This window comes from Polypterus senegalus, chromosome 2 (genome assembly GCF_016835505.1).
Source record: "Polypterus senegalus isolate Bchr_013 chromosome 2, ASM1683550v1, whole genome shotgun sequence".
Taxonomy (NCBI): Eukaryota; Metazoa; Chordata; class Cladistia; order Polypteriformes; family Polypteridae; genus Polypterus; species Polypterus senegalus.
In genome coordinates, this window is record NC_053155.1 from 264,013,364 (window position 1) to 264,301,721 (window position 288,358).

Genomic DNA, 288,358 nt, shown 5'->3' on the forward strand with positions numbered 1-288,358 from the left:
TATATCCTAACTACAGGGTCATGGGGGTCTGCTGGAGCCAATCCCAGCCAACACAGGGGGCAAGGCAGGAACAAATTCCTCGGCAGTGTGCCAGCCCACTGCAGGGTGCACACACACACACTAGGGACAATTTAGAATCACCAATGCACCCAACCTGCATGTCTTTGGACTGTGGGAGGAAACCCACGCAGACACAGGGAGAACATGCAGGGAGGACCCGGGAAGCGACCCCAGGTCTCCTTACTGCGAGGCAGCAGCGCTACCCACTGTGCCACCGTGCCGCCCCATTGGGCAGGTGGGCAGGTAATTTTGTGTCTGTATACTGTACATAGTATAAATGTACAGACCAAGAATACAAGTATAGCGATAATATCGTATTCACATATATACATACATATACAGTATAAAATATAAACTAGATTTCAGAAGCAAGAGTGGGGCTTCTCGTAGTTGACTTTTCACTTTAAAATAAACTTTTGCCCCATTCAAAAATGTTTGCTCACACAGCCTTACTCCGACAAATTCATATACGCGTTGCATATATATATATATATATATATATATATATATATATACAGGTATACTGTATACGGAGAAGCATTATCAAGTCAAAGTTCGCTTAACATTAGCAACGCAGTCAAAGTGAGGCAGATAAACTCTTTGAGCTGCCTATCATGGTGTCCGGCAGCCTCTTGTCAGATGTCCCAGCTGCCCCGGCTGTGGCAGGTACGAGGTAAAAGCCAGTCCTGTAACCGATTGAAAATGTCAACAGTAAAGGAATTATGCAGAAGTCTACAAATGAAACCGTAATCATATGAAAACTTTATTAATGATGCTTTCATATGTTATTTATGAATTTATTCTATTAACTCTGTTTAAATTAAATATTCTGGAAGTTTCAAAGTGCAAACACACCTTATAAAAACCATGTATATATGAAAAGCATATATACCGTATACATATACGTAAAAACAATATACATTACATACACACACGTAAACATATATACACCTACAATTGAGTGTGTGTGTGTGTATAAAATGAGCAGAATGAAGAAGACTAGGCACAAATACAGGGAACAATATGGTAGTAGTGCAAAATTCTACAATAGCATTAAGTGACGTGACTGGGCTCCTTCATTGCAGCTTTAAAATGAGCACATAAAACAGAACGCCATGCATCTCAGTGACACGTTGCATGTGAGTACACACAGGAAAAGCAATGCTAGGGTGAACGATGCTAAGCGGCCCGTCTTAGAAGTCCTTCCTTTGGCTTGGAAGCCAGCCTTCTGTCTACAGGATCTGTGATTCTATACACAACAGACACAATTCTCGAGAAGCACAGGGGTTAATATTAAAAATAAAGTGATCTTGATGGTCTGAGGCAAGTATGATACATAATGAAAGAAAAATGATGCAAGAGCTTGGCTTTTAATGACTGCATGCATTCTGTTATGTATATCCAGTTAAGAAATCCTGTGATCAGTGGGTGATCCACTCAAGTGTTACGAGAAAGCGCAATCCCCTGATTTGAAAGGTGTACCTAAGTGTATCCAGTAGAAAAAGGAAAAAAAAAAAAAGACTTGCTTGTCTTTTTTGCTGCTGCTGTTATTGTACAAATTCCATATTAAAGATCAAAAACGTGTCATGGTAGCAAATCCCAGGAGTTCTGAGTCTAATGTTCCCTGAAGCTTGTTACAATCGTAGTAAATGTGGGAGTTTGTCGGAGAGCCTCTTCCTGGCTGACCCCTGAATTGAATCTAGTTTCCGTTTGTAAATCCGCAAGCTTTCCTTTCCATCTACAATGAGAAGATTTCCCCCTCACCTTTGACGTTGTCTTCATGTAGCTCAGCACTTTATTTATTTTTTTTTTCCACAGTTTTGCAGGATTTTTTTTTTTTTTGTTTGTTTTATTCTGTTCTGTTAAAATGAGAACCTGAAAGATCTGAAGCACTGTTCCCATATGCATATGGCCACAGAGCTAAATAATTGTCAGTTTACAGTGCTGGATTTTTTAAGACAGAATCAGATATTTTGTGCTTTAAAATTTTTTGCAGTTGTTTTTAGGACGGGAGATTCTTGGCACTTCAGCTTATGTTCTTTTGTTGTTACTGTTTAGCATTTGCAAAGGCATGTGAAAGTAGTACTCCATGCTGAGCTGTGCAGCTCCCCGCTTTCTAATCACCTCCGTGCCACGGAAACAGTCTCATGGTTAAGAGAAAATGTATTCCTTGGAGTTGAACCGGTTTCTGGACGGAAGTTTGTTTTTTAGCATCTTACCTTTTTTCGCACTGGATGCTATTTTTCGCCCTCTCTATCTTGTCCACCATTTCTGGTCACTTTTTAAAGTGGTCATGGTAGGCCGCGTGCTTTGCTATTAAGCTTGCCGAAGGCTTATTGCTGGTCCTCTTCACTAAAACCCTGGCCACAGGGATCTTCGTCCTTGGTTGGTCGCTTTTTGCTGCTTGGTGATGCCCTGTCGAAGTGAGGTTAGGGGCTAGAGCTCCCTGACTTGCAGAATGAGAAGGTATTTGTTTGACGCTCACAGGAATCTTTGAGTCTCTGGGTAGGCTTGTGCTTCCCTTTAGGGAGCGAAATGTACTTTCAGAAGATGGTGTTAGCTTAGGCCCTGACATAGACGTGCTTGTCACGTCCTCATCGGAAACAACTCCGGGAAGACTTTCATCTGGGTCACCATAGAGATCAAACAAAGCATCCCCACTGTAGCTGTCTCTTGGCAGGCTATCCTTAGGTACAAATCTACTGCTGCCACTTTCATCTTCTGGTCCAGGAGTCGTGGAGTCCCAGTAGCCTTCATCGCTATTCGGGACACACTCCTGCATGTCCCTCTCTTTGTTTCGCTCCCCATCTTTATGTGTTTTACTAACGCGGCTGTTACCGCTGATTGGTATTTTGCTGAGGCCCAAGGATTTCATGACGCTACTGTTCGCTGCCCCCTCTACACTCTTTTCACTTTTTTCTTTTTCACGTATCTTGCTTTGGACCTCTGGGGTACCCTCCTTCTTCATCTCATTCACTCGTTCCTTACTTTGTGGCAGGATATCCCAAAATCTTTGTAGATCCGCTTCATCAGCTTCATCTGGAGTAGCCATTTCTTCACCTCCACCTTGGTAGGTCACAACACCACTGCTCTGGGTCTTCTTGGGAGGGAATTTCACTTTACTTTTTAGATGTAAGGCCTTCTCCAGGGAGGCCCCACTGTTGCTAATGCCATTCCCACTTCCTGCCTCCTCTTCATGATCTGCTATAATATCTCCACAGCCAGTCAAGGAGTCAAAGCTCTTCAGAGAGGTAACATCGGTGAACATGGAGCAAATGCGATCAATGCATTGCTCAGCTGGGGGATCGATACCTGAAAGTTCAGGAGGTGTAATAGTAGTGGTAGGTACAGGAGAGCACGGGACAATCTCTGGAGAACTGCTACCACTGCACTGTGGGTTAGGCATCAAACTCACCTCTGAAAGTTGGCTGGTAATAACTTCTGGCAGATCCTCAACTTCTGGTCTGGCAACTTTGGAGGCTTCCACTTGCCCTTGACTCTCTTCCTCACTTTCAGCCACATCCCCTCCCTCTTGCTCATCTGCATCCTTGTACAGATCCGGAAGAATACCCTCGGATTCCGCAGTTTTCTCAGTTGCGTCCCCTGTTGAGGCGGCTTGTGGCTCCTCACTCGGTACTATCAATACTGCGTCTTCCACATCCTTGTTTGTGTTGAGCTCAGGCTCTGACTCGGGCACTTGCTGCACTTCTTCCTTAATAAATTCCAGGCTAGAAGTCAAGGAAACTGGGCAGGGGGCATCAAGAGGAGGATCAGATGCTTCCCCCCTTTCCTCTTTGGAATTTTTCTCTTTTTTGTGCCAGCGCATATTGTTAAGGAGTCCCTTTAGTCCTTTCTTTTGTTTAGAGCTCGCCTTAGGCTCTGCGTTTTCCCCTCTGCTGCTTTCAGCTTTGCCATTCTTTTTTAGAATGGAAAAGAAGCTGAGCGACTTACTCACCGGGCCTCCAGCTGCCTCCACGGGTCCACTGACAGCCTTTGCACACAAAGTGATATTCAGGTGATCGTTACTGGAAGATTCCTCTTTTCTGCTGCCCTCCAAGACGGCCTCAGCTAATCCATCGTGGGTCCTGCTTCTCACAAGCCCCGCTTTGCCGGAGCTTTTGGTTTCCCCTTTGCTCTTCATTCCAAAGATACTGGGGACAGTGCTGCCTGCTTTCCTCTTTCGGAACAATTTAAAAGCAGCCTTGTTAATCTTTCCTGAAGGCGGAGGCTCCGTGAGCGGAGGCTCACTGCACTCACAATGCAAGTCCATGTCTGCCGCGGTTGCTGCTCCTGCTTGTTTTTCTTCTGCAGACCCCCGCAGAAGCCTGATGCTGGCTTTCTCACTGGCAGCCTCGCTGCTGCGCCTGCTAGTCTCCATGACAACCAGAGGGATAAGCAGCTTTCGTCAGCTATGGACGAGAGCCAGTCCACTGTCATCCATGCTAAATCAACCTGAGCCACAACAGCAGAGGGAGATATAAAAGGGTCCCTTTTTTCCTAATAGATTTCTAGGTTAACCACTTCATTACTGAGGACGTGGATAAAGCAGTTTGATCCTAATCTGTCTGCCGAAGAGCAAGCACCCACTGAAGAAACCTCTTAAGCCTCGTTTTCCCGAACAGTTATAACCCAATAAGAAGGATTAAAGAGAAAAAACAAATTCTGCAGTTCCAGCAGAGAGATGTATTAAAACATTTAAGAAAATGGACTACATTTTTCCTTGACTGTGGTGACAAAACAATGCTAACTAACCAGTTTATTATTGCCATATGGGTGTCTGCACTTGCACTAACCTCCCTAAAGTCATTTAGCATCCATCCATTCAGAATCTCTGCCTACTCCTTTTGGGTCAGGCTAAGCCAGTCCGAGGAGTAAAGACCATAAGGCAGGAGCCAATCCTAAGGCTCACATCTTCTGAGCTTCATCCACCATGCCTGTGCAATTCTGCTTATAACCACATTCATTATTCCGTTTCTTGCGGTGGGCTGGCGTCCTGCCCAGGGTTTGTTTCCTGCCTTGCGCCCTGTGTTGGCTGGGATTGGCTCCAGCAGACCCCCGTGACCCTGTAGTTAGGATATAGCGGGTTGGATAATGGATGGATGGATGGATTATTCTGTTTCTTTATCAGTTAATACTTTATATAGCACCTTTCTCTGTATGTAGGATATGTATGTGTTCTCAAAACGTACTTTAAATAAAGCTCAGCATCACCCATTGAAAACAGACTTCTACGTCCCTCTCCCTTTCTACGTTCCAAATCTCAGCATTCAGATCATTTGGGCATCACATTATCTTCAACTGTTTCTCACACACTAAACTACCATGCCAGGGTCATTCATCTCACCTGCTAAAGATCGTTCACACTTCCTGCCTTTCATTTCATCTGTGTGTTGCCTTCTGCTCTCCACAATCAGCTGGCTGAACGCTGTTGTCACTTTCCATGATGGCTTAACTGAGCCAATTGCCTGTATGGTACTTTAACTTTGCACTTTTATCCCTCTACATTTCCCAGACCTGGAAAGGAAGATACTGTAGCTGTGCAGACAAGCTCTTGGTCTCCTGCCCTTTCTCATTTTTCATCTCTCCCATTTATACTTCCACTACATATTGGCAGTATGTATTATGAACTTCAAAGTCCTAAACAATGACTCAAAATGCCAAGTGAGGGAGGAAATCATCAACAAACCCCCACCAGTCACACATAAAGGGCAATAACGAATCTTCATAAATAAAAGATTTATTTTCAGAAAAAGGTCTGTTAAGCAGTGAAGCTCCGAAGACCACAAAAGGCACAGCTGGGACTGTGTAAAAAGGCAAAAGGCAATCCAAGGCAAAGAAAGTCACAACCACAGATCCATTAAACTTAGTGAAAACAAAGCACAGAGGTCAAAAATCCAAAAATTCACAAAATAATCAAATAGCAAAATACACAGGAAAACTCACCACCATTACAAGCACATTCAATGAACCGCAAGGGACTGTACGTTGCCCCCTATTTTATAGGGCTAAGTGGAGTCCCTTGATAGTGATGAACAGGTGGTCCCTGCCTCTTGAGGGACCACTGACAACACACATGGAGCACATCAGATTATACATGACCATAAGCAGACTAAATAATCAGATCTGTTAATATAAAATATTCACTAAATTAACATAAAAACACAATTTGAACTACAATTGTGGGAACTCTGGCTAAAACACAACAGTATAGTGGAACATAATTATTGGCTGTTGTCAGTAGGTGGTGATCTCAAGCCTTCCTCAAAACCTAAAAAAAACAAAAGTATAAAGAAACAAAGGGATTTATTAAAGGGAATGTTAAATACGAAAAGATTTCCTTATACAATTAAGGGTTTCTTATTATTTCATGGAGTGACTGGTCCAATAACCCACAATGCCATATAGTATAAGCTCTTCTCAAATACTCCAATAGAGTCTACTCATATACCCCAGATCTCCAATTGGTTGAACTCTGTTCATTTGAGGAGCCAATCAAATTGCACAGAGAGCGTGACGTTTAGCAGTGTTTGAATTACATGTCAGCGATGTCACGTGACATGGTAAGTCAATTCTATCTTTCTCAACGCACCCATTTTAACAGTACCTTGTGCTCTGTTATTTTGAAGCACTTACACTGTGGTGAAGATTAGAGTTGTAGGAGTGTTATCTGACTCATGAATAATAACAAGTAATTAGTTTGTGTGTTTTGAAGGGCCTTGTCATCTACTAGAACTGTGTTCGCTGTGTAAACAATCCCATTGGGTGTCTAGTAGAACTCCTCAATCATGAAGTTGCTGAGGTGTGCAGCTGGACCTTACTCACCTTCCAAGAACCATTTCTGAAAGAATCTCTTCGTGGGACACTGATAAGGGTTTGGAGCTGTACTCTTGGAGCTCCCTCTTGTGGCCCCAGGTGATCCTGCACATCTTTATTGTGGAAGGAGTCCAGGCAGGTTGTCCTCTTTAATTACTTGTTGTAGTTATTATGACACATTATCATTATTACATATTATGACTCAGGCGCCGCCACGAGTGGCAGCCTTTCCAGTAGCTCTGTGTATGACTTTATCTTTCTACTTTTTTCTGTATTTCACTGATCACTCCTCCCACTTTCTTTTATGTGGACTCATTCCCTGGACACTTTTTACTACTTTTTAACTACTTGTGAATTTCCCCTTGGGATTAATAAAGTATCTATCTATCTATCTATCTATCTATCTATCTATCTATCTATCTATCTATCTACTTCATTCTGTCTCCATCTAGCATTTGTAGGTGCCAAGGGGGGCAGACTGGCATCCTGACTGGGAAGGATGATGGGTCCTTACCCAACTGGGAGGCCATAAGGGAAGGATATGGGTGGATTTTGCGGATACCTTTCCTGGCTGGGAACATATAACAGAAGGACAGGGAAGGACCATCTCTTGGGGCTATGGAGTCCTCCAGTATATCAAATGGCAGCATCACTCAGGTAGAGATTTCATTTGTACACCTACAGGACATCTTAGGAATTGTAGTCCTAACGGACAGCCCTGTTGTTGTATGTGGGTGTCTCCAGAAGAAGCAGTGGGGAAAGGACTCACACATTTTTAGGAGGTTCCACCTGACCTGGACATGTTTCCAGGGTGTAATCAATCATTTGACACCGTAACTATACCAGAGTCTGCCATTAATGGAGCTGCTCAACCTGATCCTGGGGAGGTGGAGACAGGAGGTAGAGGACAAGGCTTACCTGGAGAAGAGTGAAGGAATTACTGTATTGGATTGTGTTTGTGATTCTCTCTTGAAAGAAGAACCTGTGGAAGATATTTCGCAAAATAAAATATACTTTACTTGTACCCTTGACTGTGTTTGTGCATTTTTGTTTAGAGTCAGGGGCTCGGTAGTGTCCCCTATCTGTCACACACTCTAACAGGAGTTCCCTAACCACTTTTAAGCTAAGAATTTATATTGCCCTGTACTGGTGCTTTAGCTCCCCCTGTTGACAAAGTTCAACAATTAAAAAATGGACACATACTGCCTGGCTCCATTTATGCTTAAACAAATCTGTCTATCTGTGTACTCATTATGGAATTAGCAATTTGTAAAGTTTTTAATTGCATTTAAATGTGAATTTGTCACAGCACTCTATGCCTGCTCTATAGAAAAATTATCGCTAGCCTTACTATCACACAATGAGCACTTTATAAAATATAAAGCTGGCACAGTAGTGAGCTTGGTCATGGCAGTGCTCTCTCACTTCTTGTGTCATGAAGCGAAGCCAAATGGTGTGGGCTAAGCTGATGGAATTTAAACAGCAAGGTTACTAGTTACCCATAAATGACAGCATTGTTTGAAGCTGAACTTACATTTTATATTTTCTTTATGTTAGTGTGGGGTTCCTCCTACTGGCAAATAGCAAAGCAGCTCAATTTTATCATGGCTTGTGTGACATGCTTCAGAGTATGTGCCATCTCACTTTTTGTATATGGCTCCCCTCAGATTACAGGGGCGCGTCTTCACTTTTCACGGAGAAACAGCTGGTTTGCTCCGTTTAAGAATAAATCAAGTCGTTTGTATGAAGGTGATAACATCTTCTGTTCTTATTTTTGACAGATACCACAGTACATTTCATCTTTAGGATAATGACAACCTCTAGTTACACTGCACAGATGGCAACTGATAATGAACTTTAGCTGTACCCCACTCATAATTACAGGAAGCGGTATTTACACATCTACAGTTGTGCTGGAAAGTTTGTGAACCCTTTAGAATTTTCTATATTTCTGCATAAATATGACCTAAAACATCATTAGATTTTCACTCAAGTCCTAAAAGTAGATAAAGAGAAACCAGTTAAACAAATGAGACAAAAATATTATACTTGGTCTTTTATTTATTAAGGAAAATGATCGAATATTATTTATTTGTGAGTGGCAAAAGTATGTGAACCTTTGCTTTCAGTATCTGGTGTGACCCCCCTCTTCTGTCACCTCCACTCCTCTCCCACAAGCTCTGTCCTCTGTCTCACAACCCCGGCTCTCCAAATGGAGTGAGGCGGCGCCTTTTAAAGTTCACCCAGATATGCTCCAGGTGCTCCCTGACGATCTTCTTGCAGCACTTCCTGGAGTGGCGGAAGTGCTACAGTCCGGGCTACAGAATTGTCCAAGGAAGCCTCTGACGGTGGCCCGACAGGGTTGAACTTACAAGCTCCAACCCAAGGGCCCCGATGCAATCCAGGGGGGGTTGCCCTCTTGCATCCAGGGGGAGATATTGCCCCTCTCCTGGTTCTTCCCTTCTCCACACCACCCATCTTCATTTCCTTTCTCTTTTTTTGTTGTCCTACTATTTTTTGCAGAGGCTCCTTTTTTCTACACCTTCTAGGTATGCAGGCACATTGGTGCTGATTATAGACCCCAGAGTGCTAATGAGGCAATCGACTGAACCGATTGTGTATGCACAGGATTGCACAATTGACTAATTGCCCCATCCGCCTACAGAGCTCCTCCATGCCTGTGCACTTGTATATTTATTTAAAAATCCTTCATTGCAACAGACCTGAATGCATCTTATCACACTGTCTCAATCAAAAATGTTGTATGTCGCTAAATCACATTATATTTAGTGGTGCAGTAAAGATATCTATGTGCTTGTCCACACAGTCCAAGATTAACCATGCCGGTATGAGAAGATGAACATTTCACTGGAAACCAAAGGAGTTAATCCCTGTGCACTGTGATAATGATATAAGAGATGCCCCTTTGGTCTTAGCTTTTAAATCCCGGCTGAAGACTCACTACTTCAGTTTAGCATATCCTGACTAGAGCTGCTAATTACCTGTACAGACTGCATCTCTGTTTTTAGTCATTAGCACTAAAACATAAGTAACATGATAGTTCTAATTGGATACTAACCCTCACCTTTTCTGTTTCTCTTCTCGATTCTCAAATGTGGCACTTGGTGCCACGGCCCACCTGCCAAGTTGTTTTGCCTGCCTAAGGTAATGTCATCCCTAATGAAGGATCGCAGGAATCGTGGGGTAGAGGGGTCCTTTCATCGGATTGGCTGGCTCAGCGCTGTTTGAGCTGTGAAATGGTCAATTGGGGGAGGCAACTTGATGGCTGAGGTCTCCAGGACTCTAAACAAATGCAAATCATATTATGTGATATCATCTACTGTTAAATTCTACTCCGTACTTCTAAAATTTTATTTATTTTTTTTTATACTGTATTGAGGATTTGTTCTGTTCTGTGTATTGTATTGTATTGACCTCCTTCTTTTTGACACCCACTGCACGCCCAACCTACCTGGAAAGGGGTCTCTTTTTGAACTGCCTTTCCCAAGGTTTCTTGCATTTTTTCTTCTTGTCTTCTTAGAGAGTCAAGGCTGGAGGGCTGTCAAGAGGCAGGGCCTGTTAAAGCCCATTGTGGCACTTCTTGTATGATATTGGGCTATATAAAAATAAATTGTATTGTACTGTATAATGATGAGGTTCTTTTAGAGAAAAGGTGCTCTGTTTACCCTCAGTACAGCCTGAAATAATGAAACTTATCACATGTGACACACGGATGCCTGTTCATACTGACTCCACTGTGCCCCATATAGTATGTATTGATATGTGCAGGTCAATTTTAAATAGCTTGTCACATATTTTATTACACTTGGATAAAGATCTGCTGATGAGGGAGGTTGCTGGATTAAACTGAATTAGGCAGAATTCACTATGATGTTCCCGCAGCCATTCCAAAACTTTCCTAGGCTTGAGTCAAGTAGAAGAACACAAACACTCTGAAAATTGCACTTGATTTGGCAATGACATTCAGATATCCAGCAGTTTCCTGAATTAAATTAAATTAAAGCTTTTGTTAAGGTTTACAGCCAAATGCCTTTCCTGACACTAACCCTCTATATTTATCCAGGCCAGGTTTGTCCTCATGGTGGCAAAATTAAAAGTTAAAGGTTTTTAAGACATTGATGAGGCCAACATGAATGTATGGAACTGAGACATGGGCAATAAAGGCAGTGTAGGAGAAGGAGTTACTGTAGATGTACCATAAATGAGAAAGTTGAGATGGATAGGTGTGTGCGTGAAAGTACATGAAAGTAATTTGAAGTGTGATGATGTCAAAAAATATGTGGGCAAAAGAGTGATGAGAATAGAAGTACGGGGAAAAAGAAAGCAAGGGAGGCCAAAGTGGACATGGATAGATAAAGTAAAAGAAGATCTGAAGGAAAAGGGCTTGACTGGCGAGGAGGTGCAGGATAAGTGGTTTAGGGAAAGTCGATCGGCCACTTTGACCTCACAGAGAAGTGGAAAAAGATGAAGAGAAGGAAGATTTGGATATTCAGCATCTGTAACATAAGTTTAAAGTGTCACTGTCCTCTGTACAAAAATATCTTATAAATCTACTTTTCTTTCTATTCACATGCACAGTGGACACAGATTTAGCACAGGGGCTCATCATTTAGAACTGCTAGACAAGCATTTTAAGACAAGACAAGTTAGGGACAACTGCAAAATGGGCAGTCAGACTGATGATTGTTGTATGCTATTTCTGTGTGTCAAACTCAGAATGAAACTGTATCCTCTTTGCCTTGTTTGGAACTGTATTATTCACCTAAGTGGGGGCCTGCATATGAAGAAAGAGTATAAAGCCTTGGAACATTGCCTGGCACACCTTTGAAGCTGACGGATGGATGGGAGATAACGTCATCTGATCCTGAAAATCCTTCCAACGCAGCGACAAAAATAGCAGACTCGACACATCGGGCTCCCACTCCTGAACTGGGTTCTTGTCATGGCTTCCTTCATCTGTTATGCAGCGTAAACCATCATTAAGAACAGCTGTTATTTCTCCAATGTGATTTCTTACGGCTGTATCATTAAAGGAGGGGTATCACCTTTTAATATCATATCTATACAGATTCAGGTTATGTAACACGCCGCAATTACAAAAAAACTCATTCCAACAAAGAGCTAGCGCCCCCTGCTGGATACACCATCATTCTGACAATGCTCCACTCTTATTTGATTGAATGCAGACCATTAAATTATTGATCACACAATATAATAATTACAAATATTAAAAATGACACAACCTAATGTTTTAATATAAACAGAGCATGCAGTATATAAAAATATATACATATAAACATGTATCCAGGGTGGCTTTCAGCCCAAATTCCAACCTTTTTAGGTCAGCCACATTCTGTAAATTAAATGACCAACTAAGCCCACCGCAGACAAATATTAATAGCAGTAGTATCATCATGTGTGTGAAGGACAGTAAAATTCTTACTTCTTTGTCCAACCACAATATATTACAAAGCATTAGAATACATAACCATTTTGTCAAAAAGAAAATACAAATCAGCTTACCTAGTAGAGAAAGAAAATGTAAACGACTTAGTAATAGAAATCGAAAACAATTAGAATTACTTAAAAGCAATATAAAAAACTAATATGAGCAGCAGCTCTAATAAGCTCTAACAATTTGTCTTCAGCTGTGATTTAAAAGCTGAGACTGATGGGGCCTCTCTAATATTGGTTCATTCCAGAGTATGGGTGTCCTACAGCTGAAGGCTTTGCCTCCCACTCTAGTCGATTTATCCTTGGAATATTAAGGAGACCCACGTCGTGAGATTCCAATGTACATCCAGGAGTATAAACATTAGCAATTTCTGCAAGATCGGGGGTAGACGTTAAGTCATTTACAACTTTATATGTGAGTAGGAAGATTTTCAAATCTGCACTTAATTGGAGGGCAGTGAGGTGATTTAAGAGCTGGAGTTGTTTGATCATCCTTTTTCAGTTTTGTTTTGAGCTACTGACTTTTGAGTTAATTGTAGTGTAGTAAGTGAACAATTCAAATAGCCTGATCAGAAAGTATGAAGTCAGTCAATACTGCTTGACAATAAACTTAACCATCTTATCAAGACCACACAGCTTAGGAAACCACTGTAAGTTTGAAATATATCTAAACTGAGGAGAGCAGGTTTTAGAAAGCATTAAAGACTGAAGACTAAATCCATCTTGAAAATATAGTGCCTATAACCAGTATTCTCCATCTTGGAAATATTCACATTTTACATTTTCACATTGTAATTTGGCGTTTTTGACACTGATCACCACAAACAGACCAAACTGATAACAGATCTGTGCAAAGTGTTCTGAATTAATTACAAGTATTAACAGCATTATTAATCACATAAGTTTTCACCCCTTTAATAATCCTCAGTGCTGCAGCCAATTGGCTTTAGAAGTCCCATAATTTGTTTAATGGAGAGCACCTGTCTGGGCTTTCAATTGACTGTAGAATCACTGCACCTGTAACTGGAAGGTCCAGCTTGTGGTGAGTCAATATTGTGGGCAGGCCTACACAATGAAGACAAAGGAACACTCCAAACAACTCCTTGAAAAGATGTTTGAAAAGCACAAGAAAGGGGATGGAGACAAGAATATTTTCAAGTCGCTGAATATCCCGTGGAGTCCCAATAAATCAATCATTAAGAAACAAAATGAGAATGGCACTGCTGTAAATCTGCCAAAATCTTCTAAAACTGAAGAGACCACTGAGAACTCTGAAGGAGATACAAGCTACAGTGTCTGAGACTGGAGAGATTGTGTAGACATTATCTGCTGTCTGGGTCCTGCACCAGTTGTAGCTTTATGGGAGACTGGGAAACAGAACAGCCAATGATTTAAAAAATGTAATTTGAAGGCATGTGGGAGACTCTGAAGTCTGCTGGAAAAAGGTTTTATGGTCTGATGAGGCCAAAATGAAGCTTATTAGCCATCAGATAAACACTATGCTTGGCATAAGCCAAATACTGCATATTATCAAAACCTCAGCATGTCCAGAATGAAGCATGGTTGAGGCAGCATCATGCTCTGGGGATACATCTCTGCAGCAGGCTCTGAAGGCTCGTGAGGGTAGAAGGTAAAATAAATTTGGCAAAATGCAGGCAAATCCTGGAGAAAGATTGTATGCAGTCTGCAAGAAACTTGTGCCTTGGGGGAAGATTTGTTCTCCGGAGAGAAAGCAATCCCAAGCATCAAAACTGCATATGAACGGCTTAAACCAACACTGTTAATACCTTGAAGTGGCTGCGTTTTTTTTTTAAACCTAAGTAATTATCAGTCATCCACTTCAATTAAAGAAGTGTTATTTGGTTTAATGATTAATACAGCAGAGTTTCGTCAACATATGAATAAAAAATAATGTGTTTTCAGTTTGACAACATATGTGGAGAAAAAAAGAAATGCTTCCAACACCAAACCCTGAGGGACATCATGTCATGTGAACAGCGGTAGTTAGTTAGTTAGTTAGTTAGTTATATAGCGCCCTTTACAGACAAAACGTCACAGAGGGCTGAACAGCAAATACAGTACAAATACAACAGTTAAAACAAAACATAAACAAAACCAAAACCAATTCAGTTGTCTCTCTGTTATCAAAAAAATTCTTAGAAGGTTGGAAGGAGACGAGACATGATTTTCTCAGAGAGACAATTTCACATCCCGCGAGACGAGTCTTTGTGCCAAGAGATTTAACCACACCCAGGGCCGGAAATAAAAGACAAAGAGTAGATGACAAAGCAGAACGTTGTAAAGAATTCAAAAACACTGGCGCAGTACACATGTAGAGCAGGCTAGAGATAATGGAAGTACGAAAATTCGAAAGTCTCAAAAAAAGCATTGTAAAGATCGTATTAGCGCAAACAAAAGGAAATTATTACTGTGCGAAATAACAGAACAGCAAAAAGAGATCGAATATATTATATTGTTCAGATTTAAACTTTAAGTTGGAGACTTGTAGATCGTCTAATTCGTGTTGCCATCGGGGAAAAAAAAAGTAGTGTTTCTTCCCAATAAAGAAGCGTATCCACAAGAATTGAAAGATTTGTTGTTTGGTGAAAGTGAAATCCCGCAAGAGAAATCATTTCTCATTTGTGTGAATGCAACGAAATGATATTCACTCATGGGCAGTTATACCTTTCGTTGTCACAATGTAATTCCAAACACAGAATCAAAATTCAATGTGATATTGATGAAAAGGTAAAAGCGAAAAGAGATTGAATATATGGACATAGGTGATATGACAGAAGTGCACCGCGTGAGATACAAATCATGCGGCACAGCAGCAGCAGCAGTAAGCCAGCAGCTGATCGAGCAAGGAGGAGGTAAAAAAAAAACTGTATTCATTTCCCAGTGTATCATCGTTTAAGAGGAGGTTTCAGAGGAGTGACAGCGTCTCCTTGGGGTGCATTCATTCCCGCTCTTCACAGTGCAAGCAACAGAGATGTGAAGTGGATGGCACGTAGTGCAGCTCGGGGGTTAGGGGGGTGTGGTTGGGGGTTGGCAAGCGAAGCGAGCAGGTTTGCCCACTAGTTTTTTAAAAGAATTAACAGACTCAGCTGCATGCAGACTATAAGGCAGATCACAGACTGAAAGACACAATCTCCACGGGTTTTTAGCTAGTGCGTGGGACAACTTGAAGGCCCTGTTGCCCAGATCAAAGAGTCCGACAAGCTGTATAGCATTGTAGCAGACTGGTTAAGTACTCAGGAGCTTGTCCGTGCAAACCTCTATAAGTAAGTACCAAAGCTTTAAAATGAATTCTATAAAACACTGGGAGCCAATGCAGTGTGTACAGAATGGGAGTGAGATGATCCCTCCAGTTGGCGTGAGTTAAAAGCCTAGCGGGTGCATTTTGGACTAACTGAAGACGTGAGAGAGAGAAGTTGCTCAAACCCGTATAGAGAGCATTACAGTAGTCAAGTTGTGAGGAAATAAAAGAATGAACAGGAATCTCCATTTCTGAGTGTGAAACAGCAGTTCTTAGTCTAGAAAGATTTTTTAAATGTAAGAAACACGAGCGGCTGACTGATCTTATATATGAATCTAGCGTCAGAGACTGGTCAAAGATAACCCCAAGGTTAAGTAAACTTGACTTAATAGCAGGAGAGACAGAAGATGATTTTAAGCTAATCTCAGAATGAAGAACAGAAGGACCAACAATTAGTACCTCAGCCTTTCCTGAATTCAACTACAGGTAATTACTACTGAGCCAGTCATTAACCTGAGACAGGCAATCAACCAGTGTGACCAAAGTATTAACTTGGATAGGTTTAAATGAAAAATAAAGCTGCATATCATCTGCAATGAGATGATATGAGATATCCTTAAATGCGTTAAGAATCTGTCATAGGGGAAGAATATATAAAGAGAAAAGTACATGTCCAGGTACCACAGAATCTTCAGAAATATTGAAAGCCTGTATGCGTTAAAATAACCTGGACTTCAGAAGTACCAAACTGTTTGTTTACCCCTAGAAATAGAAGTATAACAGATGACAAAAGAAGAAGCAGGACCTTTCTTCTTCATCACATTCTTAAAATGTCAAGAACTCGAGTCAAGAGCCTACACTCCAGCCTCAGTGACATAGTGCGCCATGACAGACTAATCCACTCTAAGACTTACTTAGTTGAAAAGACAATAATGTGAAAATAGACATGTTTAGCCTGTTTGATGTAAACATGTATACCCAGGATCTCATCCTCTAACTTAAGAATACAACAGCAGAATCAAAAGAAGAAGAGATCTTGTAAAGCTTTTTATATGAAGTGGGTTGTTTTCACCACATCCAGGGCTCAGTCCTCCTGCCAACCAGGATAAGTAGCTTTATTAATCACATGGAAGTAAAAACGGTAAGGTGCAGGTCCTATCCTGTCACTCCAGGTTTCACCTCTCATAGACTCTGACCAAGAACCGTCATTATAAGGAAATGAAACATAGAAATTCTCAGGCACATCTTTTCCCCGCCTTTCGATATCTGCTGCACCTTGTTTTCACACATATCAGAATGCTTTCCTAAGCTTTCCAGGCATGAAAGTGCAAACCACAGAAAGTGAATAACTGCATTAGATGTTTTAAATTATTCAAATTTACTTTAGCTTTTTACAAGACTGGAATGTGCATACTGTACAGTGCAGTGGCTGCCAAAACTGTCATGACAGATGAATAGCTACAGAATGAGTAAGACTGGGAACTTATGCTATTTTTAAGGCCCTTCAGGCCTCACACATGCTGGGTATTTTAGTACCTAAAAAGACATTGCTTGAAAAATAAATATACTTACTGTAAACTACCTTCTTTTTACCATTTTTAAAAGCATTAACAAAAAAAAGAGAGTCCCGTGGGACAAACAGATGTGGGCTCCTAAGTGCCTTCATCTCAGTGTTAATATCTGCTTGTCAGCCTTTCCGTTATCTTGGAGATGAAGAGATAACTGACAGTATGGATCTTTTTTTTTTTTTTGTTACACCCTTTTAGCAACTTCTCAAAAGGATCGCATAACATAACACATTCCCACATCTTATTATTTGTCCAAAATAAGAACATTCTAGTCAAGGAAACACCCATCAAATGATCCACAATTATGCACAGATTTGCTGAACCCATTTAACAAAATGTGATTGAATGGTTGTAGGGAACCAGAGTGGATCCCAGCTGGCAATGGATTTAGGGCCTGTAGGCAAAGGTTTTTAGTGTGCTACTGTGATCTGTAAGAGTTATTCATACACATAATTTTATTTACAATGAGAATCTAAATGGCAGGGTGAATATGGCAGGGAGACGAGATAAGTCAAGTGTTACATAGTGCAGAAGTGCTGATATGCCATATTTGGTCATGATCAATATTATGGCCACGGTCGTCAAGGTCAACAGCTATTTCAAGGTTTCCCAAGGAAGCAACCTCTGCAGTAACCGTAATCATGCTTGTCGGCAAACCAATTGTACCCATGTTTGGAGGTTGCATGTTCAAAGAGAACTGCATGGAACTCCAGAACTTACTTATGAACGGATGAAAGACATCAATGCTTTTCCCAAGCTCTCACTCTCGAAGACTGAAGAAGCGCCAATTTCAGGAAACCCCCATTGCATCAAAGCTTTCACCAAGTATAAACTCTCCTTTGATTATTCTTATTATCATTTTACAGTGAGTGTTAAACCGATATTAAATTAAAACTAAAACATAATCTTCCTTTAGTGTTACTGATTCTTCCTTCCTTTTAAAATCAACGGCATACAACTAGGGAATGACATTTTATTTTACTAGGGGACTTTGCCCCCTGCTCGCTTCACTCGCCAACCCCCTTGCCTGCGCTACGCACTAGCCTCTTTGCGGTTCTGTTACGATTGTACAATTTAAAAAGATTTTTATTTTCATGGGAATTGTTACATATGCATAATATAACTATTTTACATAACAGCAAGTAATTAGCCATATTTGAGAGAGGAAAATGTAATAATTTGAAAGTAAATTATATTTCGTGATGCGTTAGAGTTATTCATTGTATAATACAATTTCGTTCTGTTTGGCTTTGAAATTAACATCCAAATACTTTTTAAACTTACAATTTTACTATAAAACTTAAGTAAAAACTATTTTTTAAAATAAATTTTTGTCAATATTGCATTGAATTTTGATTCTGTGTTTGGACTTTCATTGTGACAACACAACGTATAACTGCCCATGACTGAATTTTATTTCTTTCTCTCTATTAAATAAAACGACTTTTTCGAATGTTTGACTCTGAGATTTGTTAATTGTCTTTGCAAAAGCTATTCTAATGGGAAACTGTTAACGTTTTAATACAAATGGCATATCAAGATCTTAGAAGCCTTTTATAAGGTATTTTATAAAATAAACCTTTTAATTGACTCTGGGACTTATGTCTCTGTCGTTGTTTGTGTAGGTAGGATGTGAGATGCTGGAAAGTCCCTTACAGATTGCAATATATATAGAGAGATGGCAAACAATATTAACAATATTTATTTTATACTGCGTCCTTCATATAGCGCACCATTATAAGGCACTCTACAAAGCAATCAAGGACACAATTCAAACTAGCAACACAATTTAGCAAGTAAACTTAGAACAGTGAACAACAGTAAAAATAAATCAGTAGAATCTGCATTGGAATAGCAGGTACAGGGATGCCAAACAGAAAATAAAGTTTTGAAAGTATGCAAGAAAGAAAAGGTGGTTTGAATAAAATGAGGCTTTATGGATGAACATGCTGAGAAAGCTCCAGAGTGTAGAAACTATAAAGCTGATAGAGTACTGGAAACAGTGAGAAGACCCACATGAGAAGATCTTGAATGTCTGGGGTAGCCTGTGGAGTGCTGGAATTAACATCTTAGTAAGTCAGCAGCAGAGGCTTGAAGAGAACACAGCAGTATACTGGAAAGTGATTCAGAAATACTTTTTGTGGCTATTCAACAAATGCAGATCGACAAGAGGAAATAAAATACTAGATGCAGCTGTTCTGTCTTATGGCACCAGAATGAGTTTATCATTAGTATGCATTCCCTACATTAATGTCTGGAGGTTTAGGTTGAAGCATCTTTTCATCCTAGTTAATAAACGTGTTTGATTTTAACAAGACATTGTGTTGTTTATTTCAAGTATATTAAAAAACTAGCTATCAATCAGTTCCATTCAAGAAATGAAATAACAGCACCATGGACTGCAGAATACATTTATCCATTTATTTTATTTTTTATTTTTCCATTTATTTCTCACAAAAACATTTAATGAGCACTTACTATGTCCTTGTTCAGTAGACAACTACATAACAGTTTTCAAGGCTATGATGTGATCTGTTTTGAATTGAATGCCATGAAGAGAACGTAAACCTAGTATAAACATCCCAACATCGTATAGAAAGCCTATATATACTGTGGGGAACAGCACAGACACAGACAGGTAGACATCGTTGATGCACCCAACACACGTTCATTTACAAAGTCCATATGTACAAAGTGCGAACACGACCCAATACCCCCCCAAACTCCAGGCCTCATACAATGCCTCTCTTTATCCACAGGTCTGCCTCCATTCCTCTCCTTCAAACTCTGTCCTCTTCCACCCGACTTCAGCCATCGAATGGAGGGAGGCAGGCCCTTTTATGCTCACCTGGACGAGCTCCAGGTGCCTCCTGATAACCTTCCGCCGGCCCTCCCAGGTGTGGCGGAAATGCCGGCTGTGCACCCGGAAGCACTCCGGGTGTTCCTGGTCTTCTTCCCCCAGCACCTCCAGGTGTGGTGGAAGTGCTGAGGGCCAGGGCTCCTCAGGCATCTTGGGCGCCCTCTGGCGGTGACCACGAGCCCCTATAGGGTTAAGCTTCTAAGCTCTGTTCCCGTGTTCCCCAAAGCCACCAGGGTGGTCAGCCCCTCGTGGTCTGGAGAAGGCATAAGCCCTCCTCCAGTCCTTCCGGGCATCCCGCCTGGATACCACTCCCAGCCGCTTGCCACAATACAGTATACATACATACAGTGGTGTGAAAAACTATTTGCCCCCTTCCTGATTTCTTATTCTTTTGCATGTTTGTCACACAAAATGTTTCTGATCATCAAACACATTTAACCATTAGTCAAATATAACACAAGTAAACACAAAATGCAGTTTTAAATGATGGTTTTATTATTTAGGGAGAAAAAATCCAAACCTACATGGCTCTGTGTGAAAAAGTAATTGCCCCCTGAACCTAATAACTGGTTGGGCCACCCTTAGCAGCAATAACTGCAATTAAGCGTTTGCGATAACTTGCAATGAGTCTTTTACAGCACTCTGGAGGAATTTTGCCCACTCATCTTTGCAGAATTGTTGTAATTCAGCGTTATTTGAGGGTTTTCTAGCATGAACCGCCTTTTTAAGGTCATGCCATAGCATCTCAATTGGATTCAGGTCAGGACTTTGACTAGGCCACTCCAAAGTCTTCATTTTGTTTTTCTTCAGCCATTCAGAGGTGGATTTGCTGGTGTGTTTTGGGTCATTGTCCTGTTGCAGCACCCAAGATCACTTCAGCTTGAGTTGACAAACAGATGGCGGACATTCTCCTTCAGGATTTTTGGTAGACAGTAGAATTCATGGTTCCATCTATCGCAGCAAGCCTTCCAGGTCCTGAAGCAGCAAAACAACCCCAGACCATCACACTACCACCACCATATTTTACTGTTGGTATAATGTTCTTTTTCTGAAATGCTGTGTTCCTTTTACGCCAGATGTAACGGGACATTTGCCTTCCAAAAAGTTCAACTTTTGTCTCATCAGTCCACAAGGTATTTTCCCAAAAGTCTTGGCAATCATTGAGATGTTTCTTAGCAAAATTGAGACGAGCCCTAATGTTCTTTTTGCTTAACAGTGGTTTCGTCTTGGAAATCTGCCATGCAGGCCGTTTTTGCCCAGTCTCTTTCTTATGGTGGAGTCGTGAACCCTGACCTTAATTGAGGCAAGTGAGGCCTGCAGTTCTTTAGACGTTGTCCTGGGGTCTTTTGTGACCTCTCGGATGAGTCGTCTCTGCGCTCTTGGGGTAATTTTGGTCGGCCGGCCACTCCTCGGAAGGTTCACCACTGTTCCATGTTTTTGCCATTTGTGGATAATGGCTCTCACTGTGGTTCGCTGGAGTTCCAAATCTTTAGAAATGGCTTTATAACTACCAGACTGATAGATCTCAATTACTTCTGTTCTCATTTGTTCCTGAATTTCTTTAGATCTTGGCATGATGTCTAGCTTTTGAGGTGCTTTTGGTCTACTTCTCTGTGTCAGGCAGCTCCTATTGAAGTGATTTCTTGATTGAAACAGGTGTGGCAGTAATCAGGCCTGGGGTGGCTACGAAATTGAACTCAGGTGTGATACACCACAGTTAGGTTATTTTTAACAAGGGGCAATTACTTTTCACACAGGGCCATGTAGGTTTGGATTTTTTTTTCTCCCTAAATAATAAAAACCATCATTTAAAAACTGCATTTTGTGTTTACTTGTGTTATATTTGACTAATGGTTAAATGTGTTTGATGATCAGAAGCATTTTGTGTGACAAACATGCAAAAGAATAAGAAATCAGGAAGGGGGCAAATAGTTTTTCACACCACTGTATATATCTAAGTCAGTGTGATCAGGAAGGGTGGGTTCTTTATTGGGTGTAAAGTTTTGTTTATTAAACATTTTGGAGTTACATCATGCCTGATACAACTATGGAGGAAATAGAGTTTTTTATATAAATAAGCAGCACTTCTTTTTACATACAATGACTAATTTCACACTCTACTGATAATATTCCATCCGCCCACAAAGCTGAATCTATTAACATTTATGAACATATGGAAATCTGACCCTGATTTAGGTGATTTAATCTAACAGATAAAGCAGAAACAAGGTACTTTGCAGAACACAAACCAACGGAAATGCAAATTCCTGAGGCATAAAATGATTTCTCACAGCACTACATATGTTTCATAGCCCCTCTTCAGTAATGTTACTTGTTTATGTATAAAATGCGTGCAGTGCAGTGTAGTGATGAAGACACTAGGATGGTGAGAAGCTATACAAGGTGCTTAAACTGTTAATGATCCTAATACAAAAAATACATGTTGTTGCTGAGAGGCTTAACAACTATGGACAGGAGGAGGAGGAGGCTATTCTCTCCCTCTAACAGACTATCAGAGTGTTATTATGAACGACTTAAGAAACATCAGATTTCTTTGTTATCATTCTTTATTGAATATTCAAGAACTCATCAATCTGTAAAGTTTTAATTTCCCCTTGGGAACAAATAAAATCTATCTATCTATCTATCTATCTATCTATCTATCTATCTATCTATCTATCTATCTATCTATCTATCTATCTATCAATCATATTTGGAACTGGACATTAATAGCTCAAGATAATCTTTATACACAGTTGCATCTAGTCATGGGGGGTGATTCTACAATTGTAGCCCACTGCAAAAACATACACTCTCACTGTCAATTAGAAAACTGAACACTGCAGAACCAAAAATCTGGACAATGGCGCTGGGCCTGATCCAAGTCCTGCTGTGTTTCACTTCAGGGATAAAGTCAAATCAATAACCCAGATGTGACTTCCACAGCAGTTGCTTGATACTTTCATGTACGTAGCTGATTGACTATGTTTTGCATATGAAATAAATGTAAAGGTGCTTCTATTAGACATGATAGAACAGAGAGCCTGGTAGGTGGATTGGCAGTTCATCCAACTCCACTCCTTAGACATCTGATTCTGTAGTGAGGACCTCTCTGCTGAGTCACCAAAGATTTTCTGCGGCCCAAGAGGGAAGCACTGCCTGAGCAGAACCCAGATACAATACAATACACATGACACTGACACTGAGCTACACATTTAGAACGTGACAGAAGTTGAACATTAACAAATGTCAAATAAAATCATAAATATTGTATGAAGAAACAAGAGCTCACATAAGAAACTCAGCTGTTCCAATATCTCATCCTGATTCTTCTTAAAGGCTGTCAAGGTTTCTGCTTCAACTCCATGTCTCAGTAGTTTATCCAGAGTCCACTACTCTTTACAAAAAGAAGTGCTTCCTGGCTTCAGTCTTTAATGCACTTCCTTTAATTTCCAATAATGTCCTCGAATATGTGATTCACACTTAAGCTGAAAGAATATTGATGGATCTACTTTATCAATGTCTTTGAGGATTTTAAATACCTGGATTAGGTTCCCATTCCGTCAGCACTGCTTGACACTTAACAAGTTTAATTCTCTGAGTCTGTCAGAGAAGGACATGTCCTTGAGTCCTGGGTTGCTCTCTTCTGCACGGCTTCAAGTGCTGCTGTGTCTTTTTTGTACTGTGGTGACGAGAACTACACAAAATACCCCAGATGTACTCTTACGAGTGCATTATATAGCTTGAGCAGAATGTCCCTGACTTAAATTCAACAGTTTTTATGATATAACCTAACATTTTATTTGCCTTTTTAATTGCTCTGTACATTGCTTAGTTGATCACGATGTTGCGTGAACATATACCCTAAATTCTTTTCAGAGATTCCTACCTATATAACAGTCTCCCATCTTGTATTTAGAATTGATGTTCCTTTTGCGCTTTTCTACATTAAACTGCAATTTCCAAGTGCTTGCCTAGCTGTGAAGTTTGTCCAGGACTTTTTTCTGGTAACATATTTCACTAATTCATACTACCTTACAGTTAAGCCATATGTTCACAAAACTGTTTCGTGCTTGCTCTAAAGATTGTTCATGTGGTACATTCTAGAAAACACCATCACCACAAACCTGGGTGATCAGCACCGCCTCCCTTTCTCATTTGCCTCATCAAGCTTTTTGCTGGGAGCATACAACTTTGTCCCTTCCACTCTAACCCATGAAATAACAGCTCTGTACTTGTAAACCACTTAGGTATGGTGCATACTGTAGAAAACTGCCATAGAAAATAACATTTGTTAAAATATCGTAGCAAAAACAGAACAAGAACGCTAAAATGGCTGACACATTCCAGTTAGCATCTATGGTCAGTCATGATCCTGTCTACTCTTTTAGTTAGAATGTGTTCTGCCAAAGAATGCAATAATAAGGCAGGACCCAAAGTCAGGGACCAGGAGAAGAACACACTCGCATTGTAAGAAATCAGTTAAATCCTCATTTGACCTTTTCTTTTACAATTTTAATCTCCTCTGTTGTCAACTGGCCATAGTTCATCAATCAATTAATAGGCAAATATGGTTGGTGTGCAAACCAGGGGGACTCCAGGTGCCCCAACCCTGACACAGACTGACACTGACTGAAGTGCAACACAATACAAACCTTTATTATTACAGTGGGAAACACTTTTCACTCGTTTCCCACCTCCAGTGGTCAGTACACAGCCCAGTAAGATACAGTCCATACACACAGTACTTTGTCTCCTTCCTCCTTCACTTTTCTTGGCAAGCTTTGTTCCTCTTCCTCCTAACTCTGGCTCCTTTAATGTAGTGAGGCGGCTTACTCCCTGGTGTGGTGAAAGTCCCATGTGGGGCTCTGCAGCTCCCCTTGGTGGCCCCCACTGACCCCAACAGGACTGTGCCAAACTCCAACTCCCAGAATGCAGTGCAGGAAGCCGTGGTGCCATAGCCACCCAAGAGGGCTGCCCTCTAGCGTCACGGAGAAAGTAGTGACTTGTATATGTTCTCTCCCCCAGTCCTTCCATCCAGCTGGCGTCCCCACCGGTCACATTGGTTTCCATTTATGTTTAGATAGATAGATAGATAGATAGATAGATAGATAGATAGATAGATAGATAGATAGATAGATAGATACTTTATTAATCCCAAGGGGAAATTCACAAATTTAATTTAATCAGTTTCTACCTTGTTCTCTGTGTGTTTTAACAAATCTGCATTTAGATGTGGGACAGTTCCTTTTTTAGTAATTAGTATAATCTTTACTTGCAATTGTTCACAGTGCTTTGCATCTGTACTCAGTGAAGAGTGCTATACAAAAAAAAATTAGTTGTATTTTATTGCATTTTATAACCAAAATCACCTAATCCTAAACATTATCCAAAATCAATTAAAGCAATAAATCAAATCCCTAAGCCAACAGTTAACAAAGAAATCGTGTTTTTTTGTATCCACAATCTTGGACAAAATGTTATCAACAATACTGACCTTTATATGGTCAGGCTGGAGACATCATCACATGTGACTTCCATGACTATGCCTTCTACTAATGGGTCATCTCATCATAGCAATGACTCAACAAAATGGTGGAGTCCATTAAAACAAAGAGTGTCACAGTATTTTTCAAAACATAAAAAAATGAAATTAACAAGAATTAAACAAAAATATTGATGGAAGAAAATATACATTTTAATTCTCTAAAGTCTGAAAGCTCTGAGGAAAAAACATGGTCAGACAAAATTTGAGTGTAGAAAAAAGTAAGTAAGTTTCACTAACTATAACAGTATTTCTTCACTTGTTGCTAAAATGGGTGCAGAATACAGGGGGTCTGGAATTCCCTAATTAACCCTTTGGATCATGCTAAAAGTGTAATATGCAAAATTATGAAGGCCTCCCTAAAAATAAATTTTAAAAACATGTTATGGTGTTAGCAATCACTTACTGCCCATTACAGGGTTTGAGGTAAAATACTTTAACAGCTGGAAGATCAACTTTCATGGGCAAGGTAGAAATGCAGCAGCAGTCTGTGACCGCTTCACCGGTCGAGTGGGCCAAGATGGTTGAGTGGCAGCAGCCCATCTGGCAAGGCAGGAGAAGGCATCCTCCGACAAAACCTCAAGAAGATTCAAGAAAGAGTTTGGAGACTTTCACAGGAAACAAATGAATAGGAGACCCCGGCAAGTGTTTGGTCTCTTTGACGCTGAACAGAGTAACGCTGATTGCTGATACAGTGAAATGGGTGGCGTTGAGGCTGCAGAGGAACAGACTGAAGTATTTCCCAATGCCTGTAACAACACAAAATTAGAGGATGCTCTTAATTATTACTCCATAAGCAAGCTTGTTATTGGTTTGTACCGTTAATCAGGGTGTGCTTCAGTGTGAATGCACACAACCACATACTTAGATGTGAAAAGGGCCATTGTTACGATGTTTCCTTTCATCTTAGGTAAAGTAGAACACTTCTGCCTTCCATGTTCTTCAATAACCAGAGCTGCAGTGTTGGTCTATGGCAGGGTTTTTAATGATACGGCCAATTTAACTTTGTTAATTATATAATTACCATGAAAAGTGGCTGTCCTGCATGATGCTGCTCAGAAGTTCAAGGTGGTACGACTTTTGTTTTGTGTATCCTTGTATAATTCAAATTATTTACTTACAATCTGCTGTAACAAATTCAATAGGAGACAACAAAAAGGTTTGGGGTTTTCCGGCCCCTTATATTGTCGACACTCCAGAATTTTCAAAATGAAACAGTCGGTCATACATAAACAATTCATGCGCGCGCCATCTTAGGCGTCGCGGCCATTTTTATATGGGAGGAGCCGGAAGTGCGGGAATGCTGGGAAGAAGTGATGGATGATGGGAGACAATGACGTCATCAAAGATGGCGGAGGGAGGGCGGAAGTAGACGTACTGCGGGCAGGTCTTATGGCGGAGTGTCTTTGGGTCTGAAAACAAAGAAACAAGGTTAGTACCCGCCATTCCCGCCGTAACATCCTTCGTTGTGTTTTAAGATCCGTCCGCGATCTCCTACTCGCGCATGCGTGACACTGCATATCCAAAATGACAGCATTCTTCACAGTTCATTGAAGTGTTGAGGGGGCAGGTTGGCAGTAGATGACCGGTCTCTCCACACTTGTAACAGCGCGGGGAGGCCGGCTTTTCTTTGAACTTCTGCGGCGCTTCCGCAGCGCGTCGAGGGGGCTCGGGGTGGGCCACCCGTCCCTGTCGGTTCCCACGCGCTTGTGCGTTATGCCGTAACGGGCCAGTATCTCCTTCTTAAGGACGTCGTATTTGGCGGCCTCCTCCTCGGGGAGGTCGTAATAAGCGCGCTGCGCGGGACCCTTCAGGTAGGGCGCCAAGATGGACGCCCACTCGGACCGCTGCCACTCGTTCCGGTGGCCGTCCTTTCAAAGATCCCTAGGTAGGACTCCACATCATCGGACTCCGTCATAGGTACCAGGAGTGGCGGTGCGTGGCGCAGACGTTCTGCTATCGCTCTCCGGGCTTCGGCCAGCTGGGCCCTTGTTAATTCCAACTCCCGGTTGGTCGCGCCTGGGCTTGCTGCAGTGCCGCGAAGTTGGCGCCATCCCCTGAATACAGCATTCAGGTCTTGTCCTTCCGACATTTCTCTCAGACAACGATCCTGCCGGCTACGCCAATGTAACAAATTCAATAGGAGACAACAAAAAGTTTTGGGGTTTTCCGGCCCCTTACATTGTCGACACTCCAGAATTTTCAAAATTAAACAGTCGGTCATACATAAACAATTCATGCGCGACGCCATCTTAGGCGTCGCGGCCATTTTTATATGGGAGGAGCCGGAAGTGCGGGAATGCTGGGAAGAAGTGATGGATGATGGGAGACAATGACGTCATCAAAGATGGCGGAGGGAGGGCGGAAGTAGACGTATCTGCGGCAGGTCTTATGGCGGAGTGTCTTTGGGTCTGAAAACAAAGAAACAAGGTTAGTACCCGCCATTCCCCGCCGGCGAACATCCTTCGTTGTGTTTTAAGATCCGTCCGCGATCTCCTACTCGCGATGCGGACAAGACCCTCCTCAGCCCGAAACCGCCAGGACGGGCGGACCAACCGAGAGGTCGTGGATACGGAGAGAGCATCGGCGTTGGCCTGAAGGCCGCCACGGCGATAAGTGACCGTGAACTTATAAGGCTGCAAGTCCAGAAACCACCTGGTGACCCGCGGGTTCGACTCTTTATGTAAGGACATCCACTGCAACGCGGCGTGGTCAGTCACCAGAGTGAACTCGCGACCCAACAGGTAGTACCTGAGATAAGTCACAGCCCACTTTATGGCCAGGGCTTCCCTCTCCACCGCCGCATACCAGGTCTCCCGGTCCAGCAGTTTCCGGCTCAGATACATTACGGGGTGTTCAACACCATCGATACTTTGGCTCAACACGGCACCCAAGCCTGTGTCCAAGCATCGGTCTGGAGGATAAAAGGAGCTCCAAAATCCGAGTCCGTAACACAGGTGCCGACGTTAGGGCCTTCTTTAAGTCACTGAATGCATGTTCTGCCACATCGGTCCATACCACGTGGAGGGGAGCACCTTTCTTTGTTAAATTAGTCAAGGGTGCTGCTCTTTCGGAGAAATGGGGTACGAACCGGCGGTAATACCCAGCCAGCCCCAAGAAAGCCTGCACCTGTTTCTTGGTACTGGACGGGCCATTCCAGGATGTCTTTAACTTTGGAGCATTGTGGTCTCACCTGTCCTCGCCCCACTAGGTAGCCTAAATACTTGGCCTCCTGTAAGCCAAAGAAACATTTGCGAGGATTAATACGGAGGCCGGCTTTAGCCAAGGTCGCGAGGACAGCTGAGAGCTGCAATAAATGTTCCTCCCAGGTGCCGGAATAGATGACCACGTCATCGAGGTAGGCGGCACTATAGGACTGGTGGGGCTTCAACACTCTATCCACCAGACGTTGAAAGGTAGCCGGTGCCCCGTGCAGCCCAAATGGGAGGACCTTGTACTGCCAATGTCCGCTAGGGGTGCTAAAGGCTGTTTTTTCTTTCGCGGATGCCGTTAAAGGAATCTGCCAATACCCTTTTGTCATGTCAAGGGTAGTCAAGTATCGGGTGGCACCTAGCCGCTCCAGAAGGTCATCAATGCGGGGCATCGGGTAAGCATCGAATTTGGAGATCTGATTCAGACGCCTAAAGTCATTACAGAACCTCCATGAGCGTCAGGCTTGGAAACAAGGACAATTAGACTAGACCAAGGGCTGTTACTTTCCTCGATTATGTCCATATCCAACATCCGTTGCACCTCCAATTCCACTTCGCTGTTTTGCCTCGGGAGTCGGTAGGGCCTCTCCCAACGATCATCCCGGTTCCGTGATTATGTCGCGCAATCAGTGTGGTTCGCCCGGTGTCTCGCTCACCACTTCAGGGATGGCGTGGACAGTTTTAATAATCTCCTGCCGTTGTGAGGGGGTAAGCTCTTTACCGAGGTTAAGGGCGTTCCCGCCAGCGAATAAGGAGAGGGACCTACTAGCATTGGGAGACTCTTCCCGGTCTTTCCAAGGCTTTAATAAATTAACATGGTAGATCCTCTCGGTCGGTCGACGATTAGGTTGGAGAACCAAATAGTCGACCAATCCTTTTCTCTCCTTAACCTCGTATGGGCCTTGCCAGTGAGCTAACAATTTAGAATGGGATGTGGGAACGAGTACCATCACTCGATCCCCCGGACGGAACTCTCGGAGGATCGAGTTACGGTTGTAACACCGACCTGAGCTGCCTGCGCACGAGTCACGTGGTCTTTTAGGATTGGTTTGATTTTTTCGAGTTTGTCACGCAGTTGCGCAACATACTCGAGCACATTTGAGGAGGGCAGAGGTTCGGCCTCCCAGCCCTCTTTTAGAATATCCAAAAGTCCCCGGGGTTGTCGCCCATACAATAATTCAAAAGGGGAGAAACCCGTGGACGCTTGGGGTACCTCCCTGTAGGCAAAAAGGACGAGCGGTAGGAGCTGGTCCCAATTCCTGCCATCGGCGCTGACTACCTACGGAGCATCTGTTTGAGCGCCTGGTTAAAGCGCTCAACCAACCCGTCTGTTTGGGGGTGATAGACAGACGTCTTCAGGTGCTTTATCCTGAGTAATCTGGCAACTTCCTTGAACGTATCCGAAGTGAATGGGGTACCCTGGTCCGTGAGGACTTCTTTGGGAATACCCACTCTTGAAAATAAATTAACCAATTCCCGTGCGATATTTTTTGTAGTAGCGGAGCGCAGGGGAACCGCCTCTGGATATCGGGTCGCATAATCAACCATGACTAATATATATTTATAGCCACGGTTTGAGGGTTCCAGGGGTCCCACTAAATCCACCCCTATTCTATCAAACGGGACGTCTATTAAAGGAATAGGGACGAGAGGAGCGCGGTCCCTCCTCGGAATCTGGCGAATCTGACATTCCGGACAGGACTGACAGAAACGTCGGACCTCCTCATTGATCCCAGGCCAATAAAAGCGGAGTTTAACTCTCTCTAATGTTTTTTCGGCCCCAAGATGGGCGCCTAAGAGGTGAGCGTGTGCTAGTTCACACACCTCCCGCCGGAAGGTACGTGGCACTAACAACAGTTTCCGCACCTCACCCTCGTGAGTTGCCACCCGATACAACAGATCATTTTCTAATACAAAGAAGGGCTCGCGTGGCATGGAACCATCGGCATTTGTGCTACCAGGAAGAACAACTGCATTCCGGGCAAACCGCAGGGAATCATCATTCCACTGTTCTCTTTTAAAGACGAGGCGTGACCAAATTGATGATCCAGGTTGCTTAACGGATCATGAGACGGGTCTGGCGGAAGTGTCCCCGGCTTGTCCCTTCCCGGCGGATACTTCCGGGTCAGAGGATGTCGCACGGGAATCCACTCCCGACACGCCTGCGCCATCTTGGCTGGCCCCTGTGCATGGCGTGGAGATCGCGGGAAGGGTACCTCGTCCCCTCATGGCTAGACCCAAGGAGGCTCTGGGAGCGGTGTTCATCCTACCGCTGCTAATTTTGGACCAGTCTTGCCCCAAGATTACCGGATAGGGGGGTTCAGGCAACACCGCAACCATCAAATTGGACACCTGCCCCTTCCAGGTAACGTAACACTGGGCGGATCGATATGATCTGGTCTCCCCGTGTACACAAGTGACTTGTAAATATTTCGTGAGCCACTGTCGCGGTAAGACAAAACGGCGAGCAACAATGGTAATGTTACTGCCGGAGTCGAACAAAGCCACCACCGAGTGCCCATTTAACAACACCACTCCCGTATTCGGACTTGCCAGCGGGTGAGACGGAGTACAGTACCTCTCTTTGTAGCCCAGGTGCAGTCCATCGGCCCGAGGATGTGTTGAGGGGCAGGTTGGCAGTAGATGACCGGTCTCTCCACACTTGTAACAGCGCGGGAGGCCGGCTTTTCTTTGAACTTCTGCGGCGCTTCCAGCTGGCCGAGGGCTCGGGGTGGGCCACCCGCCCCTGTCGGTTCCCACGCGCTTGCCGTTCCGATCCCCCGGATCGGTAGACCGCCAGTTGACATTCCAGTACCTCCAAGAGACCTGACATTTCCTTATAAGGATGTGACCGGACCTGCTGGGCGAGAGAACTAGGTAGGGCGTTAACCAGGCCTTCACAGGCCACTTGTTCTACCACTTTTCTGGCTTGGGGGCCTTCTGGCCGTAGCCACCTCCCGATCTTACCCCAGAACTCGAATGCCTGCGCTCGGGCGGCTTCTCGGGTCAAACTGCCAGGTTCTCCATTCTGCCGCCTGCTGGCCCGGTGTTATGCCGTAACGGGCCAGTATCTCCTTCTTAAGGACGTCGTATTTGGCGGCCTCCTCCTCGGGGAGGTCGTAATAAGCGCGCGCGGACCCTTCAGGTAGGCGCCAAGATGGACGCCCACTCGGACCGCTGCCACTCGCTCCGGGTGGCCGTCCTTTCAAAGATCCCTAGGTAGGACTCCACATCATCGGACTCCGTCATAGGTACCAGGAGTGGCGGTGCGTGGCGCAGACGTTCTGCTATCGCTCTCCGGCTTCGGCCAGCTGGGCCCTTGTTAATTCCAACTCCCGGTTGGTCGCGGCCTGGGCTTGCTGCAGTGCCGCGAGTTGGGCGCTCATCCCCTGGAATACAGCATTCAGGTCTTGTCCTTCCGACATTTCTCTCGGACAACGATCCTGCCGGCTACGCCAATGTAACAAATTCAATAGGAGACAACAAAAAGGTTTGGGGTTTTCCGGCCCCTTATATTGTCGACACTCCAGAATTTTCAAAATTAAACAGTCGGTCATACATAAACAATTCATGCGCGACGCCATCTTAGCGCGCGCCATTTTATATGGGAGGAGCCGGAAGTGCGGGAATGCTGGGAAGAAGTGATGGATGATGGGAGACAATGACGTCATCAAAGATGGCGGAGGGAGGGCGGAAGTAGACGTACTGCGGGCAGGTCTTATGGCGGAGTGTCTTTGGGTCTGAAAAACAAAGAAACAAGGTTAGTACCCCGCCATTCCCCGCCGGCGAACATCCTTCGTTGTGTTTTAAGATCCGTCCGCGATCTCCTACTCGCGCATGCGTGACACTGCATATCCAAAATGACAGCATTCTTCACAGTTCATTTACTGGAGCACTAATGGTGTATTTTACACGCTGCTAGAAGGTGTTTTGGTGTATCTTAACTGTTTGAGGGCTCAATATTTTTTCCAAAAAAAACATTGTTTCTGAAAAGCAATGTTTTCACACAGAAATCAACATAAAACGTCTGTTGCTGCATGCTCTGGCTGCCAGTTTGCCAAGAATATGTGTCAGGCTGGCGGCCAGGCTGTCTTTGCATGGCTGGGACACGGTCGCAGTGCGTTGCAATCTGGTTTCTAGCTCTTATCGTTGTTAAGTGGCAGTCCTCCCTGGTCAACATTGTCAGTACAACGATTAACTGGGGACCAATCAGCTGAAGCTGGAACCTCACATTCGTTTTCAATCACTTGTATCAAAATCTGAGTCTGACAAGCCATAGTCCAGTTCAGAGATGACAGGCAAAACGTCATCCACGGACTATTTTGCTTGATGCATTCGCTTTGATCTCTCACAAGATGTCAGTGCCATTTTTGCCATTGTTTGCGACTTGCTACTCAGGCGAGCGCAGGAAATCTCAGTCAAACCAATGGATCTAACTTTCCTTCTAGCAACGAGAGTCCAATTAAAACATAACAGTTGGTTTTGTCACAGTTTACAGTCGATTACCATCGTCAACTCCTACTTTTGACAAAAGTCAACACAAGAGTTAATATTCTTAGCTGGCATGGGTCAATAGCACAAATGTGACATGATTGATGCCAACTCCCAAGATGACTGACTGATGTAAAATGTTTCCAATTAAGGAATGATAAAATTTTTAGAAATATAGGTAAGCAGCCCTCAAAGCAGGGAAACAATAAATAAAGACTGAAGGTCAGGTCTTGAATATACTAAAGAGCCAGTAGTTGGCAAACCTGCGGTCAAGCTCTCCTGTACCCAAAGTCCAGGGTGACACACAGCCATTCAAATGTTTTGATAATCACATTTTGACAAGGAGTTCTCATAGTCTGCTTCACAAAAGCCACACTGAAGTCTCCTACCTTTTCAAACACGTGTGAAGAGCCGGCTGGGCTGACCAGATTAGTGACTTTAAATAAAATGAAAAGAAAACAAAGGATTTTTAAAACAGCCACTAAAATAGGAAGATATGCTTTTAAAGATGGTGGCAGTGCACTGCCTGTTAAAAAAAAAAAAAAGATCCAGTCCTGAAAAGCCAAAAAGCTAATCAAATGTTTTTTATTGCCAAAAACATGCAGTTCAAGGATGGCCTGAGCACGCGTTACACTTTCATCAGTTCACATCTTTTCCCCTTCTTTGTATGCATGGGATTGCTGGCAAGGGCTTCTTCCTCTCCGATCCCCTTGACAGAGACCTGTAATTCCCATATGAGTCATGCTTCTATATTTATTATCTGCAAAATTTGCTCCTGCTACGAGAAATGGCCCATATGTCAGGAAGGGAAGCTAATAAAATAGCTTTTGAAAAGACTATCTCACGTGTAAACATTTGAAAAACACTCCACTTGCTCTTTTGTATTACTGTGGCAAGCTGTAAAAAGTATAATAAATAGTGAGTTGAAATGTTTACTGCTGTCTAATTCATTAGCAAAAATAGATACTATAAAAAGGGACTTTATAGATTAAAATCCATGGGAATAAAGTTAATGGACTGTATGTACATATATCTCAGCAAATAAACCACATGAGCTTGCTGGCTTATTGCAACATAGTAAGCAGGATGCCTTTTGTATGTAGTTAGGAACTTTACTCTGTGACTCACAGTAAGCGAAAAACTAGGCAGCCACAGAGGAAAGTAAAGAACATTCACTTGAAATGTATACTGTATCTGTACAACTGTAAGTCCTAATTTTAATTTTTCAATTACAAACCACTTTTTCTGTTATTTTCTCATTTTACCTTGCACCTTTCCCCACCATAACCTATCGTCTATGGGGGAGAAGTGAAAGCTTCAGATTCGTTAAAAATTTCAATCTCCGGTTTTCCATGGATCTCGACATTTTAGGGTCCACTGATACCGAAATCATTCATATCTCAATGATGGGCATGTGTGTCTGTCTGTCACAGTTTCTTGAGGACAATCTAGAACTAAAATGGCTGGACTGGAAAATATGAAACTCAAAACTTAAGCCTGTTATGAGATGACGATGTGCAGATTAGTTTTTGAGCCAAATCATGCAAAAGAAAGAGGCACTTTAGGTTTATGTTAAGCTGATGTAATTTTACACTTCTTTTTGCTGAGTATGCCACGCATGCCAACTGAAGTTACACATTTTGTTGCTGGTCCATGCCAGTTTACACAACTGGAAATCGCTGGGCATGATAAACTTACCGACTGCATGTCTTGCTCTCCCCCTTTTGTGACCACCAATAAAGTGTTGTCTGACAGAGCTCTGGGTGTATGAAGGCCTAACAGGTACAGTGAGTTCAGCCCCAATCTTTTTTTTTGTTCTTTATTTCGCCTTCTACAATTTCTTGTATTAGGAATTTGTTAGTTTTCACATACCCCTTGGGGTCAGAGTGCAGGGTCAGCCATTGTACAGCACCCCTGGAGCAATTACAGGTTAAGGGCCTTGCTCAAGGGCCCAGCAGAGTAGGATTTCTTTTGGCAGTGACGGGGATTTGAACCGGCAACCTTCGGGATACCAGCACAGATCCTTAGCCTCGTAAATCTCTGCCCTTATTTAATTTCTCCATTTTGTCATGGTATGAACAACACAAAACATGAGACAGATGAGCTTCACTCTGTTTGTGAGGTTACAAAGCATGTGAGTTCCTTACTCCTCACGATAGCATTATACAAATTGTACTTCTGGATCAGCATTCATTCGTTGTAAGCTTTCATCTTCACAGAGCCCATCCATATGGCTAAATGGAGTGAGTCACTGGGCATGTTACATTATGCAACTGATTTAATGGGAGCACATTGCCAACTGCCACCAACTCACTAAGAAAGTCGTCTAATGTTACATAGTGTGGTGGACAGCCAGGACCCTTACCTGGCTGGGACCCCTGTTTTATGGAAGCACTGGGGGAGGGGAAATGGCACAGGACATTATCTCCCTTGATGTGCTGGATGCCACCCCCCAGGGTTGCAGCGGTACCTTGGATTCCCACAGGGCTTCATGTTCAGCTCTGTAGGGTTCTGTGGGTGCCATCAGTGGGTGCTGAAGGGACTGTGCAGCCTTACTTTGTTGTGCTTCTGCCTCACCCAGAAGTGCTTCCAGACCACCCTAATGGGCTACTGGAAGATCAACTGGGTGCAGGATAAAAGAAGCCCACTGCCACAGCTTCAGTAGCCAGAGTCGGGAGGAAAAGGACAAAGCTTGCTGGAAGAGGAGTAGAGGTGGAAGCAGAGAGAAGAAGAGAGAGAAAGACAGAGAAGACAAAGTGTTGTTGCTGTGTGCTTTATTGTGTTATTTGCACTGTTTTGGCTGTACAGGTGGGAGACGAAGGAAAGAGTTTCCCACAGCGGAGTACACGCCTGTGTTGTGCTGGAACGTGTGTCTACGTCTGTCTGTGTCGGGCTTGGGGAGCTGGTGTGCCCCCTGCAGGCCACAATAGTCCTTAGTGGCTTTTGCATTATTTATTTGTTTGTTTGTTTATTTATCTTTGTGATTGCTTTCGGCTACAGGTTTGTGTGAAAATGAGCTATATACAGATAATTTATGTTTCATTCCTGACATTTTATTAAATAGGAAAAGGTTGTTGCCTCACTGAAAAAATAAAAGCAAGCTTAAAAGCATAGTATTTTGGCTGTCGGGTTTTTATCAGGTATGTTGAATATTCAAATTGTTACAAAAATGCCAACACACTCTGAACTGAGGGTGGCACAGTGGTAGTGCTGCTGCCTCGCAGTAAGGAGACCTGGGTTCGCTTCCCGGGTCCTCCCTGTGTGGAGTTTGTATGTTCTCCCCGTGTCGGTGTGGGTTTCCTCCCAAAGACATGCAGGTTAGGTGCATTGGTGATCCTAAATTGTGTCTTGTGGTGGGCTGGTGCCCTGCCCTGGGATTTGTTCCTGACTTATTGGCTGCAGCAGACCCCCTGCGACCCTGTAGTTAGGATATAGCAGGTTGGATAATGACTGACTCTGAACTGAGTGATATTTGGAGAGAACTCTTCTTTAGTTCTGTATTGAAATGAAGAGGTTGTTTGTGAAGGTTAGGTCCCCCATATTTTGGACTGCTGCAGCTTTTGTCAGTTTCTTTTTTCTATACTCTTCTTTCGAAATCCCCCCACACCCCTCCCTTCAGTAACTTAAGCTGGGGATTTCTGAAAGTGCTCATATTAGGTTAAAGAACACGTGTCACATTGTCATGACAGCAGAGGATGGGTCTTGTTATTATCAGCCAGCAATTTAACAAGGAGATTTTATGGGCTTTTAAAATAATGGAAAACAAGCAACTAATACAGAAGACATAAGAAATCTAATGAAATTAAAGAGATAATGAAAGGACAGCTAACCAGGCAAAATACTGCCATATTTATTGCTTATACTCTACTAAAAAGCAAAATTAGAACAAGCACTAATCTTCAAAAGGGGTTTACGATTGAAGGCTTGCTTGGGTGTCCTTCTTATCCTTCTCCTTTCTGCCCCTGTCTGCTTGTGCCAGATGGCCATCAATGAATTTATAACATGAAACAAACACAAACGTTAAGCTTCTTTGTGAGAATATACAGGGCAGCAGTGGCCTCCTAAAACCCTGGGTGAGACACCTTCTGTGAATTCCGTTTTCCAAAATTTGAGTGAACAGCGTCTTTCCCTTTCTGATCTTGTGGTCTTTTATGTTCTTGGCAGGCCCAAGCAGCCATCCTTTCCACCTCGCTGACAATGGACAATGTTTGCATTCATACTCCCAAACAGCTCCTTTGATAAGAGGGGGACCCGCGTGTGTGAGAAGTGTCATTGTTTTGGTATCTCACAGAATGGCTCTAGAGGGGCTGCCAACCATTTTAATTACTTTATTTTCCAGGCCTTACCACTTGACACAAATCAATATGATAAGATAGATCCAAAAGCTTTTCTCAGTCATTTCCAACTGTATTTGTTCTTTTGTTTTGCCTGAACTGAGTGAATATTTTCGCATGCTGGCACAGTATTTATCAGGGCAGTACCACAGTTCTTCTGTTGAACAAGGCACTGAAGTGAAATGACATAAATAATGCAAAGTGTGGCAGTCAGTATCACTGCGTCACGGCTCCAGAGACTCGAGTTCAAATCCCAGCCCAGTTTGTTGAGGATTTCTACTTCTTCCTTTTTTGAATTTTTTGAAACTAAGATCAGTCCTAAAGAGATGTGTTGTTTCATTGATCTCCATCTCCATCCACTAAAGTATTGGCTCCACTCCTTATCATCTGCTAAGAAGCCAGTTCCCACACTTTAAACTCTTCTAAATAAAGCTTACCATTTGTTCCTTTTGTTAATGTGACCTCCCATCTATATATCTTTCTGGTTTCCAAAAAATCAAAACTACCAATAAGTTCAGTTTACATTTGTTCACTGGTTATACTGTATCTAGTGCCCCAGAAGCCCAACACTATGGGCTTGTTTTTTTAATTGTTTGCACCATCACTACAACCACTGTGTTTCTGGTACCATTATACACATGTTTTGGGGCCGTTCTCCTGTCTTAGTTTTAGAACAAACCCTTTCAAATATCATGAATATGAATACAGGTGGAATCCTGCTGTAACGAAATTCGCATGACCATAAAAATAATTTGTTATAGCCGAAATTCTGTTGTAACAAATATGGGAAAATATGTATACTATTGTGACCAGGGTCGTCGGTGATATGCCATCTCTAACAAGAGTGGTGTAAGAACTGCTCTGCTGCGCCTGGTAAAAAGTGAACCAAGAGCAAAGTAATTGGTTCTCCTCGGAAGTACCAGGCCTACCGCATAACGTGCTTGTCGCATGATATTTAGAACATTTAACACCCCACCTGAACTCACTTTCTGCCTCTCTTGCTACTAACTCTGTGACCCTAGCTTGACAATACGTGTATAAAAAACAGCACTTCTTAAATTGCAAAAAATATTTTGTTTGAAAAGTTAGATATAACATTTTTTTTTATTCAGGTATGAATACGGAATGAAAACGAGACGTTAGATATTGCTTTTTTTAATATAGTACAGTAATCCCTCCTTGATCACAGGGGTTGCGTTCCAGAACCCCCCGCGATAGGTGAAAATCTGCGAAGTAGAAACTATATGTTTATATGGTTATTTTTATATATTTTAAGCCCTTAGAAACTCTCCCACACTGTTTATAAATATTCTCCGCACAGTTATACAGTAAACCCTCCTTTATCGCGGTTAATCCGCTCCAGACAGATAAATGAATTTCCACGAAGTAGCATTCTTTATTTATAAATCTAATATTTTCACAGAGCATTGAAAACCTGTTTACGACCTTCTAAATACGTTTTTTAACATTATTAGAGCCCTCTAGACATGAAATAACACCCTTTAGTTTAAACTGTGCTCCATGACAAGACAGAGATGACAGTTCTTTCTCACAATTAAAAGAATACAAACATATCTTCCTCTTCAAAGGAGTGCGTAGCGTCAGGAGCAGAGAATGTCGGAGAGAGAGAGCGTGCAAGAAAAGTAAACAAGCAAAAATCAATAGGGCTGTTGGGCTTTTAAGTATGGGAAGCACCGCGATAAAGCAGCCGCAATGAAGGGATCAATGTGAAGGTAGTCTTTCAGCATTTTTTAGAGGAGCGTCCGTATCTTTTAAGCAAACAGCCTCTGTGCAAACAGCCCCTCTGCTCACACCCCCTCCGTCAGGAGCAGAGAATGTCAGACAGAGTGAGAGAGACAGAGAAAAGCAAACAATCAAAAATCAATACGGGCTGTTAGAGCTTTTATGTGTGCAAAGCACCGCGCGGGAAGCATATCGTATATCATTGAAGAGTTTTATTTAATACGTAATACGTGCTCTGATTGGGTAGCTTCTCAGCCATCCGCCTATAGCATCCTTTGTATGAAATCAACTGGGCAAACAAACTGAGGAAGCATGTATATAAATTAAAAGACAAATTGTCTGCAGAAATCCGCGAACCAGCGAAAAATCCGTGATATATATTTAGATATGCTTACATTTAAAATCCGCGATGGAGTGAAGCCGCGAAAGTCAAAGCGCAATATAGTGAGGGATCACTGTAATACATGTTTGAATACAGAATGAAAATGAGATGTTAGATGCAACTTTTTTTTATAGAAATAAAAACACATTTATATTTTTTTTCATTCAGATCCCAGCGCCTGATATTTATATTTTGTCTGCTATTTTTTTTGATCCTTCAAAATTGTCAACAGTGTTGAGTGCGCAATTCCAAATGCTTTCACCACATCATTTTTCATCATTCTAGAATGAACTTTTTCCAGGATTGTTAATTTTTCTTTTGGCTTACTCAAACACTGTTTCTCACTTTTATTGTTCATTGCAAACACAACTTTGAGAAGCGCTATGAAACTCAAACATAAACAGTATCCACACACGGTACAACTACCCACGCAGACGCTTGGTGCATCACTGACTCAGAATTTGGCTATTTGTATGATGTCGTGCCTACACTCTCGTCAAGACTGCCCAAGATCAGAAATTTCACAACAGACTTTCACTTTGTTGTGGTCTAACAAGAAAGAGATAGTCTGTTGCAGGTTTCCCAAGGCTTGGCGAAAGTGTAGGTGTGGCATGAAGTATTTTCTGCATTACGTTATAATCTTCTGTGGCCATTTCTAGTCAAACAAATGTTTGTTATAATGAAATTTACATTTTGTTTAGGGTTTCTCCAGGCCAACAAAAAGTATTCGTTATTTTGAAAATGTAGTTATGTCGGTATTTGCTATAAGGGGATTTGAACTGTATTGCTTTCCGTTTTCATCTCTTCATTCAATGCAGACTGTGATGTTGGGAGGGTCATTAAAATACACAGAGGGGATTGGTTGTTGATTTGTTCCTGTGACAATTGGAGGATGCACACTTTAAGAAAACGTGAGTGAATAAAGAGTTTGGAATTTGGAAAAGCAGCTGGTCTCGTGTGTTTTTCCGTAGCACACACAACACAGATCTTTTCTCAATGGCCTCCATTGCTTCTTATTTGGCATTGGTCTCCCAATGGAAGGCCCCTGGCTCTCTTTTCACAATCTCTTTGAATCTTTACTTAAAATCTATAATTTAATTCTTTTGAAACTCTCTTAACCCATCGCCTAATTGCACAATTGATGAGTGGTCAGCTGGATTACCTCTGTAACTCTGATTTATTGTGTTTTTATTCCTCTGTCTCCTTCTGAGGTCTTGCCAGGACAGCACCCACCTGGGGCTTCCCTTGTACCCCTCTCCCCTCAAGAGAGTCTTGGTGGAATTATGGGGATTGGGGGTTATAGCGGATATTTTTTTCTTTTTTTGTCACTCCATTATTTTCTTGACAATACTGCTTTGTGTTCAAGATGATGGGTTTTGGTATAGTATTTATTCTAACCAAGTTTTGAAGTTTAGCAATTACAAAAATGAATAAAAGGCCCAAACTGTCAACAAGTGAAACTTGAAAATAAAATAAAAATAAGAAAAGGACCCACTCACCTGTATCATCCATCCTAATGACAGACCTGACCAGTTAGGGTAGAAAATATATAAACTGGCAATGCGTGGACTCACAAGTCCCATAGATGAGAAGAATATCAAGGACAGCAGTGACAATGATTACAAGCCACCCATTCTCAAATTAACTGCACCATAAATGTAAGGCTGGAAAACCAATTAATCCTCCCTGTTTACAGTTCAAGCAGAGAATGATTGAGTAAAGACGGTTTCCAGAAGGGGAGAGAGGATCAGCTGAAAGGATTTGGCAGCAGTTGTACCCAGAGAGAATAACTTCTGCCTGGGAAGAAGGAGAGACAGAGAATAGAGATCTAGCAGAAGGTAGATTTAAGGATGAAAAGGAATGTTGGATTTTCCCAGAACATTTTCCTCACAGAAATGTCAGTCTGAACCCAAAGGAGTTAAGATAAAATTGATGAACACATTTAAATTAAATGCTTTGAAGGTTTGGGAGGAGAAGGAGGAGGAGGAGGCGGAAATGTTCTTAAAATTGATTTCCAAGAAATTGTGGCTGCATGGAGGAGTTTACACTAACAGAATTAATGAGTACATACCTGTAAGTGTCTATAAGATGCCTTGTGTGATGTTGTATACATTGCTACCACTGGCTTCAAGAAGGAGGATAGAAACTGGCAAAATTATAGAAAGGATGTGGACAGAAAAAAGAAACATTATTGTACAACCCATAAGAACAGATTCAAGTAGAAGAGTGAAGAAAAAAGTAAAGGTCGTGAGAGATATCCAAGGGAGTTGCAGTACCTCAAGAGGTACAAGAAAAAATGGAAATAGGGTTGCCACCAATGTGTTGTCCCACATGACTGCCTGGGAGACACCTTCTAGGTTTATCAACTTGTAATTCCACCCCGAGTCAAGGGTGGACATTGCCTTGTAACAACTCTCTTCTCCTTCCCCCTGCAGATCCAGAAACCAACATCTCAAAGGTATGTGACATCACTTCTGGTTCTGGGGCTTCTGAACCTGCTCCTTCCACCTGTCCAACTTCATAACTGTTACCACTTCCATCTTTCTCCAATCCAATCTTGGACTCTGGGAAGGCGTTCTCATGTTGATCCACTTTGTTATTTGTCACCAATTATATGGGGATCACCACTGGTGCTCCAATTCTTTATAATCTCTTTGGTCTTTATATTACAGCGTAACGCTAGTTTATTAAAGATCAGGCTAAAAGACTATCATGATATACAAGAATTCAAGAGTTTGCACCAAACACTCAGGGTGTAGGCATGGGATTTTAGTTTCAATGCAGTAAAAGGCAAAGACAGAATGTGATGGTGCGAGTTAACTCCACACTCCCTGTCATGAACCTGCCATCATCAATAGTCATAACCGAATTGAGCCAGGCAAATAAGGATACACACATGCAGCAAGGGGTAGGTGAAAAAGGGAATAGTTTTTATTTTTTTATTTTTATTTAAAATTAATCAAAAACCAAGTGTTCAAACGTGCAGTGCATCCGTTGATAAATGAATAATCCATAAAAAGAATGTTCAAAATTAGTCTATAAATAATCCATTAAAAACAAGCTTAAAAAAACAGGCAGGAATCTGTCCTTTAAAATTCACAAGCATTAGTGCATTCTTCTTAAACTGATGTCCCCTCTGCTTACCCTGTATGGGACCTTGCAGCAGAGGAGACGCCTATCTGACAGGCACAGCCAACTTTCTCCGCCAAGGTTTGGGTCCCTGCTGTCAATGGCTCCTAATTGCTACAATGCTCGGGTCCCTGCAGTAGTCTGTGGCCCTGGCAGGGCACTGTGCCAAACCTCCCTGACTCCTGTTGCCACTCCTCAAACTTACACAGTGAGTCTCACCAACGGGTAATCTCAGCTCCCTAAATCGCTCAGCTATAGTAATCCACTTCAATCCATGAGTGTTGGCCTCACGCTTCCCCAAGGGGCTCATCTCCTGGCTGCCTGCCTCTTCTCTCTCTCCATTCCTGCCTTTCTCTCTGTCCTTTAACCTCTGTCTGTTCTCTTTCCAATCTATCTTCTCTGCCATGCAGACTCCTATTAAACATGACCTTCCTGATTGGGTGCAGGTGTGAGGCAATAATGAGGCATCTGACTGACGCATGCATTCATACATGCATACACAATCAGCCAGGCACCCCAACCGTCCCTGGAACGAAGCACATTCACACACACCCACGCCGGAGAAGAGCCTGCAAATAATGGAGTGCAATAATTTATTTAAAATCAGCACAGCAACACAGACCGCTCATAACACAGAAAGGTCCGAGGGACCAGAATGCTAGAGTCAGTAGCAAATCACAAGGGAGGGTTCATAGAGGAGATAAACTAGCTTCAGGTTGGGTGTAAGAAATAAAACAAATGGTATAACTCTATGTTCAGTATGGACACTAAAAATCTCATATCAGGGTGGAATTCTTACGTAGAGGCTGTTTATTGTTCCAAAGAAAACTTGATGTAACAAATCTTACATTAGTCCAGTATTTAATGAGGAGAACAAAGGAAGCATAGCTCTTATAAAGTTATGGTGGGAAACTACATTCATTTTGAGAATAGTTATTCTGGAATGGAACATCAAGGGAAAGGAGTACCAGGAGGAGGGTGTTTTTTAATGCTTTTACAATTGCGACAGTAATCAGAAGATGTAATGTTGTGGAGAAAAGGGAAAGTATTAATGTCCAAATAGTTAAATGAAGTGGTCAAAGAGAAAGATGTGTAACGCACACAATTTTTGCAAGAGGTGATTAATGGGACAGGGGAAGATTTTGACCAGTTGATTTTATGACCAGATAAGGTTTTGAGTGATTTAACAAGATTCAGTACATGAAGAAGACCACAAGGAGCATTACCCAGACCAGTGACTCTCAAACTGCGGGGCGTGCCCCCCTAGGCGGGCACAAAGTAGCAAAAAGGGGGGCGCAAAGATATGAAAAATAGAAAACAAGAATCAAAAATATGAAAAATACATCTATTGAAACCCAAACAAATGAACTTAAACTACATTCTGATACTAGAAAAATAAATATAGAGTTAGGTAAATGTCGATAAAAGGTAAGTAGGTATAATAAAATATGCATCTATGATTTATCATTAATTAAAAAAGAACAAATTGGTATTAGTGGGCTCCTTTCATAAAATATTAGGAGGGCGTGATTAAAACTGTTATGAAAGCTCGGGTCGCAAATACTTAAAGGTTGAGAAACGCTGACCCAGACAATGCAAGATGTCATTTGAGGAAAAAGATACTTTATGGGGGAGGTCATAAGCACAGATTGAAATAACTAACTTAAACAAATGACAAGCAATAGCGAGGCATTCTAGAGAAATATTAAAAAAGCTGTGGGGAAAGAGGGCGTCCCTCCCTCCTGGCACCTTTGGGGGTCTGAAAAGGACAGGAGATACTAGAATTTGCAAGAATGACTGCCTAAGAGCATCAAGGACCAATGTTATTTTATTTACATTTTTAATAAAAAAAAAAAAAAAATCAAAGGAAAAAAACTCAACCCAGTCACATTCTCCAAAATCCTTAGAGTAATCCCAAAGCCATGCAGCCCTAAATTAGCCTGGTGTCAACAATTGTGCCATGTTCAGGTTTGTTTGCCACTTTGTGCCCAATATCATAGGACCCTGTAGCGGACAATGTGGTCACAGGAGATGAATGGAAGGATGACTATGGAATGTACAAATCACATCCAACTCAAAATCTAACTTTAATGATGTAATGGGATAAACATCTAAAGCAGGGGTCCTCAATCACGGTCCTGAAGGGCCGCAGTGGCTGCAGGTTTTTATTCAAACTAGTTTCCCAATTAGAAGACTGTCCATGCTGATAATGCAACTTGGTATTGAACTATTTAGCTTGCATTCATCCAAGAGCAATTTTAATTTAAGAGTTTCCTTCTGTGAGAACATTATCCACGTGTTTTGTGGACCAGAATAGATTTAAACTTAATGGTCCTTCCAATTCCCCTCTCAATCATTTCTAAACATTTTTATCACAGATACTTCATGGTAAGCACGTTAGCTGGAGAGCTGCTGGTTTATTGGTTATCTGCATCTCATTATTAATTAATGTCTGATTAGGAAAACAGGCAACAATTAAAACTTAAATGCAGCTGCTAAAATCTAAAATAGGCAATTAAGGGTTCTGAATGGTAACAGGCAAGAGAACTGAAATTAAGCCCAAAAACATATTGCTTTAGTAGTAAATAAAAGGGTTCTAATTAAGTAATTGGTTAAAGTGAAAACCTCCAGGACTGTTATTGGTGACCTGTGACCTACAAAGTAACTAATGGCGCTTTTCCACTGCATAGTACGGCACAGCACGGTTCAGTACAGCTCACCTTGGTTCGGCTCAGTTCGGCTCGGTTTGCGTTTCGACTGCAGTTTAGTACCGCTTTAGAGTGGGCGGGATTATTCACGTGTCTCTATAGTTGCGCCGCCTCTACTGCCGTGACACCGTGGAACTTTTACAACAACACGCAGACAACGACAACACTTTAGCTCGACGACGCGCAAGGGTAAGCATCTAAAAAAAGCACATCACTAGCTAACTTTTATCACTGTTGCAAAGCATAAAATGAACTTAACTGCCAGTGTAACATTAAAATGCTGATTCTGTATATTACAGATCTTCCACATTTTGCAAAAAAGTCGCCGCAACAGACCATCTGTTTGGACATTTAACCGTGCATCAGAGTTGTGGGATGTGATTGTTCCTGGTTTTACAAACACTCAGTGGCTGGAGAACTTTCGAATGTCTGAAGAAACATTCATCCACTTATGCAACAAACTGCGTCCAGCAATGGAGAGACGGGACACAAACTTCCGTGTGTGTGTACCTTTAAAGAAAAGAATAGCCAGTGACGCAGTAATGACGATTTTCTCCGGCCAATCAGTGACCAGCAGAGTTTACACGCCACGCTTTGGTAACGGTTCGGCGCGCTTGGAACCTCGGCTGAGGTGGTACTAAAAAAAGGACCAGGTACCAGGTACTGTTCCCAGTGGAAAACCCCCCAAAAGTGAGCTGAACTGAACCGTGTCGTGCCGTACTATGCAGTGGAAAAGCGCCATAAAATGTGTCTTTGATGAATAAAGGCACTAACAAGGCATAGAATTAAACACCAACTTTCATTATCAGCAAGGACTGAGTTCTAATTAGGACACTGGCTAGAATGAAAAGCCGTAGCTATTGCGGCCCTCCAGGACCGTAACTGAGGACCCCTGATCTAAAGGATATTGATAGTCAGAAGGCAGTTTGCAAGAAAATCAATATAGTCATCCATTGTATGTTGCCTTAGAAGCTGCAAGCAGAGAACTGGGTGCTATTAACATTACAATCCATGTTCTTCTGCATATCAGCCTGGAACAGGGGTCCTCAAACCCAGTCCTGGAGAGCCGCAGTGGCTGCAGGTTTTTGTTCTGACCTGGTTGCTTAATTAGAAAGCAATTCTTGCCAATAAAGCACTAACAAGCTATGAAATTAAATTAACTCTGCTATGTCAGGTCATTCTCATATCCTAGATTTTCTTTCCCTTTCTATCATGCAAATGATCTGAAGGCTAAAACGAACGAGTAATTCTCAGTCCTTCACTTTTTTCTCTTCATTTTTCTTCCAAGTATTTAATTAAACCCAATAGTGCAGATAAATACACACAGGTGTAAATGTAAATAAGCTAAATGGAGAAATGCTGTTCTCTCTTGTCATTTGCATGTTATTGATAATAAGGAGCAATTAAAATAGCTGTTTAAGACAAAATTAAGCAATAAGGGCTCAAAATCACTAACGTGAAGCAGAAGTGTTACTTTAGCAATAAGTGCTTTTTATTAAGCAACTGGGTGGGAGCAAAAACCTGCAGCCACTGCGGCTCTCCAGGACCGTGATTGAGGACCCCTGGCCTGGAATATTCTCACACACCAGCAGAAATGTCCTTAGACGGACTACACTAGGAAAGATAAGGCTGGGCAGCTGAGAACAGAAAGGCATAATCATCTGGTGTTGATTGCAGTGACATTATAACTTCTGGTCTGATAGCGGAACCCTTGTTATTTCACAACCGAGCGCTATAGAAACAGTAGGGATACATTTTCAATGTAACACAAGATTCATGTTAAATCACAATTGCACCAAAGAAATTATATGTCCTCATGGGTTTGAGTTATCATTGTGCATTATCATGCTCTCTCCACCATTCCACTGCAGCAGTGCACAAACCTATAAAATACAAATCACTGTAGTTCTGGTCCGCATTAGCCCAACAGACCTCAGCAGGCACCCTGTGCTCACGCACCTTGCAGTGATGATGAGGATGTTCACTCAGCCAATGTGTTCAGATATCAAAGGATCCCCACCATGAGGTAGCAGCAAGTACATGGCTCTAATCACCGCAGCAGCCTGGAAACCTGGAAGAGATCTTTGTTCATGGCAGACGTCCAGGTAGTCCTCAACATAGCGTATGACAATTAGCTGGGAGGCTGGGCCTAAAATGTGCTTTTCAAGACATCTTTTTATCATGTTAAGTCTTACAAACAGCTGCAAACATCAGGCTTTTATTGTCAGCTGCCTGAAGCAGTCAATGATGGTGGTGCAATGGATACATTCAAACCATTTGGCACAGAATTTACTGTCATGCGGGTTTCAATTTCCCTGAATGATCAGATTAGTTTTACATGTCATTGGGATGATTTTAAAAAATACAAGACAATTAGTTACATAACAAAACTCAGCTATGAACAGCATCAGGTATACATTTAAATGAAATCATGCAAATCAAGACCCTGCCACTGCAACATGTTTACAAGGTCACATGAAAGCAATCTTCAGGGAAGGGTTTCAAAAGGATCAGTCATGGGAATGAATAATGCTGCAGACTCAGGGACAGCCAAACAGTCTCATGTGATGTACATCAAAGGTCCTTAAAAACAAGGACCCTTCACCAAAGCGTTTGAAGTGTAATATTGGGAAAGATCACGAAATGCAGCAGCAGCAGCTGAAATCTACTGCTTTCATACTCTTCATTGCTAATGCAATACCCTGTCATAACATTTCCGAGCAAAATATGGAGGATGAAAATTAAGCAGACAGCTGCTGTTCCCTAACCAGATGCCTGAAGCAATGTGACTTTATCTCCCTGAGTTTCAGTAAAGGCTGAATTTTGAGCCATTGTCATCAATGCCATGTTACTTGGTTTAAGCGCAATTCATGTCATTTTATCCAATTTGTCCAAATTTCAATTGGCAAGGCATAGGTGAGTCTGAGTGAGGGCTTGAGCCGGTCAAGCAAGGGGCTTCTGTAACAACTAGGCACCTCATAAGAAAGTTCAGAAGATGGATAAATAGACACCTTATACAGCAGCATTGCCGGGGATTGAATTTGTATTTTGAAGCCTAAATATGTAGGATTGTATTTCATAAATCCTGTACAATAGTTTATGAAAGCTCTTACTTGTCAGTTTGTATCTATAGAATCCTTTTTTTCTCAAATCTGAAAGGTCATATGGTTATTTATGGTTTTAAATTATTTTTATTGTTTTGACCGAGATCATACTATTTTGGAGCCACTGCGTTGTTTACAAGAGACACCATCTTGTGAAATTAATCCCAAGAGGTGCCATCTTGTTTGTGGCTGCTGTGGCTTTTGCCAGTTACAACTATGATGTTGTTATTTTTTAATTTTTTTATTTTTCTATTCTTTATTATGTAAAGCACTTTGAGCTACTGTTTGTATGAAAATGTGCTATATTAATAAATGTTGTTGTTGTTGTTGTCAGATCCTTTCTTCCTATGTAAGATGGTGCCACATAAATTTCAACGTATCATTTTCTAGTATAGTCAGGGACAAGAAAACCATCCATCCATCCATTATCCAACCATCCATCCATCCATTATCCAACCCGCTATATCCTAACTACAAGGCCACGGGGGTCTGCTGGAACCAATCCCAGCCAACACAGGGTGCAAGGTAGGAAACAAACCCCGGGCAGGGTGCCAGCCCACCACAGGGTGTGCACACACACACCAAGCACACACTAGGGACAATTTAGAATTGCTAATGCACCTAACCTGCATGCCTTTGGACTGTGGGGGGAAACCAGGAGTACTCGGAGGAAACCCACACAGACACGGGGAGAACATGCAAACTCCACGCAGGGAAGACCCGGGAAACGAACCCGGGTCGACAAGAAAACCAAGATAGTAAAAGACTTTTGAGAACATTATTTTGATTTTTCTCTTGTTTTGTGTGTTGACTTTGACAACTGCTTATGTTTAAATTCCCTGGTTTCTTGTCCTTTGCCTGTTCTTTTGGCCGTTTATTCTTTGCTCCATTACACTTAAATCCATCTCCTGTTTTTTCTTGTGTATGACCTTTGGTATTCATAAATATTACTCATGAACACTCTAAAATCACTTGTCATTTTGTGCAGTGCCTTCTGGCCCACTGGTATAATAAAACCCCCAATACGATGTATAGTTTGATGCATCTTGATATCTAGTTATGCAAGACATTTAGCTTTTCGGAGGTCTTTGCTATTTTTGATAATCTAGGCCTTTTTTTCTTTTTAATACACTTTTTAACTTAATATAAGCATGGTTTTTAAAAAGTATTTATATATATATATATATATATATATATATATATATATATATATATATATATATATATATATATATACACCGTATTTACCCACGTACCACGTGCACATTTTTTCCCGAAAATTAGCATTTGAAAATCAGGTGCACGTCATACACGAGGAATATTCTTCTGCTTGGGCTCGTTCACTCGCTCGCTCGCTCACACACTCGCTCGCTCCTTAGCGCACTCCCGCTCTCTCTCGCTCGGTTGCTCGCGCACTCCCGCTCTCTCTCTCGCTCACATGCTCACGCACTCGCTATCGCACTCTCGCTTGCTTACCCGCGCTTTCTCTCTCACTCTGCCATACACTCACGCTCTCTCTCGCTTGCTTGCTCGCCCATTAGCGCTCTCTCTCTCTCTCGCTCGCTTGCTCGCCCACTCCCGCTCTCTCTCACTCGGTTGCTCGCACTCTCTCTCTCGCTCACATTCTCACGCACTCGCGATCGCGCTTTCGCTCGCTTGCTCACGCACTCGCGCTCTCTCTCTTACTCTGCCATACACTCACGCTCTCTCTCGCTTGCTTGCTCGTGCACTCACGCTCTCTCTCTCGTTCACGTGCTTGCGCACTTGCACACTCTCTCTCTCTCTCTCGCTCGCTCGCACACTCACGCTCTCTCTCGCTCGCTTGCTCGCCCACTCGTGCTCCCTCTCACTCGCTTGCTCGCCCACTCGCACTCTCTCTCGCTCGCTTGCTCGCCCACTCGCAATCTCTCTCGCTCAGTTGCTCGCTCACTGGCGCTTTCTCTCTCTCGCCGCATGCATGTGCTCTGGCTAGACAGTGCTCGCTCTCTCCTAAACGCTTCCAATATAATCACAACGCGCGTCGTACACGGGGCAAAACTTTTTTCACGATTTTCTTTGTAAAAATTAGGGTGCGCGTCTTACACGAGGGTGCGTGGTACACGAGTAAATACGGTATATATATTTCTTTTCAAGACTGCAAATTAGTCGTGTGTGATTATCAGTGTGTGTGTGTGTGTGAGTGGACCCTGTGATGTACTTGCATCCCACCTAAGGCTGTTCCCTGCCTTGTGCCCAGTGGTGCTGGGACTGGTTCTGGTCCCATGTGTCCCTGAACTGGATTAAGCAGGTTTTAGACTGTTGGGCCATGGTCCTCTCTTGTACTGTATCTTGTGAAATTTCTGTTTTACCGTTGGTTAAAGCTATTATAATAAATTAGTAATTTATTGGTATTAAAACAAACTCAGCATATTCAGTGGAAGTTGCTTTATAAGAAAAGGTGGGAATGAATTGAGGGTACCACTGTTAATGCCTTTAGAGCAGGAGTTTTCAGACTCAGTCCTGAGTACCCACTGTGGTTTTTGTTCCAGCCATATTCATGATCTCATAATAATATTAGGTGGTACTTTTTTTCTCTTATTCTACTTTCAGTAAAGCACAGCAGCATGGTTTTACATTTATAAGACCTTTAGAAATATTTCTATTTTTGCTATTGATTTAAATGCTTCACTCTCTTTTGTTGATTTCATTGTATTTTGCCCTATCTCTGTGCAGTTTGCTCCCTTCATTGTATCTTAATAATTCATCCATCATCTAACCTGCTATATCCTAACTACAGGGTCACGGGGGTCTGCTGGAGCCAATACTTGCCAACACAGGGCGCAAGGCAGGAAACAAACCCCAGGGCAGGGCACCAGCCTACCGCAGGGCACACACCCACACACCAGGGACAATTTAGAATCACCAATGCACCTAACCTGCATGTCTTTGGACTGGAGTACGCAGAGAAAACCCATGCAGACACGGGGAGAACATCCAAACTCCATGCAGGGAGGACCTGGGAAGTGAACCTGGGTCTCCTAACTGCGAGGCAGCATGGCTACTCACTGTAAGCATATCTAAATATATATCACGGATTTTTCACTGGTCCGCGGATTTCTGCAGACAATGCGTCTTTTAATTTATGGTACATGCTTCCTCAGTTTGTTTGCCCAGTTGATTTCATACAAGGGACGCTATTGGCGGATGGCTTAGAAGCTACCCAATCAGAGCACATATTACGTATTAAATAAAACTCCTCAATGCTATACGATATGCTTCCCAAGCGGTGCTTGATTGTTTGCTTTTCTCTGTCTCTCTCACTCTCTCTGCCTGACCGGAGGGGGTGTGAGCAGAGGGGCTGTTTGCACAGAGGCTGTTTGCCTAAAGGATACGGACGCTACTCTACAAAATGCCGCTTTATTGCGGTGCTTCGGCATACTTAAAAGCCCAAAAGCACGTATTGATTTTTTGATTGTTTGCTTTTATCTCTCTCTCTCTCTCTCTGACATTCTCTGTTCCTGACGGCGCTCCTTTGAAGATAAGACATGTTTGCATTCTTTTAATTGTGAGAAAGAACTGTCATCTCTGTCTTGTCAAGGAGCACAGTTTAAACTTTTGACTAAAGGGTGTTATTTCATGTCTAGAGGGCTCTAATAATGTTAACAGTGTGGGAGAGTTTATAAGGGCTTAAAATATATAAAAATAACCATACAAAGATATGGTTTCTACTTCACGGATTTTCATCTATCGCGGGGGGTTCTGGAACGCAACCCCCGGGATCGAGGAGGGATTACTGTAATGACAACTAAAAATTAACAGAGCAGACACCCTGAATCGTGAAAAGCTGCAACTACTTTAGCATCAGACCCACTAACTAGTAAATAATGAACTAATTCAACAATTAGAACACCTGGAAAAGTAGAATAAAAATATTGTTAAAAGAAAAAAAAATACATTATTGCCATATAACTACTTAGTACATTTTAATAAAAAAAAATTTAACAAACTTATTTTGCATGCAGAAGTGGCCTAAGTTGCCTCGAAAGCTTGCATATTGTAATCTTTTTAGTTAGCCAATAAAAGCTGGGATTTTGCTTGGCTTTTCACTATATTGTTCCCAAAACACAGAATGTGGGAAGTAACAGTTCACTTATTTAGTCCAGGAGTCCAATTAAAAACAAGATGGCTGGAACAAAAACCTGCAGCCTCAGTGGGCCCCCAGGACCGAGTTTGAAAACTCCTGCTTTAGAATAAAAGCCATTGGATTGACAGCTGATACAGGATCTGCATTCAGAAGCTGCTTGAGAGCCAGTATTCACTTTATATTAACCACTGCATGAAACGTCAGACTTTCTGCAAGACGTTTGCTATATTTATACTCCTAAATTACACCAAAACATTCACACAAGTGCCAGAGAATGGAAGCAACATTCCCAAGTATAAGCCATTAAGGAGATCTATCATGAACTGCTAAAGAGACAAGCATTAAATATTCAGTGGCCTGCTTTTAACATCAGTCATTAGACACAGTGTTGTCAATGTTAAAAAAAATAAGTTATTGTTGGTGTTCAGTTCAGTTTTTGTGGCTACTCCTGTCTTTATTCCAGCTACACATTTCTGCTTTCTGCTTACATCTCGAAATCTTCATTATACTGCAAACAAGAGAATACTGTGGCTGATTAATTTGATTCTGATGAGGGTACATCAGCCAGCGCTGATTCGCTGAATTAACCTGGAAAAGAGAGGTTGCCTGAAGCCATTGTGTATTTTTACAGCACAATCTGCTCTGAAAATTACTCTGCATTTCTCATTATAGACTAGCAAGCATCTAACTGAAATCTGAAGTGTCATCACCAGGGGCTTCAGGTCCCTGTATACAATATGTCCTGTCCTGAAAGCCTTATGTGGAATATCCATTCCTTTCTGAAATCAGTGTTGCTTCTAATGTAAGCAAAGCATTTGGACACCTCCCAGGACCAGCTTTACTAGTATGAGCAAACACGAAATACGCTTAAGATAGCTTGGATGCAAACAAGGAACTGAAGACAACTGCCTATGTCGGGGTGTGGAGCTTTGCACTGACAGCCCAGTTATGCGTGTGCAAATGTGCAGTATACACACATGGCTGAATCGAGCAATACACTGCAGAAAATTTCAACATGTCTATGAAAATTTAAAAAGGAAGAAAACAATATGAAGAAAATCTGTGCTAAAATTAAGGATTAAAAAAATGAAAGATTAAAATTAAATCAAATTGAAACTGAAGACCCAAGAAAGGAGAAACTAGAATTCTGGGCAAGAAGAAAAATTGAACAAAAGGATTCATTCATTGTTTTTATCTATTTATTCAAAGATATGTTTATTCATCTGGAAGAAAATGAAAAATTTACAGCAGTAATTGTATGACATACAACATTCCACAGGTCAATGTAAAATAGAAACATCAACTTGATAACCTTCAGAAAGCAAAAAAAAAAACATTACTACCCAGGCAGTAAAGACACTCATCATACAATGTAATGGTTATTAGGAGAAATGACCTCACATAGCGCTCTCTGCTGCAGCACACTTGGATTAGTTTGTTGCTGAAGGCGTTCTCCTGTTTATTCAGAATAGCATGCACAGGGTGAGGGTGGGCATCATTGTCCATGATGGTCAGTCATCTTTTATTTGTTTCCAATTACTGCATTCAGACAGTCCACACTATCTGGCAGAGCCAAGCCTTCCAATCAGCTTACTGAGTTTGGTGTCTTCACCCACAGCAAACTGCCTCATTGAAGGTTACACCTGCTACAACAAACTGATAGAGCCTCATTAACTGAGGCCTACATACTCCAAAGGCACAGACTGAAAAACAGATTCGACTCTGATCCTTCTTGAACAGAGCCTCGATGTTTGTAGTCCACTCAGGCTTGTTGTCCAGATACTCAAGTCCTCACTGCCCTCACGACCTATCCAGCAAAAGTGGCAGAAAGCCATCAACTCTCCTGAAGTTTAACTCATCTCAACTTTTATTGTCATTCATCCACATACATAGTATATGGCGTGACAGTGCACGTCATCTCCATGCTCTCTCTTCCATTTTGGAAGCCTCTTGAACCCAATATTGTTGATAACGTAACTGGATGAGCTTGGCAGATGAGGACAAAACACACACAAAGCAAAAATGGATGGTGAAAAGGTGAACAGTGCTTTTATTAAAAACAATTAAAAAACAAAAACATTCAAACAAATAGTGCAGTGCTTCAAAAACTGTCCAATAAATAAATAATCCATAAAAATGAAATGGTGCTGCTGGAGGTTAAAATCCAACAAATAAACCATTAAAAACAATGAGGTTAAAACCCAGAGACAGTTGATAGAAACACTGAGCTCCAACGCTTCCCTTTAAACCCGGCCTCTCATCCTCTTATCCTGTCCGGACCTTGCAGAAGGAGCAGACACCAGCTGGCAGGTGCCGTCACCCTTCTTATCTGGGTTCCGTTCCTTGCCACGCTTCCTTCGGCATCTGTAGACCACCCCAAAGAGCCTCACACGTTTCTCACATTATTCACCTTTGGCCCTTGCAGGGAGACGCCTCTCCTACTCTCCAGAAAGCACTCAGTAGGAGCCTCCGGTCCCTACTCCCTACCACCTGCCTCACTCCATTCCACTTGGGTGCTCTCACTCTCCATCTCCACCTCTCTTCTTCCATTTCCTTTTAACCTCATTCTTGTCTGTTTTCTCCTTTCCTCTGGCCTGTGTTGTCTTTTCCTTCCTTTCTCCCACTCGTACTTCCCTTTTAAAATGAGGACATGGCACAGCTGTGGCAATCAGCCACTCCCAGCATGAATTATGGTCACAGGCGATCCCACATCACATACAGTAACCGCTCTCACCACGTTACCACACACAAAGATGCGAGTGTGGCAATCAGAACCATTTATTTATTAATTTACAGCCACGGACCCCACCTTACCACATATGGTTGAATGAAATTTCGTCTATGGTGCATAGGCAAAACATCACACATTTAATATATACAATAACATTACCAAAACCAATGCAAACATAGAATGTAACAAAACAAAAGACCCAGGGCTATAAAGCTTGAACAATGCCCAATATCCATAGCAAAGTGGAGAGTGTAAAGTGACAGTACATAATTGGGGGAATGTTAATAGGGATATGGTACTGGGTGACATGTAGGAGTTCAGACATCTGACAGCTTGGGGAAAGAAGCTGTTATAGGACCTGGCTAGGCTGCTCCTAATGCTGCGGTATGTTCTTCTTGATGGCAGGAGGTCAAAGAGTATGTGTGAGACGTTCATCACTATCTGCTTTGTTTTTGCAATCTTGAGCTGCAGCTGATTGTTTGTGCACCTCAAACAATTCATCTACTAAAGTAGTATACATATCCTCCCACCCCCCATGATACACACCCCTATTTCTGTATCATCTATTCAAGAAGCAGCAGAACTAAGTGCAATAGTTGATAGTAAGACAAGGATAAAGGACAAACCCCATTGGTCTTCTTTCAGTCTGGTGATGGTATTGTAAGACAAGTGTTTCCAAGTAGGGTAGTTATACTCACTAATCATGGCTCCAGAGAGTAGAGGCCTGTTGCATATTCACTAGCATGTGCAAGTCAGAATTTCACTGTTCTAAGTATACATGAAAATGACTACTCTATAAACCTATCTGTGAATTTCTGAAGAAGACATGACCTGTACCTAAAGGAGTACAAGTGGGATCATCAATTGGAAGGCTGCATGCAAGATTTCTCTGGTTCCACATCACCCGTCTCCAACACATTTTTTCAGGTATACTAAAACTTTGTAGAATCTGTAAAAGTCAGCCATCTGTAATATAAAATGACATAAAATGTCAGACACTTGACAAGTTTGAAATGAGAAGAAAGTGTTTGATTCATATTACAAGACACAACAGGAGGGAGAGAATCCATAATGAAAGTGAATAATTCATTTGAGGTTTACTACTTGATAGTACTTGCAATTTAATAAAGAATTCAGGTATCACACCTATTATTAAAAGCTGCCACCACTGGGCAGATCTGACCACAACCTGATTCATCTTTTTCCCAGCTACAAGCCTGTTATTAGATGGCAACCTGTTACTGCCAGAACAGTAAAGAAGTGGAGCCTGGAGGTTAAAATGGCTCAGAATGACTGCTTCCAAATTATAGACTGGAGAATGATGTTCGAGTCACATGAAAATGTTATTGAGGGACTTAGTGACTGCATTACAGACTATATTAACTTCTGCGTTGTCACCATGGTACCCTCAAAGCCCTTAAATACTAAGGAGCTAAAAGGTCTAATGAATGAGAAAAAGGGACTCAAATCTGGTGATAAAAAAGCTCTGAAGGATGCACTGTGAGTGCTAAAGAAAAAAACTGAGTGAAAGAAAGGAAGCTTACAAAGCTAAAATAAAACTCATTCAGAAAGATTAAAAGATCTCTGGATTGGACTGGACATAGTTATTGCATTCAACAATCCAGGGCTCAGGTGCTAGAAGGGGATCTGGACAAAACTAATGCTCTGAACCAATTTTTTAATAGATTGTCCCTCCCACTGCCACCTTCTTCCAATGACCAGTCTCCCTACACCATCTCTACCACATCGACAACTCCTACCACTTCAGCTAGAATGGCCAGTGATGATTCCAACCCTGACTGTCATTATGGGCTGTCCATGACTGAAGACCAAGTAAGGACAACTGAGGAAGCTACATACTGAAAATGCTTCAGGATCAGATGGAGTCTTCACATTCTTAAGGCCTGTGTTGACCAACTTTATGGTGTTCTCTGGCATTTATTGAGTCATTTATTTGCCACTGTTGTGGAAAACATCCAGAATTGTTCCTGTTCCAAAGAAGGCAGGTGTCTCTTCATCTAATTACTACAGAACAATGACATATCTCATATCATGAAGACCTTTGAGAGACTGGTCCTGAACTATACAAGTCCTCTTTTGGTAGACCACCTGGACCCATCGTAGTTTGCCTATCAGACAAAGATTGGAATGAAGGATGCAATTATCTGTCTGCTCCACAAGGCTTATTCTCACCAGGACAGACTTGGCAGCACTGTGAGGATTATGTTTTTTTTAAATTTCACCAGTGCCTTCTAAACCATTTAGTTATTCCCTGTTAAGGGGTAAACTTAGAGCTATGTGAGTGGAGAAGTCTGTGGTACACTGGATAATGGATTATCTGTCGGGTAGACTGTAGTTTGTGAGATTCAAGGACTGTGTTTCTGATACAGAAGTGAGCAACACTGGAGCAATACAAGCAACAGACCCATCTCATTTTCTCTTCACTCTGTACATCTCTGATTATAAATATAAAACCAGGCCATGTCACTTGCAGAAATTCTCAGATGAATTGGCACTGATGGGCTTGTATTGATGAGGTGGGTGAGACAGAGTATAGCAGTCAGGTGGAGAACATTGTAACAGTTGTGTTGGATAGTGTGGGTGTCACTGGCAGTTTGCACCTTTCCCCATTTCTGTTGTGCAAAGCCAGCCAATGGTTCCTGGGTAAGGGAGCACCTGGCTCGGTGGGCCAAACAAACTGTAAAGGGCAGGAGCCGACCATATATAAATCGGTGGCAGGAAAAAGGTGAAAAGGAGAAAATAACACAGAGCCAAAGGAGGAGACGCCACCAAAACGATAAGAGGGAAATCTGCTTGACGAAAAAAGTCAGGTGAACCCGTTTCCATTTCTGTCTGAATCATTTTTCCTAGGTGACTGCATTGATTTAATGTGGGAAGTGAAATCCTTCACATCTTCTATAAAGACCCTAAAACATACCCAAGTGCCATTATTAATAATACTGCACATCTGACACACTAACACTGAGGACTGTCAGCCAATGAAATATGCAGCAGAAACGTGTCAAGAAACGCTACTGATGCTCCTTTAAACCAACGGCAATATGCCCGTATAATGCCTCAACGTCAAATGTCAAATTGGGTGTTTTCTTGCTTTTTACTCATTCCAGTGTGTGTTCAGACCATAATATCTGTATAGATTTATTTATGTACCTATTTATGTATGCATATATTTATTTATTAATTTAAAAAGCTTCTGTAAAAATGCAAATTTTCCCTGGGGGAAAAAAGTTTGCTTGTTCATTCATTTATTCAGTCTATCTATCTAATCTAATCCACCATAAAAAGCAAGCCATTTAAAAACTGAATATACAGTTAGGTCCATAAATATTTGGACAGAGACAACTTTTTTCTAATTTTGGTTCTGTACATTACCACAATGAATTTTAAATGAAACAACTCAGATGCAGTTGAAGTGCAGACTTTCAGCTTTAATTCAGTGGGTTGAATAAAAAGAATGCATAAAAATCTGAGGAAACTAAAGTATTTTTTTTAACACAATCCCTTTATTTCAGGGGCTCAAAAGTAATTGGACAAATTAAATAACTGGAAATAAAGGTTTCAAATGAAACCTAAAAACTTATCTTTTTAGAAAGGCATTTTGTTAAATTATTTCTATAGATTATCTTCTTTGGTAATTTATTCTTATTTTGTAGCACTTTGAGATATGTTAAATATAAAGTGCAATATAAATAAAATTTATTTTAAAATGTTCATTTCTAATACTTGGTTGAAAACCCTTTGCTGGCAATGACAGCCTGAAGTCTTGAACTCATCGACATCACCAGATGCTGGGTTTCCTCCTTTTTAATGCTCTGCCAGGCCTTTACTGCAGCGGCTTTCAGTTGCTGTTTGTTTGTGGGCTTTTCTGTCCAAAGTTTAGTCTTCAACAAGTGAAATGCATGCTCAATTGGGTTAAGATCAGGTGACTGACTTGGCCATTCAAGAATTTTCCACTTCTTTGCTTTAATAAACTCCTGGGTTGCTTTGGCTGTATGTTTTGGGTCATTGTCCATCTGTATCATGAAACGCCGCCCAATCAATTTGACTGCATTTAGCTGGATTCAAGCAGACAGTATGTCTCTGAACACCTCAGAATTCATTCGGCTGCTTCTGTCCTGTGTCACATCATCAATAAACACTAGTGTCCCAGTGCCACTGGCAGCCATGCACGCCCAAGCCATCACACTGCCTCCACCGTGTTTTAGAGATGATGTGGTAAGCTTTGGATAATGAGCTGTTCCACGCCTTCTCCATACTTTTTTCTTGCCATCATTCTGGTAGAGGTTGATCTTGGTTTCATCTGTCCAAAGAACGTTTTTCTAGAACTGTGCTGGCTTTTTTTAGATGTTCTTTAGCAAAGTCCAATCTAGCCTTCCTATTCTTGAGGCTTATGAGTGGTTTGCACCTTGTAGTGCACCCTCTGTATTTACTTTCATGCAGTCTTCTCTTTATCGTAGACTTGGATATCGATACGCTGACCCCCAGGAGAGTGTTGTTCACTTGGTTGGCTGTTGTGAAGGGGTTTCTCTTCACCATGGAAATGATTCTGCGATCATCCACCACTGTTGTCTTCCATGGATGTCCAGGTCTTTTTGTCTTGCTGAGTTCACCAGTGCTTGCTTTCTTTCTCAGGATGTACCAAACTGTAGATTTTGCCACTCGTAATATTGTAGCAATTTCTCGGATGGGTTTTTTCTGTTTTCGCAGCTTAAGGATGGCTTCTTTCAATGTATGGAGAGCTCCTTTGACCGCATGTTGTCTGTTCACAGCAAAATCTTCCACATGCAAGCAACACACCTCAAAAAACTCCAGGCCTTTTATCTGCTTAATTGATAATGACATAACAACGGACTTACCCACACCTGCCCATGAAATAGCCTTTGAGTCAATTGTCCAATTACTTTTGAGCCTGAAATGAAGGGATTGTGTTATAAAAATGCTTTAGTTGCCTCACATTTTTATGCAATCGTTTTGTTTACTCCATTGAATTAAAGCTGAACGTCTGCACTTCAACTGCATCTGAGTTGTTTCATTTAAAATTCATTGTGGTAATGTACAGAACCAAAATTAGAAAAAAGTTGTCTCTGTCCAAATATTTATGGACCTAACTGTATAAAGATCATGACCAAGACTGGGCCCAAAAGTAAGTTCATTTTCTTGTCCACAGATCAATGTGGTTAAATTGTTGAGTTGTCATTTTAGACAATAATGATCATAAAGCCTGAATGCTAGTCTTTACACATTTTACCAAGCTTACAAATTACCATCTTATGTGCTGTGTTATTGATGACATGTTAAAATACCTAAGGTATTACAAAATCCTATTATGCTAGAGTCAAACAAAATAATGCTAATTCCCTAACAGTTAAAATTCATTGTATTTAATATTTTAAAAATGTCAATATTAATTTAAAAGAAGGATCCATGATAAATGTGAATTTCATACACTGATTGATAAAATAGATCAAATTATTTATCCCAACAAAATTGATAAACTGACTTTCACAATTTTATGTTCAAGATTACAAACCAGGCGAATAGACACACTTTAGCTTAAGCATTTTTAAATTGTCCAATACTAAGAATAGGTAAAATTATAAAACAAATTAAGTTTTCAAAAAAAAAAAAAACTTTGGCAAGTGAGGCGAGCAACGGGCAAAGCCCCCTACTTTAATTGTAATGAAATGAATTAATTAATGAAAACATGCTAAAAATGACACAGTAGTTAATATAGTGCCTGACATGTCCACAGAGCTCAGTCTGGTTACAAACCTCGGCACTGTCTTTGTGGAATTTTTCCAGATGCTCCGATTTCCTTTCACATACCGAAGATGCATGTGTTTGGCTAATTTGTAACATAAATTATGACAGTGAGGCGAGAATGGGTATTCACTCAGAATGTCAAGTGATGACTTTATACTGCTGCCTAATATAGACTTCCACGGACCCTGTAATGAACTTAGTGGGTTCAGTAAATATATGAATGTAGGAACATAAAGCATGTTTAAAACTCATTTTAATCAACCTGGTTTGCATACATATTTTCACTAAATATACTGAAAAAAAAAAATCAATAGTGTAAGTGCCATTTGATCACTTTGCCATTTTGATTATTTTGCTAAATATCTTAAACAACAGAAAATTTACTTTATGACTTTTTACTTTCCAAATTCAGCTACATTGGTACTGCCTCTACAAAAACAGCTTAGTATATCAGGGATGCATATTTGTTTATAGTAACATAATGCAAAAAATATGCAGTCTCTTACCTTATATATATCTGCAGCTTTTAAATAAGCTCTGCCAAACCATCTGTGCATGTATGTTTTTTGAGTTTTTCTTTAAAAGGAATACTACATCATATGATATTTTAAGAATTAGACCTTTATTCATGTAGACTTCAAAAGTTACTGGCCACTTATCTGACACTTGGCCATCTGAACCATGACAAAATCTCAAGATAACAGAGACCACTACTGTAATTTCAAATGGCAAAATGAGTAACATTGTTGCTAATAATAATAATAAGTGAGCACTGAAAAAAATGTGATATAGATGTTATTTAAATGTTTAACTTGTAGATAATTTTAATTCTTGCAGTTTAGGGTGGTGTCCACCAGATAGAAAACTAATTTTGGACAGAGAGTGCAAATTTACCATTTCTTCCAGAACATAAACCATTAGGGTAACATGTTTTATTCTCAGGAAAAATTTGCATTTTGGAAAATGTTTGCATCTTGAATAAGTATTACTGAATATTTAAATAAATATTTAAATAAAAGAGGAAACAAAATGTAAACCATACTGAGAAATATTAAACCTTTTCATATATCATGACTTACAATGAAAAGCTTGACATTTAAAATAACTTATTATTCACTACTCATCAATTGCTTCTGAAGATCCAATGGAACAGATGAATGCACATTTAAGATTCTCTTAATTCTCTTTTCAAAGGTAGTCTTTGCCAAGTCTGTACTCTCACAAATATAACAAAGGCAAGTGTAGCATAAAACACAAAGAGACACCCAAAAAAGGCAAAAATGAAAAAAGCTATCGAAACTGCATCCCACAACCAAATAAGAGTGGGACAGCAAGTAAAGAACAGAATACAAAAATACAGTCCCAATAGAATTAAAAGTACAGTATTTAGAATAGAAAAACACTTATCTGCATAAAAGCAACATAAATAATACACATACTAAAATGGAACTGGGATTAACAAAACATATTATCAATGTTGTTTTCTTAAAAGAAATTCCCACAGAATTTTATGTTAGAGGCACATGCTTCCAAATATTAAAGTACCTTTGATTAAAAAAAAAGTAAAAAAATAAATTTGCGGTTTGATTATCTGTATATATTATAAAACACAGTATTTTCAAATAAGCCCACACATATGTATGTGCATGTTTTTACCTGCAAATTTTAAAATAGGTCTATGGCTACAAAGTTTTCCCTTTAGCCCTAAGCTACACTGTATTAAAGAGATCTATACAGTACATACACCTGCTTTAAAGAACATCTATGGATGTATACACATCCTCATCTTTATGAGGTTTTAGTTTCTTTATTCGCTTCTGCTAATCATTCCCTAGTGCAAATTAATCGTTAATGCAAAAGTTACTTGAAACATCAAGGCTTATGCCAAAATATGACAATGTAAGGTCACCATTGTTGATAAAATCTGTTTTTCCCTTTATCTTGTTAAACAGCATGGGACAAAACAGATTTTTAAAACCACTAATTATAGATATAACTTTCAACATATACAGTTTGATTCACGGTACAGTATCTACAGATGGCATGCTATTGGTTTATACATTGACAAAGTAATAACAATGAATCAGCTCTTCCCAAACTCATGCAAAGGGGGGACACCTTTTCAAGATTTACTTAATTTAGTCTAAAATGAGAATGTAATTCCAGTATTTTGACAGTCATTTTTAAAATACAATTGTAAACATGTTATTTAGATAATGTAAACTAGCAGGTCATCCGAGCCACTCCAAGCTCCAGGCTGACCATAGTTGGTTCAGGTTTCATCAAAGATGATGGTACTTCATCATAAACATTTTCTGCACTGCTGCTGCCCTCTACAGTTCTGATGCTGTCATTGGTAGGCACCTTCTGGTCATGTTCTTTACAGTTCAGAGGCTCTTCAAGAATCAGAGAACTAGGACGAACTGGGTAAACTGGATGTTTGGTGGGTTCATCTAGATTCTGGATCCAGACAGATCCCTGTTTGTGCAGTTTCTGTGGAAAAACAGAATCATCATAGATAAATCACTCAACCTAAAGGCTGTAGTCACTCATGACAGTATACCTGAAAATGTGGATGACTGCAAACATAATACAACTTGTGAATTAGAGAAAGTGCTGAATCTGTTAAAGAAATAACCCTGATACAACAAAATCTAACATTAAAAGCTGCTATGTACTCTGTGGTCTCTTTTAGACAAAGTCAATAATGGAAATTTTCAGGAATATTAAGGTACAAGGGGCATGCATGAAAGTGAATAGAGTAGGTGTAATACAAAATGAAATATTGCTGAAGAAAAATATACAGCTATTATATGAAACCAAATGTGAGTAGACTCAAGGAAACAGACGAGTTCTATGTAGTAAGGAATATTGCACACTTTGACCCCTAGCATTGTAACATCAAGGGAATTTACATTAGACAACAAGTAGATTAATGTGCTTGATTGTATGTTTTTGCTGGGAACTGGCTGTGTCTATAATTTCTGATACATGGAATAGTTGGACTCCAGAAACGGCCTTTAATTTGTGACAATTAAAGAGATGTGGCTGGCAGACAATGGAGCAGCATGGGGTTGCCAGTATGGACATACTGTATTTTCTTTAGACTGTAGGACAGGAATAGGCCTTTAAAAGAGCATTACTGTGCAGATCATTGGTATTTCTTTAGAACATCAGAAACAAATTGATAAGAACAGGCCATTCCTGAACGGCCTACCTAAATTCTCTGAAAAAACATTGTCATTGTTTTGAAGGTCCCTAAAGTCCTACTGTCTTAACACACTCCTTGGTAATTTATTTCATGTGTCTATGGTTCTCTGTGTGAAGAACTATTGCAATATATTTATCCTTAACACGTTTCCATCTGTGTTACCATATTCTTGCTGAAAAACCCATTTTAAACAGCCTGGGTCCATTGTACTAATTCCTTTTACAATTTAAAAAATTTGCAGCCAAAACTTAAAAACTTGTTGTACTTTGCAGCCCTGGAATTAGCCTTGTTGCTCTTGTTTTGGCTGTTTCTAGTGCTGGACCTTCTCTTTTGTAGCCTGGAGACCAAAACTGCATTCAACACTCTATGTGAGGTCTCACCAGTGCACCATATAGCTTAAACATAACTTTGTTTTGACTAGTACTCTACACTTTGTGCTACGTAACCTAATGTTTTAATAGCCTTCTTAATGGCTTCCATACACGGCCTAGATATAGAGAGTGAAGTGTCCACAACTATTCCTAGGTTCTTCTCATAAGAGATAATTTCAAGTCTCAGACCTTCCCATTGTGTATTCAAATCTAAAATTGTTACTTTCCTTGCGTAATACTTTACATTTACAGTGGAACCTCTAGATACGATCACCTATACGAGAAATTCAAGATAAGAGAAAAGTATGAGCGAAAAATTCGGATCTAAATACGAGCATTGGCTTGCGTAACAAGCCACGAGAGCCAGGCTGAGGTTATGCGTGACACGTTTCCCGATCCACTTCGACTCGGGGATTCACCCAAGCTGACGCTGCCAGCCCATCAGCTCACTCAGTGTTCCTTGTTCTCCCATAGAGATAAGGAGAGAGAGAGAGAGGCACGAGCGAGCGAGCGAGAGAGAGAGAGAGAGAGAGAGAGAGAGAGAGACGCGTGTGCGAGCAAGCGAGAGAGATAAGGAGAGAGAGAAGAAACATTAGCTCAGTTATGATCACATGACGCTCAGCAGACAAAGTGTATCCATACTACTTGTATTGCAAGACATTGCTCGTTTTATCAAGTCAAAATTAATTAAAAAATTTAGCTTGTCTTGCAAAACACTTGTAAACCAAGTTACTTGCAAACCGAAGTTCCACTTGTATATATTATTTATCAGTGTTATTTGTTAGGAAAATTGATTTTTATGTTGAAATTTTTGGGGTGCGGAACGGATTAACTGGATTTCCATTATTTTCAATGGGGAAGTTTGTTCTAGATATGAGAAATTCGCTATACGAGCTCAGTGCTGGAATGAATTAAACTCGTATCTCGAGGTTCCACTGTACTTACAATAAACATAATCTGTTACAAATCTAACCAAGACTGTATTTTGTCTAAATCCCTCTGCAATTATTGGAATGATTCTAGATTATCTGCTGTTCCACCTAGTTTGGCATAATTTGCAAGTTTAACCATCTTATTATTTATATTCCTGTCCAGATCATTTATTATTTATATAGAGTGGGTATAGAAAAGAATTACCCCCCTTCGAAATATTCCCATTTGTTTTGGCTTTACAGCCTTAAATGAAAACACACACAAAAATATTTCTTCCCAGCTTTACTTACTCAATGCAACCTATAACATCCAAGTGAAAGATATCACAGCTACCTTTTGCTTTAATGACAGCATTGAGTCTGTTGGGATACTTCTTGTGGAAGAAAAAAACACACCCTGAGGAAGACAGGACAAGTTCAATCAATCAAATTTTTATTCAGTCACAGATGAGTATGTGGATTCTACGTTGCAAGGCAGAAGAGCAAAGTTACATTTTTTTCTATTGGCTCTTTATAATTTCTTCTTCCTCCACCTTCAGCTTATTATTCAAAAATAAACATAATATCATTTTTACTTAAGCATTTTGTTTTAGTACGCTAATGGGCCATCTGTTCTTATTTTTTTTTACTGATCAGACAGACATTAAAGAAGGAAAGGTCAGCTCTCTTGTGTCAAATAGACGCGTTTCTAAAAAACTGGAAATTTTCCACAGTTAGCTTACTGCACCCTGTCTTATGACAGACACCTGTATGAATAACCTGCCGTTATAACAAAATGGCTTTGTCAGCTATTAACCTTAAGTAGCTTGCAAGAAGTTAATTTTTCTTTCACATTCTCTATCAGCTTTGCACATCTAAATTGAACAATATTTGTTCAGTCAAATTGGATGGTGATCGTTGGTGGACTGCTATCTTCCAATCTTTCCACAGATGGGATTTAGGTCTGGGTTCTGACTGGGCTAAATGAGGACATTCACTTTTTTCTCCTTCAACCACTATGTGGTCAATTTTGCTGCATGCTTTGGGTCATTGTCGGGTTGAAAAGTTAATATTCTGCCCATCTTCAACTTTCGGGTAGAAGGTAGCAAGTTTTCCTCAAGAATTTGACGGTATTTTGCCCCATCCATTTTTCCTTCTACCCTAACAAGAATCCCAAGCCCTGCAGCAGAGAAACACACCCACAACAGGATGCTGCCACCTCCATGCTTTACTATAGGTATGGTGTGTTGTGGATAGTGTGCTGCATTGGATTTGTACCATTTACCATTTGATATTGAGGCCAAATAGTTCGATTTTGGTCTCATCTGACCATAACACCTTTATTAGAATCTTTAAGGTGCATTCTGGCAAAGCTCAAAAGAGGCTTAATGTGGCCTTTCTTGAGAAGTGGCTTTTCCTTCAACCCTCCTGAACAAGCCAGAATTGTGTAGCGCTTGTGAAATTGTTGTCACATGTACACAATGACCACTCTTTGCCATAAAAGCCTGTAACTCCTACAAAGTAGCCATTGGCTTCTTGGTAGCCTCTCTTACCAGTTTCCTCCTTGCTCTTTCATTCAGGTTGGAGGGACGGACAGATCCAGGGAGGGCCCTAGTAGTACCAAACACTTGCCACTTCTTTATTATGGACTTTACTGTGCTCCTTGGAATTGATAAAGCCTTTGAGATGTTTTTATACATCTCCTGCCTTATGTCTGTCCACAACTCTATCCCTGAGATCTTTTGAAAGTGGCTTGCCACCCGTAGTCAGTTGTTTGCTGTCAGTTGCACTGCCAAGCAAGGGAATGAATGCTCCAGGTGTTTGTATGTTTCACTAATCACACTGATTACAATTGATCACAGGTGGAAGCCAGTAATCGTGGTCTGCAATGGAAATGGTGGGCACTTACACCTGATTGAGTTTAGGAGGGGGGTGATCCTTTATTAATCTCAGTATTTCTTGTTTTTTATTTTTTAAAATTCTTCTGAACTGCAGCTGTGATATCTTTCACTTGGATGCTATAGATTGCATTGAGTAAGTAAAGCTGGAAAAAATATTGGTCTGTGTGATTTCATTTAAGGCTGTAATGCAAAAGAAAAAATAGGAATACTGTATTTCAAAGGGGGTGATTCTTTTCTATAAGCAAAAAAAAAAAAAAAAGGAAATATTTCGAAGGGGGTGATTCTTTTCTATACCCACTGTGTGTGTGTGTGTATAATTTATTTATTAAAAACAACTGGAAATCCAACAAATACCTAATATTGATAAGGTTTCTTACACCACAACTCTTGCCTCTTCCTGTTCTTGCAATGTGATGCTGAATCTTATTCTGAATAATTCTTTTCATTTATTTATCTCTCTGTACAACTTTCTGATCACCCTTGGCAAGTAACTGTTACTGCTGGGAGATTATTCGTTTTTGTACATGTGAAAACATACTATAAGCTTCGTAAAAATTCAAGTTTAAAGTATTCACTTCTTCACTCTCTGCATAATTTAATTTGTTGTTAGTGTCTTAATACACTTCACCTTTTCCTTGATTGTTCTTTTGCTTCTAAAATTCTGAAATAATCCAATGTTTGTAAGGATAGCCCAATGAAAATTTTGGATAGTTAAAATCCACTTGGAGTGTAATATCCCCCTCTAATAATATTATAATGTATTTAAAAAGACTGAAACTACATTGTCAGGGCTCTATAATACACTTCCAATATCATTCTTCTACTCCAAATGCTTTTTTGGATGAATCTAGAAATCTTCACAAAGGTGAAGCTGATCATCCAAATAAAGATGATGTGCATTTAATTTCTGTTTCACATAAATCGCAATCCACCTTCCATTTTGTTTTGCCTATCCTTCCTAAAAATGTATTAACCATCTATGGTATAATGTGAAAGTTGTGAAAGTGTGTATTGGATACTTGGGCTTCAGTCTTTACATATTCTACACCATGTCAACATTATGTCGATTTTACTATAACATATGAAAACATTTCAAGTCATTATTACTATAACATACGAAAACATTTTCTGTTTTAGCTGTATGTTCAGCATTTCCTGCCTCACATTTTCTCTGCTATGTTATATTTACACAGACTATTGTAGACACGGAACACACATGAAAGGAATGTATTTCAAATTACAGTATTTCATTACCTATATAATTCCTTACAAACGCATCGCTAGATTTAACACTTCAAAACAGACATCAGCTGTGAGGATTGCAGCAGGGCGATGCCTTCATCTGAGTGCATGGGGGGTGGGGGGGGTGTATCAGGCTGCATTCTACTAATCCATACATTTGCAAAACAAAAGCGGGATATTAGCGCAGTGATAAAGAGCTCTGACATCTGTCAGGAAAACTTAAGGAAGTCATGGGCAACAAATAAAATCTTAAGCATCAAGGATTCTAGTGTTAAATGGCAACAGAGACATGAGCACCCAAGGCTCACTGATGCCCTCGTCAAAACGCACAGTCAAAAGCATCAAAGCGTCAATACACACAGTGCATCCCAGTTTGCTGTGTATGTGGATGTGACCTTGCTAACCCTTATCCACTACTGAAAGCACCTACAATGAGCACATAAATATCAGAACTGGACCATGGAGCAAAGAGAAGAAAGTGATCTGGTCTGGTTAATCACATTTTCTTTTAGATAATGTGGACAGCAAGGTTGTGTGTACATTGTTTACCCGGCTGCAGGATGCACTGTGGAGAGAAGGCAAGCCAGTGGAAGCAGTGTGATGCTCTGGGCAATATTCTGCTGGGAATCTTGGGTTCTGGTATTCATGTGGATGTTACTTTGACACATACCACATACCTAAAAATTGCTGCAGACCATGTACACTCCTTCATTGCAATAGTATTCCCTGAAGGCAGTGGCCTCTTTCAACAGGATAATGTGCCCTGCAACACTGCAAAAAATGTTCAGGAATGGTTTGGAAAATATGACAAAGAGTTCAAGGTGTTGACTTGGCCACCAAATTCTTTATCCAATTGAGCATCTATGGGATATCCTGGAAAAAAAAGCCCAATCCATGGAGACCCCATCTTGCAACTTGCAGGACTTAAAAGATCTGATGTTACCATCTTGGTGCCAGGACTCCTATATACACAGAAACACAGACACATATGTATACTTCATTCTAGCTACATGATTGGCTACTTGGATGAACAGGATATTTGCAATATTTATCATGTGTAGCTGATCAAGTGGCCACACAGTGTGTCTAAAATGAGTTATGACAACTTAACTCTCAGAATGAACCTGTAGAAAACATAAGCATATCTATCTGTGCATTAGTGGCTATTGTCACCTTCAAAGAAGTCTCCTTCTGCAGCTATGCATTTAGTTAGATGGTATTATTGCCATTGCTGGAGACATACCTTTGCTATGTTACACTGGATGTCAGAAATTTCTGAAAATGTTTGTTCTTACAACGCAGTTTTTATTTTTGAGAAAAAACAGAAACCACATGCTCACAGCTCAGGAAATTTGGTAACTGATTTCGTAGCCAGGAAGTCACAAGCTCTGAGCACATCATGGTGGTAATCATGGATGATCTACTTCCGACATCATCATTCACATCTTCTCGCCTCTCCTTCAACCTCTTATGCCATTCAGAAACACCTGACTTTTTCATATCATCTTCACCATATGCCACTTTAAACAGCTCCAGCATTTAGTAGCGCTGGTGACACTACACAGCCATTCCAGGAATTACATTGACACACCTTGTTTATTATTCAAGTATTCGGTGAAAATTGCATTTCTTGTTTTCCAGTCAACTTTATGCTAACATTAATTACTTAAAGTTATGCAAGTAGCTCTTTGCAACTCTGAAGTGGGTTTGAAGATTAATGTGTGAATGAAATAAGTAAGTATATTCATAAAAACAGAAGAAATTAGTCTGGCTGCTGTGGTCAGAATTAAAGAAAATTCGGGCAACTCCTGAACAATTGACTTGTGTCTCTCTGGCCAGCCTGTGGGATATTTATTATGTTTGGCACTGCATAAAATTATTACAGGAAAATGCTTCAAAGTTTTCCTTCTGTTTTGTATGTATTAAAGAAATCATGTTTTGATATCCAAAAGTGAAAGACAGAATGATGAAATATGGCAGTAGTAAAATGGGCAGGCTGTTTCTTGAATCATAAATAAAAGAACAGCATTACTGGTTTAAACAAAAATATATTCCTTATACTGTAAATTTTGAATTTTCAAAATAATTTAAGTGTGTAGATATGTGTGGTCAATCATACACCGAGTATGTTTTTGGTATGTTATCTTTTTAAATATTAAATTAAGTTTAAATAAAATTCTTTTTGGATATACCTTTAGCACAAAGTTTTTTGTATTTGTAATCAACCCATTGTTTCACGTGTAATGTGTGACTGGAAAGTCTGAGTCTTTTGAGATGATGATAAGTTTCAGAAAAAGATCATTGAGAACTAAACACAGTTAACTGCAAATGTAAGCAATACAACTGTGGAGTGGAAGGGGCAATACACTTTCTACCAGACATTTCCAACTTTATCCATAGGTTATAATTCCATGCATAGATCAGGAAAAAGATCCTTTAGTGTATTAATTTAGATGTTTTCATGCCCACCCTGTTAGGTGCAAGTTTTAAAAATATTCAGTGAAAGAATTTCTGTTATGCAAGTTAAAAATGCCTGACTGTAAATTAATAGTATTAAACGTATGTCACCATAAATACATTTTTAAGTGGTATAAAATAAGGGAAACCCTTTAAACACTCTTCATAACAATTACTGATGCACAATAGAGGAGAACTGTAGAACTATGAACTGTACATAAACATTTACTGTACTCAATGCATTAATGTCACCAATTATAAGGCCAATTTCAATTTTTAAATTTGTGCAGGAAAAAAGGCCTTTAAAATTACAACCATTTTACATTAACTAGTCACGTCTGAGCTTCCATAAAAAGAACAGGTGCTCCATCTAGTGGTCATTTCTTATGATTTAACAAACAAAAACAGACATCACAAATTCACACTCACTGCTTCTAAGACTTTGATTTTTTCCTCCAGATCTCTGCTGTTGCCTCTAACTGTGCTGATGTGGTTTAAAACAACCTGCCTTGGGTGCATCGATCTATCATACTGAAGGTACATATTTCTCCAGAACCTATAATTACAAGAAGAAAAAAGCACCTTGAGCATGGGAATGGCACTATATAAATAAAACGTATTATTATTATGATACATACATAGGCAACTATAACAAACATGTAAATGTGAAAAATTACCCAAATGTTGGTTCTACCCCACAGTTACCCTAAAAGAAAAATTTCACATGCCCAGGATGAAAAACATAGAAACACAACATATTGTAAGAAACATGCTTAAGACATTTATAAAAAATAATGTATAGTAACCTTCACACATCTCTCAATTCAAAGGTCACAATGTCTTTATTTATTTATTGTGCTTCTATTTATCCTGTCCCCTTTGTTAAGGTCATCTGTGTCATAAAGTACGCCTTTGTCATGAGGGTGGACTTTTGTACACATTTGAATGAAGAAATGAATTTTTAACAACAAAATCAATATTTCACAACTTCCATTTCAGTCTTCAATGATATGTAAGCATCCTGATTAAGGCAGGAATTGTAGTGCAAGGGAAAGATGCAAGGAATAAACTAACTAGTGGTTAGTTTAGTTTGGAAAATATATACTACGTATATTTTTATTCAAGATGCATACAAATTTGGCAAATGCCAATGAATAAGAAATAAAACAAAGTTTACTCACCAAAAGAAAGAAGTTAAGAGCAAGAAACAGTTTTTAGGGTTCACCGCATCAAACATCAAAATATGCAGATTTATCCAGTTGGAGTGGCATTGTCGGTTGCCATGCTGATAGTAAGCAACGATGTTGACATCATGTACCAAAACTTGAACACATACACCACCCAAATTTTTGTTGCTACTGCAACTCGTGCACACATCACATTAATTTCCGACAATGTGCTCAGAAGACATATCAAAAGAATGCTGGAAAAACGTGGCAGTATTGGTGAGAACTTTAAGCACACTGACCAAAAAAAATAAAGATAAAGAGGCCAGAGGGATCCTTAGTTATTACTTTCTTGTAAATGAAGTATAGGGAAAGTATTGTAATCATACAAAAATTCAATTTCAAGATTATAACGAATCTTGACGTGTTAGACCTCCCCGAGTCCGAAAATACCATTTTTGGAATTATGTCTGTGTGCCTGTGAGTGTGTGTGTGTGTTTGTAAACACAATAACTTGAGTATACTTTCACTTAGGTCAACCAAATTTTGCATACAAGTATTAGGTACAAAATGTAGATTTCTATTTTCGCTAACTGAAAGTGGTACCTTTAATTCATGCAGTTGCAGAGTCCGATTTATTCAACTTTACTTTTATGATAATTGTTCAATATATTATTAATTTGATTTGTTGTTGATGGTTCTTTAATGTACAAAATATAAAAATATAATCATTGTCTTACGGTTTACTCCTCAAATATCCATCCCCATATCTGAGTATATGAAAACATAGGGGAGACCACCCCCGATTTTTTAATCTAGAAAATCACATCAGTAGCGGATAAAGGTCAAGTTAATAAAAATAGTACTGGTTTTAGATAAAAATACCTTTACTTCTTCCAACCTCAGGGTTGTTCATTTTTATATAAATTTTGTTAAGCATAAAATAGTATATGCTGTTCAGCAGTCTCTTGTGTAATAGTTATGATGATCTGATCACTTTCTTATGGGTACAGAGTAAGTGGGCTTTAAGCGGCTATGATCTAGCAAGACTATTCTCCACAATTCCTTGTCTGGCCGTGGACTTTGCCACATAATGGGTTTGATATGGTCACCAGAAGACAAGGAGATGCATCATGATCTGACATGTTAAAAAAGCTTTTTCCATTTCCAATTCCTGAGTGCTGTGTACCATCATCAAAAGAAATGTTTGCCTGGATCTAGTCTCACTGAAACCAGACGTATAATATATATATAGATATATATATGTCTGGAGACAACCATGAGTAAATATTGCCTAAAACTGGGTGGGAACAATTAGATGGCTCACACAGTGTTACATTTCTAAAACAATTCAAAGCCTCATGAAGGCAACATTCAAAGTAGGGGTAATGATTTTGAACTGCAAAGGTCAGAGGTGCTCTCGTTAACCAGGTCCAAGAGAGCGCAAGCTTCCTTTTACTGTCTGCATTCAAAATGTTTCATAAGAAAACCCTCTATGTCGCATGTGCAGAAAGAACATTATACTTTTTAAAAATAAACATAACCGGATGCAAGGAAAAAAAAAACCTTTCTGTAGCATGAGGTTATACATTGGCATTTGACGCCATAAATACACGTATGGTAAACATAAACAATATATTGTTAAAAGGACTGTGTGTGTTCTCTGCTGTTCATCATTAAAATGAAAAATGTATTAGTTGATGTAAGCGTGAAAGAATTGGCAGCTATATTTGTGAAACTATGAACTGTAAAATATGCATTTGAAGTAAACAGTGTGTCACATTCTGTCATAAGGAAAGCTGTTAAGAAAGTTGATAATAACCAGCCACTGGAAATGCAGATTTCAGTACTCAAAACATCCCAATCAACAAATCTGCCTAACAATGCCAGTATATGATGATGCTGCGCAACATCCACCTTCTGACTACATGTCTAAAAGAGCAACTAAAGAAATTGAACATTAATGTTGAATTAGAAATATAAATATGTCATGACAAAATAGTCGCTACGTTTTAACTCACTGTATATCCATATACCACAATGTCTACCTAAACTGTATTTGCTGTTATGTCATATAGTGATGCAATAGTTAAAATGATAGAAAGATATGGTAGCAGACAGAAGCACTTACAAAACATATGGAGCCCAGTAGCTGCGGTGGCATCTGTGGCATGTCTGTTAGTCTCTTCTGTTGTGGCACTTATTACAAATTAATTATTAAGCTTTAGTTATCTTGTGGTACTGGGCTCCTCAATGGATAACAGCAATTTTAGCTTTTTATTTTCTCACAGCATGAAGTCTTTTGTTCAGTACCTTTTGTTTTCTCAATCTCTGGCGGTGATTTAAAACACATTAACTGGAGAAACTGGGGGCAGCTGTTTTAGGAAGAAGCCCTGTGGTTGTAGCCTTTGCAGCACAGTATTTTGCCGCTATTTACTATACACTTTTTAATGGGTTGTCTCCAGACGTGTATTCTTGTTTGACAATCACATCTGGCCTTGTGAGACTAGCCTGGTTCAAGTAAGAATGCTCTAGCTCTAATATGTCAGAATAAATAGAAACTGAATTTCATCAACATAAAGTCTGTTTTTATGCCAGGAGCATCTGTGATGTGAGACAATCTATGTGTGCATTTCCCCGAAGGCTGGATATAAAGATAGACTTTGGATGCCTTAGGTTGACTAATGCTTGCTTTTAGGTACTAAAGAGTGAAAGATACCATACAAAATGGGGTGGCTTGTCAAGGATGGAGTCTGGTAGGGTTTATTATACAGATCAGATTTGCAATATTAAAGGAGTACTAGTACATCATTTTAAGAATTTCACTGGGGAGATTCACAGTTAAAAGCCCTGATTTACACTGGACAATGCAATAGAATTCTATTATGTCTGAAAGGAAGCTGATGCTGAAAATGGAACTACACTGGGCCAGCAAGAAATAATCTATCCAGAATGCAACTCATCCTTTACTGTATATATCCTATGAAGGGACCCACTTGTAACTGAATCAGAAACTAGCCAGCTCAGATCTCAGGTTTAGCACTGTGTAAAAATCTTAGGCCATCCAAGGACATTATTTTAATGCTAGTTACCTAAGCAGTACAGGTTCATTTGCTTGTAAAAAATACTACGGAGCATTAAAGTAAACAAATTAATATGGTGTTTGTGAGATTTTATAATTGAGTCATACGTAAAAATGATCTCTTTCTGTTCAATTAACATGAATCTGTCCTACATAACAAACATTATAAAATAAATTGTAAATATACTTACTTAAAATTAAATGGCATTGTATTTGGTTCAAGCACTGGGTGTGTTTCAGCAAATCCAGGTTGATAAAGAGGGTTTAGATAGTTCTGATGGTTATTCATAAGATGAGTCCACAAGGAGTATGTCTTGTCTTTCAACCTACACAAATAAAAGAGTGCGATCAAAAACAAAGTCAGTTTCCTTTTATACTTGATCCATAAACAGCAAAGAGTAACAGAAATAAAATGTTTTTTCGATGTACTGTTCCCCAGAGCTCAAAACAATAAAAAGGTAACACTTTATATTTATATCATAATTAATTATGATCCTATTTGTATCATAATTAATTATGATCCTTTAAAAAAATCTATTTCTAAATAAGCAAGACAATACTGAAACTGTTAATGTAGTACCTCACATTAACTGCTCGCTTCAGGTCCTTCCACAACATTTCGATTGGATTAAGGTCAGAACTTTGACTTGGCCATTCCAAAACATCTATATATACAATTCACTAAGGCAAGACACCCATGGAAAGCACGCCGGAAGGGGCGTGGATTCACTAAGCCGCTGACAAGTAAGACACCTATGGCGCATGCAGGAAGGAGCCACGCCGGAGGTGAATCGTCATATGCAGCGTGTAAAACAGTTTGCGAGGGGTATCCCATGGGATCGTTAAAACACAATGAAGTAAGCAGTCTTTAAAAAACGAGTTTTCGGTTATGACGCACGACCACGTGCACCACAGGAAACTGTTTTACACGCTACATACAGCAATTCGCATCCGCGACAAACATGCATCTTCTTAGTTGCTACTGCTACTACACGGAAAGTCTACATGAGTCACAGGTGCATCTGGACTGTGCAAAGACGACAACGACTCAAGTGACGAGTTGGAGGTAGGCACATGAGCGATGGCGGTCCGCCAATTTTCAGTCACGGACGATTGTGTGTTGGTTCATTCCGTGCATTGTTATAATGTTGCTTTTCTTGCTCATTTATTACATTACCGATTTTTCAAATGTTAATTTTCTCCCTGTGCTTAAAACTCATTAAAAAACCGGCCTGATTATGCGGCGTATGGTACGCTGCGGGTTGGCTAGTTAACTTTATTCTTCTTTAACTATTCTTTGGTAGAACGACTGGTGTGCTTAGGGTCGTTGTCTTGCTGCATGACCCACCTTCTCTTGAGATTCAGTTCATGGACAGATGTCCTGACATTTTCCTTTAGAATTCTCTGATATAATTCAGAATTCATTGTTCCATCAATGAAGGCAAGCCGTCCTGGCCCAGATACAGCAAAACAGGCCCAAACCATGATAACTTCCACCACCATGTTTCACAGTTGGGATAAGGTTCTTATGGTGGAATGCAGTGTTTTCCTTTCTCCAAACGTAACACTTTTCATTTAAACCAAAAAGTTCTATTTTGGTCTCATCCGTCCACAAAACACTCTTCCAATAGCCTTCTTTCCACATGATCTTGAGCAAACTGCAGACGAGCAACAATGTTTTTTTTGGAGAGCAGTGGCTTTCTCCTTGCAACCCTGCCATGCACACCAATGTTGTTCAAAGTTCTCCTGATGGTGGACTCATGAACATGAACATTAGCCAATGTGAGAGAGTCCTTCAGTTGCTTAGAAGTTACCCTGGGGTCCTTTGTGACCTCACCGAATATTACACGCCTTGCTCTGGAGTGATCTTTGTTGGCCAACTACTCCTGGGGAGGGTAACAATGGTCTTGAATTTCCTCCATTTGTATAAAATCTGTCTGACTGTGGATTGGTGGAGTCCAAACTCTTTAGAGATGATTTTGTAACCTTTTCCTGCCTGATGAGCATCAACAACTCTTTTTCTGAGGTCCTCAGAAATCTCCTTTGTTCGTGCCATGATACATTTCCACAAACATGTGTTGTGAAAAACAGACTTTGATAGATTCCTGTTCTTTCAATAACACAGGGTACCCACTCACACCTGATTGTCATTCCATTGATTGAAAACACCTGACTCTAATTTCACCTTAATATTCCACATTATATTTACAGTCCTCTCCACAATTAATAGCAGCCCTTGTAAAGAAGAGTAAAAATGATTGTAAAAACTAAAAGTCACCCTTTTGGTAAATTACCTTAATCTTGCACTGAAAAAATGAGAGGAATCCAACCTTTAATTCAAAATAATCCCTCACAAAGAAAGAATGAGCCACAATTATTGGCGCACCTAGAAATTCTTATGATCCAAGTGTAACTGAAGCATTTTTTTTACATTTATACGTTACTATTTTATGTTGATCAGAGTGTGTAGGAAAAAGTAATCTATGACTTCTTGTTGCGAAGGGGTATAAAAATAAGGAGGCACAGGGGTGAAATTCCCTTACACATTCATCAACATATGAAAGATAAGAGAACACACAACTCAATTGAGAGAAAGTTGTGTTGATCTTCATAAGTCAAGGGATATCAATATTTAGGTTAGGACAATAACTAAAAGTTTAGATCAACTGGAACCATTACTAATTTGCCTGGAAGAGGCCCCAAGTTTATTTTCCCCCAAACATGGTGAACAGGATGGTAAAAGAGGTAAAAATCCTCAAAGATTACTGTTGAATAAATACAGAAAAAAGTAGTATTTTGAGTTCACCAAGTCTCCAAAACTACCATCAGAAGCCACTTCCATGCCAACAGAATATATGGAAAGTATGTCAGAAAAAAGCCTTTCCTATTATTTAACCACAAACATAAGAGCCCAGAGTTTGCCGAATGTTAATGGAAATTTGATTTGAGCCAAGTTCAATTGTCAGATAAAGTGAAAATTTGGTGGATTTGGCATAAAAAGAAGGATGGCTATACCGTAAAGAACCGGATTCCCACCATCAAGTATGGTAGAGGCTCTGTGATGTTGTGGGGCTGTTTCTCCTCCAAAGGCCATGGGGATCTTTTTAGGGAATATGGCATCATGGACTTTATGAAATACCAGGGGATTTTAAATTTAAATCTGGCTGCCTGTTCTAAGAAACTAAAACTGGGTCATCGTTGGATATTCCAGCATGACACTGATCCAAAAATATAGGTCCAAATCAAAACAAAATCAACTTAAATGAATACAATATCAAACTTCTGCCATGACGACAACTATACACAAGCCTAATCCCAACTGAAAACCTGTGGGAGGAGCTGAAGAGGAGAGTCCAAAAGAGAAGACCACGAATGCACTATTAAGATTCTACAAAGAGGAATTGTCTCAGATTCCCTGCTCTGTATTTTCCAACTATATAAGGTTTTACAGGAGAAAATTCTTTGCCTTTTCATTGGCAAAGGGAGTTTGTACAAAGCATTAAATGTAGGGGTGCCAAAAATCACGGCATGTGTGGTTTTGTTAAAAAAATTATTATTTCTTGATAAGCATTTTTTTTCTCATAATAAATTAACTTCAGTTAAATTTTGTTGTTCTCTTTTTATTCAGTGTAAGATTCAGGTAATTCACCAAAAGGTGAATTTTTTATAACATTTTTTTCCTCATCTTTACTGGGGTGCAATTAATTATGGAAAGGACAGTAAATCAGTTTTTACAATTAGTCAGTCAGAGTATAACTATTGCTGTACACATTTTCATACAACATCTGGCAAACTGAGCTTAAACAACTATTTCTGTTAATTTATAAGTGAATGAAAATTTTGCAAATATAAAGAGAAAGAAAATGGAATACATTTACTTCAGCCTTCATACTTCAATTCATTACTACTAAAATGCATTTGACCAGTTTTAATTTACAGTTTAGCATATTCCTATGAATGTATAAATATGATACAGATACAGAGCAAAACCTGGAGGCAATGGTAATGGTATGTTTAAATAAATTTAAAATGTTAAATTCTGTTTTCTGCAGTAAACTGCAGTATTGTGTTTTTGTTATAAATATAGCAGAATTAAAAGGAACACAATTTTCACTCCAAATAGCTGGCGCCCTGCCCGGGATTTATTCCTGCCTTGTGCCCTGTGTTGGCTGGGATTGGCTCCAGCAGACCCCTGTGACCCTGTGTTAGGATATAGAGGGTTGGATAATGCATGAATAGTCACACAATTAAAAACTATGTACTGTATACATCATCCATCCATCCATCATCTTCTAAACCAATATATCCAGAGCTGGGTCATGGGGAACATGGAATCTATTCCAGTAAGCACTGGGCGGGAGGCAGGAACAATCCCTGGACTGGGCTCCAGTATACCCATTGATGTACACATCACCTCTTCCACCAATAAGTATTATTGAAAAAACATGAGATATATCTGGCATCTCAGTTGATTTGCATTATGAATAATGAATTTAGATAACTGTGTGAATAATATTAGTAACATTACATTTTTCTCCCTCATCTTACCTCATCTCTTCTCGTTCCCTTTGGCAGTTACCTAGAAAATTGCCAAACTGGCATGAGTGAACATGCTCATGAATTTGAATGAGAAACCATTCATTATACTCAAATGCCATTGGGAACTGTTCTAACAAATGCCAGACACACTCCAAAAATTGGGTAAATACAGGAGACACTTCCTTAGGGTCCCCATCCAACTGATCACACCTAAAGCAAAGAAAAAAAAGTGACATTTAAATGTAACTATTAGTATTTTATCATATGACTGGTGGCAGAAAATGGATTTTTAGTCTTAAAACTATTAAATAGATATCTATAAGAATCAAACATTTAATATGTTCTCCAGTGATACTTCTCTTAAACTCTGCATCATGCAGCAATTGGGGCAAAGCTGGAATTCATTTTAAAATCACTTTGTAATCTTTAGAAGATACTGGCAAAACAGAGAGTGAGGAGAAAGAGGATTACTCTGCATTCAAAATATTATTTAATTTTGGTATAAAAAAGTGACCATCAGAAAATTGAAAACAGCAAATTAGAATAATGCAAACTAGAGGTGAAAATAACTAATTCAGGTAGAACTTTAGAACTCTTGGAACCAATATTGGCTATGCTAAAATTAAAGGCTAACAAATAATAATTCATATTTCCTACAGGTTGAAATAAAAATGTGCCCTTTCAAGATTACACTAACAGAAATCCAAGTGTCTTCTTGTTATTTGCGGTCATTGCTCTGAAAAGTATTTTGACAATTCAGTGTAATAATTTATGATTATGTCTGTGATAGTCCTACTTTGATAACATGAATTAATATTAAAACAAATTACAATAAAACTTCCACTCATCCATCTATGATTCAAAGGAAGTAACAATTTCTAAATTAGGGCCAACCAATTTGGAGTTGCCAATTACCTTCATTGTACAGATAAACAGAGAACATGGCAATTAATAATAATAATCACTAGTATTAAAAGCATGTTTCTCTTACACTGATTTATAAATTGCATTTTTTTATTGGGTGTATATTTTAAATGGTTTACCAATTACAAATGATTATTTTTAAAATACTGAATTTGTAATGACAAGAATCAACAATGTTTATTTGGGCTACACAGCTATTTTTATATTTACTTTTTAAAAATCAAATCCAGAACAGTTAGGTGACTTGCTTGGGATTACACAATGACTTAGAACTACTGAATGAAACTGGAACTATGTGATTTAAAATTATGGGTCTCATCCAGTTGACCACAACTTATGCCAAGTAATAAAGCAGCTTTTAGATATAAGGAACACAACACAAATTGATGGCACTGGTTAAGGAATTACAAACAATAAATTTAATTATTGTTGTATTGGTACTGCTACTGCTGTCAAATTATGGCAAGCTAAAAATAGTCTTTATCTTATGTAACTACCTCTTGCAATTTTAAAAGCACAATTTTTCTGTGAAGCTCTTCTTTGTTTGTTTCTAAACAAATCTAAAATGAACAGGGTCTTGTTAATGCTCATTCAAAGTATGTAGGTTAAAGTTATCACCTCCATGTGGATGAATTATTTTAATGTTTATTATGTTTTAACTACATGCTTCACTTCAGTTTTAAAACTATTCTACAACATTTGCACTGTACTTTATAAAACATTCATGCCTACATTTTCTGAACTCCTTTTATATATTATTGGATCAGTGAAAGCCAGTGTCTATATAGTATCTTTGGATGCAACTAGATGTGGATGTGACACCAGGCCATTGCATGGCAAAAAATCATATTTACTGATACTGTACCTATTTGGAGACTATGTACATATCTGAGATATGAGAGCCATTTCAACAACCTGAACGAGGTCACATGAAAATGCGAGAGTGTTATACTGCTAATTAAATGAATCCTAAGTATCTGAATCTTTGAAGTAGCATCAGTAATCACTGCATGACTTTGTGCCTCCAAATTATATGAACTACCAAAAACAGCACCTTGTGATGCACAGGTAAGTAATTTTAAGCTCTGGTCTGTTTGTCTGTCTTTGGTTTGTTCTGGTGTTTCACTTGTTCTGAGCTACCAGGTGACACTGTTACGCAATCTGTAATAAAAAGGGAATAAAAAACCCAAAGGTCCTCTCAGGGTCAAAATTGAAATTTGTGGGTGTCTTCCCTGATAAAATCAAGGAAGTGTGTACATTTTGGCAGAGATTGGTCCAATGGTATGGATTTGCATAAATTACTTATTTTTCAAATTATTTTCAAGTTATTTCCTCACAATCGTGGTATATATTAATTTGCCACAATAAATTGTGTTTTAAAGTAAAGCATATTTTCTAAATTTAAAAACATAACTAGCCAGCTTTTGTCTTTTATAATGGAGGTGAAGTGTACTGGAATTCCATTGTTAAGAAAAGCTTAAAACTTACCAAATACTGTTTGTCAATTTTTCAAAAGAAAAATATTCAAGTATTGATCCGTGTCTTTAAATTAAATACTGTACATCTTGCAAAACAGTTTATGTGCACTTTACACTGCTGCTTGTCTTTTATTTTAGGGCCAGGGGCATTGATTCAACTTGGAAAATCATTACCAAGCACCTTCAACTGGAGTCAGAGGCAACCCATTTACCACTCTTTCCTCAGGCTTCTTGCTGCTGGCCATGTGTTAGGGCTGATGGACTCTAGCAGCTAGGAGATACCACTGAAATGCACTCTAAGTGCTGTGTCTGTGTGTAACCCTAACCCAAAACATTATGTTTGTTTCTCCAGGTAACACAGAGTTGTCACTTCTGCCTCAGAACCCCAGGGTCTACATGGGTTTTATAGGTTTTACAGCATCTCCTGGTGTATTTAGGAATTGGTTGGTATCCATAAATGTCAGTGAGTTTATACCCATTCTTTGTATATTCAAAATTTGATAAATAATTTATGGCATTTCAATCTGCTCTATCACAAACTCTTTTGTCATTTTTTTTTATTGTGCATGCGCTAAACACACCAAGTAAACTGTGGCATGCAGGTGTCTGGCTCTTTCAAAAATCTAAGACTTTTGCTAAAAATACAATGTGTGTAATCAGTTCACTTTATATTTACCGTTACTTGTACAATGAACAATGAAACTTGTGTGCTCTTTTCACTATGCTGCCACTTGGCATGAATCTCTCTCTGTAGGCTATATAAAATGTATGGATGAAAAGTAAAACACTGATTAGGAAAAAATAATCATATGACTTTAGCACACATCTGTCTGTTAATACAAGGCATGGCAGAATATAACTTGAGAATGTGGAATTGCAGAAGCAAAAGTTTTGTTAAAAGCAGAATATAGCCTGGCGCTGAGGGTTGGTTTGGACTGTCAGAAATCCACCCACGACAAAAACTGTGAGCAGACAAGAAAAATAGTTCCAAGAATCTGTGATTGAATAATTATTTCTTTCTTCCTTTCATTCTTTCATTATCACAAGGATGCCTCATAAATGCAGAAGGCAAATTTTCTTAAATCAAAACCTTTGCTGCTTCAAAGAGGTTGTACAGTATTTGGTAAGTTTTAAGGCTTTTCATTCACCTATGGACCCTGGTATACTGCAGTCCTATTGTAAGCTGAAAGAGCTGGTATTTCTAAAATTTAAAAAAAAATACTCTTCAGTTAAGAATACAATTTTACATAGTAATTTTATATATTATAATTATGAAGAAATAATTTCACCTTGAAAAATACTAGGGTGTTGTACCATGTTAGCCATTATGAATGTGGTAATAAGTTAAGCAAAATTAAGCCTTTTATTGGCTAACTAGAAAGATTACAATACGCAAGCTTTGGAGGCAACTCAGGTCCCTTCTTCAGGCAAGATGTAAAATACCTACTTTATCCTTCAAGTATATACAATAGTAATTGAAGATTTAGTTCAGAATTAAAAAATACATCACATTTTATATTTCTATACCTGTCAGCAAATTTATGTCCAAATGAAATCCAGTCTTTTTCAATCAAAACCTAAAAAACAAACATAGTTACTTTAAATTATAGGTAATAAGATCTAGCCTTGGCAATTCCGCATAAAATTTGTCATATTATCTAAAATAATATATACTGTAGTTTAATGCTATACTTCCCAATAAATTCATGCTCTATCTTTACATTACTAAAAGATTACACAAAATGTATAGGCATCGCAATATAATTTATCTAACATTACAGTTTGTACATTAAGTTTATAATTACAGGCCTAAAACTACCCACATTTAAGACTCTAATTAAAGTAATTTATATAGTTGTGATGACAATGAAGCTTTTTGCCAACATGCACAAACTCATCTCTTGTACCTTTTAATAATCATAGGATTCAGTAGTATGCTCACAGTTTGCAACAAACTAATTCTATATTCTCCTCTTTACTATAGATACTGAAGATAATATGAAAACAATAAACTTTAATACACTTTAGAAATTGCTTTACTGTGATTGTTTTTCACATGGAAAGCTTACGTAGTAATATTGTACTAAGCATTATTTTAAATCACAGAATAATTCTGCTTAAGCTAAATACATTTTAGCTAAAATCTGCTATTTAATTGAAAAATATTGAGATTACATGATCATGGACTTCTGTCAATGGGTAGAAAAGACTTTTCATGAAGGGTGGACAAGAGCTTTTGGTGCACAAACTCATTTCCAATAGGAATATGGCTTGTTTATCAAACAGAGCTTCGTAAACAGAAAATTATGTATTACTTAGCATGCTACGCATCACCTATGTGAATGTAAAGAAGATGGCAAGCTCTGGTGAAGGCTGACAGTGATGTTCTTCAATTTCTTTTACACAGTGAACGTTTCAGGTGAATTAAATTTCATTGTATGACATTATGTGTTTACTCTCCTGAAGCCTACTATATGCATATGAACTATATTCACTTAATCTCAAATTACATGTTGTCTGCTGTCTTTAGGCCTGTAAATATGTGATAATAATCTTCATGACAGAGTATTTGAATAAAATTTTAAAGTTAATGTGGACATAGTTTTGGATTATTTTCCTACTGGAATATCCAATGTTGACTCAGTTTTAGTTTCATGACAGAGGTGGCCAGATTTAAATTACAATATCCTGATATTTCATGGATTATACGATGCCACATTCCCTAAAAAAGGTTCCCAGAGCCTTTGGAGGAAAAACTACCCCACAACATCATATAACCTCCATACCTGAAAGTGGGGAATCAAGTTATTTTTGGTATAGCCACCTTTTTTATGCCAAATACACCTTGAGTGTTTGTTGCTAAAGAGCTCAAATTTTGCTTTGTCACATTTACTAAAATTTCAGTGGCTTACATTTATGGCTAAATTACAGAAAAATGATTGTATGGAAGTGGTGATTGATGGTAGTTTTGGAAAATTAGTGACTTCAAGATGCTATTTGTTTTATATATTTCTCTAACAGTGATCCTTGGGCAATTTTTTATAACTCTGCACAAACAGTAAATTCAGATTTTCTTCATACAGAAGAAAAAATAAAGACAGAATCCAGAAACAATTTACAGAATCAGACATACCATAAAACCTTTGATTGTTCTGTAGTAAGGGTCTATTAAGAGTGATCCTAAGGAGCAAACTTGTGCAGTACGGTCCCAGCCATCAGAACAGTGAACTAAAACACTCGCCCCTTCAGCAGTTATAGCCTGTTGTAAGTAAAACATAAGTAATTCATGTAAGAGTGTATTAGCCTTTACATATATATATATATATATATATATATATATATATATATATATATATATATATATATATAACATTAAAACCAAAAAACACCAAGCAATAAAGTGTACTTTTGTTACAATGTGCTTTGAACACATTTTTTACAAAACACACGATGTCCACACTTTTGATTAACTATAACAATCTAACTGCAAGAGGCTATCCACCCAAATTTTGCATTAGCTCTCAAAGGCAAAACCATGTCAGTAGTGACTGTGCTTTTCAACCGAGCATTTTCTGCATACACAATAAAACCTTTTATGCAACATGTTTCCTGTTTATAGTACCATTATCCAAGTACTAGGATAAAGGTTAAACAGTTCTTGCAAAGAAGTAAATTACTGATACATTTTCGAATACAAATTAAATGTATCGTGTTTATTGACCTAACAAGTTTTAATGTTTTCAAAATACTGTATATCTGGACAAGATGCCAGTCTGTCTTCAGGCACACTTTGTTCTTGTGAAATCTGCAAATATATATACTGTTATTAGGAATAATGATAGCAGCTACGAAAATAGATTGAATATGGTATTCCCAATAGTTTTGAATTTCAAGTACAGTAAAATAAGGTTAAAAGCACTAAACACCTTAAAATTATTATCAGTTTTCCTACAAAATCTCTTTAACATTATCATTATAAAAAGTAACTTTTGGGTAAATGAAATAAATATTGTGATATATTTTCTGCACAACACCATCTATTACAATATCAAAATAATGTATACTTTATGTACAAAGCTGGCCCAAAATGAAAACTTACTTTTGATAAAGTGATAGCAGCATCCAGAATTGCTTTAATGTGACGTAGCCATCCTGAATTTTCTATACCAGTTAAAAACTCTGTTACAGACAAAGACTTGGAACCTATAACTAAAGATTAAAACAAAAATGTTACGAAGCAGTATTTATTGTATGAAAGGTAACCTATAATTTAAATAATACTATAAAATAGGTGTACAATCTTGTTAACATACCAACGTGTGACAGTTTAATCAATCAAAATTAACATTCATGAAAAAGAATTGAACAGGACAAGTGTCACATAAAAAATAAGGTACTGCAATTAAAAATGTACCAATTTATACAAAAACAATTAAACATCTTCATTTTACCATGTACAAATATTCAACTTCTACACTATTCAAATATTAAAAACTATTCACTTTTATAATATTGCATCCATTACATTATATTATTTCCATTCCATAATCATCCATCAATATTAGTCTTCCCTACTTTATCCAGTCACAGTGAAATATCACATCTCCCATCACCAATAAGCAGAATGGGAAACCAGCTCTGAATCAGGCAAAGATATGTCACGTCACATCATTGTAATTTGCAACACTCAGGTGAATAAAATGCATAAAATAAGCTTTAGGCAATGGGCCTGACCTTGACAAAGGGGGCTAGGATGACTTGGCTTACCAGGATTATACAATTGTCAGATTCTCAGAGAAAACTACAGTTCTAATATGAGATAAATGCACTCTTTGAGAAGGTAACCATTCTTGAATTAGACTAGTTAAGAGGAAATAAATCATATTGTGCGGGTAGAGTTCAAAATGGTATTGGGATATTCTATAGGAGTCTTCCTATAGCCTGTTTACATTTACTTGCAAAGAAAAAAAAACTAATGGAAATGAGTTTAAATTACTGTACAGTAGTGATGAGCGAACTCCATGGTGTTTGCTTCACCTTAGGTTCAGAGAAATCACAGAAGTGTTTTGCGAAAATTGCTGAACATGGCGAAATGCATTGACGTCAATGGGGATAAACTAACTGAACTAGAGCTGACTAGAATTTAATGGTCCATACAATTTTAAAGTGTCGCTGATGGCTAGGGAAACATTTGCCAAACATACTGGGCTGAGTACTGTGGCCAAAAAGTTAAACTGAGCTGTGCAACAGCAGTGCCAGAAACGCAAATGTATATTTCATCAAAACAAAGTGGAAACGCTGAAATCGTAGTCAACAGTCAGAAAAAAAAGGTCGTTTTACGTTGATTTATGTGAGAAACTATTGCTTTGTGTTCTTTTCAGAAAACAGGCCGGCAGCAGCTCGCCACTCCCATCTCCCCTGCACTTTTACTGCCATGGTAGCACACAGGGCAATGCACTCAGCAACAGACATATTATTTGATTTATGTAAGAAACTACTACTTTGTGTGCTTTCAGAAAACTGAGTTTCTGGAAGAAAATGAAAAAAAAATCAGCCCTAAATGAGTTAAAGGCAGAAAATTGATGTATTGTGATTGAAGCCACTGGTTTGTTCTATTTTTTGAAGTTATGATGAAGGCTCTCCACACTGTCTGTGCTGATGCTTTGCAATTTCTGTTCTATCAAAAAGAATAAAATATCTTGTACATAGTAACAAATCTTTCATTATTATTATTATTTGATAGAGACTTCTGTGTTTGGGGTGGGGGGGGGGCATCAGGCTCTTTCAAGGTTTGTTTTCATTTTCCATGTAGCTAATTAAGCATACATAGGGCACACACCTCCTTCTCTTATACTGACATGGAATTCGAAGATCTACCTGTACATTTGGCTACAAGCACAGGTAACTCATTATGCAAATGGTATATGTATCATAAAAATAAAACTTGAGCACTTGCAATATTTATCTGTTAAGCTCACTAAAGTGAGTTCACCTACTACACATACAGTATTAATGGGCTTTATGGCTTTACAGCCATAGCCTTTGTTTTTATGAAAAATGTAAAAAACACTGGTGTAAATACTGATGCTATAGTAGTTCACCAGCTGCCTTAGTACCTTTTGTTTCCATAAAGTCTGTGTGTTCTGTTTATATCTGCATGAATTTTCTCTGCTACCCCTGAGTTTCACTCAGTTTTTAAATCTGCACTGCACAGTAGACTAGCGATACTAACTGTAAGTGCAATCATGTGCTCTTCATAGTGCCAACTACTGCGTGACCCTGGCTCATTGAGATCAAAGAAGAAAGAACATAGTGAGAGATGCGCAAGCTTTGTAACCAGTCTGTAATGCAAATGAATAGCATTATATACCCCAGGGGTTGGTCCCATCCAATGTTGGTAATTACAGCTCCCATGGATGTTGCACTGGCCTCGTAAACCATTATAAGATGCTGGGAGGAAAAAAAAAGTTACCCTAAACCAGATGGATTATCAGTAAATAATTTGAAGAACAAGAATGAACGTGAACACAGCAAATTCACTGTGAATGACACTTTGGCAAAATTCGCTGATCAACACTACTATATAAGTGACCACAGTATTGGTTAACTGCAAAAAAGAAAACTTCATGCAATTCCAGGGCATAGGGTTTTAATTAGTTGAAATGCTTTCTATCTAGTGTTGACATGTCAACCTTGCAAATGAACAAAGGAAAAAAAAAAAAAAAAAGGATATCCAAAACTTAGTTAATTCCTCAAACATGAATTTTTTAAACTAGGTTTTTCATTGCTTTACCTAGAGGTGAAGACCTTGCATCACTTTCACTTACAGAGCTTAAAATACATGCTCACATCATCATGTATTAAAGTTTATAGTGCTTAGGATGTTCTATACAAGTTTTAATTTTAACTTTTAATATCTTCTTTTCACTTGTATAGTCATAAAGCTTGTAAGTGTGTGTGTGTTGGCTGGTATTCTTATCTACTGCTTGGTATGCACTGAGCTACAGGAAAACAAAGGAATGTCTAGAGCTGAACCTTGGGGGACACCCAGGTCATTCATCTGCTTTTTCCAGGCATAGTGCTAAAGGATCTAGAAGCAGTAGTGATCCCATAGCACTTAAGGTTGACTCTGCAATTCCAGGCCATTTGGCCATCAGGAGGTGAATGGGGATTGACAGATTGGATAATCTGCTGTAGGCCACAAGCCCACCATCCTGCAGCTCTCATCTTCTCATCCTTTCTTACCCATCAATGAGACCCCTAGGTTGTTATCCATAACCTTGACACATAATCCTCTGCGAAAAATAGCTGAAATGCTTAAGAGTTTTAAGATAGGTTATTGTTAAGCGGGTTTTGTCTTATTTGTTTAAAAACAGGGAATTATATTTTTCCTATCTAATATAAAACACCTAAATATTATTACTATAATACAGAAATACATCTTGCAATCTTGTAGTACAGAAGCTCTGGGCTACTCATCTATCTTCAAAGTAGAAATCTGACTTTATTCAATAATTCTCCAATATACACCTGACCTCTGAACATGCTTGTTACTTTTTTGCCTTTTTTTAGTAACACGTTTAAACTGCTTAGCAACCATCATTAGTACTTCCTCTCTTCTTAATCTTAATTTAATAAAATTAAGAAACTAATTAAGATTTGTACTATCTGATACAACATTTTATAAACAACTGTTCCCTAGTTTTTCACTTTCTAATTGTAACTCTCATTATTGTACAACACTTGGTGCTACTTTCATGTATAAAAATGTTTAATATAAATAAATGTCACTATTGTTGCAATCACAATATTTCTAAGTATTGCTAACACTGAAAGATTCATTTTAACATTCATAGTGAATTGAGTCAGATTTTTTTTAAAACAATAAAATAACACTAGAAAGCACTAACACATACATCAACATAATTAAATAAGGCAAACTGGAAAAACACCGAATATAAAAACCATAAAAACTGACATTCTACTTAGTGCTAAAAATGTGAGGCTATACAGATGATAATTAGTATACAGGACACTGTGGTTTTCAGTGGAATGTGTTATATAAGAGTAAACTGAATTGAAACGAACTGAATTTATTAAATAGTTCAGTATGTCTGCTTGCTATCCTTAAAACCCATTACAAGCCTTTGTAAATATTAAGTTTCTGTAGAAAGTCTACATTTTAGTGGGAAAACACCAGCAATTCTATTTCATTCTTTGAGCAAGAGGTAAAACTTGAATTGTGAGGAACAGTTCCTAAGCTTATACTGTAAAGACATGCAGTTACTGCAGTTACTCTGATAATACAAGCAACTGCTTTACAGTATATAGAAATGAATTTCCATCCAGCAAAAACAATCTTTTTTAGATCTATTCTACATTTATGTTGTATTTCACATTATAATATTTCTCTACATGTGCCTCCCAAGAGGTGTCACAATTAATTATTCAATTATATATATATATAATATAACTTTTAATAGTTTAAGACTGTCATGTATTCATGAACATTCACATGTTGGCACAATGTGGGGTTCATTATATGATGCCGAAAACTTGTTTGCAGCGATTGATTACTTCACTGGGAAAAGCTTCTGTAGTGTAGTGAGATTTAAGAAATCAGTCATAATAGCAAATCATCTATTATTCACACCCGCTCAACAGTTAATAAGTACATAAATAATAAGGAACATGGGTCAAAAATGTGTCAATGGACTCGGCTGACTGCAAATCAGTACATGACCGTAACTGCAGTGGCAGATACTTTATATATACAAAAAGATAAATAATGTTAAAACATAATTTACAAATGTAACAAACTTACTAGCAACAACTGTAGTAAAACCAAGATCATTTTATTGGTTACAGTCACTTCTGCATGCTTTTTATCCCCCAGTATCTTGACTCAAACATAATATACATTTACAAAAACATTTTACAACTTATGCTAAAGGAAACTGACAACTGTAGCAAAAATATTAACATTATTAGGGAACTGATGGATGCTAAAAATAAACCTTATAAAAAGTCAAACACAATGTTATTTACTTAATAAAAATGGAAAGTAAATACCTTCAAGAAGCTTCTGAAGACTGGACCTCATTACATGAATATTCTCAATCCCAACAAACTGAAATCGGATATTAAGATAGTTGTCTTCATTTTCATAGCCCTTTCCTGCTGCTCTGTTAGCAAGAGCATTCAACTGGTAAAAACAGTACAAATCCATTTGATTAAACAGCATAACAGTTTTGGGGGAAAAAAGTACCCAGGAAGGGATAGTATCAAAAAGAAATACAGAAAATGCAAAGTAATACAGTTTAATGCTATTATACAATGGTAGCCAATGGAAGAGTGCAAAACAAAGCAATCAAGTGAGGCAATGGAATAACCAAAAAACAATGGCATGAAATTAACCAAACTAGAATAGACATACGAGGTGTGGCAGAAAAGTAATGAGACTGGCAACACTGCAAGCGATCTGGCAACACTGCGCTGTTGTCCTTGATAGAGCATGTGTATCAGTACCCTCCCATAGCTCAGTGCGAGTTTCAACTCCTTCTGTTAACTACGTGATTTTTGTGACTGCTATTAGCGAAGTTGTGTTTTTGGTTGTGCGTCACGCAAAATGGAACAGCGGAATTTGGAGCAACGTTGTGCCATTAAACGTCAAGTGTGACGTTTGAAAAGTTAAAACAAGCCTATGGGGAACATTCTTTATCCTGAGCTCAAGTATTTCGCTGGCACAAATCATTTTTGGAAGGCAGAAAACACGTTGAAGATGAACACCGTTCAGGGAGGACTTCAACTTCGAAAACCAATGAAAACATCAAACGCGTGAACACTCTTGTGAGATCAGACCGTCGTTTAACATTAAGAATGTTGAGTGAACAATTAAATTTGAACAGATTTACCGTTCATCAAATTTTGACTGAACATTTGCACATGTGAAAGGTCTGTGCCAAAATGGTGCCGAAAAACTGCCCTCTCCATAACAGAATTTTTGACCTCAAAACGCATTCCTGTGGTTCCCCAGCCCCCTTATTCACCTGACCTCAGTCCGTGTGACTTTTTCCTTTTCCCTAAACTGAAAAATGTCCTCAAAGGACGTCATTTCGGGACTTTAGAAAACTTCCAAAAGAGTGTAACGGACATGCTGAAGACCATACCGGTTGAAGACTTCCAGCGCTGCTACCAACAGTGGGAACAACGTCTCCATCGGTGTGTAGCTGCCCAAGGGAAGTACTTTGAAGGGGATAACATTGATGTTTCAAAAAAATAAAAACTTTGGTAAATAAAAAATCAGTCTCATTACTTTTCTGCCACACCTCGTATATATTAAAATAGAAATGCATTATTAACAGGAGAGGAATTATTAGCAATAACATAACATTCTCAAACTTGCGTAATCCAATTTAAAGGTAGTGGAGACAGAGCCTCGGCAGGACTAAAAACAGCCCTGGATAAGGCTTCAATCCATCATCATGTATACTTATGACTAACTTGTATTTTTCATTCTCTGACATTCAATATAATAGATTTTCATTAAGCAAACTTTTTTCAAATTTGTGGAGGAACTGACAATCAAATTTATGAAACATGATGAGATTGTGTGAACCAAGCAATCAAAATAAAACCTACCAGAAGTAATTCCTCACCACATCATACATCTCCTTCGTAAAGAATAAAGGTTATACATTTTTGTAAAGGCAAAGTAAGTTAAACCCATGAAACTAGCATTCTGAACACATGGCAGAAATTTCAGAAAAGGACAATAAAACTATACCAGCACAACAGAACATACCGATTTAACTTACCTTAGGCCTGGTATCCATAACATACATAAAGCGGCTGTTGGGATTTGCTCTGCTGATTGCCTGCAACATGTGCTCATCTTCTAAACACCTGGCGCTAAAACCAGATAAAGGCTGGCTACATCGACAAACTGCAGCCTAAAAAAAGAATAACTCACTTTATAGCTATTAACCAAAACAAAGATGTACTACATTTAAAAATACAATGACCATTACATAACATTCTCATAACATACTCTACTTAATCTGATAAGCATAAAAAAATGTGAAAACCTTATTTGCCAATTACCTATTCATTCAGTTTTGAAGCTGACTAATCCAGTGCAATATTCCAACAGTGTGAGGGTTAAACCAGCAATTGACTAAATGCCAGCCCCTCACAAGGCAAAAATACACAGGGCCAAGTTACAGTTGCTAATTACTTTAACATTCAGGTTTATGGAATGATGGAAAAGACCATAGAACCAAGAGAAAAAAAATCGAAACAAACACTGACAAAACATGCAAACTGCACACTTACACTGACTGACAGTGCTGGGAATAAAGAGTTCTGAGGCAGTAGCTTGAGCCACTGTTCTACAGTAACACCAATACAACAACATTTACAGTATTTATATAGCACATTTTCATACAAATAATGTAGCTCAAAGTGCTTTACATAATGAGAAATACATCAATAAATAATCTTTTATATAGTTTCATCAACAGCATGTAATATTACAATGGTTATTAGATTGGAAACAAGATTATAATATAACTAGAGGTGTGTGTACTCCTGGCCGCCTATGGTGGACCAACACATCCTTGATAGCTCGATTCGCTTGCTATAGGTTCATGGTTATATTCCAGCATGGTCAAAACTCTGGTTCTGATATTTATTTATACTTATAGCAAATGTTAAAACTATTAAAAATTGTCCTCTATGCAAGATAAATGGTAATCTACATGCTGAAGTAGCGCCAGTATCTAATTTAATATGCGGAAGGTATATGAGTTCTCCTGAATGATCACCAGTCATGATTGTGTTGGCAATTGTGCCATTACTTAGGCTTTACAGTATTTGTCAACTGCTAACACACAACTGAACTACTACTACTGTTCTTTGTGGAGTGGACATATAATAAGGTATTTTGTTTGACATAATGCACATTAAATTGATTGTACTGACATGAGAGTATCATCGTTGTATTCTCCTAAAGACTAAAAAATTATATATACTGTAGATGTACAGTACAGGCCAAAAGTTTGGACACACCTCCTCATTCAATGTGTTTTCTTTATTTTCATGACCATTTACATTGGTAGATTCTCACTGAAGGCATCAAAACTATGAATGAACACATGTGGAGTTATGTACTTAAAAAAAAAAGGTGAAATAACTGAAAACATGTTTTATATTCTATTTTCTTCAAAATAGCCACCCTTTGCTCTGATTACTGCTTTGCACACTCTTTGCATTCTCTCGATGAGCTTCAACAGGTAGTCACCTGAAATGGTTTTCACTTCACAGGTGTGCCTTATCAGGGTTATTTAGTGGAATTTCTTGCTTTATCAATGGGGTTGGAACCAGCAGTTGTGTTGTGCAGAAGTCAGGTTAATTGGACGATCATTTATTTTGAAACAGGACAATGACCCCAAACACACCTCCAGGCTGTGTAAGGGCTATTTGACTAAGAAGGAGTGTGATGGAGTGCTGTAAATGGTCATGAAAATAAAGAAAGCACATTGAATGAGGAGGTGTGTCCAAACCTTTGGCCTGTACTGTATATTAAATAACATACAGTTTTGAAGAAAAATTACCATTGCATGAAAATGTCACATGAAACAAAAATGGTAAAAATTAATTACTCATGCTTACACATGCCCACACTTTTGCATTTGATACAAGAACATGCAAACTCCACATAGACAGTGAAAAGACATGGATTTCGAACTTGGGTTTTCCAGGTCCATAATTTTATACTGTTTGTTTAAGTCTCCGAAGTATTACCTTTTTCTCTTGAAAAAAATATGACAACACTGGAAACCTTCCTTTGCTTCGAAACTTGGAACTCCCAACAATGATCGGCTTGCTTACTGTTGATGGAACATAGATATCTCTGGGGTATGTATCACAAACCTAAAATTAACATAATATGGAAAGGTTTTATTGGATTTGATTCCTTGTTATGTGAATGATCAAAACCGTCATAAAAAATGTCTGGAAATGCAAAGCTTCCCAGAAACAAAAAAAAATCTTTTTAATTTTTGGAAAGCCAGAGCTGCAGTCTTGTTTTAACAAAGAAGCCTAAATCATATTTAATAAATACAGTATCACTGCTATTATGAATTACTTTTCTACAAAAGTATTGTGTCATGGAAAACAAGAATGAAACTGGCATTGGCAGTACCTTTAACTCATAAATGTAATTTTGTTCAAAATGATGCTGATGGAGCACCCATTAACATTACCTCATACGTGTATTTCACTTTACTTGGATCTCTTTATGTTCTTTACATTATCAAGTAAAATATATTAAAATTTGCTTAACTATTCTGTTTATATCAACATTTGACACATGCTGCTATTATTTAGTATTGAACTGATACCAGTATTACTTTTTTCCTTCTTTTATATGATCATATCATTACCACTGGTTTAACAGCCATTTACTGGGTTTACTGAGGTTAGCCAGTTGTTTCGCTAAACTTTTTATTCAATTCTTCTGGGCACTCCTTTGGGGCGAGTCCCATTTTTCTCATGTCACTCAACACCACATCCAATCATGTCTTCATTTTGGTGCACATCTTCACTTTACCAACCTCTGATTTTCACACCACACTTTAAATCACCTCAGTCTGTTTCACCTCAGCACAATTCCTCTTGCCCTCTTACTAAGTCTTTCTCTTAATTCGGATACATGTTCAGCTTCACTCCTTGACACTACATATTGACATGGTCATTCTCAACTCTGTACTTTCCAGCTTTGCTTCATGTCCTTCCTTCATTAGTTATGTTTCACTTCCATAAGGTACTTTTATCGAAAGCGACTTACAACATTTAAGATACAACTGATTACATTTCTTTTTTCTTTCCAATTGGATCACAGGTAGGTGAAATGACTTGTTCACGGTCACACAATGCTAGTGGAGAGATTTCAACCCACAACCTCACGGTTTTAAGTCCAAAGCCTTAACCACTGTGAAACACTCCCTGCCTGCCTGTTCATTCAAAACTTACTGAAAACATGTGCAGTGAGCAATGCATTAAGTAAAGCTTATATTTGTAGATGTTTTATTGTTTACATTTTCATTAACAATAATCGTTTAATGCTAATATAAAACTGTTTAAAATTAATATACTTATACAAACATATATACACACACGCACACAGTAAACTCTAGAATTACTTGCATCCTTCATGAAATTGATATATAAAAAGGACCACACATGCAATAAGTGACATATGGGTTTAAACGAATGGGTAAGCTTTATACCTTTACTGTCAAACAGATTTTTGGAACAAAATACAAGTTTTCTATAAGTAACAAAAAAGTTAATAAAAATACAGATTCCAAAAATGTCAGTATTTGGTGTGGCCTACTCTAAATAACTGCACTCTTTTCGTAGTTTTTAACAAGGTTGCAGAACACTTGTATAGGGATCTAAGACTATTCTTCTATGCAGAAAATTTCCAATTCATTGAGATTCTGTTTTTTTGTTTCTTGTGAACTGCACAATTCATTTGAAACCACAGATTTTTCTTTTGATTTAAATTTTGGAGATGGATAAAGACATTGTAAAACATTGATTTTTGTGATGCTGCAACCATTTCTTTGTTGATTTGGATACATGTTTCAGGTCATTCTCTTCTTGGAAGATCCAGCAATGGCTCAGTTTCACACCAGATTTTCAGCTAACTTGTTCTGGTATTGAATGGAACTCATTGTGCCACTGACTGCAACAACAGCTCTTAGACCACTGGCAGCAAAACACCCCCAAAGCATCAGAGCCACCGCCATATTTTAAAGTGGGCATAAGGTGCCATTCTTTGTATGCAGTCTCCTTTTTTCACCAAACATGACTATGGTATGTGTGAACAAAAAATAATTTTTTGTCTCATGTGATCACAAACACACAAATCCAGTTGCAATTCCATCTTTCGTGTAACTCATACATAAAGTTTCTTGTCATGGAGGTGGCGTCTTACCGTTGTTTTTGAAATGGTGTATCCCCAAGCTTCTACTAAACTTTGCAGGTTGTAAAAAACTGTGACCCTTCGGCTCCTGTTTGCCATTCAGCATCCTCCTCACTGTGCATGAGGTCAATATGAGAATGCCTCTATTTCCTGGCAAATTTTCAAAAGTTCCATGCTTTTCAAACTTCTTCACTATGGCCCCAATCATTCTTGACATACCTATTTTTTTATACATTCCCCAATTTATGCAGCTTAAGAACTGTTTTTTCACATTTAAGTTGAGAATTCTTTGGTTTTACCCTTATTAATGGATGACAAAACAATTTTACGTATGTATTGCTTCATATTTATAACCTAGTGAAACTGGAGATAGTTATCGATAACAATAAAATTCCTAGACACTAAAACAAATAAACATTATTTCTCCAAAGATGCAAATTCCTTTGGTATCATTTATAATAGTCTTCAAGAGTGCCAATAATTTTTCCCCATATGTTTGTGACAGAATAAACTATTCTGAAGGTAAAACAACACTTTTCTAAAAATTATTAAATGAATAAACAGCAGTCTCTCCAAATTATATGTATTAGCCATATTATTTTAATGTTTTTCTTCAATTTCTTGAGGGGTGTGAATATTTCTGGGATTGACTGTATTTATACACATTTATTTATACTAGCCATCCCCTGGGGCTCCACCCATGTAGTAGTGAAAAAGGACAAATTTTAAAAATCAACAAATAAAAAGGTATCGCTAGATAAGCGGAGGCAAGATACACTCCAAAACGCAGAAGTAGACCGACTCCCCACTCCTGTCGTCACGTTTCCCCCTCCCCTTGGCCCGCAGTGTCTGTCTCGGATTAGTGCGAACATATTGCTCCTGCAAGCAAACCATGATTATTAGCAAAATGGGAAGAGTCGCAAAATCAATGTTGGAATGTTCAACCAAATGATAGAAAAAAACCCGATCTAAATCCGTTAAGTAGTTCTCTTGTGAAAAGCAGACAAATATACAGACGTTGGATATTATATACAGAGAGATATAGACAAAGGTATTGGGACACACCTCTTAGGGTGTATTCACACTAGGTTTGTTTGTTCCATACCATGCCCAAACGTGATGGTCCCCCCTTCCCAACTCCCTCGCTGGCCTGCATTCACACTACGCTTAAAGTTCTGGGACCAGGCACACTGTCATCACGACCGTGCAACTTTTTGTAAAGCCAAAACAAGTTCCAATAACAGCATGCATGTCAAAATTATTTTAATTATTTTGTGTTTTTTTTTTTTTGAGTCATGTAAGTACAAGATAACTCTCTACCCTCTTACAGACTTACTGAGTGTGCAGCACAGCGTTTTGCTTTAATTGTGCTGCACATACGAGAAGATTTTTACAGAGACAAATGTTAAGGGAAGAATTTGCAGCTTTTCTTGCCAACTACAATTCATGGTCATCTGTAAGGTGAAAATAAAAACCTGTTTTTAACTAAAATGGTATTGAATGAAAAGAGAATTGCACTATCTGACTTGTTACGTCATTGACATCTTGTCCGTTTTCCATGCTTGGGCACATTTAGCGAGCACATTGTTCCCAAATGCTACTAAACCGTGCTTGGACCCACCTCTATTAAATGGGCCCAAGTAATATATATTAAATTCACCAATACCAGTTTGTAGAGTTCTAAATACAAAAACAGTAAATTAGTTGTCCTACTACTGAATATTCTTTTAATTTTAGATCATTTGTATGATGAAAAATTTTTAATGAACTAATTTTCTCATTGCAATACTAGAATGTAAGTATATCTGAGCAAAAAGAATGAACACAGTGCAATAGTACAATCATTTAAAAAGGCTATCAAAATTTGTAAAACTCCATAACTCACCTTGTAGTCTCTATTTACATCAGAAAGTTGCCACTGATCACAAGGAACACCCATTCTCTCAAACTCAGCAGCTAAGTCAATTAGCTGCCAGCCCTCTTCTCTCTGCAGGTCATTTTGCTTTGGAGGGTTATACGAAAATGCATACAACTCACTGTAAGAAACTGAAATGCAGATTACTCTATTAGGAGCCAAGAAGCCATGAAGGCATTCTTACTTCAGGGAACATTAAACAAAACACTTTCAATGGTCAGAAATGTCTCAGTGCTATTAAAATACTGATGCAGAGTTGTAGATTGCACACATTTGTCTTACACTGTACCTATAAATGTTAAAATCTAATAGACATTGTTTGTGGGCATTTGCACTATTACAAATCACCATAGAGAGAAAAGTAATAAATATTTCAAGGGACAGCTTATGGCCACTCTGATGATAAGGCATACATTATGCTAAAACAAACCCTTGGTAGATCTAGTTCAGTTCTTTGAAATGACAGATAGCAGTAATTAGCATCAGCGCTTAAAAATAAATGGATCTAAAATATTCAGACAGGTAATCTACTGTGTCTAACAATTTAGCTATTAAACTGGATTATAATGATATTTTAACATTTGTCAACAGCAGGATATCCAATTAACCTTTAGTCCCCACACTGGTACAGTAATTTGGGAAAATTATGTTAAAGCATGCATACTGTCTATGATTTGAAATCATATACAGAGATGCCAGATCTGAATATTGTTGTTATAGCCACATACTGTCTCCAGAGAGATAAATTGCATGTACAGACCACATTTTAATATGCGAAAACTCTTCTGTGGGTATTCTGGCTGAGCATCATACTATTATACTGGCAATACTATAATGAAATCCTAAATTCCATTATTTCAGATTCAGATCTTCTATATCTTCACATCATCATTGATAAAATATCCAATTATATACAGGGCAAAGGACTAACTTGAAGATAAAAAGATGAAAACTGCAAACAGTAAGGTCAGGTCAGCAGATCAGGTGAAACAAAATACCTATAGCAGGCAGACATAGCTTAGGTGGTAGCTTGGCCAAAGAAAATGGAAACACTAAAAGACAATAAACGGGTGTTGGCATAGCCAGACAAACGTTAAACTTAAAGACAGCATAATAACTGTTAAAAGTTACAGGCACATTTGCAGAATTCCAGGTAAACACAGACTGTTGTTTAGGGGATGCTTAAGATGTGAAACACTAGATCTGCAAGTTCAATAACTTTCTAGTTAATTCATGAACAAACCTATCTTATTCTGTATACAGACTGCTGTAACATCTAGCATGTGCCTCAGGGGGAGGACGCACATTCACAATGAATATAGGTACCTCCCATAATTTTGTCATAGGTGTCTATTTTAAATTTACACATGCAGGGGTAGATAGACTTTGTTTCTTTCAGCAGTTCTCTAATTCTTCTTCAACAATACAACTTCCAACTGAATCAGTTAAGCTGTTCAAATCAAAATACTGACCCAAGCAAACTAACACATTATTAATGTCTTGCAAAAAGACAATTTTACTAGTAAAATATTTGATATATTTATACAAATGAGGCCTGCAAATTAAACTTAAATGTTCATGTGTCAGAAAGAAGCAGTTTCAAGCTGTTAACTAAATAATAATTTAAAATACAAGCGACTCTTCTGTCATACTCAAAATATAATTAATCAAATTTAATAAAATCAAAGCAATACACCTTTTTTTTTTTTTTTACACTTTATAACGCCCAAAATAGTATGTGCACTTTTGCACTCTTTACTGTGGAACAATAATAACTTTAAGTCCATACCTGGTCTGTGCAGTTGCAGAAGAGAGCTATAAATGTCGTGGCAGTCCCTCTCTTTTGGAATAACAAAGTGAACAACCCGAAAATTTCTGCACTGAATCACCAGTGGGCAACCATTAGTGGTTAAAGGTAATTTTTCTACTGTAGCAATATGGTGATGCAGAATCTATTTCAAAAAAGAGAATATTTACTAGTTAGTAGCAAATTTCCTACAAAGATGTCTGTGCACATCCATCTGTTCATGTCTCCCTGCTTAACAGCTTGGTACCGCTTGTTCAACAGTCAATATCATTACAGGTTGAAGAACAGGACACATATGTTTAAGATGCGAACAATATCTAAAAAAAATTAATTACCTGCAGTAATATTAAATGATAATATTGAGAATGCCATCCAAAAAAAACATTAAAAAAATTATAAACTGAATTTCTTCTCAAAATCAATTAATAACTTAAGTGACGATTAATTAGAAATTTAAATTAGTGGAGAATTTAGTCTGGTTATCATTTGCCATTCATTCATTTTTTAACAGTTGTTAGTGTTTATTGTCATTTTGATAAGTATTTCATGGATGTCATCATTCTGTGCGTCTTCCCATGGCCGCTGAACCACTGTTTATGTGAACTTAGGACATTGCTAGCATGTGACTGGAAATCATCACAGATGTTGTATCTGAGGTCTTTTCCTATTTAAAATGGCTGTGCACTATTGGCAGCATCCAAGTTTCTGGATTGCTAATATAAAAAAGTCAGAATTTTCCACATGTTTTTATGACCTTGCTTTCTGTTATGTTTAGTGGGCTTTGGTAATCTGGCATTTATTGATCTTTGCTTTTGACCTGGCCCATTTTGACTATGACTTATTTTCTTAACCCCTGGCTCTTGAGTCAACTTTTCAAATTCACTATTTTCTAGAATTTGCCTGAAGCTACAGACGCTTATTCCCATCTTTCAAAAAATTATTGTATTATTTCACTAAAGAATTGTATTATTTTACAATAGCACTGCATTTTTTTTTAAAAGTACTATGTTATTATATGTGCAGAGGAGAGCGATTAAGAAAGCACGTGGCTTACAATCAAGTGAAAACTGAATAAAAGTTATAGGCATTGTGGTATATGTCCGGCTTGTCATCCCGGCCAATACCCTCAGGCTGCCAGATGGAGCCCTCCCTGCAGTATGGAGGTGCCCCGAAGACCAGCAGGGAATCATGGACAATGGAGTTTTTATCCACAGCCCTGCTGGATACCACAGAGGCCGCAAGAGGGAGCTGCAGGGAGTGGCAAGGAGTCATATGTGCCCTATAACCTGGAAGTGCGTCATAGAAAGAGCAACGACAGAAGTGATCTACTTCCGGGGTGAAGAAAAGGACTTGTACCTGACCCGGAAGTAATAAAGAATCACATGGATTGGGTACACTTCCGGGTCAGGGAGAATAAATGGACTGTGGGAGCTTCCAGATGGCGAGCTGAGCTGGGTGGTAGGAAGGCAACGCGTCTGGGAGTGGTGGATTGTTTATTGTGATTGTTTTGAGTATATTAATGAGTATTGTGGAGGAGAGGGTGCTTTGTGCACTTTGGAAGATAAATAAAGTCAACTTTTGGACTTTTTCCTGGTGTCTGGAGTCTTGGACAGAGGTTCAAGGGAGCGATAGCGCCCCCTATCTGTCACAGCATACATTTAATTTTAATCAGATTAAAGTTTAGTATAGATGTATTAATATAGGCAGGGTGGTAGCTCAGAGCAGGCATGTCAGAATTTGCAGAATATGTTAGATTACTATTTAGACATGCATAACTAGGCAAAATTCATTGTCCAAATGAAATCAGTTATAAAGCCTTTTACATATGGACCAAGAGTTTACCATACATTTTTATGAAGCAGTTTTAGTAGTCAGTATATAGTGGAGCACTCTATGACTTTTGGAAAATAGTAACAACCAACCAAAACCAATGATTATTTTGCATTTTGTAAAAATTAAGTATTTGCAGCAGATCACATTGAAAGATTTCTGGTAACTTATCAAGAAGTTAAAGGAGTTGGGAAAGTGCTGTCTGTCATGTTAAACAAAATCATAAAACTAATGGAGAAACCTTAAAATCAAACCAAAATTTTCATTTGAGTTTGTAGCTGTCCACTGAATACTATTTGACTATACGTGCTGATAAAGAAAATAACAGAACTTTGTGCTACTTTAAAAAATTTTTGTGGTTGTTAAATTTTATTATTAATAACTGTAGCCATAAACTGTTTTATGCATGAGGGAAAACAGGGAATTTGTCAGACCACACAATCACTTTTATTGTTTTCCCAGTGCATGAGAATAGAAATAAGAGTTATTACAACATGCATCATCAAACTCGCAATGTTGAACTATTAATTAATCAATTAATAAAAGAGGAACTTATATTTACATTCCAAGTCAAAATCTAAATTGTGTAAGCTAACTCTGATTAACAGCCAGCATTCTGAGCATCTAAAAAGTAACATTTTTTCAAACAAATCTTATTTGAATAAAACTGCCAACGAATAAATACCATAGTAATCTGCAGACTGCTGGACTCTAAATCTCAAATCACACATAAATGCTTAAACAATCCACAAATTTACCTGTTCAAACATTTACTTGATATTTTGTATCTTTTGAATAATATTAGTGCAAACATCTAGATATTCATTCAAACATTGAATCATTATTGATCTGAATCATTATATTTTGTTTAATTTATTTGGAATGTACAAAACTAACTCTGTTTATTAACATACTGTAGTCAAAATTGGTGTCAGTATGGAAGACACGTCATTATCCAGGCCCAACAACGGACAAAGGTGACAAACCAGGTCAAGGTCATGGATACAATTCCAATAATATTTCTTTTGACAATTAACAATGGAATTTTTCTTCATATGGGATTATTCTTCATATCAGCTGCCGAGTATCAGTTTTTCAATATAGATGAGCTGTTTACATTTATTTTCAGAAAAATTAAATTAAGGATAGTGGATCTTACAGCAGAAAAACGTTTTTGTTTTACATCTACATTTTGCCCAACAGGTCCATCTGACCGGTGTACTGATAGGTTTTGTAAACTGGTATTACAGGATAACAGACCTTTTTGAGTCTACTTTCTATAATATCAGTAAAGGTGTTGTACAACACTGTTTCTCTTAAAACAAAATATCACCATTACCATTATAGAAATGAATAAGGACAGTGTTACAGCCTTAACAGATACATGCAAATCCTCAACTTAAACACAGTGATTCTACGAAATTATGAAATATAACCCTACACAACTTATTGCAGCAATTATTAAACATATCCTTGATAAAGCTTTATGTTTGGATTTGCTTGATTCAAAACTTAGTGTAAGAGCCATTTGCTAGTTATTTAAGTTATGTCAAATAGACAGAAGTGTTTGCTTAGTTAAGTTAAATGTTTGCCTATATATTAGTGATAGTGTATGAGAGGTTTTTATAACCCCCACAAGCTGAATTGAAATGGTATATTCTATTTCTTGTCTCTGTGACTACAGATTTGTCTCATATGTTGACCTGCCTTGGTAAGAGTAAGACATGGAGGGCAAACAGTTTTAAACCGTGCCTTAACATGTCCTATAAACGTTAATGTGGTCTATTGAATGTTCAGTGGCATATGATTAGAGAGTACTGAAGGCGAAGTAAAGTGTCTTTAAGTATAGAAACAACTGAAGTTTGACAAGAAAAGCTAAGTTTAGAGAAGAGAAATCTTTTCCAATTTGTGTGACTTTTATTCTATGTGTGTAACAATCTTTTTTCATTTGTGGATTGTTTGCTTAGAATTTTCACTCAATCTTTTAAAATGAACTTTTGGACTGAGAGATTTCTTTCGGCACATGTTTGACCCATGCTTGATCTTGCCTTACTCACCAGCAGCTACACTTAGTAAATTGCTTTATAATCAATATTCACATACACCATTTTTTTTATTTATTACCTAAACCACAAAAGGATTTACAAAATCCACCTGGAACCATCCTTGTTTCATTGTCGGGGTTGTTATTACAAACCGTCACAACATTTATAGACTTACATATTTCTGATTTTGAATAATTGTTTAGGTCTTAAGACTACAGATTTCATTTGTCAGATACAGCAGACTCCATATCATTTGAGTTATATATTTTTGAAGGTGGATATACAGTGGAACCTCGGTTCACTAACTTCTCGGAACACGTACAAATCAGTTTACGACCAAAAAGCTCGCCAAGCTTTTGCATCTGTTCACGACCACAGACTCGGTATACAAACAAACCAGTTTCCCTTTCGGTTTGTGCGTGCTGTTGATTTCCGCAAGTGTTCAGTCTCTCCCTATGCATTCCCTGTGCAGAGAGAGAGAAAGAGAGAGACACAGACAGACGTGCGCGAGACAGAGAGAGAGACACACACACACAGACAGGCACACACGCGAGAGAGAGACACACACACACACACTGGCGCACGAGAGAGACATACAAGAGAGACAGACAAACACAAACCCACACACACGCGCACGAGAGAGAGACGGCTGGACGCATAAAGCTTGCTTTTAAAGAGACAGATCCAAGCATTGTTTTAACCTTGTTGTATTTAATGAAGACTTTTTTCTATTGGAGTTTAACCTCCACTTCACTTCTGTTTACAACGATTGGTTCGTAGCGTACATTGTTGCAATGTTACTTTTCTTGGTGGTTTATTAAATTACGGATTTTTGAAATGTTCATTTTTTTCCCTGTGCTTAAAACTCATTAAAAAAAGTGTTTTTAACAAGCGGTTTGTAGCGCTACAGCGCGAACTCTTACAGTGTTAGTTTTCTCTGTTGTTCAAGGTTTTCTCAGTGTTATTCAATGTTTTTACATTTAGTTTACTATTATGCTGTGCATTCTATGGTATAATTAACTATATTTGTGCTTAAAATCTTTAAAAAAAATATATATTTACATACAGTTCGTACGGTCTGGAACGGATTAATTGTATTTACATACAATCCTATGGGAGAAATTACTTCGGTTCATGACCAAATCGGTTTACGACCAGAGTTTTGGAACGAATTAGGGTCGTGAACCGAGGTTCCACTGTAGTTTCATTGTACACTAGTATTCTCCAGGATTGAGGTTTAGAGGTAGTACAATCTACATTCATTGGCAAGCCAGCATTCCAGTAAGATATCATTGATATAATTTTTAATCTTTCTTGCTTAGCTTTAAATTGGAATTATCTTGCCTTTGACAGCTGCATCTTTCGTCAGCATAAGGGAGTGGTGATGGGGCAGCGTTTAGTTCCAGTATTGCAAACTTGTATGTTACAAATTATGAAGACACTTTCATCTTTTCCAATAGGAACTGTTACTATTGACTAATAGGGAAATGGGTAAGATATACTGGTGATATGTTTTTAGTTTGGCATAGCAATTTAGAATCATTATTCCAATTTCATACCATTTTAAACAGCTATGATCAAAATGTATTCTTTACAGCATAATGAATTTTCCATTCCTTCTCTAGACGCTGTCACTTATGTGGAGAATGTGGTAATTTATGTGGTAATTTTCAGTTCTCATTAAACTGCAAATCCACTGACTGCAATACTCTACTACACGTCTCTTCTTTTCATCCTCAAACACTTATAGACAATTAACCAGTTTCTATAGTTACATAAGATCTGTTCTTGGCAGTTCATTAGTTCTGCAAAGGATATAAAAGACAAGAGTCTAACACAGAGGATATTCTAAAAGAGCTGTTCATCCAGCTTATAAACATGCTCGTAATATTGACAGGGATTTCTTTCTAACGCCATTGAATACTAATAATAATTTTAACCAGTTAGTATTTTCTTTAATCTATTTGAAATTTGCTAATGCCATTCGTAAATCTGTGCTATGACACTGGCATATTTTGCATTTAGTCCAAATTATCAGTCAACCGTCTTTGTTTTCTTTTGCACATAATAAAAAACTTTGTAATGTTGCTGTCAATTCCATCCATACCACTTTGCCTGGGACACACAGAATTGCACTAACACACGTTGGAAATTTCCTTGTTTAAAGTGTAACTGTTGTAATTATTTTCATAAATGAAACACCTTTAATAGAAAGTAGCCCTGTGATTGGCACAGGTATAGCTTAACTGTTTGGTCTGTTTGTGCAGAGCTAGTAAGCCTCTTTATTTAAGAGAAATACTCCATCCAAAAGCAATATTTTTTTAATATGTTACTTATCGCATGTACTTTGTAGTGAAAGCTAAAAAATGTATCTCATATTTTCATGCAGAATGGAGAGAAAGAAGTCTGACATAACAGAACTCAATGATGGTCAGTGTTGTACAACAGCAAACATTGTAAAAACATCCATGGAAAAGAAAAAAAAAATTCAATAACTCGTGTCGCATAATCTACATATCTATTTTTCAGTCGCTTGCTCAAAATGTGCAAAACAATGCTTCCTTAAATTATTTCTTTTCAGTCATAAGGACACACTACACTGCAACTAGAACGATGCAGCACTAAACTACGGTTGGTACAGTTTTGGGACCAGTTCAGGAGATGTACTCCGCTGAATGCATGAGGAAGAATAACGAGACTTACATCATTACATTTTTATTATAAATTACCTAAGCACACTCAAAAACTGTTTTACCACACTAATTCCACAAACAACAAACTTGTAGAGGATAAGTTTCTTTCTTTAATTAAAGATGTTGATTTCTACCACAACGCCTTAAAGTCAAACATATAAAATATGTTGCTTGCATAAATATTTACACTTCTGTATTCTCATAACTTTTATTTTTCACATGCAAAAGAAACTGGCCTAAAATGGATACCATTTATCTGAGCATGTCCTGTGTCAGTTTCACATTTCCTGAATAAAACCCATAATCTATATATATAATTCACTAAGGCAAGACAACCATGGAAAGCACGCCGGAAGGGGCGTGGATTCACTAAGCCCGACAAGTGAGACACCTATGGGGCACACAGCTCCAACTCCAAGACCATTGGATACGACGACAACTCACAGAGCCACGGCCACCAACTCGGACGCAACGACACAGAAAAACCGGCGTCATTTATATTCGTCTGTCATAGAGGTCACATGCAGCTCCGACCCACGCTGACTGTTAATAGAGGCATGTTTCTCGCGGAGGTGAATCGCCATATGCGGCGTGTAAAACTGTTTGCGAGGGGTATCCCATGGGATCCTTAAAACGTTCCTTTACAACTGAGGTTAAAACACAATGAAGTGAACAGTCTTTAAAAACCGAGTTTTCGGTTACGACGCACGACCGCGTGCACTATAGCAAACTGTTTTACACGCTACATACAGCAATTCGCATCCGCAACAAACATGCGTCTTCTTAGATACTCCTGCACTTTGTACACACCCCCCTCCCACCGTGGTCGGGTGTCTTGGTGGATTATATATAGAAAGGCAGCCAAAACCGCACAGAGCAATGAAAAGTCTACGTGAGTCACAGGTGCATCTGGACTGTACAAAGACTCGAGTGATGAGTTGGAGGTGGGCACATGAGCAGGAAGTGTATACTGAACGAGAAACCAGCAGACTAGCATGACGGAGGGAGCGTAGTGGATGTCCTTCTCCTCTCCTCCCGTTCCACCCTGAGCGCCGCACGGACGATTGTGTGTTGGTTCGTTCTGTGCATTGTTTGAAGGAAGGAAGCAGTCTTTAAAAACCAATAAGCCCTGTGCCTCTGTTTCATTACCGTCTCACCTGCTTCACCAATGCAGGCCCCGCAACAGGGAAGCCAACCGGGTAACTAAAGTCTTTGGGTTCAGGGGGGAGTATGGTTACAAAGCTGAAACTTAAAGGAATTGACGGAAGGGCACCACCAGGTGTGGAGCCTTTCGCTTCATTTGACTCAACACAGGAAACCTCAGCCGGCCCGGACACGGACAGGATTGACAGATTGATAGCTCTTTCTCGATTCTGTGGGTGGTGGTGCATGGCAGTTCTTAATTGGTGGAGCGATTTGGCTGGTTATTTCTGAAAACGAACGAGACTCCCGCCTGCTAAAAAGTTACACGACCCAACAGCGGTCGGCGTCCAAATTCTTAGAGGGACAAGTGGCTTTCTGCCACGTGAGATTGAGCATTAACAGGTCTGTGATGCACTTGTATGTCCGGTACTGCACGGCGCTACACTGAATGGATCAACGTGTGTCTACCCGGCGTGAGTCTGCCCTTGGGGAGGCATGGGTAAGCCGTTGAACCCCGTTCATGATGGAGACCGTGGCTTCCAATTGTTCCCCACGAACGAGAAATTCCCAGTACGTGCGGGTCATACACTCGCACTGATTACGTCCCTGCCCTTTGTAAAGCCCCCCATGGTCGGGTGACTTGGTGGATTATATATAAAAAAAAAAGCAGCCGGAACCGCAAAGAACAATGAAAAATCAACGTGGAAACCAACTGAGGCGGTGTTTGGAAAATTAACAGTCAACGTGACTCACAGGTGCGTGTGGACTGTACACAGACAAAGCGCTCAGGTAGGGAGTTGGGGCGGGCACATAAGCGGGCAGTGCGTACTGAACGAGCGCCATTCAACCCGTCCTTCGCTTTGGAAGGAGAAAGCGCGGCGCTCCTCCGGTTTTCAGTCACGGACAATTGTATGTTGGTTCGTAGCGTGCATTGTTGCAATGTTACTTTTCTTGGTGGTTTATTAAATTACGGATTTTTCAAATGTTTATTTTTTCCTCTGTGCTTAAAAATCATTTAAAAAGCGGCCTGATTAAACAGTGTATGCTACACCGCGGGTTGGCTAGTTTGTTTATAATTCTTTAGTCACAAAGCTAATGTTTAGTAATTGTATGAAAAAGAATAAATGAAAACATTCCAATAAAGGCAGCAATAAGGACATACAAATAAACAAAACAGGCAAAGGAGACAAAATTACAGTACATTAGTGTCTGGCCTATCCCCTGAGTACTGTTGGTTCAATGAGCAACAGTTTTTGTGGATGTGGCTATGAACATGAAGCACATAAAGTATTAAATCTTTTCTCATGAACAATTACTCTTGCTTTCCTTTTCCTCACCTTGTTTCCTCCACTAATTTTGTGCAATTCCCTCTCACACAATTAATTGACTTTAATATCAAATCTTTTGTGCAGCTATCAAGGTATAGTATTAGAGATTCTTTGGATGTCATCTAGAAGATATACAGTCTTTCCTGTTTAGTAGATTTACTGGTTACATTTGGACACATTAGAAATCAAGATATTGCAGATAAGTTTGTCTCAATTTTTTTTTTATCTCTGTCAGCAATTGTGGTCTTTTGATCTTGAACTAATCAGTTTATACTTTACTTTAACAGAAACATATACAGTAAACATGGACAGAAATTTTTTTTTTTTACTGCTGGCACTATATTTAAAAGCAAGGTTCAAATCACCTCTTCTATAGAATGTTCAGATGTGTTGCAATGAACTTGATATAAATTTGAACTTTTTCTAAAAATAAACTTTTAGTCACAGATATTTCAAACACAACACAGCAATTATGGAACTCCTCTTTATATTCTGATGTGTAATTCTCCGATTTTGTCTACATATTTTTTTTATTTTTTCTATTCTCAGTGTATAAACCACATTATAAACTTAGAATGCCTGGTCAGTTTATAAATCAAAGGCCTAGTGGGTTGAATCTATCCCTAGTGAAACAGGATATAGTACAGACAAAAACTTGTTACAGGATTTTGACAGAAGGTTTCTTTGGAGAAACTACTGAGCAAAATAGGGAGTAATCAGTAAACGGCATCAACCTCCAGTGTCTAGAGGATATCTGGCTGGACTGCCCAAACCAAAGCTAGAGGAGTGATATGCTGTGTATGCATGGATCTTTCTATATGAATGCGAGTGTGTGTGTGTATGTATGTTAAGCTTAGGGTGAATAAGAATAGGCTAACCCATAACAAATCTAGTAAGCTCCACTCACTCCACATGCACTGCTATCAGTTTCATAATGGAAGTTAAAAAGCTGTGTTGACATTATCAAAAATGTTCATTATGTAGTCTAACTGAAATAAAAAAGCACTGATAAAATAGAGTCATATGAATATTATAAAGATGTTAAATTACATGTGACAAATTAATATGTGTATTTTATGTGTGTTTAATTACAGTATTCCTTTTATTATTATTTTTCATGTTGTTATTTCATTTTTATTGGTTTCACAAACAATTATGCATTAGTGTATTTTCTCTTTGACTGAGAGTATTGCGCCAGCTCTTTAAAGGCTGTGGAGACAGGCAGTTCAATACAAATCATACTGGTCATTGGGGAGACAGACATCACTGTGGAGTTGTGTTATGGTCCATGGTTGGATTTTCTAGATTTTTGATTATTTTACTCTGTCTTAGGATTCTAATTACCGCACTGTGTTGTTTTGGGACTTATTTGCTGTGGATTGCCTTTAAGCAACTCATTTAATGCTTCAGTTTGTTCTGTGGAGTTTTGTTACAATTTTTGATGTTTTTAAAATATGTTTTTTTTTTTTGTCCATCTTTGCACAAGCTAAGTTTTTCAGTCATCCCACTCTTGTGGGGCTTTTGATATATTTTCAGGACATTTTAAGTATATTTTTGAGGATTAAATCCCTTTTGGGTCTGCAAGGCCTGAGACCAGCCAGACAAGCATAGGAGACTTGGCTTTTTCAGTGAAGCCTTTCAGGGTCCTCATTCTTGTTATGATTCTAACTCCAATTAATGACGCTCTTCACTTTTGATTATCAATATTATAACCTTGTCCTTTAACGCTGGTTTCTAAACAGTCCCCTAGACTGACGTTTGCCTGATTATATTGAACTCTTTTGTAAGTAGCTTTGTATAAAAGCATCTGCTAAGCAAGCAAATGTAAAAAAACAAAGACATACAGAAAATTGGAGATATTTGAATTCAGAGGGCATGTCATTATAAATGTAAATTATCTATACCATAACTATGTTCCAGGTGACAAGAAATTTAGTAGCTTGGGCTGGCACATCTGTTCATTAACTCAAAAATAAAATACATAACAAAAACACCTGAAAAAAAGTGTGAAAACATAATCAAAATAATAATGACCTGGGAACAAAAATAAAGATGTAGCCAAAATGATCACTGGCTATTACAGCTGGCAAAGGTAGTTCAACAAAGTAATGACCTGGGAAATTAATACTTCAAGTTTAATTTTCATTATTTTATTGCTTAATGTTTTCATTGTTTGGGGAGAATCTATGGGAAGGAAAAATGTGACTTTCAAATTAATCTTATGTATCAAAATTCAACACTCTTAAAATGTGACAGAGAGGTGAAGGATGAATACTCTTCTATGGTATTTAAAAGGATGCAATGGTCAGCTTCTGGACAGGTTACCTTTCTTGTTTTTGCTATTCATTCATTCTCCCCAGACTCTAGTCAGGACTTTGTTTAGTGAGTCACTCTCACTCCTCCCAGCTGATACCTTCCCCTAGACAGTATGAATAGGAAGCAAAAAGTGGTTGCTGGAATTACAAACAGCAATTGTACTGCTCAATTGAATCAAAATCTCTATTTAGTTGTGCAGAAGTACTTAGTTCATGGTAGAACTTGCTGCTTGTAATTTCAGGGTTGCTGCTGAGAGGACAACAGATAGGAGGGGGAGAAACAACCTAAATAAATTCTTCAGCAGGCTGTGGTGGCAATTCTGAGTAGAAAAAGGTGAGGGCTAGCAGAGAGGCAAATCAGCTGACATTAAAAGGAAATGCACTGCTTACTTTGTTCAGATAATAGCTAATTAATGGAGCTCTCCATTTAGCTCATATTGCATGTTTGAGATTCGCCATCAGCAGTGCAAATCTTCAAAGTGTGATGCTTCCTGGTATGAGTCCTGAGCAATTGAACCCCAAGCCTTCTCAAAGGATACAGAACTATACAGATAAACAAATATGTATAAATTTTCTAAAAATGGGCCACACTGCAATAAGACTAAGCCATATACTGATCAAGTAAGTGGAACTGTGGAAGACAGAATGGCTCCAGGCAAAGCATATGCAGCTGAACCTAAACTTTACTTCTTTTGACAACTGTGGCTTGGACACAACTAGATAGTTTGGGAAGAAAAATCGCTCTATGCTTACCCTCATAATGTAAAAGTTTGTTATGAGCGTTTTGCTTGTATTTACTTAGAAGGTGTAAAACTGCATAAAGAACAACTTAATTCACAAAAAAAATCAAAACAGTATGTACTATTAACCGTCATAAAATAATAAAAACACGATGCTCACCCATATTTCTTGTGGACTAGAAGCATTCCCATCTATAAACAAAAGATGAGTTGCAGTAAGATACAATGTTCCCAAAGTTGACTTGTTGTTGAACCTGTCTAGTAACTTCACCTGTTCAACCTATAATAAGATTAAAGAATGGTTATTATAAACTGAATAAATGGCTACGTGCAGTGATTTACACAGTATTAAGAAATGGAACAAAGTTCAGTTTAAGAAATTACTCTTGCTTAGGAGAGGCTGAGCATCAAAAATGAGACTGTACTTTATACAGTTTATTAATTTCAAAACCATACTGAGATTTTTGAATATATAAAACATATCTACTAACTTGAAAAGAAAGAACTTATTTTTTAAGAAGTTTACTTTCTTGATGCCGTTAATCTTGTAGTTGAGACAGCATTTCTCTTAATGACAATAGTTGTAGGAATCAATGATTTCATTTGTTTGTTACACATATGCAGGTACTCCACGAAATCAGACTTAACAAACACCAATAAAAAGTCAGCAGCAAAGTTTTTCTGCAGTGAGTTTAAAGTCAGCAATGAATTTCACTGACATGCAAGATGTGTGACAGCTTTATAGGAGTACTATAAAATGTAACAGTTTTTGGTATTTGGTACACTTAAATAATCCCCATGGGGAAATTGTCTTTTTGCATAACCTTTGGAAGTTTGTTGATTTATATACTGATGCTCTGTGTAAGAATGGTCAGAGCCGACTATACTTCCTTAGAAGGTTGGCGTCCTTCAACATCTGCAATAAGATGCTGCAAATGTTCTACCAGACGGTTGTGGTGAGTGCCCTCTTCTACGTGATGGTGTGCTGGGGAGGCAGCATAAAGAAGAAGGACGTCTCACGCCTGAACAAACTGGTGAGGAAGACAGGCTCTATTGTAGGCACGGAGCAGGACAGGTTGACATCCGTGGCAGAGCGACGGGATGCTGAGCAGGCTCCTGTCAATCATGGAGAATCCACTGCATCCACTGGACAGTGTCATCTCAGGCAGAGGAGCTCCACTGACAGAGGAGATCGCTCCTCCCCCACACTATGCGACTCCACCCGGGGGGTAAATGTTAACATTATTCAAAGTTATTGTCTGTTTTTACCCGCATTTTAATTTTTAATTTAATATTGTTTTTTGTATCAGTATGCTGCTGCTGGACTATGTGAATTTCCCCTTGGGATTAATAAAGTATCTATCTATTTACTTTAACATGTCCCTTAATTTAACGACTTTACCAGTAACTAAACCTCCCTGCTTTTTTTTTTTTACTGTTACAGTTAAAAAAAATATTTTTATCAGGGAAAAAAATAAAAATTTTCTGCTTTTAACCAAATGCTTATACTCTTTAAGCTACTTTTGCAATTTTTGTACAATATACATTTATTATTTATTGATTGATATATTGTATTATTTGCCCTCTGAGCTTGCATCTTTGATTATGTTTGTTTTTTGTATGCATCTACATTTCCCCTTAGGATTAATAAAGTTTATTGAATCTAATATTTGAGCAATGCCTCGCAGTAAGGAGATCCAGGTTCGCTTCCCGGGTCCTCCCTGCGTGGAGTTTTGATGTTCTCCCCGTGTCTGCGTGGGTTTCCTCTGGGTACTCCGGTTTCAACCCACAGTCCAAAGACATGCAGGTTAGGTGCATTGGCGATTCTAAATTGTCCCTAGTGTGTGCTTGGTGTGTGTGTCTGCACCCTGTGGTGGGCTGGCGCCCTGCCCAGGGTTTGTTTCCTGCCTTGCACCCTGTGTTGGCTGGGATTGACTCCAGCAGACCCCCCGTGACCCTGTAGTTAGGCTATAGTGGGTTGGATAATGGGGGGATGGATGGATGTTTGAGCAATCACAAGCTATTTTGTTTGGGTTTCTAATTTGCATCACAGGTAGAAAGTGCAAAGTGTGCCCTATTCTGTTTGATTTACATCACTATATGCACACAGAGAATCACAAATTATATCAAGGAACTGTCTTTTTAAATGTCACCTACACCTTTTACCTAATGGAAAATAAGTCATTAGCACTTTATGCACTATGCAAACCCAGCCACAGGGGATGCACAAACCAGTGTGTTTCTTCGTGCCGGTCCCAAGCCCGGACAAATGGGGAGGGTTACGTCAGGAAGGGCATCCGGTGTAAAATTTTGCCAAATCAACAGGGCGCTGGTGGAAATTGGGCTACTGTTGGCCAAAGAAATGAAGAAGAGGGGGAAGATGTGTCCAGAGGCAGGAGGAGAGGAGGAAAGTATAGAGACTGGAACTGAGCGTAGGAACTTTAAATGTTGGCAGTATGACTGGTAAGGGGAGAGAGTTAGTAGATATGATGGAGAGAAGGAAGGTTGATATATTGTGCGTGCAAGAGACTAAATGGAAGGGAAGTAAGGCCAGGTGGATTGGAGGTGGATTCAAATTGTTCTATCATGGTGTGGATGGGAGGAGAAATGGGGTAGGAGTTATTCAGAAGGAACATTATGTAAAAAGTGTTTTGGAGGTGAAAAGAGTGTCAGGCAGAGTAATGATTATGAAGCTGGAAATTGGAGGTGTGATGATGAATGTTGTTAGTGCATATGCACCGCAAGTTGGGTGTGCAATGGGTGAGAAAGAAGATTTTTGGAGTGAGTTGGATGAAGTGATGAACAGTATACCCAAGGGACAGAAAGTGGTGATTGGAGCGGATTTCAATGGGCATGTTGGTGAAGGGAACAGTGGAGACGAGGAGGTGATGGGTAGGTATGGTGTCAAGGGAAGGAATGAAGAAGGTCAGAGGATAGTGGATTTTGCCAAAAGGGTGGATATGGCTGTGGTGAAAACGTATTTTAAGAAGAGGGAGGAACATAGGGTTACGTACAAGAGTGGAGGAAGATGCATACAGGTAGATTACATCCTATGCAGAAGAGTTGATCTGAAGGAGATTGAAGACTGCAAAGTGGTGGCAGGGGAAAGTGTAGTTAAGCAGCATAGGATGGTGGTCTGTAGGATGACGTTGGAGATCAAGAAGAGGAAGAGAGTGAAGGCAGAGCCAAGGATCAAATGGTGGAAGTTGAAAAGGAAGACTGCAAGGTTGAGTTTAGGGAGGAGGTGAGACAGGCACTGGGTGGCAGTGAAGAGTTACCAGACAGCTGGGAAACTACAGCAGATGTAGTAAGGGTGACAGCAAGAAGGGTGCTTGGTGTGACATCTGGAAGGAGGAAGGAGGAAAAGGAAAGCTGGTGGTGGAATGAGGAAATACAGGAGAGTATACAGAGAAAGAGGATGGCAAAGAAGAAGTGGGATAGTCAGAGAGATGCAGAAAGTAGACAAGAGTACAAGGAGATAAGGCAAGGAGAGAGAGAGGTGGTGAAGGCTAAAGAAAAGGCGTATGATGAGTTGTATGAGAGGTTGGACACTAAGGAGGGAGAAAAGGACCTGTACCGATTGGCTAGACAGAGGGACCAAGCTGGGAAAAATGTGCAGCAGGTTAGGGTGATAAAGGATAAAGATGGAAACATACTCACAAGCGAGGAGAGTGTGTTGAGCAGATGGAAAGAGTACTTTGAGAGGCTGATGAATGAAGAGAACGAGAGAGAGAGAGGTTGGATGATGTGGAGATAGTGAATCAGGAAGTGCAACAGATTAGCAAGGAGGAAGTAAGGGCAGCTATGAAAAGGAGGAAAATGGAAAGGCCGTTGGTCCAGATGACATACCTGTGGAAGCATGGAGGTGTTTAGGAGAGATGGCAGTGGAGTTTTTAACCAGATTGTTTAATGGAATCTTGGAAAGTGAGAGGATGCCTGAGGAGTGGAGAAGAAGTGTACTGGTGCCGATATTTAAGAATAAGGGGATGTGCATGACTGTAGTAACTACAGGGGAATAAAATTGATGAGCCACAGCATAAAGTTATGGGAAAGAGTAGAGGAAGCTATGTTAAGAAGTGAAGTGATGATTAGTGAGCAGCAGTATGGTTTCATGCCAAGAAAGAGCACCACAGATGCAATGTTTGCTCTGAGGATGTTGATGGAGAAGTTTAGAGAAGGCCAGAAGGAGTTGCATTGCGTCTTTGTGGACCTGAAGAAAGCATATGACAGGGTGCCTCGAGAGGAGCTGTGGTATTGTATGAGGAAGTCGGGAGTGGCAGAGAAGTACGTAAGAGTTGTACAGGATATATACGAGGGAAGTGTGATACTAGTGAGGTCTGCGGTAGGAATGATGGATGCATTCAAGGTGGAGGTGGGATTACATCAGGGATTGGCTCTGAGCCTTTTCTTATTTGCAATGGTGACGGATAGGTTGACAGACGAGATTAGACAGGAGTCCCCGCGGACTATGATGTTTGCTAATGACATTGTGATCAGTAGCGATAATAGGGAGCAGGTTGAGGAGACCCTGGAGAGGTGGAGATATGCTCTAGAGAGGAGAGGAATGAAGGTCAGTAGGAACAAGACAGAATACATGTGTGTAAATGAGAGGGAGGTCAGTGAAATGGTGAGGATGCAGGGAGTAGAGTATGAGATTAAATACTTGGGATCAACAGTACAGAGTAATGGGGATTGTGGAAGAGAGGTGAAAAAGAGAGTGTAGACAGGGTGGAATGGGTGGAGAAGAGTGTCAGAAGTAATTTGTGACAGACGGCTATCAGCAAGAGTGAAAGGGAAGGTCTACAGGATGGTAGAGACCAGCTATGATATATGGGTTGGAGACGGTGGCACTGACCAGAAAGCAGGAGACAGAGCTGGAGGTGGCAGAGTTAAAGATGCTAAGATTTGCATTGGGTGTGATGAGGATGGATAGGATTAGAAATGAGTACATTAGAGGGTCAGCTCAAGTTGGACGGTTGGGAGACAAAGTCAGAGAGGCAAGATTGTGTTAGTTTGGACATGTGCAAAAGAGATATGCTGGGTATATTGGGAGAAGGATGCTAAGGATAGAGCTGCCAGGGAAGAGGAAAAGAGGAATGCCTAAGCGAAGGTTAATGGATGTGGTGAGAGAGGACATGCAGATGATGGGTGTAACAGAACAAGATGCAGAGGACAGAAAGATATGGAAGAAGATGATCCGCTGTGGTAACCCATAACAGGAGCAGCCGAAAGAAGAAGACGACTTTATGCACTATGCGGGAGCCACAAGCAAAAAAAGTATATAAAACAATTACAATAATGAAAAAAAAAAAATCAGTACTTACCATTCAAGTGCACACTTAGCATTCAGAATTTAAACCCACAGTACAGAGTTACACAACCGTTAAGAGTAAAATATAGCTTGAAAAGTATAACTCTTTTTGTTACGTTTAATTTTGGGCTCGACTTCTGTGTTTTAGTTTAACTTGAGATATCACTATTATTCACTTGATTATTTTCATCCCATTAAGTTATCCCACCACCCCCCACCCCCAAACAATGAGAAGTCATAGCCCAGGGAAACTTGATTGGGTTAATGCGGCCCTGCTTGTGCAAAGATTTGTTTAAAGAATGTTGCACACATAAAAGATGGTTTTGTAATCTGGTTACACCAAGGGTGCAATTTTTTGTTTGAGTTCAAAAAAATATGTATGTTATATGCTATAAACAAACAATGAATGCTAAAACTGTTGCTGTAATGCATGCAAATGCCAGAATTACCTTTGGGGGATGGACTACACCCTTATGGGGCAGGATGAAATGTGAATACTGTATTTAAAAGAAGTTTCAGGTAGAATTAGATCATTCCAATCTACCTAGTAGAGTGATAGTTTAGAACAGTCAATGTTTTTCACTGTTTTGTTCAAAGATTTTGATACCTCATATTCACCTGCTTCAGCAGTTTTCAAAAACCCAAGGCTGCATCATAGTTTTGTTAAACAATCTTTGTGTTATACCTTTTTTTTGATGGCTCCAACACATTCTGTTGTTTATCTTCTTGCTGCACATGATTGATCTATACTTTAATTTTAACTAATACAGAATGTATCAAAAACAGCCCAATTCTTTATTTGGAAGCATTCAGATTAATTCAACTAATATTTATTAGAAGAGGGTGCTGTCAAGCTAACTTGTTACCTGTTTTGCTGACATAACTCTTAACATTTCACTAATCCTGTTTGACTTTCAATGAAAATTTATTCACCTAAATATTTTTTAATTTACAGTATTATTACTACTGCACACTTCATATGTTGAACCTATGGATATTTTTATACTGAACGGAATGTGTCATTTCAGTCAAAGAAACTTCCACTGTAATGTATTGTAGATAATACTTTTTGGCATTGGAAGATATTAAATGGTCAGGACTCATTTATACTTCCTTAAAACCTGCCCTAGCATTGCAAGCATTGATGCCAGTTTTCATGTTAACTAAAAGTTAGCTATGGCTGGAGAAAATATTTTCTGATGTGTGTTCGGTATGGCCAAATAACTAAATCTTCTTAAGCTTTGCAATTGCTCTTTCATCACATTAAAAGCCAACAGACACACTTAAAAACAATAAAGGATTATTGTTTCTTGGGTATGAGAAATGTGTTTGCACAGGCCTTCTTGTTTCCTTGTGCTGCTATCAAAATCAATCCAATACTTCTCAAGAAAAATGATCTATTGCGCTAAGAAGCAAACAGCAGTTTGTCTGAGGTTTAGACCATCTGATATCTGCTTACCAAAGTGAGGCTGTTTGCAAAAGATGCCCAGTCACGTCACTCTTTATCTTCCTTAGACTAGAAGCCACATTCGCATTAGCTGGTGAAAAGGTTGGACAGGCAGTGTCTTCTTTATTTATTTATTTTTTAGTTGCTTTACATGTATACATTTTTCTAATCTTTTTTTAAGTGCAATGCTGCTCCAATTTATTTCATACTTTTTAAGTACTGTAGTAAGTAATAAAGTCCAGTTCATTTTAATGGATTTAACATTAACTGAAAAAGCGCTGTTTATGTTTGTAGAAATTTGTTAATATATGAATTTTTCTCGCACTAAAAAATCCAAGGTTTTGTAAGAGTAATGTTTCTTTAATTACTGCTTAAAGTTCTAAATCAGCTACTACATTTAGCCAAAACCCATGTGATCAAAGCCAATAAAATACCATTTACTCACTAAAAGAATATATGATTTGCAGCACATAAACAAATGAAAACGGAAATACACGACCGAAAAAAAAAATCAATGGATGCATGGCAACAAATGAAAAACGGAAAGTGCCACTAACAATGCAAGGGTTGTCTGTTGTATGTATGATGAAAAGGTAAATGTTTTCAAACTCTAATAGCCACTACATGCAAAAATTGACAAGTGATGAAGCGTTATTTAAATTATTTATATCCTTACCTTTGGCGTTCTGATATGTTCCATTTTAAACAGATAACAAGACTAAATTTCAAATTACCGCAAGACGTGAAAGGGTCTCGATCGTTCATTAGGGGCCACAAAATCGAAATCTATATACATGAGTCTGACTGTAAGAGTTCATTTAAACATCTTCAGCGGCTTCAAACACCACTGCAGCTCCTTCTTCGAAGACCTGCTGTTTTTTTCCCCTCGATTTCCTGTTTCTGTAGGTTTGTATCACTGTTACTGGTCTTGGATGGTCACGTGACATTTCAGGCGCTACTGGGAAATGAAGTCTTTGATGTAAATCCACATTTGAGGCAAGGTTTTAGACGTTCTGACACGCTTCTTTGTGTCAAAAAAGATCTAAAAGGAGTTCGTTAAGAAAACAGTTGATATCTAAACTTGATTCTGAAGCTCTCACAGCAATAAAAAACTGACTAGTCTCTTAGTTTTAGTCTTAGTCTTCTATGATGGTCTCCTTCTTCACCAACTCTGGCCTTTGATCCTTCCCATCTTTTCAGTTTTTATTTTTTCCTAGCCTCCTTTTCCTTGTCTCTCTTAATCATATATCGTGTCTCCATTTTCCATATCAGAATTTGATAGTGGTTCAACTTCTCAATGTCTGTTTATATTTTTAGCTTGGAATTATCGTTTATTCATCATGTTTTCCTATTTGTTTTACTGTATATACTGTTACATTTACACTATACTCTGCAAAAGTCTTAGGCCACCTAAGAAACTTCATTTTAAAGCTAGTTACCTAGCCAGTAACTGTGTATTTGCTTGCAGCAGCACTATATAATATTACAATATATGCAAATACACATTGATAGAATAAAAAGAAGCAAGAATGTCTAGTGACTTTAAACAAATCAGCACTTTACATGGCTACCAGTACAATGAAAAACTCAAGCAGTCTACTTTGGTCCACTGTAGCATTATTTTTTTTCAAGTAGTTCAGTATTAAATTCTTCCAAGTCTCTTGCATTTTTGGTACAACTCCTCTTTTGACTTTGACTGCATTTGTTCTTTTATCTCTACAACTGGTTATACACAGCTTCAGTTTTACTGAGATTACAGCTCTGGGCTAATTAGGCTAGCATTATTAATGTTCCATCTGCAGACCTTACTTCTTGCCAACTCATCTTCTGACATACAGGAACCTTTATGAACCAAAAATATCAGATTTGAACTCATTGCTTCATAATCTGGCATTTTTAGTTACTCCATATTTTCTATATAGTTTTTCATCTACAGCAATCACTTTTGCTTTTTTCCTTTCTGCAAAAATGGTTTCTTAACTGTGACAAGACATACAAGACCAATTATTTTCAGAATTGTTCACACAATCAAAATGTGTACTTTAACACCAGGTGCCAAGAATACAATATATTTTCTTCCAGTCCTTAAGGAAGTGACCTTTTTTTGGGACTTCCACTATTATTTTAGTTGGTATTAGATGACTTTGTCAAAACAGTTGACTCAGCTAATTATATTAGTATAAATAATGTGTTATCTGTTCATTAAGGGGCCTTCATCTAAAATTATGTTTTGTCTGAAGTGTCAACAGGAAGGTAGAAAACTGTTTTCTTGGCATTGTATAAACAGACATAGTGTTATAGTATTTGTAAACCCAAGAGAAAAAATACTTGTTATTGTTTCCTCTCTTTACTCACACAAATATGCTGCACATTTGTGTGAATAAAAATAAATATAAATAAATAAGTATTTAAATACATAATTGTGCATATCACTGTCAGGAATCAAAGTGCCTGCTGGTTTAACAAACAGTGCATATCCTAAGTTTAAAAAATTATAAAATCATGACATGGTGACTCTAAGGCTAAGAATCTTAGCTGGTATCTGGAAGGTTGCCAGTTTAAGTCCTTTTACTGCCAAGAAAGATAATTCTCTGTTGGGCCCTTGAGCAAGGTCCTTAACCTGAAGATTGCTCCAGGGTGCTGTACAATGACTGAGCCTGTGCTCTGATCCCCAAAGGTCATGCAAAAAGACAATTTCCCCTTAAAGATTAAAATAATATATCAAATCAAAGTATAATGAATCATGGTGCCATTTCATTTATAATAATAATTTATTAATTTTACTTAAATACTAGCTTTGAACACTAAAATAATTGTAGTAACTACTAAACACTAACCATTGGTACTGTCATGTTTGGATGCTCCAGAAAGCATGTAAGTGAAATATAATGGGTGAGCAATAAACAGAAATAGATGAAGGATCATGGACCCACATCCATTAAATTGTTGCTCTATGATTTTATAATTTTTTTGTCTTTAACCCCCTTTTATTAATACAATATTTTAATGCATTCATTTTTCTAACTCATTTATCCAGTTCAGCACTGGGGGGAGCAGATGTCTATCCTGCCAGCACTGTAAAATGCAGTTACAGATGATATGTCAGTATATACCTAGATTTAGAGTTGGCAGTCAAACCCACATTTATGTCTTTTGGAAAATCAATAAAGACAAAAGAAAACATGCTTGGAATCAAACCTTGGGCTCTAATGCTGTGAGGCAGCAGTGCTAACCACTATGGCACTGTATCACCATGCTGCTTTTATTATTTAAATGCTCTATTAAATAAAAATGCTGAAAATTAGAACATAAATGAAAAAGAATGCTTTCTGATTAATTCTCCAATATAAAATATGAAAATATTAATAATACCATAGTCTTATTTAGAACAATAGCTAACCTAGCAAATAAGAAATCTAAATTACCTAAAACAACTTATTAATAGAATCAATGCCTTTATGTATTTATTTCAAAATAAACTCGATAACAAAATATAGCAACTAGACTAGTCAGCTTTCATAGTCAGTACTACTAGATTTCAGTGTGAAACCTCTGTGCTTACAATTGAAGTAAATTTAAATTAATGGCAGAATAGAAAATGTGTATAATTGATTTATAAATGAAACCTGCTTCCTTATCTTTCAAATATTATGATTTCATTATTAGTAGTTGTGTTGCATAGCTATTTTTCTGTACTGGGTATGATTAGTAAATCTTTTTTTTTTCTTTAGGCAGCAAGACTTTATTTATTCTAAATGACAGCTGCCAGATATTTGTTTAAGAAGTCATATTTATATTTGAACATTAGTAATTGCACAGCAATTTATAATGTGTCACTTCTTTCAAATTTTTAAGGAACATTTTATAAATGGAATGTATCAACAAAAACACACTTTTATTAAATATTTATATCTATCTTTTACCTGTATGACTGCAAAGAAAGGATTTAGCTTGTGATGTAAATGACCTATAAGGTTCTCAGATGCAGACAATACTACCACCATTATACTTTTCGATATAACTTCAGCTGTTGACTCTGTTATTCTACTAAGATGATCTGAGAATTGAGTTTAACTACCAGGCTCTGTTCATACTGTTTACTTGACAGTGATTAAATTGTACTTAATATATTGTCAGGTTTTAGTTCTAAGATAATTCTCTTTTTCTATTTTAAGAAACATACTGTAATACCTGCATTTGATACACCATTGTGTTTGTTAATAAACCAAATGGTGCTTTTTATGGTCCTTGATCCTGAATTAAATAGTCAGGTTAGAAAGAAAATGGACAATTTTTCACTCACAGCACATCTTTATTACATCCTTAGTAAAGGGAAAACAGAGGATGAAAGAAATATTATGTTTTGTTAAAAAGGAAATGATGACAAATCCTAATGTATTAAGTTTAAACATTGGTTTGGCCAAATCCTCCTGAAATGAATATGAATAACATTTACCGGACACATTTACATACATTCTAAAAACCTACTTTTCTCAGGTTATAAAAAAAAGGAAAATTCTTAAAATTCAATGTCATAAAAAACTACTTCTTTCATTTAAGCAGAACAGATCATAATAATGCTTGGCTGTCAGCCAAGACACAAAGCTTTCTGCAAGCTAGTTGACCAAATAAAGTATTTTTATATTCCAGAATTGATGTCGTTAGGAAATGATACTGAATTACCAGCATTTGTGATATAACGCATAAAACACCTTATTATTACAGTTACCTTTCGTAATCTACAATAAAGTGACCCGGTATACAGTGCCTGTCTCTTTAAGGCGCTTGCGTGAGTTGGTTGCGTTTCTTAAGTCCCGTCATGCGTTTCGTTTCCGTTTATCAGTGGGCGCGTTTATGCGCCAATCTAGAAAGTCAATAGTTTTGGATTATTACTGTTTAATTAAAACGTGCTTTTTAAAATGAAAAGACGGTAGAATGTTTGTCGTGAATGTTCCCATTCAACTGCTGTATTTTTCAGTCATTGTTTACGTTTTGTCAGTCTGTCCCGCTCAAAACTGAAGGCCTCCACGTTTTCTTGTGAATCCTTACGGGGAGGGGAGCATAGCGAACTTTATTAACTGTTTATTTTATCAAGGAGGCCCGAACAGTCCACTGCCGTCGGAACGATGGCGGGCTTTAATTTTGGAAGCGGAGCTCTCGGTTCTACTGCCGCAGGAGAAGGATTTACATTTGGGGCCTCGACCAGGTAATTCACCCGTATTTGATTATTTTCATTTACAGTCTTACGCACGCTGTCATTAAGTAAACTCCACTGTTACAGTTGCACAGTCTCATTTTGTGCATTCATATTAAATTTAGCACTGTATTTTTTATTTTATTTCACTGCCCATTAGTTATAGTCATTCACAGGCTGAAAATGAACACGGGGCTTTATGCAGCGCTCTCATTCCACAGGTTATATGTGGAGGGAATGAAATGTTGGGTTATATTGTAGGAACAGTTGAATATAAGGTAATAGTCGTTAGGCTGTAATTGTAACCGATTGAGCATCGCCAGGGTGTCCCGTTTAGTTCTGATTTCCGTGCTACAAAAGAGTCACCTCAATTTTCAAATCTTTGAAGAAAAGCCTATCTGCTTAAGCTGCTGCCCCCGCGACCCGACCCCGGATAAGCGGAAGAGGATGGATGGATGAAGAAAAGCACATCTAAGTGTATCAGAGAATCAAAGGCATGACCTTCTCCAATAGCCCAAGAAAATGAAACCATCATAGTCTTAAAGGCCGTGAGAGAATATAAGCAAGATATTGTCGTTATTACGGGAACTGACTAAGTTGAACTAACCGGATGTTTTGGTTTATGTATGTGTTTTAATCTGTACAAAATTGTCTATTGTGGGTGTAGCGTATAAATAGGGTCATACCGTATGTTGCACTGTCTATTGTAGTGTGCTATTATAAATTTAAAAAAAGCACAAATTACTTTAAACTTTGTCATTCAATAAAATGTCATGGTTTAGAATAAAATAAGAGTAATATACTCGCGGGGAAAAGCTGTAATCTAAGTAAGTTATACAATTGACATATTAAAAATATTGATACGATTTTTGAGTCGGTTGAACTATTAGCTGTCCTAACAATCTTAATACTGTAGTTGTGCCAGGATCTTTTTTTTTTTTCTGGCAGCCATTCACTCTCTTGCACCTTTATACTCTGTAATTACACCCCAATTTTAAATTGACATGTGAAAAACGCACTTTCAGCTACAGTATTCTAAAACATCCGCAAATTCTTCAGCCTAAGTGTGCATTTAATGCATATTTCTCAAAAACAATTGCAAAGTAAAATCTGATGGATATGTGCAGATTTTCAGATGGCAGTAAGTAAATCATTAGTTTTATTCCAAGCTTCAGTTTTCAGCTTGTGAAGTTCAAAAAATTGAAATGTGGCAGCTAAGGCTAATTACAAATAAATGCCGTGTGCATTTTATTACTTTTTTTTTTTTTAATGACCGTGATAGTTTGTCTGTAAAACTTCAGTAGTATTGCATCTTGCATATATTTTGGAACATTCGCACTGTATACTATATTCATGTTATTAATGTGGGGAAGGTCATGTGTTTTTCACATCATATTTTTGTTTTTGTTCATTTACATTATGTAAATGCACACAAACTTTGGAGGTTTTGTTGGAAACGAAACATGCCACTGGAAAAGTAAAAGCATTTTATCAATTTTCACAACACACTTGACTGCATATATCCATTCAAGCCTGAATAATTATCAGTGTATTAAGGATAACTATATAAAAATAACTTTTTTTTCCCCCCCTAAAATAGAAAGATTTAGCTTATGATCACACCAGCACATTCTCTTTGCTAAGTCATTTATTCAGCTTTTGTTTGTTTTTTAAATTAAATTAAAACTGTCCAAAATTTTGGGTTAATAATATGCAGCAATGTACAGCAGTGTGCTAGTATCATTAACCATCATGTTGCTGGGTTTTGGCTGAATAACGCATAGGTGGACATTGTTTCTCTGCATACATTTAATTTCCTTCTAGAATCTCGAACTTCCTTAATATAGGGCATGATGGTCAAGCAACTTTTCTGGCATGGTTATGATGATTCAAACATAATTTGTTCCAGGTTAATTTAAAATTGCTACAAATCACAATGCTGTATTGGCATGAAACTGTGAAATTAAATCTGAACCATTTTTGGATTTGACTAAATATCTGCCAACACAGAGGTGTCACACAAGCTGATACTTCGGTACTATCTTGGTATCAAATGTTTGAAAATGTTGTGGAACTAGCTTTTTTACTGTATTGGTAATACAGAGAAAGTTGTTACTGTGCTTTTGTGTGACTGGAAGTAGACAAATTACTTCAGAATGCATAATTGTATAAGAGAAGAATGTGAGTTATACATATAAAACCTGTAAAAATAGCTCACAGTGGCGATACTAAAGCACCACATCAACACATGTCAGAAAGGGATACTGCAGAATTTCCAGACATGACTCCTGGTTTATTCATGCAGGATAATTTCAGCATGCAAGTGCAGAAATCGTACTTGGTTTCTTGGCAAAATACACACTTCGGAAAAAGACACACAGCCGTAATCTCTCTTTTTTATTTTATTATATATAAACACTCCCATAAGGTAACAGCCAAAGTAATCTTTAAGTCTGGAATTGTACACAGGCATAAGCAGTAACAAAATATGATCACTCTTATAAGAAACATTGGAAACATCAACACAAAACTACTTTTTGAAATAAAGGATTTGAACTGACAAGTTTGATTTCACCATGAGTTTCTGCCATTTGAAAATTAAATTTGACTAATCCAATAAATATTATTCTTCGGTAATATTTTTTAAGCATCTAATGATGCAGTATAAAATCTTACAATGTTAAATGTTACAGATCTAAGAGTGGTTCAGTGACAAACCAGACTTCAAAAGCATGTTACAAAAACAGCTTTAAAGAGCTGGTTTAAATGGAACTTTCCTGATTTATCTTCGAATTCACTAATTCCACAGTACATATAGATAATTCTTTATTGTCGTTATGCATACGACCCTGTAGTTGGAATATAGCGGGTTAGATAATGGATGGATAAAGAATTTTTGTTGGTAGGACTCAGTTTCTAGGCAGAATACTTAAAATACACAATAAACTATAAATACTAAAATAAATATAAAAAATGTAAAGGCGCTGGACCTTACTGGGGTTTGTTTCCTGCCTTGCACCCAGTGTTGGCTGGGATTGGCTACAGCAGATCCCCCGTGACCCTGTAGTTAGGATATAGTGGGTTGGATAATGAATGGATGGATAAATCTAAAGGGCAGCAGCAATAAGACATCATCAAGTCTAGACTTTTCCAGACTCCTGCCAATTGATCAGCACATAGTTTCAGTGTCTTACCCGACACCTTATCTGGTCCTGCAGCTCTGTTGGTATTGATCCTCCTCAGGATGGACCTTACTTGGTGTAGTTGCAGGAAGAGACGGGTGATGCTGCTCCTCCAGCCACGGGTGATGTACAGTCTCCCTGCTGCTAGATCCATCAAAGCGTGCCAAGAAACTGTTCAAGGTGTCAGGGAGACTAGGGTCATGGCTGACCTGCTGATCGCTGCACGTACAATTTGTTATGGTCTTTAAGCCTATCCACATGTTCTGTGGGTCGTTGTTATTACATTGCTCCTTGATACGCTGTTTGTATCTGTATTTTGCCAAGTTTATTCCATTTTTCAGTTCTTTTCAGGCTTTGCTATATGCCAGCCTGTCGCCTGACCTATATGCAGCGTACTGTCCAGCCACAGTTTCTGATTTGGAAACACCCTGAAGGTCTTCGTGGGCAGGACAGCATCGGTACAGAACTGCACATAGGATAGGACATATGATGTGTATCCCTCTAGATCTGAGCCCTCTTTGAATACTCCCCAGTCAGTATGCTAAAAACAGTCCTGTAATGCTAAAGATGCCACCTCCAGTTCATACCTGTACTATTCTGGTAGTCGGTTTCATCTTTCAGATCATGGGAGTATAGGGTGGGATCAACTACACTGCGATATGGTCCGACATGCCCAGCTGTGGGGCTGCTACAGCCTTGTTTGCTCCTGGGATGTTGCAGTAAACTTAATCCAGAATGCTATTGTTTCTAGTTGGAAAGTTTATGAATCCTCGAAATTTGGGAAGCACTGCTTTTAATTCTACATGATTAAAGTCACCAGCCACAATCACAGCCGCGTCTGGATTGGCATTCATTTGTCTGCTAATTGGGCAGTACAGCACTTCCAAAGCTAATTGTTCGCTCGCAATGGGATATAAACAGCCACTATGAGGATGGAGGAGAACTCTCTTACCGTCTTGAATGGTTTACATTTCACTGCCAGGTATTCCAAGTCGGGGGAGCAGTATGTTCCAATAATGTTTGTAGCTGTACACCAGGATTTATTAATGTGCAGCGCCAGCCCTCCACCTTTACATTTAGCAGAAGCTGCAGTCCTGTCTTCCCGGAACAGAGCGCGCCCCTCTAGCTCCACCACAGCGTATCGGAGGTAATAATTGCCACACAGCTGTCCACCGTACTTGAGGCGATCCTCAGCCAACTCTTATCCATCTTATTGGCGAGTAACCTGGCATTAGTGATGAAGAGACTGGGAAGAGCCGGTCTGTATGGGTTAGCATTTTCGCCTAGCACGTAGGCAGCTCCTTCTGCCCCGCTTTTGTTTACGGTGTCTCCTCCGCCTTCTAGGCCACAGAGGGGGGATGGTAAAAGCCTCCGTAGTCCGCTGTACCTCTATATATAATAACTCTATATCAGGGGTTCTCTAACTCGGTCCTGGGGGATCCCTGTGGCTGCAGGTTTTTGTTCCAACCAGATTCCTAATCAGTGACAACACCTGATAGCACTGATCTCATTTAATTTGCTGGTATTATTTATCTTTTATTCTACATTCAGAAGAGTACAGCAGCATGATTTTTACATTTATAAGAAACTTAGAAATATTTCTGTTTTTGCTATGGATTTAAATGCTTAACTCTTTATTATATTCTGCCCTTTCTCTGTGCAGTTTGCTCCCTTTATTGAATCTTAATAATGACAAAAACAAGCAAACACTCGATTGTGAAAGGCTGCAACTACTTTAGAGTTAGACCCACTAATTAGTAAATAATGGATTAAACAATTAGAACACCTAGAAAAGCAGAATGGCAATCAAGATGAAAATACTGTTAAACATTTCTTTTTAACTGCTTAGTACATTTTAATTAATTTATTTATTTATTTTTTTTAAGCCAAACTTAGTTTTCTAATTTGTATATAGTTCCCAAAACAGGGAATCTAGAAAACAACAGTTCACTTAATTAGCCCATGCTGGTTGGAACAAAAACCTGCAGCCACAGGGGTCCCCCAGGACCGAGTTTGAGAACCCCTGCTCTCTCTCTCTCTCTCTCTCTCTCTCTCTCTATATCTATCTATCTATCTATCTATATATAATGTTTTTAATTTTTATACTTAATATGTATTTTAAGCAGTGTATTTTAGTTACTGGATAAAAAAAAGAATACATTTGGAATGTGCTCATGCTAAGATAAATCAAGTAGTTCATAATGATAGCAATAGCATTCTGTATAAACCCTATGCTGAAGTCCTCCTAAATGTTGTTACACTGAGAGTTCCCCACCTCTGTCACACATTTTAAGGATAGTGAGCTACCTAAAAGAGCGCTGTAAAGTGTGAAAAATCAATGGGTGCTTGCAATACCACAGCAACATATGTCCTCTCTGACCAATTAAACTTTGCTTGATGCACTAATCAGGCTACCTTTCATCAGCATCAGTGCACTACTGCTAAAATAGCTAAACTTGGGGAATCTCATGCGTCTCCTACTGCAAATATGAGTGCTTGACAGCTTTCCTGTGAGGTGTGCAAGATTAAAAATAAAAAATAACGGATGCAGTTTGACACTTCGTGCAATATATATATATATATATATATATATTTTTCTTGTTCAGTTCTTCTAATCTGTATTATTTTGCACAATACAGATATGATGGACTTACTTTCGATTGGTTAAAATAGTCCATTGAAACAATATCTCCATTGAACCTACTCACTGGCAAGTCATACTTCCCACCCCATCTGGGACCTCGTGTATAAATGGTGCGTACGCACAGAAGTGTTGCATAAGAACATTTCTACGTTCAAATCGAGATGTATAAAACCTTCACTTGGCGTAAACACCCTGTCGTACGCAAGTTCTCCACTCGGTTTTGCAGACTGGCAGCACCCAACATCAAAGCAGTGCTACTGTTCCTGTGTGGTTACTGTATTTCTTAGATCCACTTTCCTGCCCAGGTTTTATAAATACACTGAAACTAAGCGCATATTGTTTATTAGTGTAATGCATCTGATAGTAATTAACTTGTAACAATATAATGGTCCAGTGAATAGCCATAGTATTCCAAATACCAATAACTGCTTTAGTGTTACTCTCACTGCACCTTTTTTTCTTCTTTCAGCTGCTACCATTAAGGGTTGCCACAGCGGATCATCTTTTTCCATATTACTCTCACTGCACCACTCTGAGTATTTATATCACTGTATCTGAGTGGGGAATCGCAGCAGCTGATCAGAAATGCTGTATACAGCATCAAGCATGCGCTTGCCGTTCAGCCACAGCAAAACGTTTCAAAGCCTTTCCTGTACGGACCTCGCGGTTCAGAAACCGTTTCGTCCCAAGAACTATAAACACACTCATTCAATTGCTCCTTGTATAACTGTTTGTACTTATAAGTACAATCACCTCACTGTAAACTTGCACCAACAGTTATAATATTGCACAACCTGCGCCACTTTATAAAGCGCGTATTTGCATATAATGACGATATAATTTTTAAGATAAAATGCAGCAAAATATGTTGATTATATAGATAAAACTAACTTCATTTAACTAATCTGCATTGTTAATAATTAAACATGTGAGTACATGGTTCCGCAGAGCTTGCTAGTTCACGGATTGATCCTACCTTGTGCTGTATTCTTACTGGGGCTGACGTGGCACTGGAAGGATAGATGGGTAGAATAATTAAACATGTACTACAAAGACATTTCAATATTCCTTAAAAGTTTTCAAGAATCGTCATTGTAAGCTTACAGATGGGTTAACGTCTATTACAGATGCTGATTGTGTGGCGATTGGGTATTTGGAGAAAGGAAAGTAAGCACAGGAATTGGAGGTTAGTACGTTTTGAAAGAGACAGTACTGCTACAATAATTTCATCGAAGGTCGTGCACAATCACGCACCGTGTTCCCCTGTTTAATAACATGCTTTAACTCCTATCATCATGAAAAAGATATGTATTCATCTCAGTATTTTAATTATTCAGAGAGCTTTAATATCACAAATGTAATGGATTCTGTATCCTGTCGGAGAAAGAGAAAGCGGAAGCACGTAGTGATTCACACACACAGAGCAAAAGATCAAATACAAAACAAAGTATTTAATGTGCTACTTTAATTACGATGTGATTTGCGAAACTGGTTAAACAATTTAACACTAGAATTACCAGAGCCTACGAAAAAATTCGTAAATCCTTCCCACCTTAAATCACTTCTTAAAATCGTTCACAGCTCTCCACCAGCGTCTTTTGTCATCTAAATGTGCTGATAAAAATCAGGCTTCAAAGCAGCCGCCTATTCCATCTCCCCACCGACTTAGAACGTGCACATTCTCCCAGCTCATGCCTTGATTGATTTTCTGGGAGTGAAGTGGAGTTTTACAGTGGAAATAATAGATCGTTGTTTGGAACACACGCATTTCATGTCTATTCCGTTTCTACAGTAATCTGTGTAAACACATTGTTAAAACAGAAACTTTTTTTATATTTTACTAGTAGATGACAAAATGTAGGCATAAACTATATAATGTATGAAGCCTGAAGTATCACACAAATACTTTCACAAAAGCTACAAATCTAACACAGCAATTACGCTTTTATTCAAAAATATAACTGCAGAAACAAAAAGCCGCCTTAACATACGACATTGACAGCCGTTATTATGACTGCCTCTGTAGTGCAATAGAAAAAGCCGCCGACTGGGAATCAAAAGGTCGCGAGTTCGATCCTGCACAACTCCATTTTGAGAAGTAAACTGCTCTTAGTCTTACTATTTTAGAATAAAAACATACATTTGATTTAAGTCTGTAACAGCTGGTGTAATTTATGATACTTGTAAAGGTTAGTTTTGTTTTTTTTTTTTTAGACAGTTTTATTATCTCAGCCGCGTTCACGAGCCCAAACACACCCCACCTCCGCATCTGATACTGCTGTTTTCACATAGACGCGCTGTAACAGAGGTAAACTCCGCTCCCTTCTACATCCGAGCAAGAATGCACATACCATTGCTTGCATACTAAAGTGTCAGCAGGCACTTTTCGTTTTGAGTATGCCCTCTGCACACTACTTGTGACTTTAGGCTTTAGGAAGTAAGTAAATAAATAAAGGTAAATCGTGTCATAAAATGATTTCTTCAAAACGTCAAATGTTATTTATTTGGCACGAACATGTCTGCATGCACTTTTTGTGGCATTACACATGTATTTTTTGAGCATGTCCGTGCCAAATAAATAACGCTGTTCGTTTTCAAATAATATTGCATTTCTCTCCATGCTGTGGTTTCTATTACACACCTGAAAGAAAGAGACAATATATGTGAAAACATCATCGCACAAATGCAATATTATTTGAAAACAAACCGCGTCAGATCAGCTGTAAAAGTATGGCATTTCTAAATGTTTGCTTTTTTTCAGTCTGATTCTCTCAGTCAGACTGTATATTTGTCTCTTATTCAGTGCACGCAAGAACATGCAGGTAGCCAGATGCTGTATGCTACAACATGCTGGCGGTGATCAACGCACATTTTAAAAAAGAAAGACAAATATATGTGACGTTTTGAAGAAATCATTTTATGACACGATTTACCTTTATTTTCTTACTTCCTAAAGTCACAAGTAGCGTGCAGAGGGCATGCACAAAAATATGTGTAATGCCACAAAAAGTGCCTGCTGACACTTTAGTATGCAAGCAATGGTATGTGCATTCTTGCTCCGATGTAGAAGGGAGCTGAGTTTACCTATGTTACAGCACGCCTATGTGAAAACAGCAGTATCAGATGCGGGTGTAGGGTGTGTTTGGGCTCGTGAACGCGGCTGAGATAATAAAACTAAAAAAAAAACAAAGCTAACCTTTTACAAGTATCATAAATTACACCGGCTGTTACAGACTGAAATCAAATGTATGTTTTTATTATAAAATAGTAAGACTAAGAGCAGTTTACTTCTCAAAAAGGAGAGGCGCAGGATCGAACTCGCGACCATTTTGATTACCAGTCGGCAGCTGATTCTATTGCGCCACAGAGGCAGTCATAATAAACAAGTGTCAATGTTGCATGTTAAGGTGGCTTTTTGTTTCTGCAGTTATATTTTTGAATAAAAGCGCAATTGTTGTGTTAGATTTGTACCTTCTGTGAAAATATTTCTTTTGATATTTGGACTTCAGGATTCATACATTATATAGTTTATGCCTACATTTTGTCATCTACTAGTAGAATATAAAAAAAGTTTCTGTTTTAACAATGTGTTTACACAGATTACTGTAGAAACGGAACAGACATGAAATGCGTGTGTTCCAAACAATTATTTCCACTGTAAAACTCCACTTCACTCCCAGAAAATCAATCAAGGCATGAGCTGGGAGAAGTTTGTGCACGTTCTAAGTCGGTGGGGGGATGGAATAGCCGGCTACTTGCAGCTTTTCTTTTATCAGCACACAAAAGACGCTGGCGGAGAGGTAAGAACGGTTTTAAGAAGCGATTTAAGGTGGGACAGATTTACGAGTTTTTTCGTAGGCTCTGGTAATTTTAGTGTCAAACGAGCCACTTGGAGCACCATGCCATAACAACAACAACATTTATTTATATAGCACATTTTCATAGACACAGTAGCTCAAAGTGCTTTACATAATAAAGAATAGAAAAATAAAAGGCACAATAAGAAAACAAAATAAGTCAACATTAGTTAACCTGGAATAAGTAAGGTCCAATGGCCAGGGGGGACAGAAAAAAAAATAAAATCTGTAGGGATTCCAGACCATGAGACCGCCCAGTCCTCTCTGGGCATTCTACCTAACATAAATGAAACAGTCCTCTTTGGATTTAGGGTTCTCACGGAAGGACTTGATAATGATGGTCACGTAGACTTCTGCCTTTTAATCCATCCATCATTGTTGGAGCATCATGAAGCTTTGAGTAGGTGGAGGTGGCAGGCCACCACCACAAAGAAACCGGAAAAGAAACAGAAGAGAGAGTAGGGGTCAGTACGGATTTTAGAGCCACCATGAATAGTTATTATGAAGAATTGAACATAGAGTATCAGGATTAAGTTAAATTAAGTTAAATTGAAGTTATAAAAAGGCCATGTTAAAGTAATGTGTTTTCAGCAGTGTTTTAAAGTGCTCTACTGTATTAGCCTGGCGAATTCCTATTGGCAGGCTATTCCAGATTTTAGGTGCATAGCAGTGAAGGCCGCCTCACCATTTCTTTTAAGCTTTGTTCTTGGAATTCTAAGGAGACACTCATTTGAGGATCTAAGGTTACGATTTGGAATATAAGGTGTCAGACATTCCGATATATACGATGGGGCGAGATTATTTACGGCTTTATAAACCATAAGCAGAATTTTAAAGTCAATCCTGAATGACACAGGTAACCAGTGTAGTGAAATTAAAACTGGAACAATGTGTTCAGATTTTCTTTTCCTAGTTAGGATTCTAGCAGCTGCATTCTGCACTAGTTGCAAACGATTTATGTCTTTTTTGGGTAGTCCTGAGAGGAGTGCATTACAGTAATCTAGTCTACTGAAAACAAATGCGTGAACTAATTTCTCAGCATCTTTCAAGGATATAAGAGGTCTAACTTTTGCTGTTTCTTGGGTGAAAAAATGCTGTCCTAGTGATCTAATTAATATGCGATTTAAAATTCAGATTACAGTCAACAATTACCCCTAAGCTTTTTACCTCCGTCTTGACTTTTAATTCTAATGTATCCAGTTTATTTCTAATAGCCTCATTGTATCCATTATTGCCAATCACTAAGATTTCAGGTTTCTCTTTATTTAACTTGAGATAAGGCAAAAGTGATAACTATCATGCTGGAAAAGGCATTGCTGGTAATCAAAGTTCTTAGATGGTTGGGAGAAGTTGCTCTCAGAGGATGTTTTGTCAATAAAAGCCTTTGAAACTTATGAAATGCTTGTAATTATTCTTCAGTATACCATAGAAACATCTGACAAAAAGATCTAAAAGCACTGAAGCAGCAAACTTTATTAAAACCAATACTTGTGTCATTCTCAAAACTTTTCGCCACGGCTGTACAGTATATCTGATAGAACCTCTACATTTTGTGACTTTATAGTAGTTTCTTTAGTGTTGTGGTTTTTTTTAAATTTTTTTTTATTATTATTTATAGTTCTTTAGTGTCTTGCACACATGGCAACACTCACAGGTTTTGTTCAATGTGATGTGAATTACTTGCTAGTTATTTGATCCATGACAAAATGAGTATTTTCTGGACACAAGTAGGCAAATGTGTGCTTTTCAGTACTGTAGTCACTGAAGCTCTTATTCCCAAATGCCCACCACCATACACCTGCTGCCCATCCACTCATACAGTATGCAACAGGACAGCTAACATTTTATGGAATTTTGTTTAGCAGGGATGCATTTTGCCAGGGAAGCAGAACACATTGCAGGCTTTGCACATGCCAAGGGGTCCTTTTGCAGTAAATATTTTATTCTTAGATTTTTTTACTGCTTGAACTGTTACCCTGGGATAATTGAACCATTTGCAAACCGTAGCACTAACCTTTAGGGCTGCTCTGATCAGGTTTTTTTAAGGCCAACAGCGATCGCCAATTACTTGATCTGCTGATTCTGAAACTAATTCTATTTTTTTTCCCCCTTTAATAAAACTTTTAACACTAAGCTCCTACATAACCCGATGCATTGAACTAAACTATAGATAACTTTTGTTAACACTGTATTTTTAATAACAAAATGAAATTCTGTAGGCTTATTGTTCAGTGGCCATAAAAATACTAAAATTAAATTTCCTTAAAATATATATACAAATAAAATACAATAATTTTCCATGAAATAAATATGGTATAAAAGAAAATGCATGTGTCTCATAATTACGAGTGGTCGTATTTTTTTTCCCTTCCCTGTAGTGTTCACTCTCACACAATCCATTATTTGGTATCGGTAATTAAACACTGCTTAAATGTAAATATACCTGCACTTAGTTTTTAATCCTTCATTGCACTACAGCTTTTTTACTGTTGAGCACACCTGTAAGTGTATACTTTTTACCTCAATGCATCAGACATTCAAAATTCTTGAGGTGTAATTATAAATATTAATTACAGTTTTAATAATTCAGTGCTTGTTTCTTACCAAAACTTGTACAATATGACACACAGCAGCAGATAATAAACATAGTACAAATCTTTAAAAAAGCTGCAAATGTTAAAAAACAAAACAAACGTTTTGGTTAAAATAACAAGACAATTTTAAGTAAGCAGCAGTTGCAAAGTCGGTTTTATCTTTTTCCAATTGAAAAGATGAAGCACTTGAAACAAGGTTGTGGTCTAAACTGAAACATCTGTCTTAATTAAAGCTCGAAATAAAAAGGTCTGAATTTCTTAAAGTACCTTTTCTTGCCATTTGTTTTACTGAACGTGACAGTTTCTCCAATTCCTTTTGCTCAGTTTATAACTCCCACTTTCTTGAATGTAAAGGGCTAATATTCTAATCTTCTCTGCTCTCTTGTAAAATGAGCCTTGACATCCTTTATTTACACTATAGGACATTCATTGCAAAAAAAAATCACTGCAACTAAATTACTGTAAAGCCTACAAAGGCAGGAGCTGGAAAGATTGTTTTTTATGAAGGGCCAATTTATTGATCACCGATTGAGTCTTGTTTTAGTGAAAATGGACTGATTTAGATTGGTGATTGATTGATAAGACTCTACTAACTTTACCTGTTCTAAATGTTTCCTTTTTGATGCTGAATACCACCGTGCTTGCATGTGCAGTCGACTCTGAAAGACTGCTGCAGATTTTACTGAGTTTATTTAATGCTGTGAAGAAGTTGTGGAAAATTAAAGCGCTGAACATTGCTGTACTGGAATTTGCATATTGTTTTTTATTAAATATCAAATAAAGTTCAATATTTTGCACACCTCTAACATAGAACTTAGATTTGGGTAGGCAAATCATCTCAATGTGCGTGAGGAACATGACTACATACTCGAGATCATATGATAGTATTTACTTGGTACATACTGTACAGTCATGTATTACAGCATACTTGCATTAAAGGACAAGTCTGATATTTTTCAAGTCAGTTATTTCTTCATAATTATAGTATATATCAGTTTGCCATGTGGAATCGCATTCATAAGTGAAGCATATTGTGTAAATTTAAAAAAAAAAAAACTTAGCCTGCTATTGCATTTTATAATGGGTGTCATAGTCCCAATTTGAAGAAAAGCTTTAAAACTTTTCAAATACATCAACTTTGAAGTAGCAAAGGTTTCAATTAAAAAAAATGCCTTCTGCATTTCTGAGACATGCTTGTGACAATAAAAGTAAACTGGCATCTCACCAGGACTTGCCTGTGATCAGGGCCCCAGCACACATACCGTTGTTGTTCTTCCCTGGCTGATTGTTATACTATAATAAAAGTTACTAGCCAGATGGTTTTCCAGATGCCCCAAAACATAGTTGACGCATAAAGTATTTAGTAACCAACGTCCTCGATGTTTATTGTATGACCAGTCTTAATGACGTATTTGTGAGAAAAAGAACAACAAAGAATCAAGAAAAAGGTTCTATGAAAAGGTAACAGTCTGTTAAAATAATATGCAGCAGTCCAACAAAAACAAAATAGTTCTATCCAAGAACAAGGAAACCTTCAGTGACTGTAGTTACAGGCAATGGCTTTGAAACTGCGGATAGTCCAAGGCTGCTAAATTAAAAAGATAATGATGGGGGTAGAAAAAGTCCAACAATTAGTCTTTGCTGCTACAGAGCCATTTGATTAAGAGGCATCCTGGCTTAATACTAGAATTACCAAAGCCTACAAAAAAACTCGTAAACCCGGCCCACCTTAAATCCGTCCACACCTCTCCATCAGCGTCTTTTGTCTTGTAAATGTGTCGATAAGCAAAAGCAGCAAGCAGCCTGCTATCCCATCCTCCCACCGCCACAGAAAAGGCAAAAATCACTCTCCCAGCTCAAGACTTGTTTATCAGGGATGATTATCCTCATCTGAGTTCACCTCTGTTATAGCAAATCTTTATTTGAAAACAACAGTGTTAGATAGAGACTGAGGGAACAAAACTGAATGAATAAAAAAAAAAAGCTAACCTTTACAAGTACCATACATTTACATCGGCTGTTAAAGCCTCAAATCAAATGTTACTATTATATAATACAAACATAGAAGAGCAGCTCACTACTCCGTGTTAATTTTGTGATGTGGGAAGACTCAAACCCGTAACCTTTTGAGTAAGAGTCAGCAGTTCTTACCGCTGTACTACCAAAAGTCGCGATAATGAACCACACTAACCAGATTTCTTTTTCTTCAGTTATAGTTTTGAATTAAAGTGTACTTGTTCTGTTGTTTGTACCATTTGTGAGAGTGCTTATTTGGACTTCAGTCTTCACACATTATACACTTCATGTCAAAATTTTGTCGTTGGTACTAAAACATGAAAAATGTTTGTCTTTTAGGTATGTGTTCAACATTTCTTGCATTTCCTGTCATCCGCCACTTGAGATCTTTGTAGACATGGAACACACGGAAAATGCATGTGTTCCAAATAACTATTTTTTTAACCTATACAGATCTAGGTACTACCTCACTCCCTGAAGAACAAGGCTTGAGCTGGGAAAGCTTTTTGCCATTTCTGTGGCAGTGGGAGGATGAGATAGCAGGCTGCTTGGGCTTTTTGACACATTTACAAGACAAAAAACGATGAATGGAGAGGTGCAAACAGATTTAAGGTGGGCCAGGTTTACAAGTTTTTTTCCATAGGCTTTGGTAATTCTATTGTTAAAAGGTTGAAACATTTTTTAAATAGGCAACAAAAAAACCCCCAAAGTTCACAATGTGTACAATAGCGTCCTCTATCCTCACCACCTATGATCACTTAATGCCTGCACATAAACTAACTTAACTACATTTCACACATTCTTGGAAATTACATCTCATTCCTCAAACAACAAAAAAAAAAACACAGAATCCAAGAACTGAATTAAAACCTCTATCCCCCCCACACACTGTGACTGCTCTCATTAGAGAGACACACGCAGGATGAAAAACTACCTATGAACTGACCATAACAGCAGCAAATCCACTGAAGGAGAAGACTCCATTGAGCTGGTAAGAGCAGGTATTTTATGAAATCCTAAAAGATGGTTCTCATTAGAAATGAGCATTAATAGAAAAGCGTCTCATGAGTATTCATTTAAAGTGACTTATTTTTTCAGTACTCGACCTTCTGACTGCACACTATGTTGTATTTGGCTAATTAGTAGACACTACCCGCTCCAGTGAGCCAGAAAGACCAGTAAAGGACCCGGTGACAGTTCTACTACCATCACATGCACCACTAATCTATTACTACAGTTAGTGTTCAATTATATCAATACTTTTTTTTTTTGGAGGAAAAACATTAATTTTGCATTTTATTTTTTTTGGGAAATACAAAGTTTCATGTTATTTGTTTGATATTATTTTAGTACCATTACAGAGATGTGAAAACTGGCACTGGTACCAAAGGCAAAATTTTATTTCAATTCAGTACTAGTGTTTATCTGTGTTCATTCACTGATGGACTGGTGCCCTGTCCACTGATTTCTCCTGTCTTGCATCCAGTGCTTGTGGGCATAAGCTACAGCTTCTCTGCGACTCTGCATTGGATAAATTAGTTAAGTGGATTCATTTTTTTATTATGCCTATAGTGGCAAGAATATATGAATAGATTCATGGATAGAAGATGTTAACAATGATGAAATTATTATTATTATTATTATTATAACATTTTAATTTTACCATAGTGTTCTTCCTGCCTTGTGGCTTATGATTGTTGGGATAGGCAGGAAAATGGGGTTTTGCGTCCCAGAGTGTTCCCTGTGTGGAGTTTTCATGTTCTCACTGGGTATTCAGGTTTCTTCATCCTAGTCTAAACTAGTGTTGAATCAGTACTAAAATTTTGACTTTAGTATTGATATTTAGCACAAGTACCAAATCAAACAAAAGATAACTTCTCCCCCCCTTCCCAGTGTCAGCTGTCCCTCTGCACCAGCTCCTCCATTTCACTGCAGCCTCCCTTGTTCACAGCACAATCCCATGCCACCATGCTCCACTGGTACCAAAAATAATGAAGTGAGTTACTTTAAAAATGAGTGTTTTGTTTTGCTTTTTCAGGACTGGTATACCACGCATCCCTAGTCTAAACACATGCCTGTTAGGTGGGTTGGTGTTGCTAAACCGTCCTTTGTGTTTGCCCTGTGATAGGCTGGTGCTCTACCTGAAGATTGTTCCCACCCACACAGACACAGAGAACATGCAAACTCCACACAGGAAAGACCCAGGATGTGAACCCAAGTCTTTTTAGTGGTTATGCGATACATTTATTCAAAACATAATAAATGTAAAGGTATTTTCTTACACATGAAATGGTTGAGCACTGACTTTTAGGAAGTGTAATTTGACTTTTTATGTTTATTTCAATAACATGTCCATAGTTTTGAGACCGTTAGGCTTAGTACATCTTTTGTGAGTTTAATCATTCTTATAGTTAACTCGGTATTCTCTGAGCAGGCTCGCCTAATGTTTACTACATAAGGAGACTAAGGGGCTAGGGGTTTAACTTCATTGCAGAATTACGGGAATCACTCCAATTATTTTAAAATCCTGGATGGTTTAACAAAGCAGAAGAATCCCATTGCCATTTCAAAACAACAAGAAAAAAGCTTTTATTAATATTTTTATCCCATTATGGAATTGGTTTAAAAATAAAAAGTACATTTATTCATGAGTACCTTGTGAGATTATATTCAGATATGTCATCTGTAACTTGCAATTGTTTTAACTTGTAGTTCTTTTGTAGTGTATTTGAATTGGGAAGTTTCAAACCTATTGGCTAGTCTACAGGGTAATTCCAGAATAAAATGTATTCAGTCAGCGTTTCATAAACTCAATATTACTGAGATGTATGTGTGGCTCAGTGGGATATGCAGAAGTATGAGCAAAATCTAATGATACACAAAATAATGTTGCTAATAGGGGATCATAATAGCACTTGTGTAATTAGTGGGGCTGCTGAAAGAGCATATCGCTGTTAAAAACTGAACTCGCAATCAAAAAAAAATTTGTTAGCGAGGCTCTGAAGCGAAACTAACATTCATTAATATAACGGCTAAAATAAGCTGAACCTAGTAAGGTGATATGTATTGAATCTGGAACTAATTATAATTCCTCATCCTTAATTTCAATTACATTATGAATAATGCTCAGTGTCGGCACCTGTTTGCTTAACCTGAGTGTGGTATTTGATTCTGATTCTAAACTGTAGCTCCAAGCTCAAATAAAGCTTGTTTGCAAATCCATCTTTTCATTCTTAGCACATTTTTGTATATCTTACATTACCAAGATTATCCTGCTTGTTTTTCCTAATTTAGACTACTCTATAATGGTCTATTTTTAGTAGTTGTTTAAAATTGTTCAAAATTGAGCAGTTCGCTTATTGACACTTATCCAAAACAGTATTTTAGTTAGTAGTGCGTGGTACATTGGTAGAAATTTTCATATATTAGTTTCACCATGGTTTAGTTTTCTTACTTGTTGGAAATGTGACACATTTTGGTGCATTTACAACTGGCTGTTAACGTTGTCGTCCTACATGTGAAGAAAAATGGTTAGACACTTCTGGTATAGTACCCACAGCTTCCCTTTTAATCCACTGGTCTTTGCACTTGCTCTGTGTGTCTCAGCTATTTAGAACCACATCCCCCGGCTGTTGCTGTGATTCACTGCAGACGGTTTACTTCACAATTTCACAGAAGGCCCACTACACAACCCTGTTTAAGCTGTTAATTGCACACAATGTATATGATGACATTTACTGTGCATTAAGAACACTTGAAAGAGTACTGGGCATCATGTGGTAACAAACAGCTCTTTCTGTAAACATTGTAAGCACCACGTTGACAGCCATGATGAAACCATCACCATACTTTTCACCTCAAGTTCTATACTGACCTTGGAACTTTGATCGCAATGCAGTCTAGTCTCCTCTTTTTTCCACTTTCTCTGTGTGTATGTGTACGGTAGGGCTGTGTGATGATTGACAATGATGGGGAGTTTTGGGCAAAGGCATTGCATTTAAATTACCCAGAGTATGTGCTGGCATTCCATTATGTAAATGAGTTGCTTCGGGGGACCCTTTAAAAAGGGGCAAACCTGCTAAATTGCAGAAGAATTAAAACTTGAGCTGTCAAATCGAGCAATAGTTTTAAGGATACTGAATAACTGTAAAGAGCGAGAAACAATGGGCATTTGATTGCCTGCAAGCACTGCAGTTCTAATGTACAGTACCTGCACTCTTCCCATTCAAAATTTCAAGACTGCAAATACAATTTGGAACCGAAAGTGAAAGGTCACTGTTTGGAGCTCTGAATATTCCAAGAGCATGTGAATACAATAGCCCCAGATTTTCACTTCCCTCCTGCTGTGAATTTGAGTACCTGCCAGGTTTCTTGTAAGGTGTGCAAAAATTGGAAGAAGAAAAAAAATGATAGAATCGACAATTTTTTATTCATATTGATGATGTGGCCAGCAGGAGGTGGTAATTGACTTTTGTCTCAGCCCTAGTGTGTGTATACACTGATTAGCCACAACAACAAAACCACCTCCCCAATATTGTGTAGATCCTCCTCATGCTGTCAAAACAGCTCTGACCCATTATTAAAGCTGATCAAAATGGTCCGGTTTTCTCTTAAAAAAAAAAAAAAAAAAAAAAAATTGAGGACTCTATTGATCGGCAAAACACAAAAACATATTTTCAGCTCCTGCAATATCGTTATAGTGCCCCTATATGCAAAGTATTATAGCAGTTGTTGCCAGTGGCCATATTTTTGCAGCTTCCTGAGTGTGAACAAAGAGCAGCAAGTGGATACTTGTTTTATCAGGGAACGAGAGAGGATTGGTATATTAACCTTTACGTTAAAGAAAGTCGAGTAATAAATTGAAAAAAGTAATCTGAGAAGTCATCCTGTGAAACTAGACAAATGGCAAGAAAAGCTACTCTAAGCAACTCAAACATTTTATTTTGTCATTTAAAATGGACACTGCTTGAGTTTGCAGCAGCTTAACATTTTAAGTAGGAAAAAAAATATATTGAATTTGAAATTGGTACTTAGTAAACAATAGTGTTTTTGCCGTGTTTATTATTTTTTGCTGTGTGTCATACAGCATACGTTTTGGTAAGAAACATGGATTACCATTTTAATTAGGTCGTGCTTATTTTATTATTACACCTCAAGAATAACGAATGTCTAGTTGATATGCCTGTATAAATATAATTTAACTGCAAAAATCTGTAATGCAATTAATGATTTAAAATGATTAAAACAAATGCAGTTTTTAAATTGCCAACATCCATTTAATTGATTGAGTGATAGATAGAGATATATATATATAGAGAGAGAGAGATATAGAGATAGATATATAGATATAGATATATATAGATATATATATAGATATATAGATATATATAGATGTGTGTGTGTGTGTGTGTGTATAGAGAGAGATATATATATATACATACACACACACACGGTGGGCCACAAGTTTCAGAAATTTCAGATACCCTAAAAAATGCTTTTGAATAAACAACAACGAATTGAAATCATACTGATTGGCCTCCCAGATCTCACCCCACTTGATTTTTTATCTTTTGGGGCATTTGAAGGCCATGGTGCATCAGGAAAAGATACGAAACATAATTCATCTTGGGGAACGCATCACCATTACAAGCATAACTCCAGCTGTGCTAATATGTGTTTATCAGCAGTGGCGGACACGTATTGAAATGTGTTTTCAAAACAATTGCAGTCATGTAGAGCATATTACTGTATATAAATTAAAAATGGTTTTTCATAAAAAAAAAAGTATTTTCCTGTGTATGGAAATTTATGGCTATATATCTATAGATATATATCTCAAATTTTCTAACAAAATATGTTCTAGAATATTAATTGTGAAAACTACTGCTTTTAATTAAGACTTTTTTCAGATAGGTACATTACAACAAAAGCTAAACTATATGATACCTTTAAATTATGAGACCTCAGAATCTCAACTTGATATTTTGTTGCAGCCAGTTACTTGGGGATTAATACAGTGTACCAAATAATCAAAGAAAATTGGGGCTTGACAAGCTTTTTTTGAGCTGAATCTTTATTTCTTGTCAAAGTAGTTCTTATTTATTCTGATTTGTTACCTTTATTTCAGTGCCCCTGCAGCTACAGGAGGTTTTAGCTTTGGAGGTCTTACTTCAAATACTACTACAACTACTTCTTCTTTGGGACTGGGAAACAGCCTGTTTGCTCAGAAACCTACTACAGGATTCTCTTTTGGAGGAAGCAATACAGGTATTTTAAATTTATTTTCTGAAATTGCCTTTCACTTTATGTATTTTGCATTGCCTCCCAACCCCCTTTCCCCACACCCTGTGCCTCAGTGGTACTCTGACAATTACATTTATTTTTCCTTACAAACATAATGCTGCAAATGTTGTTTGTTTTTACATTTTGCATTTGCACAACCCTTCTTTTTTTATAGAGAGCATTTAACATCTTTTATTATGCACTGAAAGATATTTTATTCCTGCATATAACTCGGTGTGAAAGGACTATAAGAGTTTTGCTTTTTTTTAATGTGTAGTTGTTAGTTTCAGTAAACTGTTACCTGCAGTTGTCCATCTTGTTAAAATTAATGTTACCTTTTAGAATGCACTATGCTGCTTTCAAAATTGGACGGGATGGCATGTTTCTGTTCCCATGTGTCCAGTTTCTTTTGATGATCGAGCCAAAAAGAGAGTGCATATGCTCTAAGTACAAATCCAAGAATTTCACAGGTTTACAAATGTCCGACAGTCTTTTGCAAAAGACATGATTACCTTTGTACATTTGGAGATGCAGGTTTCCATTTCCCTGTGGCCACTTATAATGCTTGGCAACTTCCTTCTAAAAATTGCTCTCTTAAATCTGACAGCCATAAATTCACCACCGTATGACTAATGTTGAATATTTGTTGAGATTATAGCATTAAAATAGTCATTTTTTTTTATATATATATATATATATATACACTTATATATATATATACACTTATTCTAATTGAAATGCCTTTATCAGTCTGAACTGAAAAGGAACTAGAAATGGCAAATATTAGCACGTAATATGGTTACTCATTTTGATATTTTATTATCATGGTGTTCCCCTCTTCTTGCTTCTCCAGGGATTTGTGAACTTACCAGGTTTGTTACTTAGTTGGTCTAGTCTTGCATCTTAAGATTAGCACACATATACACAGACCCTAACCACAAGAGTACCATATGAATGACGTGTACACAGCCCATTACTGGCTAGCACTTTAACCCACACAAGTACCAAATATATATATATATATATATATATATATATTTTTTTTTTCACACACACACTAGCAAAATACCCGCGCTTCACAGCGAAGTAATGAAAAAGAAAAGGAAACATTTTGAAAATAACGTAACATGATTATCAATGTAATTGTTTTGTCACTGTTATGAGATAGATATATACTGTGTATATATATATATATATAGATATAGAGATATAGATATAGAGATATAGAGATATAGATATAATATAGATAGATATAGATATATATAGATAGATATAGATATATATAGATAGATATAGATATAGATATAGATATAGATAGATATAGAGAGAGAGAGAGATGTACGAGGTGTGGCAGAAAAGTAATGAGACTGATTTTTTATTTACCAAAGTTTTTATTTTTTTTCAACCATCAATGTTATCCCCTTCAAAGTAGTTCCCTTGGGCAGCTACACACCGATGGAGACGTTGTTCCCACTGTTGGTAGCAGCGCTGGAAGTCTTCAACCGGTATGGTCTTCAGCATGTCCGTTACACTCTCTTTTGGATGTTTTCTAAAGTTCCTAAATGACTACCTTTGAGGACATTTTTCAGTTTAGGAAAAGTCACACAGACTGAGTTCAGGTGAATAAGGGGGCTGGGGAACCACAGGAATGCGTTTTTTCGATTGTCCTCCTGCTCAATTGTGAGGTTTTTCGGCACCATTTTGGCACAGACCTTTTGCATTTGCAAATGTTCAGTCAAAATTTGATGAACCGTAAATCTGTTCAAATTTAATTGTTCACTCAACATTCCTAATGTTAAACGACGGTCTGATCTCACAAGAGTGTTCACACGTTCGATGTTTTCATTGGTTTTTGAAGTTGAAGGCCTCCTTGAAAAACTTGAGCTCGGGATAAAGAATGTTCCCCATAGGCCTATTTTAACTTTTCAAACGTCACACTTGACGATTCTCCAAGCTTAACACAAAATTTAATGACACAACGTTGCTCCTAATTCTGCTGTTCCATTTTGCGTGACGCACAACCAAAAACACAACTTCACTAATAGCGATCTGGCAACGCTGCGCTGTTGTCCTTGATAGAGCACGTGTGTCAGTACCCTCCCATAGCTCAGTGCGAGTTTCAACTCCTTCCGTTAACTACGTGATTTTTGTGACTGCTATTAGCGAAGTTCTCTCTCGAGAGAGAGAGAGAGAGAGAGAGAGAGAGAGATCTATCTCTAGAATACCTGCGCTTCGCAGCGGAGTAGTGTGTTAAAGAAGGTATGAAAAAGAAAAGGAAAAATTTTAAAAATAACGTAACATGATTGTTAATGTAATTGTTTTGTCATTGATATGAGTGGTGTTCTCATATCAATATCTATCTTTCTATCTATTTCACAACAAAAGTAAAGAAATAGACAGAGCGTCACATTCTGTCTGAATACGGTGACGTCGCCATACGCCTGCTAGAGGGCTGTACTGACACCAACTCAAAATCTGATTGGTTGAAGCAACGGGTTAATCGACATTTATTCTGTGTTAGAGTGCTTGCACAATGGATTGTGAAGGCCTCTCTGCCTGGCAACAAATGATGGCTGAAATGTGATTGGTTAAATTGTTTAATACGAAAATACATGCCTGGAAGCAGCACAACCATCGGAAAAGCTATGAAATGAAGCGGACAGACTATTTTGAATTATTTTATAAGTATTCATGGACAAAATATAATTAACATCAGTTTGTGATTCAGATATTTTTACTTATGAATATGCTAAGCACAGTCCTTCACCCGCGAATATTTACATTATATGGGCAGGCACGCAACTCTGCCTCCCACAGCCATCGAGCTGCAGTCTATTACAGTATATGGACGAAAAAATAGATTCCACTTATGACCATTACGTGTAGAATTTCGAAATGAAACCTGCCCAACTTTTGTAAGCAAGCTGTAAGGAATAAGCCTGCCAAATTTCAGCCTTCTACCTACACGGGAAGTTGGAGAATTAGTAGTGAGTGAGTGAGTCAGTGAGGACTTTGCCTTTTATTAGTATAGATTAGTGTAATGCATCTGATTATAATTAACCTGTAACAATATAATGGTCCAGGGAATAGCCATAGTATTCCAAATACCATGACTGCTTTAGCGTTGTAACTCTCACTGCACCTTTTTTTCCCCCTTCTTTCAACTGCTCCCATTAAGGGTTGCCCCAACGGATCATCTTTTTCCATATTACTCTCACTGCACCACTCGGAGTATTTATATTACTGTATCTGAGTGGGAAATTACAGCAATAGCTGATCGGAAAGAGAATTATCGGTATACAGCATCAAGCCCACTCTGCCTTCAGCCATGGCAAAACATTTCAAAGCCTTTCCTGTACGGACCTCGCGGTTCAGACACAGTTTCATCCCAAGAACTATAAACGCACTCGGTCAAGTGCTCTTTGTAGAACTGTTTGTACTTATAAGTACAATTACCCCACTATAAACATGCACTACAGTTTTAATATTGCACAACCTGCGCCACTTTAAAAAGCACATATTTATGTATGATGACGATCTCATTTTTAAGATGAAATGCAGCAAAATATGTTGATTATATTATACAGATACAACTTTAACTTTTAAAAATCTGTATTGTTAATAATTAAACATGTGAGGGCACGGTGCCGAAGCATTAGCAAGTTCACGGATTGTTCCTGCTTTGCGCTGTATATTTGCTGAGGATGGCGTGACACTGGAAAGATAGACGAATAGAATAATTAAACGCGTATTATGAAGATATTTCAATGTTCCTTAAAAGTTTTGAAGAATCGTCGTCGTAAGCTTACAGATGGCTTAACGTCTATTACAGAGCTGATTATATGGCAATTGGGTATTTGGAGAAAGGAAAGTGAGGATAGCATGTTTGAAAGGTACAGTACTGCTTCAATAATTTCATCGAAGGCTGCACACAATCACGCACCGGGTTCCCCTGTTTAATAACATGCTTTAACTCCTGTCATCATGAAAAAAATATCACATATAGATCTCAGTATTTTAATTATTCAGAGAGCTGTAATATCATGAATGTAATGGATTTTGTGTCCTGTCAGAGAAAGAGAAAGAACGGAAGCAGATAGTGATTCACACACACAGAGCACATTGAAGATCAAATACAAAACAAAGCATTTAACAGGCTACTTTAGTTACGATGGGATTTGAGAAACTAGTAAATTAAACGATTTTAAGATGAAGTTTTTGTTCTACTTTAATGACAAAATAAACTATGTGATTAAGGTTAATATTTCGAGATTGAAGTTAACATTTCGTGCTTTTCCTACTCTGTGCCTTTTTTTTCTTACTGTACCCTAATAAGCTTCCACATGACACTCAGACGGTGGGCTACGTCTCGCCTTTTCACGGTGACTTTGATATGTGACAACTTCTTTTTTATGTCGGGCACTGTGAGTTTGTTTCTCCAACACGCTGTGTCACTCGGATCAGCTTCCTTTTGTTGATTATGCCACTGTATAAACCAACAAATAGTACATTTTTCTTTGCCTCCACTTGGTATTCGCTGAAATTCTTATATTTTCCCTCTTGCTTTTGCCGTTTGCCTTTTCACAGAACGGGGAGCTTAAGGTCTGTTTATATTGATTTGCATATTCAGAGAGGCGTAATTCTGGGAGGAGATGGGGCGGGACAGAAGGCGGCTACACGTGCATTGGTTTTCATGCTGATCGGGATTTATGGAGTGGAAGAACGCGGAAGTTGGAGTACGCACAGATTCCAGCATCTGGAATTTTCTGTGCATAAGTACATTTCGGCTTTAATGCTTGCGTCATGTTATACAGTAATCCCCCCCTCGATCACGGGGGTTGCGTTCCAGAACCCCCTGCGATAGGTGAAAATCCGCAAAGTAGAAACCATATGTTTCTATGGTTATTTTTATATATTTTAAGCCCTTATAAACTCTCCCACCCTGTTAACATTTAACATTATTAGAGCACTGTAGACATGAAATAACATCCTTTAGTCAAAAGTTTAAACTGTGCTCCATGACAAGACAGAGATGATAATTCTTTCTCACAATTAAAAGAATGCAAACATATCTTCCTCTTCAAAGGAATGCGTGTCAGGGGCAGAGAATGTTAGAGAGAGAGAGAGAGAGTGCGAGAGAAAAGCAAACAATCAAAAAATCAATACGTGCTGTTGGACTTTTAAGTATGCGCACTGCGATAAAGCGGCCGCAAAGAAGGGAGCAATGTGAAGGTAGTCTTTCAGCATTTTTTTACAGGAGCGTCCGTATCCTGTAGGCAAACAGCCTCTATGCAAACAGCCCCTCTGCTTACACCCCTCCGTCAGGCGCAGAGAATGTCAGAGAGAGAGAGAGACAGAGAAAAGCAAACAATCAAGCTCTGCGCGGGAAGCATATCGTATATCATTGAGTAGTTTTATTTAATACGCAATACATGCTCTGATTGGGTAGATTCTAAGCCATCCGCCAATAGCGTCCCTTGTATGAAATCAACTGGGCAAACAAACTGAGGAAGCATGTACCATAAATTTAAAAGCCCCATTGTCCACAGAAATCCGCTAACCAGCGAAAAATCTAATCTATATTTGGATATGGTTACATTTAAAATCCGCGATGGAGTGAAGCCGCGAAAGTCGAAGCGCGATATAGCGAGGGATCACTGTAGTACGAATTCTACGCACGCCGTTATGCATGAGGCCCCAGGTGCTGTAAATATTTACAACACCTTATTACTTCAGTCACTTTTGATATAAAGACAAAGTATAGAAAGTTAAAATAAATGTGGTATTTATTAAAATGCAATAATTCCAGTAGTTAAAAGCATTAAAGAAAATATAGATAGTAGGGGTGCCATGATTAATTGATGTAATCAACTTAAAAAAATAATCAAATCGTATTTTCTTAATCGACTAATTGTTCCTCCCGAACCTAAACATACACACACGCATGTTGTGTGCCAGCATGCTGTATGTCTCTCTGTAATGTTTGAGTAAACTAGACATGGTGGAAGCTGCACCACATTCAGCGGATGAAGTTTCCTCCAAACATCTGGCAACGCTGAAATCCTTTTCTTTGTGGTAGTATTTCACACAAAAACCTTTGAAGATGATTGGTCATTATGTAAAAAACAGGTGGTTCTCATGGCAGCACCAGTTCAATACAGGAAAAAGAAAACTGGCAGGAACTGTTAAGGCTCGGCGATATATTGAGTTTTTAAAAAATAACATGTTTCATATGAGATATAGGATGAGACAAAATTTACTTTATAGGATGGAAAACTGTACTTGTACAGGTGCCAGTTCTCCTTGCTCTTCTCCCTGTTTATCTCTCATACAACATCACCCTGCCCCAACCGCTTCACTCGGTAAGTCCTGCAGGCAGCAGCAGGATGGAGACAATAAAGACAAGAAGGAAGCTATTGAAGTAGAGCTGGTTGGTTAAAAGGAAAACAATGGCTCAATTATTTGGAGATGGTTTGGGCTCAAAGTGTCAGATGAGCAGCAGAATGTATTCTGTAGAAAATGCAGAAGACAAGTCCCGACAAAAGCTTTGAGCACTACTAATCTTTTCCACCATTTACAACATTGTCATAAAGTGCAGTACAAAGCACACAAAGGATTAGTTTTTCACATAAATAACATAAAACGTTTGTTGCTACATGCATTGTGCTGTTGCTGCATATTATTGATTTTGCACCATCAGGGCATGTCAGCTGGGGATTGATCAGCTGATGCCTGTACTTTCATTTTAGATCTCCGTCTCCAGATTTGCACCAAATCATAGTCCAACAAGTCAGAGTCCAATTCAAAATGATAAACTATACGCAAAATGTCATCCACTGAGAATTTTGCTTTGCATATTTGCTTTACTCTTGCCCGATGTTGATGCCATTCTAGACAGTTTACTCTATGCTACTCACACACACGCAGGGATTAGACGTTAAGGCAATGAGTCCAACAGTCTTCCAAGCAAAGAGGGTCTACCTGTAATGTCTGAGTTTTATTGACATTTGCAGATTTTTTTCGCCCTGTGCCCGCCCTAAAAGAATTTAAGTAAAAAGTTTTATAGAACCACTTACAGAGCTAAATATGCCTGTTGACCACAAGATAATCTATTTGAAATGTTTAGGCTTATACAGCTACTACTTATGAAAATGAAACTTTGTTGCATAAATTATCGGCCCTATTGGAGTGTGTGTTGGACTGAGGATTGTGACATTGAATGAAAGCCCCATCTGAGAAGGGACATGAATGGGAGTGTGCGCTGCGTACTGCGCATGGCTGCAACCGTCACACTTGATGTGCAGTGAGTGGGTGATGCCTCGGTACCACGCAACTCCCTGTGAAGCTGTGTGAAGGTTTTGCCAGCAGCGCTCAAGTTTTCCTTGCAAGTTGGGGGACCGCTTACAGGGCCGGATGCGCAGGTGAACGTCATACCCAGGACTAAGCAATTGCTCAAGTACCCAAAGAAGTGTTCCATTGATTCAAACCAGCGACCTCCAGAGCAACCACTCTGCTTGAGAAAAGACAGGGATTTCTCATATATACCTACAGCTGTATATTGATAAAAGTGCCTCTGTGACATTTAAGACATGTGGCTTTGACTCAGAACTTTTTTTTTTTGTTATTTTATAGGAAGAAAAAATATCTAGATATATATTGTACATTGCCAATCATATCGAAATATGATTTTTTGGTATATAGCACCCAGCCCTTAGAACTGTCAGGAAAACTGGCCACTAAAAGCAGTCAAACCTTACTTAAGGATGTTTGTAGAATGTATTAACACACACACCATCCCAATTAATGCCCAACTGCTTTTATACAACTGAAAGTTATTTAAATTATTATGGTTAAAAAGTAGTATGTATTTTTGTGTCATTATCACTTTTAAAGTAGATACGAAATACAATATTATATAGCACCCAGTTTTTAAAAGTATTCACCCCTTTTACATTTAGAGTTTTGAAATAATATCGCCTCTTATCATCTTTAGACTTTGATCAGTCCATTGATGATGATCAGTTTGTATGTACTAAACCATTTATATTAGTACCACTGTTTTTGTAAGTTGAACTCTGTCTTTAAGATTACTTTGTTGGTCATTGAGTACTGTACATAGCAGTATGAAATAAGAAATTTTCCAAAAACCGATGGAGCAGACCTGTCAGGTGAGTGATACAAATTTGGTTTCAGTAGCGCTGAGAAATTCATAAAGGACTGTTAAATATTATCGAGCCATAGATGGAACATAAAGTCAATCAGAATTGTGAAGGGAAAAGTGAATCTCCAAAGCCCAGCAGCTCCACTAGAAGACTGGTCAGAAAATCAGTCAAGAGGGCAAAAGCAACTTTTAAGCACGACCCAACTGATAATATTAAGTGTTGATACAGTATATCAGTCTGATATTGGGTGTCTAGCTGTGTGAAATTTCACCTGCATTCATCATTTTTCTGGACTGACAATAATAATGCCTGATGTATACAGGAAGGGTGGTTTGGTTAGAGTTTGAAGTAAACCCTTGAAGTTGTGCATTCAGTCCCTGTTTCTGATAGTATGTGACCATGAGCAAGATACTTTAGCTGCCTGTCCTCTAGCTGAACAAACAAAGCAAAAGCAGCCAATCTCAAATGTTGTTTTGCTTTGCGTAAAGTTATCAGCCAAATAAGATTTTTTACAGAAGATGCATATAATTTATTTCTTACTGTTTGTGCACAATGTGCATGTTAAAATGAAAAAACGAACGGTTTTCTTCATTTAGTATTGCACATGTCTCCAATCGTGTAATTCGTCATCCCACCTGTTTAAAAGGAGAAAAGTAGTCATTTTGCTGTTTGGTATCATCGTGTGTCCCACAATGAATATGGACCAGAGGAAGCAGAGAAAGAGTTATCTGAGGGGATCAGAAAGAAAATTAGACAATCATGTTAAATTAAGCAAAGGCCATAAGACCATCTAAAGCATTGCCCATGCTTTTGGGTTGGGATTGAATTGTGTTGTTAAAAATGTATTTTTTTTTCCCCATACTTTTTTAACTTCGACTTGTTTTCTTTTTTTCTAGTTTTACTGTGATGTCATTTATTAGTGTAAGTTTGATGTGAATGTATGCAGTGTTTTTTTCACTGATATAATATTTAAAAAAAAAAAAAAAAGTTTAAGTTACATGGGACTATAGTCAGTCTCTCTGGATGTGGCTACAAGAGGAAAATTGACCCCAGTATGGGCAGAAAAATAGTAAGTATGGTAGACAAAGTCAAGGACAACTTCCAAATAGATACAAGCTGATCTTCAAAGTCAAGGTCCATTAATTTCCGATTGCACCATCTGTCACTTTTTGAGTGACAGTGGGCTCAGTGAAAGAAGACTGTTGAAAGCCAGACTGGAATTTGCTAGAGGGCATATTGAGAAGTCACAATGCCTCTGGGAGAATGACCTTTGGACAGATGAGACAAAACCGGAGATATTTGGCAAGTCACATCAGCTCTATGTACTTTAAAAGATGGAGGACGCTTGGTTATGTTTTAGGGCTTCTTCGTTGCATCTGGCACAGGGTACCTTGAGTCTGTGCTGGGAGCAACGAAATCTCAAGACTACTGAGACATTCTGGAGCAAAATGTACTACTCAGTGTCAAACCTCTGCCTCAGTCGCAGTTCATGGATCCTCCAAAAGAATAGTGACTTACAGGTGCTGGTCATAAAATTAGAATATCATGACAAAGTTGATTTATTTCAGTAATTCCATTCAAAAAGTGAAACTTGTATATTTAATTCATTACACACAGACTGATGTATTTCAAATGTTTATTTCTTTGAATTTTGATGATTATAACTGACAACTAATGAAAGTCCCAAATTCAGTATCTCGGAAAATTAGAATATTGTGAAAAGGTTCAATATTGAAGACACCTGGTGCCACATCAGCTAATTAACTCAAAACACGTGCAAAAGCCTTTAAATGATCTCTGTCTAGTTCTGTAGGCTACACAATCATGGGGATGACTGCTGACTTGACAGTTGTTCAAAAGACAACCACTGACACCTTGCACAAGGAGGGCAAGACACAAAAGGTCATTGCTAAAGTGGCTGGCTGTTCACAGAGCTCTGTGTCCAAGCACATTAATAGAGAGGCGACGGGAAGGACAAGATGTGGTAGAAAAAAGTGTACAAGCAATAGGGATAACCGCACCCTGGAGAGGATTGTGAAACAAAACCCATTCAAAACTGTGGGGGAGATTCACAAAGAGTGGACTGCAGCTGGAGTCAGTGCTTCAAGAATCATCACGCACAGACGTATGCAAGACATGGGTTTCAGCTGTCGCATTCCTTGTGTCAAGCCACTCTTGAACAAGAGACAGCGTCAGAAGCGTCTTGACTGGACTGCTGCTGAGTGGTCCAAAGTTATGTTCTCTGATGAAAGTAAATTTTGCATTTCCTTTGGATATCAAGGTCCCAGAGTCTGGAGGAAGAGAGGAGAGGCACAGAATCCACGCTGCTTGAGGTCCAGTGTAAAGTTTCCACAGTCAGTGATGGTTTGGGGTGCCATGTCATCTGCTGGTGTTGGTCCATTGTGTTTTCTGAGGTCCAAGGTCAACGCAGCAGTCTACCAGGAAGTTTTAGAGCACTTCATGCTTCCTGCTGCTGACGAACTTTATGGGGATGCAGATTTTATTTTCCAACAGGACCTGGCACCTGCACACAGTGCCAAAGCTACCAGTACCTGGTTTTAGGACCATGGTATCCCTGTTCTTGATTGGCCAGCAAACTCGCCTGACCTTAACCCCATAGAAAATCTATGGGGTATTGTGAAGAGGAAGATGCAATACGCCAGATCCAACAATTCAGAAGAGCTGAAGGCCACTATCCGAGCTCTCATAATACCTGCGCAGTGCCACAGACTGATCGACTCCATGCCACGCCGCATTGCTGCAGTAATCCAGGCCAGAGGAGCCCCAACTAAATATTGAGTGCTGTATATGCTCATACTTTTCATGTTCATACCTTTCAGTTGGCCAACATTTCTAAAAAATCCTTTTTTTGTATTGGTCTTAATTGATATTCTAATTTTCCGAGACACTGAATTTGGGACTTTCATTAATTGTCAGTTATAATTGTCAAAATTAAAAGAAATAAACATTTGAAATACATCAGTCTGTGTGTAATGAATGAACCTAATATACAAGTTTCACTTTTTGAATGGAATTACTGAAATAAATCAACTTTGTCATGATATTCTAATTTTATGACCAGCACCTGTAGAACACACAGCTAAAAGCACCCAAGAATGCCTGAGTGTTGCACATTCACAAAAGGCATGCCCGTGAAAAATGCTTTTTCATTTTAACACATTTTCTATAATAGTAGGAGGTTTGAACACGGTGGTTTGCATTGTTAAGTAAAATTATTGATACATAAGAACTGTGAGAAAAGGGAGGTAGGGGAAATAGTTATTACCTAAAGGTAGTAGCAGATTTACTGTAAGTCTCGGAAACATGTTTTAAATGGATGACACATCACATCTCACTACCCCTTAGTCACTGGAAGTGTCACTGTAAGTGACTTGCAGTTCATGACTAAGATTGTTTGAGTTCTCCCACTGAATATATGTCGCATATTCAGCATGAGGTAAGGGTCATTTTGACAGCCATTTGGTATAAAGAACACAATAATTATAACTGGAGTAAACATAAATCCTAGACAAATGTTTTGTATTATACTTCCTTAGGAATATTCAAAGTAATTTCTTCAGTTTACTTCTTTGTTGGATACCGCAGTGCCTTTATACATACCCTTATCCTTCAAACACAGAAGTTGGCTCCTATGGGTTACTGGGCACATAATCAAGATTTCAAACGTAGAGGAAACACTGCCAATTAAATGTCAATTAGCATTGCTATTTCACATTTTATGTTTAATCTTGCAAGTACAGGTCAGGATTATATTGCAAAATATTTTAAGTTATGATCATGAAGATAATCATTTTAAAAAGCAGACATTCATCTTTTTGTTGCGTTTTAGAATTGGCAGTGGCTTGTCTTACCATAATTACAGTATTTATACAAAAATGTGATTAGCAAGTATTGCTGTCAACAAAAAATTATGTACTCGGACCTTTTTTACTTGTGATTGAGCTGTTCTCCCAGACTAGCAATCAGTAGGAGAAATCCATAGTGGTGATGCTTTTCCTAAAACCTTCCTAAATAGAAATTTCCATTGGAACCTTTTCGTCATGTGTGCTGAAAAAAGTCATACTATTCTTAAACAAACCAGGTTATATGGTATTAAGCGCATTTATTTTATAAAATGGCATAATTTGTTTTGTGGTTAGTTTTAATAGAGAGAGAGAGTTTCATTCAAGTTTATTCATGGAAAGTTTACCATTAGACTTTCCTTTTAATACAATGATGCATGTTTGTATGATGCAAGTCTAACCACATTTTACTTTGATACTTGCCATGGCTTCCCAATTTTACATCATCTTTGATTTGTAGTGTAGCTATAGTCAGGCCTGACTACACAAAAATCACTACCTCTGCCTTCTTAAGGAACGGCATCTTGTCAATAAATCTAATATTCATAACTGGACAAAATTGTTGGTACCCTTCAGTCAATGAAAGAAAAACTCACAATGGTCACAGAAATAACTTTAATCTGACAAAAGTAATAATAAATAAAAATTCTATGAAATTTAACCAATGAAAGTCAGACATTGATTTTCAACCATGCTTCAACAGAATTATTTAAAAAAATAAACTCATGAAACAGGCCTGGACAAAATGATGGTACCCCTAACTTAATATTTTGTTGCACAACCTTTTGAGGCAATCACTGCAATCAAACGATTCCTATAACTGTCAATGAGACTTCTGCACTTCTCAGCAGGTATTTTGGCCCACTCCTCATGAGCAAACTGCTCCAGTTGTCTCAGGTTTGAAGGGTGCCTTTTCCACACGGCATGTTTCAGCTCTTTCCAAAGATGCTCAATAGAATTGAGGACAGGGCTCATAGAAGGCCACTTTAGAATAGTCCAATGTTTTCCTCTTAGCCATTCTTGGGTGTTTTTAGCTGTGTGTTTTGGGTCATTGTCCTGTTGCAAGACCTGTGACCTGCGACTGAGACCAAGCTTTGTGACACTGGCCAGCACATTTCTCTCTAGAATCCCTTGATAGTCTTGAGATTTTATTGTACCCTGCACAGATTCAAGACACCCTGTGCCAGATGCAGCAAAGCAGCCCCAGAACATAACAGAGCCTCCATGTTTCACAGAAGGGACAGTGTTCTTTTCTTGATATGTTTCATTTTTCCGTCTATGAACATTGAACTTTTTGCCAAGGCACATCAGCTCTATTTTTGTCTCATCTGTCCATAGGACATTCTCCCAGAATCTTTGTGGCTTGTCCACATGTAGTTTGGCAAATTCCAGTCTGGCTTTTTTATGATTTGTTTTCAACAATGGTGTCCTCCTTGGTCATCTCCCATGAAGTCCACTTTGGCTCAAACAACGACGGATGGTGTGATCTGACACTGATGTTCCTTGAGCTTGAAGTTCACCTTGGATCTCTTTAGAAGTTTTTCTGGGCTCTTTTGTTACCATTCGTATTATCCGTCTCTTTGATTTGTCATCAATTTTCCTCCTGCGGCCACTTCCAGGGAGGTTGGCTACAGTCCCATGGATCTTAAATTTCTGAATAATATGTGCAACTGTAGTCACAGGAACATCAAGCTGCTTCGAGATGGTCTTATAGCCTTTACCTTTGACATGCTTGTCTATAATTTTCTTTCTAATCTCCTGAGACAACTCTTTCCTTCGCTTCCTCTGGTCCATGTTGAGTGTGGTACACACCATGTCACCAAACAACACAGTGACTACCTGGAGCCCTATATATAGGTCCATTGACTGATTACAAGATTGTAGACACCTGTGATGCTAATTAGTGGACACACCTTGGATTAACATGTCCCTTTGGTCACATTATTTTCAGTCTTTTCTAGGGGTACCATCATTTTTGTCCAGGCCTGTTTCATGAGTTTTTTTTTATTATTATTAATTCTGTTGAAGCATGGTTGAAAAGCAATGTCTGACTTTTATTAGTTAAATTTCATAGAATTTTTATTTATTATTACTTTTGTCAGATTAAAGTTATTTCTGTGACCATTTTGAGTTTTTCTTTCATTGACTGAAGGGTACCAACAATTTTGTCCACAGTCACATATTTTTTCGTCCATCTATACTAATAAAAGGCAAAGCCCTCACTGACTGACTCACTCACTGACTCATCACTAATTCTCCAACTTCCCGTATAGGTAGAAGGCTGAAATTTAGCAGGCTCATTCCTTACAGCTTCCTTACAAAAGTTGGGCAGGTTTCATTTTGAAATTCTACGCATAATGGTCATAACTAGAAGCTATTTTTCTCCATTTACTGTAATGGAGTTAAGCTCGAAAGCCGAGGGGGGCGGAGTTTCGTGTGACATCATCACGCCTCCCACATAATCACGCAGTACGTAGAAAACCAGGAAGAGCTCCAAAAAAGGCTGAAGAAAACATGCATTATATAATTAAGAAGGCAGCGAAACAATTAGAAGCGAGCGAGTGACATATAAAACCATATTCAGCGGCTCACGTGAACTGATGCAGTGCGCAGACAAAAAGCAACAGTTCCAAAGAGTGCTGAACAAAAACTGAATTACACTGCTACGCTCAAATAGACAAACCACGCGCGTGGCTAATAGTAGAGGCTTTGCCTCTAACGCCACGCCTGAGGTTCGATTCCCGAGAGTGGAAGCATTGAGTATGTACGCACGCTTCCCGATTCATTTTAGCCTCGCATCCCCTTGGTTTGAGACGTATGAAAAAATATGCGGTTAACGCAGAAAGACAGATCACCAATTGAAGCTTTATGAATAACTAGCAGAATACCAAGGCGAGAGCGGAGAAGTAGTGTGTTAAAGAAGGTACGAAAAAGAAAAGGAAAAATTTGAAAAACAACGTAACTTGATTGTTAATGTAATTGTTTTGTCATTGATATGAGTGTTGTTGTCATATCTATCTATCTATATATATATCTATATCTATATTATCTATATCTATCTATATCTATATCTATATCTATATCTATCTATATCTATCTATATCTATCTATATCTATCTATATCTATATCTATATCTATATCTATCTATATCTATATATATATATCTCTATCTATCTCTCTCTATATATCTATATATATATATATATATATATATATATATATATATATATATATATATATATATACTTCCGCTTGGCAGCGGAGAAGTAGTGTGTTAAAGAAGGAAAGAGAAAGAAAAGGAAACATTTTGAAAATAACGTAACATGATTGTCAATGTAATTGTTTTGTCACTGTTATGAGTGTCGCTGTGATAGATATATAGATATATATATATATATATATATATATATATAGCAAAATACCGTGCAGCGATGTCATGTGTTAAAGAAGTTATGAAAAAGAAAAGGAAACATTTTAAAAATAATGTAACATGATTGTCAAAGTAATTGTTTTGTGTATTTGGAGGCAGCGTCACAAAGTTTTTTCGCCTAGCTGCATCAGAAAATGTACCACAACGCCTGACATGCCTCCTTTTTAGTGTTTTCTCACAGCTTGATTGCTGCTGTCATATATATATATATATATATATATATATATATATATATATATATATATATATATATATATATATATATATATATATATATATATATATATATATATATATACACATATATATATACATACATATCTTATATCTACATATATATATACATATATATATATATATATATATATATATATATATATATATATATACATATATACATACCTATCTAGGTGTATAGCTTTGGTCACTGAGTGCAAGGGAAAAATAATAAAATATAGTCTATAAGTTATTAAACAGTAAAACATTAACGTTTTAAGAAGTACAGGTACATTGAGCACTACTGGAGTGGTTTCAGGTAAACTACATTTTAAAGACTGTGTAACACAACAGGTAAGTAACTAACAGCAGCTAAAATGTATATGGATCATCTCTCGGTAGTAGATCCCTTTTGAAAGGCGCTACACGACGGCTGTGGTATAGAAATAACATTTTCTATGTGAACGCTCAAATTTGTGCCTCTGGTAATGTGCCTTACCAGCATTTAAAGAAAATTAGTTTTGTGTCCTCTGCACTGTTAAGAGAGAAAGGCTTTGGTTTGGGATAAAAGGAAAAAAGGTGTAAAGAAAGGAAAGTTGCCTTTTTCTTTTATATAGTATAGAGAGATGTGTTCGCTGACGTTATGATCGCCTTGTGTAGACTGGTGAGACGCCCCGCCATTAATCGGCTGTGATGGCACTGTCAGTCCTCCACTCGTGCGTGTTTCATAATCCGAGGTGAGGACCTCATAATCGTATATGCAAAAGAAAGTGTGAATCGCCTTAATATTATTTTGCCGTGGTGTAGAAAAGGGGTCCCGTGTTTGCACTTGTCTGGGCTATAGCGCAGGGGAGGATGAAAAAATTAAAAGTGCTCACTTTGACTTAAGGCAGAAGCGCAGTCAGCGCCTCAAAGGCCGGCACAGCTATGCGCGCGCTGGCTGCTCGACTTTTGCTGGGCAGGAGACCACAGTTTTGCAGACACGCTCATGATATCAAAAGTCTCAGCTCTTTGGAGGTCATTCATATATTATATATATAGCAAAATCCCGCCTCGCAGCGGAGAAGTAGTGTGTTAAAGAAGTAATGAAAAGAAAAGGAAACATTTTAATAATAACGTAACATGATTGACATTGTCATGAGTGTTGCTGTCATATATATGCCTGCCTAAATAAGTCACCCTCGCTTTGCTCTTACTTTATTTACCGCTCATTTAATCATGGCTATTGGCGGAAAAATTATAAAATGGAAGGAGGATGGCTTTACCAAAACAATTATTGATGGCGAATCGATTATTCATAAAGCTTGAATTGGTGATGTTTTTCTGTGTTAACCTCATATTTTTCAGACTTCTTCTCAAACTAAGGTGGTGCGAGGGTAAAATGAATCGGGATGCTGATCAATGTAATCGTGTGTACCAGGAAATCATGCATTGACAAAAGCTCCCTTTGCTTGTAATGCAAAGTGAGAGTAAATGCATTATTTTTTTAACGCTATATGGAGCACATGCATCGAAGCTTCTCAGCTGTGCTTGTGCTAAGAAAAGGAAAGATTTTAAAAATAACGTAACACGATTGTCAATGTGACCTTTTGTAAGTAGTGCCTGGAGGATTCAGTGTGGAGAAACTATAGAGACAGCGTGTGTATTAACTTGTGGATTTTTCTGTGAGTATTTGGTGGCAGTCTGACGAAGTTGCTTCGAAGACGGCATTAGCCATGAGCTCAGCTCAGACCGAAATTAGATGAATGGGAGGGGAGATGATGACGTGACTCCCCCACCCGCCTTAACTGTCAATCCCCACAAACACAGTCTCGGAATTTGCATAAGCACACCCCTTCACCTACAATTTTAACTTAGTTATAAAGTGATCAAAACTCTCGCTTATATCCGCGCCCTCTCATTAAACTTGTATCCCGCATTACCTGTGGGCATGTGAAACGCCAGCGGTAGCCTGTCTATGAACTTAATTTAAAGTTTAGGTTTACACCTTGCTTTCTTTCCGAGGCAGCAACACTCATGAATATGGTAGTATATGTCACTCGCCGCTTCTTATTGTTTTTCGCTGCTTCTCAATTATATAATGCATGTTTTCTTAAGCGCTTTTGGAGGTCTTCCTGGTTTTCTACGCACTGCGCTGACAATCAGTTCACGGATTACGTGGGAGGCGTGATGATGTCACACGAAACTCCGCCCTTCCAGCTCAACTCCATTACAGTTAATGGAGAAAAATACCTTCCAGTTATGACCATTAGGCGTAGAATTTCGAAATGAAACCTGCCCAACTTTTGTAAGTAAGCTGTAAGGAATGAGCCTGCCAAATTTCAGCCTTCTACCTACACGGGAAGTTGGAGAATTAGTGATGAGTGAGTGAGAGGGAGGGAGGGAGGGAGGGCTTTGCCTTTTATTAGTATAGATGGATACTTTATTCGCAATCAATGATTGTTTTGGTACAGCCATACTCGGTGTATTCATTAGATGAATGGTAAAAAAGTAAGAGCGAGGGGAGGGTAACTTATTGAGGCACGCAGGCAAAACCACAATAGCACGCGGGCTCGATGTACTGTAGTGCGCGTCAACTCGATCTGAATTGCGCAATCACATTCGAAAAAATATATCTTTTCAAGTTCTATTTAGTCCATATGTGTCAAACTCAAGGCTCACGGGCCACATCCGGCCAGGCGTGTAATTATATCCGGCCCGCGATATCATTTTATATACTGTATTATTGTTATTAATGGCCCGGGGATGTGAAGCGCTGGTAACACAATAAACTACAGATCCCATAATGCAGCGCTTCAGCTGCCTTGCCGAACACTTACCGTGTTAATCAAGTCTAGCTTATGATGCTGCAAGTTATTGCGAAGCTAGCCCACACGATGCTGAAGAGAAAAGGTGATTCTGAACATAGAACCTTTAAAAACCGATGGGAGGCTGAGTATATGTTTACTGACATTGCCGGTAAACCTGTGTGTCTCATTTGTGGAGCTAATGTGGCTGTAATTACAGAATTTAATCTAAGACGGCACTATGAGACAAAACATCAAGATAACATGAAAGACCTGAATGCAATGCAGAAGATACAGAAAGCAGAAGAGTTAAAGAAGAATCTGACACTTCAGCAGAAGTTTTTACCCGTGCAAAATCACAAAGTGATTTCAAGTGAAGCTGCTTTTATGGGAGACACAAATGCACCAGTGCAACTTGCCCCACTTTCCCTGTTGCCAAGTAATGTTGAACCAAGTCGGCACAACGGTGTTCCCAAATACGCACTTTGCTGATAAACTGAGCGCACTGAGTTCGCACGGCGCTTTGGTGACTTTGAAGAACAAAAAAAGAATTTTGAGTTGTTTCGCAACCCATTTGCCGTCGATGTGGAAACTGCACCTGTGCAGATGGAGGTGATTGAGCTGCAGTGAAATGGCACACTGAAGGCAAAGTACGATACTGCACGGCCCGCACAGTTTATTCACTCCATTCCCGCACAAATGCCCCAGCTCCGTCTACATGCGGCTCGAACCTTGTGCATGTTTGGTAGCAGATATCTGTGTGAGAAGCTCTTCTCAGTGATGAAGACTAACAAAACAGCACACAGGAGTCGCCTCACTGATGAGCACGTGCAGTCCATCCTGAGAATCTCCACAACACAGAACCTCACACCAAACATAAACAAACTTGTTGCCAAAAAAAGATGCCAGGCGTCCAGCACTGATAAAATGACATATGAGCAAAGACAACTGAATGATTTGATTTGGCAGGCTCATTCCGTACAGCTTACTTGCAAAAGTTAAGCAGGTTTCATTTCGAAATTCTACACGTAACGGTCATAGTGGTCGACAACGTCCGCCAAGTTGAACTTTCTTATTAATAGCTCCATCTTCACGAAATTTGGTAGGCAGCTTCCTTGCGCGAACCGAAACCAATGTACGTACTTATTTCGGTGGTATGACGCCACTGTCGGCTGCCATATTGAACTTTCTAGCGGTCTTTGTTACATATGGGCCCATCTTCAAGTAATTTGGTACGCAGGTTCCCAACGCTAACTGAACCCTACTTGCGTACATATATACGTCCATATCCTGCAGCTCGGTCACCATGTGAGGCGGCGTTGGGTCCCCCATCCCCACGCCTCCCACGTTGTTGGCTGCCTGCCTTTATAAGGCCGTCCGTCGCTCTGGTCTCTACATTGCCTTCCTTGCTTCGCCACGGGATTCACGTCTCCCTGCTATTAACTACAACCTTTTTATTTAATCCACAGCTTCTCTGCTGTTTTATTGTATTTTTATTACGATTATAGTTATTGTGTAGGTATTTTAGACTTACTTTACATTGTTCAGGTACCCATTTCCTTTATCGTTCCAACCGCATTCCCCATTAACATGTCTATCGAGGTGATCACCATCGATCAAAGAACTGTCACTTACCGAGTGGTTTCCATGCCCGGAGATGGCACCTGCCTTTTCCATTCTCTTTGTTACATATTGCACAGTCATATCAGGCTCACTCTTGATATCCGGAGGAACATTGTGTCTTATGTATTGAATGACTGGGACAGGTTCAAGGTGTGGACTGATGATGGTACAGGAGATAATTATACTACACAGTAGCACTATAAGAGTGAAATGCTTAAGCCCTTCACCTATGGTTCTGCATGTGAGTTGATGGCGGCTGCTGCTGAATTGTTCGGTTGTCGCTTTCAAGTGTACCGAAATGGCCAAATATTTTACACCTTTCGACAACCGCCAATGCCTCTTAAACATCTTAGATTCACAGGTGACGATTTCAGTACTGGACACTTTGATGTTTATGAATGTTTACACTCTCAAAAGCTGGATGTGAAGTTCTCGATGAAATTGGTTGTATACTTACAACGCTTGACAGATGCCGAATGTCACTTCAACACAAGTCCTGCAGATACTGTTATAATTGAAACAAACCATGAAACTCAAACCGATTATGAAAGCAGCAATCCAAGCTGTGAGATTTGAGACAAGATTCCTTTTCACATGGCCAACTGTACGTTGCATGCTCAAGAGTAAGTTCGGCGCACAGCTTGGTCATATTACAACCGGAGGGCCGAACTGACAATGTGGTATACAAAGAGATCCTTAACAAATAATTATTGGTATATTTTGCCTCCGTTTAAAAAGGTTTAATTTTCTTCTTAATAAAATTTTTAAGGCAGTACTTCGCCGCTGTGAAGCATGTTGAAAGAAATGCCATCTGCGTGTTTAGCAGTTGTAAACATGTTGCCTTTTAAGTTGCTTCAAAGCAGTTAATGATTTGAAGGCCATCTATACATATTAACCTGTATTGTATGTTTCTTGCTGCTTTTTTTTTTTTAAGCAACTTCAACTATCCTTAAGTCATATTCTCTGTATTCTTGTCATGTATTGCAAGTATTATGCATATATGGAAAATTTACAGGTAACATTTAAATGAGTGGAGCAATTAGAAGGCCAACCAAAAATAAATACTTTGATTTAAACATCCTTAAAAGAAACATCTTAATGACAGTTTCTTACTACTCCCTTCCAAGATTTTTTTTTTTTTTTAAATAATAATAATAATAACAGAGAGAATTGTATTTGTGCCTGACGCATATGAAACCGTGACATGCCGATGGCTTGCCTTTTCCAAGAAATTGAGGCTTTCATTAAAAATTCAATGCAGTGTAATCCGTTCAGGTCAGATATGTGAGCAAAATACAATGGAACTCGTATGTGCTTTTTTTCACCATGCAACCACTTTACATGCATATTGTATCATAGGCTTTGCAAAATAACACAATAGTGAAAAGTGAAATAGGTGAAAAGTAGGATCCGTTGAGCATGCATCTGTCTAAGCCATGGCAAAATTTAACTACTGGTGAAACAATTGCAAAGCATAACTAGAATAATAAGCAGAATATGCCTTGGAAGGGGGATTTTTTCCCTTACTGCAATAAATTAGTACCAAGGTTCTGTGAAACTTACTTTCAGTTGCTGTTGTCCGAAGCGTGCCTCAGAATCATGAAAGGCATGCTTTCTTAAATCAAATTCTTTGCTTCTTCAAAGAGGATGTATTCAGTTAAGTTTTAAGGTTTGTACCCATTATCTCCATTATAAAATGCAGGAGTGGGACAGTTTTTTATCTTGATATAATATGCTTCCCTATAGAACACAATTTAATGTGGCAAACTAATATATTTCATGAATGGGTAGGAATAACTTTGATTTGAAAAATACTGAACTTATCCTGTTTATTTATTTATTTATTTAATTTTGTTGTCATGTTTGACTTGAACTGCATCTGCTGGTATTAAATGGATATGTTGAAAACCCAACTCTAGTTAAACAAAAATTCACTTGCATAACCAGCTCTGATACATGTTAATTTTTTTTTTTTTTCTGTCCAATAATTAATGCTACTATGTTTTGTTTTATAGGAACTGCTTCAACCAGTACTACAAGTACTGGCTTAAGTTTAGGATTTAACAAACCAGCTGCATCAGCAACCCCATTTAGTTTGCCAGTTTCTTCATCTTCTGGTGGAGGTCTTTCTCTTGTTTCAACGCTGACATCTTCTGCACCTTCAGCAGGTAACTGTTGAAGTAATAATATAAATGTAAACCAGGCAATTGACCATTTATGCTTCAGTGAAATGTTTATGCATTTTTCACTTTAAAAATTCTTTTTAAATCTCCAAAGTCAGAAGTTCTTATTAGACATTTAAAGGAAAGGCTGAATTTGTATCTTTGTTTCATATCAATTGTAATCGTTCTACTGTATATTGTAATTACCATAGTTTACCAATGGAATCTACTTACATAGCAAGCAATCTGACCTTTTTTTTTTTTTGTCTTATCAAAGAATTTAGTAGATTAGATAAACTGTTATCCCAGGGGGAAATTTGCTGGCAGCATTTTCAAAACATGTATATTTAACGACTGCTTTAATTGTAAGAGTTTTGTGAAATATAGTAACAGTGTGTATGATATTGTGTAAGAGAATATTTATATTTTCAGATAAGATGCCATTAAAATCATATTAAAAAGTTCTTTCTTTGAAAGTACTGTCACCCCTTCACATTTCCAAACGTTAGGGATGGATGACCACATTTAATTGTTCATGTCCATCTTGTGAAACCATGAATGTCAAATTCACATATCTGGATGTGCAGCTGTATTTTTCCAGTGTTCCATAAGAAAGTACATTTCTCTATTAACTTGTCTGTATACTTGTACATTATGTGATGCTTTAATGATGACATTTCCTATTTTGAGCCTCTTGTTGATAAATGTGCATTTTTATGAATTTAATTAGCACAATGCCTCTTAATTTTGATTGCAGCTACATCAGGGTTTTCATTTAACCTAGGGGGCACACCTACCACATCTTCAGCACCATCTGCTGTACTGTCTTTGGGATCTACAGGTTTAGGCAGTAGTCTTTTTGCAGCCCCTTTTGCTTCAGGTAGAGTACACATTCCTACTTTTGTGACCCTGTATATGTTACTTATTTTTATATATCTTTTACACTGACCAGCTCAATTAGACCATTTATAAAGCATTGCAAATGCCATATTGATGGTTTTACAGTTTTCTAATAATTTTGAAAGCCGTACTACTAAATCCAAACAATTCTGGTTTTCAGAACCCTACAATGATTTGCATTGCTTTTTTAACCACTATTAACTTTTGTGACACCTGAGATCCTATTACCACAATGCATCTTTATACAAATCTTTGGTAGACATGCACTGAATTTGCTAATTCTGTTGTACTTTTGTGGTATTATCTTTTTCTCATTGCAGGAAATATGTACAGCATTCAAAGAAAAGAAAACCTTGCCAACTATTATTATCCATAGAGATTGATTTATTATGCCTAAAGGTTGTTTTCAGCCAGTGGCTTTCTAATTAAAGGGGAAAACTGGTTTATTTAACTATCAGCAGGCCACTCTGGTTCCTCACATTACGTTAAGAACACGGTTATATATTTTGTTTGAATACTTTGGATTTTTGGTAGACATGGTAGGTTATATGAGAGGAGAGGTTGGTTAAAATATTAAAACAGTTTAACAAATTGTGAAGATTAAATGTTATTTCTACTTTTTTTGAAAAAGTGAAATGTGAAAAGAAATGCAATTCATTATGCAGAGTCTATTCAAGATGGAGCAGAGCATACTCAAATGAAATGGAAAAATTGTGTAAATTTTCTGTAATATCTGGTAAAGTACATTACTTACATTTTGATACTCGTGACAGCTGCTTTTGTATTTTATTGCTTTTTATTTCTTTTTACGTTTAGGACAGGGACAAAATACTCTTGGATTAGGCCTATCTTCTATAGGTACTACAACTGCCTCTTCAGTCAGTGAAGGACTTGGTGGAGTTGATTTTAGCAGTTCATCAGATAAAAAAAGTAAGATCCTCCACATTTTATTTAATTCACTACTTTAAAGAAAGGACACAGTGCTAACAATTATCTGTTGAAGATCACATTTTCCCAATTGCTTGTTTGCTTAACAAATGGAAAGGATCCCATGTTTTCCTTACCTTCCTTTGCAGATTATGATAGGCAAACATTACAATTATGTCAAGTCTAATGAAGCACACACTTTAAGAATCAGTAATTTATTGACGTGTGCAAGGATTATAGAAATATAACTATATATGTTGATAAAAATAGCCAAAGCAAATACAATATGCTTATCTGTAGCAGATTATTGATGCATATTTGATTAAGTGTTGTGTGATATCTCTAGTCCAGGTGTTCTAAATCTCTTGGCATGCAACCTCAAGGAATTGAAATCTTCTGAAGTACCACAATTATTACGTACTGAACTCTTGGTAGATGATATTTCTTTAACCTCACACCCACATTCCATTAACAAGGAATGTAACAAATCATTACAGATATTTTGGTTTTGTTTAATTTTTTGCTGTTTTGGTTTTCAGTTTAAGAACAATGGTGTGGGTTGGTATGTAATAAGTTCAAATTGTCCATGCTTTTAATGTATTAAAAGACTATCTAGTTGCATATCATTTCAGGCCAAAACAAATAATAAAAAAAAAGGTTTGGGTTAAAAAAAAAAAAGTGTAACAGAACTCAGTTGCTTCAGTTGTGAAGGCTGAGCTTGCTTTCGTGATAGTGTAGTTCTGCTTCTAATTTTGCCCTATTACTCTTTGTTTTAAAGAAATTAGGAAGGTTACTGAACATTGGTAATACTAGCTGAAATAGTAGCTTTCTGATGTTAATATGAATAAACCCTACAATTAAATGTTTGTTCCTATTAATACTTAACATTTTATATATAACATATATTCTTCTGCATTAGCCAAACCATTTTTAAAACTTTTTTTAAAAATGAAAGTAAACGAGTTTGGCAAAATTATGAACATTGTAACGTTAACGAATCAGGTCATAGAGCGAGAGAGTGAGAGATACGGAATAGACTGCTTGAAGGAGAGGGATATTGATCCCAGTATATACCATCTTTATAAGGAGGAGCGAGAGAGAAGCTGTTGCTTTAGACACTGAACTGTCACAGTTGAGGAATGCACAAGAGAACTGGGTTGGGTGGGTTAGACATGAGATGGAGTAAGATGGAGCAGAGGAAGTGAAATGTAACTAAACATGTAGACACGCGATGGCCACAAGTACCCAGTGCTCCTTTTTAAGGCCCACTTTTCCCCACAATTTTTCAACATTTAGGGGAAAAAAATTAAGACACTTTAAGGTGGGTTTATTTAGATGTTTGTTTAAATTGATCTATCTAGCTTTTAAAGACTATCATTAATACTTGAATTGATTTTTTACTTTGTACTAGGACTATTAGTTTAAAAACCATTGATCTATTTTTCTTGCACAGTAACAAAAATAAGAAAGCCAGGTCTGTAGTTGGTAGATTACTAGCTTCTTAGAACTCTTGTTTAACAAAACACAGATAAAATGCCTTATGATAACAAGTCTTTAATTATGATGTCCAACACTGATTCCAGGGGTAGGCATTGTTGGTCCTGGAGGGCCGCAGTGGCTGCAGGCTTTTATTTTCAACCTAGTTTAATTGCTAATGAAGCACTTATTGCACAATTGACATTTTTTTGCTAAATTTTAGTGGTCTCGCTTGTTCAGGTTCTCCATCTTTAATTACTTATTTCTGACTTTAACAGCCTTATTCAGTATTTTTAATGATTCCTTACTAGCAATAAGATGTAAGTAACAAAGAAGCCAGCAGTTCTCCGTCTAACTTGTTTCCATTTACACCTGTGTGGATTTAACATGCACTATTTGGTTTAAAAAAAAAACAAAAAAACTTTGGCACATTTTTCTGTTTTAGAATTCAAATCATTTGGTTTATATCATTGGAAAGGCAAAAATCTACTATATAAGAACATTACATTGCAGACTAACAAGCCATTAAATTAAATATTGTCTGAGATTGGCAAAGATTCATTTCTAATTAAGCACTTAGGGTGGAACAAAAACTTGCTGCCACTGTGGCCCTCCAAGACAACGTTGCCTACCCTAGATTAGATTATTAGCACACTGACTTCAATTGAAGAACTTTGCTTGCATTTGAGTGCATTCTTTATCTTTTCGGTGTGGTCCTTTGATCATGCCTGCAGTATGCTGAGATCTTTCTCAGTTTAATCTCTTCTCCAGCCAAATTTAATTTCTGAAACCTATATTGTTGAAGAATTGATCTCAAAGATAGTGAATCCCAAACTCCCTTTGTATTATTGTCTCTAATTCCAGAAGTTTAACTGAGAATAGTTTTCAGGTACAAGTAGAGTACTCTTACAAGAGATTGGATAGATTTACTTGCTTCAAAGTAAATGGATTAACTCCATCCCCCCCAAAGAGTATGGAGTGATACATGCATCTGATCTTAAGGCATTTGTATGTTCTGGTAATTGGGTTAAGGTCCATTCTAGTTACAGGTCCATCTCATGATTATACGTACGAGTCTGTCAATCAGAGTTAGAGTTCAACTTGTGGTTACAAACTGAGGATGAATGTCCTTGTAGGCTCCTTTTTTGGCTATAGGAGTCTCTACAGATGTGTATACAGTACTTTAACACATCTTTTTGTATGAAACAAATAAAGCAAGCTGGATAGATGTTGGTGCATATGCAAAGCCAGTTCTGTCTGGAATGCAATTGGGGGGAGTTGCAGAATACTTTCTGCATTTCTGTGAAATCTGTTCTTTTCACTAAAGAGGCCTGTTTTGGCCATTAAAGGCCTAACAAAAAGGTATAATACCTACTTTGCCCATTATCATATCATTTTAACAGCATGATTAGACAGTAGTATTTTGTTTAAACAAGGTGTCTCAAAAATTCCCATAATTTGCAAATATTTCAATTACATTTCTTTTTTAACTTGTCAAAAGTCAGATTGATATTAGAAGTTGTCAGTAAGAGGTAAAGAAAAAAATGATTAAAGCAATTTTTTTTTGTTCCATAATGTAAACCTGTCATTTACTTGTAATACACCGGTACATCATAAATATGCTGCATTATATTTATGCCAGAAGTATGCATCATGTTTCTTTTTTGTATCTATTTTGTTTGTAGCTGACAAATCCTCTGGAACACGTCCCGAGTAAGTATTATGTTTTTGTTTGTCTGAATTAATAGAATTGGGTTACTTGTACACCTATGGACTAAAAATACTTAAAATGCTTTATATAGGTTTTTTTTTATTTTTCTGATATGTATGCAAGACTCTTGTCTAATAATTTGTGTTTCTGAGAGGCAAATGAAAGAGAGGTTGACTTTTTTTTTTTCCCTCCCCAGGGATAGTAAAGCACTAAAGGATGAAAACCTACCAACTCTAATCTGTCAAGATGTGGATAATTTTCAGTAAGCTTTTTAAATACTGACTAGATGCCACAAAGGTTGTAAGAATATTTATAATTACATGCAGGTGGTGATTTCCTGATAATTACTGAAACCTTTGTCACTTTTGAGAGTCTGTTGCAAAATGCATATGGGGAAATGTTTTGGTGTATCCATAAAGAATAATTTTTTTTGTGATCATATACTTGACTTTTCTTTATTCCTTCAGGAAATTTGTTAAAGAACAGAAGCAGGTTCAAGAAGAAATAAGCCGTATGTCTTCTAAAGCGATGCAGAAAGTTCAGGAAGATATCAAAAGTCTAAAACAGATCTTGTCTGTAGCAGCTAGTGGCATTCAGAGAAACAGCTTGTCCATCGATAAGTTAAAAATTGAAACTGCACAGGTAATTCTGTTTAACATGCGTAATGTGGTCGGGTTGAATTGGGTTATACCCATGGCTGCAGGATTTTTACACCAGCCTGTTTCACAGTCAGCGTGCTGCTGTTGCTTTTAAATAATCTCATTGTTTTCTGGCCTCGAAATGTTTATGTTTCTGTCACTATTTGATTTTTAATTTACACTTTATAGTGGAGTTTTTTCCTTTAATTGTATTTAAAGGTTGCAAATAATCCTTAATGCTAAAAGGGATGAATTACTTAACTACCACTTTCATTTGCCTGCTAATTTAAAAAAAAAAAAAAACTTAATGAGCAAAGTGAATATGTCACTGAACTAATTGCTGCTTTTTAGCATGTGATGTCCTCAACATTTGAATACAATTAATAAATTAACCATATAGAAAAGGGTGAACTAAAGACAAAATATCAAAAGAGATTTAAAAAATTTTAAGTTTTGACAAAATACTGATCAGATTTTTTTTTGCAGAAGTGCATAGTTTACTAAGCAGTGAGATCAATCAGAAGAAACAAAGATGCACTGATTGTGAAATCAGTTTGGAATAAACAGCCATGTTATATATCTTGGTCAACCTTCGCTCCATCATGCCCGGTGTACATATGGTTCTCACCACATGTACCCTTGGTAAAGATAAGGAAAAAAGTGTTATAACAATCACTTTTTGGTGAATTACATTAGTCTCACACTGAAAAAATGAAATACAACCTTTAACTAAACTAATTTTATTCTAAGAAAAAATACTTCCTCATCAAGAAATATTTTTAACATAACCACACATGCTACGATTTTTGCCATTTTTGAACCGACCACTGAACTTCAGGAATACCAGCATCTTGCAACACAAGAGAACAGGATGACAGGTTTCAGTTTTGCTAATGTAGTTAGAAAGGTTTTTATAATAACCAGTTAATATTAACACATGATTAAGGATAAGCAAAGTGAGTTTACCATTGGGGTACTGAAGGACTTAACTGCTAAAAATGGTACATTGTAGCCATATGTGAATAATATGTTAAAATAAGCCATTTCAAGTAGTAATATCCATTATACATACTAGTAATGCCTTGGGTATGTTTTTAAATCAATTTAATGGTATATTGATAAAAATAACAGACTGGCACTACTGTATATTGGCTTAAATTACAAATGAAGGGAGTCAAGAGTTGTGATACCATAAATTGAGGAGTCAAAAGGTTTTGTGCACTGACTCCACAACTATACTTCACTGTGGCCCCCAACCCTGGTCATTGATCAGAATGATTTAATCTGTTTGGAATCAATACATATGATGATCACTTTCTCTAAGCAGTAAAACAAAAACACAATTGGAGGTAACATAGATGGTGTCACCGGCACATTACATTTCAGATTTTGGAATTTCATATTAGGTATGCTTACCCTGTGTGATACAGCAAATAATGGAAAACGTGCAGCACAACTATTTTAAGACATCCTACATGTTAAAAGATTTGCATAAAACATACAATTCTGCTATGCTTATGTTTCAAGACTACATAGTTAATTTACCAAGTAAGAAAGATTTAAGTGAGTATGATACAATTATGTACGATATGTATGATTTTATGTATCATACTATGTGTGTGTGTATGTATATACAGTGGGTACGGAAAGTATTCAGACTCCTTTCAATTTTTCACTCTGTTATATTGCAGCCATTTGCTAAAATCATTTAAATTTTTTTCCTCATTAATGTACACACAGCACCCCATATTGACAGACAAAAAAAATAATTTTTGAAATTGTTGCAGATTTATTAAAAAAAGGACCATGTGATATTTCAGTTTTTTTAAGTATTCAGACCCTTTGCTCAATATTTATATTATCACTTGTCCAATACAGTCCCCACAGTGAAGCATGGCGGTGGCAGCATCATGCTGTTGGGGTGTTTTTCAGCTGCAGGGACAGGACGACTGGTTGCAATCGAGGGAAAGATGAATGCGGCCAAGTACAGGGATATCCTGGACATAAACCTTCTCCAGAGTGCTAAGGAACTCGGACTGGGCCGAAGGTTTATCTTCCAACAAGACAATGACCCTAAGCACACAGCTAAAATAACGAAGGAGTGGCTTCACAACAACTCTGTGACTGTTCTTGAATGGCCCAGCCAGAGCCCTGACTTAAACCCAATTGAGCATCTCTGGAGAGACCTAAAAACGGCTGTCCACCAACGTTTACCATCCAACCTGACAGAACTGGAGAGGATCTGCAAGGAGGAATGGCAGAGGATCCCCAAATCCAGGTGTGAAAAACGTGTTGCATCTTTCTCAAGAAGACTCATGGCTATATTAGCTCAAAAGGGTGCTTCTACTAAATACTGAGCAAAGGGTCTGAATACTTAGGACCATGTGATATTTCAGTTTTTCTTTTTTAATAAATCTGCAACAATTTCAAAAATTCTTTTTTTTGTCTGTCAATATGGGGTGCTGTATGTACATTAATGAGGAAAAAAGTTAATTTAAATGATTTTAGCAAATGGCTGCAATATAACAGAGTGAAAAATTGAAGGGGGTCTGAATACTTTCCGTACCCACTGTATGTATATATGTATCTGTATGTGTGTGTATGTATATATGTTTGTGTATGTATATATGTGTGTGTGTGTACAGTGGTGTGAAAAACTATTTGCCCCCTTCCTGATTTCTTATTCTTTTGCATGTTTGTCATACACAATGTTTCTGATTATCAAACACATTTAACCATAACACAAGTAAACACAAATGCAGTTTTTAAATTATGGTTTTTATTATTTAGGGAGAAAAAAAAATCCAAACCTACATGGCCCTGTGTGAAAAAGTAATTGCCCCCTGAACCTAATAACTGGTTGGGCCACCCTTAGCAGCAATAACTGCAATCAAGCGTTTGCGATAACTTGCAATGAGTCTTTTACAGCCCTCTGGAGGAATTTTGGCCCACTTATCTTTGCAGAATTTTTGTAATTCAGCTTTATTTGAGGGTTTTCTAGCATGAACCACCTTTTTAAGGTCATGCCATAGCATCTCAATTGGATTCAGGTCAGGACTTTGACTATGCCACTCCAAAGTCTTCATTTTGTTTTTCTTCAGCCATTCAGAGGTGGATTTGCTGGTGTGTTTTGGGTCATTGTCCTGTTGCAGCACCCAAGATCGCTTCAGCTTGAGTTGATGAACAGATGGCCAGACATTCTCCTTCAGGATTTTTTGGTAGACAGTAGAATTCATGGTTCCATCTATCACAGCAGGCCTTCCAGGTCCTAAAGCAGCAAAACAACCCCAGACCATCACACTACCACCACCATATTTTACTGTTGGTATGATGTTCTTTTTCTGAAATGCTGTGTTCCTTTTACGCCAGATGTAACGGGACATTTGCCTTCCAAAAAGTTCAACTTTTGTCTCATCAGTCCACAAGGTATTTTCCCAAAAGTCTTGGCAATCATTGAGATGTTTCTTAGCAAAATTGAGACGAGCCCTAATGTTCTTTTGCTTAACAGTGGTTTGCGTCTGGAAATCTGCCATGCAGGCCGTTTTTGCCCAGTCTCTTTCTTATGGTGGAGTCGTGAACACTGACCTTAATTGAGGCAAGTGAGGCCTGCAGTTCTTTAGACGTTGTCCTGGGGTCTTTGTGACCTCTCGGATGAGTCGTCTCTGCGCTCTTGGGGTAATTTTGGTGGCCGGCCACTCCTGGGAAGGTTCACCACTGTTCCATGTTTTTGCCATTTGTGGATAATGGCTCTCACTGTGGTTCGCTGGAGTCCCAAAGCTTTAGAAATGGCTTTATAACCTTTACCAGACTGATAGATCTTAATTACTTCTGTTCTCATTTGTTCCTGAATTTCTTTGGATCTTGGCATGATGTCTAGCTTTTGAGGTGTTTTTGGTCTACTTCTCTGTGTCAGGCAGCTCCTATTTAAGTGATTTCTTGATTGAAACAGGTGTGGCAGTAATCAGGCCTGGGGGTGGCTACGGAATTTGAACTCAGGTGTGATACACCACAGTTAGGTGATTTTTAACAAGGGGGCAATTACTTTTTCTCATAGGGCCATGTAGGTTTGGATTTTTTTTCTCCCTAAATAATAAAACCATCATTTAAAAACTGCATTTTGTGTTTACTTGTGTTATATTTGACTAATGGTTAAATGTGTTTGATGATCAGAAACATTTTGTGTGACAAACATGCAAAAGAATAAGAAATCAGGAAGCGGGCAAATAGTTTTTCACACCACTTTATATATATATATATATATATATATATATATGTGTGTGTGTGTGTGTGTGTGTGTGTGTGTGTGTATATGTGTATTTATGTGTGTGTGTGTGTGTGTGTATATATACATATGTATATGTGTATATATAATGAGTAGATTATCATATGTCTTGTTGCAAGGCTGACAATAAATATTACAAATGAGAATTTTGTTCTGTAAGTGTATTCCCCTTCTATGACCTGTTTTTTAAGTCTTGTTACATTAATTCACTTAATACGGTATCTTAGCGTTTTGACATTTTATTAGTTCTTGTGAGCTAAGCAAGGTGATTATTTTGTAGATTTTCTTTAGTAATTGGGTATGTTTAGTTATAATAATTATGTGGTTTCTCTTTATGTAACAGGATTTCGAGCTGTAAATTAGCATCTGCCACCACATGCTTACATCAGAGTTTATGTATAAAGCTATTTTGTACCATGGGTTGACCTATTGGTTTTTTTGTTTTTTTGTTTTTTTTGTCGTCTGTAGGAGTTAAAGAATGCTGATATTGCACTTCGAACGCAAAAAACGCCCCCAGGTCTTCAACATGAAAATACAACCCCATCAGAGTAAGTTATTTACTACATCAACATTTTTTTTTATATAATGCTGCATTCATTTAGACACTTTTTATAGAAATTTCCGTTACTTTGAAACAGCTTCAATTACTATTAAACGCAACTTATACCTGCAACAACGGGCTTAGCAGTAAAACTGCCACTCGTTTTGTAGGTACCATGACTGCCAATGCCACGGCAGGTAACATCCTTTAGTTCTCACTAATGGCCCATCGGCTCTGCATCCTCATAGGCATATACCTACTGCCCTGCCTTCCAGAAACTACATATAACCTAAATAAGATAAGTAAATGTCATGTAAACAAGATGTTTGTCGAATTGTTATTTTCAAGTAAATTGTTAGTGTAAATTTTCAATAAAAAAAAAATTGTAAAATCTGTGCTACTGCTATACATGAATCTGCTATGGCATTTATTTGTGACAAGCAAAACAACTCTCTTCCTTTTTCTTGGCCCATAAAATAACAGTAGAAACTAATTTTTCTGTGTGAATAGTTTAATTTACAGCCATACTTGCATACTTTAAAATGAAATATGCAAGTGGCAAGTTGGCTAATCACAAAGTAGTCTGTGCAGATTCCTGTAGTCCTTTTTGAGCATTTCAGCATAAATAACACTAAAGCTTTACACACCAGTGACTTCACAATTTCGTGTGCTGCCTTCTACGTTTGGGCCTAGCAGCCTTGTCTTTTTTTTATCATCAAATATCTTGTTTGTCATGAATTGTTAATGGTGACATTTATTCCTTTGGTTCAATGATTCAAATTGCCACAATCTTAAAGTATTTCTTACTCTGAGTAAAATCTGTGCTCCAAATAGGGAATACTGTTTTGTATGTATTTGACATGTAGGTGGCTATCCAAAATTTGATGCCGAAATGACAGAATTGCTTGACATGTACTGGGCATACAGGCACCAACAACACACAACATGTACAATCTGTTCAAGTTTTTTTTCTCTCTCTGGCTTTTTTTCACAAATAATGCTTAGCACAAAGTGTCATTATGCAATGAAAACATTTTGAGTGTGTATCTGCTGTCAAGCCATTCTGACTGTACATAATATGTTGTTCTTCCCTCTTACTGATGGTTTTTCCAGGAGGGAACCTCAAACTCTGCCTTAGAATAGGATTTTAGTTTTCCAATGTCATTTTCCACAAAGCTGAGAGCCAGTGTATCCCTTGCTGACACTTTTGCAATCGATTCTGGCATTTCTTTCTGCTCAGTTTGAATTTCATTTTTGTAATGGAGTAGTGCTCACAGATTTTGAAGTTTCCTTGTGTTGCTCTGTGGTTGGGTCAAAAAGTTTGCAAAGATGCTTCAGTCTCGTGTTTCAAAATTGAGTTGATTTGAACTATTGTGTGCAATATATGCCAATCTTTTGTACAGTGACACATTATTAAATGTAGTACCTTGGTATCTCAATACAGTTTTATGCATTATATGCATAGTTTGGAAACACTTCTTGAAATGTTAACAATAATATTTTCGGCTGAATGGCTTATTTTCTGTAAACAAATTTCCATTTGGATTGCGAAAGGAGTCCTTTTCACTCAGATTCTAGATGTGATTCATCTGCCATGCTGTCATCTTACTAAGAAGATAACATGGAGTACATTATGAGTTAAAATCTGATTTTATTGCACATGAAGTAATTTTTATGAGTTAAATAAGCATCCACAGTCTCATGCTTTGAAATCCTAGAATTCAGAAAGCGTAGGTGTTAATTGAATGGAATTTTGAGCAGGATGGAAGGGACAAACACCAATTTTAAGTAACCCTTTAATTGTATGCAAAGGAAAAATAAAAATGTAGTTTGTAGTACTTCAGGATTTTAGCTACCTTCAAGATTATGTACATTGATCTTCTGAAATGCATGGAAAAGATCCTTGATCAGGGTTGTTTATATTACACTACCTTTTCTTGCATGACAACAGTAATGTTCAAGAACAGATCTGCCAGGATTGATTGAAAACTTGTGGATGTGCATGAGAATTGTATAAACTGTTAAAGAACTAATTATTGGTGACTAGTTTTTTTACCCAGCCTTTGCTGGTGGCATGTTGTGAAAGTGCTGTTGCAGCAGAATAAAGATTAAAGTGGGATTTGGTAATGTTACAAAGATGTTTTAAAGTTGATACATTCAAAGCCACAAACTGTTAAAAGTGTCAACTCTCCATCAGCATCAAAACCTGAAATTAATACTGCCTCAGTATACAGTGTCTATCAACAAAAAAATCAAAAGTGACAATTTACTTTTACTCCCTCAAAAACACTTCCCTGTTCTCTTCTAATCACATTCTGAGAAACAGTATCTCAATCAGCTTTAGAAAAAAATCATACTTCATTCTGTTGAGACATGACTTGACTCCATCCATTAACATTTGAATCCCTGAAGCCTACGAATAAAGTCTTAATCCCGGGCCACCTTAAATTTCATCACACTGCCTCATCAGCGTTTTTGTTTTGGAAATGTGTCAATCAGCACTGACATCAAACAGCCTGCTATCCATCCCTTCCCCCCGCCCCCCCAACACACACACGCAGCTAAAGACAGAAATAAAGTTCTCCCAGCTCAGGTATGTTTATCTGGGTGTGAGGTTCCTTGAGTTGTATAGCATAAATAAATCATTATTTGGAACACATTCGTTTCACATGTGTGCATGTGCACTTCACCAGAAGACACACACACGGACACCTGGATGCACACAGGGGTTTTATTAAAGAGGATGACAACATTTTGACATGAAGTGTATGATGTGTCAAGACTGAAGTCCAAGTATCAAACACCAAATTTAAGTGTAACAAAACAAGGACACTTTTATTCAGGGGACGTGGCTGACACATGCGCTTGGTTGGTGCAAAGAAAAGAACTGCCGTCTCATAATTAAGAGGTTGCGGGTTCGATTTCAGGTCCGTCCAGCATTTACGGTTTTGAGTAGTGAGCTGCTGTTGTTGTTACTATTATAGAATAAAAACCTACATTTGATTTGAGTTTGTAATACCCAGTGTACATTTATGGTACTTGTAATGGTTAGCTTTTTTTTTTTTTTTTGCTGTTTCGTTGAAGAACGTGTGTGGCAGGTTCACTGGCAGGATGACACCCAACCTCTTGCTGCATTCAGAGGGTGCCATCTTTCGCCTTATGGATGGTGTAGCTGTGTTGTTCTTATGTGTGACTGGATGTTTCTTGCGGGGAGTGTTCTCTTGCCACAATGTAGAACCCTCATCTGAGTTCACCTCTGTTATACCACGTCTTTATTTGAAAACTGTCAGTGTCAGATCGGGAAAAGTGTGGAAGCGACTGAGAGAATAAAACTGAATAATAAAAATAAAAAAATAAAACTCTAACCTTTACAAGTACCATAAGTTTACACCGGCTGTTACAAACTCAAATCAAATGATGTGTCGGCATCATCCCCTAACCAATTTCTTTTACTTTGCTTATATTTGTGAATAAAAGTGCACTTCTTTTGTTACACTTACAAATTTTGTGAAAGTGTTTATTTGATATTTGGACTTCAGTCTTCACACATTATACACTTCATGTCAACATTTTATAATTATATAATATTCAAAAAGTTTGTTTTAGTTCGGTGTTCAGCATTTCTAGCCTCACATTTCCTATCACCCTACATTTACCCAGATCGTTGTAGACCTGGAACACATATGAAATGCATGTGTTCCAAATAATGATATATTATTTACCCTATACAGTTCCAGGCAACTCTCATCCAGATAAACAGACTTGAGTTGGGAGAATTTCATCTGTGTCAGTGGAGGGGGGGTGGGGTTTTCTACTGATGGTGCTTGACATGTTTGTAAAACAAAAATGCTGATTAGGAGGTGTGAGGGAATTTAACGTGGCTCGAGATTATGACTTTTTTCCATAGGCTTCAGGGATTCTGGTGAGACAGGAATTTTTATCCAAAATTGGCAGAGAGAAAAAGCAGCAGTTACTACCTTTGACAAGCTGTTTTAATCAGGCCTTTTTGAGCATAATGAAATTGTCTGGAGTGGTGCATTAGCTGATGGAAATTGTAGTCCTCACTTCAACATTTCTACCTGGTTGCAGGTAAGACTAAGGTGAGAGAGAATGGTGTGATAGATTTTCCTACTTGTTATAGCATTTTTAAAGACATACCAACACATTTTAAAGACCTGTCTCGGTTAATATCTTTTTTTTTTTTTTTTCTTTTCAGATTTGGTGTGTCTGTGGGTTTTTTGTTTTTTTTTTGATTAACCAAAATGTCCTTTTTTTAACACCTACTGCCTTAGATGTACAGTCCTGCCAAATTTCAAATGTTTAGCTAAATTGGAAATTGTTTTTGTTGATAAACTGTATTGTATTGTATTAGTGAAGATGTCCATTAAGATTATTTTACAGATTGTATAGATATTTGTATAGAATGTATAGATTTACTGACCTTTTGTTCTGCCACCATCCACATTAAGACATGAAAAATAAGTATTTTTGTTGTTGTGGTCTGTTACTTTTCAGTCATTTCTTTTGGGCGCTCAGCATTCCATTTGGAAGTCAGCATTGTTAATAGCTGGGTTTCAACCTCACTAAAGCTCCGAAGTAGCATTGGTAGAGCACTTCTTCTTGTGGAATATAATCACAAAACATTAAGTATTTACTTGATGATTTATAAGGAGATCCTTTATCAACATGTTACAATGTAAAGTGAGGATGACATAATAGTGAACTGTTTTGAAAAGTGGTCATCAGTGGTTGGATCTTATGGACTGAGGGAAAACTACATCTGATTTGAGTATAAGAAATTAGTTTCTTTCCATGAGCCAATATAAAAGTATAAATGTTACTTATAATATTGTCAAATTACTGAACTTCTTAATGATTGTATTAAAGTTCTGAAAAATTATTCTTTGCAGCTATTTTAGAGCACTTGTAGAACAATTTGAGGTACAGTTGCAACAGTATCGACAGCAGATAGAAGAACTTGAAAATCACCTTACCACTCAAGCCAACAGCTCTCATATAACACCTCAAGGTAAATTCTTTGGTAATTTACTTTTGATGCTACAATATTATAATTTTATTTCTGTCTTATTTAGAGTACCACTTTTAAAATTAGATTAAATCCTCTACATAGTGCTTGACTAAGAAATTTGCATTATAATTTTGGGGAGATACTGCATACCAGTCAGCCATTCTAATTCTTGGTTATTCCTTTAGTTTCTTGAAACTTTAGAATTTGCCTTCAAAAATAATAAAAAATAAATACTGTAAAGGGCCGTTTAAGTGCTGTTTGTGGTTAATAAATTTAATGTAGATAAACTGTTTAAATATGTACATCATCAATTACACAGTATTCCAATGCAGTAATGAGCTTGTTTTAAAATATCCAGGGTTCGCTAAAATCTGCAAACTTTATCATGTAAATCTGGATTGTAATTTTGTTGTAGCACTCAGGTTTGCCAAATGTTTTAAATATTGTATGATCACAATCATATACAGTAATCCCTCCTCGATCGCGGGAGTTGCATTCCAGACCCCCCCGCGATAGGTGAAAATCCGCGAAGTAGAAGCCATATGTTTATATGGTTATCTATACTAATAAAAGGCAAAGCCCTCACTCACTCACTCACTTACTCACTGACTCATCACTAATTCTCCAACTTCCCGTGTAGGTAGAAGGCTGAAATTTGGCAGGCTTATTCCTTACAGCTTACTTACAAAAGTTGGGCAGGTTTCATTTAGAAATTCTATGCGTAAGGGTCATAACTGGAAGCTATTTTTCTCCATATAATGTAATGGAGTTGAGTTGGAGATGGCCGTGGGGGCGGAGTTTAGTGTGACATCATCACGCCTCCCTACGTAAGTACGTAGAGAACAAGGAAGAACTCCAAACAGCGATGAGCACAAAACGCCATTTCACAATTGAGAAGGCAGAAAAACATTATGAAGCAAATGATGCATACAAGCATATTCATAAGTACAGCTACTGTGGAAACAAAGCACGGCGTGAACCGTAAGTTTATATTAAATTAAGTTCATAGACAGGCTGCCACTAGCGTTTGTAATTTAGTGCCTGCCCATATAAGGCCGTCCATCAGCGGCAATCCAATACAAACACTGCCGGTAAATATTCACGGGTGAAGGACTGTGCTTATGCAGAGGAAGATGAGATGGTCAGGGTGGTGTTTGGCACACACTCATTGAAACTGCGAGAGAAACTTTTAAGTGCCGGGTCTTAGCTGACATTACGAGATGGCACCAGCACAGCTGGGAACCTTCGATGCAAGAACACCAAGCGGCTCACGTGAACTGACGCAGTGCACAGACAAAAAGCAACAGTTCCAAAGAGTGCTGAACAAAAACTAAATTACACAATTGAGAAGGCAGCAAAAAAATATGAAGGATACTGATACTGCGGAAACAAAGCACACGGTGGAAAAAGTGAATGTCCTGCTAAAGGAAGACAGTGTAAAAAAAACCCGTGCATGCAGTTTGTCACATCTCAGATAAAGAGGAAGACGAGCTGTTTATTGATGCAGTAAGAAACTAATCGATGAATGAAACCTCTTATCTTTACAGCGATTGACAAACACGGAATGTAACTTGAACACAACACATATACAAATCGAGCCTGATTGAAACAAATAATGATAATCAAATCCTTGATGACAGCAACATTCAATAACACTCACAAAACAATTACTGTATATTGACAATCATGTTACGTTATTTTTAAAATGTTCCCTTTTCTTTTTCATAACTTCTACTTCTCCACTGCGATACGCGGGTATATATATAAATGTATATATATACCCGATCTACATACATACTCTAGCATAGACAAGCCACACGCTGTGGCTAATTGTAGAGTCTTAAGCCTCTAACGCCGACATTCGAGGTTCGATTCCGAGAGGGATGCACTGAGTATGTACGCTACCGATTCATTTTACCTTCGCATCTCCTTGGTTTGGGACGTATGAAAAAATATTAGGTTAACGAGAATCATGTTACGTTATTTTAAAATGTTTCCCTTTCTTAGCACAAGCACAGCTGAGAAGCTTCGATGCATGTACTCCATAACGCGTTAAAAAAATAACGCATTTAATCACACTTTCAATTCCAAGCAAACGGGAACTTTTGTCAATGCATGATTTCCTGGTACATCCATTACACTGATGCACACATCACAGCTACAAAAATGTTAGAGTCGGAATAAAGCGCGCTCCTACGACTGATCATTTCGACTACCCGAGCGAAGCCTTGATAAAAGCATGGTTTTGTGCACACTGAAAAGCAAGCAAAATTAGATGCATTACAGAAAGCGGACTTTGTGGCTCTTACTGGGGATCATTGGACTTCCGTGACCGTTAGTAATTCTAATTACATCTAATTACAAAATGTTCAATGATCACACTGTTTTAGCCTAATGTACAAAATAATTTTGGCTAATGTTACTCAGAGTTTAAAGATTAAGTTGGTCAAATTACCTTTTATGTTTCTGACTTATTTTTTAAGAAGAAAAACTGCACTTTATGTTGAAATTTTGGTTATTATTATTTAAAGACAATACTATTCTGAAAATGTACTTAAAGTACTTAAACTACCACTTTATTTTTAAGTCTGCCCAATTTTAACCAGGGATGATATTTTTGTTTCTGTTTTGAATTCAAATGCAGTTTAAAGCCTTTTTTTTTTCAGAAATTAAAACAGCTTCAGTTTACAATATTCATGTCCATGTCTATTATTTGATTCTGTAAGCCCACTAAAACCCTTTTAAAAAAAAAAAACATTTGCGATTTGGGGCAAATTTACGTGTGCGATTACATACGATTAATCAAGATTAATTCTTACACAGCCTCTAATTAATTGGATTAATTTTTTTAATCGAGTCCCACCCCTAATATGTAGATATATATATGTAGAATTGTATATATATGTGTATATACAGTATTTATGTAGATATATATATGTGTATATACAGTATGTATATATGTGTGTGTATATATACAGTATGTGTGTGTGTATATATATATATATATATGTATGTGTGTATATATATATATATATATATATATTATATATATATATATATATATATATATATATATATATATATATATATTTTATATATAATATATATATATATATATATATATATATATATATATATATATATATATATATATATATATATATATATATATATATATAATATATAAATAGATATGACAACAACACTCATTTCAATGACAAAACAATTACATTAACAATCATCTTGCGTTATTTTTAAAATGTTTGCTTTTCTTTTTCATAACTTCTTTAACACACTACTTCTCCGCTCTGAGGCGGTATTCTACTAGTTTTTATATATTTTAAGCCCTTATAAATTCTCCCACACTGTTTATAAATATTCCCCAGAGTTATACAGCATAATCCCTTTGTATTCTCTTAGATATTAGGTAAGATTCATTGAAATTATGTATATAAACACACTGTTTATATACAGTAAAACCTAAATATTATTTTAAAGATATTGAGTGTCTCGATATCACATATGTTACAGCCATTACGATACAGGCCACCAGCAATAAATACGTACAACGCAAGAAAAATAGTATACAGTAAATGTGTGTACATTGACACTAAACGTACGTATATGTACTAAGTACTGTAAGTAGAAAATTAATTATGGTTACTCACCAACAATGACACGATGACTTGTCCGATAACAATGAGTTTAATTTTACTGCACAACAAAGGAGAGAGTTACAGTTCTTCCAAAGTAGCCACTTCAGGCGATTGTGTAGCACTGCCGTTGTTCTTCTTCTGGCAGTCTTCAATGCAGATTCCATCCAGACTACTGCCTTATTACATCCACTTACAACTCGTTTTGCACCCTGGTTAAAAGGACACTGTGGCCGTAGATCTTATATTCCTTTCCTACTTTTTAAATAAAAAGAATCGTAGCCTTCAACAAATCCAAAATGTTTACCTTTTCGGCAATCGTTAACATCTTCCGTTTGCGCTTGGGCATGGCCCCTAAAGCAGTAGCAGATCGTTTTGGAGCCATAATGTAGGGCTTTACTATGCACAAAGATAAACACAAAAGAGCACAACTCTTTACACAGAGAAACGCGTTGATGCTGAATGAGCGAGACGAGACTTCCTGGTTCCCTACAGATTTTATTTTTTTTCTCCAGCTCTTGGGAGTTTTTTTTTTTTCTGTCCACCCTGGCCATCGGACCTTACTTATTCTATGTTAATTAATGTTGACTTATGTTTATTTTTTATTGTGTCTTCTATTTTTCTATTCATTTTGTAAAGCACTTTGAGCTACATTTTTTGTTTGAATATGTGCTATATAAATAAATGTTGATTGATTGATTGATTGAACACTGCATTCAGCAGGCAGGAACTTAACTGCGTGCTCTGATTGCTTTGCTTCTCAGTCATCCGCCAATAGTGTCCCTTGTATGAAATCAACTGGGCAAACCAACTGAGGAAGCATGTACAGGAAGTAAAAAAGACACATTGTCCGCAGAACCCTCAAAGCAGCGAAAAATCCGCGTTATATATTTAGTTATGCTTACATATAAAATCTGCGATAGAGTGAAGCCGCGCAAGTCGAAGCGCAATATAGCGAGGGATTACTGTAGTCCATTACTGCTATTGTGCGTTTTATTTTTGCATGATTATCAGCAACATGAATATATTCCTTAGTGTGTTTGCTGCATTTAATTTTGTAAATATATTTAAGTGTATCTAAAATTACACAGGTTCAGTTTTCACAATTAGGATTAAACTAAAGTGAAGACAACAAGTTTTTGTCTGTCTCTGCACTGTAAATAATTGTCTCCTCAATAAGGCGCTAAAGGTTTACAATGACACAATGTTGCCATATACTTTTATAATAGTAATATAAAGAACATTTTTTTTTATTCAGCCATTGTTTTTAACATCCGTTGAGGGCAATTTGGTTAAAAGGAGCAGTGCTACACTTATCTACTGATGTGCTCATTATGCACCTAAAGTTTTAACTCATTGATATTGTGTGGATTATGGCTGTAATCTCATATTAAAGTGAAAATAAGAGGGGCAGTTAGTGGGGGGGTATTTCTCAATTGGTCTGATTGGATGGTCCAATTACAGTGCTCTGTAGCTATAGGCCATACTCTTACTATTTTGCAGAATAACCACACACATGACTGAGTGGTTTTGGAGCAGAGGAAGCTTGGTCAGTTGCTTAGCTTTTTAAGTCAGTTTTAAATTTCTCCCACTGTAGTGATGCCACAGCACATTATGATATAACACAATTTCATATGAAAAATAGTCTCTTGCTGATTTTTACACCTTCTTTGAGTTTCAAGTATGCTGTTTATATTGCTTCCACTCTGCATGGTCATTATTTAATGTCTGTACACATCATATAATGACTCAATATAAATGCAGCAAAAAGGAATTAAAACATAGTACAATGAAATTCTTATTTGCATGAGCTAATAAACTTGAACCCTGTTGATGATGCTGTCTGGGACCTGATATTTTGAGTACCTGAAAGTCTTTCCTCCTCACCTAAGAAATCTTACATTACAGGTTTATTTGTAACTGTATGATAACTGAAACAAAGAAAAAGCATGTAAGAGAGGCTGTGAGTAGATTAACATGCAGTTTTATTCTTTCTGTCTTTGTCAAAATATACGTTTAATTCTGACTACATATGGAAATGTCCATTGTTTTTGAAAATCTGTCTGCTATTTAATTCAATTTAAGAGTAAATGGGACAGAGATACAAAACATTTAAGGCAGAAGAAATGCGGTTAAAAAAAAAGTCTGAGTACATTTGTAGATCAAAGTGCAAAGCCATGACAGTAGAAAAACTACACTGTAAAGGTGTCTAGGTGTACGTTTCACCAATGAAGATAAATTAACCATTCAAAATTATGAAAAGGCTGATTATGGATGTGAATCGCAAAAACAGATCATTAAAATACCATAGCTTTGTATAGCACATCTGGAATAACACAATGCCAAAATTAGTGCAGGTAAAACAAGCAACTGTTCTTTTAGAATTGAATGTCTGGTTTTACCTTTGATTGGATGTGGGGTTTTTTTTTTCCCTCACACAAGTACAGGCACATTGTAAGATACATGAGGTAGTCCATGATGATCATTTTGTCTTTTATAAATGTTTAGCAGGAATCTCCTCAAGCTAATAAAATCTCCCCCAACCCCATTAAATTCAGTTCCTGAAGCCAGTGGGCCAAGCAGGGCTTGAAGGCCTGGCTGACTGTACTTTTCTCAAGCAAGCATATTTCTATCAGTTGTATGGGTTCAGGTGCTCACTGAGGTTAATTTTGCCAGTGACAACTTTAGAAATCTCATAGCAAATCTGACTGAGGTCAGCTTGTAAGCTGCTTCTTTAGTATTGTTTTAACATATAGATAGTATTTTAGATAGATACTTTATTAGTCCCAAGGGGAAATTTAAGCTTTTGAGTAGCTTAAAAAAATAACAAAAAACAACTTTTATGTGTGTTTTGAAGGGGTTTTAGTTATTACTTGGCTACTGATAACAGAGCAGGCATGCTACTGGCTCAGCACACTACAACATAGAAAATTGGGCTGGTTGAAGTGGGTCCCGAGTACATGTTTGATGTCTTTGCTCAAGTTAACACATTTCTGGTTTTGTGAGTTGGTGAAGAAACGAGCTCTCCATGTTTTTAGTGAACACTAAGCTTACTGCCTTGGTCAATACTTGTATACCTGTTTTGTGAACCCAAATAGCAGACATTGTTAAAATGTCTCTTGTACCTGTTATTTTATTAAATTAAGCAGACTAGTTACAGGTGATTAATTGGAATTCGCCATATACAACATCTCTGTATTATTTTGCTGTTAGGTGCTCTTATGATCTCCTGCAGTGTTCCTTTCTTGGTTGCTTGTGGTTGGTTTTTAAAGTTCGGATTTGTTCAAATATCCCTTTTTTTCCCCCTGTGCTTAAAACTCATTTTAAAAAAGTGTTTACAGCGATCGGGTCATAAGGCTATAGCGTGAACTCTTGCAATGTTAGTTTTCTCTGTTGTTCAAGGTTTTCTCAGTGTTATTCAATGTTTTTATATTTAGTTTACTACTATGATGTGCATTCTATGGTGTAATTAACCATATTTGTGCGTAAAAAATGTTTAAAAAAATATTTACATAGAGTCTGGAACGGATTAATTGTATTTACATACAATCCCATGGGGGAAATTGTTCCACTGTACATATTGTTGGAAACAAATAAAATGTAATAAAGAACAATTACCAAAAATGTGAATTAAAGAAAGCAACCTGTGGTTGTGAATTTAAAAAAGAAACTGGTAGAGAATACATCTTATTTTAATAAATGTATATTCCTTGTATAGCCTAGACTTAAAATATTAAAACTGGGAAAAAACATGCTTATAAATGTAATCCATAAGGAAGAAGTTTATTAAATAAAGCATGTAAAGTCCAGGGGGAAAATGGAAAGGAATCATTTAGACCACCCCAAAAAAAAATTACTTTTAACTTCCTTGTGTGTTTTTTTTTTTTTAAAAGACCTTACTGCATGCTCTGTAAGCAAAGGTGCTTGCAGTTTTCTTTTTTTGGATCAAACTACCATTATTTGTTGTGTCAATGTTTTGTCTTTTTTCTTTCTGATAAGCTAACTATATATCACATTAAAGAGTTAAAAAAATACATTGTTCTTTGTGTGCCTTTTTCTGTACTTTTTGTTGGAAAATTAAAAAAAATATATTTTGGTCATAAATCTAGAAAAAGGAAGACAGTATAAGGTAGGGCAACTCCATTGAGCTATTTTAGTACAGATATTGATCACAAATTTGGTTTACTTTTATGCTAAGGTTCTGCATATTCAGCTGTTTAGAAGCCTAAAAATCCTGCATATCCAGCTGTGTAGAAGCCTTCTGTTCCATATTAAAGTGGTATTTTTATAATTGAAACTTCACACCATGTCTGTTACTTGTTCATTTTTAATAAAACAAATTTCTGTATGCTTATCATTCTGTGACCTTAAAATAAATGAAAAAAATCTGTACTTTATATTTGAATAAAACATGTGCACAAAATATTATTTATAATACATATGATCTAAGATGAGATAAAAATGCTTGTCGTAATTTACATGTCACAAATCTAATAAAATGGCCATAAGTTATCAGGAAAATACAAAAATAACATGCTTCACATGTTTACATGTAACATACATAAAGCTGGCTTTTAAGCTATCAAGCCTAGTATTGTCTAAGCAGTGAGGGCAAGCTCTCGTTTATTTTTCTAGTTAAAAATGTGAGGAGCTGTTCTAACAAGCTTACTCACTCTTCACACTCAGACAAGCAGTGTCAAGTTTAATTAATGGACAAAATGAAAAGGTCTGAACTCATTAAACAATCTTCTTTTAATTCTTACTGAAGACTTTTCCCTCTTTTCTCCCACTTCAAGTGCAGCTGGTCAACATTTACGTCTACTGTTACTCTCCATACACAGGATGATTCCAAAGATTTTCTGTTCTCAGTTTATTACTCCTCTTTCTTTAAGAAGCCAAAGTACCTTTCTTCTCTCCTAAAATCTGACTGTTGGCACTCTGTTTACAGAAAATTCAGACACCTAAACTTCCTAATTTATGGTAATACTTTTGTGTGAAGTATTGCTACAACTAAACTACCTGAAAGCTTAGAAAAGAAGATTCTTATATCTTTTTTTTAAGATTTGGTCATTTATCAATCACCATTCAAGTCCTATGAAGTGAAAATCCTCAGGTTTGCAGTCAATCAAAGCACCACAAATATAAGGGTATTTTGAGCGGCAACACTTGGCAATTTTAATCAGGGTAAAATGGAAGAAATCAAAACAGTTAAACATTGTTTTGTAGAAACTAAATAGTATTTACATAAAGCCTGGTTATTCTTTGTGAGTGTGATGTCATATTACAAAATACTTCTTTAGGATCAAGCATTTCATTGGGTGAGTCAGTAAGACTTGTTTCTGAGTAAGTTTTAAAGTGATTTTCTTAGCAATTTTATTTTTAAGACATTTAGCTTGTTAATTGATGTTTCATTAGAAAAATCCCATGAATGATGGTCTGAATTTTACATTTGATATTTCTCAAATTAAGAGTAACTGTCAAAAATGTTTGCATCTCTAATGTCTCTTTTTTTGCAGATCTATCTTTGGCAATGCAGAAGCTTTATGAGACATTCGTTGCTTTAGCAGCTCAACTTCATGCAGTGCATGAAAATGTAAAGGTGAGTTTTGGAGGTCTGTTTTACTGTACTTTGAAATAAACACCATTTTTAAGCTGTTGTCAAAAATTTACTTAAAAAAATGTCTTGTTTAATAATTAGGTTTTATTTATAGAAACTATTTTTTTGTTCGTCCAGCCTGGTAATCATTAATTGAAAATATATTGTGATTACTAATGTCTAGAAAATTTTTGAAATTAGAGATTCACCACTCCCATGTACTTCTACATTGTATCGATTCCGTCTTTTAGCTTTTTATAAGTACATAAGTAATTTACCAGAAAGGTGGGAGGCAGAATATTTAAAGAGGTACTGGGCACAAAATCCAAAATGTTTATATTTAAAAAAAATCTTGTTTTTAAAGACAGGAAATTTTGTTAGTGGTAAAACATACAACAGTTGTTCTTGGGTGAAACAATACCACCAATTGTCTAAAACAATCCCCATTAAACCTATTGCACTCACATATCAGTCAGAAAATCAGGCAGAATATTTGTTTCCATTAGATTGGTCACATATTAATGTAAAGTTACAATATATAATTTTTTGCATCCCTTAAATATTTAAAATTCAAAGTTAATAATTACATATTATTCTTGAAACAGGTTGTATTTGAAAAATGGAGGGAGTATACTTGGCTAAGCCTTGTTCATGTTTTATTTTCACGCCTTTTTTGCAAAAGCTTGAACCACTCATGCAGTATGTAGATCATGTTAGGTCATGTAACATACAGTCATATGAAAGTTTGGAAACCCCTCTTAATTCTTTGGATTTTTGTTTATCATTGGCTGAGCTTTCAAAGTAGCAACTTCCTTTTAATATATGACATGTCTTATGGAAACAGTAGTATTTTAGCAGTGGTATTAAGTTTATCGGATTAACAGAAAATATGCATCATAACAAAATTAGACAGGTGCATAAATTTGGCCACCCCAACAGAGATATTACATCAATACTTAGTTGAGCCTGCTTTTGCAAATATAACAGCCTCTATATGCCTCCTATGACCTTTTGAGTGTCTGGATTGTGGATGGTGGTATTTTTGACCATTCCATACAAAATCTCTCCAGATCAGTTAAATTTGTTGGCTGCCGAGCATAGACAGCCTGCTTCAAATCATCCCATAGATTTTTGATGATATTCAAGTCAGGGGACTGTGACAGCCATTCCAAAACATTGTACTTCTCCCACTGCATGGATGCCTTTGTAGATTTCGAACTGTGTTTTGGGTCATTGTCTTGTTGGAATATCCAACCCCTGGGGAGCTACTACTTTGTGACTGATGCTTGAACATTTTCCTGAAGAATTTGTAGATATTGGTTTGAATTCATCCGACCCTTAACTTTAACAAGGGCCCCAGTCCCTGAACTAGCCACACAGCCCTACAGCATGATTGAACCTCCACCAAATTTGACAGTAGGTAGCAGGTGTTTTTCTTGGAATGTGGTGTTCTTCTTCTGCCATGCAAAGCATTTCTGTTATGACCATATAACTCAATTTTTGTCTCATCAGTCCAAAGCACTTTGTTCCAGAATAAATCTGGCTGGTCTAAATTAGGATTTGCATACAAGTGACTCTGTCTGTGGTGTGAGTGCAGAAAGGGCTTCTTTCTCATCACCCTGCCATACAGATGTTCTTTGTGCAAATTGCGCTGAATTGTAGAACTATGTATGTACAGCTACACCATCTGCAGCAAGATGTTCTTGCAGGTCTTTGGAGGTTATCTGTGGGTTATCTGTAACAATTCTCACAATCCTGCGCTTATGTCGCTCCTGTATTTTTCTTGGCCTGCCAAACCTGGGAAAACACCTCAGTACTCGGATGTTCCTAAGAAATGAAAGACATACCACTGTTCCTTTTTTTTATTGAAAGTACAGTAAATTATTATGCAGGCTGAGAGGGGTTCTCAAAGTTTTTCATATGACTGTAAATAATAATGGGGGAAAAAATTACATTTGTTGTGCTTAGTCCCCCACTTCCAGCTGAGCAGAAGTATTTTGAAAGGTGATTCTAGTTGCTTCATGTATTTAAGATTTGTAGTTGTTGGAGTTTGCATTCGGAGTCTGGTGTTGAAATCAAATGTACAAAATCAGTTAAATTAGAGAATTGACTGACAGAAGTAATTCTGAGAATTAGATAAAGGCAAACACCAATCAGAACCATTGATGATTTGGGCATTTTAAAAATCAACAATATGGAATTTTTTTTAAAAGAAACCACTGCAGGTGTAAGCAATTTGCAATAAGCAGGCTATACCAGGAAGTCCACAGCAGCTGATGATAGAAGTATTGTTAGAGGTGTGAAGAGAAATCCAAAATAACATCCAAAGAAGTAAGACTGTCCACAGGTTGTTTGGATGAAAGGGTTGGTATTTACCATTTGCAGAATAATTAATGAAACTAAATACAAAGGCTACACTACTACACGATGCAAACCTCTTATCAGCACCAAGAATGTGTATTACAGATTGGAGTTCTCAAAGATGAGCCAGAACAGTTCTGTGCCATAGTTTAACGGACAGATACAGTAAAGATGATCTTTTACCAGGGTTATAGGAAGGGAAAAATGTGGAGAAAGTGAGGAACTGCAAATGACCCTTAGCAGACCAGTTAATTTGTGAAATATGGGCAAACGTTCCTGCTTCCAGAACTGGCTTGCTAATATTTATTGATGATGGTAGCAGCCGGATGAATTCTAAGATATACTGGTGCCAGTCATAAAATTAGAATATCATGACAAAGTTGATTTATTTCAGTAATTCCATTCAAAAAGTGAAACTTGTTTATTAGATTAATTCATTACACACAGACTGATGTATTTCAAATGTTTGTTTCTTTTAATTTTGATGATTATAACTGACAACTAATGAAAGTCCCAAATTCAATATCTCGGAAAATTAGAATATTGTGAAAAGGTTCAATATTGAAGACACCTGGTGCCACACTCTAATCAGCTAATTAACTTAAAACACATGCAAAAGCCTTTAAATGATCTCTGTCTAGTTCTGTAGGCTACACAATCATGGGGAAGACTGCTGACTTGACAGTTGTCCAAAAGACAACCATTGACACCTTGCACAAGGAGGGGAAGACACAAAAGGTCATTGCTAAAGAGGCTGGCTGTTCACATAGCTCTATGTCCAAGCACATTAATAGAGAGGCGAAGGGAAGGACAAGATGTGGTAGAAAAAAGTGTACAAGCAATAGGGATAACCGCACCCTGGAGAGGATTGGGAAACAAAACCCATTCAAAACTGTGGGGGAGATTCACAAAGAGTGAAGTGCAGCTGGAGTCAGTGCTTCAAGAACCACCACGCACAGATGTATGGGTTTCAGCTGTCGCATTGCTTGTGTCAAGCCACTCTTGAACAAGAGACAGCATCAGAAGCGTTTTGACTGGACTGCTGCCGAGTGGTCTAAAGTTCTCTGAAAGTAAATTTTGCATTTCCTTAGGAAATCAAGGTCCCAGAGTCTGGAGGAAGAGAGGAGAGGCACAGAATCCACGTTGCTCGAGGTCCAGTGTAAAGTTTCCACAGTCAGTGATGGTTTGGGGTGCCATGTCATCTGCTAGTGTTGGTCCATTGTGTTTTCTGAGGTCCAAGGTCAATGTGGCCGTCTACCAGGAAGTTTTAGAGCACTTCATGCTTCCTGCTGCTGACTAACTTTATGGAGATGCAGATTTAATTTTCCAAAAGGACCTGGAACCTGCACACATTGTCAAAGCTACCAGTACCTGGTTTTAGGACCATGGTATCCCTGTTCTTGATTGGCCAGCAAACTCGCCTGACCTTAACCCCATAGAAAATCTATGGGGTACTGTGAAGAGGAAGATACAATACTCCAGACCCAACAATTCAGAAGAGCTGAAGGCCACTGTCAGAGCAACATGGGCTCTCATAACACCTGAGCAGTGCCACAGACTGATCGACTCCATGCCACGCCGCATTGCTGCAGTAATCCAGGCCAAAGGAGCCCCAACTAAATATTGAGTGCTGTACTTGCTCATACTTTTCATTTAATACCTTTCAGTTGGCCAACATTTCTAAAAATCCTTTTTTTGCATTGGTCTTAATTGATATTCTAATTTTCCGAGATACTGAATTTGGGACTTTCATTAATTGTCAGTTATAATCATCAAAATTAAAAGAAATAAACATTTGAAATACATCAGTCTGTGTGTAATGAATGAATCTTAATATACAAGTTTCGCTTTTTGAATGGAATTACTGAAATAAATCAACTTTGTCATGATATTCTAATTTTATGACCGGCACCTGTACAGAAGCATCTTGTCTTCTCAAGTCCAAAATTATGCTTCTAAGCTTACTGGATGGAGGTTTAAAATGTAGTTTGACTGGGACCTCAGACATTGTGCTCTCCTAAACATGAAATTTATCACAAAGAAAAAAGTGGAAAATTATAGACTGATCATGTCAGTCTCATGCTTAAAACCCAACTGAGAATGCATTCACCTATTAATGAAGCCAAAGTCGGAAAAGCCCCAAAACGAGCACCAACTGAAAGAGGCTTTCAAAAGTTTAAAGCATACCTAACGAATTTCTAGAGTGCGGTGATGTCATTAGGTCACAGACTTATGGCAGTTTTTGTATATAAGGGGTATGCAAACATATGCTAACTTCAACCAAATTTACTTTGCTTCAGAATAATTTGATCCAATACTTCTGTTCACTTGGAATTTGGAGATTTTGTTTCCAATATTGTTTATATTGTATGTAAAACATTGGCCAGAAATAAGATTCTTTTATACTTTTGCCTCATATTAATCCTTTCACGTAAAATATCCAGTTCTTATTTGGCATGGTAAACAAAGCTAGTAATAGGATATTCGTTGATTTCAGTATCTTTCTGCCTATAACGTGATAACAAATGTCTGATTACAAATGTGTTGCTCAAATTGTGCCTGTGTTTCTAAACAACAATGGAAATATCAAAGGACAAAATCCAACCCTTCCCAAATTTATACATATATCACACAGTGACATGGGCAAAAATGGTCTTAAAATTACATGAAGTATTATTTATAACTTAACATGAATTACAAGTATTATTGCCCTAAAGTTCAGCTTTGACACTCAGATCCCATATAGTGTTGGTCCTTATTTTTTCCTTTGCTTTCCATCTTATTCCATTGTGTACTCGCTATATGAACACTTTGACCATGGGAGATATATTGGCTTGAAATTGAAACATGCTGATAAAGTACCTCAAATGTTTTGCAGTGTTTTCTGAGATTTCCCTCACAATAGCATGTTATTTGCCTTCATAAACCATCTTTTTTGTGTGTTGTGGGTTTTTTTGTTAATGTTTTCATTTTTTTCAAAAATGTAATGTATACTTTATAATTTTTTCTTTTTTTCTCAGAGATGCACTTTATCATTTGTTCTCATTGCACAGTTTGTTTAAATAAAATGTCTTTTATTGTGCATATTTTCTGGTTTATTTATAAGTCCACATAAAAGTCCAGGTATGGAGTTTTGTCCATGAACACAGATGAGTGAATTGTGATGTGTCAATCTTCCCACTCCTATCTCTATTGTTTACTAAGGAACATATTAGCATATTGCACTGTAGCTTCAGCCTTTTCATCTCATTTGCCTTGTTGTCTCCCCTGCTTATCATTAGTTGTTGTTTTAGATTACAGTTAAGGGAGCAAATTCCACAGAGACATGTGAATAAGAAAATGTAAAAGAAAAATGAATTACTTCAAACTACAGCAGAAATACAGATTTCTAAATTTCCTACAAATTTAACTGTTTCATTGCTACATTATTCTAAATACAGAATGAGAAAAAGAGAGACTAATTAGAAAGTGAGCTCAGTAAGAGGAAATTAAGTCATTGATGAAACTGGTTGGAACAAAAACCTGCAGCCACAGTGGCACCACAGGACTGAACTAGAGAGAAACCAGTATAGCATGGTCTCCTTTACAACAATTTATAATCAACTTGAAGTATTAACTTTAAAATACTAGCCATGGTCAATAGATTACATTTTAAAATATTTGGTATCTCTCATCTGCTTGATTTTTTTTTTTTTTTTTTATATATATACAACTACTACCAATTGCAGACCAGCCTTCATTACGCACTGTGAAAACAACATTCATAGAAGCTTACCTCCTACACCTTCACTCATCATGTGTTTCAGCCTCTGGTGCCCAGCACTTCCTCTATCAATTGTGTCACCATACCCTAACTGACCGATCAGATTGCTTGGAGGGACTGGATACACACAGAAAGTAGCCTTTTATTATATAGTAGATTTAGAAAGAAGTGCTAAAGAATCATTTGGCTTGTATAATTTTAAAAGAGAAATCTACAATATAAGATGGGTTTGTGACAGAATGAAAGCATTAATGTGCCATATAATTAAACAAGTTCACTATTGACATAGGTTGACTTATGATTAACTATTTGTATTAGCTCTCCAAGGGGGAACCAGAGAACCCTTGTACTACAGTAACAATACTAACTTTCTGCTTCTGTCTTATTTTCTGATGGTAATCGCACCTTTTCTTAACAGTCATTGAGTTGGTCTCCATCTTTTAAATAATTTGTCTGCCTTGAGAGCCTAACTCAGTGCTTGGTAGTCTTTCAGTTCTGTGTGTTTTGTGACATGCTTCTGCTACGTGATTGCTATCGCTGTGGCAGGTTTTACACTATCTTCATTGCCGATGGATTATTGTGAATCACGGCTGAAATCTGAGACTATGAAACAAAAATCCAGCAACAATGGATTGGAATTTTAGTATGTATCATTCATATATATATATATTCATATATATATATATATATATATATATATATATATATATATATTCATATATATATATATTCATATATATATATATATTCATATATATATTCATATATATATTCATATATATAATCTCCTGCTAAAATAAATAACCTTGCTGAATAAAGCTGGTGTTGCTAAAAGTACTGAGACTCAGCTTCGAGTTTTCGGGTGCAAGACGGGGACTCGCATGTCACAGCACAAACACACACACGCAGTCACAATGCTGTAGTGAACAGTATATGCTCGTACAAATGTTGACTATATGAGTGATAGAGTTAAGGCTCTAGAAACTGCAATTACATTGAGCAACAAGAAGCTACAGGAATCAACATGATGCTGCAAAGATGGCGAGACTTAACCGCAACGAAACTGCACTCGTCAGGAAAGCAGACTACGATCAAAAATGTCTTTAAATCATCACAGAACTGAACTTTTTAAGTACAGTACATACTATATTTAACTCCAGACAATTCTGTAACACTAAGTTCATTTTTTCATTTTATTCTGTTTTGTTGTAGAACATGATTATTAGGTTCATAATGTGTAAAATTATAACACAGTTTTACGTTTAATAGGCTTTTTCTTAACACCTGCCATTATCCAACATTTTCGTTTATCCGACATTCTGCCCACCTGTTTATGTCGGATAAGCGAGACTCTACTGTACATAATTTACAAATGACTATCAGGCTACCATGGTGGAATCTCTGTATCTAAAATAAATATAAATATATATATAAAATATGATGTCCAGGTTTATTCAGTTCATTGTGTCAACATTCATCCATCCATTTTCTTAACCCACCTAACCAAAAGTGGGTTATGGAGAAGGTGGAGCTTATCCCAGCAAACATTGGTTGCAAAGTAGGAACCATACCTAGAGAGGGGACTGCACCCTTGCAGTGCGAGCGCACACCCACAACAGTTCAACAGTGTCACTTCACTGACCATGCATGTCTTTGGACTGTGGGAGAAAATGACACCCAGAAAAAAACCATCTGGACTGGGGAAAACAAGCAAACTCTCTAAAGCAGGGTGTTTCTGGAACATGAACACCCATCTCCTTAATTCTCCCTGTTAGAAAGGCTGCTCTTAGACAAGCCATGAAAGAAAATTTCAGTCTCCTTAAAAAAAATATATATATATTTTAGACGACCTCAAATTATTGTTTTTTACTGTCACTTGCTTGGATTTAGTTTTTGAAATAAAGCAAGCCCAATTTTGAGCTTATATGCTTTGTTGTATTACTTTATTAAGCTGTAATATTTACTTCATATTACTTTTCACAACTTCTTTCCATTTTACTGGTGCTCTAAAGTGGCACTTCATTATGTAAGTATTGTAAATAAACTGCTTTTAATTTGACATGTGATGCAATTTTTTTTTTTTTTTTGTAGGTGATTCCAGGGGTGGGGTTAACAGTAGTATTTTAGGTTTGCTCTTAAACGGGATGTTTTAAAAGGGGTTTTGGGATATGCCGAAAAACAAACCTCATACATTATGTAAATGCATTGTGCAAATTGCTCATTAACCACTAAGATTCATCATTTTCAGGAAAAATGGCCTTGGTTTTGATGATGCTACCATATTCGCCATCATGCCTGTCTAACCTCTGTGCCTTCAGGGTCATTCAGCTTGATCAGAGTCATTCAGCTTGATTGGCTGTCTCACCACATTTTGTGTAACACCATGTTCTCTTTGGATTGCTTGCTTGTGTAACCACTCCCTGTATTTAATAATAATTTGTATAATTGCACTTCTAAAAATGCAGCTACTACATCTAAATGAGAGCTTGAATTTCACTATTACTGAAACCACTTCTGAAATACAGTTGCACTGTCTCTTTGAGCACCATTGTCAGTTTTCTTCTGTTTCTGCAGATCACAAGGTTATGAATCACTTGATCCCCTTTTATCTTGACTTTTTCTAATTTTATCACAAAATTAACTAAAAAAGAAAAGTTTGCCTTTCATTTCTGAATTCTGACTTTAATCTTGTTAATTTTGTGAATCGCAAGATAGATGTGTTTTAACAAAAACTGTAAAATGTAACAAAAAAAGATTTTTTTTTTATTCACACCCACAATACAATAGACAGTATGGACAATACAATAAAGCAAAAGGACCTTTTTATATGGAGGAAAAAAGTTATTTTGATTTTTCTCTCCTTGCCTCCTGCTTTATCATTTTTTTTTCTCCCCAACCGAGTGCTTGGTTTTTGAAAACTTGTTTGTTTGCGCTGTGATTACTAACTGTTATCTTAACTTTAAATACAAATAGTCATTTTCAGATTTTGCTGAAAATTTTCAGTCACACATGATAGAGAATTTTCAGAAGAGAAAAACGTGAACTCATACTCAAGCTTTCACATGTTTCTTTAACCTAGCTATCTTTATTCTTCTTTTTTGTTTTAGATTTTAAAACATCAATATCTTGGCTACAGAAAAGCTTTTTTGGAAGATACTACTGATGTATTTGAATCGAAAAGGGCAACCAATAAGAAATGGTCAGGATCTCCTCGGGTCACTACTGGACCAGCTCCTTTCAGCAGTATTCCCAATGCAGCAGCTGTTGCCATGGCTGCAACTCTAACACAGCAGCAGCAGCCTGCTACAGGTCTGAATGCATTCAAGTTCTAGATCCGGTAGTGTTTTGAACAGATCAAAGAATGCAAAATAATTGTTACTTTTGGTATAATCTGCCTTTATCTAGCTTTATTCTTTTCTTTTACAATTAACTTATTTATTTAATGATAGCTTTTAGCAAAAGCAAAGCTAGTCCAGCACTGGATTTGAGTGGCTGTTGTATTAATAATGCTTTACTTATTTATTGGTTTGTTTAAAAATGTTCAATTATAGGTTTGTTAATTATTCTGCTAGTTGTTTCTACATGGAAAGGATAATTAGATACTAGATCTAGCAATAATTTAATACTACATTCTGAAACATAGATGCTATTGCTGTAAATCCCCACAAATGTGATTAATTTAGTTTTATTTGATAACTATGCATATAATAGCATAAGTGTGTAGCATTTACTTACTGGATTTTACATCATTGGGCATCCATATTTTCATTATTAATGACAAGACAGTGTCAGATCTGTTTATTACTTCATTTGAAATATTAAAACTACTTGAAATCGAAGATTCTGAGGTCAAGGATGCTACATTTTATTATTTACCAAATGCTAGTTCTACTCTAATGTTATAAATATTCTGACAATTGTTTATATAGTCTTTCAACTCTTAACAATATTTAATAAAGTAATATAAGTAAATATTCTTTTCAGTTTTTTTAATGTTCAGCTTATGGGTAATGTTTTAGATTTAAAGTATAGGCTGATTAGCTAACTTTATATAGCTTGTGCCAAATGTTTGAGAACCAGCCATTCTTTAAACTTATTAAAACCTGTTTAACAATAGAGCTATTTATGCCAGAAATCAAAAACTTTATTTGGAAGCTTTTTAATATTTTTCATGACTGAGTTGTTTAATTGCATAGTTGCTGCTATTTAATCAAAATTTCCACATGAATGTTGTGCAGCAATATCTGTTTTGACTGATGACATGAAGGTTTCCTACTATATTGTAAGTGGTTTTGAGTGTTTGTATTTTTCTTTGCATTGTGTAAGTTTTTTACACCTATGGTACACCTCCTAGTTATAGAATGGTTTTAATTTCTTTTTACTTTCATTTAAAAACCAGCATATGAATGGCCTTCACTTTGTAGTTATAAAATGGTATTAATTCCCTCTCTATCATTTAAATCACATTTGAATGAGATGTCTTGTATGTTATACTGCATCAGACCCCATTAGGAATTTACCGGGTCATGTTTTTTCATTTTTATCTAAGAATAATTACATTACTGCTTTAAAGCAAGTCATTGAGATACTTGCGTTCACTACAAATGTATAACTTCATTTGTAACGTAGGCATCCTATTTAAATAGGAAATCTTAGTAAACAGTTGTCATTGAGATATGTTAAATGTTCGTAGTATTTTCAGTGTTCTAAAAAAAAAAAACTCAGTTTTTTTGCTGACGTGATGAAGTTTCAGAAGAGCTATATCTTTATAACTCTCCTCTTACTATTGGCATTCATCTTATAAACCTAGCAGATTATTACAAATATCAGTTTATACAGACAACTATATTGCAAATAAGATTAAAGTGCTTTTTGTATTTGTATTCTGTTTGTTAGGGTGTTGGGGGCTTGTGGCAAAATTGTTGGTGCTGCTTCTTCCTATCTCCTGAATTCATTGCCTAGCTAAAACTCTGCAGAGTTTGCACATTTCCCTTTGTGGGTATGTTTGTTCTATGAGTTTTCTACTTTTTTTAACATTCCAAAGGACTGCAGTAAGTTAAATGGGGACTCGAACTTGGTTCTCTATGAATATAAAAGTTTCCCATTTGACAAACTTTTCTTCTATTCTCGGTTGGTCCCTGCTTGGAGGAACTCTGACCTTTTAATTCTTAACTAGCCAACCCGCGGCATACCATACTCCGCATAATCAGGCCGCTTTTTTAATGATTTTTAAGCACAGGAAGAAAATTAACATTTGAAAAATCGGTAATGTAATAAATCGGCAAGAAAAGCAACATTGTAACAATGCACGGAACGAACCAACACACAGTCGTCCATGACTGAAAACTGTCGGACTGCCATCGCTCATGTGCCCACCTCTAACTCGTCACTTGAGTCGTTGTCATCTTTGCACAGTCCAGATTCACCTGTGACTCACGTAGACTTTCCATGTTACTGTAGGAGCATCTAAGAAGGCGCATGTTTGTTGCAGATGCGAACTGCTGTATGTAGCGTGTAAAACAGTTTGCTATGGTGCACGCGGTCGTGCGTCATAACCGAAAACTCGGTTTTTAAAGACTGCTTACTTCATTGTGTTTTAACCTCAGTTGTAAAAGAATGTTTTAAGGATCCCATGGGATACCCCTAGCAAACCGTTTTACATGCTGCATATGGCGATTCACCTCCGGCGTGGCTCCTTCCTGTGTGCGCCATAGGTGTCTTACTTGTCGGCGGCTTAGTCAATCCACGCCCCTTCCGGCGTGCTTTCCATGAGTGTCTTGCTTTTCCATTGGTGTTTTGCCTTAGTGAATTATATCTATAGTTTACTGAAGTCATACCATGGGCAGTTTTTCATTCCTAGTCAGACTCATGCTTTACTTAAAATGCTGTTATTTGCCAGTTTCTACCTTTTGAATAACATTTTTAGTAATCTATCACACATTGCTATAAACAAAGGATGAAAAAATGAGTCCTATCAAACTTGCAGTCAGTCAAGTAAATTATTGAAAGTAGTAAGCTTTGCAGATCTTAAACAGCACTAAAAACCCCACAAGCCTATTTTTATGTCTATTCAGAAGTTCCTTACAGCATTTGTTTACTTTTTTATCAATTTATTTTGATCAAGTAGTTGTAAATTGCACCTATTGTTCTCTCTGGTTGTCTCTATTTTAATACATATTATGTAGGCTGGAGAGGACATGAATCCAAGACTTTTTAGTGAGCAAGAAATTCAAAATTAATCATATAGTTCTTGTAATAAAGTAGGTAAAAATCCAAGCACATTTTAAACTAGGTTCAAGAATATTTAATAATTTCAAAAAAGAAAATAGCAGATTCACATACAAGTGACCAAGAACATTAAAACCACCACTTCTGTGATTATTAATAAAAAAAAATAAAGGTCAGGAAAACATAATTACTTGTAAAAAGTGGATAAACCCATTTAATCATTTTGTGATTTACAACAGAGAAGGCAGAAATAAAGAAATAACATTGAGGTAGAAGTTCAGTTGAAAGTAGGAACTGGTCTAGTCTGATTATAAATGGAATCCTGCAGCATTAGATGACCTAGGCTGTAATTGAAATGCAAAGATACATATTTTGTAAGTAAGTCTGTAATACTGTTTGCATATTTGTAGATAGAGATCTACAAAGGAAGAAAATGAGTAGTGTATCTTAAAATAGTATTTTGTTCCAAAGCTTTTAACAACCTACTAGGTGTCATCATCAGAGTAAAATGATTACAGGAATCAAAGGCAATACGTAGCCGGTTAAGGTTGTCTGTGGATTAATAAGGTGGGGTTCAGAGGGTGCTGGTGTTTAAAAAAAAAAAAAAAAGACTAATCTATTTGAATGTTCTTTTTAAGCCTGTGTATGGTCGTTTCAAGTCTCTCTTAATGGCATTTTCATTAGAGACCCAAGTTTCAGCCAGCTCTCTGGCACTCTTAGAACCTCCACCCCCACACTTCACCTGCTATATATTGCCTTTGATTCCTGTATTTCTAATCACTTTCCTCTGACACCTGGTAGGTTGTCAAAAGCTTAGGAGTAAACTATTTTAAGATACATGACTCATTTTCTCCCTTTGTGGATCTCTAGCTACAAATATCTATATTTGTATACTGTGAAGGAAATATATTAAAATCCAGTATGTTCCTTGGAAAAGGGAAAAAAAACACAATTCCCTGTACCTGTAAATCTGCTGCAGAAACAAATACAAGCTAAATGTAGGCAAACTCCTGTTAGGCTCTTTGATTTCTCAAAAATGGTTGGGAGAGTGCTTCTGTATGGACTACCAACAGTCCAGCGGAACTGAAATGACTTTCACAAAATCTTCCTACTCAGTATGCAGTGTGAAGCATGTTGCTCACTGTCCAACATACCCTTGTGCCTGTAAAATTGGTTAAAGTCCGTAGTATTATAGTCACATTCCGCGGGGGGGAAAAGTAGAAGTTTATTCATAGTGCAAAAAGACTGAAGAAATTAGTCCTAAGTATATTTTCAGGTGAAGTCTGAAGTTTACATACACTTAAGGTAGATTCTTTAAAACTCACTTTATAAACCCTCCAAAGATTTTATACTAACAAAGTTTAAATTTGGTATATATGTAAGACATCTACTGTATGCAGGGCCAAGGTATTTTTTCCCAACAATGTTCACAGACAAATTATTCCACTTTTTATTGACTATATAACAATTCCAGTGGGTCACAAGTTTATATACACTTTTTCAGCCGTGTCTTTAAACATCTTTGAAAATTCCAGAAAATGTCAAGGTTTTAGTCAATTAGCTTCTGATAGCTAATTAGCCTAACTGGACTCATCATGTGGATGTATGATAAGGCCTGCCATCAAATATGCTGCCTCTTTGCTTGACATAAAGGGAACACCCAAAGAAATCAGCCAAGACCTCAGAAAAAAAACCTAAACAAGTTTGGTTCATCCTTGAATGATTGCTAAAAGGCTGAAGGTTCTACGTTCATCTGTACAAATAATATGTAAGTATAAACACCATGGGATCACAGAGGGAAATACATTCTGTCTCCTATAGAAGAATGTAATTTAGCACAAATGGTGCAAGTCAATCCCAAAACAGCAGCAAAAAACCCTGTGGATATTTCAGAAGAAAAAGGTAGACATCTACAGTAAACAAGTCCTATACTGACATAACCGGAAAGGCTGCTCAGCAAGGAAGAAGCCACTGCTGTAAGGCCATAATTTAAAAAAAAAAAAAAAAAAGCAAGCCTACAGTTTGCAGTGGCGCATGGGGGCAAAGATATATTACTTTCTGCAGAAATGTCCTCTGGTCTGATGAATCCAAAATCGAACTTTTTGGCCGGAATGAGCATTGCTTGTTTGGAGGAAAAATGGTGAGGCTTGACAGCCAAAGAACACCATGTCAAGCATGGGAATGGGAGCATCCTGTTGTGGGGTGCTTTACTGTAGGAGAGACTTTAGCACTTCACGAAAGGGATGGCATCATGAGGAAGGAAAATTTATGTAGATCTACTGCAGCAACATCTGAAGAACTCAGCAAGGAGGTTGAAGCTCAGTCGCAAATGGACAATGACCCCAAGCATACCTCCAAAATTGTGGCAAAATGGCTTAACAACAACAAAGGCAAGGTATTGGAATAGCCATCACAAAGCCCTAATCTTAATCCAGTGGAATATTTGTGGGTAGAACTGTAAATGCGTGTGTGGTCAAGGAGTCCTACGAACCTGCTCCAGTTACACCAGTTCTGCCTGGATGAATGGGCCAAAATTACAGCAACCTATTGTAAGAAGCTTGTGGAAGGCTATCCAAAATATTTGGTTCAAGTTAAACAATTTAAAGTCAATGCTACCAATCATTAGCAAAATGAATTTAAGTTTGTGAACCAATGGAATTCTGATATAGTCAATAAAAAGTGAAATACAGCCCAAAGTAGATGTCTTAATTGATATGCCAAATTCATGTTTACTAGTATAAACTCTATGTAGTGATTGAGTTTTAAAGAATTGTAAACATCTGACTTCAACTGTAAATAGTTGCTTAACTAGACAGTGTAATTGATGCTGCCAGTCAGCAAAGTGTGGCATATCCTGTAAAGGGGGAGAGGTGATCGGTAATGATGTTTGGACAGATATCCATAGATATGTTTGGTGTACACTTTTTTGCAGATTTGGCCAGACTGATACCTTTTGTCAGTTGCTTTCTCAAAATATTGACCAGTACTAGTGTGGAAATTTTTATCATTCAGTTTAAAAACCACACAATTCCCAGACAAAAATATGTATCTTGTTCTTTTAAACCAAGTATGTAAGAACAAAATATTATTCTTGCATTTTTACAAAAGATACTCATCATTTTTGGGGAATCCCCCAAACCAATGCCTTTCTGCGTTTCATGCAAAGACCTCCTGTGTATATTGCCACTCTGAGTGCTTCAGGGGTGGGGTGTCTGTGTCTTTGCTTATTTCAAAATAGATTAGTATTAGCAAGCATCGCCTTGCCTTTGCTGTTTTGCTTTACTAGCAAATTACACTTCACTTTTTTTTCTTTTGGATTTGTTCACAAGGGTGTTTACATAAGTTCTCAGATTGGCAGTGCTCAAAATAAGAAAGCTTTTCTCTTGTAGATGCAGTGCTCAGGTTGGACAAACCTGCCAACTTAATTTTGCTCAAAGTATGCTTTAGTTTTTACAAAAGTAATGATGTGACCGTGTATCTTTAAAATATAGGCAGTAGAAAAGTTGGTACTGCCTGTGTATAATTTTGCATTACAGTTGGTGACAACAATGGATCATGTCCCTGTAAATTGAATGAATGAATGAATTATTGGATTTATACATCTGTACATGAATATTGCATAGGTATGCGTGTATAAAACATCTAGGATTAACAGCTACTGTCTTGGTTTACGAATGTTGCAGAGTCCTTGCGCATGTATAAGTCGCACAGTCGTCTTTAATAGCTAGCCTAATTGAAATAGAAGCTCGGAACAAAAGATTTCTCTGCTTCACTTAGTTTTTGAATTGCAACTGGATTTAGCAGTATATTTTTGTTAGTGTTTTAGAATTTTTCATTGTTCTATTATATATAGGCCAAGGATGTCGGCAGTTTCAAAATAGTATTTTAAATGAAATCATTCAGGGAGTGGTACACAAGTGAGAAAGGCAATGTATGAAGTAAAATTACAAAATATATATATATATATATATATATATATATATATATATCTCTCTATCTATATCTATCTATATATAATATCTTAGCCTCTTTAACAGCACCAACAAAGCATTTCCATCTTCTCTTCAACTCTACTTTTCTCTGCTCTACTTCTGTCAAGTTTTTTTGGGAAATCTCAAGGTAGCTACTTATTCTTTCCTGGTGTAGTATTTGTGCCTGTGGCCACTCTGAAGCATCCAGTGTCGGCCTTGCTTACAATGACATGATGGGTTGTTACTCTCTCCCTACCATTGTGGTTATTTTTCTTATTGGGGTTTCACCCAGGATTTCTGTCTGCTGTTTGTCACATTGCTGGTGCCCCAGTCCATGGAAACCCCTGGATAGCCAGGAACTAATTTGTATTTCCTTTTTCTTTCATCATGGATTTTGACATTTCATGATCAGACACAAACAACTAAGAAGGGTATTTTTGTATGTGTATGTATATGTATATGTATATATGTATATATGTGTATATGTATATATGTATATATATGTGTATATATATATATATATATATATATATATATATATATATATATATATATATATATATATATATATATATATATATGTATATATATGTATATATATATATGTATATATATATATATATGTATATATGTATATATATATATATATGTATATATATGTATGTATATACACATACATAAATGAGTGTGTTGGTGATTTATATTAATATTATTTAAAGGAGCAAATGTATCTGCTCTTGATACAAAGTGCAGTGTGTTAACCTCCTTATTCATTTGAAAGATACTGTATCCTGTGTTTGTGTGTCTGCAATTACTTTAGGTGTTTTACAAATATTTTTTAGCTTTATACTGTAGAAACTGGATTTTTACAATTTAGTGGTTCATGAAGCTTAGATAATGTCTTAGAATCCTTTAGTTAAAGTTGGGTTATCCTCTTTGGAATGGGACTTTAAATTTGCTGTGAAAGAGAGAACATGAATTGTATCGTAAATAATGTATTACTTGTACATATCACACTGTAGGAACCAGCACTGAAATAAAGAAAAATAAACTTTTGTGTTTCAATGTACATGAGATAGTCAGTCAGTTTATATTTGTAAATCATCTTAAGCATACTACTTATTTTTTGTTTATTACTTTTCCATTGATCCACTGTTTAAAAGTAGGTTACTTTTTTAGGCAGATCTTGGGTCTTCCAACATTTTGTGAATTTGACTTTTTAACTGATTTATTTAAAAGATAATCTAAATTGTTTACATTTAGTTGCTATTTTAATTATTCCAATTATTTTCATGTTTGTAATTTATTGTAATGAATTATGCTGCTACATTTAAATAAAAACATACTTTGAAAAATTAACATCACTACTTAATTGAGAAAAATTAAATGTTTTGTATGTTGTTTAGGTTAATTGGAGATTTTAGTAAAATTTAGTTCACTGTGTCACTGTAAAGGCAGACACACAATGTAAAGAAAGGACAGTTCTTGTCCTAAAGAAAATGCTCTATATTAATATAAAAAAAAATTTGGTAATTTACTTAAATATTTTAGTTTATTAAAAAAACAGACATTTTAATTTAAGCATTTCAGTGTGCCTGGTATTTAGGTACTATTTAACAAGTACACTTCAATCTAGTTACTACTTCTGATACATGCTCTTCATTACGATATTTGCCAGATACAAAAAAGTGTGGCAACCATATTAAATTAATCTGTATTTTAAATGAAAGTAATACTCGATAATGACTGTTAATAGGAAGGGTTAAATATCATTTGGAAACAATTACATCTCTAGCATGTACTGCATTTTTTTAAATGTATGAAATTTCAAACATGCTGAATAGGATTCAGTACAGTTATTGTTAACTATTGTAGTCAATTTTTTCTTGTATCTTCTTTATATTTGAAGGATTGAGTGATTAATTGGTTTCTGTAGAACTTAAAGCCTGATTAACATGTTAATCTAATGCTGTTAAACTGCACATTTTGTAGTATATGAACCAAATTTTGGTTTGAATGCTTTGCCTTAAATCAATATTCAGCTGATTCAGTTAAAGATCTCCAGCAGATTGGTTCTTTGAAGATATTATTTTTGGTATCCTAGCTTGATATGAAATGGCATGACTGTTATTTCTTTATTAGCAAAATAAGAAAATCTTCATTGTTTTGACTTGGATTTTTCTTCTCTTTACTCTCTGGAAATTGTGAAGTGGTGCTATGTGGGGTTTTTATATTATATAAAATGTTATCAGGTTTTATCCCTTCTGAAAGGATTTTGTGTATTTCGTTTTTAACTTGGAGTAATCAAATCATGTTAATTTTTTGTGTATATAGGTGATACTAATATTTTGATAGAACTGTGTGTGTGTGTGTGTGTGTGTGTGTATATGTGTGTATGTCAAATATGTATGTGTAAATATATAATACAAACATAACACACACACACACAGGCTCTGTACAGATGAGTATTCTGCAGATATCCTGTGATTTATGGCATCAGGACTTTTGTAGCAGATCCTAAAACTCTATTCTTCAATTTCTGAGGTGGAGCCGTCACAAATTGGACTTGTTCCAACATATCCCGCAGGTGCTTGATTGGATTGATATTTGGGGAGTTTGTATGGCATTTGAAAACCTTGACCTCTTTATCACGTTCCTCAAACCATTCTCACACAATTAGTGCATTGTAGCAGGGTGCATTTTCTTGTGAAAAGATGTTTTTTATATCAGAGTGTACCGTTGCCATGAAGAGGTATGCTTGATATGCAACCATGTTTAGGTAGGTAGTTACATTTTAAACTGATATCCACTTTAATGTCTGGACCCAAGGTTTTCCAAGCAGAACATTGAAAAAAGTATTACACTACTTCCTCTGGGTTGTCGTCTTTGCACAATGCATCCTGGTGCTATTTCTTCCCCAGATAAACGATGCACATGTACCTGGCCATCCACATGATGCAAAAGAAAATGGGATTCGGCGGACCAGATGACTTTCTTTCATTGATCCAGTTCAAGTGCTTGCATGCCCCCTTTTTTTTTTAATATAAATAAAAGGCACTTTTGATAGATGACAGGGTCTTAGCATGATCACTCAAACTTGCCTGCAGCTATGCAGTCCCATATGCAGCAGTGTGTCATGGCTTATTAATGCTGTAACCAACAAACGTTTCTGCGATGTGTGCCACAGTATCCCTTCTGTTGGTTCGTAACCACACAGAACAGCTTTCTTTGACACCTTGCATTGATTGCTCTTGTCTGGCCAATGCCCTGTTGGAAGTTACCAGGAGATACTCGCCATGAATGACAGTTAGCACCCCTTTCCATTTCGGAAATGGTCTTGCTCAGTCATCTGGCCGTAATACTTTGGCCCTTAACAAAATCTCTCATGCTTTTATACCTGCCCATATCTTTTGCATTCAACACATTGACTTCAAGTACCTAATTTCAGCACACTGTCTAATATAACATGAGGCGTTGTTATAAGATAGTCAATGTCATTTGCTACATATGGGATTGGTCTAAATTTTTTGCCTCATCCGTGTGTGTGTGTATATTATAGAAGAAATTTTCATTTTTCCCTATTAATGTGTTTTACCAGTTGCATTTATTGCAATCTTTGAATATTAGCCACTGTTATCTTAGTCGGCTATAAAATGTTTAGCAGTGCCACTGTTTTGCTGGAAAAATCAGACTGTTGTCTCTTTGTTTCTTTCTTTTAAACCTTTTACAGCTTCTGATCATTGTTATAAATTTGGAAAATTTGAAAATAAGAGTAGAAAACCTTGACCTTTTTTGTTGAATTTAGTCTAAATTTTAAAATGTTCTTGTGAAAAATACTGTAATTTCATTTGGAAAAATTACCAATGTATTGCTTTTTTAAGGCTGAAAAGTCATTTTACTCTCGATGCCATTTCACCCAATTCCTTGCAAGCAATAATTCGACCTCTGTAGAAAAATCTTATTCTGTCAATTTATTTCCCGTATAAGAAAATAATACAAATAATCAGTGTAGCTGGTTTTACATTTGAACGTTTGGAAACTTTTAACTGTTCATAAGTTATGAAACATTTTAACTGTCATGTAATCCTGTATGCATATCCTTTCTATCATAATACTGCGGGACTGACTTAAAGTAGTTGATGAAGAAAACCCAGATCCCTTTACGCATACTCATTTTTCATCTTTTGTTGGTTATATTACTGTGAATGTGTAAATATTTTTTGGAGTCATAGAAAGGTGTATCTAAACAAAACATTGAGAATGTATTTGTGTTTCAGTTTTGGAATTATGCTTCCATTGATTTGCAGCTTTGAATTTAGTTATGTAATTATTTCAATTCTAGAGTCTACCACAGTTTATTTGGTTTTGTTTGTCATGATTTCTGTAAATGCATTGCTTTAAAATTGCAATAAATCTCTCAAAGAAAGACACTGTCTTGTTTCTTTTTGACTACTAAATTTTCTTGTAACAGCTGATAAAATTAATTTAGTTTTTAGTGCAAGCATCCATTTCTTCCCTTTTAAATTACACCTTAATAGGTATTTTGTGTTCTGCTTTGTACAATATGTAAAGCATACTAAAATTTTAAATTTTTCTTGCTGGAATAGTGAGTCATTGGAGCAATTAAAGCTACCTGACATTAACCATCACAGAAGTTATTGGAAAAATACAAGATTCACGTGTTGACTTGAAACACTTCTTTTTGGAACATGAAATCAGATCCACATTCGTGCAAAGCACTGTGTGTTCTTAGACAGAGTTAAATGAAGCATTCAGTAGTGTTTTGTGAACATACTGTTAATTTCAACTCATTTTCAGTCTTGCTTATGTTCAAAGCATAATTTTTAATAACTAATGACTTTATAGAGTAAGGAAAGTTTTCTGATTTTTCTATACCAGGGCCTCAGCCAGCACTGGGAGTTAGTTTTGGTGCACCATTCGGCTCCGGTATTGGCACTGGGCTGCAATCAAGCGGCTTAGGCTCTTCAAGCTTTGGAGGTACTTTTTAAAATTTCTCCTCTTTATAATACTTTAGAAACTTCAACATGAAACAATTTACATGCCAAACAGTCAGCAATATGCATTTTTCAAACATTCTCACTGCTCACTTGGGAACAGTATTCTGTTTGCTTCTAGAACTAAAATAATTTTAACTTCTGTTTTGAATGGGTTGAATGAATACAAATAAAGGTCTTAATAATGTTAAACCAAAATAAACAGAAAAATGTCATTGCAGCCTGCAATTACTTGACTTTTTTTATTATAGTACCTCTCAAATGACTGATTACAGGATGCAAAGTTAAAAGAAATCTCTGTTGTCCCCACTATCTTCTGGTCATTTTTAAAGTTATTTTTTAAGTAAAATAAACAGTTTACAGACCGGGATTTTGTGTCTTGCAACAATGTTATGTGTAGTAATTGTATGTACAGTTCAAGTATAAGCTATCAAAAAAAAAATTAAAGCATACTTTCTTCCAAAATATAAAACAATTTTATACCAGTACTGTAATTTACTGAAGTTCGATGTTTGAACTCATCTAGTAATTTACTTTTTATTTTTTTTATCTGTTTATTGCATAGAGATCTGCTTTTCTTTTGTTCTGTTTGCTTTTCCTTTAGACTTGTAAACAAACAAGTCAAAAGCATTTAATGCAATACCTTGGTGAGAAACATTTTGCCAGTTATCCATATCAGTGTCAAGGCTTAAGATATACATTAAAAAAAAACATTAGCATAAACTAGAATTCATATAGAATGTGGAAGATAATGCATTTTGGCTATGGGAGATTATTGATTTAAGATTCAAGAAACCGTAATGTGAAATTATTGGCAGTCATCTTCCCCACATAAAACAGAAACAGCATTCATAGTCTCTTGTAACTTGTGTACCAATAAATATAAAGTCACAATAGCAATTGTAAATGCATCATCAAACAACAATAGTTTGACTGGTATCTAATACCAATATACAATATGTGCAAGCTTCTGTCTTTCTGTCTACAGTGTATGTCTATACATACCCTGATAAAAACACAATTTCTGCAAATAATACACATATTAACACACACCAGACATTGGAAAGAAAAGAGTGAGTACCTTATAAGTTGTCAGTCATGCACTCATATATGTTCTCCCTAAACCTGCTGCTGTTTTTGTCACTGAAAGAATCAAACAGTAACAAATAGGTTGAATCAAAGGTAAAAATGGCAACAAGATGTACTCCTATTAAAATAATCACACATTCAAAAACTGAAGTTAAAAGTAGTGCCATTTCTGCACTAAAATCCTGGTGTAAATGGGAATGTCAGTTTTTCTGAATCCCCTTATTTCTTTACAATAGTGCAGAAAGCAATAGTTGCTCTGCAGCATTAGCTGTCAGTTAATCCATCAATGGAGTGGATCCATCCTGGGCACTCTTGTGGTCATGCATCCATATTCAGTCCAAAAAGTAAAAGTGCATGCCAATCTGTTTTCTAAGGAGTAAGTTTTATATACATTGACATAAAAATGCTTTAAATAGGCAGGTACAATGTTTTAGGGTTCACGATAAATATTTTCTTAGTTCTAGAATTAGTAGTATCATTATAAACCTGACAGATTGACTAACATGAAAACAACATATTGTTCTTTAATTTGGTGGTTTATCTTTTCCACATTTGATTGAAGACAGGCACATAGAATTAGATAAATGAATTGTTAGAAAATTAATAGGTGGCCAAAATAAGAAACACTTAAACAAAAAGTTGTGACCTGGGATAAATTCAGATAGCAGTTAAACTAACAGTATACCGAATGTACTTAACTTTTTACTTCTGTGATCTAGGATGCATTTAGGGGTTATAATTATCATGCATCAATTGCCTCTTTATTTTATTTAGCCACATCTTTATTTAAATCACAATGAACAATTACAACCAGCTATAGTTCATGGGATGTCAAACTGCTTACGTATCATGTTTCTTAACACTTTGCATTTCTTTTGCTTCTGCAGTAAAATCCTCAAAGAAATTCTGCACACCCACCTCATTATTATCCTATGCCCTTTTGCTGCTTTCTTGTACATTTCATCCTTATTATCACTACCAAATCCATCCATGTTCAACACGTAACGTAGATAGCATGCCTTTGTTGCCTTCTGCAAATCAACTACTTAATTATTACTTTGTAAACAGTTCCTGGCATTCATTTCACTTTTTCATTGAATAATTATCACCTTAACTCATACTATGACATATTTTGCTGCATGAAAAAAATAAACTGGTGCTAATACACTCCATATTATGTACCTGCATGTTTCGCTAACAAAAATGTGCAATTACAAATTTGCATGAAGCATATTACGTACTGTGCATCTGTTAGAGAGAGTGTGTGAATGCAATGTCAACTCTTTGCATTTAGGATACTGCAAGTAAATTATATAATTCAGGGCAGACCTTGAATAGTTTTTTTTTTTTTTTATAAAGAATCAGAGTGGAATTGTATTTATTAGTAAACCTTTCTCTTTAATGAAGGTGTACTTGCACATGTGCACATGCAGTCAGTTATTCACAGTGAGTTTATAGCCATGATTCAGTTTTACTTCTACATTTTTCAGAAACATCTACACACATTCTGTCAGAAAGCAGAAACCTCATTGAGACAAGGCCCACCCTGAGATTTAAATGCAGGGTTCAGATATTGTGAAGCCGCAGTGCTAAGAACAGTGTAACCATGCTCTCTTGGTACACTTTCAGAAGGTCCTACTTAAAATACCTTTTAAGCCTTTTTGTTTTGGTTATACAAGCAGCTGAAGTAGATTTCACTTAAAATACCTTGGTTTTTTTATCAGAGTTAATAAAGCGTTTGCTTTTCATTATTGTGCATCAAATGATCATCAGAAATATTTTATTTGACAGACTTCTACTCTTTAGTCTACATACCCAGAACAAAAAGGTGCAATTCTCTACTTTTGCCTCATATTTATTTCATTATCTCTGAATTACTTGTTCATACATCAAAAAATAACAATTTGACTTTTTCTTCCTGAAAAAGATATCCATTTCCTTAAATGTTTAGTTCTCCAACAATCAGAATTCCCTCATTTCCTCCAGTTCTCAGTCAAGACAGAGCATGAATTTGTTAATATTAAGAACTATGTATTATGTTACTATATGTTGCATTAGTGTATACACCAAGGTTGAATTAACTAGAGTCATGACGACTACAGAGAAAGTCATCTGAAGTTCAAGTGAAACTAAATTATTCTGCAACCAGTCAGATGATACTGTATACTTGAAAACTTGCTATTCCTAAACCATTCTTTGACAGTATACAGAAATAATGTCCATTTGTAGTAAAGGTATGTTTTTAAAGTAACTGTCAAATTAAAAAGGTTGGATCTAGTAGTGTCGTTTTCTGCACCTGTTACAAATAACTTGGTTCGGCAGATTACAAAGTGGTCCTTAGGCAATGTGTGTGTGTGTATGTGTGAATGAATTAATGGGCCAGAAAATGGACTTTGACCCTCTCCAAGGCTGTTTCATGCCTAGTGATGTCAGGTTATGCTGTAACTTCTTGCCAGCTTAAGTTAGACAGGCCAGGACATGTCATGATTTTATAGTTGCACAAGTAGGAACAGTTTTAATGGAAAAATTAGCAATATGTGTGTTGTACACACTGGAAGTGTTGTAAGACAAAAAAAAAAGTCACAAATGCTGTTCTGCAGTGTAAAGTGCTGATCCTATTTTTCATGTACATGATTTTTGGTGGGGTCTATATAGAATGCAGTGTGAGTGCTGCAGGGGCCATTGTAGAGGCAGATTCCTTGCCCGGACAGGACGCCACTATAAAAGAAACTGGAAGGACTGGCCTCCCAGCCAGGTAATGATACCTGTTCCCATCTGGTCAGTCCTTCTAGTTTACATGCAAGACATTAGCCTCATCTGTTTGTTTGCTGTCATTTTTCAGTAATGTGTCATCCATAGCTTAGAGTATCCAATTTGAAATAATTACTTTGTGTCAGTTCTGACTGGCAGTTTTAGAAAATGTATTTATTTTTGCAATTAAAGGTGTGTTGCATCATTGTACATTTTTTTTTTTTGAAGAATATTTGCATAGTTTTAAAATCTTTGCTTTATACTTATTTATAAAAATGGTCATTGTCTGTGCTAAGTTTGAATGTTCTCCCCTTGTCTGTAATTTCTCTTCCGACATCCGAAAGGTGTGGAAGGTTGTTTGCTTGGTGACTGTTAATTGATCCAGTGTGAATGTGGCCTGAAAAAACTATGGCCTGCCACAAGCTTAAATTAGATAAATGGTTAATAGAATTGATAGTTATAATATTTAAAGAAATTTTGGGTTCTTATTATTTTTGGTGGGATTGATTCTTTTTCATTGGATTAAAATAATTATGTAAAGAGTTTAAAGTAGTATTACTTAAGCATTAGGCAGTATTACTTAAAGCAAATAAGTGTTAGTTATAATTTTGTATATTTAAGGTTATTCTTTTCTTCCTTTAAAGTGGACATTTTTTGTAATACTTCTTAAGTTGTAGATATATACCCATACCCAAGCCATTAGCCATTCCTTATAAAAGCAAATTATGCTTACATGTTGCATTGGGCATCTAGATAAATATATAAGTCTGAATTTGCTAGAGAACTTAAACCTTATTTGTGTTTCCGTAGTTGCATTCTCAATAGATCAATTATTCTCTTTTGCAATTGACCTTTTTATTGAACTGCAACTGATTAAATAAATATCTTTTCAGCATTTGGCAGTGGCCCGGGTTTTGGAGGTGGTTCTACAGGAAGTTCCACATTTGGATTTGGTTCTGCAAACAAACCCTCAGGGAGTCTAAGTGCAGGTTTGTCAATTTTCAATTACCCATACCTTCTTGCCAGACTGAATTGTGGGCTTCGATTTTTTTTGCACACTTCAAGACTGCCAGTTGTAATTCTTATCTCTGTACATACGTGTTCCTCTTACAACTTATGCTTTATGCTAAAAGCAAATGTACAGTATGTATTTTTCTCATGATTTTTTAACTAACATCCAGGTTGTAACAAAAAAAGTGGAAACTATGGATGCATGTTAAAATATTAAAATCATTCAAAGCTTGGTAGTTAATCTATTATATAAAAAAGTAAATACAGTGGGGAAAATAATTATTTGATCCCCTGCTGAATCTGTAAGTTTGCTCACTTACAAAGAAATGAACAGTCTCTAATTTTTATGCTAGTTTCATTTTAATGGAGAGACAGAATATCAGCGAAAAATCCAGAAAAAACACATTACATAAGTGTTAAATTGATTTGCATGTCATTGAGTGAAATAAGTATTTGGTCCCCTACAACACAGAATTCTGGTTCCCACAGATTGGCTGTGTACCCATGTGGCACACAGATTGGAATCAAGCAAGCAATTACAGATACTCCTGATCTGAACTCATTGTGTGTATAAAGTACACCTCTCCACAGAGTCAATGTCTTCCATTCCAACCTCTCCACCACCATACGCAAGACCAAAGACCTGTCAGAGGCCACCAGGGACAAAATTGTAGACCAGCACAAGGCTGGAATGGGCTACAAGACCATCAGCAAGAAACTTGGCGAGAGGGTGACAACTATTGATGCGATTATTCGGAAATGGAAGAAATATAAAATGACCAACAGCTGCCCTCAGCCTGGAGCTCCATGCAAGATTTTGCTCATGGGGTGAGGATAATCTTGAGAAAGGTGAGGGATCAGCCCAAAACTACACAGGAGGAGCTTGTTGATGATCTAAAGGCAGTTGGGGCCACAGTCGCCACGAACACTATAGGTAACACACTACGCCATAATGAACTGAAATCTTGCAGCGCCTGCAAGGTCCCCCTGCTCAGGAAGGCACATGTTCAGGCCTGTAATGATTCAGAGGTTCACTGGAAACTTGGTACTTATTCCACTCAATGACATGTAAATCAATTTATAACTTTTATGTAATGTTTTCTGGATTTTTGGTTGATATTCTTTATCTCTCCATTAAAATGAAACTAGCATAAAATTAGACACTGTTCATTTCTTTACTTATACTTACAATTCAGCAGGGGATCAAATAATTATTTCCCCCACTGTAGAGGGCAAAATTCTGTGCTGTAGTTTTGTAAATTTAACAATTATCACATCCTAACAGTCTTTTGACTAATTGACTGCGGTTGTACTTTGTTTTATGCTGCATTCTAGCATTAATAAAGTGTAACCAAATAAGACTGTCTATTGCAGGCACAGTCACTTGTATGTGGACAATTTAACTTAACACTCAGTGTCCCCTACCTGCTTGTTCCCCACTCCATCCATGGTTAGTACAGTGTTTATAAGTAATGTCCTCCGTACATTTTGGGACAAAGGCACATTTCCCCTTGATTTGCCCTTCAGTTCCACAGTTTAAAATTAGAAATCAAAAGATTCAGACGTGAGTAAAGTGCATATTACAGACTTTCAGAGTGTTTGCATACATTTCAGTCACAACATGTACAAATTACAACACTGTTTGGGACAATTGGCATAACAGGTGTTTGTGATTTTTCAGGTGTGTTTCACTGCTTCATTGGTGCAGGCATAAGAGACGTAGGCTTGCTTCTACTCTTTGGAGTCTGTAGTTGTCATTGTTCAACATGAAGATAAGAGCTGTATCAATTAAAGTCAAAGAAACCATTGAGGTTGGAAAACAAGAAAAAAATACAGATATCAGTAAAACCTTAGGATTACCTAAATCCAACTCTCTGGGAGAAGAATGAAGGCACATGGTAAGCTTAGTAATTGCAAAGGAACTGGTAGCTTAAGGAAGACCCCCCTTTGCCAGACAGAAGAATCCTCCCAATAATAAAGATAAAGCCCCAAATGGCGTCCAGCAGATCAGAAATAGTCTTCAAGAGGCAGATGTGTATGTGAAAGGCTACTATCCACAAGAGACTTTATGAAAAGAAATACAGAGGCAGCACTGCAAGATGAAAGCCACTAGTTATCTACAAAAGCGGGGTGAGCAGATTGCAGTTTATGAAAGAGTTCCTAAAGGAGTCTGCAGAATCTTGCATAAAGATCTTGTGAGCAAATGAGACAAAGACCAGCATGTATCAGAGTGATGCCAAGAGCAAAGTGTGGAGAAAAAAAAAAAACTGCTCAAGGCATACCACCTCATCTGTTAAACATGGTGATGGGGGTCTTACGATGTGTGCTTTATGGCTGCCACAGGTAGTGGCACACTTATATTCATTGATAATGTAACTGCTGAAGGCAGTTGCACAGTGAATTCTGAGATTTCAGTAAATGCCTCCAAACTCATTGGACAAAGCTTTATTCTACACCAATATGATGATTCCAAACATACTACTATGGTAATGCAGGAGTTTTTCCCAAGGCTAAAAAATGGAAAAGTCTTGAATGGCCAAGCCAGTCACTCAGTTTAAATCTAATTGAGCATGCCTACCATATGTTGAAGAGAAAACTTAAGGGGACAAGATTTAGAAACAAGCAGGAGCTAATGATGGCTTCATCAGAGACTTGGCAGAGCATCACCAGAGAAGATACTCCGTACCTGGTGATGTCTGTGAATCACAGACTTCAAGCAGTCATTGCATGCAAGGGATAAGCAATAAAGTACTAAATATGACAGCTTTAATATACTGACCATTGCTAGGTCCCTAACATCATTATAGTGCCCTGAAGTGGTTAATGCAATACATACAAAAATGAAAGGTATTTTTGTTTATTCAGCCTTTTCTATCATCACAATGAAATGGTACTTTTTACAGTACAAATTGACCTGTTTTGTTCTCTTTGCTTTCAAGGATTTGGCAGCTCAAGTACTTCCGGATTTAACTTCAGCAGCCCTGGCATAACAGCATCGGCGGGTCTAACCTTTGGTGTGTCCAATCCTTCTTCTACTAGCTTCAGTACAGGTGGACAAATGCTTCAGTTGAAAAAACCTCCAGCTGGAAACAAGAGGGGCAAAAGATAGACTTTAAAATAAAAGGGAGTAGACTTAATATAGTGTTTCTAGTGCTCATTTCTGTATTGTTAGCTTCTAAGATATCTATTTTTTTATGTGTCTGTGTATATATGTATAGAATTGGAGATAAACAAGACCACACTGTGTGGATTCATTTTTGATGTTTTCCTAATTCGTGTTTGGTTTGAAGCCAAGGTTTTCTATTTGGGAGAGGGTCAAAAACATCTTTCTACAAATTAATGTTTTCAGAGTTTTTTTATTATTATCAAACAACTTTGTTTTAACCAAATAACTGGTAAATATGTGTCTTTACAGAAAATGTGTTGATGCCCAAAGTTTGCTACAAGTACAGGTCTCATCTTTAGGAGTAAAGACATTTGGCTTGTAATGAAGCAATTGTAAATGTCACATGTAATAAACCAATCAATGAAACAGTTTTACCAAAGTGAAAAAAATCACATACTTTGAATAGTTGAATGTCAAACTTTTTTTTTTTTCTTGCATTACTTGGTATAGATTCAACTAAAAATATACTTCTTGCAAACTGTGCATTAAGGATGTGTAATGTAAGTAAGAGGAAACTCTTATGCAGTGATGCTTAAATATTTGATTTTTTTTTTTATCCCAGCGTATAAAAATTAACCATTAAACTCTCTTATTTACAGCATAAGCTTTACCACATATATGGTATTTTCATGGGCAGGTTGCATAACACAAGTTAGTATGCATATTTCTGATTTGCTTGCAGATATAGTGCAAGTACTGAAATCATCACAAAAAACATGCAGATGCCGGAGTATGTTTGTTCATTTTGTCCTAGTTCATGTTTTTTTTGTAAATTTTATTTTGCATAAAAACTCAGCATGCCACGTACTATAGAAACAATTCTTTTTAGAAGAGCAATGAAAGTAAGTGATGCTGGAAAAAGTAATATGTTCTTTGAGTTACAAAGACTGCAAATATATGCACATATGAGTATGTGATCATGTTCTGCTTAAAGTTTTAGTAAACAAATGTAATGCTTTTTAATGCATGGACATGTATAACAGTATTTTGCTTCTCGGATATGGAAAGTAGGCTTTGATTTTATTCCATTTTTCTATGGTTTTCCATCAAGCAACTTCCTAAATGAATTTCTTGACCCACTGAATCAGTATATTTAGAAGACATGATCTTGGTTATAATTTTTAATGGTATAAATACTACTTGTTTAATGTTAGATTGTGCATAATATTACAAGGTCATTTTGACTGTATGTGTTGCGAAAACAATGGGGGTTCAATCATAGTAGCTTTCTTAACTGTGGACCTTTTTACAAAAGTAAATATTGTTTATTTCCTAAACGAAATTTTGAATTTTTGTGTTTTGTGTTTCTTTTTTTTTCCCCCTTTCTCTTCCCTTCCCCTCACTTGCTGGGCTAATCAGACACACTTGTTTTGGTATTCTTGTGAGAATTAGCTGCTGTTATGTTTTTATTATACAATAGTAGTTGTTTCATTTTTCTTCCTCCTAATTTGTGAATGTGTTTGTTAAATTGCCAATTGATGCAGTTCTTGTTTTCATCAGGTGGGGCATCTTTTCTTTTTGTTACACAAATTGAACACAGTTTGCTATACTTGTATCAATATGTATGTTGAAAAACTGTATTTTCTCAGTTAGACATAACAGATTTAATAAAAAAAAAAAAAAATACGCAATACAATGTAGAGTGCCTGTGACTTACCTTTGTTGTTGGTTTTTTTTTTTTTTTTTTATCTTCGATAATGTTTTACAAGTACAAGGAACTGTAGTTCTTTGGTAAATAACAGCAAAACAACTTTTGTAAAAATGAAAAAGATGTAGCTACAGCTATGTGAGTATATTGTTGGATTCAATGTTTTCTTAATTATACTTCTGCTGTCTGAAACACAAAACATTGTTAAAACAAACAGAAAACACACTATACAATATACACAAAGAAATGCATTCTTAACACATACTAGCTGGAGGAGATGTAAATTTCATAAAGTGCCAAAAGCACTATTCTGTTTTAGCTCAGCCGCACTGTGTAATACCTATTGCAGGCAATTGATGATGTTTACAGCAGAATATCACAAAAGGCTGACAAGTGGTCTTTTGTTTGCCATCATTGAAACAGGCTACATTGGCCCACTAGCAAAGAACCAAGTAATGCCAGAAATGGATTGAATATTTTCAAAGCCTTAAAAACAAAGGTTAACACATGAGTTTTTAACATTTTAATCAGACAATTTAGTCTGATCAGTCAACCAGAATGTGCAAAGTGGCAAAAATTTCCAATAGCTCTAATGGCTGATCTATAAAAGGTATGGAAACCTACTGATAATGATTCCTTTATTGTGGACTGCAGCTTAAGAGACTGTTTGGACTCTGATGTGTCGTAACCATGATCTGAAATATCTAATTAAATGTTTCATTTTCAAAGCAATGAAATAGTAAGCTTGAGACATTTAGCTTTCATCAAATAAAAGTAGGACAAGACGTGAGGAAACATAATTAAATAGGTAATCATACAAGTGATTTCCACTTTTTATGTTTTATGTGTATGTTAAAGTAAGGGTAAGAAAAAGAGTAATACTGAAGTTATTTTCAAAATTGGCCCATAACAGGCTTAAAGGTTGTTAAGAAGCAAAGGTTTGATAAAATTGAGCAGAAACCATGTATTTACTGTTCCATTTTGAAAACAGATGTATCTATTTGTTACTGCTACAGAGATGTAAGACCATATTTTTCTGTCACATGTAAAAGTTTAAGATGGATATACATGAAATAAGTTAGATTATAGTGTGATGCATTAGTTTAGTCCTCTTTTATTATAATTTGTTTTAGCTTAAATAAGGAGATCATATGGTGGACTGTGCCCGCCTAGCAGTCTCATTAAAGGACAACAGATGGTTAGAGACTTTAGGCTTATAGCAGGTAACCTTTTAAAGCCCCCTGATCAGGGATCGGATTGATAAACATGCGTACGTACAAAATGAGGCTTGAAATGTGCATAAGCAACTTTTCACATAAGTCCTAATTGTTAAAATTTAATGGAATAATGTGCGTCTACTTATGGGAACCCTGACCCAATTGCACAGAACACTTCTGAGAAAGTGAAAAATTAAACACGCTTTATCAAGTCGGGAAATGCATCCAAATCGGCTAAATGACAAATTGTGCATTCAAAAGTTCTTATCACCAAGCTGTTATTTAAATGTGTGTTGATTTGACCAAATATGAAAACTCAGAAGTGATGATTATGATGTACAGACTATTTTAGTTCCCTTTTGAAAGGGCCAGTGCTGCATATTTGCACTGAACAAGGTCTTTTTTAGGTTTAGGATTAGAAGGTAATGCATGCTAAAACCACAGACATGATTGGCTCTCTGCATACAGGAAACTATAAATATCATGCCCTATAACTTGAACATAGCCTAATGGTTTGATACAATATGGCTTGTTTGGTGTTACCTGAAAACTAGTCAAATGGTCATATACAGTACAAAGGAAAGAATTTTTTTGCCTAGATGCTAGATTCTTATGAGCTGATTTAGACTCCAAGGGGCCATTCCGTTTTCCGAATATAATCTGGGCAGTTCACAATATTCTTACTAATATGGACACCTAGAAAGAGTTAGGGCTGCTTTTGTTAATTATGAACAGTGACATCTCATTAACACTTAATTTGTCTGCGATACCAAGATGAACATTATTGCTTGGTGGCCTAGGTCAACCCATGATTGACTTATTTTAAGGCAATTTAGTTTTGGCAGATGTCTTGCTAAGGGTGCTGTTTGTGATGATTACTTTGGTGCTAAGGTACCTGGCTGAACATGCATTGTTTCATATGGCCTAAACTATTAATTGTAACAGCAGTCATTTCATTACATGTGCTGGGTGATAGATGCTAGTGCCTTCCACTTTCCCCAAGCCCACGCTTTAGTGCTGTGTGGATTCCTTGCATGAGGCAGGTGGTGGTGTCTGGGTGTTACAGGTGGGAGGCTGCTCTTCCAGCCTATGAAAGTCTCTGGTATCATCATTGCATATGCATAAAACTGACTAGCGTTGTCCATGTGCAGTTATTTCAGAGTGGCAACTGGTTGCGGTTTGAGGCACAATTATGTGTACATATTTACAAGGTGATTGTGATTTTTTTTAAGGTTAAATTTTATTGAAATGTGCATACAACATTTTTTGGTGTATGCGTTTTGTTCTTTGGAGGCCACATTTTCACAGTCAAACCCATGCAAAGTTTTATAAATGAAACCCTAAGTGTTTGGCCCACAGATGAACTGTAGTGTGAACCTCAAGATCTCTAAAGTAACAATTGCTTCCTGATCTCTCACCCCTAAGCCTCAAAAAGTGGGATGGATATCTTGGGTGTGTCTCCCTCCAAAGGCCTGGCTAAGATAGTGATGAAACATCAACTTCAGACTGTGCAAATGAGAGATAGTAACCTTTAAACACAGTGACTGTAGTTCTCATAAAACAATTTAAAACAGCTACAAGGGTATATTTGCTTAACAGAAACACAAAAAACAAATCTTTAGCTTTGATTTGAGTGCTATGACCTTTGAGGGTAAATTTCGGAGTCTGGGGCCAAATTGCTAAAATCACTTAATGCTGCAGCAGTAACATTTAAGCACTGCATCTTGCACATACTAAATTATAAAAATGATTTAATTCTGTAAAGTAAGTAGAGATGATAAATTCTTGAAAGCTTTATATGTCAAAAGGAGGAATATGAAATCAAATCTAAACGAAGTGTTATTTTAAGAAGTGGAGTTATGGTTGGCATATTCACATTTCTCATTGATACTTTTTCCGTGCTGACTGTAGAGTAGTACGTTAACAATTTAATCACCCAAACAGTGAAGCATTATAACTGGCAATTCTGTTTTGAGCTGAATAAAGTAATAATCCCTAGAGTTTTACTAATTAAGAAAATTACTGAATTTTACAATATTCCTGTCTTGGAGAGGCGTAGGAAATTTGGAAGCACAAGTTATAGCTACATTTTTTAAAGAATCGTCTCCGACAGTCTAGCTAAATTTTCAAGCGTGTGTAACATATGTTAGTCAGTATTATCAAAAGTAGGACATGGATATTAAAGCATAATGAGGTGGCATTTATAGCCTAGGAAGAAATTGAAATATATACAACATGAGTTAAAGTTTATGTGCTGACTGGAGCAAAAGCCAGAGTTAAATTTGTCGTTAAGGACTACGGATGAAAAAATAAAATTTGTGTGTTTGAAGATGACATTTTGGATTGTAATTAAAATTTAAGAAATGGGGTACTGTGCTGATTTAATAAAAATGTACAACGGATTAAAGATCACTACAGGCTCTATAAGTAGTGGAATTGAGGGTTCGACAAACTAATGTAATTGGCTTTGTGTCAAATGGACAGGTAGTTGCGTAGTTTATCAAGGTGGTACGTGCAAGGAATGTTATGATTGGATAGAGGAATACTGAATCTGTGAGGCGGAATAGTCTGTCTGTAATCTTATGTTACCTAATGTACAATTAAAGAAGTTCAGAACATTGTTATAACTGATTTTAAGTAAATTGTTCCAAACATTTTGGATGTTTTATTTCCTGGATTAGCCTTTCTAAATAACAGCAACAATTTATTTCTTGTATAGCCGAAACTAATACAATGAATGTTTCAATGGGCTTAAATAGGCCCTGTTTTTTAGAGCCTCCCAGCCTTGATTTCCTAAGAAACAAGTTTAAAAAAAAAAAAAAAAAACCTAAAATAAAACCTTGTAGGGGAAAAAAAATGGAAGAAATCTTGGGAAAGGCAATTCAGAGAGAGACCCCCTTTCAGGTAGGTTGTATGTGCAATAGGTGTCAAAAAAATGGGGTAAAGACAACACACAAAACAGAACACAAGCAATCCTCTTCAAAGAGCTTGTAGCCAATATAGCACTGCCACCTCAGAAATACAATACAGTGGTACAAACTACAAGGAAAAATTCAAGAACAGACTCAGTGAATACAGAACTGTCACATACTGTATGAGGATATGGTTTTGTTCAGATAAATCAGAAACAAAGAAACCAACGTAAATGAAAAACAATATCCATCGACTGATTATAGAACCACAGCCAGAAAAATGGATCTGGAGAGTTTTTAAGAGTACTCCATCTGAAAATGATATGTTAATTACTCCATGCACTTTGTAGTGGTGGTCGGGGGAAAAAAATCTCATGCTTCAAGCAGAATGGGAAAGAGAAAAAAGGTCTACATAATAAATTCCAATAGTGACCACTGCTCTGCAACAGAAAAAACATGAAATACCTCATATTACCAGTGGTATGCATAAAACATGCAAAATGCATGGTCTTTCGCTAAATAGTTGTTTCTGAAATAATTAGCTTGCATAATAAACGTGAAATGAAAGCGTCAAGGAATTGAAGACAGGACTCTTAACCAATGAATGAGGGGGAGAGGCAGGTCTTGTTTCAAAAAGTGGCTCCCATGAGGCTTTAGTTTCCTGTTTGTGGTATGTACCAATTATTATATGAGATTTTCTTTTTCCGTTGTTTCCCATTGTACCTTGCCTTGTACTATATCATTACGTTTTTTTTGTCGGTATTCTGCAGGACAACATAAGATAAAAAATGTCTTTTTGCCTATCGCTACAAATTACATCAGTTTAGATACATTAGAAATATCTCTCTCTCTCTCTCTCTCTCTCTCTCTCTCTCTCTCTCTCTCTCTCTCTCTCTATATATATATATATATATATATATATATATATATATATATATATATATACTGCTCAAAAGAATTAAAGGAACACTTTTTAATCAGAGTATAGCATAAAGTCAATGAAACTTATGGGATATTAATCTGGTCAGTTAAGTAGCAGAGGGGGTTGTTAATCAGTTTCAGCTGCTGTGGTGTTAATGAAATTAACAACAGATGCACTAGAGGGGCAACAATGAGATGACCCCAAAACAGGAATGGTTTAACAGGTGGAGGCCACTGACATTTTTCCCTCCTCATCTTTTCTGACTGTTTCTTCACTAGTTTTGCATTTGGCTACAGTCAATGTCACTACTGGTAGCATGAGGCGATACCTGGACCCTACAGAGGTTGCAGAGGTAGTCCAACTTCTCCAGGATGGCACATCAATACGTGTCATTGCCAGAAGGTTTGCTGTGTCTCCTGCACAGTCTCAAGGGCATGGAGGAGATTCTAGGAGACAAGCAGTTACTCTAGGAGAGCTGGAGAGGGCCATAGAAGGTCCATAACCCATCAGCAGGACCAGTATCTGCTCCTTTGGGCAAGGAGGAACAGGATGAGCACTGCCAGAGCCCTACAAAATGACCTCCAGTAGGCCACTGGTGTGAATGTCTCTGACCAAACAACCAGAAAGACTTCATGAGGGTGACCCAAGGGCCCCATGTCCTCTAATGGGCCCTGAGCTCACTGCCCAGCAGCATGCAGCTCGATTGGCATTCACCATAGAATACCAGAATTGGCAGATGCACCACTGGTGCCCTGTGCTTTTTACAGATGAGAGCAGGTTCACCCTAAGCACGTGACAGAAGTGAAAGGGTCTGGAGAAGCCATGGAGAACATTATGCTCCCTGTAACATCATTCAGCATGAGTAGTTTGGTGGTGGGTTAATGATTGTCTGGGGAGGCATATCCATGGAGGGTCACACAGACCGCTACAGGCTTGACAAAGGCACCTTGGCTGCCATTAGGTATCAGGATGAAATCCTTGGACCCATTGTCAGACTCTATGCTGGTACAGTGGCTCCTGGTGCACGACAATTCTTGGCCTCATGTGGTGAGAGTATGCAGGCAGTTCCTGGAGGATGAAGGAATTGATACCATTGACTGGCCACCACACTTTCCTGACCTAAATCCAATAGAACACCTCTGGGACATTATGTTTTGGTCCATCCAATGCCACCAGGTTGCACCTCAGACTGTCCAGGAGCTCAGTGATGCCCTGGTCCAGATCTGGGAGGAGATCCCCCACAACACCATCTGTCATCTCATTAGAAGCATGCACCGATGTTGTCAGGCATGTATACAAGAACACAGGGGCCATACAAAGTGCTGCGTACAATTTTGAGTTGCTGCAATTCAATTTTGGCAAAATGGACTAGCCTGCCACATCATTTTTTACTCTGATTTTTGGGGCGTCTTTGAATTCAGGGCTCTGTAGGTTGATCATTTTCATTTCCATCAAACGATGTGGCATCCTTTCGTTCCTAACACATTACCCAGTCTATATCAGTATAGATATCCAGGAGGATTTCTTTTTCCCATTGAGATCTGATGTGTTTTCAAAGTGTTCCTTTAATTTTTTAACAGTTATATATATATATATATATACGCAGCTGGAGATCCACAAAGGGAGAAAATGAATCATGTACCATAAAGTAGTTTTTATTCCTGAGCTTTCAACCCCTACTATGGGTCTTCATCAGAGGATAATGCTTAGACTTACAAGAATCAAAAGCAATATATAGCAATAAATTATGTGGAGGGGGTGGGGTGGGTGGAAGTTATTGGGTGTAAAGTCTTGTTTATTATATATATATATATATATATATATACATATATATATATATATATATATACACATATAAAATTGGTGGTGGAGTATTCCTTTAACATTTAATTACAGTAGTAATCAGAGCTCAGGCCAATCAAGTCAGTAAACTTGTAACTTTCTTATTCTCCCATTTTTACAATTTGAATTTATAGCCTTGTAATTAAGATCAAGACGGCTGAATGCCTTCTCACTTTAATTACCTCTTTAGAGGAGCAACTATATCTAAAGTCTTTATAGTATATTATTATTAGTGTCCACATTGAAGTTTGATATTCTAGGAGTACCAATGAATCTTGAAATACTCTGATGTTTGGTTGTTTCCAGCTGATTATGGTGACATTTCCACAGAAAGGAAATGGAGAAACCATTCACTATACTGATTAAATCACACCTTTGTGAACTGTAGTGATTAATTTTTTATAAATAGCAAATGTTAATTTTATATGCTACATCCAGTTGGTATCCTAACTGGAATGAAACAACCATGCTGTCTTCTTGAAGTGATATGGTAATCAATCACCTTGTAATCCTCAGTGGATCATTTCATTCATTACTTTGTATTACAGCATCATTAGGATGAAGAAGAGCAAAGCCTTTACATAACAAATTAGCTTTATGGAAACAACAACAGAATCGGCACATGCAGAGGGTGAGTAGGTGTTTTTTTGTTTTTTTTTTTACTATTTTTGTTTTTGATGGCCTTGATGGTACGGATAATAAATGTTCAAACAGAAAACTGCATTTTGGGAATGCGCATCTCATCTGTGTTCAGTGAATCATTCTCAGCCCTCACAGTTTTGTACTTTTATTTTTTTGTAACTTGTCTAGTCAGCGTCCTGAAAGCCCTGGGCCTGCACCCACACAATTCAGTTCAGTTCAGTTTACTTTTGTCCAGCGCTTTTCACTGTTTTGAGGTGCTGAGAGCTACAACAAGTTCTTGCGTAAAATGCAGGGATATATGCTTTACAAGTTACCAAATACAGAAATAGTACACATAGAGGTACAGATTTGTTTAAACAAACAGAAAATAGTGGAAATTGATTAGCATAAACCAAAACTCTATTTTATTATCTATTAAATAATTGATGAACTATTAGCCATGTACTATAACAGTGGGGGAGAAGGAAACAAAAACTCGAGGCAATAGAAGAAAATATATGTCTGGTTGGTCCAGTCAGTTGTAAGATAGCAGTTTAGTATGAAGCAATATGTTAGTCTATGTGGCATGGCCTCGTGCCTTGGCTTCAGTTCTGTCATAAATGCCACATAAAAACTCATTTGTTTTAATGAACTGTGCAAGCCTGGCTAAATGGCAAGTCACAAGATTGTGTTTTCCAAAAGACAGTACCTGTGAGACATGCCTAGTTGTCTGGATCTCGACAGCCACTTCTCTGAGGCCCGCCTAGGCAGTTTAGTGCTGCTTCTCTCCTGCAGGGGTCACCCAAGCACTGAAATGTGACTCTTTATTTTCGTCTCATTAAGATGGCGCGGTGGGTTCTAGATTTTTGAGTGAAGTATTTCTTGCTAATTATGACATGTGCTTGTCTGTTAGGGAAGCCCATGTCCCGTATTCTCTATAACAGATCAAGAATAAAAATGGACAACGAATACATTTTTTAAAATACAATATAAAGTGAACCCTTGTGTTTCTCAATTTTCATCTACCTTTTCCCCTTTGAAACACACAGAGGCCCCCTCACCACATTTAAAGTCGCTGATTTACCTAACACGCAACATCTTTGATTTATGTGAAGAAAACATACAGTATTACTGGCACATGGAGAACATGCAGCAGTGTCCACATGAGAATAGCTGTGAGGCAGCAGCATCAAACACTGTTACTGGGTCCCTAGGGTTCATATAAAGACTCCAGAAATGGTTCCTGGGTGGTTCAGAATTAAGTGTAAACCCATAAGGAGTCCACTTTGTGATCCATCGACGATGTAAATGGGACAACAACATGAGGCATCACTGCTGCAATAAAACACTACAGGGTATGTATACAGATGCTAAATGTCTGCTCAGTTTCTGAATTTCTTTTAGCTTTCAGCTTGTGACCTGTTTCTCTTTATATATTCAATTGTGCTTTTCTTATAGTGTCTTCCAGTACATTTTATGTGTAAACTGTCAATGCCAAAGTGAGCGACACCAGGCAGACCGTCACTATGGCTGTCATTTGACTTTTGTCTCCCTTCTGGGATTAATAAAGTATCTATCTATCTATCTATCTATCTATCTATCTATCTATCTATCTATCTATCTATCTATCTATCTATCTATCTATCTATCTATCTATCTATCTATCTATCTATCTATCTTTTATCTATCTTTTCCTGTTCACTTGGTAAGTGTCTGACACCATGCAGCTATTTCAATAAAGTTTGCAAATCACATCATTGAAAGTTGTGTACCTCTTAAATTTTAATGCACTAGTATTATAAGTAGAGGTGTTTGACAAACTTCAAAAGAAGGTGACTGGGCTCCATGTGAAGGAGCTCTGACATCTGTCTTATGTTACGGTTTTTCTCTGTTGCTTTGGACCAATTCCCAAATGACCAATATAGGTCCTTAAACTGTAAGGGGAGAACCCCACGACAAAGGAGCCATTCAGTCAATTACTTCTATCAATATAATGTTTCTCATAGCCTTAGAAATATACACATTCTAAGAGTGCAGTCATTCGGATTGACAACTAAATGTCTTTATTTTGTCCCTGCTCATGACTGCCAGTCTTACGTGAATAGACAGATATTTCTTCCTCATACATCAGCAAGACCTAATTATATACAGTGGTGTGAAAAACTATTTGCCCCCTTCCTGATTTCTTATTCTTTTGCATGTTTGTCACATAAAATGTTTCTCATCATCAAACACATTTAACCATTAGTCAAATATAACACAAGTAAACACAAAATGCAGTTTTAAATGATGGTTTTTAATATTTAGGGAGAAAAAAAATCCAAACCTACATGGCCCTGTGTGAAAAAGTAATTGCCCCTTGTTAAAAAATAACCTAACTGTGGTGTATCACACCTGAGTTCAATTTCCGTAGCCACCCCCAGGCCTGATTACTGCCACACCTGTTTCAATCAAGAAATCACTTAAATAGGAGCTGCCTGACACAGAGAAGTAGACCAAAAGCACCTCAAAAGCTAGACATCATGCCAAGATCCAAAGAAATTCAGGAACAAATGAGAACAGAAGTAATTGAGATCTATCAGTCTGGTAAAGGTTAGAAAGCCATTTCTAAAGCTTTGGGACTCCAGCGAACCACAGTGAGAGCCATTATCCACAAATGGCAAAAACATGGAACAGTGGTGAACCTTCCCAGGAGTGGCCAGCCGACCAAAATTACCCCAAGAGTGCAGAGACGACTCATCCGAGAGGTCACAAAAGACCCCAGGACAATGTCTAAAGAACTGCAGGCCTCACTTGCCTCAATTAAGGTCAGTGTTCACAACTCCACCATAAGAAAGAGACTGGGCAAAAGCGGCCTGCATGGCAGATTTCCAAGACACAAACCACTGTTAAGCAAAAAGAACATTAGGGCTCGTCTCAATTTTGCTAAGAAACATCTCAATGATTTCCAAGACTTTTGGGAAAATACCTTGTGGACTGATGAGACGAAAGTTGAACTTTTTGGAAGGCAAATGTCCCGTTACATCTGGCGTAAAAGGAACACAGCATTTCAGAAAAAGAACATCATACCAACAGTAAAATATGGTGGTGGCAGTGTGATGGTCTGGGGTTGTTTTGCTGCTTCAGGACCTGGAAGGTTTGCTGTGATAGATGGAACCATGAATTCTACTGTCTACCAAAAAATCCTGAAGGAGAATGTCCGGCCATCTGTTTGTCAGCTCAAGCTGAAGCGATCTTGGGTGCTGCAACAGGACAATGACCCAAAACACACCAGCAAATCCACCTCTTAATGGCTGAAGAAAAACAAAATGAAGACTTTGGAGTGGCCTAGTCAAAGTCCTGACCTGAATCCAATTGAGATGCTATGGCATGACCTTAAAAAGGCGGTTCATGCTAGAAAACCCTCAAATAAAGCTGAATTACAACAATTCTGCAAAGATGAGTGGGCCAAAATTCCTCCAGAGCGCTGTAAAAGACTCATTGCAAGTTATCGCAAACGCTTGATTGCAGTTATTGCTGCTAAAGGTGGCCCAACCAGTTATTAGGTTCAGGGGGCAATTACTTTTTCACACAGGGCCATGTAGGTTTGGATTTTTTTCTCCCTAAATAATAAAACCATCATTTAAAAACTGCATTTTGTGTTTACTTGTGTTATATTTGACTAATGGTTAAATGTGTTTGATGATCAGAAACATTTTGTGTGACAAACATGCAAAAGAATAAGAAATCAGGAAGGGGGCAAATAGTTTTTCACACCACTGTTTACCTACATGTACACACCAAGGACAGGATAGTCCTTTTGTACTTAAGCAGTTGCCTTACAGTTTACTTGTGTGCTTTCTTCTTCTCCTCACAAATGTCTGTGCATGCTGTTTACACCATTAACCAAGACAAGTCAGTCTGGACACAAAATAATGGAGGTGGATGACTAATCTTGTCTTTATTACCTTTGAAATAGCATCATCTTGTCCACATGAATGAGTGTGCTCCATGTACATGTAATGTGTGAATTGGCCCTTATGTGTAAGTGGAAGCCTGACTCTTTCATGTCCATTGAAGTATTAGGCCAGCAAGGTAGTGCAGTCACGAGCACGGCTGTCTCACAACTTCAAAGTCCTGGCTTTGAATACTAGCCTGATTGCTGTCCGTACAGAGTTTGCACAGTCTTTGTGTGCTCTACTTGTTATCCCATATCCTGAAGAGGTGTAGGTTCATTTAACTGGTAACCTTAAACTGGCCCAGTGTGGCAGTTGCTTCTTTACCTGTGGAGCTCAACATACCTGAACTTCAAAAGCAAGTTAAAAAATGTGTGACTAGATTGGAGTATTTTTTTTTTTTTTGTATAAAGGATGTAAGATAGATGATCCTAATTAAGAAAAAATATTAGTACTAGATAATATTACTTATTGAAATGAAGCTGATAGTGTTGAGCACTTTTATCCTCCATATGTCTTTCTCACTTGGCATTATGGCATTGCCATACCTGATCAGCTAGCTCTAGATTTGGAGAGTATGCACAAATGTGTGGGCTTTATTCACTTTAAAAAGTACTAGAAAACATGTGGACTACCAGGCCTCCTAATATCAAGGTTCTAGCCCCAGTGTAATCAGTTGAACACTTTGCATTATAAATATATATATATATCTATACTAATAAAAGGCAAAGCCCTCACTCACTCACTCACTCACTGACTCACTCACTCACTCACTGACTCATCACTAATTCTCCAACTTCCCGTGTGGGTGGAAGGCTGAAATTTGGCAGGTTCATTCCTTACAGCTTCCTTACAAAAGTTGGGCAGGTTTTATATCGAAATTCTACGCGTAATGGTCATAACTGGAAGCAGTTTTTCTCCATTTACTGTAATGGAGATGAGCTTCAACGCCGTGGGGGCGGAGTTTCGTGTGACATCATCACGCCTCCCACGTAATCACGCAGTACATAGAAAACCAGGAAGACCTCAAAAAAGCGCTGAAGAAAACATGCATTATATAATTGAGAAGGCAGCGAAACAATAAGAAGCGAAGCGAGTGACATATACAACCATATTCATGAGTTCTGCTACTGAAACAAAGCACGATGTAAACCTACACTTTAAATTAAGTTCATAGACAGGCTGCGCTGGCGTTTGTAATTTAGTGCCTGCCCATATAAGGCCGTCCGTCAGCGGCAATCCAATAGCAAACTGCCACGGGTAAATATTCACGGGTGAAGGACTGTGCTTATGGAGAGGAAGATGAGATGGTCAGGGTGGTGTTTGACACAAACTCAGCGAAACTGCGAGAGAAAGTTTTAAGTGCCAGGACTAAGGTAACATTAAATACAGCCATGGACATAGCACGAGATGGCACCAGCACAGCTGGGAACCTTCGATGCATGTACACCGAGTGGCTCACGTGAACTGACGCAGTGCACAGATAAAAGCAACAGTTCCAAAGAGCTGAACAAAACCGAATTACACAATTGAAAAGGCAGCAAAAATATGAAGCGCCTGATACATACAAGCATATTCATAAATCCAACTACTGCGGAAACAAAGCACACGTTGGAAAAAGTCAATGTCCCGCTAAAGGAAGACAGTGTAAAAAACCCGTGCATGCAGTGTGTCAGGTCTCAGATAAAGAAGAAGACGAGCTGTTTATTGATGCAGTAAGAAACGAATCGATGAATGAAACCTGTCATCTTTACAACGATTGACAAACACGGAATGTAACTTGAACACAACACATCCTACAAATACGAACCTGATTGAAAGAAATAATGATAATCAAATCCTTGATGACAGCAACACTCAGTAACACTCACAAAACAAATACTGTATATTGACAGTCATGTTACGTTATTTTTAAAATGTTCCCTTTTCTTTTCTAGCTTTTTAACACACTACTTCTCGCTGCGATACGCTGGTATATATATATGTATATATATATCCCGATCTACATACTCGAATAATGGATACTTTATTCGCCATCAATGATTGTTTTGGTAAAGCCATACTCAGTGTATTCATTAGATGAACGGTAAAAAGTAAGGCAGGGAGGATGACTTATTGAGGCATGCAGGCTGTAGTGCGTCAACTCTATCTGAATTGCGCGATCACATTTGAAAAATATATCTTTTCAAGTTCTATTTAGTCCATATGTGTCAAACTCAAGGGCGCGGGCCACATCCGCCCGGCGTAATTATATCCGCCCGCGAGATCATTTTATATACTGTATTATTGTTATTAAAGCCCGGTATATGAAGCGCTGGTAACACAATAAACTACAGATCCCATAATGCAGCGCTTCAGCTGCCTTGCCGAACACTTACCGCGTTAATCAAGTCTACCTTATGATGCTGCAAGTTATTGCGGCTAGCTCACACGATGCTGAAGAGAAAAGTTGATTCTGAAAATAGAGCCTTTAAAACCGATGGGAGGCTGAGTATATGTTTACTGAACCCGTGTGTCTCATTTGTGGAGCTAATGTGGCTGTAATTACAGAATTTAATCTAAGACGGCACTATGAGACAAAACATCAGGGAGTTCTGTGTTGTGGAGATTCTCAGGATGGATTGCAGGTGCTCATCAGTGAGGCTGAAAGACCTGAATGCAATGCAGAAGATACAGAAAGCAGAAGAATTAAATAAGAATCTGACACTTCAGCGGACGTTTTACCCGTGCACAATCACAAAGTGATTTCAAGTGAAGTTGCTTTTATGGGAGACACAAATGCACCAGTGCAACTTTCCCTGTTGCCAAGTAATGTTAAACCAAGTCGTCACTACGGTGTTCCCAAACACGCACTTTGCTGATAAACTGAGCGCACTGAGTTTGCACGGCGCTTTGGTGACTTTGAAGAACAAAAAAAGTCCGTCTACATGCGGCTCGAACCTTGTGCATGTTTGGTAGCACATATCTGTGTGAGAAGCTCTTCTCAGTGATAAAGACTAACAAAACAGCACACAGGAGTCGCCTCACTGATGAGCACCTGCAATCCATCCTGAGAATCTCCACAACACAGAACCTCACACCAAACAGAAACGAACCTGTGCCAAAAAGATGCCAGGCGTCCAGCTCTAAAATGACATATGAGCAAAGACAACTGAATGATTTGATTTGTTATTGCTGAAAGGAACACATTTTATTTATATTTCCAGGTTTTGTTATGCAGCATGTTCATATTTGAATTTGTATAATTTTGACAGGATATATTTTTATGGAGAGCAAAATCTTTTGGGATATTTAAAATCTAAGTTTATTTTTATATATAAAATTACATAAGAGTAAAGAAATTTGAATGTTTGTTCTTTTAATGTTTACTTTATTTCTAACTTGTATAATTTAGACAGGATATATTTTTATGGAGAGCAAAATATTATAAGTTGTTTAAGGTTTGAGTTGATTTATTCAGGAATAATATTCCTGTCTGTTTTTACCATTCCTACCAAAGATATTTCTGTCGACTAAATAAAAATTCCTTCTATTTAAAATTTAAATAGAACTTGAACAAATACGATAGTTCATAATATCCACGCAGACTTGCACGTAAGAGCAGGAGTTATCCGTTTAAACAAGCAGCGTATTGCACTGATACGAAATAGCTGTGTGTGTATATATGTAGATATGTATGTATATGTATATATATGTTTATATATGTGTGTGTGTGTATGTATGTATATATATATGTATTTGTGTGTATGTATGTATGTGTGTATGGATTTATGTGTGTGTGTATATGTATGTGTATATATGTAGATATTTATGTATGTATATATGTGTATATGTATAGATATGTATATATATATGTTTGTGTGTGTGTGTAAATATATATATATATTTATATATATATATATATATATGACAACAACACTCATCACTCACAACAGTGACAAAACAATAACATTGACAATCATGTTATGTTATTTTCAAAATGTTTCCTTTTCTTTTTCATTGCTTCTTTAACACACTACTTCTCCGCTGCGAAGCGCGGGTATTTTGCTAGTATATATATATATATACACACACACACACACCCTACTCGCTTCGTTCGCCCACCACCCTCTGGGAATCGTGCTTGATGCTCGCCACTTTGCGTCTCTGCTGCTGACGTTGTGATGGTGGGGGATTGGCTAAATGCACGCTAAGGAGATGCGGACGGATCAGCTGCTGGCTTGCAGCTGCTGCTACCAAGCTGCGTGTTCTGCTTGTTGCGTTACACGTCGATCATTTAAAAGACTGTACAGCAGCTGTCTCTTTGTCTCACTTTGTTGTCATGCGGGACGTTAAAGTGTCTCCAAGAAATTATTTGTAAGTAGGGCGTGACGCGCAAGAAGTCTCGCGGGACTTCAAAGTGTCTCTCTGAGATGATCACGTCTTGACCCCTATTTTTTTATATAATAGTTATATATACTAGCTGTACTAGTAGGCTCAAATCTAAGTACTCAACATAGACCTCTGTGTTAATGTTTCCAGTGCACCATGTCTCTGTTATATGCCATTTGGTATGGGATTTGTAAAAGCAGTGTTGATGTCTATGATGCGCCATCTGTCACAATTACCAACGCAACACATATTGTTACAAATGTTTATGATCTGCCATCTTTTGGAATAACAGAGACATAGCAACCAGATGGACTCACAGACAACACATAGACAAGTAATCTTATCATTAAGGTGGACTAGATGTGCTACCCTTCGAAGATCGACTGAAATCATAATAATCGATGTAGAAGGCATGTTTTTTTATTTGATGCATGGTGTGTCCATTTGGTCTGGTATGATAATATACACCCAAATTCTTTTCATTTCGATGGCCTTTTCATCTTTAGACAGAGCCACTCATTTTTGCCACTTCCTCACTGCATTGCTTGTCCAGCTGACCACTCTTATGGTTGAAGTGATTTGCCAGGAATATGCAGTAATTGGCTGGTTTAGTAACTCTAGCCTAGTCGTGTTAGGCCTTTGTCGTGCAATTTGATTTATTGTTACTTTCATTCATCCATTGCCAACCATGTAAAATTATCAGTCATTAGCATTACAGCTATGAATTTTGTTCACAAGAAAGTGTTAAAGAAAATGACCCAAATCGATCTCTCAGGCAAGTAAAAGGAACCAGGCAGGAGAAAGCTTGTCCTTTATGTACATTTATTTCTTTTAATGAAAACGGAGATCCCTCAGCTGCTATAACACATTTGCATATATCCGTTATATGATATAAAAGAATACATCTTATTGGCTACAAAAATATGGTACCTTAATACTTCACTGAATTGTTACACCTCAAAAATCAAGTGCCATACACTTGATCTCGTTTATTCTGACTGATTCGAGTCCATTCCCCATACCGGGCCCTTGAATCTTAGCAGCACCTCACCTGGGCAGGCACAGCTGCTGGCCTTTGTCTGTCAGCTTCAAGTCTGTGTATGAAATTTACAGCCTGCTTGTTTTTCCAGAGCTGTCTGAGGCTAGGGATCTGCACTGGCAATTGGAAGGTTGCCGGTTCGAATCCCGTAAATGCCAAAAGCGACTCTGCTCTGTTGGGCCCTTCAGCAAGGCCCTTAACCCGCAATTGCTGAGCACTTTGAGTAGCGAGAAAAGCGCTATATAAATGCAAAGAATTATTATTAAAGAATTACCCTGTGCACAACCATTCTCCAAGTTAGAGCAGCAGCCCTTCTCCAAAGAAGATGGCTTTCTAAGCAAGGCACTTTTCAGATTATTTAACCATTTTACTCTTTAGCTCCCACAAAAGTTGCTACCACGCTGCTATTGGCACAATATATAACATCGGACAACAGAATAGGCCAATAAACCTTTTATTTGGTATTGGTGTTATCATTTTTAATTTGTTTTACCTATTTTAACATTTTTCTTTTTATCTCGAACAACCGGACAGACACACAGATATACAGACACACACTCGCATGCAAACATTTGTTCTTTTATTAATGTGAACAAGCTGATTTCTGTCGATCCAGCAGTTGTTCCTTGTGGGATGTATTCAGCGTAAACATCTTGCAGTGCACCAGCTATTGGAATACATTTTGAAATGCGTGTATTAATAAAATGCATTTTTCATTCCAACAGATGGCACATCACAAACTGCTTTTACGACTCCCATAACAAATGGCACATAACAGAGACACAGCAACTCAGACAGACACGCACAGATACACAGTCACACATATAGACACTTGTCCTTTTGTTAAGGTGGACATTTCCCACAGTTCATTTCAAAAGGTTTAGTGGCACAATTTAACACCTCCACCCCCAACCCCTTGCCCTTCATATTACAGCTCCAAATTGATTGCAAAGAACATTTGTGAGAAACACTCACCAGTGACAGGTCACTGCCTTTGTTATGTTTAAGGAAGTCCAAAACCAGCTAAAAAATATGGTGTCCCTTCCTGTCAAGTGCGGTGTGTTGACAGCTGATATTTCTGTACTGCTTTTCACCACCAAAGAATGCCAGTCGGACTGAGGGCTGAACTACGCGTCAGTAGAATGTCCTTGCCTTACACTTTTTCCTCAAGTGCACAGTTCAAGGGGGTTATGGGCCTTATGTTGAAGGGCATCGCCCACTCGGGTGATGATGGCGATGCCTTTTGAAATGGTGATTAACTTTCAAGAAGTCCAGCTGATAACGTGTGAAAGGAATCTGCATTTCAGGAATGGAGATCTGCTGCTGGACCTTTTTACAGCCATGAAGTGCGTGTGTCACTTCAAGCTGACCGCTGTCTCTCATCTAGACTTTCTTCCTAACTCTCTTGGTATCTGTCAGTTCACACTTTGTGTTTTTACTGGCACCATACAAGATATTGATGGTGAAATATCGGAAATGCCTGACGCATAAAAGCACCAACACACAATGGGCCTGGAACTCTTTCTAAAGTCTTTAAATCAGACACAGAAAACAAAGCTTCATTTCCATATCTGTATTAGTTTATCCAACGGCTCCCTGTCCAGGCTGAGGTTCCACCCCATCTCTGTCCTTGTATTGGAATAAACCATTTTCTGAACCAGCTTGATCCAGTTGTAGGGTCAAGGCAAACCAGTCTATGCTGGCAGCAGCAATCACGGGGTGGGTTCAAGCCCAGGTTTAAATGCCTTTTGTGCACACACCTTGATTCAGTCACCCATTAAGCTCACATCATCCGTGTTTGGGTGGTATAATGAAAATCCAAACAAATGTGCGATCGGTCAACTGGGGCTAACAAGTGAGAGTGAGTCCACTTACGTATTTTCTGAACATAGTTTTTCCTCTGTTACAGATCTTATACTACCAGCAAAACAAACGCTAGAGCTTATGGTACGGTAGATAGCGTGGGGCTGTCTCAGACGTTTCCTATATTTGTGCAGACTTCTTGAACATTTACAGGAACTTACCTAAAAATTGATGTCCTCCTTTTGCGAGTGATTAGCAAAACATGCACGTTCATGCACCTTTCACGTCATATAAAATCAAACGATGGGATGCTGATGCTTAGTCTGTCCTGACTGGCATCAGATCATTGTGATACCCCCTGACATTGTCATTGTGTGACAAAATGCAGCTATGCAGATTTAAAAGCTATTAAAAATAATAATAATAATAATAATGTGACTGCCTTGTGACCACGTGCTGCTCAGAAAATCCTATCAGCAGTAAAGTGTCTTGAAATGGCAACACTTCAAGTTTCAAATCAAATGGCTTTGGGGTGAAAAATGACACACAGAACACACGGACTACACACACTGCATGACTTGAACTGATCGCCGCAGTGCTAATAGCCAGGCGGACTGATGTTTTCTGGTCAGTGCAAACCCAGCAAACAATCGAAAGAACGCTTTTCTACAGACATGTTCTTCTTCGCTTCAGAGTATCACAATGCTGACTTTTTTTTTCTTCAAACTGGAAGGAACTCGACCACCATCCTCCTCAGCAGTGGGTGAAAATGAAAGATCAACTTATTCCTACTATTGATCTGCTTTTTTTCAGATTATTGTGGCTATCTTTAATGGGGCAAATGTTACCTAATTTTTTTTTTGCACTTCTTTTCTGGCTTGCACTGAATAGCCTTGACTGGGTGAAGCTCAAACATCCATCCATCCATCCATTTTCCAACCCGCTGAATCTAAATACAGGGTCACGGGGGTCTGCTGTAGCCAATCCCAGCCAACACAGGGCACAAGGCAGGAACCAATCCTGGGTAGGGTGCCAACCCACCACAGGACACACACAAACACACCCACACACCAAGCACACACTAGGGCCAATTTAGAATAGCCAATCCACCTAACCTGCATGTCTTTGGATTGTGGGAGGAAACCCACGAGAACGGGAGAACATGCAAACTCCACGCAGGGAGGACCCGGGAAGCGAACCTGGGTCTCCTAACTGCGAGGCAGCAGCGCTACCACTGTGCCACCGTGCCGCCCTGAAGTTCAAACAACTTAAAAAAAAAAAGAAACAGAAAAGCAACAAGTAGCCCTCATTTTATTTTGGCTGATAAACCATTAGGGCCCGTTGCTAAAGGAAGGTCCAGGATGCATGTGGGCACACACACCGAGGGGTACAGAAAACACTGCAGGGCCAATTGGCCCAGCCAGTCAGCTAGAAACAGGGTTGTTAGTACCCAGCATGAAGGATGGTACAGTATTATTCTAGATATCTAGTTTTATAGAGTGACCCGACATTTGCGCGATAGACATATGAGCGCCGACAAAATAGCGCCCATTAAAACGCGGTGTCAAAATCGTAAAAGTTTCATTAAATATGAATTACTAGTTTAAAGCATATATGATAATGTTTATTTTAGAAGTCAATATTATGAGACACGGCACGCAGATAGTCCTTAAGATCACGCCCTGCATATGTAGGAAGAATTGCAGCAAGACGTCTTGATAGTTGAGCGTATTTCGACTTGCTGGCTGCCTGACGCCTGGTAATTTTGCTTTGTATACGACGCGTTATGCCATTCCTCGACTGAGTTATTTGTTCGCGGCATGCCATCAGCAGTTATAACAGTTATAACCTAGCACATAATGTGTACATAATGCGCACGTACACGTCCCACTCTCTTGGCCTCTCTCGCGATTTTGTCGTGGCGATTTTTGTCGGCGCGCATTTGTCGAAAACCAGTTATCGAGTTTGTCGTCGCTCATATGTCTATCACGCTTTTGTCGGGGAACTGTTTTATAGAGCTTTTATTAAAAAAAAAAACAGTAACGACGTACTGCACAATAACGTACAATGAATACACTTGACTTCAGCAGTGATAGTTTTCATCAGCTTTCTCTGTATGTTGTCACACACGTGCGATTAGGAGGCAGTCAAAGAGCCTAAAGATGAGTGAACTATCGAGAGATATGGAGTGGTCACGTGGTACTTACTTGAATCTCTTCTCTTCACAGAAAGCCAGAAGGAATTTAATTACCTCCACTTCCGGGTATACAAAATGGCCAACGCAACACCACTTCCGTCCATCACCAATGACATCACTTCCGGCTCATCCTAATGACGTTGGTTCCAGTTCCTGTCTGACGTCACTTCATGCCAACCATTTCCTGTTTCCTATAATCCTTACTGTATAAATCCACCATTTTCATCTCAGTAAATTGTCAAATGTACCTTTGCAATCAAAGACTTTTGATCTCTTTTTTCTTATATATTGTCTGAGGGCAATATATGGGGACGGTCCCCAAACCTTTATATTTGTCACAACTTATTTTTTCAAGGGAAAACCTCACAACGTTTAGCATTCATTTGCTCAGTGGTTGATGCGCTTGCTACTTCCTGAGCAGATCTTCTTTTCTCCACCCTAGCAGCCCGCTTCTTCTCTTCATTCATCGGCATCTTTTTGCATTAAAACTGATTAATTCAGTGTTTGTGTTGTAATTACTTAGTACATTTTTCTTAATTTTTCACTTAAGCTGGTACTTAAGTGTTCAATCTGCCTCAAGAATGATTTAAGATATGAAGAGGTAGGGGAAGTGATGACGAAGGTGGCAGGGATGAGAACGGTGCCTGTATACATGCGTTCCACAGCCGCCCTGCTGGCCGCTGTTGAGAGTTGATTCCACAATAAAATAAAAAGAGGAATAACCTAGGAGGTCAGTCATCACCCTGAAAGCGGACAGTAGATGTCACGTAGTATATGTGTACCAAATTTCAAGTCAATAGGTCAAATGGTTTGTGAGCTACAGATGATTTAAAATCCTGGACAGACAACAACAACATTTATTTCTATAGCACGTTTTCATACAAATATTGTAGCTCAAAGTGCTTTACATGATGAAGAAAGAGAAATAAAAGACAAAGTAAGGATTAAAATAAGGGAACACTAATTAACATTGAATAAGAGTAAGGTCTGATGGCCAGGGAGGAAACAAAAAACAAAAAACTCCAGACGGCTGGAGAGAAAAAATAAAATCTGCAGGGGTTCCAGACCACGAGACCGCCCAGTCCCCTCTGGGCATTTTACCTAACATAAATGAAACAGTCCTGTTTGTAGTTAGGGTTCTCATGGAAGGACTTGATGATGATGATCATGTAGACTTCTGGCTTTTAATCCATCAATGCAGGAACATCATGATGCTTTGATTAGGTGGTGGTGGCACAGGTCACCACCACAGAAAACCGGGAAAAGAAACAGAAGGGAGAGTAGGGGTCAGTACAGATTTTAGAGCCTCCATGAATAGTTATGATAATAAATTGAATATGCAGAGCGTCAGGATTAAATTAAGATGAAGCTATGAGAACCCCATGTTAAAGTAATGTGTTTTCAGCAGTGTTTTAAATTGCTCCACTGTATCAGCCTGGTGAATTCCTATTGGCAGGCTATTCCAGATTTTAGGTGCATAACAGCAGAAGGCTGCCTCACCACTTCTTTTAAGTTTAGCTCTTGGAATTCTAAGGAGACACTCATTTGAGGATCTGAGGTTACGATTTGGAGTGTAAGGTGTAAGACACTCCGATATATAAGATGAAGTGAGATTATTTAAGGCTTTGTAAACCATAAGCAGTATTTTAAAGTCAATTCTGAATGACACAGGTAACCAGTGTAGTGACATCAAAACTGGAGAAATGTGCTCGGATTTTCTTTTCCTAGTTAGGATTCTAGCAGCTGCATTCTGCACTCGTTGCAAATGATTTATGTCTTTTTTGGATAGTCCTGAGAGGAGTGCGTTACAGTAATCTAGTCGACTGAAAACAAAAGCGTGAACTAATTTCTCAGCATCTTGCAATGTTATAAGAGGTCTAACTTTTGCTATATTTCTTAAGTGAAAAAATGCTGTCCTAGTGATCTGATTAATATGTGATTTAAAATTCAGGTCACAGTCAACCTCCATCTTGACTTTTAATCCTAATGCATCAAGTTTATTTCTAATAACCTCATTATATTCATTATTGCCAATCACTAAAATTTCTGTTTTTCTCTTTATTTAGTTTGAGAAAATTATTATTCATCCATTTAGAAATACAAGTAAGACATTGTGTTAGTGAAACAACAGCGTTGGGGTCATCAGGTGCAATTGATAAGTACAGCTGCGTGTCATCAGCATAGCTGTGGTAACTCACGTTATGCCCCGAGATAATCTGACCTAACAGAAGCATGTAGATCGAAAAGAGCAGCGGACCCAGGATAGAGCCTTGTGGAACACCATATAGGATATCATGTGTCTTTAAAGTATAATTACCACAACTTACAAAGAATTTTCTCCCTGCCAGGTAGGATTCAAACCAATTTAAGACCCTGCCAGAGAGGCCCACCCATTGACTAAGGCGATTTCTAAGAATGTTGTGATCAATGGTGTCAAATGCAGCACTCAGATCTAAGAGGATGAAAACAGATAAATGGCCTCTGTCTGCATTCATCCGCAAGTCATTTACTACTTTAACGAGTGCAGTTTCTGTGCTGTGATTTGTTCTGAAGCCCGACTGAAATTTATCAAGAATAGCATTTATTGAGATGTTCATTAAGCTGCATAATGACTGCCTTCTCCAGAATTTTACTTAAGAAGGGCAGGTTAGAAATGTGTCTAAAATTTTCAAAAGCGGAGGGGTCAAGATTATTTTTCTTGAGTAGGGGTTTAACTAAACGAACAGCCACGGTAGTGTATTATACATAAGAAAATAGGGAAAAATGTCAGTGCTGAGTTTTCATAACTTTAGGTTTTGGGCAAAAAGGAAAAAGTACTACAGATGCAATGTTTGCTTTAAGAGCATTGATGGAGAAGTACAGAGAAGGTCAGAAGGAATCGTATGGCATGTTTGTGGACTTACAGAAGGGGCAAGGTGACGGGGTGATGACAGGGTGCCAAGAGAAGAGTTATGGTACCGTATGATGAAGTCAAAAGTAGCAGAAAAGTATGTGAAGGTGGTGCTTGGTATGTCTGAGAACAGCAAGACTGCAGTGAGGTGTGTGGTTGGAATGACAGTCTGGTTGAAGGTGAGAATGGGATTACATCAAGGATCAGCTCTGAGCCCTTTCCCGTTTGCAGTGGTGATGGACACGTTGACAAACAGAAGGTCAGACGGGAGTCTCCGAGGTCCATGATGTTCAATGATGACTTTGTAACCTGCAGTGAGAGTAGACAGCAGGTGGAGACGAACCTGGAGAGGTGGAGATACACACTGGAAATAAGGGGAATGAAAGTTAGTAGGGGTTTGACCGAGTATGTGTGTGAAAGAGAGGGAAGGTGGCGGAAGGGTTCAAATACAAGGAGCAGAGGTGGTGAAACAAATTGAAATACTTGGGTTCAGCAGTCCAAACCAACGGAGACTGCAGCAGAGTAGTGAAGAAGAGAGTGCAGGCAGGTGGACTGGTGGAGAAGAGTGGAAGAAGTGATTTGTAATTAGAAAAAAAAACAGAACAGTGAAAAAGAAGGTCTATAAAATGGTAGTGAAATCAACTACATTGTATGGTTTGGAGACAACAGCACTGATGAAAAGACAGGAGGCAGAGCTGAAGATGACACGAATTAGGAATGAGTATATTAGAGGGACAACACGGGTACAACAGTTTGGTGACCAAGTGAGAGAGGCCGGACATGCAGAGGAGATATGAGGGGTACATCGACAAAAGAATGTTGAAGATGGAACTGCCAGGCAAGAGGAAAAATGGAGGGCCAAAGGAGAAGGAAGTGGTGAGAGAGCACATTGGTGTGGCAGAAAATGATGTAAACGTTAGGGGTAGATGGAGATGGATGATCCACTGTAGCATCGCCTAAATGGAGGTAGCCAAAAGATGAAGGTGATCTTGGGGTAAAAAAAGAAAATGTCATGGCAAATAGACCTTAGTTGTAACTTTGAACTGGCTAATCATTTTTATGTGGATTATAGCCACATCTATTTCATTGTAAAAAGCGAATGTTCCTTTCAATTTATCTGCTCTCAACTTGCCTAAGTGAAATTAAAATATGGATGTAATATAACTTACTAATTGGCACTGAAACTTAACTTATGAAAATGAGTTCCTTTTCAATCACCCTTAATGATGATGTTATCCGAGCTTCTTCTTCTGCAAGGAATCTTTGTGTCATTTTTTGTTTCCTTAATTTCTTATTCTACTCGCATAAATCGCATTAAGAAACTTTCCTGCTTCCAACTCCTTAACACATACTTTGTTCGCTTATTCCTCTCCCTGTCCAATGCTAAGCACCTTCTCCACGCTTTTCTGACATCCCACAGACGACTCAAACGTCCTGCTGCCAGGTGTCCATTCTAATCTGTAATCACAGCTCCAGTTGGTTCAACACTCTACGGCAAGAGTCCTCAGACAGACCAGCAACAGCGAGCACATAACCGCCATCCTGCTCCTCCTTCACCGACTCCATGTGTCTTACCGAACTGAATTTAAAATAAAGCATTGATGGCCTTGTAGTGGACTACTGTACGTACATCAGTATCCTTCTCCAACCTGTTCGCCCACTAACGTCCACCGATTCTGCCAATCTCATGGTGCCTCAAACTAACCTGCGATCTATGGGAAACAGAGCCTTTAGCTGTAATAGCACCCAGACTTTGGAACGACCACCTTAAATGAATGAGATCAGCCGACTCGTTTCATTCTTTAAAAAAAAAACATTTGCTTTGGAAGGCATTTAGTATTGTGACCCTTTCTTTTAGTTTGCCGTCTCTGTCCAGGCTCTCGTGGAGATTTGCAGTTGTATCACAAATTCTGTTATTTGTGCGGGACTTGATTGCGGTATTTTGTGTTTTATTCTAGCTTATTGTCTCTTATTCAAATTTGCGTGCTTCCTGTATTTATCTTTATGTAACGTTTTTATGCGGATATTTCTTTTCAATTTTGAATATACCCAGTTTTTCGTTTTGAATTTCTGTGAAGCGCTTTGAGCATGAAAAGGGCACTATATAAAGGAAATGTGTTTGAATTGCCAATTAAATACGTTATGTCGCCACCAGAGAGCGCCGTGCGGCTTGTTCCCCCCACTGTCGCAGATACGACGTCCAAAGGAGCATTCTCTGAATTTCCGAACCTTTCTTCTTCTGTTACCAGGTCGAAGGAAGTTGAAACTTCGGGCGAGGGAAGACAGAGGACCCCGAATGGGATCTGTATAATCGTACACTATCCGACAATACTACTATTACATGAAACTTGCGTAACAAAACATTCTTGAAGGCGATAGAAAAAACATAAACCTACGTATGCTGCAGAATTACCTTTTATCAAGAGAATAGTACTCTTTGGGCAGCTCACAATGTAATCAGCGCGCTGCCAGAAAGGATCGATCGAATGACAACAAACTTTAATGCATCGATTGACAGGTTTCAGGTCGACTTTTACGATAGTCTGACCCTTTTAACCTTGACGATCGATAAAAGGGAGAGTGCACTGCAGGCGACGATGGTCTTTCTCTTTCCGTTTTCTGCGGTGCTGCTTTTTATTTCCAGCCATGCCGCCTCACTCGCGTGTGTAGGTCGATCACACTTGGTTTGCTAATGTTGCTTTGAAAACAGCACTGAGTTCACAATAGCCTCAGCCTTGGTTCTTTATGGCTAGAGGTCCCGCGGGGCTCTCTCTAAGATCCGATGAGCGCTGTCCTAGCCTCAAATCGGAGCGGCTTTAAAACCTAGGCTGGACAAGTCTGAGATAGTCGTATTGGTTAGGATTGAGAATGCGCATGCGCGCGCCCACAAAAGCGCTCCTTTATGTTGAAAGGCGCTCCGTTCGTGAAGTTGTAGACGGGCGGTGCTGTCACTTCAGCTGAACTGCCTATCATACCCCTCCAACACCCTCCGCCCCCCGGTTTTCTAGTCTTTCAGTCAACTCATGATTCACAAGGGGTAGACCTGCTGGCGCTCAGAAGTGGCGGTGGATACTTCACTGAAGTTTGTGTGAGCATTCCGTCACTTTCCCCTCTTGAAAAAAGTTTTGGAATAAAGTTAGGCGACACCGTGGAGTACCTGTGACCGGATCAGTTTGGGAGAGCACATTTAACGGGTTGTGGCGATTTACTGAACTCCTCGGACTGCCCCCACCGGAGATGAAGAAGAATGAGATCCGCGGGGAACACTTGCAGGACCACTGATCAGGAAACGCCGAGGACAGGCGAATGTGTGTATCGAGCGGCAAAAAGCGCTGCGCGCGTTCATAGAGCGCGTTTCGATCACCAGCTCTGATCTGCCAGATGCTCAGTTGACACACTTTGAGGCAATCGTCCTGACCCAGCAGCCGGGGCGCAGTGAAAGCGCTGGCCATGTGGTGCGAGAGCGTCCCCTGCATCGCTCTGCTCATATGCCCGCTGCTCTTGTCAGTGGGCAGGGTGAAGAGCAGTGGCGAGTACTGTCACGGCTGGCTAGACGCGCAGGGCAGCTGGCGCGACGGTTTCCAGTGTCCGGAGCGCTACGACGCCGAGGACGCGACCATCTGCTGCGGCAAGTGTGCCCTCCGATACTGCTGCTCCAGCACTGAGGCAAGGCTGGACCAGGGCACGTGCGAGAACGACAGACAAGCCCCGGAACAGGGCAAAGGGAGCCTGGACAGCAAAGAGAACACTGCAGGTAGGACGGGGTATGGGGTAGAGAAAAATGTAAGGGGTGTCGGCCGTTCTTGGAAACGGGGGCAGCGTCTTTATAAGAGGGTCTTGTCCAACTTTTCATTCAGAAACCCAACGAGATTTTATGGATTATGGGAGTGACGTCGCAAAGAGAGTGCGAGAGATAAAAAAAAAAGTCACAATCACTTTTTGATAACCTGCAAATATCATTATCTAACGCCCCGACAGTGTATTCGCTTGCCTGACTCTGAGGTTACAGGGTATTTCCAGGTTCCGACATCGACACCTCTTTACGTTCAAATCATGCAAACTCTAAATGAGAAAAAGATACGCAGCATATTGAATGGCCAACTCATCTGTGAACATCCGGCAATGCACTACATCAGTATAAGAATATTGAAATGAAATGGCCACCCGTCCAGAGTTACATTCAGCATACCGACCCTACCACCCCCTGATATATTGCTGGGATAGGCTTCGATTGAATCAAGAGGATCAGTATATATATATATATATATATATATATATATATATATATATATATATATATATATATATATATATATATATATATATATGAGAAGTATATTCAAATTACCAAGTGGTGTGGTGGAGAGTAGCGCGCATTAGAGACCTTCAGATCTTAATCTGATTTTGAAGAATCGGTGTGAACAACATTGTTGGACTTAATGGTCTGTTTTCCTCACAATTGTTCTAATAGCTATCCAACGTGAATAGTGTGTTGATTTACCCTGTGTTACATCTGCCTGTGTGTACAGCATACTGTATTTAGTAATTACATATATTGATACATTTGTAAATGTGTGTGTGTATATATAATCAACACAAACACAGCTAACACACATGTACATACCAGTCATATGTACACATTAGTCTATGTTTGTAAAATAACAATCACAGTATACATGTCTGTGAGTCCGGTCATTGTATAACTAATGTGTGTGTAGTAAGATACACAACAGCACACTGCCACACAGCCCCAGGGACCTGGCTTCAGCTGTCATCCCAGTCACAGGCTCTGTGTGTGGAGTTTGCATGTTCTCTCTTGTTTGTGTTAGTTTTTCCCTGGGTTTTCTCCACATCCCAAAGACATGCAGTTTAGACCAGCTGTCAACTCTAAACTGGCCTGGTATGCAGTAGGTGATTTTGGATATGCCAGGGAATGTGCCCTGTGATGTCCTGGGGTTGCGCTATAGGCAGGTTTCTATCCTTCGGCCAATGTTACGGGGTAGAGCCGGCTCCTTGTCACCCTGTAAAAGAAACGTTGTATCCATAAAATGGGTTGATTTGTTTCTGTGTTAATTGGCATTTACTTTTTTTTATAGATGCACACATATTTGCATAAGTTTATAACTACATGTATATATAAAATGATAGAAATATATAAGGCCTGCTTATGATAGGTTTACACCTTCGAGACTCAATTAGTGCTGACCGCTTGTGCAGCTGCAGATGTGGTCACCATTTATTTATTTTTTTTCTTTTTTGTGTGTTTTACTTTAACATCTAACATTATCCTTTAACCTAAAAACTGAATTATGATTTAAGTTTTTTTAAACATATGGATTAGAAACCAATAAAGTGCTTTTTTTAACGTGACTAGAAGCAGCATAATAGAAATAATAAAGTGGGTCTGGAAGAATGATTGGCTTAGTAATTGAATACTCTGGCAAACGATGGTTACCCACACAGTGTTAGAAGAAACCTTTCCAATCATGCCCTAGGAAGCAACAGGAGACTGATCAAGAAAACTCATCAGAGTGTTTGGTAGGGAGATGACAGTGGGTGAGCTTTGAGCAAATTTGTAGACCAAGAAACAAATTCGCTGCAGCTTGTTGTGCTATCGTGTCCAGAAATGAACTCCTTGTAGGTGTCGATGGCTGCGTCACACTGCCCTAAGGAAAGAGAGAAGTGTTAAAAGTGATGGGCATTGATCTTTACAAAGAAGCTTACGAAGCATGAAATTCACTACCATAACTCATTTCAGGTCTCAAAGTTATTGATTCCACACAATCGTTTTAATTAAACTCATCGTTATGTACTCGAGGACACCAGAGAAAGTGTATTTAAGATGGAAGTCAGGAGACACTGCCTTAAGGCCATGTCACATTATGTTTTTTTTGCAGTGATTTTCAGTCATTTACATAATCTTAACGAGTTGGCGGCACACATCCCTGTGAATTTAGTCACGTAATTTGTCATGCACAGTGAGTCACTCCAAGCAGATCAAACCCATTGACCTGTTAGATTGTCTTTGGTCATCGGGGTTGGCTCTGTGTTCTTGAGAGCTGCAAACCAATGAATGCTCATCTGGAAGTACAATGCATTTGATTGCAGACAAAGAATAAAGGAACACACGTGTTTTGGACCTTGCAAATAAAAGAGAAGCTTGTCTGTCTGATGTCCCATGTTTTACGTAAGACTACAAAATGGAAAAAAGAAAAGAAAGTGCCAAGATTGCCACTGAACTCACCATAGCTGTTAACCCTTCGTACAGCACTGGCTCTGTCAGACAGCACACTATTGGCTGTCACACTGTGCTGGAAGGTCAGCGTTCAGTCGGTAAATTTGACATGGGCAGTGATTTTCAGTCTTATAAATTGACATGTTCTGGTGAGGAGATCAGCAACTGCAGTTAACAAGTCTGACATGACTTAATGTCATATAATGTGACTTCGGCTTAAAACGAAGAGCTGAGGGAAAGAGGAACGAGCAAACCGAGTCATGTAGTTGAAGAGGAAACCATGACAGGTTTTAAAACATATAAGGATGAGATTTTTGAACAGTTTTTTTCTAGCAACCAAACAGAGCTGATATACTGAATGGGCTCCCCTTGTTTGTCAGACTGTAGAATTAGAGAGAGAGGGTTTTGTGGAAAGAATTTGATTTGTGTACTTTAATCGTTTTGTTTCAGTTAGGATGTGGTGGCTTTCAAGATTGTGTAAACTCAGTTTGAGGTTCTAGCTGATTATTTGGTTGCACAAAATTCTCAAATCCTTTTCATAGCTAAAAGCTTGTCTAGGGTAGCATCAGTCCTAGGTGGGGTGCCAGTCGGTCACATAGCCCTCTCACTCACGGAGTTTAGAGTCAACAGTCAGTTTAATTTAGGACACGTTGATGTCAGAAGAAACGTCAGACTCTGCATAGACAGTGACGTAGCTTGTTAGTCAAGCCCAGGATGCAGCAGTTCTTACCAGTGTGTGCCTCTAGAGCGGATGATAATTGTATTTAATAGTGTGTAGCCTGCTTTAAAACGGTGTAATAACATTTAACAAAAAATAAATATTTACACAGTTTCTTCTTGAATCCATATGTTTTTGTCAGGTTCTACAGTTGCTGGGGTCTTACATGCAGCAGAGGATTAGGAGTGTTACATTTTGAATTGCCAGTCTGCTGTATTTAGTTGACTCCCATAGTATCATCCACACATTTGAGGACAGCTGTTGGCGAGTTCTGGATGTGACTAGATGGCGTTCAATACTTTTGCAACCACCCTTACCAATCATATCTGGTTATCTGCCATCTTGGGGAGGTCTGTGTCATAAAGAAAGATACAACATTGTGGTAAAGAAAATATTTATCTACCGTATATACACCTTTATATGTACAGTATATGTGCTCTTTTGATAAGTAAAATATATACACACACTATGTATTATTATATAAACATTCACAATATATATGTATTCACACAGCATTTATATTTTTATAATATATAATGTACATACAGAGCGAATTAAAAGGAGCGGCATTTAGTAATCAAAAACTTTGATTTTGCCAAAGAAGTAATCTTAGATAGGTCCCAAGTTGACTAGTAACTGTAACCAGAGGTATTTTTCACTTCTTTTTTGAAACATTATGAAGGCTTAAACAATCTATCCATCTGAAACTAAGTAACTTCTATTGTTATAACATTCAATGGGAAAGCTGCAAATCTTTCGAGCGTAATAAAATCTATTCCTTTTGTGTCACGAAGTATGACGGAATTGTTCAAGTTGCATTCTTTATGGACTAAAGCAGACCAAGGTGGTTTAACATTTCAATTTTCCGTTTCATTAAAGGGAGTGTGGTGTGTACATTTATTCTGACCACAAATTTCAGATTATTTTCGAGTTGAAGAAATCTCCCAAATACAGTATAAAATAGAATCGTTTAATGTTGGATAACTAGGCCCAAATAGCAGGTTTTTATTGCTGGTTTACATTTTCAAAGGTAAATCTTGAAATTGAGTTTAGACATTGAAAGCTGCTGTTATTGAGCGCCTTGACAACTTGCTGATGCCGCACCTTGGAGGTGATTTAGTTGACACCCTGCAGTTGCGTCGTAGACCTGAGACCTTTTAATGAGCCTTTTGCTTAAACCCACGCTGGGAGCTGCAGGACTACAGAAGGCGGCCCACTTCAGAATTCGACTCCTCTCTGTTTTCAAGTTTTTTTTTTCTTTTTTTTTTTAACAAAATGCTATCTTTTTTCTTCAATCTGGAAGAGTTCTCCCTATCATGTTTTCTTACAATTTTAATGTGAATCCTTTTGACATGATTTATTCAAGTGGTGTATACATTTTAACACCTACTGTACTTTGTTTTTCATGTCTTTTAGTTTTGTTTTTCTGATTTTATTCATAGATGTTGAAATCACATCAAATATTAACAAAAACTTTACTTTTTTTCTTTCTCCATTAGGTAATAAATGAGTATGAATAAAAATATGGGATCAGATGATATATGGAAATGAAAGGTTATTTAGCAATACCATTTTTTGAGTGGAATAAACAAAGATAACAGATCAATTTGAGAAAAAGTCATAAAAAGCTTTTTTTTTTAAACTTGCAAATATTTGAAACTGAAATGATTATCTCCCACTGCTTTCTGGATATTAGTATTTTTAATATTTTGTAAATCTCACTTAATTTATTATCATAAGGAGGCGACACAGTTTTGTGAATTGTGGCTCATTAAATGTTTCTGTGAACATCAGTCGTTATCCAGTTTTTATTTATATTTTTTGCATGCCATATTGAATTCTTGTTTCCACAATCAAGGCACTAGTGCTACACAGTGAACTTGATTTTTATGCTTCACAGAATGAATGTACACAGTGTACATTGCATTTGGTGCGACTTTTTCGGACTCTCGCGTCCACCCAGAAGTGAAAGGCAATTTGTTAGGGGGATTGGTGACCCTGATTTGTTCCCCGGCTGACTAAAGACGTCTGCAATGAATACAAATTCTCATCCAGGATTCTCATTTTACCACAGTGATGTTGTTACAAAGTTTGAATGCACTGCTAATATATCCTGTTCCTTTAACATTTTTCCCATTACTTAAGACTTAAGTTTGGTTTAATATTTTTAAATATTCTTTTTTTATCTTGTTTACAGTTCATTTTCTTTTCAAACCTTTTTGGTTTTAGTTTAAATAATGCATTTTGTCTGTTTTCCAAAGCTTACTTTTTGCATGAATTGTAAGCACTGTTTTAAATACAGTTGTCATTGCATTGTTTCAAAGTAATTCTGATTTTCTAACGTTTTCTTACTCATTTTCAAGATTACTTTTTTTAACACAATATAGTTAAATAGCCGACGCCGTATAAGAATAGGAACGGAAAACGGTGAGAAAGGAATTCAGAAATCAAGAAGAAAGAAATACTTCTTGAAAGACGTAGTTGTGAATAGGTGTTTGGTAGTCCGAAGGAGGAATAGGAATCGAGAAAAGCGGTAAGGTGGTGTATAGGAGGCCGCAGGCAGCGTGGGGAAGGGTTTGGAAGAGGACGAATAGGAATCGAAAAAAGCCGTGTCGGCTACGTGTGGGAGGGACTGATTTTGAAGAGGAAGCAGGACGAACCAGAAGAGAAATACAGTATATACAGTATAAGAGATAATAGTTAATATAGGTGATGACAATACTAATGTTGCCAGTTTAGACAGCCAAAGCAGTTCTTGTACATTTTCAGCTTTCTTCACCATTTCCAATATAAACCAATTCATCCATCCATCCATTTTCCAACCCGTTGAATTCAAACACAGGGTCACGGGGGTCTGATTTATTTTCAGTATATATCCCTCGGTCCGCATACTTTTTGTTATTTGAAATTTCATTTCAGAAAATATCTTTTAAAAAAGAAAAAGAGACACTTATTTGATTTTCAACTTAAAAATGAAAAATGAAAAACGCCAAACAATTACTTTTTTCCTTTTGTTCTTTTTCAAATCAGAAAAGAAAAATGCAAGAAACGAGAAAACGCCCTTTATTTATTTTGTCTGAACTGGACATACTGTATTTGTAGGCCAACAACCTGGTCAGGTAATGCGCCACTTGCAGCAAACACTGGTCACTGGTGTGTAGACTGGACCATCATCATGACGTTGGAACAGTACTCAGACGTGATTTTAGAGATGGCAAAACAAGGCCTGTTATCGAAAATTATATCTGAGCGTCTGTCATATGAACACGGAGAAGTGAAAGGGTTTTCTGTGAGAAATGTTAGAAAGTTTTGTGCTGAGCAAATCTTGGGCTGTCGACTCTCTGACACACATTTGGAGATAGAGGTGACAAAAGCTATAAATGCATCTGTTTTGTTATTTTTGAGCTATTACACTTTCATTATTTGAATCACAAACAAATCCAGAAAAGTGTGTGCAATTTTAAGTTTATGACTGCTATTTGTTACCATAGAATTAAAAAAATACCTTATTTTCCCTCATTTTATTCTTTAATCAAAATCAAAATCTGAAAATTCTCATCATATTTGTTTTTGCTTCTAAAATGAAAATTCAGATACCAAAAAGTACACGGGCCTTCCCTCATGATCACACTCTGTTCCTTGCCATAGTACCAGTATTCCTTACAAATGAAATCTGTATTTTTCTAACAAAATGTTAATACACTGCTTCTGTTTACTATAAATCTATTTTTGATATTCTGTTTAACAAGCAGTGGTAAAAAATGCTGCTTTGTCCTGCTTCTTGTGAATATGACAGAAAACAGCCAAAAAAGGAGAAGGTATATTTGTGTTGCGACATATTGTATTTTTAAACTGCTTTCATTTAAAAGTGGAATGATGATATAAGATACAATATTAATAATACAGTAAACATGTAACTCTTCTTTTTTTAATTGTTAACAATCTGAACAATGGATAAAAACAACAGGTTATAACTGAGCCCATACTGTAAATCAAAGTGTGAACTTTCTCCTTTAAATCCGAGAAATGGCATTTGGGAATAGCTGTCTCATACTTGGTGAGCTGTTGCACCAGACACTGGTGTAAGTCATTTTGGTTTTTCTTCCTGTGATGAACTGCTGTGCTACGTCCATGGCTCATGAAGTTGGTCTGGTGTGTTGCCATTTTTGGTTAGTAAAATCAGTATCAGAATTTAGATGAGTAAATGTAGTCCCTTCCTTCACTGTTATGGACTTCGTGCCTTAGGTTTCTGTGCAACAAGCAGATGTCAGTAAGGTTCAAACTAATTATATTTTGTGTGAGTCTGTAAAGTGTGTATTTTTTGTTTGACACAGGCCCTAGTGAAGTGTAACTGTGAACAGTTGTTATAAAAGTGCTGTCTGGGACCGCTTTTAACATTTCTGAGTTGCAGCTTTTGGTTGAGCATGCCTTGTAACCCTTCCTAGAAAAAGATCTGACAAACATCCATTATTCTTGGGGGATGGAAGCATACTGTACATTTTGGCAGTTTTTCTCTAATCCTGCAGCATCAGCACTTATTTCGAAAGGTTTACATGATGAAACAGGAGATTAACAAATGTACTCTAGTGGTCAGACTCCATATAGAAGCCAAAAGGATTCAGACACTGACTCATTGTCTTTCCAGAGTCTTGGAACTGTTTTTTTCACTATCTGCTGTCGTCTGGGACTCTGCTGAACAGTACATTTATTTTAAATTTCAGCAGCATGAGTTTTAAAATGACGGTTAATGTTATATGGAATCTTGTCTTTATGGAAACAAAAAGGTGCTTGATAGCACACTGGCCTTTTAGGCCACTCATAGGAAAGCAATGTTGATGTATAGAGGAAGGAGTCGGAGTAAAAAAATAGATTGCTTCTGCATTCCTATTGTCTTAAAAAGTATTATTTCTAACATTTTTGCTCTCTTTTCCTTTTGTAGTGCCAATCTACGTGCCTTTTCTGATTGTTGGCTCGGTGTTTGTGGCATTCGTCATCCTGGGTTCATTGGTGGCAGCCTGCTGTTGCCGTTGTCTCCGACCTAAGCAGGAACCCCAGCAGAGTCGTGCACCTGGTGGCAATCGCCTGATGGAGACCATTCCGATGATCCCCAGCGCCAGCACCTCCCGTGGTTCTTCCTCACGCCAGTCCAGCACAGCTGCCAGCTCCAGTTCTAGTGCCAACTCAGGAGCCCGGGGACCCATTGTTCGAGCACAGGCCAACTGCTGCCTTCCACCTGAAGGGCCGTTGAACAATGTGTACGTCAACATGCCCACCAATTTCTCTGTTCTAAACTGCCAGCAGGCTACCCAAATTATGCCTCACCAAGGGCAATTCTTACACCCCCAGTATCTGGGATACACCGTTCAGCATGAGGCACCAGTCGCTATGACACCTGCCCCCCCATTCCTAGATGGGCTACAAGGAGGGTACCGGCCAATACAGTCTCCCTTTCCTCCTAACAGTGCAGCCAGTGAACAAATGAAATACCCAGCTGTAACTGTCTAGACATAAAAAAAAACCTGGAGAAAAGATTTTTTTCTATTAAAGAAAAAAAAAAAGTCTTCATTTTTTTTTTTAAATAATGTCCCAGGATAAGGAGCAGGGAGTGGATTTATGAACGACAGCCTTGCACGGGTGTGCCACTTCACAGCGATTGCACATTTCATGTCAACAGACTTTCCATGCTTGAAAGAGATGGCTTGCTTACTGTGGCTCAGCGTATTGGTACTTGGAGGCGGCTTTGGATTTGTTATCATGTCAACCCAATAGGAAACGTGGAATGGTTCAATTGCAACTCACCGGAGACCCACGCAGTTCAAAATAAGGGATGAAGTCTTTGTTGGATATACTTTCAAAAACAATGTGCTAAGAGTCCCCTTTGTATCTCCAGCAGGTGTGTGTGCACTGCTTTCTACGCATTCACTCACAGTCCTAATGTTTGGAGGGTGTTTAAAAAGGAACATAGAGCAGGATTCTAAATACACCAGACCAGAATAGAATGACTCTGGAAAATTCCTTCATGGAGTTCACCTTGTAGAAGTGTTTGGCATTGAATATTCATATTTGGCTGTGTCCCATCAAGCAGTCAAGAACAGTTTATGCATGAAAGTGAAAGACGGCACTTCCTACACAAAAGATGCAATAAGTGCCTGAGTGTCTCATGTAACATTAGGTCATGAAAACCGTGAATTCACTTTGAAAGCAGTTTTTGAAATAGACTGATGGACCGTTAACAGATGCAAAGAGAAAAAATTTCCTGTAATGCTGTCTGCGAGTTTACTAAGAGCAGCGCCCTAAAGCTTTCTAGTGGCACAGTGGTTAGTGCTGCTGCTTCACTGAGCCAGAGTCCTGGGTTCAATTCCTGAGCTGGTAACACTGTGTTTGGATTCTACATGTTCTACCCAACTCTTCTTTGGGTTTCCTCTGTCTATTTTTGGTTTCCTTCGGCGTCAAACACGTGGTTTAAGTTGACATGTGACTGTAATTTGGCCTTGCGTGCCATGTGATTGATTGGCATCCCCTCCAAGGTTGGTTCCAGCCTTCTGACTGGTGTTACTTAGGTAGGCTACAATCCCCCACAACGCTGTACTAAAATATTGAATATTTTGAAAATGAATAAATGGAAGACCAACTTACCAAAACTCTCAAAATATTATGAGGAGCCATTACATTTCAGACAGCTACATGCTTTGTGATTGCTGAATATCAGCTTTAAAAGGACCCTGTTCAGGCCTACTTTATGAGAGGCTTTGGTTCATTTTTATATTTCAGGTTGGCAAGGTATACACACCTGACCCTGAAATGCATTGCGTGGTAAATGCTGGCACATTGTTTAGTATTTTGAAAATTGTTTTTTAAAATGCCTAGCAGTGAATGTATGTATTGTAGATATTAGGGGGGTTCAAAATGTATTACCTCAGGATGTCAGTGTACAGGGTAGAAAAAATGACATGGAGCACAGCCAGGACCACTCGAGACAGGAATGCTATAGCTGATAATATGGGTTTCCATTTTACAGCGACTTGCGTCAGACAATCAAAAGAGGTTGGCATTTGTTCATTTTGAGTCAGAATCAGATGCATTGAAATGCCATTGGACTGTGAGTCTGTCATGTGTGCTGACCAAATCCATTTAAGATGGCTTACTGAGATCTCATGCAGAGGGACTTCAGTATGGCATTAAACATGGCATTTCTGTTCCGTTGGTTGCAACAGACATTGGTACACGGTCGACGTTATACCACCTGTGTGCTACATAAGGGTGATTATGTAAGCCTGCTTAAAGTAATCAGATTCGTACTGGCATATCATATACCACATACTCTCAAAGTGTACAGATTCTGGACCGTGTGCACACAAGTATTTATGTGAACAAATCTCTTGCTTACAAAACTATCTTTTCAAAAGTAACATGATTAAAGAGGCCACAGGTGGTGTGAGTATTCAAAACTGAAAAATTACAGCAACAACATCATACTTGGCAGCATTCACAGAGGAGCTGGGGAAACGGAAAATCTGTGTTTTTCAATGTGATATCTTTGGTTGTGAATTGATAATCTGGTGATGTACAACAAAGCTGTTACTTTTCCATGTGTTTTTTGTGACTCTAGCAGTAGCAAATTAAGTACACCTCACATGTTGGAGCTGCTCGGTATAGGCAGATAGTTTGATCAGCATCTTAGCATCAGTATGAGTGTGCAGTGGACTGATGTCCTGCCTAATGTCCTCTCTGCCTCGGCCCAGTGCTGCCAGGATTGTTTCCATCTCATTGAAACACTGAATTATGAAATAAGCGGGTTCAGTAAATGGGAAGCATTATAGGAGAGTCAGGCCTGTCTGTGAAAATTGAAACAAAAGAATGAATACATTATCCTAAATTCATTCATTTGATCATCACACCAATTCTTGACTGCAGCAAGTCTTGACAAAAATAAAAAAAAAAAAAAAAAGTATAAATCTTATCCCAAAATGTACTTTCCGTAAGCAGTAAATGGAAAGGAGATATGTGAATGATGATAAAATATTAAATAGGTAAAATGTAATGCGTCATTTAAAGGAACCCTTCTGTGTGTAGTAGTTCACATCACACAAAATGGCCTCATTTCATTTTTGCTGTTTCTACATTTAGCAAGTGTATACGCCGCCTTAACATGCTGCACAATTTTATAAACTCACAGAGTGCTTGCACTTTTTGGCTGCTGCCTCATTTTTGTTCTTTTCACACAAAAACCGCAGCACTTAATAATCATTTTAACCAAGTTGCCTTCCCTGCAATATCCCATATTTTAGTAGCTTTCCATACCCTTCACTCCCACCTTTTACTGATCCCAGTTAATCTAATTTAAGGCTTGAGATGTGCCTAACCCGTCCTGACAGCATCAGGCACAAGGAAGGAACCAACCTTAGTTCGGGTATCGGTATGCTACTAGGAGCACTCTTATGCACTGTGCCAACCTAACCTGAATGATTTTAGTATTTGGGAGGGAAACAGAGAACCCTATGAAAAATGAAACAAACACTAAGAGAATGTGAAAACTCCATGAAAATGGTGAAAAAAGGGCTGGGATTTGAATCCTGGTTCTGTGAGGCAGCAGTGCCAAATACTGCATCACCATTACAACCCACAATCGGGCAGTATTTTTTCCTTTTACTTTTGTCTTTCCCTGTTAGTAATTTTTGATTGTTATCCATAAGGATTATTTGTTAAGGAAATGCCATTTGGCTAGTATGTAAGCAAAAAGTCTTAAAATCTACAGTTTAATTTAAACAGGCTATCATGAAAGAGGATGGGAATGCATACACTGCAGTTTTTTTTCACATATTAAAAGTTAAAAGCCTCATTTAAGGTAACCCGATGTTGTTTTAACATCACTGTACTAGCTTTTGTTGGCAATGAAACTAAAACCTTTACAAGCGTCATTCCCTGACTACTGTGCTTGTGAATAATGTAGTGAGATAATAATATTGTCAGTAAACTTGTAAAACATGACATTGATTGGCTTTCTTTTGCCAGGAAATACCAACTACATGGATGGGTGCCTGGCAAGTATCTCAAACAAGGAATAGCTGTCATTTGGATGAATATTGTCAAGATGAGTTTATACGTTAAGTAAAATAGTCACGGTCCATGTGGAGTTTACGCATTGTCCCCTTGTCCATGTGAATTTTCTTCAGGTTTTGGTTTTGTCCCATATCCCAAACACACACAATCTTGATTAGCTTACAATTTGGAACTGTCACAGTGTAGGCAGAAGTGTGGGACTGCCTGCGACTCTCCTGCACCCTGTAGTGAAATAAGCGGCTCAGAAAAAGGACAGCGAAATATTTATAGTAAGCAGGGAAGACTCTCCAAATATACTCCCACTGTTTGTTTAGAGTCTTTGCCAAGTAACAGTGCCTGGCAGGATGCATAACAAGTGTCTCCAATTATGAATGTCCCCAAGCTACTCTAAACACAATTGGGCGATCCAGAAATGTGATTTCTTCAGTTCCAGTTTCCTGGCTTATTAGCATAAAACTTTAATACTTTGATGCAATCACATTTACGACTGAGCGTCTGTTTGCAGTACAAAACTGTCTTTTGATGGTAACAAGCCACTCTCTGTTCTATCGGATGCTCAAATTCAGGTGAAACACTTGATAATGTTTACTTGTACAGAATAATTATTTAAACGTTAAATATTTGGGACGCTAGTTTGCTACCAGGGATAACTTTACAAAAGAAGAAGAAAAAAAAAAACAATGGAAAAGATTTGCTTTGTTTCTGTAAATGCTAAAATGTGTTCCCTGGTATTAAAAATGGCAGCTCTTTTAATCCAAAGGCAAGGAGTTTGTCAATGTTGGTATTTTTATTGTCTTTTTTTTAAAATAAATATTAAAGTGTGAATGAATGTTTTTACATTTTTCAAATTTTAAATTATGTGTTTCTTCAAAAGTGCATCACAGACTGACTGTGCTGTTTATAGCCTCAAATCCAAAAAATGTACAGGTTTTTGTGTCAAATGGTTTGGTTATTTCTCTAATGCATATATACATTATGCTGTATACCTGCTGTCAAATAAAAAGGAAAAAAATGGTTGCAGTGTTTATATTTGAAAAGAAAATGATGCTTATGTTTTTAATTCCCAGTGAAGTGCCATCGCACTTACGCTAAGATTTTAGGTACGTCTGTAAATTTAGAAACTGTGGGGCCTGTATAGTGTGCTGTAGAATGTTACTGCAGATCATGTAAAGTGCTGGAAGGAAAAAATGTTACCAGTTTTAGGGAATTTATTCTGATGTAGTGACTTTCCCCTGGGAGCTTTTAAAAATTGTAAACAGACATAGAATGTATCGAAATCCTCACGGTTTGAAGTCTATTTCTATTTATTTGCAACTGCTGTCTGTTAATTGCTTGCAGTCTGCTTTGGTTACTAGTTTAGGTAAAGGGCTAAAACCTGCCTTTTAGGTTCTGTTTGTAGGATAAAAAGATAAAGTAGCGGTATTGACGTAAAGGTTTGTGAGGTACTACTGCTATGTTCAAGTCTGTTAGCATGTCTTTTACTAGATAGAAGAGACAATGCAGAGTTTGGTCAATGTATTGACAGCAGCGGTTTATTGAAAGGACCATAATTGTGGTTGACAAGGAAACTCTGGAACAAAATATGTAAGCAAGTGTAAGTAAACAGTTGAAAATTAATGCCTGCAATTCATCACAGCTGTCTCTTTGGGAGCGACGGGGTGAAAGGTTAAATCTGAGGCCCAGTGAGATTATCAGTTTTTTTGTCTAGACTTCAAAATAAAATAAAAAAAAAAAAAAGATAAATCTATTGGAGCTACTATTATGCTTTGTGTGTGTGAAACAGCTTCTCTTACATGTAGCACTGACATTTTACAGATTTTATTTAACACCTAAGGTAAGGGAAAAAATGCAGTTTGAGGATACAGTGGGCTTTGTTTTTCTATAAGGTAAAAAATTTGGCAGCTCAATTTTCCACACATATCCTGTTTATAGCTTGCATATTTCAGCTGAGCTCCCCCAACTGTGTCTGAAGAGCACTGTGTTTACTGGGAAAAGGGAATCGGCCTCCTCTCGTATTTACCTAATTAGCCAGAACAGAATAAATAAAGCCAATTCCCTTCCTCTGTCCCTCCAAGTATTATTTACAACCCGCTGTTGCTGCAGCTGCCATTTGGTCTGCCTGTGATTCTTAGGAGACGGCAGCTCTTGCCAAGTGGGTTCCAGGCCAAGCCTTCATTCACTGTGTGCAGTCTTCAAACTGATGTGTGCAGCAGTGCACAATTTCTCAACGGTCCTGGGAGGCAGTTCTGAAAACTGGAATAGCTGTTCCAAATATCTAGTATGCTTTTGTATATGGTGTGTTTACTTACATGCAGTCTATACACACACACACACACTGGTTCAGTGGTACGCTCTGCTGCCACAGACACACATATTAAAGGGCCCTAGGTCTGAGTTCTGTCCTGGTTACTGCTTCTTTGGAGTTTTCAGAGTGTCTTCATGCCTGTATCACCCGAGTACTTGTACTTTTCCACCCACATCTCAAAGACAAAGACGTCAACTTCATTAAAACACCACTAGTGCAATAGAGTGTCAGTACAAGCATTCCACAATCACTATTTTCCAAATGCTTTTGCTTTTGCGCATTTAAAAAATGGCTCCCTACTGTTTGGTCATGAGAACAGTGGACATGTAAACGAATCATGTGTACACCTGGCCATGTTAATATCACATGTTCATTCAAAATTAAGCCACTGCTATGGAGAGAAAGACAGTTTATATAATTCTTCAGCTTGTTAGTGTTCACATTCTGCCTGATCAGAAAATTATTTCACTGCTCTTCATCTTTTAGTCCTTTTTTAAACTTTCATTAAAATAATACTTTGATGTAAATTAGGCCTGCTTGTTCCTTTGTCATTGACATTTCACTGTTAACTAAAGGCTAGTTAATTAAAATAAGTAAATAAAATATTAAATGCAGCTACTTACAAGTTTAAGAAGCAACTGAGGGCTCAATTCCCACTTTGAAGCTATAAAGTTTCTAGACTCAAAAAGCCTTTCATCTGCATTTTGGAGATGTTTTTGTTATACCAACAGCAACAAAAATCACAGCTTTCTGACACCTGACATTCTTTTCTGAGTAAAGGATACATGCTTTCTTTTCACTATGACTGACTCGAGTGGTCTTTTCCTATACAGTTTGTATAAAGAATACTATGGAGCCAATTGTAGGAAACCTTTGATAGAATATCACGAATAATCCAGAAGATAGACAGGTTCAGAACCGCTTTTTGACTTTCACCTTAAACAGTTTAGAAACATCCATCCATCCATTATCCAACCCGCTATATCCTAACTACAGGGTCACGGGGGGTCTGCTGGGGCCAATCCCAGCCAACACAGGGCGCAATGTATTTTTAATATATGGAAATAAAATTAAACAATAGACTGTACAGTTTTCATTGCCCTTCTTTCTTTAAGCCTGATATTTTAAAGTTATGCCTTACAGCACTTAGGCAGATGCTGTGAGAATTCAGTGTTCAGCAATGTGCCGCCGCAGATCACAAGATCTAAAAAAAAAAGCTTACTATAATGAAGGCTGTCCATTAGTCTTTTGGCTTTTTTTCTGCATTTAATTTCAAAAAATTAAAAAAAAATGTCTCCTGAACTCCATTATTGACAATAGCTGGAATCTCGTACCCATCAGTAACACAAATGGTGGCCTTGTGAGACACACTGAACTTTTGGCAAAAAAAAAAATAATGTAGGAGTCCCACTCTCTGGAACAAAGAGAACATTCTCAACATTCTGGAACATTCATTCTCAACAGATACTATTTTACGTTTTCCAAGTACTCATGCATTCAGCAGTTGCTCAGAGCCCTGCCATAACTACAGGTTGTATATTATTCTGTCATCTTTCGAGTTTGTTTTCTTTCTTTTTTCTCTCATCTTCAATCTGCTGTAGATTTTTATCTGTGTATTCTGACTTATACGTTTAAGATTATTAACAAAGCCAAACGTTTTGTCAGTTTTGTAGTTGGGTCATAGCTATGTGTTAAGATAAGACCCTGTTTTTTCATTTGCAAATACTTTGAAAAACTAAAAATTAAAAACAAAAAAAAAAAACTGAAAACACAGAAAAAAGGGGAGACAGAGTAGACATCTTATTAGTTGTAAAGGATTCAAGAATCAGATGTTAGTCAACAAAGGATACCAGCCATTAACCCTGTTTAACAAAACTGGAATAATTCAATATAGGATAAATCGAAGGGTAATGTTCCATCGTCTTCAAGTGACGTCCCACAAATGAACTTTAACTTCCAATGGCTTCTGCATTTTTATACTGCCAACCTAGAAGGGGTGGGTCTTCAGGGCAGAAGTGGAAATTGGCTCACGTGTCTGTGCCCCTTCTCTGCTTGGGTGGTATCGTTGTCTTATCTGAGCCCTGAAGATGTCTGTCGTGTGTGTGTGTGTGTGTGTGCTTGACATAGTAAACTTAGAAAAATCTGGTTTTGTCTAAGCTGACATTTGCACGCATTCTGGTGAACCGAGCTCAAACTGCAGCCACCAGAAGAAATCCCACATACTTTTGTACTATAGTCAGAAGAGGAAACTGGGGACGAGCTGAACAATGAGGTATCTCTTTGTATATGTGGGGTATTTCTGAGCTCCTTGCCAATTTGTCCATTCACAATCGCTACCATATCATATGGGTTTAGAACTGTGTGCATTTATTATCAAAATGAGGTGCTGTTTGTTTGACGCAATTACTATTATTTTTAATTAATAACCTAGGCTTTTTTCATGTCAAAGTGTTTTCTTCACAATCATGGTATATATTAATTTGACACTTGAAACTGTATTATAAAGTAAAGCGTCTTTTGTAAATTTTAAAATGCCTTGTTTGTTCTTGCAGTTTACAGTGGGGCTTTAGTGTACAGCGGTCTGTAGAAGACAGAAAAAGCCTTAAAAATTACCAAATATGTCTGCTTTGAAGCAACAAAAGTTTCAAATTAATAATAAAAAAAAAAATCTTCCATGTCTATGAAGCATTCTTGTGATAACATAACAAAACTAGGAAATAACTATTTTTTCAAAAATTCTTGGTAATAGTTTGTTAAGGTAAGCATATGTTTCTTGTTCATTTGTTTGTTTGCAGCAGCCATTATGGGCGGAGTTATGACAACCCAATGCTGAGTATCTCCTCCATTACACTTTGTGTTGTTATTTTACATGACCCATGGAGCCTGATGCATGCTAAGTGGTAGTGTATTGAAAAGAGCACATGTAAGTTTTGTTGTACTGTGCATTTGCTATCAGAGCACCTGGTGCCGTCTTAATATATGGGCACAACGGGCACTGGCTGAAGGCCCCAGGAGCATAGGGCCCCACGATGTTCCTGCTGTCTATGTATGTTTCGGTTTTGCTGTCAAAACAGGGGCTCCAGCGCACTACTTTGGCCAGGGGCCTATGATGCTGTTAAGACTGCCCTGTTTACAGCAGGTACTCTCATACTTAAACAGAGAAATGCCACACTTCAAGCTCTGGCTACATGCCTGCTCAAAATTATATCTCACTGAAGTACATGCGTGTTTTAATAATCCAGCAGCAGCACACAGTTTCTATGCCAAGTAAAGAAAAAGCGTTTCTGTATAGTGAAAGAATGTAAGCAATCATGTGACTTTTTTCAGGTATTACTGTCTAGCTGTCACAAAACTAAGACAACAATTCACACCTGGACATCAACATTCAATATAAATAACGGTGCACTGTGATGACTTTCCAAGGGAAATCCACTCACCGCTGACCCTGAAACGTGCTGCACCGCCGTAGAGTCCGACAAACATGGTAGTAAAGTGCATAGCTGGTCTCCTTTTAAAATGGCGGAATCTTCAGAACAATGGCGGGCATTTTGCTTTTTTTCCTTATTACAACATCATGGATACACAGTTTTGCAATAGGTGTGCAATCGTAAGACCTAGATCAATACTCAATAACGTTTTTGGCTTGGAAAATTGACATACTTGGTAAGTTTTAATGTCTTTTCTATCAACTATGGACCTATGTACCTCATTGTAAACTGCAAGTACAGAACAAGGATTTTTTTTTTAATTTACAAAAAATGCTTCACTTTGGAACAGTTTCAAGTAGTAAATTAATACAGTATATACAGTAGTACCATGATTGTGAAGGAATGGCATCAACTTGAAAATACCAGTCTTCTCCTTTAATTATATTGTTTCTTTTCTCTTGCACTTTTTTTAGCAAAGGCTGTACTAAGACGAGGAGCGGAAACAAGGTGCTAACTTGGCTAGGAGTTGATTATAAATAACAATATTAATTCCTAGTTAGGGCGGCATGGCGGCACAGTGGGTAGTGCTGCTGCCTCGCAGTTAGGAGACCCGGGAGTTAACATGTTCTCCCCGTGTCTGCGTGGGTTTCCTCCGGGCGCTCCGGTTTCCTCCCACAGTCCAAAGACATGCAGGTTAGATAGACTGGCGATTCTAAATTGGCCCTAGTGTGTGCTTGATGTATGGGTGTGTTTGTGTGTGTCCTGCGGTGGGTTGGCACCCTGCCCGGGATTGGTTCCCACCTTGTGCTCTGTGTTGGTTGAGATTGGCTCCAGCAGATCCTCGTGACCCTGTGTTCGGATTCAGCTGGTTGGAAAATGGATGGATGGATTCTTAGTTAATATGTCACCTGGTGTCACCCGCTATTTCAACCCCCTAAATACAGTTTGATGGCAACTTCTCAATTCTGGCGTAACCCAGACTTTTTTATGCATTGGACAAAAGTAATGGGTCAGGGTTACTGCACAACTTGGCAGAATAAGGTAACAAAAGTTATGCCTGAATTGTTCCACTAGAAAGTACCACTTGAAAAGCGTTCAAGCAAAGTTTCCCAGTGATAAGCTCATGTTTCCCAAAACTCCTGTAACACAAACATGCATCATTAACTTGGATGTTGCCAGTGAGATTTGACAAATTAAGGGTAAAACAGGACTCATGGCCACCAAAGGTCAACAGCAGAAGTTATAATATAGCCACACAATGGTCTGTTAAGCTGTAAGGTTTTATAAACTCAATTTTGAGTAGGGCAGTCAATCAGATAGAGAAAGCTTACTGTCAAGAAAGAAGAGAGACCAGTGGAAAAACAGATTTTTATTTTGTTATACGAGAATCTGAAAAAGCCACCCTATATGACAGAAGAAAGAAAAGAACCTGCAAAGCTAGGCCATTTGGGTCATCCTTACCATCTGAATGTGTAAATACAATACTTCTGCAGTAAATACAGTGGTATTTTTGGCATGAAAATTCTGCTGGGCCATAACACCGTTTTCCTTTACGTGTGCAAATGTGGTTAAAATGAACATTAACTTACCTAACTGTTAATATCTGCTCCTGGTTTGCTAATGATTAGCGAGATGTGAATGTTCACATCCTGTTCACATTCCAGAAAATCAATCAAGTAATAGGATGGTGGTATGTCTCTGGTATTAGGTAACTGTGGTTCCCTCTGATATTGTCATTATCTGACAAAATAAAGCAATAAAGACTTCAACATTAAGTCTCACAACCACGTACTGTCCTGGAACTGCCTAAATAGAAATGGTAAGTTTAGAATCAAAATGATTTGAGGTGAAATCACAATAAGGAGAGAACATGCAGAATACACGCACTGCATGGCTTAAACACAAGACTTTGAGGGCGTCCAACAGCAGTCCCAACCACCGTACCAACCACCGTGTGGCCAGGTATTTGCTGGACAATTGAAAAAATGTTTTTTTTTTACATAGCTCTTCGTTCTGCACTGGGACTCTATTCTTCTTTGAAAGTGGAAAATCACTCTGTTGTACACCATTATCTATCTCATTAATGAAACCTGCTTCACTTTTAACAATAATTACCAAAGACAAGAGAGTATATTTAAAACAAGTAAGTGAAATACACTTTGCTTCTCATAGTGCTTTGTATCCATTAAAGTGTAAGATATAATTACAAATATATTAATTTAAACATTTGAAGCTAGATAATTTAACAGAACAAGATGTAGAGGACAGAAAGATATGAAAGAAGATGATCCGCTGTGGTGACCCCTAACGGGAGCAGCCGAAAGAAGAAGATTTGAAGCTAGATAATAACAGAGAACTGAATCTGAAAGTGTCCAGTCATTAATATCCAATACAGTTTTCTCCAACCAATGTGTTTTGGAATATGCTTTCCTTCTTTAGGACCAGTAAAAAAAATGTTTTAAATGGGGTAAATAATGTAACCCTCTTTTTGACACTATTTCTATACTGATTTCATTTACAGTCGGTTCTCATCTGGGGTTCTCACAAAAATGAGACACCAGTTCACCACATATGTTATCAAGGTATCTTCATTCCCAAAATACTTGTTAAAATTGTAGCTTGGGTGCTATTCATTCCCTACTGCATTAAGCTCACCTGATCACATTACCCACATTAGGAGAGAGAGGAGAGGGTTGGGGAGCAGCACAGTGACGCACCCAGCACACAGCGAACCATCTGGATTAAGATCCAAGGTGACACCTTAGCACCACCTTGAAGAGTGTGAGGACATACATTAGATCAATTAAATACCTTAAAGGCATTTGAGGCCATTTACACCCACTTAAGCCATAAAGTCACAATTTAAACCATACTAAAAGTGACAAAATCACACAAAGATATTCTTTCCAGATAGTATTACCAGATCCCAATAAGCCTCAATATAAAAAATAAAGTGATGGAAACACCTATAAACACGTTTAAAAGATGTTTGTCCACTTGGTCCTGAAGAGGGAAAGCATAGTCTGAAACATGTCAGTCAAAGAGGACTTTATTACATGTTAATGACTGAACACTTTCAGATTCAGTTCGCTATTATCTTGCTTCAGACGTTTAAATTAATATATTTGTATTAACATCTTGCATTGTGAGGACCTGAAAACATAACGAGTAGCCCAAGGACTCGATATTGGAAGCAGCTTAGCTCAGATGTTTGTTTAATTGGGTTTGTGACAAATATGTTTCAGTTACTTGTTTTAAATATACTCTTACTCTTATACTGAGCGAGGAGTCTGAGTGTCTGGGCTTGCGAATGTTCTGGATAAAAACCAAGATCCAGGCCTTTAATGACCTCTTGGGCACAGCCATCAGCAGTGTGTCTGTTTGCAGAGAGAGAGTGTCCACCTTGTTGAGAGGTTTACTTACCTTGGCAGTGACATTCATGTCTCTGATGACCCTTCCTATGAAGTCAGTAGACGGATTGGGAGAGCATGGGAGGGTCATGAGGTCTCTAGAAAGGGGTGTGTGGCACTCCCGATATCTATGCAAAAGGACGAAGCTCCAAGTCTTTAGAGTCCTGGTGCTTCCTGTCTTGCCATATGATTGTGAGACATGGACGCTATTCAGTGACCCGAGATGAAGACTTGACTCCTTTGGTACTATGTCTCTCCGGTAAATCCTTGGGTACTGTAGGTTTGACTTTGTGTTGAATGAGCGGTTGCTCATGGAGTCCCGAATGAGGCACATTACCTGCATTGTGAGGGAGCGTCAGTTACGGCGCTACAGGCTTGTGGCGTGTTCCCCGAGGATGATCCGGCTCGTAAGATTGTCATTGTTGGGGACCCAAGTGACTGGACCAGGCCAAGGGGTTGCCCACGCAATACCTGGCTGCGGAAGATAGAGGGTCATTTCCGGAAGGTGGGCCTGGACCGCATGTCTGCCTGGGGGGTTGCAAACCGGGATCCCGAGTTCTCTCACCGTGTAGTGGGTGCGTCAACACACTGTACTAGTGCATGCTCCCCAACTTGACATGACTTACATACAGTTGGATTCTTCCATAAAGTTGAATGAGTACACGTAAGGCTTCCTTGTTGGCATTTTCAAAGATAGCAATGTCAGGCAGATCTCTTAAAAGGTGATGAAACACCAATACTGTATTGTGCTCAGCTGCGTTCTGATCAGTATAATAATGATGCATTCCTAATATTGATCTGTTTTTTCTTCCCAAATCATTTTGCATAATTTTAAGACAGCAAATGTTCTTGGGCTTTTCATACCTGTTTGCTGGCTTGCACTGCATATACCGAGAGAGAAAGAGAGAGAGGAGTTGGGGCATGCGCTGAAAGCGCGTTGCCGCACCCATCATACAAAGAACCTCCTGGATTGGGGACCCGAGTGCAGCGGGTGACACCTCACTGAATAGCCTTCAAAGGAAACAACTTGAGCCAGAGTTGCAACCACATGCATGAAAAAAGCGGCCTTTATTTTAACAAGACAATTTAATATACTACAAAAAGTTGAGGATTTTCATAAACATTTAAATAAATAACTCAAGGAAGCGTATTACTTACATTGTAAAATTCTGTTGAGACTGTGACGCACTGGTTCTCAATGCAGAAACGCGAAATGTATAATGTGGATATTTCATATTAAAAATATGTATGCTTGCGTATGGACAAACTGTAAAAATAATCAGTAAAGGTTCACCTTATTCAGACTTGCGCATGACCTGGAGTCGAACTCTCATTAGTTATAGTTAAGGAATGGAAAAATAAAGAGGCAGAGTGCAGCTTCATGAAGGAGACACGTACGGCTCCATCCATCCCGGCGCCGATGGGCCACGCCCAGTCACAACAGATTTGGCGCGATGGCGGGCCATTGTATTACGCATGCGCAAGCATGTGAGCCCCAGTAGTGACGCATCAGCGTGGTGCAACGTAAAACGGAACCCCAGAGAAGCTGACCAAAATCACGAGTAGAGGTCACGTGGGGTAACTGGTAACTCGGAAAATTCACAGGTTTCACCGCTTAACATCATAATGCCGGCTTTCAAGTTTACATGTGTGAAGTGTATTTTGACTTGGAAACGACAGCTTTTACACTTGTCCATGTAAGTGAGAAGTAGTCTCTTACGTATTCATATTTGCTTAATGTCAGTGACTCAGTGCCATGGACTGAGAGCAATTCTTGGAATAATAGTTGCTAAATTTAATCCAAAGGATCAAATGTACACTTCCGTCTAATTTATTATTAGTTCAGTTAAAGGGCAACTGCAATGACCACATTCTTTTCTTTTGCAATTTGGCTAATCTGTAACCTAATCTTCGATAATACTTTAGAAGATTTAAACGTTCCTCAAAACCTTTTTTTCACGCATAGAACTCCTCCCGACTTTGAACATATTATTTAAAAATAATTAATATTCAGATAGTAGAAATAATACTAACTACTGCACATTGGGTGTAATTTTGCATGATTGCAATTTCGTTATGAATGTAGAGGAGGAATACAAAACGGGCGATGTCGAGTTCTTTAGGTTGACTGCAGTAAAAAACAAAATGAGAACGAAGTTACTGTTGATGGAGAGAAAATCATTGGATCCATTTTTGTCTAAAGTAATTGTTTATTATTTTTATAATGCTGTAAAGAGATTTTGAAAATGGAAACACTGAATATTATAATTAATACATTTAAACATGTCACATTCACCTACAGATTTATTTTGTTAATCCGGTTTTCCTTATCAGGGCAGCAACAAACACAATAAAAGAGCCAGTCCTGGGAAGAATATACTGTACTTCAACCATCAATTATGTTCACCCTTCTGTCATATTGGATCTATTTAGAGTCTGTGTCTTAGTAAATTTAATTTTGTTCAAATGTTGACACAATACAATGCAATTTAGTGGTACTTAGAATATATACACTGTACATTTTTACAGTAGCAGCATAAGCAAATGAAGTGACTTGATCACATAGTGAGGCTGGGTCTTAAATATACCTGTCTTGTATGATAATGTAATTCCTTTATCCATTAGGTCGCAGTATCTATTATGCAACCAAACATGCATGTTTTTGGGATGTGGTTGGAAATCAGAGGGAGCACGCACTGATGGCGCATTGCTGCACCCATTACAGAGAAAACCCACAAGGTTTGGGGAAAATGTCCAAGCTACACACAGAAATTGATCAGGTTGAGAATTAAATCTAGGTTCCTGCAGTTGTGTGCCAGCCGCATTAACCAAATTGCTCTGAATATATTCAGCACATGGTGTGACTGAAATAAGCCCACATCCAGTATTAATAAAGAAAAAGGAAGTTCAAATGTAGTAGATAGTTGTGTGTTTGTTAGATGGTAGTAGAATTGTTCATTGTATTGGGAGAAAATTGAAGTTGTTGCTGCCTACCCATTTTTAACTGAAATTTGTCATGGTAATGTTTATTGGATGTAGTGGTCAAAAATGTAAGAGTCCGCTCTGTACAGAATGCCAGGGCACCTTGGCAACTACAGTTGGTATTGTAACAGCACACCGTCATAAAGTACTTTGCAGGTCAAACAAGTATAATTTGATGTAATAAGATAAAATACACAACCATTTGAAACATGATCATTTACAAGAAAACAAGCATATACAACATAACCAGACTGACTGGACGAGGTGACAAAGTTTGTAAAGAGCGCTTATAACATAAGCAAACTGATTGAATTCTTTGAATTTGTCCTCCAAAGGCAGTGTGAGAAGCTGTAATTTACTTGGCATTCTGAGCCATTATGCGGGGCACAGTTGGAGCCATCCACCAGAGACAAACACATAAGTTACCGTATAACTTAATCACATGACTCCTCTCATATTTTTGAATGTCAATTGACTCTGTGTAAGAAAATAACACATCAATGACCTGTTTCAGGTATCCATGTCATGCCAGTTCCTTTGATGTGTGAAATAGGAACCAGCAGAGTTCTGATTTTCAGGGTGTGAGGTAGAGTGAAGGTGAAGCAGTAGAGCTCAGGCTCAGGTGTACTCTTGGGCAGCATCTACCTAAAGTTTGGTGTTTCCCCAGTGACTCCAGTTTCCTCATACAGTCTAAAGACATGTAATTAGACTGAATAGGGAGGCTGAACTGCCCTTTGTGTGAGTGTACCTTGAGACGGACTGGTGCCTTGTCCAGGGTGGGGGTGCTCTATGTGAACATTTTTGTCAGGGTTGCCCCGGTGCACCTTGATCCCAACCAGGAAGAAGCGGTTTATGAAACTGGATAGACGGGTGGGTGAAAGAGTCTGTCAAAGAAAACAATGACACAGAGATCAGACCATTAGAGTCCTTTGTCTGAAAGTTTTTGAGTGATGCTGCATTGCTTTTCTGAATGGTGGAACTTTAGAACAGTTGACTTGGTTTTACAAAACAAGCAATCAAAAAAAAAATAAAACCTTGTAAATTCCACCTTTTATGATCTTGATGTAAACTGTAAGCAGTATATTTTTTTTTGTAAAGATAAACTAAATAACATTTTTTCCCCAAAGAAAAAAAGAGATGGCAGTGGAAGATTTTTTTTAGTTTTATAAAATTGTGGCATTAGTCTATAGTGACTGATAACCCAGCCACAGGGGATACACAAACCAGTGTGTTTCTTCATGCCAGTCCCAAGCCCGGACAAATGGGGAGGGTTATGTCAGGAAGGGCATTCGGTGTAAAATTTTGCCAAATCAATATGCGGACAACAATACAAATTTCCATACCGGATCAGTTGAGCCCCGGGTTAACAACGACCGCCACCAGTACTGTTAGTCAACAGTGTGCTGGCGGAAATTGAACCACTGTTGGCTATAGAAGAAGGAGAAGAAGAGGGGGAGACGTGTCCAGAGGCAGGAGGAGAGGAGGAAGGTTAAGAGAATGGAACTGAGGGTAGGAACTTTGAATGTTGGCAGTATGACTGGTAAGGGGAGAGAGTTAGCAGATATGATGGAGAGAAGGAAGGTTGATATATTGTACATGCAACAGACTAAATGGAAGGGGAGCAAGGCCAGGAGATTTGGAGGTGGATTCAAATTGTTCTATTATGATGTGGATGGGAGGAGAAATGGGGTAGGAGTTATTCTGAAGGAACAGTATGTCAAGAGTGTTTTGGAGGTGAAAAGAGTGTCAGGCAGAGTGATGATTATGAAGCTGGAAATTGGAGGTGTGATGATGAATTTTGTTAGTGTATATGTAGAGCAAGTTGGGTGTACAATGGGCAAGAAAGAAGATTTTTGAAGTGAGTTAGATGAAGTGATGAGCAGTGTACCCAAGCGACAGAAAGTGGTGATTGGAGCTTATTTCAATGGGCATGGTGAAGGGAACAGAGGAGATGAGGAGGTGATGGGTAGGTATGGAGTCAAGGAGAGGAAAGAAGAAGGTCAGAGGATAGTGGATTTTGCCAAAAGGATGGACATGGCTGTGGTAAATACGTATTTTAAGAAGAGGGAGGAACGTAGGGTTACGTACAAGAGTGGAGGAAGATGCAAACAGGTAGATTACATCCTGTGCAGAAGAGTTGATCTGAAGGAGATTGAAGACTGCAAAGTGGTGGCAGGGGAAAGTGTAGTTAAGCAGCATAGGATGGTGGTCTGTAGGATGACGTTGGAGATCAAGAAGAGGAAAAGAGTGAGGGCAGAGCCAAGGATCAAATGGTGGAAGTTGAAAAAGGAAGACTGCAAGGTTGAGTTTAGGGAGAGAGGTGAGACAGGCACTGGGTGGCAGTGAAGAATTACCAGACAGCTGGGAAACTACAGCAGATGTAGTAAGGGTGACAGCAAGAAGGGTGCTTGGCGTGACATCTGGAAAGAGGAAGGAGGAAAAGGAAACCTGGTGGTGGAATGAGGAAATACAGGAGAGTATACAGAGAAAGAGGATGGCAAAGAAGAAGTGGGATAGTCAGAGAGATGCAGAAAGTATACAAGAGTACAGGAAGATAAGGCGAAAGGTGGCAAAGGCTAAACAAAAGCTGTATGATGAGTTGTATGAGAGGTTGGACACTAAGGAGGGAGAAAAGGACCTGTACCAATTGGCTAGACAGAGGGACCGAGCTGGGAAAGATGTGCAGCAGGTTAGGGTGATAAAGGATAAAGATGGAAACGTACTCACAAGTGAGGAGAGTGTGTTGAGCAGATGGAAAGAGTACTTTGAGAGGCTGATGAATGAAGAGAATGAGAGAGAGAAGAGGTTGGATGATGTGGAGATAGTGAATCAGGAAGTGCAACAGATTAGCAAGGAGGAAGTAAGGACAGCTATGAAGAGGATGAAAAATGGAAAGGCCATTGGTCCAGATGACATACCTATGGAAGCATGGAGGTGTTTAGGAGAGATGGCAGTGGAGTTTTTAACCAGATTGTTTAATGGAATCTTGGAAAGTGAGAGGATGCCTGAGGAGTGGAGAAGAAGTGTACTGGTGCCAATATTTAAGAATAAGGGGGATGTGCAGGACTGCAGTAACTACAGGGAATAAAATTGATGAGCCACAGCATGAAGTTATGGGAAAGAGTAGTGGAAGCTAGGTTAAGAAGTGAGGTGATGATTAGTGAGCAGCAGTATGGTTTCATGCCAAGAAAGAGTACCACAGATGCAATGTTTTCTCTGAGGATGCTGATGGAGAAGTTAGAGAAGGCCAGAAGGAGTTGCATTTCGTCTTTGTGGACCTGGAGAAAGCATATGACAGGGTGCCTCGAGGGGAACTGTGTATGAGGAAGTTGGGGGTGGCAGAGAAGTACATAAGAGTTGTACAGGATATGTACGAGGGAAGTGTTACAGTGGTGAGGTCTGCGGTAGGAGTGACGGATGCATTCAAGTTGGAGGTGGGATTACATCAGGGATTGGCTCTGAGCCCTTTCTTATTGGCAGTGGTGATGGACAGGTTGACAGATGAGATTGAACTGGAGTTCCTGGACTATGATGTTTGCTGATGACATTGTGATCTGTAGCGATAGTAGGGAGCAGGTTGAGGAGACCCTGGAGAGGTGGAGATATGCTATAGAGAGGAGAGGAATGAAGGTCAGTAGGAACAAGACAGAATACATGTGTGTAAATGAGAGGGAGGTCAGTGGAATGGTGAGGATGCAGGGAGTAGAGATGGCGAAGGTGGATGAGTTTAAATACTTGGGATTAACAGTACAGAGTAATGGGGATCGTGGAAAATAGGTGAAAAAGAGAGTGCAGGCAGTGTGGAATGGGTGGAGAAGAGTGTACCAGGAGTAATTTGTGACAGATGGGTATCAGCAAAAGTAAAAGGGAAGGTCTACAGGACGGTAGTGAGACCAGCTATGTTATATGGGTTGGAGACGGTGGCACTGACCAGAAAGCAGGAGACAGAGCTGGAGGTGGCAGAGTTAAAGATGCTAAGATTTGCATTGGGTGTGATGAGGATGGATAGGATTAGAAATGAGTACATTAGAGGGTCAGCTCAAGTTGGACAGTTGGGAGACAAAGTCAGAGAGGCGAGATTGCGTTGGTTTGGACATGTGCAGAGGAGAGATACTGCATATATTGGGAGAAGGATGCTAAGGATAGAGCTGCCAGGGAAGAGGAAAAGAGGAATGCCTAAGCGAAGGTTTATGGATGTGGTGAGAGAGGACATGCAGGTGACGGACATGCAGGAGAGGACATGCAGGTAACAGAACAAGAGGCAGAGGACAGAAAGATATGGAAGAAGATGATCCGCTGTGGCATCCCCTAACGGGAGCAGCCGAAAGAAGAAGAAGAGTCTATGGTGACTGATGAGTTACACGTAGAAGAATGAAAAAGAGCGTAAAGTCACAGAAAGTTAAGAAACATTAAAACATAGTAAATTTGACAAACTTGGGACCACAATTCAGTTTATTAGACTCATTAGTTCAGCTTATAGCTAAGATGTCCCAATATCTCATTTAGGTGGTACTTAAAAGGTTTTCAAGGTTCCTGCTTTAAGTAGATGTCTCGGTAGTTTGTTCCAGAGTCCCACAACTTTTTGAGTAAAGGAATGTTTCCAGGGCTTCAGTCCTGCATTTAGTTTCCATTGTTGTCCTTGAACATGCAGTTCACCCTTAAGGTCAAAGTATTCATCTGTATCTACTTTATCAGTGCCTTAGAGGATTTCGAAGACCTGGATTTGGTCCCCTTGGAATCTCCTATGCTCAGTGATAAACCGGTTTAACTCTCTGAGTAAATTGGAGTAGGACATGTCTTTAAGTCTTGGGGTGCACTTGGTTGCTCTCCTCTGCACAACTTCAAGCGCTGCTATGCCTTTCTTGTAGTGTGTTGACCAGAACTGCACACAATACTCCAGATGCAGTTCACTACTGCATTATATAGCCTTAACATGACATCCCTTAATTTTATATTGTAATAGTTTTTAAAACATAAGCTAATATTTTATTTGCCTTTTTTATTTACTTATACGCAGACATCAGGGATGTCCAACTCTGATCCTGGAGGGCCACAGTGGCTACATGTTTTTATTCCATTTTCTTAATTATTTACCAGTTTTTATCTGCTAATTCATTTCATTTAATCAATTTGCTACTTTAGACTTGGTTCCTTTAAATCAGGAGTGAGCAACATTGGTTGTGGAGGGCTGCAGGTTTTTGTTCCAATCCAGTTGCTTCATAAGAAGTTATGTATAGCTGATGGAGCACTTCTTGCACAAGTGACATTTTTCTGCTTCATTTTAGTTGTCTTGCTTGTTGAGATTTTGAACCCTTAATTGCTTATTTTAATTTTAAACAGCTGCATTCACAGTTTTAATAACTCCTCATTAGAAATAAATGAACCAGCAGTTTTTCACCTACTGTAGCTTGTTTCAATTTTCACATGTATTTATTATGCACTGTTTGGTTTAATAAAGTACTCAGAAGGAAACAGAAGAGAAATTGAAGAACTGGAAATTACTCCTCTGTTTTATGCTTCAAATCATTTGGATGAATCATTAGGAAGGAAAATAAAGTCTATAATTTAAAAATTTACTGACATTGCTAAGTTAAAACACTTAACAAGTCATGATATTAAATAAGAGCCATCATTGGCAAGGATTGTTTTCTAATTAAGTAACTTGGCCACTGCGGCCCTCCAGGACTGACGCTCCCAGGACTCCAGGACTCACCCTTAACTTAGACGATGAATATGTTGAGTCAACATAAACACTTAAATTCATTTCAGCGGTTGTTTCCATTAGGACAATGTCTCCCATCTTGTATTTATAATTGACGTTTCTTTTGCTCACCTATAGCACTTTATGCTTTTCTACATTAAACAACATTTTCCAAGTGTTTGCCCAATTCTAAAGCTTGTTCAGGCCTTCCTTGCTGTTTCCTCACTGTCTGTCATTCCTCCAATTTCTGTATCACCTGTGAGTTTCACAGGTTTATGAATTATACTGAAATCTATGTCATTAATATAAATGTGAAAAAGTAACAGTCCCAGGGCAGACCCCTGAGGGACTCCACTGATAACAACACTACATATGGAGCTTTCACTTTGTATCTCCTGCCAGTTAACCAACTTGAGATCTAGTTTTGTAGGTTACCTTTGATGCCTACAGATTCTAGTTTCAGAAATAGTCTTTGGTGTGGAACAGAGTAAAACTGTTTTTGAAAGTCTAAGTAAATTATGTTGTATGTTTTGCTTTTGTTAACTATTGCAGTTTCTTGTTCAAAAAATAAGAATGACTGGTTTGGAAAGATCTTCCTGTCATAAGCTCATGCTGGCTGTTATTTTTATTTAGCATGCTATTTAACATATTGTTTATCATATTATTAACATAGTATAAAATAATGTTATTTTATTAACATAATATTAACATATTATTACTATTATCTAACATATTACTAATTACAAACAATTAAAAAGGGTAAAGATTCCTTAAAGTTGAACATAAGGTTTTCACTTTAACAGCTACCTCTGTTTTATATTTATTTCATTTTAGTTTATTGCCAATGAACAACATCCCAAATTGAATACTACAGATTAGTTTTGAACTCAACTTTATTTTGTACTGGGTTTCAAGAATGAAACCACTAAACAAAAATTGAAACACTTTGGAAGGGAGACTTTTCCTAAGTATTCACAAAGTACATGAACAGAAACATTTTGACCCACTTGACAAAACCTGGAAAGCAGTTAAATGCCACTTAGTATGCATCATTTGCAGTTTGTCTCGGAGAAACACAAACAAGTTTTTGTATAGCCTGTGATGATCACAACATGCTAGTCTATGCAGTAATTGTTCAAAGCAGCCAGGAAAAACTGGAAGACACCCACTGATTGGAGGATTACATAACTGCATTGCTCAGTCATTTTATTTTAAACGTCTTTGAATGAATCTAAATACTGAGTCTGTCGTGTTCGCGTTGCATTATAGGCATCACTTGTACATACTTTATTCATTTACCATCTGCACCACCTCAGACTATTGCTTCAGATCAGATGCTTGGCCTTCTATCTTGAATTAATATTTTTTAAATGACAATTTTTACCTTTCTTTACTGAGGTCTAGGTTAATTTTTATAAACAATTAGGGGCACTTTCCAAAATAAATATTTCACCTTATCAAGATAATGAATGGCAACTTCTTCTGTCTCACAAATAGCAGAATAAAATACAAATTAATCAGTATATCAATTCAGTTTCCTTTTTTAATTAAAAAATATAAATCATATATGTTATATATAAACGTCTATGCGTGGAAGTGTGTGTGTCTGTCCGGGTCGGAAGTGAGAGGTGGAGTCGGGGTAAGGGCTCCACCTCTGAGGATACACAGGCGAGGCCAGCACGTCGACAAAATGAAACATCCGAAGAGAGAGTCACTCGCTTTTCCGCTATTACAGAAGCAAGGTGAGCACATCGGCAAAACGATATCCCTTTTACTTTTCTTCTCGCTGCTAATACACAAGCGAGGCGAGCATGTTGGCAAAACAAAACCTCTGAAGAAAGACAGTCACTTAGCCGCTAATGCACAAACAATGCGAGCACGTTGGCAAAACGAAACCTCCTAGGAGAGAGATGCCCAGAGTAGTTCCTTTCAATTAACTAACATCTCTATATTTCAATTTTTTCTGACGATTTCAATAGTGTCTAGGACTCCGGGCTCTTTACAGCATGGGCTTACACAGCTAGTGTATGTGTATTTTTATATATAAACACCCAGAGTGGTGGACAAACATATATTCAGTAAGTTCAAATGATTTTGAGATATGGCATTGGCCTTCATATACAGGGTGGTCCAGATCTAATTATGCAGATCCAGATTGTCTGGATGACTTTGATTTATGTGGGGACGATTCCAGTTCGGCATGAAGACGATTCTTCATGTCGTCAGTTTGCACACTTCTCGATGGTCCGGGAATTTTCAGGTGATTTTCTATGTAATGAACTTAATAAGTTATAGCGTAATGAAAATTACATAATTAGATCTGGACCATCCTATATACATATCTATATATATATTGTCACACACGTGTGAGTAGAAGGCAGCTAAAGGGCCTGAGTAATCGTAATAAAACATCCAACCAGGGGGCAGTGGAGTGCACTGACTGTCTTTCTCAGTTCCCTATAGACCTTTCCCGGGAAATCCTGCAAGGTTCCGGTGCCTCGGAAGACACCACTTCCAGTGCTGGGCCCTTTGTTGATGTCGCTTCCGATCCAGGCAACACCACCTCTGGTGCCCGCCCCTTTGCTGATGTCACTTCCTTTACGGGCCTTTAAAGCCTCCATCTTTATCTCTGATAGTTTTGTTTTAGACTCTGTTCTATGCACATGCTACTCAAATTCAACTTTTGCAGCCAGGAAAACAATATATGGGTGGCTGCCCCATATCTTTATGATATCTTTGAGTCATTATTATCACAATGTATATACTGTATATATATACTTTATTTGTGTCCAGTAGCGAAATTTAAACTTTGCAGAAGCTCAAGGAAAAAATATATAACAAAAAATAAGACCCACACACCCCAAAAAAACACACATAAGAATTCTGGCTTGAATAAAAGAGCTGCTGCTGTCAATCACAAGCCTGTTGGTGGCAGTAAGATGTGGTCAGATGAACTCCAATATATTTGTCATGAACTTTTAAGTGTGTGAATTCAAAGTCCCAAAAACTGTAGTAAACAGCTCCACGAGTGGAAGGATCCATCAACCCTCATCTTGAAGCAAAAAGGGGCAAAAGAATCTTTAAAAATATTTGCTTTCCACAAATACTCCGTAAAAGTCAAAGCTCCAAGGAGCATAAAAATGCACATAAGGAGTCGTCCTTTATAGACAATCAAGTAGCAAAGAAAAACAAATTCAAAGAGAGAGAGAAAATCAAAGCAAGAGATCAAAATCCAGTAAAACCACAAATTCACCAATGCCAGTGCTATTGCAAGGGACTGTTTGTTTCCTCAGCTTTTAGAGGGTCAGTGTGCAGTGCCAAGGTACATAACAGAAGAAGCTGAGACAAATAGAAAGTAAATAATATGCAACACTGATAAAAAAAAGCATAATACAAATAAAAAACATAAGTAACAATATTAACACAGACAAAAGAATCAAAGATGAACCAAAAAGACATAACAGGAATTTGAACACCAACTAGGGGATGAATTCTGGCTGAAATACTGTATAGCAAAATTGATTCAATTTAAAGAAAATGTTTCTGATCATCAAACACATTTAACCATTAGTCAAATATAACACAAGTAAACACAAAAAGTTTTTAAATGATGTTTTATTATTTAGGGAGAAAAAATCCAAACCTACATGGCCCTGTGGGAAGACAGGCCTGATTACTGCCACACCTGTTTCAATGAAATCACTTCAATATAATCAGGAACAAATCTTTATAAAGCCATTTCTAAAGCTTTGGGACTCCAGCAAACCAATAGTATGGAGAATATTTAGCTTTACTACACCATCAGCATAGTGGGCATCCTAAGGAGATTTCAAATGGGAAGTTCATCATCTTCTTCTTCTTCATCTTTTTCGGTCATGCTAATGTAATGTTTCAGCTAACCCATTCATAAACCTTTATCTGAGCGAATAATCGTTAATCACCATTCACAGACATGCAATGTTCTGTCGATTAGTGTTCTAAAGCGACTTAAATATTATGTTTTTTCTGTTCATTTATGAATTCATCAGCAGCTTTGGTACTGCAGTGAGCAAAATCTTGGTAAGCCTTGTAATAAATTTGAGATATTTCATTAGTATGCATCTCTGTTTCAATCTAACTCGTTTTTTCAGTGATTGGTGGATTCATTCGTTTAACTGTTTTGGGTTGTCGAGTTGGTGGTGGTGTGTTGTCTGCTGTGTTTGCAGCTGGTTTTGAAGTCATGGTCATAAAACAAATAGGTCCATTTTATGAATTTGAGCATGTGCACAGACATTCAGATATGGGAGAGAAAAGTGGGAAAAAACATAGCAGCAGATGCTGTCAGAATGTTAATTCTGTGGTGTGACAGTGTCAGTCATGCATATTACGTTACTACTTATGCATAATTTTGGGTCATTTTTTACCTTGTTTGTTTGTGTTAAGGAGCATTTTTGGTCTTCGTGCCCATTATTTTGAATAGTGAGCTGAATCCAACTTCCTTGCTCAAAATGACTAAATAATGCACATACAGTGAGTAGACAGCAGACACCAAAGACAAAGACAGATTCCAAGGCACATGCAGTGTATTCCTTATTTATTATGTCAAGAAAGTTGAAATTTAAAATGACACTTCGAGTGACATGATGGTAAGGGATGAGAGGACATATAGAGAAGGTTGTTCATCAATGGCAATACATTAAGGGATTATTGTTTTAGAATGTATATTTCTAACATGGTAGGAAAACAACAGCCCAGTGGTAAATTCTGCCACCTCACAGCTCCAGGGGACTGTTTGTAATTGGTGATAATCGGTGTGGGGTTTGCATGTTTTGTTCATTTCTGTGTTTTTTTTTCTTTCTTATAGCTCTGTGGTTTGTTTCCTTTTCCCCAAATAAACAATATTAGCCCAGTGATAGTGGATATGTATATGTATGTGTGTCGTGTAACAGGCTGACGCCCGATGTAGGACTGCTTTTGCACTTACACCCTGTGCTGCAGCGTCATGCTGTGAAGACAAAGCAGAACACACTGAATTGTATTAAACAGGTTTGAGTGTAGGTGGATTCCCAGAATGATGCCTTGCCTTGTGGCTTCATCCCACTTACGGCTTGAGTTTGCACCTGGTCTATAATGACTTCTGAAAGCTTGTCCTATAGTCAGTCAGGTGGTGTTTACAGTAGACAGCACTTAAAGCAAAGGAATTTCATTGTCACTTTCACAATGTGGAATTAATGCCTTGTGACCCTGAAAACCATTCTTCATGGCCTTTTCTATTTCATATTTGCATTCCTTTTAAGCTGATGTTGAAAGTAATGTCACAAAGCATGCTGCCTTGCTTCTTGACATCAATTTTTAACCCTGCTCCAAAGTGTATGGGGAGTGAAAGTGTAGTAAGTGAAAGTAGACAATGGATTTTCTTAACCAAATTCTGTAAGTGGCCTTGTTTCCTTGTGGTTTTCACAATTGTCTTCTGACACATTAGAGGGGGTCACCCTTGGTGAATGTCTTATTTGAACATCTAGGGGTAGACTACTATAATATTTTGGCACTTTCACTCATGATTCAGTGTGAACAGTATTCCAATATTTTGAAAGTGTCAGTTTAGAAAAGTTATATAATATTTAAGGCAGCAACAATATTAAAGTAACCAAGGTGCATTTTGACATAATTTCTCATGTTGTTGAGACGTAGATCGTGGTGTCTTTTGCATGTGTGGATGAAATATTGGAATTGCTTAGCCATTAGGTAACTAAATGAGTTTTATGGACTTGCATATTTGCACCTCTCATTTGCCAAAGTTTGACTTAGTAGCAAATCCTGCATTTTGCTAGCTTTATTATGGTGAGGGAGGAAGTGGTGGCTCTGAGGCTAGGGATCTGCACTGGTAATCAGTAGGTTGCCGGTTTGAATCCCGTAAATGCCAAAAAGGACCCTGCTCTGTTGGGCCCTTGAGCAAGGCCCTTATCCTGCAATTGCTAAGTGCATTGAGTAGTGAGAAAAGCACTATATAAATGCAAAGAATTATTATTAAGAAATGCTAACATTTATATACTGTACTCTATACACTGCAAAAGCAATACATTGTTCATATTGCTCATGTAATCACTTGTAGATATCAGCAGAGTGGCATGCTTCTCTTTTTGGCTTACTTTATATGTGTCATGAGTTTATTATTTAAAATATAAATGTTCACTTACATTTGTATCATTCAAATTGTATAGTCCTAAAAATCGACAAAGGGTCATGACATGATTTGGCAAAAAAACAAATGTCAAAATTTTTCTAATGTACCTGAAGAATTTCTGAAATCTGAACAAGTAGTGTAGTAATTAGAGCAAAATTTGCATCACATGAAGTTTAAATAATTGTCATTGCCTGGCAACATCAAGTATTGGAACTAACTGTGGGGTACAAGTGGGACTCTATTTTTGAAGTCAAAATAATTTCTTTTCTCTATAAGTTAAAGCAAAACACCTAGTCTGTTTTTGTGTTTTAATCTGAGTGTGAAGCGGCTGGGGTTCAAAAGTAAAAACAATAGGCTTAAAACTTAAAAACACCAAACATATCCTTTAAGTTATTCTATTACAAGAAGATCTATGGCATTCTGTACGTAGCAGGGTTTTTGCAACAGCACTTTGTACAATTAGGATCCAACCAAACAGGAATAAGTGAATTGATGCAAACAAGGAGTACTGTGTTAGGCAGATATTTTTAAGATAATAGAAAGAGGTTTTAACTACAGATAACACCAAAGAGTGTCATTTTAGGCATCAGTGGGTGAGAATAATTTTAAGTGTTATTCAGATGGCGGTGATGTAAGGAAGCAGTTTCCTCAACATGAGTCTGTTGTGAAC

General features: G+C 37.9%; 4 protein-coding genes across 5 annotated transcripts; 2 read left to right on the forward strand and 2 right to left on the reverse strand.

The window, feature by feature from the left end:
• Positions 1-1,473: 1,473 nt before the first annotated feature.
• amer2 (APC membrane recruitment protein 2) lies at positions 1,474-4,638 on the reverse strand. The gene has a single exon (XM_039745471.1). It carries the CDS (start codon positions 4,436-4,438, stop codon positions 2,336-2,338), a length of 2,103 nt encoding a protein of 700 aa, XP_039601405.1. The 5' UTR covers positions 4,439-4,638; the 3' UTR covers positions 1,474-2,335.
• A 57,283-nt stretch (positions 4,639-61,921) lies between these two features.
• Positions 61,922-121,058, reverse strand: mtmr6 (myotubularin related protein 6). Its single transcript, XM_039745472.1, has 14 exons — positions 120,846-121,058; positions 113,572-113,691; positions 101,300-101,462; positions 99,481-99,641; positions 95,408-95,536; positions 93,421-93,555; positions 91,676-91,808; positions 86,703-86,812; positions 85,737-85,862; positions 84,131-84,180; positions 80,211-80,411; positions 75,854-75,988; positions 71,844-71,970; positions 61,922-63,814 (listed from the first exon to the last, which is right to left on the reverse strand). Exons 1-14 carry the CDS (start codon positions 120,867-120,869, stop codon positions 63,545-63,547), a joined length of 1,884 nt encoding a protein of 627 aa, XP_039601406.1. The 5' UTR covers positions 120,870-121,058; the 3' UTR covers positions 61,922-63,544.
• A 3,916-nt stretch (positions 121,059-124,974) lies between these two features.
• nup58 (nucleoporin 58) lies at positions 124,975-223,941 on the forward strand. 2 transcript variants are annotated; one of them, XM_039745473.1, is made up of 15 exons: positions 124,975-125,375; positions 145,784-145,923; positions 168,035-168,187; positions 168,939-169,061; positions 169,898-170,011; positions 173,170-173,197; positions 173,392-173,457; positions 173,663-173,837; positions 178,584-178,663; positions 183,567-183,685; positions 192,855-192,937; positions 202,166-202,367; positions 214,157-214,255; positions 219,006-219,101; positions 222,063-223,941. In XM_039745473.1, exons 1-15 carry the CDS (start codon positions 125,296-125,298, stop codon positions 222,230-222,232), a joined length of 1,728 nt encoding a protein of 575 aa, XP_039601407.1. In that variant the 5' UTR covers positions 124,975-125,295; the 3' UTR covers positions 222,233-223,941. The 2 variants fall into 2 exon arrangements, with proteins under 2 accessions (XP_039601407.1, XP_039601408.1); XM_039745474.1 differs by lacking the exon at positions 214,157-214,255.
• A 26,748-nt stretch (positions 223,942-250,689) lies between these two features.
• LOC120523829 (protein shisa-2) lies at positions 250,690-264,713 on the forward strand. Its single transcript, XM_039745475.1, has 2 exons — positions 250,690-251,440; positions 259,579-264,713. The coding sequence occupies exons 1-2, from the start codon at positions 251,137-251,139 to the stop codon at positions 260,142-260,144; spliced, it is 870 nt and encodes a 289-aa protein (XP_039601409.1). The 5' UTR covers positions 250,690-251,136; the 3' UTR covers positions 260,145-264,713.
• Positions 264,714-288,358: the final 23,645 nt, after the last annotated feature.

Bases quoted from the DNA above. Each gene is read 5' to 3' on its own strand.
- nup58 (XM_039745473.1), top strand. From the start codon at position 125,296: ATGGCGGGCTTTAATTTTGGAAGCGGAGCTCTCGGTTCTACTGCCGCA. The intron at 145,924-168,034 runs GTATTTTAAATT...TTTGTTTTATAG, and splicing joins TTTTGGAGGAAGCAATACAG to GAACTGCTTCAACCAGTACT. The intron at 214,256-219,005 runs GTACTTTTTAAA...ATATCTTTTCAG, and splicing joins AGGCTCTTCAAGCTTTGGAG to CATTTGGCAGTGGCCCGGGT.
- LOC120523829 (XM_039745475.1), top strand. From the start codon at position 251,137: ATGTGGTGCGAGAGCGTCCCCTGCATCGCTCTGCTCATATGCCCGCTG. The intron at 251,441-259,578 runs GTAGGACGGGGT...TTCCTTTTGTAG, and splicing joins CAGCAAAGAGAACACTGCAG to TGCCAATCTACGTGCCTTTT.
- amer2 (XM_039745471.1), bottom strand. From the start codon at position 4,438: ATGGAGACTAGCAGGCGCAGCAGCGAGGCTGCCAGTGAGAAAGCCAGC.
- mtmr6 (XM_039745472.1), bottom strand. From the start codon at position 120,869: ATGGAACATATCAGAACGCCAAAG. The intron at 85,863-86,702 runs GTAAGTTTTCAT...TACTTACAACAG, and splicing joins CTGCTATCACTTTATCAAAA to GCTATAACTGCTGAAGGGGC. The intron at 75,989-80,210 runs GTAAGATGAGGG...TTATTTGTGTAG, and splicing joins AGGGAACGAGAAGAGATGAG to GTTGAAAGACAAGACATACT.